This window comes from Mastigoproctus giganteus, chromosome 10 (genome assembly GCF_048544385.1).
Source record: "Mastigoproctus giganteus isolate SK-2022 chromosome 10, ASM4854438v1, whole genome shotgun sequence".
Taxonomy (NCBI): Eukaryota; Metazoa; Arthropoda; class Arachnida; order Uropygi; family Thelyphonidae; genus Mastigoproctus; species Mastigoproctus giganteus.
Window position 1 is genome coordinate 72,754,138 of NC_143584.1, and position 243,793 is coordinate 72,997,930.

Consider the following 243,793-nt stretch of genomic DNA (forward strand, 5'->3'; position numbering starts at 1 on the left):
AAACCATCACAGTGTACAAAGACGGAGTTGAACTTTCGTTCAGGTCCGTCCTACATAAGATACTATACTATACATTACTGCCATATAAATAAAAAGAAATTTAGCTCGAATTTAGCTTGAATTTATCTCGAATATTTAATCAGCCTTTACCGAATGGTTACCATTCAACAACTTTAATGTCATAAAACACACACTAATTGTTCGAAATTACTTAGACTGACTGTGGGGGGAGGGACGATCTCACCGCTCATTCCCTCCGGAATCCCACTGACAAAAAATGAATTATTTTTGTTCAAATTGGTCCTTGTTGCTGAGAATATGAATGAATGTTATTCCTAGTTACGAGTGTTTATGTATATCTTTGAGAAGTAAAAAAAAAAAAAAAAAAAAAAAAAAAAACACCGATTATTTTTATATATACTATATTTCCAATGCGTTCAAGATTTTTTTGATGGACGCGTTTCTTGGCCCCCTTTTTTTTCTGAACCTCTTTTTTTGTGGACCTTTTTCTTCTGTGAACCGTTTCTATATTCATTGTTAATTTATACTGTTTATGTATGGGGCTAGGGAACTCAAACTTTTTATTCTTCACCAGGCGCGAACTAATTACGGTTATGGTAAATTGCCAATGCTTTGCCAATGGACGACAGCATTTCCGCATCGAGGAACTTCGCCATTCAAGGAATTGTATTGTGTATCTGCACTCAGGGGCGGATCCAGGTTCTGTGGAACTGAAGCTTATACAATTTTAGGGGCCCTCTTTAAGAAAAAGAATATAAAATTAGGTGTGAAAGTGAATATTTATTTAGAATGAGAAAAGAAATCGCAACAAATTACAAATTTAAAAAAGCTGAAAAATACCACAAACATCATAAAATCCAGAAAAATAAAATAATATTTTTATTAATTAACTTCCTGACACACCTCTATAATACTTTTTCTCTACCTTTTCTGGCTGCATACTCTTTTATAGCCTGAGGAATTTTCCATTTAAACTTGCCAAAAATTGTGGAAAATCGTCCGCATAGGCTATCTACTGTACTGATGGTCAAAGGTGAACATAGACCATTTTAAAATTTTAATTTTTATATAAATTAAAATGAACGTGTCTCTTGGTGTTCCAAGGGACACGTTCACCAAGTTGGATAAATTGTGTACATTGAAATCATTGATATTTGAATCTGTCAATTCTTTTCAAAGGCATTGTTTTTTTCGTAGGTAGCCATGGTCTGCCAGATGTATTATTGGATTAACGACTGTCATATTGTACATTCGGCAACCTCTGAAGCCGGCTATGCATAGGAATTCAGGTAGGTAATTTTGGCGAGTTAAATTTTTATAGAAAGTAAGGACAGAACTAATCAAACTTGAGGACATTACCTGAAATGAATACTAAATAGGTTTAGTAAAGACACTATCACGTGAAGTATTTAATTAGTTTATCGGAACAAGACGACAATTGTTATAATAATTGTTCTCTCGTTCCGATAAACTAATTAAACACTTCACGTGATCAGAACTAGCTACAGAGAGAATACATATTCTGTGTAGACTTTGCAAAATATCTGTCTTTCTGCTAAATATAGGGTAAAACACTTTGAGCTTATACACTCAAGAACTATTTTTTTTTTTAATAAACAATTGAGAAAAATTTTGTATTTATGAAAGGACTTGTTGACTTCTCAATAGCCGTTTCGTTGTTAGGTAACAGATTCTTTTAAATAAAGGCTGAAGCTTTTCATCAACGAGGTGCGAAGGTGGAATAGCTGTTAGAAAGTTATCAGCTTCCCAATTCATACGTAACCAAGTTATGAGTTAGTAAACTAAAAAAAAAAAAGCAATGTGCCTTCTGTATATAATAAAGAGTTCTTCTTCTTCTAAATGTTATATAGCTGCTTTCGCCTGAACTTTGATAGAAAAGATGCGGATCAGGCTGAGGAATCCATTCATAGGTGGATCCCTCAGCCTGATTACCTCTTTTCTATTCTTTCCCCATCCAAATTCCCTCCCCAAACTGTATTCCCTCTTTTCTTTTCTTTAAATTGGTCTCTTCTGGGGCTTTGTCCCGGGAGTGTCCAGCAAGAGATAGTAGGTCCTGGCACGCCTCCACGCGGTGGGGAGGGGGGATAGTACGCGGTGATCGGGTGTTGCTGCTTCCCACCTACTAAGATGCCAGGCGCCGGTCACACAACACAACAACAGAACACTAAGAAGAAATATTTATTGTACAGTAAAGATGCAATAATGTGCCCGCCAGGAGGCCAGGGACTTGACAAGGTTATGGAGTAATATGAAAACATGTACAGTATTACAAATAGATAATATGACATGAGATTAAATTAAAAACATGGCATTAAACCATGCTATAGATATATCCAGATATATAGCTATAAGTATATACATAGTTCTGAGACAGACAGTACACCAAGGTATGTACATGTTCATATGTACAAAGCACATACAGTATATGTTTATAAGTCAGAATATTTCACATGGGCGCATTAAGTTGTTCGGTATACAGTTTCGCATTTTCTTGTGAAGCCCTTCGTCCGTGTACCTGCGATGTGCCGTTCTGCGCCTCATAGCAGATAGCAGGCGGAGGATATCAGTATTAGTCGACATTAGGGGCCAGAGAATAGCGGAACAAGTTCGGCCAGCGAGCGCCTGTAACTGCGGTTCGAAGCGAATTTCTTGTTTGCGGGTTGCCCACTTCAGTATCCAGTATTCGCTAGCGAAGATGGGCTTCATGAGAGAAAGTACCGCGGAGGCCCATATTTCAGAGGCATACAGAAAAAGTAGGATACACAACGGTCTGCAGATATCTGATTGTAGTTTACATGACCGGATATGGCGCAAGCCACAACAAGATGTATAAAAGCGGCTAATGGGGGAACCCTGGGGTCCGCAACAACTTTACTTGAATATGAACGTGTACATACCTTGGTGTACTGTCTGCCTCACAACTATGTACTGTATATACTCTTATCTATTGAATGGTTAATGCCACATTTTTTAAGTTAATTTCGTGTTATGTTATCTTTTTGTTATACTGTACATATTTTTATATTACCCTATAACACTGTCAAGCCGCTGGCTGTGGGGGGAAAATTATTGTATCTTTACTGTACAATAAATATTTCTTTTTCTTCTATATTTGGATATTATTACGTCTAGTTATTCGGTGTTTGAATATTCACAGCTTTTGGCATCTGTCCTGTTGTGAAAATACATAACCTGTGGTGTCCTAGACTATATTAAAATTTAAATTTTTACATGAATATTTATTGGTGTCCCAAGGGAGATTCGTGTATATTTCGTGCACAGCGTATGTGCACCATCAAAATGATCGGTGGGAGAATCTCAGCATTCAACATTTGGGACACCGTGGATTGGCGGATGGCTAACACAACCAGCTCTCCGCTCCAATCCCAAACCTCTCTCTCTCTCTCTCTCTCTCTTAAAGATCGTTTCCTCCCTTATCAGAAGCTTCATCTAGTTCAATCGTAGAGAACAAGTATAGACGTCTCATCTTAGATCCGCACGTTGTTTCCATAGCCATCAACTGATCTGAGAACGTTCCGGCTCGACAACAGTCTCACGGAAAACCCGACTGAAAACCCCTGGCTTAGTGCCGTGAAGGGTTTGTAAAGGTGGAGTAGTTGCGTGTACCTAGGAACCTTACAATAAAGATCATATTTATTTTATATGTCGAAATCACCTATATTTGAATTTGCATTGATGGTGCTGAGTTGTTATTGTTATTTGGTTTTTTTTTTTTTTTTTTTTTTTTAGGAGCATTAGCAACTAAGGCCATATTGCTCCGGGATATGCGGTGGTCATTCCTTGACCTTTCCGCATCCTCCGTATTTGGTGGTGACTGGCTCGAACCCCGGTCTAATCAAGAAGCGTGTGCTACGCACTGCTGCTCCTTCCCACCTAGCTACGGAGGCGCTGGTGGGTGCTGAGTTACCCACGTGTATATTTCGTGCACAGGGACAATAATTCCATTAGTAAATAGCAATAAAATATTCCTATAGGAGCCTAACTTGCTGCTTATTCGTAGGTCAGATGTTGTAATGCTTATAAAAATAATGTATTTGCACTACGTGTTGTATGTATATCAACCGTAAACGAAAGTGTATTACACTGCTTGACAAAATTAACAGACCAAAATGTTTTTCGTTAACATTTTATTGTGAATATTGTCACCGAAAGCGAATATTTGATATAATAGCCATCCTGACTTGTAAATTCCAAGTATCCCATAGAAATCTATCTACCACCATATAGAACCACACATTATGCAAATTATTCATGCCTATAAAAACACGAGTTGCGACCACATCACTTCATTTTCGGTTTTTGGCTTGCTCAGTGGGACAGCCACATCTCCAGTATTCAGAATTGCAAGTCATCGTTGTTTAGATAAGTCTTTCAGAGGGCGAGCCGTTGGAAGACCTGAAGCCGGGAAGTTGCAGGCGGAGGCAGCACGTTGTTTTAATATATCACGCAGTGTTGTCTTGGCACTATGGAAGCAGTTTCAGGAGACAGGAACCATTACAAGAAGAGCTGGCTAACGTCGCCCGAGGGCCACGTCAGCATGAACAGACCTCTATCTGGCTCTAATAGCAAGGCGGAACTCTACAATGTTCGTTCATCAACTGTCTCTTGAGACTGCTGCGGCCACAGGTGAAAGCATTTCCAAACGGGCTGTGTTAAAAAAGCTCAATTCAAGAGGACTCTATGCAAGGAAGTCAGAGTTTGTATCCCATTAACCCCTCAGGCGTAGATAGCAAGGTTTTCCCCCAGAAACTGGGGTTTTTTCGTCCAGCAAAACAGGCAAATCGACCAGAGAACACACGCAATTTACAGACAAAATATATATATGGGTTTATATTAGAAATAATGGTTGCTCCTAATATAATAATTTGATTTTGATTTTTTTTTATCCCATTAACCCCAAACCCACTGCAGAGCTAGTCGAAAGTGGTTACATGAACATGTGACTTAGAGCTCTGACAAATAGGGTACAGTTCTCTTCTCTGATGAGGCCCGTTTTAGCCTACAAACAGATTCTAAACGTTATTTCATCTGGAGACAACAAGGAATGCAGTACCATCCCTCCAACATAAGAGAAAGGGACACTTACGGAGGAGGCAATGTTCTCGTGTGGGGCGGAATAATGATCAACTGCTACACCCTTCTTCGTGTTTTTGATAGGGGTACCATAACTGCACATAAGTACCGAAAACAGAACCTCGAACCCTATGTGCGTCTTTTTAGGGGTGGGATTGGCTCATATTTCGTTTTCATGCACGACAACGCTACTGCACATAAAGCTGAAGTGGTGGACGAATACCTTGAAACCAAAAGTATCCAGTGACTGCCATGACCAGCACTATCACCAGACTTAAATCCGATCGAGCATGTGTGCGACGCCACTGAGCATCGCACTGCACGCCAACAACCAACATTTCGGTCACTTGGTGAGCTAAGGGCTGGGCTCTCTAACACGCACGTGTGAGTCCGGTACATTGTCATTTGGGATATTGTTCTTACATTCCCCAATATTGTATTGTTATGTCAATTGTCACACAGTGACCTGCCGATAAGCCCGTATAACGCGCTGCATCTTTCGCTCACCACGAACATCCACTTTACGTAATCCTTTACAGTTCTGTCGGCGGGAGATGGTGTGGACCGTTCAACACCATTCTTTGTACACCTTAACTACAATGAACAAGATTGGCCGTTTCCGATATGGAAGCACCCTACCCACGCGCTCCCACAATCATGGCCTTTTGAAACTCCGTAATACAGTGGTTTTCAACCAGGGGTGCCAGGTAATTTGGGTTTAAGTTATTTAAACTTATTATTCTTTTTTAATTTATATGTTTATTTCATTATAAAAAGTGTACAGTATCTTTTTAATTTTGTGGTGATCTATAATTGATGTTTACTTAGTACCTCTATATAAAGAATAAAATTATATACTGTATATATATATAATTTGTATTATGAAATGTAATTTTTATAATTATATTATTGTAATAAATATCATATAACATATATATTTTTAATATATATATATTAAAAAACATATATGATATATGTAATTTTTTCTCTCTGTATATATATATACACACACAGGGAGAGTAGGGGTGCCGCAAAATAAAATAAATTACTTAGGGGTACCGTTATTAAAAAAAAGGTTGAAAACCACTGCCGTAATATCTTTACTACGTCTCAAAACTGCTACTTAATCACTTTCACTTGCACGACCAGTTATAAATTAGCACTGTTCTAACGTACGGAGTTATTGGTCTTTTTATATTGTGAGCATAGTCCATTACTGATGGGGTGTTCATAATTCAGTGATCACTGAATGTATATTTCATAGCAAATTTTAATCTCGTCAGCTAAGATTGTTTTCTAATGATGTTTTGTTTGTTCTCCAGCGGATGCCGACATTGCAAATATATACACTAATTATAAGATTCCTCATTTCAACAAGAAGGTGCACTCTCTCAGCATTGCATTGAATAAAGAAAAACAAAATCTGGGCTGCATGAACAATAGAGTTTCCCACCTGGAAAGAGAGGAAGCCATGGTAAGCATAATTTTAAAAATAAGTTTATTACTATCGTAGATCCATAGCGATTAGGGAGGGACTGGCACTCGGGGGGGGGGGGGAGAGGAGTAGCTTTATTGGGTAGTCGAAATTAACATTTGAGTTCCCTATCAAATTTCCGTTGAAAAATATTAGGAGGTTCAGAAATTAATCATTGTCCTGAGCGTTATGATCAATGCTACTCAACCGTTTTGTAGTATACGCCTGAATTTGTCACACTACATTTATAGGAATGAAATGTATCTGTAGGAAAGGAATGCATCTGAATGTCATCACTGACTGGAATTAATGCCGTCTCCGGCATATTCGCAATGGTTCAGGTTGAATTTTGTGTGCACTGCTTTGTTTATTTGGTTAGAAAGGTTAGAGAGAACGGTTGAGACTTTTTTTTGCTTTGTAAATGAAGACTATTTGATTCTGAATTTATTTTAATTTAAAAACCTATTCCTGTGTTTGTGTTTATTCCCTTAATTTTTGAGCAACAGTATATTAAGTATAATCAGAAATGGTTGTGAATTCTTTAATTTCCTTTTCATTTATTCACTCTTTGAGCAATAACCATGTGCGTAATATGAAATGATTATAATTCTGGAACACTTGCGATTGGGATAAATGTTCATATAATATTGTCGATTCAAAATAATCTAATTAACAACTTCCAGAAATTTGTGTGTAAATTCGCAGAACATCCTGTTTATTAATTATATAAAATTTCATGGCTGCTTGCAATAAACATTACATAGTGTACAAATATGTATGTTATTTATATTTAGGATCCCCTCCTGGAGAAGATGCTCACAGAAGCAGCAATAACGAGAAAAAGTGCCCGTGGATGTCGTGGATGCGACAGTGAAGTCTTGAAGGTAATACTAATTAATTTCGACAACATTACATTATGTTTCCCAAAATGTATACTTGCTATTCAAATGACACTCGTAACACATATGATTTTTAATTATCGTGTCTTACGAGTCGCAATATAGCAGATAATCTGTCCAACCACCAAGCATAAAGTTCGAGGGACTGGGGATATTTGGAGTTTGTTATGAGGTAACTAAGGCCATCAGACGTCAATTTATAGTGTATGCAAATTACACGTATTTCGTGAATGAAAATCCAAACTTTCCGAGAATAAAATTTCATGCCACTAGTCTCCGAGACCGACTAACTCTGCCACGATGTGCAAGTCACCATAAAAAGTATTTCTCGACGTCGGCTGGAAATGGAAATCAAGCTAAGTCCTTTTCCACATAGCTAAATAAAGCAGCAATCCTGACTATTGCACTTCCACAGACTATGAAAAACAATTACAGTTAAAGTTTCATGAACACAGGGGGTCCTGTGTTCGTGAAACTTTACTGCTTATTGTGCCTATCACAGTACGTATTGATATTGCTCGTACCTTGAGAGTAAACGAACTCATTTCGACACACAAATGACATTCATTTCTTCCTTATGTAACTGCCTGTTTCCATGTACGATTTCAGTTATACTCATGATAATGTAAAATGATCTGTCCGATTTCAAACAAAATTTTTGGACTGAACCAATAAAGATAGACTGAAAAGACTAAGTTCAACAAGAATTATAGAATTTTTTCAAGCGAATAATGTTCAATCACTTTCTTCTGTGTGGGGTGCTGAGTATCTAATCTTCAAGGTGGTGTCCTCTCATGTTTAAAAAAGTAATTTTGCACACTTCTGTTTTAAAAAGCGAAATCAGAGATCAAGAATTTCTTAAAATACGAAAAAATCCATCAAGTGGATACTTCATTTTTGCGTATTTAACGGTTATTTTATTGATTAAAAGCTCAGAAAGACCTATACAAAAAATGATCATCATCATGAATCTTAGTCTCCGAAAAAGGTTACATCAGTCGTGAACTTAACGTCCCTCAAAAAGCTGTATGCAGAATCCTGGGGAAAGATCTCACCCTTTTTTCCTTGTACAATGCAATTGTTTCAAAATACCACGGTGGAAGCAACGAAGGACTCGTCACTTGTCACTCTTTCTCACCCTCACAGGAATGGAGCAGTAATTACAATCGCCGTTCCCTCTCACCGCGTAAAAAGTGGTTGACTTCGAATACCGTCAATGACGCGTCGAATTTTTATGACTTTTTTTTTTTTTTTTTTTTTTTCAATGCATGGCTGAGTTACTGGGACTCAGACGAGGGTTGCATGTTTTTTTTTTTTTTTCTTTCTTCAGGAAACTCCAGTTTTCATCCAGCTAAGAGCAAACCGATCAAAGGATATTGCAGTTACAGACACAATATGCTCATCCCTCATATTCTTAGTTACTTTAGCGCAAACACATGGCATGAATAATTTGCATAATGTGAGGCTCTGGAAGGTGGTATATCGAATTCTATTGGATACTCGGAATTTTCATGCCAGGAATCCTATTATATCAAATATTCGCGTTCATGATATAATAATAATAATAATAATAAAATTCACAATAAAATACTTATGAAAACATTTTGTTCTGTTAATTTTGTCGAGCAGCGTAGCCTGATGAATTCATTCACCCTACACACACACACACACCTAATCTAACCATTAGAATCTCCTGGAGGTTCGAAGAAATCATCAAGCTACACTGCTCGACAAAATTAACAGAACAAAATGTTTTCATGAGTATTTTATTGTGAACTATCGTGAACAGCGTCCCGAACGTGTATATTTGATATAATAGGATTCCTGGCATGAAAATTCCGAGTATCCAATAGAAATCGGTATACCACCTTACAGAGCCGTCCATTATGCAAATTATTCATACCAATAAAAACACAGGTTGCAACTACATCACTTCATTCCCATTTGTTGGCATGCTCAGTGCAATAACCACATCTCCACTACTCAGGATAGTAAGTTATCGTCGTTTAGATGATTCTTTGAGATGGCAGGTAGTAAAAATAAAAATAAATAAATTTTCTGTTTATACTCCAGCACGACAACCAAGTTACTAGAGTTTACAATAAATGGTCAATACAAACATTTATCGTATTTAGCAGTCACGGGCTTGAACCTTGGTCCGCTCAAGGAACGCGTGCTATGCATTCTCACTCCTGACCACTCGGCTACGTCAGGCATCGTGGCACGTTGGTTTAATGTGCACGCAGTATCGTCTCTGATCTATGGAAGCAGTTTCAGGATATAGGAACCATTACAAGGAGAGCTGGCCAAGGGCAAGCAGCCTGAGGGCTATGTCAACCAGTGAAGTTCGCTATCTGGCTCTAATAGCGAGACAGAACCCTAAGTTGTCCTATCATCAACTGTCTCTTGAGGTTGTGGCGGCCCATTAACCCCAAACCACCACAGAGTAGTAATGGGACAGGATATGGACGAAATGCTTCTCAGTACTGGTCAGTTGGTGAGCTGAAATCAGCGCTGGTGGAAGAATGGGATTTGTTGCCACGCAGTCTTATGGACACCCTTATATAGAGCATGGTTCACCGCTGTCAGGCCTGTTTAGCCGTTGGAGTGGATCATACGCCATACGGATATCATGTGACCCTGTTTTCGAGCATCATGAATCGACTTCTGTAATGTGACATTTTTGGTAATTCTTATACAACCGCTATAAATGTCCCTTGTATCTATCTGAAGTTTCTCGCTGTCTCCTCATTTCATCGTTATGCTATGGTACGCCTCACATCATCCCGTGGATAATGTGAGGTCGGTCTCAGGCGAAAGTAGCATGGCTTTTTCTCCCAGAAACTTGGGTTTTTTGTCCATCAAAGCAGAAAATCGACCTCAGAACACAGCCATTTACAGACAATGCACGCACAGCAATATGGTCTTAGTTGCTTACGCTCCTAAAATCCTACTACAATATATGGAGTGAGTGGCCACTTTATTAGGTACGCTAATCTTTTCATGAAATCTAATGCTCCTTTGATAACAGCACCAATTTTTGCATAATGCGATAAAAAGAAGGTGGGCAGATATATAGGGATGCTGTATGTGTGAATTCAATGCGAGAATATGTAAAATGAAAAATTAACTGACTTTGAAAGTGGTGTGTTAGTCAGCGCTAGACTCACTATGTGAATATCTCAGAAATTGAAGTCCTGCTGGAGTTCTGGTGTAGAGCTGTATTTCTGCTGTATCGAAATTGGTTGAATAAACAAACAGCATCCAGACAATGGCGACCAATGGGTCGGAAACAGCTGTTGATACGAAAGGCAATTCCGCAACGGAGGCTGACAAGATAACAGAATAACAGAAAGGCTACAGTCAGTTAATTAACAACTCAGCAATCAGTGGTAACTAAACAGGCATATCAGAAAGCACAACTCGTTTTATCTTGTAAGGGTTGGGGTATAAAAGCAGCAGACCAAACTAGGTTCTACTGTTGTCAAAAATCCCTCGTGGGTTGCATAGTTGATGGAAATGCCGTGCGAGATCCCCACACCAGGTGGAAAATACCTCAGTTCGAGTCCCGTCGATGACGTGAGGAATTTTATGTCTTTTTCACAACGTGGCTGATTTAATTGGTATCCAGAAAGTGTAGCATGGTTTTTCTCCCGAAAACTCGGGTTTTCGTTCAAGAAACAGAAAATCGACCAAAAAACACGCAATTTACAGTGTATATGCGGAGAAATATGGCCTTAGTCGTTGATGCTCCTAAAACCCTACAACAACGACAACTGTCAAAAAAAAAAAAAAAAAAAAAAAACGTTTGATTACTGTGATTCCTCTTTCACAACGTGGCTGAAATCTATCACGAGTCCATGGACCCATTGTGATAGGTATCAACAAGCAGGCTAGTAGTAGCAGTAATAATGGGAGTAGTATTTGCGTAGTGCAATTTCACCTCTTCATCCTAATGGAGCAATATCGGAAACAATTCCGGATAATCTGTAAGATTATCCGGAAATTGTTTCCAATTAGGTGCTTCCCTTCACGGCCACAGTGCATCCACCTACGAATGAGCCTTCCAATAGCGTAATGCGCCATGTCACAAAGTCAGAACTTGTATAAAACAAGAGAGAATTGTATAGTACCGGGAACAAGAGATTTAATTAGATTTAACCTAATATGATGGTTTCTCCAGTCACCAGATTTCAATCCAACATTGAGCACCTGTGGGATGAGGTGGAATGAGTTCTTTGGAGTAGAAATATGAAACCATCCAATTTGCAACGACTACAGAAACAGTTAACTCTCCATGGACCAAAGCATTCGTGTGGGATGCTTTGACCACTTCATTAAATCCATGCCATGACGAATCCAGGCCATTCTTAAGACTAAAGCTAACCTACTATTTATTAAGTAAGTTCTCCTAATAAAATGGCCACTCAATATATTTATGCTATCATTTATAGTTCCATATAAGTTTTTACAATGCATTGTATTTATACTTATTTGTACTTTATCCCGTTGATCCACTTCATTCCGTTAAATGGATTTTATATGTTGTAACTGACAGTTACAACATATAAAATACAAAATGCTCTAATTCTAATAGTTATTCGATATAAATAATGTATATCGAACAATATACAGTGAGCAATCCACTTATCATCTTTTCTTCTTCAATTCCTTTAGTCCTGACAATAGAGATTCCATTGTAGCAGTACTGTTCTTGCCAGTCTGTTAAATACTTCTGTATAACTTTTATAGGAGAATAGTAAATTAAAAAAATAATAATTTTATAAATTACAGGAAATGGAGAGAAATCCGATAGTGCGGCAGCTCTTGGAGAAAGTAGAAACGTTAAGACATCAGTTACTGGAATCAAAAGACCAAATCAGCTTGCTAAGAAAGGAACTGTTAATGGCCAAAAAGGTAAGTGGATCAATCTAGTTTGAAAAGCATTCATCCATCTATGCAATTATTTTAGCTGGAGTTTGTTACATAAATATTAAATTAGGAAATTACCTTAGAAGTATTTCATATAGTTATTCCATATGGTATCGCTGTCACCTGCAGATACGCACCACTTGCCATCTATAAATATGAACTATTGGTCTGTACATTACAGTAACATACTTCCACCCAACACATCAAAATAATAATAATAACAATAATAATACAATACAATTTTATTTTATCAATATAATAATAATAATAACAATAATAATAAGAGAAGGGCAAGACCATCCAGCCCCACCAACTGGAAGTGTTTCCTGCGCAACTGCGCTAGTGAACACCCAGAAAGGAAGAAAACGCCAACTCATGAAGTGGAGCATTGAAATGAATACATGCATCATGCGAGCATACTATGAAATAACTAGGCTAGAGACCGATATGACAATGTACAGATCGGGACTACATAACAAGTGGTTGGAACGATACCCGGATATTCAGGTCACCGAACAGCGATTAGCAGACGAAAGGACTATTGTCACGAAGAACCTAATAGCTCCTGCCATCTTGGAAAAAATCAAGCAGGATGTCAGCGATCTGCTACAAAGCACAAAGAATATGGTCAATATGGAATCGGAGGAGGAACAGCATACCATGGAACCAGAGGAGGTACAGCAAGAAGAAATACAACCAAGAGTAGCTGACGTGGAAAGAGACGACATCATGCTATCCAGAATAGAATACGACTGGAAGAAGGCCCTAACAGATTTCGAAGGAATGGATCCCACAAAAACCCACGTGATACCTAAGCAGAGACCAAATAAAATCCTGTGGAGAGTAACAGGCCACCTCAATCGGCAAATAATGCCACATTACCTTGACAACAATCGTGCAACGCTAGAGGCTATCCACACAGCCGTATACTGTGCTGCCATAGCAGCACTAGGATTAATGGAAAAGAAACGAGAGACCAGCAACAGAAGAACCGAAAACAAAAGGAACCGCCAGTTTGGGAAAGAAGACTTCAGCAGAAAATAGAACAATTAAGAGTCAAGATAGGTCGGTTGACCCAGTAACAACAGGGTAATAGAAGTAAGAAATTGACTGGAAAGGTGAAGAGCATCCTCAAGAGAGACAGCGTCTACAGCAAACATGAGACCAGGACTCAGAGAATAGGAGAATACTTGGACACACTGAAGCAGAATCTCCTCGCACTCAGCAAGAGACTACACCGATACAAAGAGAGCTCCCAGAGGAAAATAAACAACTGAATCTTCGATGAGCACCAAAGAACCTTCTACAGAAAACTGGGTGAACATGAGAAAGCAGGAAATGGACCACCCGAGAAGAAGACGATCGAAGAGTTCTGGGAAATATCTGGTGCACTGAAGTAAGACATAACAGCAGAGCACCCTGGATAGAAGTAGAACGGAAGAAAACGAAGGACATACAAGAGATGAGAGGGTGGGAGGTTCGAGAAGAAGAAGTAAAACAGTCGATCAGGAACACCCACAACTGGCGAACCCCGAGAATTGATAACATCCACAACTACTGGTACAAGAAGTTCACCTGCACACACAAGCACCTAACAGAGCAGTTCACTCGAATAATATGCAACCCGGAGACAATCCCGAAGTTTCTCACTGAGGGAGTCACATATCTGAAGCCTAAAGATGGAGATACAAGAAACCCGGTGAAAAAGAGGCCAATCCCATGCCTCCCAACGATATACAAGATCCTGACCAGCTGCATAACTAAGAAGATATCAGTCCACTTAGAGAGTCGGAACATAATGGCCGAACAGCAGAAAGGATGCAAGCGGAGGAGCAAAGGATGCAACCAGCAATTAACCATAGATGCCGCAGTTATGGGGCAAGCCTTCAAGAAGCACCGCAACCTACACACGGCCTACATCGATTACTGCAAGGCCTTCGACTTCGTACCTCATATCTGGCTAATAGAGACCCTGAAAATCCAGAAGTCAATCCGATAGTGACAAACTTCCTAGGAGCAACAATGGCGAAATGGAGTACCACCAATAAGGTCGAGAACATCACAACCAGGCCAATCCCAATTAAAAGAGGAATCTTTCAGGGAGATGCTCTGAGCCCACTATGGTTCTGTCCAGCACTCAACCCGCTATCCACCATGCTCAACGGCAGTAAGTATGGATATAACCTCAAAGAAGGAAGAAAGAACCTGCACACCCTATCCCACCTGATGTACATGGATAAAATAAAGCTCTACGCGGCAACCGAGAAGCAACTCCAGCAACTACTCCGGATAAGACCATCCCGCACAACAGATCGGATATAACCCTTGTGGACAATATGGAAAAGGCTACCCACCTGATTGACATAAGCGAAATAATAATAATAAGAAGAAAATAATTAAGTGGATGTGGATTGTTTCGGAAAAAAAATTACTATATTGATGTGGTATTAAGGCTATTATATCGAAAGTATCATGTATAAAATATCAATGAGAATATTTTGTATTGCAACATAGTCAAAACCATGGGACTGTGGATACTTAATTCCTAGAAACGAGGACAGGGCATACAACTTCCGGCTCCTTCCAACATGATAGTTTATGCAAAAATTAATAGACTGTAAAATATTTAAAATTAAACAGTTCCAAGTGCTGTTCTATAACTCTTCTCTATCATTGTTCATCAGTTGTTTGCAATCTGACTCGTGTATCTGCAGTGGTACGAAGCTACTGTACTGACAATGCTGAGAAAAGATGGTGATGGCTATTTCTTATATGGTACTTTCAATCGATGAAGATAAAAGCTCTTGAAAAACGTATCAATTCTCAGATGGTTCAATTCTCACAAGAGAAATGTCATAATAAAAGCTGCATGTCAAGATTACTAGTTGCACGAATTGAATTTAATCACAGTCTCTAGGAACTCTCTGACATATGAAAGTTTAGATTTTTGCGATCTCATTTTCAGTATCATCCTGTGCTTCTAATCTAGCAGTATTAATAATTTTGCTATTTCTTCCTGGTAAAAGTCTGGTAAATCAACTTCATTAGTATCTCGAATTGTTATTCTTTTCATCATCTTTGTTGTGCTGTAGTCTGCAGCTTCAAAATCTTCAAAGCCTAAATCCACCTATTTATCAAACAACTTGTGCCCACCATTTAGAAGAGTTCTTAGTATAAGTTGGTGTCAAGAATCTGCCCAGTTGTATACATCAGGATTTTTTAGCGCTTTGTAATATCCTGTTCTCCTGTGTGTATTCAACGGCTTCAGCCTCCTGCAACATCACCACCACGTCACTCAAAAATAATCCTTTGAAGAGCCTCTCCTCCATGACAACTTAGTGGTTTCGCCACTGTCACCGGTTTCGAGGTGACAAGTGGCGAAACATGTCAGAAGCTGGAGGAATTCTTAAGGGCTCTTCAATCGGGGCTATAGCTAGCCGATCTCAGGCGAAAGGTTTCTCTTATGAGTTGTTCAGGGTTTTTCAGCCCACACAACATGCAAATATATGGAATAATTCATCATGTGTAAGTCCTAAAACACTCATTTGTATAGACATAACATAAGGAAGACACCACACAGTACAATTTGGCCTTAGATGCTAACGTGCTATACAAATAAATAATAACGACAACAATCTGTAGACCCTCTTGCAAGCCGTGATGCCTTGATTAGTGAACTGGATTAGAGAAGTAGCTGGTAAAGGCCAGTCGGTGATGATATGCTGCCTGAAGAAAGCATATTTCAAGCGATAATAAATTACTGTGAGACTCCAACAGTCCTTGAAAACATGAAACCTCAATTTTTTCTATAATAACCGCCTTCAGAATCCATATTTACTCAGCTTCTTTACTTCCAAGTATTGATTCCTCATAAACAAATTTTCTGTTTATACTCCGGGACAACCACATAAGATCAGAGTTCGCAAGATATAGAGTAAAAGAAAATCAATATTTAGTAGTCAAGCGTGTCGCGTTGCCTGATATGATGTTTTCTGTCAAATACCTTAAAAACATATATATAAAAAAAAGATCATTATTGTACACTCTTCTTTGGAAGCTCTATTTCTTTAATTATATGAAGCAATTTTACTTAAATGTCTCAGAACCTTCAACATCAACAGAACCTCACGTAGACTTTCTTGTCGCTTGTGTACTACTGAGAAACCACCGTAGGCATCTACTACCATCAGTAAAGTTCTAAAATGTTTAAATATTTAGTAAATGTTTTGCTTCAACTTGAATTTTCACTCTTTTTACTCCAACATCACCAGAACACTGCTGCGTATATCATTTGTACACCCGCTTCCTCCAACTTTGTATCAGTGGCAAACTTTATTTAGAATTTTTTTTTTTTTTTTTTTGTTGAGATTGCACTAGAAGAATTAACTGTAAAATGCTTAATCAGACACTGTTTAGCTGTTCTAAACTTCTTCAGTAGTAGTAGTAGTAGTAGTAGTGGCATGTGATGCAAGAAAGCAAGTGTATGAGCTTATGCAGAATCAGCCAAAAAAAAAAAAAAAAAAAAAAAAATCACACCTTTCCCTCCAAATGCCTGTCCAGTTCCTCCTTAAATTTATTTAACCTATCAACTTCCACAACGACAGGTGGAAGTTTGTTCCAGCAATTAACCACCCTCTGGCTAAAAGCAAATTTCCGCACATCTATTCTACATCTGTCTTTTCTTAATTTGAATTTATGCCCCTTTAGGTTCGTAATCTGAACAAGTGGAAGGATCTCATCAGAATTCAGCGTGCTCAACCCATTCAAGGCCTTATACACCTCAATCAGATCACCGCGCAGGTGCCTAGTCTCCAGCCACTGCAATTTGCAGAATTTAAGCCTCTCTTGGTAAGAGGATCCCTTCTTTTCCTCTCACCAATCTTGTTGCCCTTCTCTGTACACGCTCAAGCAAATCTACATCCTTCCTAAAATGAGGCCTCCAGACCTGTACGCAGTACTCAAGGCGTGGCCTAACCATTGCCTTATACAGAGGGACAATCACCTCCTTTTCCCTGCTAGCAAAATTCCTATATATCATTTGCAAAACCCCATGATCTGCCCTGGCAGCCTGTCTGCATTGCTCAGTAAACTTCATATCTGACTGCACAATTACTCCCAGGTCTTTTTCATTTCTACCACCTTAAGTGTAGTACCACACAGTTGGTACGTTTCTCTGGGGTTACTGCGACCGATATGCAGTACTTTGCATTTGTCAAGGTGAAACTTCCGTTGCCACTTCTTAGCCCATCTGCCAAAATTTTCTAGATGATCTTGTTGCAGTAGCACACTGCCATTACTGTCATTAACAACTCTGCCAACCTTTGAATCATCTCCAAACTTCGACACTAAGCCTGATATACCTTCATCAATATCATTGATAAATATACAAAACAACAGTGGACCCAACACCGAACCCTGTGGGACTCCACTAATAACATTAGTCCAAGAAGAGCAGCACCCATTGATCACCACCCTCTGTCTCCTCCCACTCAACAATCCTTTTATCCATTGTAGCAACTTACCCTTAATATCATTCTGCTCCAATTTGTACAATTCAGTAACTTAGTCACTGCATATTCCCTTTGTAATTTCTCAGTAATTTTCAATTGACCACTAATATTTACTGCCATGCTCTTCCTTCTCACTTCAACTTACTTAGATGCTATTTCAATGAAAAGAAAATGATTTTCTGACTCTCAGATTGCTCAGTGAGTGGTAGAAAATAACTGCAATATGTAACATTACTTCAATTCACTAAAGTTAGTAAAATCAAGTTCCATTTTAATACGATTCTATAAAGGTAGAGAAACATTGTATACCTTCTATGATGCAGAAAGGCATTTCTTTATTTCTTCAGATGAGTAATCCAACTTTTATCTATAATAATTTTTTTTTTTTTTTGTAAAGGTCGTTCTACAAGAGGTTGGAGGCAATTCGGTGGATTTCAAGACACTGATGAAACATGGCACAGATAAAGGTTGGAAAGGTCGCACTGAGATGATTCTGCATTTGAAAAATAAGATCGAAATGATGCAAGAAAAATTGGCTGAACTTCAGGAAGAGGAAGACAGTGAAAGTGGAAAAAACGGAGAAAAACCTCCAAAATTCAATATTCGAGGGTCGTCAACATTCCATGGGTACGATAAAGAGGTAATGAAAGACGAAAGAAAGAGATTCTGGAGACTTGAACTAGAGAGGAGACAGGCATATGAAGTAAGAGAAATAGTTTCCTTCTGTTTTTATTTTCCCATTCTAATTCTAAATTATAATAAATTATTTCTGACTGTTATTTAAAATTATTTAGTATTATAAGAGCGCAATCCGGGTAAAACGGTTTTCGGGTTTCTTACAGGCAAGTGCAGCATCTGTTCGCAGACTTATGGAAATTAATAATTGTTCTTCAGCTCTACGTGAAGAATAAACAATTTTATTGTAATCTTATTGTATAATTATAATTTACAATACAATTATATATAATTTGATTGTAAATTTTATCTGACGAAATATCGACTTTAAATCAATAATAAATAAATCAGAAGACAGAATACGTATTACAAAATTGAAAAATATTTGAACAGAGGCTATAGTTTTGAAAGCGTATCATTTAAACGAAACGTAGTATCACATATGATCGTAATAAAGCACAAATTCAGAAATGCAGCATGACAGTGTAACTCATAATTAATTGATACGTGTTAATAACTCAATTTTTATTTTTAATATTTAACACTTTTTTTTCGCGCATTAATGCAAAAACACAAATCTAATGCAAAAGAGAATTGTAGGTTACTTACAACCATGCAAGTAACATAGAATTTTTTTTTTTTTTTTTTAATTTCATCGCCTATTCGTTGCTAAATTCCTTGAATTTGATATCAAGATATTTTAGGATGAGATAAATCATAAAGTTATACATTTAAACGAAGCAGTTCTATGTTTTTCGTCATCCATTATCAGAGTAAAAACAAAATTGGGTGAATGAAATAACAGTTGTTTAATTGAAAAACTAAATAAATAAAATCCTAGTTCAGCCAACTATATATAATTTAACTGAAAATTAAACTATCGTATTGTTGGATGATAAGACGCCCCCACAATAAAGACCCACATCTTAGAAGACATTTTGGGAAAAAATATTTTACTACACATATTTGAAACACCATTTCATGAGAGCTTAGTCACAGTGTTAGTGTAAAACTAAGCTTTTACTCATCGTCTAAAACAAATAACACATAATCGCTATTGTCACGCTCATCATTACTGATCTTATGGTCTGAATTTTCATTTTTTTCAGAGATGCATCATCTTCAGGACACTGCTCATACCATGGTGCCGCACAGATATAGGGAATGAAGAATTTCAGTTTGGGGAGTACAGAAAGGATAGACGGGATAGGAAGCGAGGAGAGGTTATGCTGATAGTTAAGAAACATAAAATCTAAGGCAGTGCATCCAGTTGACATGGGTGGCTGGCGCAATGCTGAATCAGTTTGGTGTGACATAAGCAATGGGGAATTTTAACTTCCCGGATATTGACTGGAACTTGTGAGTTGGTCACTCGCACACTAGAGGCTTTTGTGGATTTATTGGATGATTGTTTTCTATAGCAGCATGCTCAAGAGGCAACCAGAGGAAGTAATACTCTTGATTTGATTATCAGCAGTATTATTCTTAATACATTATTCATGTATTAAGAATCTGCATATAAAAGAACCACTAGGTGGCGGTGACCACAATGTACTGATATGGTATTTACTTAAAGATATCAATACCATCAGGGGTAAAGGGAGGGTTTTTGCTTTCGTAACGGTTACTGCAGTGGTCTCAGACAGTTTTTAAATTCCGTACAGCGGGATCAACTGATGTTTACCAACAGAAAATGCTAATGGGAAAAATTCAAGGAATTATCTTTGTGGAAGTTGATAGCTTAAATAAATTCAAGGAAGAACTGGATAAACTTTTGGAGTGAATGGATGGGCGAAATGGGAAGGGTTTTCATTATTATTTTGATTTTTTTTTTTTGACTGATGCTGTATAAGCTTGCTTTCTTTCATCATATGCCTCTACTACTGCTAATTACTGATGTTATGAAGCTACTAGGCTTTTCATACCAACTAAGAAATACTGTACTGTTCAAGGCGTAGGCCTAAATGGATGTCAGAGGAACCAATTAAGACTCGTGGGAGAGAAGAAAAATGCATGGGATGCATATAAATTATCAGGCGACACAGAAGCCATTCAAGTAATCAAGTTACAAAGGCAAGCGAAGGCAGATTACGAGAAATCTTTTGAAAACAATGCAAAGAAAAACAGCAAACACATCTTTACCTTTGTAAACTCTAGAAGGAAGCGAATTTGATGAATCAGATTGGCCCACTTGATATCCATGTTTCGACTGTTCATGAGTTTGCTCAGGTAGCTGAAAAAACTGAATGAGTATTTTGCATCCACATTCAGACATGAATAATTCCGTAGGGAATTGGCTGCCAGACTTATCGAACTCCAGTAGGGAGCTAAATGATTTTGTAATAACTGGCAGCAAAGTGGTGGAGAAATTGTTGAAGTTATACATAAGATAGGAAGCTGGAGTGAATGGAATATATAGTTATACCAAAGGACGCAGCAAAGGAAGTAAACAAACCTTTAGCCATAATTATGAGAGCATCCTTGAATTCAAGGGCACGTCCCCACGGACTGGTGAAGTGCAATCCTTTGACGATGTGGTCACAAAGGAACTGGATGCAAAAAATAATTTTGATATCATATACTTGGATTTCAGGAAAGCTTTTGATACTGTTGTACATGAAAGACTACTGTATAAATTGGAGCAGTATGGCATTAATGGCAAGTTGCTACAATGAATAAAAGAGGACGTTGAGTGAAAGAAGACAGAGAGTGGCAATCAACAGACACTGCTCTTCGTGGGCTAATGTTATTAGTAAATTCCCCCAATGTGGGACCCGTTGTTTTTTCTCTGTTCATCAATGATATTGATGAAAGTATATCAGGATTAATGTCCAAGTTTGCAGACGATATGCAGGTTGGTTGGAAGGGTTGTTAATGACAGTAACGACAGTATGTGACTGCAACAGCCAGGGCCGACCTTAGGCCGATTGGACCAATTGGTACCAATCGAGTCCCTCGTTTGGTAGAAAATTAAAAGTAAACGAAAAGAGGAAAAAAGAATAGATCAAAAAAAAAAAAAATAAAATAAAATAATAATAATAATAAATAAATAAAAAGAAAAAAGAGAAGGAAAAAGGTTTTTTTTTTTGTTAAAGGGCTCCTGTGAAACCCGAAACAATGACTTTTTTTCCATATGTTTAGAAAATATAATTAGCATTTTATTATTGAATACAAAGAATGCAGACAAAAAATAATGTTGTTATTATACTGCTACAGAAAACAAATCCTTGCAAGCACATGTCAATCGCAGAAGTGGATTTTCAATGTGATGGAGATCACTAATATTGATATGCCATTTTATTATTATTATTTTTTTATTATTTTTTTATATTCCAGCGTTAATTTATCCAATTCATCTGTGCTTTATATTTATTTTATATGTAGAAATTTTATTTATTTTAGTTTAATTTATTTAATTATTAATCTTTAATTTTATCATTTAATCTTTTTAACTGAATCGTGTTAATGTTCGATTTTTGTCTTTATTCTTAATACTAAAGCGTGTTTAAGCCAATTTATAAATTCACGCTTAAAGGCTCGAGATGTGGATGAGAGCCCTCTATGTATATTTCTATTTTATTTTTTTTTCCCGATGTATAACCTCTGACCATTGTCCGTGACCAATAATTTATAATCCGATGTTATGCATTGGATTACGGCTTGTAATTCGCAATTATCCAGTAAAGATTATTTGTTTGTTTATTTATTTTATATGAGCTGATATATGATCAACTACAGTAATACCCCGACTTACGCTACCCCGACTTACGCGAACTCGGAGTTACGCGGTTCTTGATTTTTTCGTTTGGCAACGCTGCCGCCCACTATCTTCAAGGTCGTTTTTCATATGTTATTGATATACGGTGCGACGGCGGAGAATGAGAGCGAAAGATGAACAAAATTCAACTTTGCTGCTTTTATGTTTTTTTATATCAGTGAAGGGGAAACACATTTCACCATAATAACGTAAAAACCAACACAATTCCAGCTATCGGTATAATCGCAAATGCAATTAGATCGAGTTACTACCAGTTTATAACAGATTTCACTAGCAGAAACGCAACTGGATTTTTATTGTTTTATGGTAGTAACCCCTAGAAATGTGAGGTGTTAATAGTGTATCTCTGCCTTTATGGTGTTGTTTATTCAGTTGCTACATGCGCGCAGCTTTGTTTATGCGTATCAAGCGTGCCTCCTCGTTTTGTAATTGCGCTTTATTCCCTAAAAATTAGTAAAATACTTAATTAAAAGGTGTGAAAAGGAAGCGTCCTGGTGAAGACACTGCAGATTCAGAGAGAAAAAGAAAAGCAATTATCGATAAACAGAGGCGGACTGGATCAAAAATTCTTACCCGGGAAAAGTTGTAGTGGCCTCATACTATGGTTTATGGCCAAAATCACACTGGCCCACCGAGGTTTCCCCGGTAAGGCTTATGGCCAGTCCACCTTTGTCGATAGAGAAAAAATATGAAATTGTGAAACGCTTTGAGCGAAATGAAAGACCATGTGATATTGCACGTGCTACAGGCCTAAATGAAGCAACGGCGAAAAGCACATGACAATTGCAAACTTGACAGGTTGAAAATTGAAAAGGGCTCAATTGTAAAGGGCTTAAAATTTTTAGAAAACATAGACTCCAACGAAGAACGCGTTATAGCTACAAAGCAAGGAATAAAAAAATTATTAGCTTGCTACGAAGAAATTCTGCGTGAAAAAAAGAACGCGCTGTGTCGTCAGACGAATTTGTTAGATTTTATGAAGCCATCGACATCGAAATAACTTTTTAACGTAAGTCATTTGTTTTTTAAATACATATTTTGTATTAATATGTATAAAGAACTGCAATTTTATTTTATTAATATTTTTCTTCTAAACTAGTGTTTTTGTTAGTCCTTGGTCCCAATTAAGCAAAATTTATATGTATTTATATGCAAAGTTGTACCCCGACTTACGCGAATTCGACACGCGATTTTCTTCGGACCCACCTATCGCGTAACTTCGGGGTATTACTGTATTGTTAAAATGAGTCTGGTAAAGATAAAAATTATTTAATACGAATAATCTGAGGAAGAAAGTCTGTTCTCGTTTTATTCATTCCTACCTATAATTTCTGTCGAATTCTCACAATTACTTTCAGATGGCAGAAAAAGATATCCAGGGCTTGTCTGATGAATGTACGGAATTCCGAAGACGGTTGGACAACTCTAAGGCCCGAAATAGAGAGCTGTTAGATGAAATTCATATGTTAAGAGGTGAATTATCAACACTTATGGAGAAAAACAGAGATGATGCCATTGTCATAGACTCCCTCAGGGTAATTAATTTATCTTTATTTTAATCAGCTGACATTGGATGTGATAGTAACCTCTTTAATTGGTAAATCCAGTGAATATGGCAATTCTGTGTATGACAGTGTTAGAGCAAAGATGAGAGCCTTTTGTATATACGGATAGAGCATTCTGTCAAACGGCACCAAGAGTTCACCCCAACTCCGCGTTGTATCGTTGTGATGCAATAGTAGTGGGTATGTATGGTAAGTGTCATGTAGCGTTAGATTATCTTGGTATGTTATTCATCTGGCCTCTTAGCCTAGAGATACATCACCCATGGAACACTACACTCCCCTGATGGACCTCCAAAACCAATAGAAAGCGGGCCAGGGCAGTAGGTCATAAAGTTTCTGGCGGAGCGAATCCTATAATTGCCTGAGCTTACCAAAAATAGAAGTTTTTGTTGGAAGTGAGCGTGGTGGTGACAGTTTAAGTTTTGGATAATAGGTTTCCACCAGGAATTTGAAGAATGAGGGAAAAAAGGAACACCCCTGTAGTGGTAACCCAGAGTCTTACCATAGAAACAAAATAACGCAAGTAAGAATGTAACTCCCCCCCCCCCCCCTTTTTATGGAATGCCTTCTCCCAACCGAATTTTCAACTTTCCGTGCTATTAAAATACGGTAATTTCGGTTCAATAACCAGCCAAAAAAAAAAAAAAAAAAAAAAAACCAGTAACTTTTTGTATTTAAATTTCTTTACATATAGTCTCTGTGTTAACCAAGTTTCTTCTGTCTTTCCAAACTTCAACCCATCTATAGTGCTAGCAGACCAATGATGTCAATAACTTTCATTAGCAATGATAGTTTTTTTATGTCCGCATTTATCCTCACATCTAGAGTCAATATTAACAAGTCTCTTCTGTTTTCTCAATCCTCAACTCATCCAAGCTACTTGAGTAACTCAGTTTCTTTCTGTTTTCTAATCTTCAATCATTCCATGCTGCTAGAGTAGTGTAGGTTTCAACAGCCATTCACAAAAAAAAAAAAAAGGAATAAATAATAATAACTTCATTTACTGTCTCTACTGCAGAGGCTTTACGTGTGATATTACTAACCCAAAACTTATCTATTGCGCGGGAGTTCAATAGATTTTTGTTGGTAATTTGACATGCTTATCACATAATTCTCCTATACACCGAATTGTCATATGTTGGATTGATAATATTTAAAGCTGTAGTAATCGAAAATGATGCTGCATCATATTGGTTACTAAAATTTGAAAAACTTTTAGACCTATAAATTGTCTCCTACATTGAAGGTACTTATTATTATTATCATTTTCTTTTTTTTTTCTTTTTTTTTTGTGTGTTCTGGTAATCTAGGATACAGAAATACAATTAAAGAACGTACTTGACGATAGGCAGCAGATACGAAGGAACTTAGAAAGTGTCCGAATCAGAAATCAGAAATTACAAGAGGACCTTGAAATTGTTCAAAATCAGCTTTATGTATTACGACAGAAAAACAAAGATGACACCGAACTTATAGAAGCTTTAATGGTACGTTTGATTCTTTTACTTTTTTTTTACTTCTTCAATGTTGAAATTTACAATGCGATTTAACAAAATCTCTATGCGTCAATTATTTCCGACATCGTGAATATAATTTTTAATCATTACGTTATATTCAACAATCATAGTATTTATTTCCAGCGATAAAAAATGTCATTCGTATGTTAAATAATACAATGATCTCCACTATAGGCTCAGCAAAGAGAGTTCCAGGATATAATAGAAAGGGAGAAGATGATCAACCACCAAAATGCCGAAAGATACAAAGAGTCCCTTCGTCAGATGCATACTAATCATGTCAATAACACGGCCATACTGGAGCAGCTGCAAGCAACATTAGCACAGAAAGAGGAGATCATCCATAAACTGGAGGAGGAACTATCCACAGAAATTCAGGTAAGTAGGTGAGGATATTTATGTAGAATGGTTTTTCTAAACGAAAATATAATGAGGCAATTCTGAACTTGTTTTAGATTGGTTTCACAATCACTTTGTAAGAGTAATAAAATCATTCAAAAGGAAAAAATATTGAAAACATTAAGACATATTTACTGTTATATAAAGGTAAACAGTAGTCATTATAATAATAATAAAATTCTTTATTCATATAAATGTACAAGGACACGATTCCCGCTACAGGCAACCAGAGGAATCTAACAATTAACTGGACACATTAAATTCAGTTATATAGCAAATACATAGAAGGGAATCACCAAGAAGAGCAGAATGATGATATCCAGCTCAGGGCTTGGCACACCCAGGGTCCTGAGCTGGACCATCATTCTCTCTCTCTCTCTCTCTCTCTCTCTCTCTCTCTCTCTCTCTCTCTCTCTCTCTCTCTGTAATTCAGAATTTTTTTTTGGCTGGCACAGCATAAGCCTTAGGCTTCCTTGCACCACATGGATAATAATAATAATAAACCAACCACCCGTCACGAGGTGGAACCCCCAATCAACATAAAGCTAACATAATCAGGTTTGAATTAAAGCTAATTACATATTGAGCTGGTTCTTCTAAAATAGTGATTATGCAGGGCTTATATCATATTATACAGATTATATAGTTATTATGTAACATGATACAACACATTGAGACAATCTGGAAATCTTTCACTGGGAAGATTTATGATCGGGTCCGCTGACAATTGCAGGAATGCTGACGGCACGTGAATATGGATTTGCGCATTTTTCTTCTCTGTAGGCAGAATCTCTGGACCACACATCCAAATCAATGTTGGCGGAGTTCAGCACGCTGATGATACTGTTCGGAAAGTGCCGCTTGAAGGTCGAGAGCTTCTGCAGGTAAGAACAGAGCACTGGAGGGTTTCTGAGGGCTCTACCCGGGATTTTCCAACCTACGCTCTCCCAATCCGCTGCAGGATGGAGGCCTCCTCAACAATTCATGTTGAGGGAAATGGACCATAATCTGCCACGCTGGTCCAGTGCGGCTTGGCAGATCGACCGTATTTAGCAGTCAGGGAGCTTGAACCGCGGTCTAAGAGCGTGTGCTACTGTACTCCTGCTCCTGACCACTCGGCTACGAGGCCGTCCATTGTTGTACAGTGCAACTGCAAATATTTCTTCTGAATTTTATCAAGCGATGATGGCAATATCAAGTGCCTTTTCTTATCTCCTAACACTATAGCCCTCATACAACCAAAATGCCATACTCGGCTGTAAATGTTTGTATCAAAGAAACAACTAAAGAATTTTAACAGTTTTAATAGTGAGAAGAGACAGCGACCAATATTAAAAATAATAACAAAAAATGCTTTTTCAATTGGGCTGCTAGCTGAAATGAAGTACGATATTTTTATATAGGGAGAGAATCGGGATCTAACAGGCAAAAATCGAGTAGGGAAGCCACAAAATAAACTAAATTCCTTAGGGGTGCCGTTATTAAAAAATGTCGGAAACCACTGGCTTAATGTGTCACGCAGTGTCGTCTCGGCACTATGGAAGTAATTTCAGGAGACAGGAAACATTACAAGAAGAGTCTGCGCGTGTAGCGCAGTGGTATCGTCATCCCCACACCGGGTGAAAGAGACCCAGGCTCTAATCCTGTAGATGACGCGAGGAACTTTAATGGGCTTTTTCCACTCTATGGCTGAGTTAGTCGGTCTCAAGCGTAGATAGCAAGTTTTTTTCCCTCCAGAAACGGGCTTTTTCGTCCAGCAAAACAGGCAAATCGACCAGAGAACGCGCGCAATTTACAGACAAATAAATATATGGGTATATGTAAGAAATTACGGGTGGCCCTAATATCATAATAATAATTACAAGAAGAGCTGGCCAAGGTCATCCGACGGCTAAATCAACCAGAACAGACCGTTATCTACTCATAAATATATGGGTAGATGTAAATGATTACATCTACCCATATATTTATTTTGTCTATAAATTGCGTGTGTTCTCTGTCGTTTTGTCGATTTGCTGGACAAAAAACCCCAATTTTTCCCTAAAAAGGGGAATGAAAAAAGCCCACTAAAGTTCCTCGCGCGTCATCGACGGGATTTGCACCCGGGCCTTTCTCACCTGGTTAGTTAGTTATTTTTTAGTTAGTTATTTTTTTTTAGGAGCATTAGCAACTAAGGCCATATTTCTCCGGGATATGCGGTGGTCATTCCCTGACCTTTCCGCATCCTCCGTATTTGGTGGTGACGGGCTCGAACACCGGTCTAATCAAGAAGCGTGTGCTACGCACTGCTGCTCCTTCCCACCTGGCTACGGAGGCGCCTTCCCACCTGGCTACGGAGGCGCCTTCCCACCTGGTGTGGGGAGGACAGTGATGATACCACTGTGCTACCCACGCAGACATTTCCAACGAACTGTGTTTAAAAAGTTCAATTCAAGTGGACTCAACGCACAAAAACCAGTGGTTTGTGTCCCATTAACCCCAAACTACCGCAGAGCTCGCCAAAACTGGTGCCATGAACATGTCATTTGGAGTCCTGACAAATGTGGTACAGTTCTGTTCTCTGATGAGTCCTGTTTCAGCCTACAAACAGATTCTAGACATCTGAATTTCATCTGAAGACAACGAGGAATGCGGTACCATCCCTCCAACATCAGAAAAAGGACACTTACGGTGGAGGTGGTGTTCTCGTGTGAGGCGAAATAATGATTAACGGCCGCACCCATTCATGTTTTTGATAGGGGTACCGTAACTGCGCATAAATACCGAGATCGGATCCTCGAACCCTATGTGAGACTTTTATATGCGGTTGGCCCAGATTTCATTTTCTTGCACGAGAACGCCACTGCACATAGAGCTCAAGTGATGGAGGAATATCTTGAAACTGAAGATATCCAACGCGATCACTAGACTTAAATTCAATCGAACATGTGTGGGACGCCCTTGGGCATCTCATTGCACGTCGACAGCCAACCCTTCGGTCACTTGGTAAGTCGAGGTTCGTGCTGGTGGAAGAATGGGATTTGTTGCCACAGAATCTTACAGATAGCCTGACAGTGGAGAACCCTCGAGCATGGTTCTTCACTGTCAGACCTCTTTAGCCGTAGGAGGGGATAATACGCCGTAATGTCATGTGACCATATTTTGACTTCTGTAATCCGAATTACTTTTCGGTAATTCGTATACAACTCCAAAAATGTCCCTTTTACCTGTCCGAAGTTTCTTGGTGTCTCCTCATTTCATCGTTATTCTATGGTATGCCACCATGCTAAATTTTGTCCCGCTTCATCTCAGGCTGCACGAGTTACACCACGTTTTCTACGTGTTCTGTTAATTTTGTGAAGCAGTGTATTATAAGAGCGTTCTTTTGTTTTCTTATTAGTAATTGTGGGTTGAGCCGTTTTTTTTTTGTTTTATTACTGGACTATTGACTTAAAGTGGTTCACGAGGTTTCTCATTTGCGTGGAAAGCTCTTGGTTAGCAGTTATGATTCACGGGTTCTTCAGATTTGATAAAATATTTCAAATCATTGGCATAATCTGTGTTGGAAGGCGTAAGGTTCGGTTCGAGGACTGTCGCAAAAAAAAAAAAAAAAAAGTATGCGATATGATTTCTCCTTGTGGGACGCTTCTGGTAACTATTTAGTTGTAATGAAAAGTGTGATGACTGATTTTTAGTAGTCTGGGTTTCAGAATGGTATTGATAATGTTTAGCCGAGTCCCATTTATTTTGAAATTTTCGCATTCAGGGAAAGTATTGATAGGCTCATATGCAGATTTCAGATCACTAAAATGATGCTCAGTTCCGACTTGTTACTGAGTAACAAGTCGGAACTGATTGAAGATTAGGAAACAGAAAGAAACTACATTCTGAATGACATCTTCAGGATGTTAGTAGAAATTGATCTCTTGCAACCTACTTGGGAAAAACTGATCAGGACTTGCTGATCCCTCGTAAAACAGCAGATGATCGATTTTAAATAAGTAAATTTATAAATGGCAGAAAAAAGAAGAGAAAAAAAATCACTAGGAGATGTCATTTATTTTAAAGTAGTGCAATAACAGGGCAACTCGGTGCGAAGGAAAAGTTTCTTCTGCTGTGAGCGACGCGATTTAAAATCTGCTAGCATAGTGAAAATGAATTATGTTTACAGGAGACAGTAAACAAAACTGACGTAACTGCTTTCACAATTTTCGCATTCAGGAATGCCAAGGGCCCATTGAAGCTATGCATTGGGCATACGGTAATTAAAAGAATTTTCGGGATAGGACTTTTGTTCATTGAAACTTAAGAGGGGTGATCATTTAAATATGGGGGACTGGTACAAGATTTTATGTTTACTGCGCGAACTTTCCATACCTGCCGCTAGAGGCGCTGTCCCTGATCGCTACTGAGCACACTCTGTGTGCGCATGCCAGTAATTGTCGAGCAAGTATTGAGTGAAGAGTTTTTTTAGCAGCGTGTCACTGACAATCGTTTTGCCCAAGTATCATGTTGGACATACAGATTGAACACATTTTGATACAGATTGAACAGCGACATGTGATTCGTTATTGTGTTAGACGGGGCTTAAATGCATTGGAAACAGTTAAATAGATGAATGAAGCGTATGGTACTGAGTGGTAATGTGAAGTGGTTTTTCCATCAAGACAATGCCAGGCCCCATATGGCTCAAGTTGCGCAGCCGGTGAACACTGCCATAGGTGCTAAGGTTCTGCCGTATCGCCCTTATAAACCGGACTTAGCCCAGTGTGATTTCTTCCTGTTTCCATGTCTGAAGAAAGATCTGAAACTGCAGAGGCAGACTGGCCATAAGACTTACCGGGAAAATCGGCCGCAGACCGATGGAGGCCCAGTATGAATTTGGCCATAAACGCTAACATGAGGCCGTTACAAGTTTTCCCCGGTAAGAATTTTTGATCCAGTCCGCCTCTGTCTGAAAGGCAAGCGTTTCGCCTCCGACACAACGATGCTCGCAGAGTCACAACGGAAACACTTTGCAGTCTTTCGAAAAATGGCTTGCAAGTAGAATTTAATGCGTGGGTACGACCGTGGCCAAAGTGTGTAAAGTTCAAGGGAGAGTATTTCGAGAAGGAGAAATTCACATAAGATCCAGATGATGACAATTAAGATAAGATCTTGCACCAGTCCGTGAATTAAATGATCGCTCCTCGTATAGTTGGAAAAAAGTACTTAGAATGCTGCTAAGCATTGGATGGAACTACTAAAGATGATTTCTCCTTCGTGATTTTATTTTTAAATAGGAGCAGAGTTCTGATACACATCAGATCGGAATGAAATTCATTTTGAGAGTGACAGAAAACGCCTGTGTAGTTGACTATGTCCTGTTACACGCCATGTTTCTGACACGCACGTCTAATTGAACACAATGTTCAATTTTTCAATTCAAATTATTAGATTAGGGCCACCCGGGATTTCTTACATTTACCCGTATATGTACACTTAGTGGACAGAAACATGTTTTTTCGAAAAGTTTTGTTTACTGAACATAAATAAGTAAAAAAAAAAAAAAAAAAAACAATATACACAATCTTTTTTAAAGCAAATTAGCATATTTAATTATATAAGTTAGAAATATAAGACTCAAAGAAATAAAACTGAAGATATAAAAATACAAGTTAAAAATATACAGAGAATGTCATTCGTTTTACGTGAATTTTTTTTCGTTTGTGATATCAGCTGAAAAAGTGCACTAATTGGTGATAACTAGTTAACGTTACCATTATGTTTCATTATGTTTCAAGGCTCAGAGAGCACTGGAACAGCATTCCGGTTCATCACGCGTATTGGTAATGCCATGTATATATTTGACAATCAAAACATTTTATTAACCACCGTTGTGTTTCGTAAAATTTTCCATTTCGGCCCTTGCATATGGTTTAGAATTCAAGTTACTGTAATTGTATTTTCAAACAGCTTGTTGGGGATGAGGAAGGCGAAGAAGAAACTACAGAAGAAGGTGCTAAAGAGGCAGGAGAAGATGAGTAAGTTTGTTTGTTTTTTAATTTTGTTTTACACTAACATTAGTTATTACTTAGTAATTCACGACTGATCTTTTGATGTGAGCATTTCTAAAAGCAGAGAAGAGAAGATTTGAGGCCTGTATATATGGATTAAAGTATCGCCAGTTGTGCACTTTTAAAAATGCAATTTAAAAATCTTTTCCATTTCATTTCTTGCATATTGTAATATAGAATCACATATATCGTAGTCGCCTAACAGCCAGATCATTACAAAGTCATAAGATGCTGTTGATTTCACGTATCGCTTGTAGATTAAGGCAGTCTGGCTCCACATTCGCGTAGTCGTTGGCATAACTTCGTTGTTCTCAACCGGGAGTACACGTACTCAGGGGTACTCTGAGCGATACCTCGGGCGTTGCATCCAAAATGGCGGATTTTCAATCGCTTAGTTTTTAGTAAAATATTTATCAATTAATTGCAAATTTTTACTGATTTTACCGAGTATTTATTTCTGATGCCTTAGAATTTATTGTGTTTTGAGAGAACTAAATCAAAACCAAACTGTCTGGCCTATCATAGTGCAGAAGTGAAGTGGTGATTCCTCCATATATCACTTGTCACTTCGTGTATATTTTTATCTAGTTTACCCCTTAGTAGTTTTGTTATCCTAACTGCAACTTCTAGTCGACGAAATTCGGAAAAGATGTCATGTGTTGTAGTTTACAAAAATTTACTTTGTAACTAATGTACTATACTTGATGAATGGTAGCGGTATTCCCCTACAGAGGTAGCTGTTTGTAATTAGTGTTCCACTAAAATATTCTTTTATTGCATCTCCAGCCGAGGGGAGAAACTGGATGTTTAAGTAATTATTCATGTAGACATGTATAGTATCTTACGTATGGCGGCTTCCAAACGCTAGTTCAACTCCGCTGTGGTACACTGTGATGATACCAGAAAGGCCAGAAATGTTTGTGCCATGTGTGTTTGTTATGTTGTTTAGTTCTTTCTGGTCGCTTTGCTATCAGGAAGCAACATGCACCAAAAAGATGTGTCCTGATACCCGTCTACGCCACGTGGAGGCGGGCCACAACTGAGCGCGAACCGCAGTAAACCTTGAGTGTCACGTACTGAATATTCAAATCATTCAAAATATGAGCAAATAAAATAAAATAAAATAGTAAAGTAATAAAAATTACAAAGATAAAAGCAATTAAAAAGTTAAAAAAAACTAAAAATAAATAAATGAAATAAAATAAAATTTAAAAAAATTAAATTAAATTAAGAAAAAATAAAATAAAAATAAAAAATCAGAAAATATAAAGATGAAAATAAGTAAATAAAATAAAATAAAATAAATTTTAAAATCAGACCATTCTGATCAAGATACCTTGAACCGCACTTTATGGCGGGAAACCAAAACAATAAACTTTTAATTTGAGGAAACCCATTGTAAATGGAAGCACTCCTCTTCAAGAAGAAGAAAAAAATCAGAAAAAATAAAGATATAAAAATGAATAAATAAAATAAAAATCCCGCACAACTGCAAGGTTGGTGCCAGCAATGAAAAACACACAATAGAGAAAAGACTAACCAGAAGGAAGGATAGAAAGTAAACACTTGATAGACGCACAAAACGAAAAGACAGAAAGATGGTGGTAGTGACGATGGTATCACGAAATGGCGGTATCGCCTGGGATATCCCCGGGGTACGTGTACTCCCGGTTGAGAACAACGAAGTTATGTTAATGACTGCGCGAACGTGGAGTCAGACCGCCTTAATCTGCAAGCGATATATGAAATCAACACCTTTCATGGCTTTGTAATGATCTGGCTATTAAACGTTCTATATGTATTCTATATTACAATATGCAAGAAATGAAATGGAAAGATTTTTAAATTGCATTTTTAAAGGTTTTTTGAAATTAAATAAAAATTTAATCTTGCAGAAGATTAAATTTTTCTTTGGAGACCAAGAGAGACGCCTGAAGAAAATCGTTGACACACAGCAGACAGAGCCTGATGAAGATCCTTGTAATATGGACAGGTGAAAGAACATGCTTCCAGTCTTCTGGGCTGCCACAGTTAGAGAGGAGAATCAGACAGGTTAAACTTAGCAAGTTTAGCACAGTGCGAAGGAAACCATGGCTAGTTAGAGTAAAAATAGTGGGGAGACTCGGACTGAACCATTTTAGAGTAGACTTTTGTATACAAGGGACACAGATGGAATAAACTTTCTTGTGACTATACCTTTGGAAGAAGAAGACCACCGATCTTGCCAGAGTTGAACCAGGTGGTTCCAGCAGCGAGTTTTTAGTTTTAGGATCACAGCGGATATTAATAGTTAAGTCTAAAAAGTGAAATGGAATGCCATGTCTAAGGTAATAGCAAAAACCACGATAAGCGATTTGCAGGTCCAGAGGTAGGCAACCGTTTAAAACCTGAAGCGCAGCTGTCGATACAGTGCGACAGTTACGACTCATCATTAAGAGCATACGTATTTGGATAGAGGAGAGCTTGTCTTGAATGGCAACCTTCTGAGTATACCAAAACCAGGCGCCATCGTCATAGGTTCAAATCGGAACAAACACCACTTTGCACAAAAGACGAAGGGTACGATGTTTAATACCCCAGGATTGATGCAAAAGAAGTATACTTGACTATTTTATCATGAAGGTGAAAGTCCCAATCCTCTCTCTCCAGAACTGCTGGGTTGAGCTTCCAATAGCCTTTTCCCAGACTAACGTTTGTAAATAAATCTCCCTTCCACATTACTGCCATGTGATCTGAAACTTGTTGACCTCCCGCAAATTTCACATGCCGTATCATTGTCATCTTATCCTTCAACTGACTCGTTGCATAAGTGCGATCTATCCTAGTTCCTATATTATTGGCTATTCTGGTGGCCGCTCGTTTCCCCGGATTTTTTTCCCTCCAGACGTCTACCAAGTCCCATTTAGTACAAACCTCCATTAATTCACGAACCCCCCCCGTACCATGATGCGGGGTACCCCCCAGAATTTTTGTCCATAATGGGGTCAGGAACGCAGTTCCAGTCCCCTGCCATTACAACCCACTGCACCCTCCCTCATTTAGTTGCCCAGTCCCTGAAACAGAGTTTTCCTTTCTAAAGTGGAATTTGGACTATAGACACAAATTAGTCTAATTGTGCGCCCCCCCATGACTCCAATCCACTGCCACAACCCGACCTTCTGTATCCCTACCCGCCAGTCGTACACTCCCTAAAATTGGAGGAACCACTACTATTCCCACCTCTGCGGATCGATTTGTCCCAAAACTCCAAAATCCTAACAACCGGTATCTGTTTTGAAACTGCTGGATGTCTGCTAAACTTGCGAAGTGGGTTTCTTGTAGAAACCAAATCTTCACCCCCATGTTCATCATAATTTTCATATCATCCTTTGTTTGTTAACCGCTCTCAGACCCTGTATATTTAACGACATAAATGTTATTCCGGACATTATGAGCAGAACTTTACTAGAACTTCTGCTAAGATATTCCTATGTTCAGCATTTAACTTTAATTCGTTATTGGTGAGCAACACAGTGAGATCTCCAACATTCTTGTTTCTAATATTGGAAATAACGAAATCTCCCCAAGCGAACTGTAATATTTACTACTTCACCCTGCTCGTTTTCATTCCAAAGAAAAATCGCTTCTCCTCGAGTTTTAACAATTTCCGCCAAGCTTCGCCTATATTCTTTTGTGTTTCCTACTACATTTAACCATTCTATTCCTTCGTATTCCCTCGTTTGTATGCCATCTGAATCCGAATCAGACCCCGAAAGTGTTTTGCAATCTTTCTTACCGCCTGACAAAATTGATACCTCTTCCCCCTCTATTTGTTTTGTTTCCGTCTCTTCTTGAATTTCCTCTGTTCCCCCTTTTGCTCTTTTAGTTTTACCGCTTATTTCTTCCTTCTTCCTCCGCTTATGTACATTTTGTACTGTATTTTCGGCTTCAATATCCTCGGTTAGTTCTGCGTGTTCCGATTGTGTTACCGACATATCGTACGCTATTGTAAACGTTGGTGTGATTTCTTTAATCTGCGTCTCACCCCTCTGCGCTACTATAGTTTCCGCGCTCTCAGCGTTAGGCATATCTTTTGGCGGCTCGCTCGCTTTCTGCTGTCCTCCCCCACCAGCAACTCTTTCGGCAAACGTGCGTTCCGGGCATTGAATGAATTTATGCGTGGAAACTCCGCATTTTTTACAATTATTAAGGCAGTTGGCCGTAATATGACCGATGCCATTACAATTAAAACAACGCGATTTTTGGCATTCTGCTCCCAAATGGTCTTTACCTCTACACCTCAAGCAAACTTTCTGAACTCCTGGGTAATTTATTAATAACCTATGACCCATCAAATCGATGATGTTTGGCACGGGCGTTTTCATGTCAATATGAATTTGCACCGTACCTGTTTCTACGCCTGCCCATTCCTCATATTCTTTCCTGTGAATCTTAACAACCTTACCAAACTTGTTAAAAAAATTCTCTACAGGATTATTAGACATTTCTACCGGAAACCTGTCAATAGTAACCACTTTGCGTATGTTACCAATTTGCACAGGTTTGATCATTACGTTTCTAATAGAAAACCCTTTCAAAACCTTTTCTCTTGCCTCTGTTGTTTTCAAGACCAACTGATATTTCTGCCTCGGTAATGGAGTTAATCCTTTTATCTCGTGAACCGAAACAACCTGAGTCACTCCCCGCATTACCTCTCTAATTGGACAAACCCCTGTAGTCTGAAATTCCACTGTTCTTTCTCTAAAAAAGAACTGTGCCATAATTAATCTCGGTTCCTTAAGAAAAATGAATAGTTAAAAAATCCCGTGTCCTGCCTGACGAAACAGCACCAGCAAAACGAAAAAAGAAAATACCTAACTTGGCAGAAATAAATTTCAAAGAAAATGTAAAACAAAAGAAAATCAATCACTTACTACTCTCCTAAAGGAGGTTCCCCACAACGGGGTAACCTCAGCTGAAAGGACCGCCGCTAACCTCTTGATACGATCGGACACTTTCCTCAACCTTCAGAACGAGTAGAACACATCTGAATGAAACAATTCACAAACTAGCCTCTAGACGATCGTTTCAAAGCTACTGGGTTTCATCATCAGTGGGCAGGCAGGTACTCTGGTATTATAGACATGACAATCCAGTTGTGAAGATAATCCCACAATATGAGAGATACCAGAAGGTGTACGTGATAATATTTAAGTAAACATTAAATGCAACAAGGCATCATACCTTTTAAGAGTATAAAAATCTATATAATATTGGTGTAAACACACCATAGGCAACTTTTAAATAAAAAACTACCTTAGTAGTTTTTTTTGTTTAAAAGTATTCACAACGAGTTGCAAAGAGAAGACTATTGTTATTTATTTTCAGTGGGCACCACCCAGACGGCACCGTTTCAAGGCTTGTTGGGCAGGTACCCTGGTACCTGCCCACCCACCGATGAAAGGTCAACAAGCCTTGAAACAGTCACCAGGGGAGCCTGATATTCACGGAGTTTCCGAAAATAGGTAAAAACAGTCTTCTCTACTGGGGAACCGTAGTCTATTCGAGGGATTTATGAGTTTTTGAGTGGTGTAAGTTGAAGGAGCTACTGTCCCGTTCATTCTTCTACACCGTTTCTTTTCTTTTTCCACTCCTACTATAACTTTCCCTCTACTTTTTGCTTTTCTAAGTCTAATAGGGACAAGTGGACAGTAGAGTTATTATCCCACACATATGCAAACAAGCCTTGAAACTGTGCCGTCTGGGTAGTGGTGCCCACTAAGAATAAGTAACAATAGCCTCCTTTTTTAGTGAAGCGTTACTTATTCGAGATAAATAAATGAATAAATTTTCTCTTTATACTCCGGGACGACCAAACGGTCAGAGGAGTTTACAAGATACACAGAATACAAGAAACAGCACCGTATTTAGCAGTCACGGGCTTGAATCCCGATCAAGGCACGTGTACTTATGCACCCGTGTGCCTGACCACTAGGCTAGTGCAAGTGGCATAACTACCATGTAGGCAGACAAGGCAATTGCCTCCGGGCCCGGGACTTTTTGGGTCCCGGCGTCTTTGGCTGTCTCCTGTTTTGTAACTTTCATTAATTAACTAGGGGCTCGAATATGTTCTTTGCCTCCGGGCCCGAAATACATGCCAACTCGTTGTGAAGGAAGAGCACAATATGAAATACAAATAAAATGATGCCCTTTACACTACTAACGTAGTTTTTTTGTTTAAGACTTGTCTATGGTGTGTTAACACCAATATTATATAAAAATTAATGTTCCTTCCGCAGTGGCGAAACTATAAGTTGTGGGTCCCACATCGCGTCGAAAAGACCTGAGTTCGAACGGCAATCTGGTCTTTTCCTGAGTTTTGGAAAAGACCAGATTGCCGAACAGTTCCCACGTGATCTTTAACAACCACACCAAATCAGCCGTCGGGCCTTCTAATTCTTCAGACTCCCGCGATGGCAGATTTCCACTACACTTCAATACATTTAAGCGAGTATATACAGCGAATTTAAACCAGCTACGTAAGGAGCCAGACTGTATAAAAATTTCGTGTTTTTTTTTTTTTTCATAAACAGAGAGGAAAAAACTGAAGAAACTTCAGAAGAAAGTACAGAAGGAGGCGAGGAAGAAGGAGAGGAAGGAGAACAAGCGGAAGGAGAGGACGAAGTTCCGGTCGAAGATATACTTCGGAGAGACATCGAGAAGCTGAATCTGCAAATAACTGAGTACCGTCTTGTAGTGGATTCGTTGGAAAAAGAGAAAGCTCAGTTGTTAGAAATTGTTGGAAATCTCAATCAAAGGTACTGAACTTTCATTTTTGTTAATAGTAGGTTAGTAATGTTAACAGTTTCATTTGTTAATAGTTCGAATGTATTTTGAGTTTTCTTTGATATGGGAGCAAGAGCACAAACTGCATTTTCAGAACTAACGGAAACATCTTGAAACACGCTCGGACTGAATTTTTAACGCTCCTATATATATTAGCATTAGCATTAGCATTAGTAGAGGTATTTAATGCAAGAAAGCAAGCTTATGCAGCATCAGCCAAAAAAAAAAAAAAAAAAAAAAAAAACCCACTTCCACTTCACTCCTCTGTTCGTTCAAAATACCTGTCCAGCTGAGCCTTAAACTTATTTAGGCTGTCAACCATCCACCACAAGGGATGGAAGTCTGTTCCACCAACCAACCACCCGCTGGCTAAAGGCAAATTTCCGCACGTCTATCCTACATCTGTCTTTCCTCAATTTGAATTTATGCCCTCTCAGGTGATTTTTCTGAGCTAGAGGAAGAATCCCATATCTGAATATTTTGGTCTGAAAAAAAAAAGGCTTAGTTCAAAAACCCTTTAATATATAGTATGGCCAACTACGACTTCTGTTATACTTTCACCCCTCCTTCATGAATCGTCATGCCTCGAAAGTGTGAAAAATCATCCCAACGAATTCTGCTCTGTATGCGGACACTTCCTAAGTTAATAACAATGGCGTACGATCAAGACGGATATCAGTAAATTTACCAGTTATACAGTATTTTAGCTGCCCTCTAGGTGATTAGAAACAGGCTCGGACTCCACATGTTGTTTACACCACCACTTTTTCGAATGGATTACAACATTCGTTGAGCAAAGAGAGAAAGCCGCTGCCGTTTGCAGTACCTGTGATATGAAGCAAGCCAAAAGACCACGCTGATGAATGTTACTTTTTTAAAGAGAATGTAACTGGATTCTCGGCAGAGAATAAGCATAAAGTTGTTTATTCGAATGGATTCAGCGATAAGTGAACCTCTCATGATGACAAGTTGCCAATTCGGTACCTTTACATCATGGATATCACATCATTCTTTAGAAGACGAAATAGAATGCAATGAAACCTGAGTTTGGATACCTTAGAATTTCAGTCAATTTTGAGTATGCATCCGAAGAAAAGGCATCGCAGCTGGAGTTGTTTACCCAACAAAAAATGTGACCTGAAGAAATTTCAGGTTGATATTCCTCATCTGAACTGTCTACAGAAATGTCTTCCTCACTGTCGACAGTAACTCTAGGAATTGTTATATATATATATATATTTTTTTTATTTTTTTTCCGTAGAAAGCTGAAGGCAACATTTCTAGATTAACTGAAAAACAACATATAGTATTTACCGAAATTGCATAATATATGTTTACTCCTGCAGTTTTATATGTGAATTAGTACGTGTTAAGAGTTATTACTATGATTACATGTTTACTCTTTATTAATAATATTCGTACTGTACAAAATGCAAGAATAAAATGACTGCATTATATTAGTAATTTTACTCTAGCGGAGGTTCTCCAATTGACATACACGTTGATCTATCGGCAAGATAATAATTTGTGACGTCATTTTGATCAAGTCTCTATTATAAAATGTATGTGCGTGCGTGCGTGTGTGTGTGTGTGTGTGTGTGTGCTCTAAGGCGAAAACAGAAATATTTTTTCTTGCTTTTTCCTCCCCTCTTTATAGATTGGATACGTTAACCAGGCAGATGGTTGAAACTCAGAGAATGTGTCTAGAAAAGGATATGGAATGTCAAACATTAAAACAAGAAATAGTAAAAATGGATGAATTATTGAAGAAAAAGAAACGTCAGAAACCGTGGGCAAAAAAAGGGAAAAAGGATTCCGCCGTTGTAAATGAAGAAATGGAAATATAGTAAGTGAAATTTCGATTTCTTTTTTCCACTAATTAAAGTAATGTAAATGCTACAGTCAAAGGGCGAATCCAACCTTCTTATTTGGGGGGGGGGGGGAGAAGACAAGGGCTGATCCAGCTTTTGTGTATAGGAAGTTAACAGCATAGGAAAATTGTTCTATACGAATGCAGAACATGCAAAAGCATGCTTTTGAAATAATTGGAGGTGGGGTTAATTAGTCCCATTAGATGAAATACAACCTATTGAAAAAAACCCTTACTTTTCAAAATCTAAATTGATGTCTAATTCATGTAAACATCAAACTCTACATATAAAACGAATATACTATAATATAATATTTGAGTGAATGAAGTTTAAATGAGAAAGATTTTTTTTCTTTTTTTTTTTCTGCAGCATCGGGGTTTTGAGGCAGGAGAACGACTTCTTGCGGGAGTTTCTACAGAAGGCAGTTAGTACCAAGGAAGAGGACTTCCAGCTGTACAAGACTATTGTGGACGAGACAAAGAAGATGTACATGACCAATTTGAAGACCATCAAACATCAAATGAACACGAAGCTAGAGAAATAATGGAAAACGCCTGTTTTTTTAAACCAGTTTCTTCAAAATTGGTTCGCATTTCATTTATGCATTATGTTAGCTTTATAATCTTTAGTGATCATATATTAGTTTGATCCTTTTTAATTCCTACATTAGAGCTATTTTTTGAAAATCTTATCTTTTTATGTTTTTTTTTTAAGATGAATAAAAGCACAATTTAAAACTGAATTGACAATTTTGAATTGCTTTTAATATAAATTTCATTTATATTACAGTTATAAAATTTTCACACAATGATCTGTTTAATCTGTTTTTATCATTTATTAAACGGCTACAGCATTTGAATATCAAAGACTGCTCTAAGAACAAGGCTATTAATTTAACAATTGATTTGTTTTCCGACTGAATTCTATTTTTGGCCGTGATCGACCATTAGAGAATAACAAATATACCTTGGAAGCGTTTTAAACAAAACTTTTTTCTAACACACAAATAGTTTTATCACGCAAATTGACTTCCGTGATGCCAGTTGATTGCACGTGTGTTATACCCAAGATATAAATTTTTCTTTCTCCCAAAATTTTGCTTTCTCGTTAATTTTATTTTCTGTCTTAATATTTCCGTAACGTTATTTTCATTTTTTTTTTAAATATTTTATTTCCCTTTCTCCATAATTTTCTGTATTTTCTCCACAGCACGCTTCTACCACGACTGGTAGAAAAAAAAAAAAAAAAACCGACCACCCATGGTGCTGGATATGGAAAAGAAAAGAATAAAAATGAAATAATAAATGAAGTAGAAGCGAATGAAATAAAACATGTATAATAAAAATAAGACAAAAAAATAAATAATTAAATAAAATAAAAATAAATAAGTAAAATAAAAAGAAAGAAGGTAGTGGTGCTGCTAAAATAAAAATAAATAAATAAATAAATTTAAAAATAATAAATAAAAAAATAAAAATAATAATAAAAAAATAAATAAAATAAATAAAATAATTTTAAAAAACAATAAATAAAATAATTTAAAAAATAAATGAAATATAATAAAAAATAAACAAATAAAAGAAAGAAAGTAGTGGTGGTGCTGCTAAAAAAAATTATAATAATAAATAAATACATAAAAGAAAGAAAGTAGTGGTGCTGCTAAAAGAAAATAGAAAAAAAGAAGAAAAAAAAGAAAGAAAAGCACTTAATTTTGTATGCTGGCCTAATCCAGAGTAAAAATAACACTTCTTGAGGATTTGAGTTTACATATCCATTATTAAAGAAGATGCATCAGCAAGACCATTGTGCTGCATCCTGTTCAGATCTGTCGCCACTGAACGCCTTGAGCAAAAGCCTGAAGAATCAAATATGACCCCGAGCCTTGAAGCAGAGACGACTCCTGGTTGAAAATGAGTAAGTGCATGAAGAGGAAGTCTGAGATCATCATACAGGAAGCAATGATACAAGATGTGTTCCCAACTCTCTGGTGATCCACACGAACAGAGATCTGTTTGTGAAAAATTGAACCTAAAGGACATGCAGAACCACAATCGAACACGTTTATCCAGGAGAAATGAAACTTGTGGTATAAATTTTCTCGTCGTTGCACCAACGGGAGCTGTATCCTATCGAGACTGCCAGATATTAACTAAATCGTCTCCTTCTTTTTCGTTTAGTATCATCTTGAAGGTTGATGGTTATTCCCAGAAATTCGGTATCAATCTGGTTTTTCAGTCTGTATAAAAATCCTCTATAAGTAACCTGCAAGTCTAAAGGTAATGTTCCTCCTTGCAACCAGTCTACAATGCTCGGAGAACTTCATATCTGACCGTATCGTAATACCCAAGTCCCTTTCCTCCCTGTTGGCTTCAGTTCAACTCCGCCAAGTGTATAAGTTATTTTGGCGTTACTGTTCCCCAGGTGCAATACCTCACACTTTGCTGGATTAAAGCATAGCTGTTATTTTTCTGACCATCTCTGAAGTCCATCTAGGTAACTCTGAAGAAGCTATGCTTAGCGGTGATCATTAACTACTCTACCAATCTTTACATCATCTGCAAATTTAGACATCACGCCCTCTATCCCTTCATCGATGTCATTTATGAAAAAAAAAAAAAAAAACAGCAGTGGTCCTAATACTGATCCTTGGGGAACCCCACTTCTTACATCAACCCAATCTGAAGAATAACCATTCATCACAACTCTCTGCCTCTTGCCCTGTAGGCTCGAAATTTTTTTCAATTTCATTCCCTGAAGCTATCCACCTAAGGATTTTCCCTGTGATTCCAACCTGTTCCAGCATATAAAGTAACCGTTCATGTGGGACAGAGTCAAATGCTTTGCTGAAATCCAAATAAACAATGTCGAAATTATTCCCTAAGTCCAGCTCTTGAGTAACCCTGTTAAAACAGCTAACCAGATTAGTTAAACATGATTTTCCCTTTACAAAACCATGCTGAGTAATTCCAGCTTCAGAATTCCATTTCTATCTAAGTGATCCTGAATTCCACCCTTGATCATAGTCTTTGTGATTTTCCCTACTACTGCAGTTAGACTAACCGGCCGGTAATTTTCCACTTCACTCTTACAGCCACCCTTATTTATGGGAAATACATTGGCACTTTTCCAATCCAAGGGAATCTCCCCAGAGTCTAGTGATGCTTGCATAATTAGCCTCAATGGTTCAATCCACTCACTTTCCGCCTCCCTTAAGATTATAGGGTATATTCCATCAACTCCAGGAGCCTTACTGGCCTGTTGGCTCGAAAGTTTTTTCATTAAATAATCTCGCAATATTTCAATATCGTTAATTACATATTTTTCAACTTCGCTCCCACAATTTCCCATTGCCACAAAAGGTTTTTCATTTGTAAATATCGATGCAAAATAACTGTTGAGTTCATCTGCAACGGTGTATTTAATACTATCCCCTTTCCCTTACGTAAAGGTCCGATCTGGTTTGTCCTGCTCTTCTTGGCATTTATATATGTGATGAATTCCTTATCCCCCCCACCCTTTGCTCTGTTTGCTAGTGATTTCTCATAAACTGCCTTTGCCTGCCTAACCTTTTCTGTGGCTCTATTACAGATCACCCTGTGGCTGCTATAGGCTTCAGTACTTTTTATTGCTCTGTAACTTTTCCATGCCACCTTTTTCTGCTCAAGTGATGTGGCAACTTCACTATTCATATAACTTGGAACCCTCCATGTGGAGTATTTTTTTAATGGTATATACGCATTCAAGGCATCTGTGATTAATGTTTTAAAAGTATACCACAGTTCAAATGTATTCATTCTCTGCTCGACATCTACCCAGTTAATAGAGGCCATGTAGTACCTTAAGGCATCATAATTTCTTTTCTGAAATTAAAACCCATTCCTTTGCCTTTTACTGCTGCTACCTCTCTCATCATCATCCACCGTAGAACTCCGTGATCACTTCCTGCTACTGGTTCCTCTACTGTCAGCCCTGCAATGTTATCTGATTCATGAGTAATGATGAGGTCTAGGATATTCTCTTCTCTGGTACTTTCCCTGACATGTTGATACAAATAACAGTCATCTAGTTGATTTAAAAATTTTCTTCCCCATGTCGAGTTTCCTTCCCATTTACTTCAATCAATTAGAGAAAAATTGAAATCACCCATAATAAGACATTGACGCTTACTTGCCTATTCCATTTGCAAGTAGAGGCTTTCGTCATAATCTTCACAATCACCTGGTCTGTATATTATTCCTAACCACATTATACCTTTGTTTCCAACTATATCACACCATACAGATTCTATACTAGCATGTGAAACGTCTGAATCCGGGTAAGCTATCGTCGCACTCAGGCTGCTTCTGATAAGAAGCATTACCCCACCACCCCCTTCTATCTACCCTATCCTTCCTAAATACATTATACAAGCCGTACTGAAACTCATCATCCCCTATCTCCGGGTGGCACCATGTCTCCGTAAGCCCTATTATGTCCGCGTTACTTGTTTTAAACAGCAGTTCGAATTCGCTCATTTTATTGACGACACTTCTAACATTACTGTATAAACAATTAAGACTTGCTGTTCTTGTATATTTAACAACCCTAACACAACCCTTGAAGTTTTTTAGGCTCTCTTCCCTGGCATTAGCTACTGGCTCACTTGAAACGTTTCTGCCCGCAGAACATCTAGATATGTCCAGTTGGGATAACAGATAGGAACTCTTGAGGTATGTACAAGAGTTACTTTGACCAATATTATCCGATAAACGCGTGTCAGTATTACCCACATCCCCCCTAACTAGCAGTTTCCCTGAACCTTTAAGGTATCCTCAATAATACTGGCAAAAACTTTTGCACCACCTTTGTTTAAGTGTATCCCGTCTCTACAAAACAAATTCCTTCTACCTACAAGTGTGGGCCAAGCTGATAGAAATTTCCCCCCTAAAGCCTTGCAGAGTTCTTCAAGTCTTGAGTTAATCCACAAGGCTTTTAAACTATAATTCTTCATATCGTGTCTGGGCAGGATTGCAGACACATAGACATTGTGGCATAGCTCGCGGCATTTCCTCAGCATGGTCCTGTATTTTTCCAAAAAATCGTCAGATCGTGTACGTTTAATGTCATTAGTCCCCACATGAATAATAATATTCTCTTTACCCCCCTTAAAATCTGACAATCTGTTGGTGACATCATTAATAGTTGCTCCCGGCAGATCTACTCTACGTATCCTTATTACAAAAAATATTCCCCGTTTCCCAGACAATGGAGTATCCTAATAAAACAATGTCCTTTTTAACCAGAGTAATTTGCACTTGATTTTTCTATTTTGAGGCCCGAATCGGGTGTGCATCACTTGGTAGATTGCTGGAGTCTTCAGTCCCTGACTAGCTCCCAGATGCATTATTCTCCAGGGCAAGCACCCGTTTTTTCAGAGACTCAAATAGTTCCATCAGTGCACCAAATTGTAATTTAAGATCAGTGCACTGATTACATCGATCACAAAGAAAAGAATCCCCAGGTGAACTATGATTAGTCACCAGGTCGACCTTGGAAAACATTCCACAGGTTCCGCAACGGATTAAATCATGACTCACCCGTAAATCGCCATCGGCTATTTCCGTGTGAGTCACGATACCCTGTGACGTGTTTAAGGCAGATCTGGTAACTACCATTAAAAAATTAGCTATATAATTATTATTATATTTGTATGAATAAAAGCAGAACAAAAAATAGATATATTTTTGAGGGAGTGCCAAATTGCGATTGCACCCGGACTGTGTATAAACGCCCCTAGGAACGCCCCTGTCTTTATAAAGAAAGTTATTCCATGAGACGTATTTGCGAAAAAACTAGGTGTTTCATTTAACACTTATGCTGACCCAGTGCTAACATACTCCTGCGGAGTCATAGATTGGACTAACACCGAGCTGGAGGATATCATGAAAAAGACAAGGACAATGATGACCAAGAGCCGTCAACACCAGCCGAGAGCTGCAGTGGAGAGGCTGACAATTGCCCGGAAAGAAGGAGGAAGGGCCTGATAGACCTCATTGAGCAACAGAAGGCAGCGATAGTTAAACAGAAGGATTACTTCCAGAAACACACAGCAGCACTCCACCAGGCCATAAGGAAGATAGACAAGCGATATACCCCACTCAAATTAAGCAAGGAGTCTCCCCCAACCAGGAGGTACACAGGAAGCTAGAAAGATGGGCAGAAAAGACGCTCCATGGCAGACACTACAATGATCTCCATAAGGGTCACATAGATAACATTACGAAACAGGCCTACGCGCTCTGGATTCATTGAGGAATTTTATTGTGGCTTAAACACAGAGCGTACAGATAAAGCAGAAATATATGAGCTTTCGGCTATATGGTAGCCTTCGTCAGAATTAAAATACATGAATGGCAGTTGGAATGAAGATGTGCACTGCCAGGTGCGTGAGACGCGAGGTTTAATTGTTTGTTGACGTCTGTGGCTGTGACGCATGATGACGTGGCCAGCGCTTGTCCAATGACAGAACTACTGACTCTGTGATCGGGTTGACTTGGCAACCACTGTTCCTGTTTAAGGATTTATCCGAAGATTTTATATTTAATGATTCCAACCAGGTACGCTTTAGGTAATGGTGGGATCTGTCTACCACCACGATATCGCGGTGTGGGTCGATGTCGTGGTGGGTTGTCCAGACATGTTCGGCGATAGCTGAGTGTTCTATATCCGCTAAACGGATCGCTCTTTTGTGCTCCGAGAGACGTTTCTCGAGTCGACGTCCAGTCTCTCCGAAGTAGCAGCTAGTGCAGTCACGGCAAGAGATGCGGTAGACTAAACCGCTCTGCAGAAGGGTGGGGACAGGTGTTTTCACGTTGGAAATGAAAGAACGCAGTTTCCTGCCTGGGAGCTGGATGCACTTTATTCCGTGCGTTCTCAGGATTCTACCGATCTGTTGTGACAGGTTGGGGTAGTATGGGATGAATGCCCTTGTGGATGGCTCGTCACTGTTGGTGTTGTAGCTGGTCGTCACGATGTCACGTGTCTGTAGATCACACCTGTCGAGGACGTCAATGGGGTAGCCACACCTCGTAAGGTCTACTTTGACCCTAATGACCTCTTTCATAAAGAGGATTCGCACTGTATCCATCTCGCAGAATCAAGTTATGGCATCGTTCGACGTCATATCGCTCTTTACCTCCATCCCTGTGGAACTTGCCATTTCTTGTGCAAAACAACTCTTGGACAATGATAGAACCCTCAACGAAAGAACTGGTCTCACACCCGATGACATTTCCACCGCCCTCAGACTGTGCTTAACAGGGGGTGCGATCATATTTAATGACTCAGTCTACCAGCAGATACATGGCACGGCCATGGGTTCCCCGGTCAGCTCAGTCACAGCAAACATCGTGATGGAGGAGTTAGAGGGACGTGCGTTTGCACACGCACCTGATCACATCGCCTTTTGGTGTCGCTATGTTGACGATGTGTTCGTGGTCATCCCTAGAGACTCAGGTCAGCGACTTCTATCATACCTCAACTCACTATCGCCCTTCATAAAATTCACGATTGAGCTGGAGTCGAACAACTCTTTACCATACTTAGACACACTTGTCCGACGTGAAGGCACATACCTGAGGACTACAGTTTATCGTAAGCCCATGTGTGCTGGCCAGTTTACCAACTTCCGGTCAGCACACGCGCGAGGCCACCTCCTCTCCACGGCCCGAACCTTGCTTACTCGCGCCTGGATACACTCCAGCTCCGCTGATGAAAGACGCAAAGAGGTCACTAGGGTCAAAGTAGACCTTACGAGGTGTGGCTACCCCATTGACGTCCTCGACAGGTGTGATCTACAGACACGTGACATCGTGACGACCAGCTACAACACCAACAGTGACGAGCCATCCACAAGGGCATTCATCCCATACTACCCCAACCTGTCACAACAGATCGGTAGAATCCTGAGAACGCACGGAATAAAGTGCATCCAGCTCCCAGGCAGGAAACTGCGTTCTTTCATTTCCAACGTGAAAACACCTGTCCCCACCCTTCTGCAGAGCGGTTTAGTCTACCGCATCTCTTGCCGTGACTGCACTAGCTGCTACTTCGGAGAGACTGGACGTCGACTCGAGAAACGTCTCTCGGAGCACAAAAGAGCGATCCGTTTAGCGGATATAGAACACTCAGCTATCGCCGAACATGTCTGGACAACCCACCACGACATCGACCCACACCGCGATGTCGTGGTGGTAGACAGATCCCACCATTACCTAAAGCGTACCTGGTTGGAATCATTAAATATAAAATCTTCGGATAAATCCTTAAACAGGAACAATGGTTGCCAAGTCAACCCGATCACAGAGTCAGTAGTTCTGTCATTGGACAAGCGCTGGCCACGTCATCATGCGTCACAGCCACAGACGTCAACAAACAATTAAACCTCGCGTCTCACGCACCTGGCAGTGCACATCTTCATTCCAACTGCCATTCATGTATTTTAATTCTGACGAAGGCTACCATATAGCCGAAAGCTCATATATTTCTGCTTTATCTGTACGCTCTGTGTTTAAGCCACAATAAAATTCCTCATAGATAACATTGCTTCCAATGCATGGCTCACGAGCGGGACACTCTTCCCCCAGACTGAAGGTTCATGCTCGCCATCCAAGACCAGGTGATCAACACCAGGAACTACAGAAAATACATTGCCAAGGAGCCCGGAATGTTAGATGACACATGTCGACGATTCCACCTGGCCACAGAAACGATTCAACACGTGACTGCGGGATGTAAGGTAATCACCCAGACTGAGTCCACTCATAGATACGACCAGGAAGACAGGATAAAACATCAGAAGCTAGCAACGAAATACCAGTTGATCAAAGAAACTGTACCGTACTACAAGTACGAACCCCAGGAAGTACTAGAGACCCCAACCCACAAGCTGTACTGCGACCTCGCCAGAATAACAGATAGGACAATCCTGCACTACAAACCGGACATCACCCTTGTGGACAAGAATAGAAAAGGCTACCTATCTGATTGACATAGCGGTACCCAACAATGGCAACATGCAGACAACCCAAGGGGAAAAAATCAGGAAGTAAACGAACCTAAGACAGGAGATCAAACAGATGTGGCACATGCAACAAGTAACTACCATCCCGATCATCGTGTCAACAACAGGTATGGTGCCAAAGACCCTACATAACAGCCTAGCAGCAATAGGTCTCCCAGCGAACACCTACTAGGAATTCCAGAAAGTCGCAATCCTGAACACCTGTAGGATTGTCAGAGAGTTCCTCAACCAACAGTAACATCAGACATAACAACAACCACCCTGTACTTGGTAGCAATACCCGTCACGAGGTGGAACCCCCAGTCAGGTAGAAATAATATAAGTGCAGCAATAATAATAATAATAATAATTATTATTATTAGCGTTCAGGCCGTAGGCAGAGGGGTCGGTTCGAAATGTTGGAGACAGTCTCCAGAGCAAGACAGTAGAGCAAGTGTTACTGCCCCTATAAGGCTAACATGAGAGAAGGACAAGACCATCCAGCCCCACCAACTGGAAGTGCTTCCTGTGCAACTGCTGTGGTGACCACCCAGGAAAGAAGAAAACGCCAACGGATGAAGTGGACCATTGAAATGAATACATACAGCATGCGAGCATAGCATGAAATAACCAGGATAGAGGCCGATATGACTATTGATCGCGACTACATACCAAGTGGTTGGAACCACACCAGGATATTCAGGTCACAGAACAGCGATTAGCAGACCAAAGAAGGACCATCGTCACGAAGAACCTAATAGCTCCTGCCATCTTGGAAAAAATCAAGCAGGATGTCGGCAATCAACTACAAAGCACAAAGAATATGGTCAATATGGAACCACAGGAGGAAAAGCATACCATGGAACCAGAGGAGGAAGAGCAAGAAGAAATACAACCCAGAGTGGCTGAAGTGGAAAGAGACGACGTCATGCTATCCAGAATAGAAGACGAGCGGAAGAAGACCCTAACAGAATTCGAAGGAACCGACCCCACTAAAACCCACGTGATACCTAAGCAGAGGCAAAATAAAATCCTGTGGAGAGTAACAGACCACTTCAATCGGCAAATAATGCCACATGACCTTGACAAAAACAATGGTGCAACGCTGGAGGCTATCCACAGTTATATACTGTGCTGTCATAGCAGCTACTAGGATTAATGGAAAAGAAACGAGAGACCAAGAGAAGAACCGAAAACAGAAGGAACCGCCAGCTTGGGAAAGAAGACTTCAGAGAAGATAGAAGAATTAAGAGTCGAGATAGGTCAGTTGACCCAGTAGCAACAGAGCAATAGAAGTAAGAAATTGATTGGAAAGGTAAAGTGCATCCTCAAGATAGATAGTGTCCACAGCAAATATGAGAATAGAAATGAGAGCAGATGAGAATACTTGGACACACTGAAGAAAAACCTCCTCGCGCTGACAAGAGACTACACATACAAAGAGAGCTCTCAGAGGAAAATAGACAACCGAATCTTCGATGAGGACCAAAGAGCCTTCCACAGGAAAATGGGTGAAAATGAGAAAGCAGGAAACGGACCACCCGAGAAGAAGACGATCGAGGAGTTCTGGGGAAATATCTGGAGCAGTGAAGTAAGACATAACAGCAGAGCACCCTGGATAGAAGTAGAACGGAAGATAACCAATGACATACAAGAGATGAGAGAGTGGGAGATTCGAGAAGAAGGAATAAAACAGTCGATCAGGAACGCCCACAACTGGCGAACCCCAGGAATTGATAACATCCACAACTTCTGGTACAAGAAGCTCACCTGCACACACACAAGCACCTGGCACAGCAGTTCACTCGAATGATAAGGCTCCCGGAGACAATCCCGTAGTTTCTCACCAAAGGAATCACATATCTGAAGCCTAAAGACGAAGATACAAGAAACCTGGCGAAATACAGGCCAATACAGTACCTCCTTCCCAACGATGTACAAGATCTTGACCAGCTGCATAACCAAGAAGTTATCAGACCACTTAAAGAGTTAGAACATAATGGCAGAACAACAGAAAGGATGCAAGCAGAAGAACAAAGGATGCAAGGAATAATTAACCATAGATGTCGCAGTTAAGGAGCAAGCCTACAAGAAGCACTGCAACCTATACACGGCCTACATCGATTACCACAAGGCCTTCGACTCTGTACCTCATAGCTGGCTAGGTCAATCCGATAGTGACAGACTTCCTGGGAGCAACAATGACAAAATGGAGTACCACCATTAAGGTCGAGAACATCACAACCAGGCCAAACCCCATTAGAAGAGGAATCTTTCAGGGAGATGATCTGAGCCCACTGTGGTTCTGTCTAGCACTCAACCCTCTATCCACCATGCTCAACGGCAGCAAGTATGGATGTAACCTCAAAGAACGAAGAAAGAATCTGTACACCCCCCCCCCCCCCCCCCCGATGTACATGGATTACATCTAGCTCTACGCGGCAACCGCGAATCAACTCCAGCAACTACTCCGGATCACCAAAGAATTCAGCAAGGACATCAGGATGGAATTTGATCTAGACAAATGCAAGACCCACACACTCCATCAGGGAAAGTTACCGCAGTTGACCGAAACTACCAGCTGCTGACTGGTAAAGAGATCGAAGCTATGAGAGAAGGAGAGACCTACAAATACCTAGGAATGATGCAGGCTGAGCAGTTAGAGCACAAGGAAATCAAAAAGTGGCTGACCGAAAAATATCATCAGAGACTCAGAAGCCTGTTAAAAGCAAAACTGAACGGAGGGAACACAGTTAAAGCGATAAACACCTATACAGTCCCAGTACTAACATAAACCTTCGGGGTCATAGATTGGACTCACACCGAGCTACAAGATATCATGCGAAAGACAAGAACAATGATGACTAAGAGCCGCCAACACCACCCAAAGTCAGCAGAGGAGAGACTAACAATAGCTCGGAAAGAGGGAGAAAGGGGACAAATAGACCTGATAGAGCTACAGAAACCAGCGATAATTAACCTGAAGGATTACTTCGAGAACAACATAAAACCACTCCACCAAGCCATAAGGAAGATAGATAAATGGTATACCCCACTCATCCTAAGCAAAGAGCTCCTCCCACCCAGAGAGTACAAGAAACGAAGCTAGAAAGATGGGCAAAGAAGATACTCCACGGCAGACACTACAATGACCTCCATCAAGATCTCATCGATAACATTGCTTCCAATGCATGGCTCAGAAGCGGGACACTCTTTCCCGAGACTGAAGGATTCATGCTGGCCATCCAAGACAAGGTAATCAACACCAGAACCTATAGAAAATACATCCCAAAGAAGCCTGGAATGTCAGATGACACATGTCGACGATGCCACCTGGCTTCAGAAACGATCCAACACATCACCGCGCGGTGTAAAGAGGTCACACAGACTGAGTATACTCATAGACACCACCAGGTAGCCAAGTTAATACATCAGAAGCTACAGAGGAAATAACAGTTGACCAAAGAAAGTGTATCATACTACAAGTACGATCGCAGGCAGTACTAGAGACCCGAACCCACAAGCTGTATTGGGGCCGCGCCATAATAACGGATAAGACCATCCCGCACAACAGACCGGACATAACCCTTGTGCCCAAGATGGAAAAGGCTACCTACCTACCTGATTTACGTTAAGGAGATGTTGCGTATGCAAGAAGTACCGACCATCCCGATCATCGTGTCAACCACCGATATGGTACCAAAGACCCTGCATAGCAGCCTAGCAACAATAGGTCTTCCACAGAACACCTACAAGGAACTCCCGAAAGTTGCAATCCTCAACAGCTGTAGGATAGTAAGAGATTTCCTCGACTACCAGTAACATCGGACATTACAACCCCCCCCTGTGTACTTGGTAGCAGTACCCGTCATGGAGTGGAACTCCCCAATCATGGAGAAATAATATAAGTGCTACAACAATATTAATAATAATAATTATAATAATAATAGTAATAATAAGAGAGCCAGAACATAATGGCCGAACAGCAGAAAGGATGCAAGCGGCTGAGCAAAGGATGCAAGGAGCAATTAACCATATATCCGCCGCGGTTATGGAGCAAGCCTACAAAAAGCGCCGCAACATCTACTCAGCCTACATCGATTACCGCAAGGCCTTCGACTCCGTCCTCATTCCTGGCTAATAGTCTACGCGTGTAGCACAGTGATATCGACACCGTCCTTCCCACACCGGGTGGAAAAGGCCTGGGTTCGAATCCCGTCGATGAAGCGAGGAATTTTAATGGGCTTTTTTCACTCCGTGGCTGAGTTAGTCGGTCTCAGGCGTAGATAGCAAGGTTATTCTCCCCAGTAACTGGGGTTTTTTTGTCCAGCAAAACAGGCAAATCGACTATAGAACATATGCAATTTAGAGACACAAAATACGGGTTAAAGTATTTAATTACGGGCAGCCCTAAAATAATAATAATAATAATAATAATAATAATAATAATAATAATTCCATCTAATAGAGGCGCTGAAGGTCTGCAAAGTCAATCCGACAGTGACAAACTTCCTAGGAGAAACTATGGCGAAATGGACTACTACCATTAAGCTCCAAACCATCACAACCAGGCCAATCCCATTAGGAGAGGAATCTTTCAGGAAGATGTCCTGAGGCCATTTTGGTTCTGTCTAGGCCTTAACCCTCTATCCAGCATGTTCAACAGTAGCAAGTACGGATATAATCTGAAAGAAGGAAAGAAGAACCTGTACACCTTCACCGACCTGATGTACATGGATGACATCAAGCTCTACGTGGGAACCCAGAAGCACCTCCAGCAACTGCTCCAGATCACCGAAGAATTCAGCAATGATATTAGCATGGAATTTGGTCTAGACAAAATACAACATCCACGAAATGCGTCAGGGAAAATTAGTCAACCGAAACTACCAGCTGCAGACTGGTAAAGAGATCGATGCCATAGCAGAGTGAGAGTTCTTAGCATTAGCATTAGCATTAGTAGTGGCATATGATGCAAGAAAGCAAGCTTATTCAGCATCAGCCAAAAAAAAACAAAAAAAAAAACACACCACTCCCATTTCACCCCTCCGTTCGCTCGAAATACCTGTCCAGTTGAGCCTTAAATTTGTTTAGGCTATCAACAACAACAAGTGATGGAAGTCGGTTCCACCAACCAACCACCCGCTGCCCAAAGGCAAATTTCCGCACATCTATCCGACATCCGTCCTTCCTCAATTTGAATTTATGCCCTCTGAGCTGATTATTCTGAGCAAGATGAAGAATCTCATTGGCATTGGGCATGCTAAAACCATTCAAAGCCTTATACACCTCTATCAGATCACCTCGCCGGTGCCTAGTCTCCAGACTCTGTAATTTGCAAAACTTAAGCCTTTCTTCGTAAGAGCAACCCTTTGTTCCATTCACTAATCTTGTTGCCTTTCTCTGTACCCGTTCCAGCAGCTCTACATCCTTCTTGAAATGAGGCCTCCAGACCTGTATACAGTACTCAAGATGTGGCCTAACCATTGCCTTATACAAGGGAATAATCACCTCCTTATCCCTGCTAGAAAAATTCCTGTATATCATTGACAAGACACCATGAGCTACTCTTGCAGCTCGTCTGCACTGCTGAGAGAACTTCATATCTGCCTGCACAATTACCCCCAGGTCCTTTTCATTCTCCACCACTGTCAGTGTAGTACCACAGAGTTGATACGTTGCTCTGGGGTTACTGTTTCCCCATATGTAGTACTTTACATTTGTCAATGTTAAACTTCATTTGCCACCTCTCAGCCCATCTGTTCAACCTTTCCAGATCCTGTTGCAGCAGCATAGCGTCAGTGGTGTCCTTAACAACCCTGCCAACCTTTGTATCATCTGCAAACTTGGACATTAAACTTGATATCCCATCATCAATATCATTCATAAACACCGAAAACAACAACGGACCCAACACTGAACCCTGAGGAACTCCACTAATAACATTAGTCCACGATGAGCAGTGTCCATTGATTACCACTCTCTGTCTTCTGCCACTCAACCATCCCCTTATCCATAGCAGCAATTTGCCTCAAATGCCACACTGCTCCAATTTGTGCAGCAGTCTTCCAGGTGCAACAGTATCAAAAGCCTTTCTAAGATCCAAATATATAATATCAAAGTTATTCTCTGCATCCAGTTCTTTTGTGACTACATCATAGTATCCAATCAAATTGGTCAGGCAAGACCTGCCCTTAACAAAACCATGCTGCGTCTGAGCTATAACTGAATTCTTGTCTAGATGATCCTGCAGTGCTTCTTTAACCAGTGCCTCCATTAATTTACCTGGAACAGAAGTTAAACTAACAGGTCTATAATTACTTGTGTCAGCCTTTGATCCTCCTTTGTGAATTGGGGTTACATTTGCACATCTCCAGTCTATGGGTACCTCCCCTGAGTCCAGAGAAGCTCTCATAATTATGGCTAGGGGTTTGCTTACTTCCTTTGCTGCCTCCTTTAATATAACTGGATAGATCCCATCCACCCCAGGTGCCTTTTTTATGTTTATCCTCAACAATCTCTCCTCCACTTTCCTCTCAGTTATTACAAAATCATCCAGCTCACTGCCAATGTTTACTTTACCTACATCATTCTCCTTCCTGAATAACTCCTCATGCGTGAATGTAGATGCAAAATACTCGTTTAGATTGTTAGCCACCTGAGCAGGATCCTCAACTGTTGAACCATCAATATCCAGTGGACCAATCTACAAATACTTGTGGATGATTCCAGCTCAGCAGTTACAGCACAAGGAAATTAAGGTCTGTCTCAGCGAAAAATAACATTCGAGGCTCAGAGGCCTGATGAAAGAAAAGCTGAATAGAGGGAACACAGTTAAAGCCATAAACACATATGCAGTCCCAGTGCTAGCATACTCCTTTGGGGTCACAGATTGGACCAACACCGAGCTGGAGGATATCATGAGAAAGACAAGGACAATTATGACCAAGAGCCGCCAACACCACCCGGGATCTGCCGTGGAGAGACTGACAATTGCCCGGGAAGAAGGAGAAAGGGGCCTAATAGACCTCATTGCGCAACAGAAGACAGCGATAGTTAACCTGAAGGATTACTTCCAGAAACACACAGCAGCACTTCACCAAGCAATAAAGAAGAGAGACAAGCGGTATACCCCACTCAACCTAAGCGAGGAGACCCCCCCAACCAGGAGGTACAAACGAAGCTAGAAAGATGGGTAGAGAAGACACTCCATGGCAGACACTACAATGATCTCCATCAAGATCACATAGATAAAACTGCTTCCAATGCATGGCTCACGAGCGGGACGGTCTTCCCCGGGACTGGAGGATTCATGCTCGCCATCCAAGACCAGTTAATCATTATCAGAAATTATAGCAAATACATCGCCAAAGAGCCAGGAGTGTCCGATGATACATGTCGACGATGCCACCTGGCTTCAGAAACGATCCAACACATCACCGCGAGGTGCAAGGTGATCCCCCAGACTGAGTACACTCATAGACACGACCAGGTAACAAGGATAATACATCAGAAGCTAGCGAGGAAATTCCAGTTGACCAAAGAAAGTGTATACTACAAGTACGAACCCCAGGCTGTTCTAATGACCCAAACCCACAAGCTGTATTGGGACCGCGCCATTATAACGGATAGGTGAGTCCCGCATAACAGGCCGGACATAGCCCTTGTGGACAAGAAGGAAAAGACTACCTTCTGATTGACGTAGTGGTACCCAACACTAGCAACGTGCAGAAAACCCATGGGGAAAAAATCAGGAAGTACACAAACCTAAGACAGGAGATCAAACAGATGTGGCACATGCAACAAGTAACGACCATCCCGATCATCGTGTCAACCACAGGTATGGTGCCAAAGACCTACATAACAGCCTAGCAGCAATAGGTCTCCCAGCGAACACCTACTAGGAACTCCAGAAAGTCACAATCCTGAACACCTGTTGGATAGTCAGAGAGTTCCTTGGCCAACAGTAACACCAGACATAACAAAAACCACCACGTGTACTTAGTAGCAATACTCCTCACTATGTGGAATATCCAATTAGGGAGAAATAATATAAGAGCAATAATAATAATAATAATAATAATAGTAAATCATTCATGAGATGGAACGTTGATAAATGTATACAGGTGAGTGTAAAAAATGTGTTTAAAGATCTGACTGCTGAGGAGACTGCGAACGATCTAGCTGGGAGACTTTTTATTATTATCGCTGCTGAGGAGACTACGAACGATCTAGAGTAAAATAGGTTTTTAATCCATGAGATGACTTGTGAAGCTGCATCGGGTAAGTATGAAAAAATTAGGAGAAAACCTTGGATCACAGATATTTTACTTCAGAAAATGAATGAGAGGAGGAGACTGAAAGGCCAAAAAAATTATGATGATCAAAGAAACTATCATAGATTGAAAAAGGAAATTGACAGGGAATGTAGGAATGCTGAAGAACAGTGGTGGGCAGAGAACTGACAAGAGATTGAAACGCTCGCACAACAAGATCGGGTGGACTTGACGCATATAAAAATTTGGAGAGTTAACGAGAAAGAGTAGCGGAATTCATGCGAGATGAAAAGGGAATTGCAGTGCTTAAGTTCGAAGAACAAAAGGAAAGATGGAGGAGATATGTTGATAAACTTTATGACGATTCAAGCACGAGCACATGGACACTAGAAGAACAAGAAAACATGGAGGAGGAAATATCTAAAGATGAATTGAACACTACCAGGAATTGACAACATACCTGCAGAGCTTTTAAAATACAGTGTAAAATGTGAAGAAAGTCTTTTTTGAACTGGTAAAAATGATATACCGGGATGAGCGTTGGCCGGAGGAATTCTGCATATCAATCACAATCAATCCCCATGCCCAAGAAGATGACACCAACAGTATGCCAAGACTACAGAACTATAAATCTTATTATTATCCATGCATCCAAGATTTTGCTGTAAGTTATCAAAGTTCGTATGGAGAGTCACATTGAACAATTTCTGGATGACTCACAGTGCTGTTTTCACAGAGCCATATCGACGATAGATGGTATTGGAATGTTGAGAATGTTGGGAGAGAAAATGTATTACATGGGAAGAAACTGCTATGTGTGTTTTGTGGACTACAAGAAGGCGTTTGTTAGAGTAATCTGTAGAGAACTGTTACCATTGCTTGAGAAAATCGGATGCAAGAAGAAGATTATTGGGCTGATCTATGACTTGTATAGAAGACAAAATGCGGTGATAAGAGTGAGGGGCGAACTGACAGAAAAAGCTAAAGTTGAAAAGGAGTAACACTAGGATGCTTACGTTCACCTGGTTTGTTCAATGCTTTTGCCAAAGTGATAATTAAGGAGGCACTTGGGAATAAGAAGTGGGGGGACGCTAAAATAGATGATAACTACTTACGGCTATTAAGTTTGCATACTAGCAGGTTGCTCTGTTACGCTGCAAAAAATTATCAAAAGACTAAATAAGAACGCTCTGAAGTATGGAATGAAGATAAAAGTGATGAAAACAAAGGCAATGATCATGAGTAAAAGGTTAATTCTCTTCTGAATTTAAGATCGATGGAGTAAGACTAGAACAGGTAGAGAACTTTTGGTATCTGGGGCAGTTATTTACCCAGAACATTTCATGTCAAACTGAAATTAAAATCCAGAATTGCAATGGGAACACAAACTGCCGTTGATATTACAGAAGAAGATGTCGCAGTAAATTAGGAAGATAGTAATGCCATATATCCGGTCAGTGGCACTATATGCAGCAGAGACATTGATTCTAACAAAGAGAGAAAAAAGAGACTTGAGGCCTTCGAGATATGGTGCTGGAGCAGGATGGTAACAATTAAATGGACTGAAAAAGTCTGAAATGTGGAAGTATTAAGACGTGTCCAAGAACAGAGGAAAATTCTAGGTAGAATAAGGTCAACTAGACTCAAACGGGTGGGCCACACAATTCGACATGGAAGTTTGCTTCTGGATGCAATGAAGGGGAATTTGGAGGGAAAACGCTCTAGGGGTTGACCAAAAAAGACTTTAATTGGGACGTTGCTGGATGAAGCAGAATTTCGAAATTTTGAGAAACTAAAACAAACGGCACACATCAGACACAAAGTTGTGTGCTGTTTGCGATCCATTCTGTGATCACTTCCAATATTTACCTTGTTGAAGACGGTAACATCGTTCATGATATATCTTCTGTTAGTGAGGATAAATTCAATTTCATGAGTTTTTTCTGTTCACCCTTTTCTGTTCACACTTTCTGTTCACCCTTTACTTGAAAAAAGTGTTCATTAGCATTAGCATTAGCATTAGTAGAGGCATTTGATGCAAGAAAGCAACTTTATGCAGCATCAGCCAAAAAAAAAATAATAAATAAATAAATAAATAAAAAATAACCACTTCCACTTCACCCCTCTGTTCGTTCGAAATACCTGTCCAGCTGAGCCTTAAACTAATTTAGGCTATCAACTTCCACGACAGGGATGGAAGTCTATTCCAGCAACCAACCACCCCCTGGCTAAAGGCAAATTTCCTCACGTCTATCCAACATCTGTCTTTCCTCAATTTGAATTTATGCCCTCTCAGGTGATTATTCTGAGCAAGAGAAAGAATCCCATCAGCATTGAGCATGCTCAAACCATTCAAGGCTTTATACACCTCTATCAGATCACCTCGCCGGTGCCTAGTCTCCAGACACTGTAATTTGCAAAACGTATGCCTTTCTTCGTAAGAGCACCCCTTTGTTCCATTCACTAATCTTGTTGCCCTTCTCTGTACTCGTTCCAGCATCTCTACATCCTTCTTGAAATGAGGCCTCCAGACCTGTATACAGTACTCTAGGTGCGGTCTGACCATTGCCTTATACAAGGGAATAATCACCTCCTTATCCCTGCTAGAAAAATTCCTATATATCATCGACAATACACCATGAGCTACTCTTGCAGCCCGTCTGCACTGCTCAGAAAACTTCATATCTGCCTGCACAACCACCCCCAGGTCCCTTTCATTCTCTACCACTGTCAGTGTAGTACCACAGAGTTGATACGTTGCTCTGGGATTGCAGTTTCCCATATGTAGTACTTTACATTTGTCAATGTTAAACTTCATTTGCCACCTCTCAGCCCATCTGCTCAACCTTTTCAGATCCTGTTGCAGTAGCATAGTGTCAGTAGTGTCCTTGACAACCCTGACAACCTTCGTATCGTCTGCAAACTTGGACATTAAGCTTGATATACCATCATCAATATCATTTATAAATACAGAAAAGAATAATGGACCCAATACTGAAACCTGAGGGACTCCACTAATAACATTAGTCCAAGATGAGCAGTGTCCATTGATTACCACTCTGTCTTCTCCCCCTCAACCACCCCTTTATCCATAGCAGCAATTTGCCTCCAATGTCACACTGCTCCAATTTGTGTAGCAGTCTTCCATGTGCAACAGTATCAAAAGCCTTTCTAAGATCCAAGTATATAATATCAAAGTTATTCCCTGCATCCAGTTCTTTTGTGACTGCATCATAGTATCCAATCAAATTGGTCAGGCAAGACTTCCCCTTAACAAAACCATGCTGTGTCTGAGTTATAACTGAAGTCTTGTCTAGATGATCCTGCGGTGCTTCTTTAACCAGTGCCTCCATTAATTTTCCAGGAACAGAAGTTAAACTAACAGGTCTATAATAGTTGTGTTGCCCTCTGATCCTCCTTTGTGAATTGGAGTCACATTTGCACATCTCCAGTCCATGGGTACTTCCCCTGAGTCCAAGGAAGCTCTCATAATTATGGCTAAGGGTTTGCTTACTTCCTTTGCTGCTTCCTTTAATATAACTGGATAGATCCCATCTACCCCAGGTGCCTTTCTTGTATTTATCTTCAACAATTTCTCCTCCACTTTACTCTCAGTTATTACAAGATTCTCTAGCTTACTGTCAGAGTTGAATCCACCTCTGGCATTCATCTCGTTGAATAACTCCTCATGTGTGAATGTCGATGCAAAATATTCATTCAATTTGTTAGCTACCTGAGCAGGATCATCAACAGTTGACCCATCGATATCAAGTGGACCAATCTGATTCATCCCCTTCCTTCTAGAGTTTACATAAGTAAAGAACTCTTTGCTGTTTTTCTTTGCACCCCTTGCCAAAGATTTCTAGTAATCTGCCTTCGCCTGCCTAACCTCCTTTGTAACTTGGTTACAGATCAACTTTTATCTATCATAGGCTTCTGTGTCACGTGTTAATTTGTATGTATCCCATGCATTTTTCTTCTCTGCCATATTACTGACAAGGAATGTCATTACTGACATTCCTTGAGATTCTGCAATTCCACAAGTCTTTCACCTCTTTCACCAAATCCAAAATTTCCTATAGTTTCCCTTTCTGCACTGTTTTGTCTGTTTCCAACTTAGCATCGAAGTCCCCCATAATAATTGTGTAGTGAGTTTTCTATTAATCTATAAGTCTCTCAATTTCAGTGTACTTTCTAATAATCAGTGAATTGACTTATTGTGCATCGCAATTACAAAACTGTAGAAAATTCTCCAGAAACCCACCCCAGGGGCTCACATCTGGTTTGTGGGCTTGGTACACTTGGTAACTTTGGAATTTTTTTTTTTTTTTTTGGCTGGTGCAGCATAAGCCTCAGGCTTCCCTGCGCCATGTGACTAATAATAATAATAATGAAACTCTTCGCAATGTTCTGGCCTGTTTCTATGTTTACAATTGTGGCTCCACTTTCTATGCGTTTTAACATGTAAAAGAAATTAACATTATCGCCTATGAGAGTGTCTACTCTGTGATCTTACTACTCTGTGGTAAATACAGTGAACTTCGCGCATTCTCCGTAACAACTCCCAGCGCAGACCGGCATATACAGTGAGCATCACGCATGCTCAGTAAAGTCGAAGCTGATAGTAAATTGGGATCTGGCCGTGATGCGTTAAACACACTAAAAGTATACAACACTTACTGAAAGTTCTTAGATTTCATTATTCTTTCTGAAAAGGTAGAAAATTACTGAAATATCTTATTTTTCATTATTTTTAATTCAACGAGCATCGCGCATGCTCCGTCAGAAATACAGGTTCGGTGACAAGTCGGAACTGTTCCATCACAATACGATTCACAACACGTTGGAGCTGACGAGAACTGGCGAGCTGACCGTGACCCATGACGCTATACCGGAGGATCAGTCGCGTATGCAGGTATCATCGTAAGGGGGGGGGGCATGGCGAACAGGTCCAGATAACATCGTAAGGGGAGGAATGGCGACCAGACTTTTCATTTTTTTTTTTTTTTTTTTTAGAATGCCTCCTGCGCCCTGTTTCTTTAATTTTCAATTTTTGGTTAGGGGAAAATATGCCCCCTCTGCCCACCCCTGAATACGCCTCTATGGATGATTACCGAAAATTATTTTAAATTCTTTCTGAAAAGAGATTAAAAGTATATAAAAACTTACTGAAAGATCTTATTTTTCATTATTTTTAATTCAGCGAGCGCCGCGCATGCTCCGTCAGAATTACAGGTTTGGTGACAAGTCGGAACTGCGCCCATCAGAATACGACTCACGACAAGTTGGAGCTGACGGTGACTTGCTGACCGTGACGCAGGACGTTGAACTAGTGGATACTACAGTCACAGAGAAGTAAGATATGTTACTACTCTGTGCCCAAAGTACGTACTACTATTCAGTGTTGCCAATTTAGCGGTTTTCCTGCTAGATTATTATTATTAATAATAGCCATACGGTGCAAGGAAGCCTGAGGCTTATGCTACACCAGGAAAAAAAAAGTTCCCGAGTTACCCTGAGAGAGAGAGAGAGAGAGAGAGAGAGAGAGAGAGAGAAAAGTAGAAGGGAATCACCAAGAAAGAGAAGAATGATGATATCCAGCAGCTCAGGACCCTGGGTGTGCCGAGCCCATACTCACTAGATGTGAGCCCCCGGGGTTAATTTAGCGGAACTGCTTCAGGTTTGGCAGATTAAATTATGTAATAGCGGATAGCGGTTTTTTTAGCGGAATGAGTTTAAATGTAAAAATTTTAAATATGTTTAGCATTTTATATATTTTGGCAATGTAACATTTAAATTAAGAAATATTTATTTAACAATATAAATATTTCATAATTGAAATGTTTTATTGATATACATCGTAAACATAGTAGGGATATCTTATTTAATAGGGTTTTTTTTATAAAGCGAAGAATCGGTTTTATATTATTCAGGGATCCCCTGAGGGGAACCACAACGATTTCAACACGTAGTTACACTCGCCGTCAAACGATATGACCGTTGGTTCATAGCTTTAAATTGTTGAATCAAATCTAAAAATGTGGAAAAAATTGTAATGAATTAGCCCCACCTTTTTTTTGAAACCGCGAAGGAATGCCATTGGATTATTTTTCTTCGTCGTAATTGAATCATCTGGAGAAACAAAATTATAGCGATAAATAACCTCATCATGGGTATAATTAATGTCTCGGTAGAGATCTCTATATGCAGGCCATCTATCACTGATGATTATTGTACCTGACAATATTCTCTTTCTTATAATTGATAATAGAGTTGTTTTATCTCTATTTTCTACCGGAACTAAAAAAACATCGTTTGGTAATTCTTTCGAATGCACCAAAAGCCTATTGTGTTCCTATTAGTCGTCCTCTATTATTTTATTATTAGCTATACGGTGCAAGGAAGCGTGAAGCTTATGCTGCACCAGCCGAAAAAAAAAAATTCTGAATTATTGAGAGAGAGAAGTAGAAGGGAATCACCAAGAAAGAGAAGAACGATGATGATATCCAACTCAGCACCCTGGGTATCCCAAGCCCATACTCACCAGATGTGAGTCCATGGGGTTATTATATATTTTCTTTTGAAAAATGCTGATTCATCAATTTAAAGTTTGATAGGTATTCCATTTTCTGAAATCCCCTTAACTATCTTAATCAATTATTGATATCATGCAGATCTCCCTCAGATCTTTGCATTTTCCAATAACAGTGTTTTTTTTTTTCTTCTTCTTTTATTGATATTTAAATCAAGAGCAATGCGATCTTGAGACCAATCTTAGGACCAGAAACACAGAAATAATAAATTTTGAGATAACACTAATGTACTATCATATAAAAAAATGATTTATGTCTAATACTCTTTGTTTTACGGCAAGGTTTCTTACAACCCCATCTAAACATATCAGTTTTACATTTATTTTTTGTTAGCCACATTTCAAGTTTGCAAACTTCACCAAAAGCTGTACTTTGCAAAATGTGATTTTTCGCCAACCTTGAAATCAAGTGATCAATAATGCCACTGCATAAATTCATCAACTCCGTTATACGGTAGTTATTTTTGCCTTCTTCCTCAGAATAAACTGTTTTTGATATGCAATTTGGAGGTTTTTGTCTGGACATAATGTAGGGTCTTAAAAATTTTTATGGCGCCCATTAATAGGATTTAACCCAAATGAAAATTTAAAAGTTGGCGGGTTAAGTGTTAAAAATAGCGGATTTTGAGCATGCCGCTAGTGGGAAGTATTATTAAGAGTTGGCAACACTGGCCCACAGTACTACTATTCTGTGAACTGTAGCGTCTGTGCTTGTGTATAATGTCGTGATCGTCGTATCGTGAGTTTTAGTGAAGCTATGTTGGTGTTCTTGTTTCACGGTTTGGTCAATGCTAATTAAGTATCAAAGTTTTCTTTTTGTCCGGCACCTTTCCAAAGGTAAGAATAAAGGTTAATTGAAAAACAATATGAGGTGACAGTTTTACTATTACAGTAAAAAATCTTGAACTGGTCAAGCTGAAAACCCAATATAAAAGACGATGTCAGTTTCGTCTAGAACAGAATCTTTTCTTATGGATCTGGAAGAGACCTAAGTACAGTACTAACAACTTTCTCGACCTCAGGATGGGGAACAAAGGGGTAATCTTACCAAGAAAGACTTTGTTTTTGCAAATTGCAGCGTCTGGAGACTAGGCACTTACGATGTGACCTGATTGAGGTGTTTAAGGCTTCGAATGGTTTGAGCAAGCACAATGCTGATGGGATTATTCCTCTTGCTCAGTTAAAAAAAAAAGTTCTTGTTTATACTCCAGCGACCACCAGTTAAGTGGAGTTTACAATAAATCATCAATACAAACGTTAATCGTATTTAGCGGGTTTGAACCCTGGTCCACCCAAAGAGCGCGTACTACTGCAGGAGAGTGACAGATGAACTTATGAGATTTTTGGCAGAGAAGGAAAATGCATGGGATGTATATAAATTATCTGACCCAAAAGCCTATGGTTAATATATATTTGTCTGTAATTCAGTCAGAAAGGAGGTTAGGCAAGCAATGGCAAGTTATAAGAAATCTTTAGAAAGGATGCAAAGAAAAATAGCAAAGGCTATTTTACTTAGGTAAACCCTGAAGGAAAGGGAGTGAATCAGATTGGTTCACTTGATGTCAACGGTTCAACTGTTGATGATTCTGTTCAGGTTGCTGACAAACTGAATGAATATTTGTATCTACATTCACATATGAGGAATTCTTTAGGGAATTGGATGCCAGAAGTTTATCACGCTCTAGCTAAATGATTTTAACTGAAAGGAAAGTGGAAGAGAAATTGTTGAAGTTAAACAAGCAATGCACCTGGGGTGGATGGGATCGATCCAATTTTATTAAGGAAGGCAGTAAAGGAAATAAGTGAACCTTTAGCCATAATTATGAGAACTTCCTTGGATTCAGGGGAGGTCTCTGCAGACTGGAGATGTGCAAATGTATCCCCAAAGAAGCTTCGATCACAAAGGGGATTAAAGACATGTTGGACTGACAGCTTGTGTAATCGATACCCACTAATATTCGTAAAGTTGGGCGAATGCTAACTTATTGTGATTTTCTCTTGTAGAGGACCTGTGTCCTCATTTTGAATATAAATCAATGATTTGATTTTAAATCAAATAAAAATAAAACATTAAATAGAATATAGGATATAGAATATTTCTTAATATCCTAATAATTTATGTAATATTTTATTTTTATTTGATTTAAAATCAAACCATTGGTTTAAATTCAAAATGAGGACACAGATCCTCTACAAGGGAAAATCATAATAAGTTAACATTTGTCCGACTTTACGAATATTAGCTGGTCTCGATTACACAAGTTGTCTGTTCAACATGTCATAGTATCAAGTTTTGAGACAATAGGATTCCCATAATGTTTTTTGTACAATTTCAAGGGGATTAAAGAGTGAGAGGAGTAATTACAGACACCTTAGTTTAACTTCTGTTCTGGGGAAAATAATGGAGTCACTGGTTAAAGAAGCATTGTAGGATCATCTAGACAAGACTGCAGTTATAGTTCAGACAGCATGGATTTGTTAAGGGTAAGTCTTGTCTGACCAATTTGACTGTATACTACCATGTGGTCATAAAGGAATAAGATGCAAAAAATAATTTTCATGATAATATATACTTTGATTTCAGGAAAGCCTTTGATACTGTTGTACATAAGACTGCTGCACAAACTGGAGCAGTGTGGCATTAAGGAATACTGTAAATTTCACACCATGTGAAACATGTAATATTTTGCATAAATTTGCATATATAAAAATGTAATACGTATATTTGTAGTTATTACCTGCTATAGATAAAAGGATGGTGGAGGTGAGAAGACAGAGTGGTTATTAATGGACATGCTCTTCTTGGACTAATGTTATTAGTGGAGTGCCCCAGGATTCAGTGCTGAGCCCATTGTTGTTTTCTATATTTATTAATAATATTTATGGAGGTATATCAAAGCTTAATGTCTAAGTTTGCAGATGACACTAAGATTGGCAGTGTTATTGACAGTAATCAGGGTAAGCTTCTGCAATAAGATCTAAACAAATTAGGCTGATGGGCTAAGAAATGGTAGTTGAAATTTAACACTGATAAATACAAGGGATTGTATGTGGGCAGTGGTAATCTCAGACTAATGTGCCAAATGGATGGTACTGCACTCAGCACAGTGGAAAATGAAGAAGACCTGAAGGGTAATTGTAGTCAGATATGAAGGTCACTGAGCAGTGCAGACAGGCTGCACAGTTCATGGAGTTTTGTCAATGGTATACATGATCTTTGCTATCAGAGCTGGGGAAATCATTATCCCCTTATTATAAGACTATGGTTAAGGCACATCTTGAGTCTTGCATACAGGTCTGGAGGCATCATTTTAGGAAGCACGTAGATCTGCTAGAATTGGTGCAGAGAAAGGTAACGAGATTTGATGAAGGGAAAAAAAGGGTGGTCTTACCAAAAAAGGCTTCAATTCTGCAAATTGCAGTGCCTGGAGAATAATAATAAAATTTGGTCCACAGGGTCAAAGAGGTGATCATCCAATTGTATAAGTAATGGTTAGGCCACATCTGGAATACTACCTACAAGTTTGAAGAATATAGATTTGTTGGAAAGAGTGCAAAGAAGATCAACAAAAGTTAGTTGTGGCACAAAAGCTTATTCTTACCAAGAAGGAATTTTTTCAGCAGTACTGGACACACAGATGGTTGAACGGAGTTGGAAGTAGATCCTTCACCATCTTATGTGCTGTTCTCCACATTAACTTAGGGCCTATCCTGTGGAAACAAGTCCTTACCAGGAACCTGTATATCCTTGCATATTTGTTTACGGGGAGAATCTCTTCTCCAAACATCTTAGCTTTGGTTACCACTGCATGGCGACAGGAAGAAGCGGTGAAAGTGACCTTCTCCCACTGAGAAGCTTAACATGCTCAGGATCTTCAATGCTCTAAAAATTGATAGTGAGAAACTGCACAGACAAGTCTTACTACAATCCAATCATAAGGGAAACATATTGTACTTCACAAATTTAATCGTTTGTTGTATAGAACTCTATGTATCTGTATTTTCTGTTACAGGAATACTGTAAATTTCATACGATGTGGAAAATGTAACATTTTGTATAAATTTGCATATATATAAATGTAATATGTATATTACATATTTCATTTTATTTATCATTACTTCATTTATATTTCATTACTTCATTTTCTGTTTACAGCTTTGCTTAACATATCGTGTCAAGTTTTGCCAATTCACTTATGAATGTAATATGTGTACAGGAACTTCCTGACTTATGTAAGGGTTGTGTTCTGTGGAACACTACATAAGTCAGAATTATCCCTGTGCTTGTGCAGCACTTGCAACTGTGCTCGCTGAATTGGTTGAATCAAAAAAGAAATGTTCGACAAACATGTAAATAGAATTATTTATTGTATTTATTCAATTTTTTATCTCATGTGCAGGAAAAATTACAAAAGCTTGAAATTTAAAAAAATTTCAAAATTATAAAATTACAAAAAAAGAGAGGATACAGGCATAACATCAGTAAGTTTTACCTCTTGAGCATCGTTGCCAGAATCAATACCTTCATCTGATAAGTATGCCGCTGCCGAAGTTGAGGGCCGTAGAAATTTAGAAGGGGTCGGCAGCTCAACCTTACAAAAGAGCATATTAATGGACGACTGGATGGTGCTTTTTTCTTTTCATTGTAGATTTCATTGTAGCAAGCAAGAATATCATTCACTCCTCTGTTAACTTTTAAGAATCGTTCGCTGTCAGAATCTATCTTCTCAAACCTCGCCATTGCCGATGCAATTTCACGAAATGCCATTGCCATCTCTCTGGTGATGAAGCATCTCGGCTTCTCGTTTGATTCATCTTGAGCTTCATCAGCATTTTTTTCTTTCACTATCGCTGCTTGCAAGTCAGTAAGTTCTTCGTTAGATAATCCCTTCTCCTCTTCTATTAACTTCTCCATGTCTTTGGCATCAACCTTCAACTTAAGTAGCTCTGCAACATTTAGTCTTATCTGAAACCTATTCGTATGATTCGTCTTTTTCGAAGCCTTTAACATTGGCATATTTTCTTCCATGTCCCATTTAAACAACTTTTAGTAATTTCCGCCCGGGCCTTATTAATGTTTAAGATGGAGTGGTAAATATTGTAAGATTTCCAAAAGTCTCTTAATGTAAAATTTTTCTCATCGTCTACTGCAGACAATGCCTGAGCAAATGTGCATAAATAGTATGGTTTTAAATTTGAAATAACACCCTGATCGATAACTTGGATGAGTGAAGTTGTGTTTGCCTGTAGGAATGTGACTCTCACATTTAAATTGAAATCATCTGGATGCGTAGGATGTCCAGAAGCATTATCTAATGGAAGCAAAATCTTTAAAGGAACGTCGTTGTCTTTACAATATTTTTCAACCCCGTGAATGAAGCAGCATTTAAACTAATCCTCAAAGAGAGATATTGTTATCCATGCTCTCTGGTTTGATTGGAAATGCACGGGTAGGGTGACTTTATTGATGCCCTTAAATGCACAAGGATTTCCAGAATGGTACACAAGCAATGGTTTTAATCTGTAATCTCCCGCTGCATTAGCCCCAAGCAGGAGCATGGCCCTATCTTTTGACGTCTTTAAATCTGGCATTGTATTTTCCTCTTTGGCAATATATGTTCGATCCAGCATTTTTTTCCAGTACAGAGCTGTCTCGTCAACATTAAAAATTTGCTGCATTGGATAGCCGCCTTCATCAATAATTTTTTCCAACACATCACAAAATTTCTCTGCAGCTGCAGAATCGGCACTGGCAACACTGCATACTTTAACGTGGAAACCAGTGCAATGCTTAAACCTATTAAACCACCCGTTGCTTGCCGTGAACTTGGGTTGGGGTTTGCCGTACTTATCCTTAATATCTTTATAAATACTTTTTGCTTGAATGGTTATTAGGCTTGCTTCAGATTCAGAAGCAAGCACTCGCTTGCTTCTGAATCTGATTTTCCATCCATATTATTAACAGCTGTTCCATCTTCGATATAGCACTTGAACGCTGTTTTGTGATCACTGTTGATCTTAAATGTGTTGATCCTTTAACATGTTCTTTTATACGTGCACTGTCCCTTAAAATAGTATTCACTGTTGAAGCAGCGAGACCTAATTTCCTTGCAATAGATAACAAACTTTGTCCTGCTTCGTACTTAATTGTTTTCATCTTCATTTCTAAATCAGTTTTGTTTTGTTTTCACTTTTCATTGGTTGCTTTCCCTTCATCATCATAATATGTAAATATGAATGAAGAGAAGTTTCTGAAAATTTGTTTTTTATGTGATTGAAGATTTCAGTGAAGGGGAACACATTTGACCATAATAGCATAAAAACCCATACAATTGCAGTTATTGGTATTATTGCAAATGCAATAAGATCGAGTTTACTACCTGTTTATAATTAAATGCACTAACAGAAAAGCCCAATAAACCGGAAAGTGACAATTATTTTTATTTTTTTATGGTTGTGACCTCCAGAAACGTGCTTTAGAAAAATATCACAAAGGTGTTCAAAATTTATTGTTATAACGTTATCATATAACAAAATTTATTGTTATATGATAACGATGAAAGGATAGTGCAATTTCCATTATAAATATGACCTTTTAGAGAGATAAATAGCTTAGTAATATAGCGAAATTTTCAACTTCCAAGGACTTGGAACAAATTACAAAAAAAAATAAAAAATGTGTTATTTCGTTGACATTACAATATTTTCATGATACCTCCATTTATTCCTACAGGATGCAAAATACATTTCCACGATTTTTTTAAGTTTCCACCGGCTGGCAAAAACTTACGTAAAGTCAAATTTCCGCAAGTCGAGTATTGCTTAAATCGAGGAGTTCCTGTATTTGTAGCTGAGTTCAGTAACCTGTGCATCTGTTTTTGTTACAGGAACATGGCGTATTTCATACTTTGCGAAAGTTTATGTAACACTTTATACAACTACGCATATTTGTAAATGTAATGATCTATATTTGTATATATAACTATGGATATTTGTATGTATGACTATGTATATTTGTAGATATTACTCTGTATAATTGTTGGTTCATCTATGTTTATTTATAGCCGTCCTAACCAGAAGGCTGAAAAATATGGCAAGCCCTTGTAGCTACTAAACGGATTTATTAATAATAATAATGCCTTACCAGTACACTATCTCATTATAGAAATTAAATTAATAAAAAACATTCTGACTCTCAGCGAATATTCATTCAAAAAAATCTTACCATTCCAGTGATATCCCAGTCGGCTCACTATATACCTCTTTTCCAAAATTATATAGGCTGCATAGGTGATTATTTGAAATTCATGGCCAACAGAACCCTTCATTTTTTGTTTACAGCTTTGCATAGCATATGTCAAGTTTTGCCCTTTCACTTAATCATACTTCCACCTCGATTTCTGCATCATGATAACAAAGAATCTTTGGTCAATTTTTCCTTTTCATTGATTGTTCAGTGTGAAGATTCCCCTCACTCACAAAATTGCTTAGCATGCTACAGTAGCAGTTTAAGTGAATGCACAGTAAAATATATTACAGCAAGTCCTCGTTCGTAGTTTCATTCATTTTTCACCACTTTTTATCATGTGCACCTCACAGGCCATGATAGCTCACATTGGGTCATATGACCTTAGTTGCTAATGCTCCTAAAAACTAAATAACATTGGGTCATATTGCTGTTAAATCAGTTTTGCTTTGTGTATTTATTAAGAATTTCTAAAAATGTCTTATAAATTTCATTGGAATCTTAATGTTACTTTCAGTTATTCAAATATTTTTAAATCATATTTAAAAATGCTAAAAATATCTCCCAGTGTTTTAATACATTTTATACTAATATATAAATATATATTAATGAAATTTAATACAAGTGGTTCAGGTGAAAAATTTGCATGAGAAAAAGTCCTACCACGCAAAGTGCTTTTATATTAATATTGCCTCTAAAAATGATCTTTTTGTAGAATTATAGCACTGGTATGGCAAGAAGATTGAAGCTTTGATATCCTGTTATAAAGGACTTTACAAAGAAAAAAAAAATGAAACTATAGAAAATCTGCTTTTTTTTTTTTCTTTTTCTTTTTTGTAAAAAAAATGCAGCTGCAGTATTTGAGTCCTTTAGCATTAGTAGTGGTATGATGCTAGAAAGCAAGCTTATACATACAGCATCACCTCTTTATCCCTGCTAAAAAAATTCTTGTATATCATTGAAAAAACCTCATAAGCTGTCCTGGCAGCTTGGTATTCTTGCTTCACAATTACCCACCTCCCAGGACTTTTTAATTCACTACCCCGAGTACCACACAGTTGATAAGTTACTCTGGGGCTACTGCTACCCATGTACAATACCTTGCATTTGTCAATGTTAAACTTCAGTTGCCATTTCTCAGTCCATCTGCCTAAATTTTCAAGATCCTGTTGCAGTAGTATACCGTCATTAACAATCCTGTTTTATATCTTCATCAATATCATTGATAAATAAACAAAATAACAATGGCCCCAACACCAACATCCTGGGGACTCCCCTACTGATAATATTGGTCAAAATAACTCTTGCACATACCCCAATAGTTCTTGTTTGTTACCGCAACAGAACATATTAGCTAGATGTTCTTAGGGCAGAAACGTTTCAAATGAGCAGATAGCTAATGCCTGGGAAGAGAGCTTAAATAAAATTAAGTGGTGTCTCGGTGCCTCCATAGCCAGGTGGGCAGGAGCAGCAGCAGTGTATAGCACACGCTTCTTGGTTAAACCGGGGTTCGAGCCCGTGACCACCAAATACGGAGGATGCGGAAAGGTCAGGGAATGACCACCGCATATCCCCGGAGCAATATGGCCTTAGTTGCGAATGCTTCTAAAAACCAAAAAACAAACAACAAGCGGTGTCTCTGGGTAGTTACCTATACAAGAACACTAAGTCTTAATTGTTTATACAGTAATGTCAGAAGTGTCGTCAATAAAATGAGTGAATTCGAACTGCTGATTAGGACAAGTAAAGCTGACATAATAGGGCTTACGGAAATGTGGTGCCACCTGGAGATAGGGGATGATGAGTTTCAGTATGGTATGTTCTTATGTTCTTTTCTTATCAAAAGCAGTCTGAGCACGATGAAAAGCTTTCCTGGATTCAGATGTTTTGCATGCTAGCATAGAATCTGTATGGTGTGAGATAGTTGGAAGCAAAGGTATAATGAGAGTGGGAGGTGAGGCCTATAGGCCAGGTGATTGTGAAGATTATGGTGAGAGCCTCTACATTCAAATGGAATGGGCAAGTAAGCATCAGTGTCTTATTATGGGTGATTTTAATTTGCCTCTAATTGATTGGAGCAAATGGGAAGGAAACTCAACATGAGAAACAAAATTTTTTTAAAACAACTAGATGATTGTTATTTGTATCAACATGTCTGGGATCATTCTAGGGAAAAGAATATTCTAGACCTCATCATCACTCATGAACCAGATGGCATATAAAGGGATGCCAGTACAGGAACCAGTAGCAGGAAGTGATCACAGAGTTCTACAATGGACAATGAAGAGAGAGATAGCAGTAGTTAAAGGCAAAGAAATGGGTTATAATTTCAGAAAAGGAAATTATGATGGCTTAAGCTACATGGCCTGTATTAACTGGGTAGATATCGCACAAAGAGCAAATGCAATTGGATTATGGTATACCTTTAAAACATTAATCACAGAAACTTTGAATGCTTATATACCATTAAAAAAATACTCCACAAGGAAGATTCTAAGTTGGATGAATAATGAAGTTGCCAGATTACATGAGAAGAAAAAGGTAACATGGAAAAGTTACAGAGCAATAAAAAGTAATGAAGCCTATAACAGCTACAAAGTGATCTGTAACAGTGCCACAGAAAGGGTTAGGCTGGCAAAGGCAGATTATGAGAAATCGCTAGCGAAGAGCGGGTAGAAGTAATTCTTCACATATATAAATGCAAAGAAGAGAAGGCCAAACCAGATCGTACCCTTATGTAATGGACATGGGATAGCATTAGATACCCCCAGCTGAAGTTGCAGTGAACTCAACAGTTACTTTGCATCGATATTTACAGAAGAAAAACTTTGTGCTAATGAGAAATTATGGGAGTGAAGTTGAAAAAAATGTTATTTCACATTTATTTTATGAAAAAGCTTTCGAGCATATAGGCCAGTAAGGCTTCTGGGGTTGATGGCATATACCCTCTAATCTTAAGGCAAAGGATTGAACCATTGAGGCTAATTATGAGAGCATCACTGGACTCGAGAGTGATTCCGTTTGATTGGAAAAGTGCCAATGTATCTCCAGTACATAGAGAGGTTTCTAACAGTGAAGTGGGCAGTTACGGCCAGTCAGCCTAACTTCAATAGTAAGGAAAATCAGAGACAGTGATCAATGGTGGAATTCGGGATCATTTAGGTAGAAATGGAATTTCTATCTAAAGGTGGATAGCTTCAGGGCAGGAGGCAGAGAGTTGTGATAAATGGTTATTCTTCAGATTAGGTTGATGTAAGAAGTGGTGTTCCCCAAGGATCAGTATTAGGACCACTGTTGTGTTTGATTTTCATAAATGACATTGATGAAAGGATAGAGGGAGTGATGTCTAAATTTGCAGATGATGTAAAGATTGGTAGAGTAGTTAATGATCACTGCCAAGCAGAGCTTCTTCAGAGTAATCTATATAGACTTCAGGGATGGTCAGATAAATGGCAACTGTGCTTTAATCCAGTGAAGTGTAAGGGTATTATATTTGGGGAACAATAATCACAAAATAACTTATACACTTGGTGGAGTTGAACTAAAGCCAATAGTGAAGGAAAGGGACTTGGGTGTTACAGTACAGTCAGACACGAAGTTCTCCGAGCATTGTAGACAGGTTGCAAGGAATGCCCATGGTGTCCTATCGATGATTTATCGAACAATTGCTCTTAGAGATAAGGACCTCATAATCCTATTATATAAGGCTATCGTTAGACCTCACTTGGAATACTGTAAGTATGGAGACTGCACCTAAAGAATGACATTGTGCTTCTTGAAAGGGTCCAAAGATGAGTAACTCACTTAGTGAGATTTGCAAAATTGCGTTCATATGATGAAAGACTTCGAATATGTGAGTTGCAGAGCTTGGAAACTAGGCACCTTAGAGGAGACTTGATTGAGGTGCTTAACGCTCTGAGAGGCATAAGTAAAATGAATGAGGACAAAATTTCCTCGGTTATAAATGATTCCAGAACTAGGGGCCATAATTCGTAGTCACGGGGCGAGATGTTTAGACTGTATTGCAGAAAGTTTTATTTTAGCCAGCGAGATAAATTACTGGAAAAAGTTAACTATATGGGTGGTAAAGGTTGAAAGTTTGAGGAAATTCAAAGGTCAGCTGCATAATTACCTAGGGGAGGAGGGAAATGCATAGGTTGCATATTTTCTTTTCTCTTATTATTTATTTTTGTAAAATTTTCTTATTATTATTATTTTATTTTTATAATTCTTCTTCTCTGTGTGCCATCTCCTAACAGAGCTCCTCAATCACCACGGCAAATGTCTCTGTCTTTTGATGATTATTATTTATTATTTTATTTATTTATTTATTTTTGGCTGGTGCAGCATAAGCTATAGGCTTCCTTGCACCATTGCTAATACTAATACTAAAAAAATAGTTGGCCATCTATAAGATGTCCTTATGTAGAAGTCCTTTGTGCCAAACACAATCAAAAGCCTTAGAAATGTCAAGACTAGCCGTTTGAGTTTCAACAAATGTTTCCATTGAATTTGTCAATAGATGGATGATGTGTTCTTTATGATTTTGATGGAAAGTTGTTTGGAGCCAAATATGGGCCTTAGGGAGGATGTAGAACTACTTCAAATCTGAGTGATGAAATTCTTGCCAGCATTGCATGGCTACTGTGAGATCTTGTGACACAATATTGCTATATCGAGTCCCTACTGCATTTATATTTTAACTTATCTAGTGTCTTGTACTTTACTGATTGTTCCCTTTTTCCAAAAATGCAGTGTGGATAAGTTCAATTGGATGATGCTTAAACCTTTTGGAAATGTTTTATGGCAAAATTCCTTGGGCTCTATTTTGTTTTCTGAATAACAGTGTTGAATTGAGGATTCATCCTGAGTTGCAGTAATGTTTGAAAATGCATCCTTTAGCATTTGAAACAGGACAGTGGTTTATTATTATTATTAGCTATATGGTGCAAGGAAGCCTGAGGCTTATGCTGCACCAGCCAAAAAAAATTCCCGAGTTACCCTGAGAGAGAGAGAGAGAGAGAGAGAGAGAGAGAGAGAGAGAGAGAGAGAGAGAGAGAGAGAGAATGATGATATCCAGCTCAGGACCCTGGGTGTGCCAAGCCCATACTCACAAGATGTGAGCCCCTGGGGATAAGTTATTGATAAATTTCTTCATTGTGTTTGAAACACATGTTAAAAAATGATTCCTCTTAAACCAGTGTAACTTGTGAGCTTTCACACAAATGCTACTGCTCATGTTCTAACAAAAACTATTAGTTGCATGCTATGCTGCACCGCCTAGTACTGAGGTTATGACCTAGAATCATTATTTTTTAACTCATCTAGTGTCTTGTGCTTTACTGATTGTGCCCTTTTTCCAAAAATGCAGTGTGGATAAGTTCAATTGGATGATGCTTTGACCTTTGGTGAGACGTTTTATGGCACAAATTCCTTGGGCTATACAGGTGCCTCTGTAGCCAGGTGGGAAGGAGCAGCAGTGCGTAGCACATGCTTCTTGATTATACCGGGGTTCGAGCCTATCACCACCAAATACGGAGGATGCGGAAAGGTCAGGGAATGACCACCACATATTGCTAAGCTCCTAAAAAAAAAAAAAAACCAAAACCAAACCTTGGCTATATTTTATTTTTGGAATAATAGTGTCAAATCGAGGATTCATCTTGAGTCGCAGTAATGTTTGAAAATGCATCCTTTTAGCATTTGAAACAGTGTTTGTGGTTCAAACACTTCACTGTTAGGTCGCGGGTTTGAATCCCGCCTCTGGCTTGGATCAGAGTAAAAATGCAAACCTTTGGGAGGTTTGCATTACGGCCACAGAAGCTCATGCACCAACAGCTAAAAAAAAAAAAAAAAAAACTTCACTGTTTGAGCCACAGTTAATTTATAAAATGCTTCCACTTAAACCAGTGTAACTTGTGAGCTTTCACACAAATGCTACTGTGCATGTTCTAACTAAAAACTATTAGCTGCATGAAGAACCAAGTTGGAACATGCTGCACCACCTAGTACTAAGGCTATGGTTCTATCTAGAAGCATTACTTTTTAGGCTGCCCTCTTTTGCTGCCTTGTTTGTATGTATCAGTGTTCACATTATTGGAAGTACTTTTATTTCCACAGTATAAGAGATAAATTTTATTTAGCCAGGAACATGTTTAATGCAAGCTGAACTAAGGACTTTTAATTGAGAGAAATAATTTTATAAAAAAATGTATTAGTTCTAGCTAACTATGAATTGTATGAGGCATTAGCTAATGACTGATGGTTTATATAAAAGTTACGTTAAGAAATTAAGAATTTATTTTCACTAATGTCTGTCAATAACCATGGTTATTGACCATAGGTATCCAGTGGTATAACAGCTGACAACCGACATGTGAAAATAACTCCACAATGTGTGAGAAATGCCAAAAGATGTTTAGTAGTTTAAAGATTTAATAAAAATTCAGGGCTAAAAGTCTCAGACTAAGGAAAAACTTAGACATAAGTTAGTGCAAATGCATCATGTCTATACATAATAAGTTAACCAAAGTTAATTTATAATGGCCTTGTTTTGTGACATCTCATATTGTGAATGTTTTCATAATGAGTTGCCTCTCCGGTTATACTTCAAATAAGTAACGTTTTCCCAATCAAATAAGCCTATTTTTACTTATTCTCAGTGGATACCAACACCCTAACATACATTTTAGGCCTATTTGGCCCTTCATCATCAGGTGGGTGGGCCTTTGCACTAACTTATGTCTGTAAGTTTTCCATAGTCTGAGACTTTTAGCCCTGAATTTTTATCATGGTTATTGACTTAGTATAGAACAAGTGAAAGGCTAGGAAAAACTTTTGATCATAGTGAGTTTTTAATTACACTAGAGATATTCTACTTTTCAAACTTTTTGTAATGTTTAATTAGTTATCAGTATGGCACTTACAAGAGACAGAAGAAATAATGCAGGCAGTCAGATGGGTAAGCTGTTAGAAGCTGAAGAAGAGGATGACTTTTATAAAACTACATATGGTGGTTTCTATGAGGTGAGTTCATTAATTTTTCTGAATAATTTGCCTTCATATCAGTCTTGTTTACAAGGATCTATTACAATAAAAAAATATTTATCTTGATGCCTGCTATTTATTAATTTATTTTTTGTATATGAGGATAAAGTATATGTATGTCAGATTAAGTAGAAAAGATTGATTCAATGCTGCCTAAAACAGGATACAATGTAAAATACATACGCAATCCTCGTTTATATTTTTTTTGGGCAGTGACAAAAATCGAAGCTGCTCCTCACAGTGTACTGATGTGGGATTTACTTAAAGATATAACTGCCATCAGGGGTAAAGGGAGGTGTTTTTTGCTTTCATAAAGGTGACTACAGTGGTCTCAGACAGTTTTTAAATTCTATACAGTCTAATGAATGATGTTACCTACTGCAAATTCTAAATGGGAAGCATTCAAGGAATTAATCTTGGAAGCTACTAGGGTTTTCATACCAACTAAGAAATGTTATTCAGTGTTCAGGCCTAAATGGATGTTAGATGAACTAATGAAACTTATGTCAGAGAAGAAAAATACAAGATGCATATAAATTATTAGGCTACCCAGAAGCCTATGGTAGATATAAATTAGTCTGTAATGAAGTCGCAAAGGAGGTTAGGCATGCAAAGCCAGATTACGAGAGATCTTTGGCAAAGGATGCAAAGAAAATCAGCAAAGACTTCTTTAATTATATAAACTCTAGAAGGAAGGGGAATAAATCAGATTGGTCCACTTGATGTCGATGGTTCAACTGTTGATGATCATGCTCAGGTAGCTGACAAACTGAATGAGTATTTTGCATCTACATTCACACATGAGGAATTCTGTGGGAAAGTAGAGACCAGAAGTTTATCAAACTCTAACATGGAGCTAAATGATTTTGTAATAACTGAGAGTAAAATGGAGGAGAAATTGTTGAAGATAAACATAAGAAAGGCATCTGGGGTGGATGGGATCTATCCAGTTATGTTAAAGGAGTCAGCAAAGGAAGTAAGCAAACCCTTGGCCAGTGGTGTAGGAACGCCTTGGCAATGGGGCAGGCGCCAAGGGCGCCACTGACAGGCCACATCAGTACAGTGCCAAGCTATTTCGACAACCGAGGCTAGCTGACGAAATCGCACCCCTCGATGATGTCGAATCAAGATAACAGCACAGGGAGGGTGAAAATTAATTTTCACACGGCGATTCAAGCCTGTATGCATCCTTACATCTGAGTACATACTGCATAGTATCATAGATCTATTTGTTGTCCAGAATGTAACTTTGAAGGGACCAATCAACTTACAATATTTTCTATACAATGGGTTTTGTGGAACAAATTACCATCGGATGTTGGTTCCCTACTGTACTGGGATTTCAGGAAAGCTTTTGATACTGTTGCAAACAGAAGACTACTGTACAAATTGGAGCAGTATGGCATTAAGGGCAAGTTGCTGTGATTGATAAAAGGATGGTTGAGTGGGAGAAGAGGGGAGTGGTAATCAATGGGCAGTGCTCTTCATGGACGAATGTTGTTAGTGGAGTGTCCCAGGTTTTGGTGTTGGGCCCATTGTTCTTTTCTGTATTTATTAATGATAGTGATGGAGGTATATCAAGCTTAATGTACAAGTTTGCAGACAATACGAAGGTTGGTAGGGTTGTTAATGACACTAATAACAGTACTTTACTGCAACTTGATCTAGAAAAGATGAGCAGATGGGCTGAGAAGTGGCAACTGAAGTTTAACATTGACAAATGCAAAGTACTGTATATGGGTAGCAGTCCAGAGAAATGGACCAACTGTGCAATACTAAACCCGGGCTAGTGGTGAATGAAAAAGACCTGGTTGTAATTGTGTCATCAGATACGAAGTTTTCTGAGCAGTGCACACAGGTGCCAGAGCAGCACATGGGGTCTTGTCGATGATAAACTGGAATTTTGCTAGCGTAGATTAGGAGGTGATTATCCCTTTGTATAAGGCAATGGTCAGGATACACCTTGAGTACTGCATACAGATCTGTAGGTCATTTTAGGAAGGATGTAGAGCTGCTGGAAGGAGTGCAGAGAAGGGCAATGAGATTGGTGAGGGGAACGAAGAGTTGCTCTTACCAAGAAAGGCTAAGTTCTGCAAATTGGAGCATATGAATACTAGGCACCTGCAAGGTGATCTGATTGAGGTGTATAAGCCCTTGAATGGATTGAGAAAGCTCAATGCTTTCGGGATTTTTCCTCTTGCTCAGATTATGCACCTGAGGGGGCATAAATTCAAACTGATGAAAGGCAATTGTAGAATAGATATGCAGAAATTAGTCTTTAGCTAACGGGTGGTTGAGTGCCGGATCAAACTTCCATCGGTCGTTGTGGACGTTCAATGTTTAAATAAATTCAAGGAAGAACTGGTCAAATTTTAGAGCGAATGAATGGATGAAATGGGAAGGATTTTTTTTTTTTTTTTTTGGTTGATGCTGTATAAGCTTCCTTTCTTGCATCATATGCCTCTGCCTTTACTAATTATAACCTGCTATTGGCATGTCTTTCTGAGGCATGGCATGTAAGTTGCTGACACCAGCTTCAGTTGGCCTGTCTGGTGTCAAATTACTAACAGAGAAGCACTGCATGTCCACAGTGGGATTGCCTGCCCCAACATAGGGGTGCTCTGTTCCTATGACTTGAATCCCCTACTGTCCATGTCTGTTACCCTGTCTTTTTGCTTGGTGTACTCTACTGCCAGAAATCTTTTCCTGCTCTTAATAATCCTTCCTTGTGGAGGATGGGCTCCTTCCACAGGGGTGGTACTCTGCTGCTTTTACTTCCTATTTCCAGGTGGAGAGCCTGCCTATAATCCACTTTCTTTATGTTCACCTGTTCTTCTTTTCATCTGTCTTCTCCACTCCCTTTTTCATTAGTGTTTTGTTTTTTTTTTTACTGAGGGCCCTCTCTTGCAAGCTCAAGCGATGTCCAGGGTTTCGGTTTGCTTGTGGCATGAGACTTCTTTACTCCATATTAAACCATGCCTGCCTTTAACTGGGCAACATGGAGACCCACTAGCGGTCCTTCAGCTAAATGGCTTGAGGAAGAAAAGACCAGCACAAACAAAACTACTCTAAAACTTGATTATATCTGGCCTTTACAGTTTATACTACATCCCATAGTATACTATGTGGATTTGGGAGAGTAAACCCGGTGCCACTTGACAAACAAGACTATATGCTGTCCTTTCTATACTCATTGTACCCCATATTCAAATTTTGCATTCCTTCTGTTTGAGCATATCTCCGATATCCCCAGAATGTCTGCATTTGATGACTTAATCAGTACTTCAAATTCATCATATTTATTTCTTATACCCGTAATATTAATGTACATGCATCTGTTCTTACTTACCCTAATATAACTCGTGTATTTACTTGTTCCATGATGGCCGATAATAGAATTTAAATTTATGACACCTTGCTTTCCAGGCTGCTGTATGTTCTGATAGAAGCAGTGCATGAATCATTTTCACCACTGCCTGTGGCTTTGTTTAATCTAACCTACCTCACATTGACTGTACCATTAGATAATATTTTTGTCCCTTTCTAATTAAGTATATCCCATCCCTGTAAAAACACACTCTCCTCTTAACAAGCACAGACCATGCTGTGAAAAGTTCTACCCCCTGAGCCTTGCACAATATCTCCAGTGCCACAATTCTGACTTATGACTTTTTCACAACATTTCCCTCTGCTTGGTAATTAAATCCTCCGATCTACTTTTATCATCATTAGTGCCAACATGTACAATAATGTTGCCTTTCTTTCCCTTAAAAGATTATATCTGCTCTATGATGTCATCTACTTTTGTCCCTAGCAAGCATATCCTGTTTGCATTTGACCTATCTTTTTTTGCGCAATATATCCTGTTTCTTTAACAGTAGAATCACTGACTATAACTACCTCATGTAGGACCAGCAAATTCTGCTGTGTTACCTCATGCACAAGTGAGGGTTCTGGCAATGAGTTTGGCTGCTGAGAGCTTGATGAGCCCCATTTTAATTCCTTCATGGGCATCCACCCTGCTCTTTAAGTCTCATAAATGTCCATCAGAATGCTGAGTTAGTGCCTAATTTCTTCATACTCTTGCACTTCTAGCATTGGCATACATGCAAGTACAGTCAGTCCTCATATAGCACGATAGTTGTGTTCCTAGAAATCTACAAAATCTGCAATATAAACAACAGGCCCTATGGGAAAAATAGGGTTAAGTGCCGACCACCCAAGAATTGAACACACATTTGTAATCAAGACTACCAAACACGATAAATTATCATTATAAAATACTTACGTATTTTATTACGACTATTACGTAATAAAATATTGCTAATGCTTTTGCTTCTATTGTAAGCAAACTTGTTTTTTGTTTGATTTTCTATCCAAACAGATGACAGCCATCCCATCTCTTCCAATTCTTTGTGTCTTAATCTAATGGATTTTAATCACACTTGTTTAATTACACGAGTTGTTCTTGCTATGAAAGTTGTTTTTATTTTCTCTGCATTCTTTGTAATTCTCGGCATTGCCTCATTTAGGCCTGTAGCACGTGCAATGTCACGGTCTTTCATTTCGCTCAAAGCGTTTCACAATTTCATATTTTTTCTCTATCAACAGAGGCGGACTGGCCATAAGCCTTACCAGGGAAACCGTGGTGGGTCGGAGGCCGGTGTGATTTTGGCCATAAATGCTAGTATGAGGCCACTACAAATTTTCCCGGGTAAGAATTTTTGATCCAGTCCACCTCTGTTTATCGATATTGCTTTTCTTTTTCTCTCTGAATCGGTAGTGTCTTCATCAGGACGCTTCCTTTTCACACCTTTTAAGTATTTCACTCATTTTTAGGGAATAAAGCACAATTACAAAATGAGGAGGCATGCTTGACACACACACACACACACACACAAACAAAGCTGTGCACGTGTAGCAACTGAATAAAAAACACCGTAAAGGCAGAGACAACTCTATTAACACCTCACTAGCTCACATTTTACTAAAGCACACATTTCTGGGGGTTACTACCATAAAACAATAAAAACAATTTCCAGTTGCGTTTCTGCCAGTGGAATCTGTTATAAACTGGTAATAAACTCGATCTAATTGCATTTGCGATAATACCGATAGCTGGAATTTTCCGTTATTATGGTGAAATGTGTTTCCCCTTCAGTGATATAAAAAACATAAATACATTTTCAGAATCTTCTCTTCATTCCCATCGTGTTGCGTTCAGTTGGGGTGATTCCACGTCCGACTGCCGTTTCTTGTAAACAAAAAGGTGAATTGTGCATAAGCGAATTCGGTTCATGTTATATACGATATCATTCCCCTATTTATAAATCGTATATGATCGAATTCGTGTTGTGTAAACACGTGTTATACGAGGACTGACTGTATACATGTACCTATTCTTATTATTAGTTAAATTTGAAAGTGTCTGCAATTCTGCCCAGACACAATAGGAGGGAGTACATGATGAGAGCCTTGTCAATCAATTTGGCCCTGGAGGAAACGTGCAAGGCTCAAGGGATAAAACGTTTTTCAGCCTGGTCTGTGTTTGTTAACAGGAGAGACTGCTTCTACAGGGATGGGATACACTTAAATAGAACGGGTGCAAGAATATTTGCTGATGTTATCAAGTCAGTGTTCGGTGGGTCGGAAAACTGCTAGCTTGGGGAAATTCACAGATTAAAGGTTAAAAGTAGCTGCAAGCAGAGGTGAAGGTGATTCTTGCAGTGACGCTGCTTATTCTATTAGAATAAGCAGTGTGCATGGAGCGAGGGGTGTTTGGGGTTTCAGGGACTGATAGCAGTCATTGTGAAACAGGTGGGTGTATGGGATGTGTTAGGGTAACTAATAATAAGAATAGGTATATGTATACTTGCATGTATACCAATGCTAGAAGTATAGTAAATAAATTTGATGAATTTGAAGTGTTGCTCAAAACATCAAAGGCAGATATTGTTGGGATTTCAGAGACGTGGTGTCACACAGATATAAGGAATGCAGAACTGGAATTTGGGGAGTACAATGTGTACAGAAAGGATAGACAGGATAGGAAGGGAGGAGGTGTTATGCTGTTAATTAAGAAAAACAAAATCAAAAGAAGTGCATCCAGTTGATATAGATGAACAGTGCACTGTTGAGTCAGTTTGGTGTGACATAACTGCAAAAGCAAAATAACAGTAGGAGTGTGTTATAGGCCTAATGACTCGATTAAGTACTATGAACAATTGTACAGAGAAATGGAGTGGGCTAGTAAATCAGAATGTCTTATAATGGGGGATTTTAACTTCCCAGATAGACTGGAACTTATGGGTTGGTCACTCGCACACTAGTAAGACTTTTGTGGATTTATTGGATGATTGTTTTCTGCAGCAGCATGTTCGAGAGGCAGCCAGAGAGGGTAATGCTCTTGATCTGGTTATCAGCAGTGACCATTCGTGTATTACGAATTTGCAGATAAAGGACCCATTAGGTGGCAGTGATCGCAGTGTACTGATGTGGGATTTACTTAAAGATATAATTACCATCAGGGGTAAAGGAAAGGATTTTGCTTCCATAAAGGTGACTATAGTGATCTCAGACAGTTTTTAAATTCTGTACAGTGGGACCAACTGATGATGTTACCAACAGCAAATTCTAAGTGGGAAGCATTCTAGGAATTAATAGTGGAAGCTACTAAACGTTTCGTACCAATTAAGAAATATTGTTCAAGGTTTAGGCCTAAATGGTTGTCAAATGAACTAATGAGGCACAGAAGAAAAATGCATGGAATGCATATAAATTATCAGGCGACACAGAAGCCTATGATATAAGCTAGTCTAATCAAGTCACAAAGGAGGTTAGGCAGGCGAAGGCAGATTACGAAAAATCTTTGGCAAAGGATGCTAAGAAAAACAGCATGGATTTCTTTACTTATATAAACTCTAAAAGGAAGGGGATGAATCTCATCGGTCCACTTGACTTTGATAGTTCGACTGTTGATGATCCTGCTCAGATAGCAAACAAACTGAATGAGTATTTTGCATCTACATTCACACATGAGGAATTATTAAGGTTTGAAAATGGAAGAAGGTTATCAAATTGTAGCAGGGTACTTATTGATGATTTTGTAATAAATGAGAGCAAAGTGGGGGGAAAATTGTTGAAGTTAAACATAAGAAAAGCACCTGCGGTGGATGGGATCTATCCTGTTATATTAAAGGAGGCGGCAAGATAAGTAAGCAAACCCTTAGCCATAATTATGAGAGCATCCTTGGACTCAGGGGAAGGCCCCACGGACTGGAGATGTGCAAATGTGTCCCCAATTCACAAAGGGGATCGAAGGGTGACACGAGTAATTACAGACCAGTTAGTTTGACTTCTGTTCCAGGTAAAATAATGGAGTCACTGGTTAACAAAGCATTGCAGGATCATCTAGACAAGACTGCAGCCATAATTCAGACACAGCATGGGTTTGTTAAAGGAAAGTCTTGTCTGACAAATTTGATTGGATATTATGGTATGGTTACAAAGGAACTAGATGCAAAAAATAATTTTAATATCATATACTTGGATTTCAGGAAAGCTTTTGATACTGTTGACATGGAAGACTACTGTACAAATTGGAGCAGAATGGTATTAAGGGTAAGTTGCTACAATGGATAAAAGGATGGTTGAGTGGGAGAAGACAGAGAGAGGGTGGTAATCGATGGGTGCTGCTCTTCTTGGACTAATGTTATTAGTGGAGTCCCACAAGGTTCAGTGTTGGGGTTCACTGTTGTTTTGTATATTTATCAATGATATTGATGAAGGTATATCAGGCTTAGTGTCCAAGTTTGCAGTTGATACAAAGGTTGGCAGGGTTGTTAATGACAGTAATGGCACTATGTTACTGCAACAGGATCTAGAAAATTTGGGCAGATGGGCTGAGAAGTGGCAACTGAAGTTTAACCTTGGAAAATGCAAAGTACTGCATATGGGTAGAAGTAACCCTAGAGAAACATACCAACTGTGTGGTACTACACTTAAGGAGGTAGATAATGAAAAAGACCTGGGAGTAATTGTGCAGTCAGATATGAAGTTTTCTGAGCAATGCAGACAGGCTGCCAGGGCAGGTCATGGGATGTTGTCAATGTTATACAGGAATTTTGTTAGCAAGGAAAGGTGGTGATTGTCTCTCTGTATAAGGCAATGGTCAGGCCACGCCTTGAGTACTGCGTGCAGATCTGGAGGCCTCTTTTTAGGAAGGATGTAGATTTGCTTGAGAGTGTACAGAGAAGGGCAACAGGATTGGTGAGGGGAATGAAGGGATCCTCTTACCAGTTACCAGGAGAGGCTTAAGTTCTGCAAATTGCAGCAGCTGGAAATTAGGCACCTGCGAGGTGATCTGATTGAGGTGTATAAGGCCTTGAATGGGTTGAGCGCTGAATTCTGATGGGATTCTTCCACTTGTTCAGATTACGAACCTAAGGGGGCATAAATTGAAATTGAGGAAGAACAGATGTAGAATAGATGTGTGGAAATTTGCCTTTAGCCAGCGGGTGGTTAATTGTTGGAACAAACTTCCATATGTCGATGTGGAAGTTGATAGGTTAAATAAATTTAAGGAGGTATTGGACAAATATTTAGAGGGGATTGTTTTGTTTTGTTTTTTTTTTTTTTTGGGCTGATGCTGCATAAGCTCATACGCTTGCTTTCTGCATCACATGCCACCACTACTACTACTACTACTGAACACACACAAAGACATCCCCTTGGCTATATTACATCCCATTCCAGACAGGTTCATAAACATCACACAAGTAGCACATTTTGTAAGAGGTTGACAAAAATTAAAAAAAAAAAACGTTTCCAACAGCTCAAAATTCTTTGTCTGGACTGGTCATAGCCTCGAACCAAAAAATGATAAAACACATGAAACAAAATCCACTGAAGTTTTCTATGATTTTTTAAAAAAAGTTTTTTTGTTAGTTGTTGGCGCATCGGCTTCTGTAGCCATAATGCACCTCCCAAAGTTTTTGCATTTTACTCTGATCCAAGCCCGAGCCGGGATTCGAACCCGCAACCTTTGGGAGGCAGGCCTGGCCTCAGCAAACCAATTCGGCTTCAGGCGGGGAACCTCCGCCGTGGACGCCTTAACTCACCTCCTGACCAAAGTAAACAGATGTAATATAAAGTACTTCCTAGTGATAGCTGTGGACTTCACTGGGGCGTTCGACTCACTTTGGTGGCCAAACGTCCTGGCGAGGCTGCACGAAGCCAGCATGCCGGAAAACCTCTATAACACCATCAAAAGTTACCTAAGCAACAGAACCATCAAAGTCACTGCCCCCTATGGCACACTCTCCATGCATGTCTATCGGGGCTGGCCTCAACGTTCGGTCCTTGGCCCACTACTGTGGAATATTGTCTTGGACACCTTTCTTAACATCGATCTCAATGAAGTACAATCTCAGGCATTCGCGGATGACCTCATTCTGACGATACAGCAAACTCAAGAGCCGCGTTAGAGGTCCTCGCAAATCGGGCCCTGACCACTCTCCAAGAATGGGCAAACCGAAATCAACTCAAAATATCTCCCACAAAAACAAACTCCATCCTGCTAAAGGGACGCCTTGATCTTAGGCGGCCTCCGCAAATAAAAATTGGACAGGAAACAATCAAATTCTCCAACCAACTGAAATACCTAGGCGTGGTACTGGACCAAAACCTGTCGTTTCAGGACCATCTGAAATATCTCCGTAAAAAAATAAGACGCTACGCAGCCATGGTTGCCAGGGTCACACGTAAAGAATGGGGCTTGAAAAAGCGAGTCCTCAAACTGTTCTACAAAGCTATCTTCACTCCGATCGTCACCTACGCATCCGGCGCATGGTTTCAAAAAACTACAACAGCAGTAAACAGACGTATCATGGACCAAATTCACAGATCCATCCTCCTAACCATCACTCGCGCTTGCCGCATGGTGAGCACCCACGCCCTGCAAGTGCTTGCAGGCACTCTCCCGCTGGACTTAGAAATCATACAACGCGGCCTACTATACTACCTAGACAAAGGCACCCCACAGACTTTTCTGGGGTTCACTATTGACCTAACCAGCAACAGAAATGTGGAAAAGAAGAGGATACAAACTCACTTGCAGCAGGCATGGCAGGAAAGGTGGTGGAACTCTCAAAAGGGAGAGATCACAAAGAAATTTCTACCCAATATTGAACAAAACTACCCAACCTCACCCAGCTGGTTCTCCCCAGGTCTACAAGCAACATACCTCTTAACTGGACACAGAGCGATTAATGCCAAACTGTCTCTACTTGGGATTCAGGTTGATCCAACTTGCACTTGCAGGGGGCTGGAGAGCTGGCAGCACCTAATGTATGACTGCAGGCTCTATGAAGACCTATGTGGTGTTTTACTCACCAGAATCCGCTACTTACCACAGGGACAAGAACATCACCTCCTAGACACGAAGGAGGAGTATCAAGCCTTCTCGGATTACGCACAGGCACTGTTCACGAGGAGGAGGACGAGGAGAAACCAAATGGCCGCAGCCCACAACCCACTACCATTATAACCAAAGAACATCTGTTCTTCAGCTCACCGGGCTCCCTTGCCTGCTGCCTTTCCACCCCCTCCCCTGCGCCGGTGGTGGGATGCCCCCCCCCCCTCCCCGGCACCTCCTACTTTCTCCTGGTGAGGCATGGGCATGCCTCACTGACTTCTGGGGTTGCCTACTCTATCATCCCCATATTTCTGCCTTAACCCCCCCCAGCCTTCAGTCTCCCACCCACTCTATCTTTATGCTAGCGAACCACACACAAAAACTTAATTATGTCAAAATTCCCGTTCGCGCATTCTTTCGGCCTTTATTATGCGAGCATTATCTCCCTCACCTAATGATCATCAAACCTACGATGATGGATATGTGTATCTGTCTGTACGTACGTGCATATAAAAGAGCGTGCGCATTTTTTTTTTTTTTTTTTTTTTTTAGGTCCTAGCCTCTGAAATCTCAGGAAATTAGGTGGCAGGACCTGCCAGAGTGAAACTAAAACTACTGGGTTCCTGGTCTGCCTCCACAGGGCGAAGGTGGGGCAACGTTGGGCCTCAGCATGGGGTCCAGCGGCTAAACAACCAGATGAACAACGGTACATGACATCATACAGATACAAAGCCCACACACTTTTAAATCTCTGGCATTTCCCAGTGAACTGGTACACCCACAATGAAAGCAACACGGAGATGGGGGAAACCCCTGGTGCCGTCTGACACTAAATACACCTTACACCTTTGCGTTGCCAGGCATGCACTTTACCCACCTGGCTAGCCCGGTCGGCGTTTTCTTTGATGCACATTTATAACTAGTCAGGTGTTAGTTTAATAAGTCTTTAAAATTCGCTTTGATCCTTTGATTTTAAAAAGAGATTGCCTTCTACATGCATTGATATACTTACAAACTGTGTAAATGAGTTACACTAAAACACTGATAGTGATTTTCTTTGCTGGTTTAACCTTTTCCTTACACCATATGGCTGATACTGATGCAAATTATTGGGGGTGAGGGCTAATTGCATGAACCTCAGGAAGTTTATATTTTGTCACTGTTGCTGACTGCTAGAATAAACTGTCTGCTTATGTAGTCAAAGCTAACAGTCAGTAGCGAGACTACAAATTCTGCTCATTCTTGCAAGGTTATGAATGGGTTCTCTGTGCTTTTTAAAAGCAACACAACACTAATTGTTTAGGCTCCCTTGACTCTCTCCTCTATTGCTGACCTGCTAGTTTTGCCACTGGCAGTTTCTGAATCCTCAAGTTTTAGCTTTTAGATCTTGTAAATGTTTTTATGCCTTTTGAAAGTCTTACAGACAGTGCTTCATTTTTTAATCATGTATAATATTTTTTGACTGAATTATATTTTGTTATACTTATCTATTACAAAAGATAAAATAATGCTTAATACTTCTTTTGTTTAGGAAGAAGGAGACAATGAATATCAAACAGAAGAGGATGAAAGTGATGAAGTTGATTCAGACTTTTCAATTGATGAAAATGATGAACCTGTATCTGATACAGAAGCAGAGGGTGAACTAAAAAGAAAGAAACGAGTTGTGACCAAGGCATACAAGGTGAAGTTCTCCATACTTATACTGTAGTGGTTTTTTTTTTTTTTTTTTTCTTCTTCTGCATATAATTTTTCTTTGCTGATTTAATTGAATATTTAGAATATTTTATTTACCAAAATTAAATTAGTCTCAGTAAGCATAAGTACTTTTCAAAATATTCCTTCTAATTTCAGTGTATTATAGTGTAAAATATGTACAGCCTTCCTGTCACTTCTCTACCATTATGGTAAGGGGGGAGAGAAAAGTAATGGTATGCCTTCCAAAGGAGTTAAGTATAATTTCTCCTTTTGTGTAGCATAAATAATAATTTTATATTTTACTTCATTCTCAGTTGTAAGTTATTGAACAAAGAAAAATGCAACACAGAAAATGTACCTAAGAAATTAGGAGGAATATTTTGGATAAAATGGTATTTAGGGATTATTTAAATGCTATATCCTTTAGGTTTCTTCATATGCTGAGGCATTGCAGTTCCTGATGAGATGGGTACCGAATTGGTGAATTCATTCTTTATATAATTCTTATTTTTGTATATTTTGCAGTAAAGTTTGTGATAGGATATTTATTTATATATGCTATCACTCTAGCAATGTGTTTAATTCAAAGCATAGTAACTGCAAAAAGTTTCTAGACTTTCCTTGTATAGCAACATGGATAATACTATGGTGTTCTGCTGCTTGTTGATGATAGTCACTGCAGCCTGGTGCCAACCCTTCATATCTAGCTTGCCTCAGTGTTATTTTATGTTTCCAAATTAAATTATGTTGAGTATGATATCTTTGTTTGCATAAGGTGTGATCAAAAAGTTTGGAGATTGATGTTATCTTGAAATTTACTAATATGTGTGTTTTGTCTCATTTTAAAATGAGACAAAACACACATTTTACTAAGCAGCAGATTGCTTCAAATTTTGTTTCCATTTAGGGAAAAGTGTAATAGAAATCCATGAAAAGTTAAAATCAACTTTCAAAGAATATGCTGTGTATCATTCAAAGACTTTTTAGTGATTCTTGTGCTGGGTGTCCTTCAGCTTCAAAAAAACTTCAGTTGCCAATGATTCATTTGCTCTTTTTGATGTGATAAGAGTGATCATTGTTTAATTATCTGTGAAACTGAAAGTGAAATTGGCATTTCTTCTGGGACATGTCAGTCAGTTTTAATGCAAGATATGGGAATGTGATGCATTTCAGCCAAGTTTGCCTAACATCCTCATAATGATCAGAGAGTGGCGAGTTCTCTCAAATCAAGTTCTTTATAAGTGTGATGCTTCTCACTCACACTTCTTGTTTTCCATCATTGCTGGTGACAAATTGTGGATCTATAGTTGTGACATGGAAACAAAGGCCTATTCCTCTCCCTGGAAGATTCTTTTACAAGACCCAAAAAAAGGAAGATAAGCCTGATCAAATATACAATAAGCATGATCCTACGGTGAAACAATTTTAAAAATACAGCCAGACCTCTCTTTAACGAACTTCCATATAGCGAATTTTTCTATGTAGCGAACTTTTTTGATTTCCCCTTGGTCCTTGAAACATTGAAAATAGTTTCCCTATAATGAAGAAAATTTCCATATAACAAACATTTCGAGAGACTTGGGTATGCATTGTTTTCTTGGGTATGCATTGACTTGGGTATGCACCTGTGGTCTTTAGGCTACAGATGCAAACAATGCATACCCAAGTTTCTCAATAGAGCTGATGCTGTAGAAAGCACCAATTAAGAGCTAAAACATTTTACAGTTTAGTGGTGCCCGTAAAACTCTGCAGGAGGAACCTGGCCAACCATGGCATGGGATAGAAAATGATGGAAGGTTTTGGGAGAGTGGAGAGGCCCTTGCCCAGCAATGGGTCAGCAATAGCTAAAAAGTAAAACCTATAACATCCTATACAACTACTGTACCGAGGAGTTGCGCTGGTCAACTGCTATCTATATGTCCACAGCCATTGACAAAGATTAAGGCATATTCCTGACACGGACATTGGGTCTGATTAACCTGATTTCTGCTGTAGCAACCTATTAGAGAATTAGGAGAGGGCATTCATCTGTTGTTTAGAAGAAATGAGCCATCCACACTTTCACAAAATTTCACCTGTCTCTGTTTACATGTTGGTACAAGTGGTCCCTAATTTCAGTTTTGTTTTAGTTGCTGTGCAAGTAATCTAACAGTGTCTAAGATTGTGAAAAAGTGGAAGTGCTTAATAGTGTAGGTTGGGGGTGTTAAAAAAAGAGAGAGAGAAATCGCTTTAAAATTTGGTATCCCTGCCAGTAGTGTATCAACCATTCTGAAAAACCGTGTTTCGATTCTCAAATTGTTTGAGGAAACGGAACCCAGTGGGAAGCGTGCGAAATTATGCCTGTATGAAGATGTAGATGAAGCAGTTTTTAAATGGATAAAGTTGATTCGAAACCAAAATGTACCGATATCAGAGCCATTAATTAATAAAAGAAAGGGCTATGGTGTATGCATCTTTTCAGGGGCATAAAACATTCTGAGCAGTTCTGATTGGCTGGACAAATTTAAAGAGCACCATGGCTTACTCGAAAAAGTTTTTTTTTCTCATGAAAGTGAGGTTGCAATCGAAGAAGACTATACCAATTGGAAAGAAACAGTTTTGAAAAAAAAAATTTGGACAGTTGATTTTAAATTTCGATAGAAAGATGAAAAAAAAACAGAAAAATTGTATCGATTGTCGACAACTGCCCTGCCTACCTTCGTTCAGTAATTTTGAAACTTACCAGTGTGAAAGTTGTTTTCTTCCCTCCAAATACCTCATCTAAACCAATGGGGCAAGGATTTGAAAATGCACTACCGAAGTTGCATACTGAAAAAAATTATACTGAGAATAGAAACTAAACAACCTATAGATTCTGTTATAGATTTCCTGTTGTGCATATCAGAGTTGGCAAAAGTGTGGAATCACGATGTGACAGAAACAATGATTAAGAATTGTTTTGAAAAAGCAGGTTTTGCTAAAAAGGCAATTAACAGTAATGAGAGGGATGAAGTACTACAAGACATTGAGCAATCTTGAGAAGAGTTCCAAGCGAGGTTTGATCAGTGGAGAAATTGTTCTTGATGAATTTTTAGGAGTTGATAATGATGTCATAGTAACTGAATATCCAAGTGACTCCAACATTTTGGAGCATATTTAAAGAACTAGTGACAATATTGACGATGAGTTGGATGAAAATGAGGGCAACAAAGGGAATGAGAGCAAAAGCAATATTAAACCTTCCAAACAAGAAATGTTGGCAGTATTTTAAATTTTGCATCGAGGCCTTCAGTGGGAAGAGAATATAACAGAAAATATATTTGAGTGTTTAAACAAATGCGATATTTTTTATGAATGGTATACAGTAGAATCCAGTGTACAACATAACCAAAAAAAAAAATAACCAACTATTTTACGACATAATTCTTAAAAGTGTACTAATATATTGTGCGCCATCATGTACATAGTCATTTCTTAATATGTATGTATTAATAAATTAGTTGTTTAAAATGTTAGAAAATTTATGCATTCCCACTTATTTATCCCATCTTTTACTATACAGTAATACCCCGAAGTTACGCGATAGGTGGGTCCGACGAAAATCGCGTAAGTCGAATTCGCGTAAGTCGGGGTACAACTTTGCATATAAATACATATAAATTTTGCTTAATTGGGACCAAGGACTAAAAAAAACACTAGTTTAGAAGAAAAATATTAATAAAATTGCTGTTCTTTATACATATTAATACAAAATATGTATTAAAAAAACAAATGACTTACGTAAAAAAGTTATTTCGATGTCAATGGCTTCATAAAATCTAACAAATTCGTCTGACGACACAGCGCGTTCTTTTTTTCACGCAGAATTTTCTTCGTAGCAAGCTAATAATTTTTTTATTTCTTGCTTTGTAGCTATAACGCGTTCTTCGTTGGAGTCTGTTTTCTAAAATTTTTAAGCCCTTTACAATTGAGCCCTTTTCAATTTTCAACCTGTCAAGTTTGCAATTGTCATGTGCTTTTCGCCGTTGCTTCATTTAGGCCTGTAGCACGTGCAATATCACATGGTCTTTCATTTCGCTCAAAGCGTTTCACAATTTCATATTTTTGCTCTATCGACAGAGGTGGACTGGCCATAAGCCTTACCGGGGAAACCCCGGTGGGCCAGTGTGATTTTGGCCATAAACCATAGTATGAGGCCACTATAAATTTTCCCGGGTAAGAATTTTTGACCCAGTCCGCCTCTGTTTATCGATAATTGCTTTTCTTTTTCTCTCTGAATCTGCAGTGTCTTCACCAGGACGCTTCCTTTTCACACCTTTTAATTAAGTATTTTACTCATTTTTAGGGAATAAAGCACAATTACAAAACGAGGAGGCACGCTTGATACGCATAAACAAAGCTGCGCGCATGTAGCAACTAAACAACACCATAAAGGCAGAGATACACTATTAACACCTCACATTTCTAGGGGTTACTACCATAAAACAATAAAAATCCAGTTGCGTTTCTGCTAGTGAAATCTGTTATAAATTGGTAGTAAACTCGATCTAATTGCATTTGCGATTATACCGATAGCTGGAATTGTGTTGGTTTTTACGTTATTATGGTGAAATGTGTTTCCCCTTCACTGATATAAAAAACATAAAAGCAGCAAAGTTGAATTTTGTTCATCTTTCGCTCTCATTCTCCGCCGTCGCACCGTATATCGATAACATATGAAAAACGACCTTGAAGATAGTGGGCGGCAGCGTTACCAAACGAAAAAAATCAAGAACCGCGTAACTCCGAGTTCGCGTAAGTCGGGGTAGCGTAAGTCGGGGTATTACTGTATTTCTGAATTAACAGCATTTTTCACTGTCAAAAAGGTCATTTCTGTTTAACGAATTTTTTCAAGGGGATGATTGATTTCTTTATATACAGGTCTGACTCTACTAACTGTATGGTGAAACAGTGAACTAGGAATACCATAAAATAGTTCTACACTGATTGCAAGGCACCTCCATAGCCAGGTGGGCAGCAGCGGCAGTGCGTAGCACACTGGTCTAATTCTTGATTAGACAGGGATTCGAGCCTGTGACCACCAAATACGGAGGATGCGGAAAGGTCAGGGAATCACCACCGCATATACCCGGAGCAATATGGTCTTAGTTGCTAATGCTCCTAAAAACCAAATAACAACAACAACACTGATTGCATGATGCTCTTTAGTGTAAATAGCTGGAAAAGTGGGTTTCAGGAATTGGTGATTGCCTTGTGGCAAATGTCCCCTTCACACTTGGCACTTTCCATTGAGGAATTTCTTGTGAAGCACCAGCACTGTAGTCTCTCATCTTCCATACTCACCAGATTTAGCTCTCTGTGATTTCCCTACCCCAAGCTTAAAGTCCTCCTTGAAAGATCATAGGAACTGTTAGCAGTTACAAAATAAGCCTGTCGGGAATGTTCTAGAAATTGCAGAAGTGTTGTAATTAGTATATACGGTGTCAGTGAGATTATTTTGAAGGACATATATCAAATGGCTAGTAAGATTCATTATTTCTCAAGTTAATACATGAGGAATGATGCTTGAGGACTGAACTAACATTGTCCTCATAAATGTGTTTGGCTATTTTGCTGTTTTTCAAAGTGGTAACAGAAATAAATACTGTCCTGCATTACCCTATCCAGCACTCAGCCAGTCTTTCAATACTAGTTATACAAAACAGTTGTGCTTAATTTTACATGAGTTACATATTGTAACGCTTGAGTATAGGTTTAGCAAGTCAGAGTGTTCCCAACTCTGTGAAATTTTCAAATTTTGTGGTGTAAATTCAGAATTATTTTCAGCAATTAAGGTTTTAAATAAATAAATAAATAAATTTTCTGTTTATACTCCGGCACGACAACCAAGTCAGTAGAGTTTACAATAAATCATCAATACAAATATTTATCGTATTTAGTAGTCACGGGTTGAACTCTGGTCCACTCAAGGAACGCGTGCTGCACTCTCGCTCTGACCACTGGGCTATGTATATGATAATACAGATTTAATAGTGCAATTAAACAATTTAAAATTTTCAAACACAATTAAAACAATTAGAGGATTACAAAAAAGAAAACTCTCCTTTATTGTTTAATTATGAACATGTCCTAATGTGGGAACAAGGATAACCACATTTGGGAGATTTTGCAGCTCCAGCAAATGGATAAGTTTTACATACATTTTTGCTGTTTTATTGACTTAATTGTCATATTAATTTATTTTCTAGAAGTAGCTTTATAGTCCTAGTCACACTCTTTAGTTTATTTTGAATTTAGATAGAGATTTTGTAGGATACTACTTAGTATCGGTAGAACTTTGTACCGTTCGAACTTGCTGGCATTGTTGTATAATAGATCGATAGCATAATATATATCTCAAACTTGATAGCATAAAATATAAGGTAAAACTAGATAGCATAATTATGTAGGACCTTTATTAGGAATTCGTTAGCTTAGTACAGTATTGTCAATTAATTAATTAAATTTATTAAACTTATTAAATTTCATTGTTAATTAAATTGTATTTAAATGGAATTCATACCCCAGTCTAGAGCAGCAAAGCAAAGAGCACAAAGTAGCGGGAGTGCTGTGGCTTGGTGGAGAACCAAAGGGGGTGATTCTCCAAATCATCAGTCTAAAAAAAATATGCAGAATGTGAAATGTTTGCAGACCTTTCTGGAACAGGACATGATCTAGCCAAGAAGGATGTTTTTGTGTGTGCTAGGTGCAGAGAATGTCAAGAAATTAGGCACCAAATCAGCATTCTGATTGGCATCTACGACAGTTTTGGGTGTGGGTAGATGCCCTCGTAATAACTAAAATAGGGGGTCCATCAAGCTCTCATCTGCCCAACTCAAAGCTGCAGCTCACTCTTGTGCATCAGGCAACATAGCGGCAATCTTCAGAGCAGAATGCATTAGTCCCGCAGGAGCTAGTTATTGTCGGTGACTCAGTTGTTAGGGAAATATATTGTGCAAAAAGGATAGGCGGAATAGGACCAGGGTATGTCTCCCAGGTGCACAAAAGGTGATATTATTTTACGCGTTGGCACTAATGACATTAAGTGTAGGAGATCTGCTGACTTACTTAACAAGTTTAACTCTGGGGTCTCACCTTTGGTGAGTATAGGCTTGGCACACCCATGGTTCTGAGCTGGATATCATCATTCTTCTCTTTCTTGGTGATTCCCCTCTCCTTCTGACTCTTGTTTTCTCTCTTGGGGTAATTCAGAATTTTTTTTTTTTTTTTTTCTTTTGGCTGATGCAGCATAAGCCTCGGGCTTCCTTGCACCATGTGGCTAACAATAATAATAATAAGTACAGATTAATGTTGAAAAAAGTCGTGAGTTATGGTTAAATTTAAAAGTGTCTTCAGTTTTGCCCAGACGCGATAGGAGATAGTATATGATGAGAGCATTGTCAATCAATTTGGCGCTGAAGAAATTGCACAAGGCTCACAGGTTAGGATTTTTCCCAGCGTGGTCTGTGCTTGTTAACAGGAGAGATTGTTTCTACAGGGATGAAATATACTTAAATAAAAAGGGTGCAACAATATTTGCTGATGCTGTTCAGGCAATGTTAGGTAGGTTAGAAAACTGCTAGCTTGGGAGTGATTCAGAGACTAATAGATTAACAGTATCTGCAGGCAGAGGTTGATTTTTGCACTGCTTCTATTCGAGTGAGCACCAGCCTGGAAAGCAAGTTGCTGGGGATTTCAAGAATTGCTACAAGTCATCATGACACAAGTAAATACATAGGCTGCGTTAGAGTAAGAACAGGTGCATGTACGCCAATGCTAGGAGTATAGTAAATAAATTTGATGACTTTGAAGTGCTGTTCAAGACATCAAAGGCAGATATTGTTGAGATATCGGAGATGTGATGTCACACAGATATAAGGAATGTGAATTGGAATTTGGGGAGTACAATATGTACAGAAAGAATAGATAGGAAAGGAGGAGAGGCTATGCTGTTGGTTAAGAAACATAAAATCTAAGGCAGTGTATCCAGTTGACATGAGTGGCCTGCACAATTTTGAGCCAGTTTGGTGTGACATAAGCACTGGGAAAGCAAAAACGAGAGTAGTAGTATGTTATAAGACTAATGACTTTGACGAGTACATTGAACAGCTGTACAAAGAAAGTGAGTAGACCAGTAAATCAGAATGTCTTATAATGGTAGATTTTAACTTCCCAGATATTCACTGGAACTTGTGGGTTGGTCACTTGCGCACTAGCAAGACTTTTGTGAAATTACTGGATGGTTGTTTTCTGCAGCTGCACATTCGAGATGTAACTAGAGGGGGGTAATACTCTTGATGTGATTATGAGCAGTGATTATTCATGCATTAAGAATTTGCAGATAAAGATATGATCACTGGGTGACAGTGATCATAGTGAACCGATGTGTGAGATTAACTTAAAGATGTAAATACCACAGGGGTAAAGGGAAGGGTTTTTGCTTTCATAAAGTTTTGATTCAGAGACTAATAGATTAACAGTATCTGCAGGCAGAGGTTGATTTTTGCACTGCTTCTATTCAAGTGAGCACCAGCCTGGAAAGCAAGTTGCTGGGGATTTCAAGAATTGCTGCAAGTCATCATGACACAAGTAAATACATAGGCTGTGTTAGAGTAAGAACAGGTGCATGTATGCCAGTGCTAGGAGTATAGTAAATAAATTTGATGACTTTGAAGTGCTGTTTCTGAGATATTCTTGAAATATTAGAAATATTCTTGCACCCTTTCTATTTAAGTGTATCCCATCTCTGTAGAAGCAGTCTCTCCTGTTAGCAAGCACAGACCACACTGAAAAAAATTCTACCCCGTGAGCCTTGCACAATCTCTCCAGGGCTGAATTGATTGACAAGGCTTTCATCATGTACTCCTTCCCATCATGTCTGGGTAGAATTGCAGACACTTTAACATTCAACCCTAACTCGCGACATTTTTTCGACATTGACCTGTACTTGTTGAGTAAATCTGCAGGTCTCTTAATGTCATTAGTTCTAACGTGTACAACAATATCACCTTTTGTGCCTTTAAAAGATGATATCTGCTCTACAATGTCATCAACTTTTGTCCCTGGCAGACATACACTGGTCCTGTTCTACCTATCCTTTTTGCATAGTATATTCCCCCATCTCCCTGACAATAGAGTCACCAATAATAACTAGTTCCTGTGGGACCAGTGCATTCTGCCTTGGAGATTGCCTCTGTGTTGCCTGTTGCACAAGAGTGAGCTCTGCCGTTGAGCTGGGCAGCTGAGAGCTTGATGGGCACCTCATATTAATTTCTTCGAGGGTATTTACTCTATACCTGAAGCTCTCATAGACACCCATCAGAATGCTGAGTTGGCGCCTAATTTTGCAACACTCTAGGCACCTAGCACACACAAAGGCATTCTCCTTGGTTAGATCATGTCCTATTTTAGAAAGGTCTGCAAACATTTCGCACATTTTTTGAGACTATGATGCATTGGAGAATCTCCCCCGAGCCACAGCATTCTCACTGGTCTGTGAATGTTGCTTCACAGCTCTAGTCTGGGTCATGATTTCCATTTAAATACAATTTAATAACAATGAAATTTAATTAAAATTAAATATTTTTGATTAATTGATAATACTATTACTAAATGGTCTTGGGCAGGACACATAGCTCAAAGACATGATGACAGATGGACTAAGAAAATAACAGAATGGTACCCAAGAGGAGCTAGAAGAAAACTTGGAAGACAACGGCAGAGATGGATAGATGAAATTCATGAGTTTGTGGGTAGTAAATGGATGGCCATTGCACAAAACAGAAGGAACTGGAAAGTTGCTGGAGAGGCCTTCATCCTGCAGTGGATTGAAAATGGCTGATGATGATGCTGTACCAAGCTAACAGATTCCTAATACAGTGCTTTGTATTACACTATCTAGTTTTATGTTATACCTTACACTATTAGTTTGAGATATATATGTTATGCTATTTCTTATCAACTACAACATGGCGGCTAGTTCAACAATATTGGCACCAACACTGGTGATTCATAACTTCCAAAAATCACTAGTTAAATTCAAAAAAAGAAGCTAACGAACGCTACTAAACCTATGAGCTCTCGTATCATCTTGTCTGCACTGCTCTTTGTGTAAGACTACAATCTATGTCTTTTGTTTTCCATCTCCTTGAGTGCAGTATTTTATATTAATAACTACACCGATGAGCCAGAACATTATGACTAGGGCTTATAATACCGGGATCCCGGTCATGTTTTTCTGGTATTCAAATACTGGTATTGAAAGAAAAATACTGGTTTTTCAGTACTAATTTAAAAAAATAATTGTTCATGATTTATTCACATAACTCGACAACATTAAATCATTAATATTGCTGAATTTGCAAATGATGGATTATTATACACAATACAAATGCAATGGAAAACTCCTTGAAACTCAGATTTGATTTCCTCACCAAGCTTAAACGTCAGCCTCTTTCTTTCGCTAATACGGATATCGTGCCATAAAATGTCAAAAAAGGTAATTTTTTTTATTTTTGGTTAATTTAAATTAATTTTATATTTAAAGGCCTAATGGACACAAAATGTCTTCATAGAACACAGAAATGGAAGCGATGTCTTCAATGTGGTTTTATTATTTGATAGGGGAAAAATGTTTAAAAGAAATTCGATGCGTTTGGGGATTTACAAGTGGGCTTCATATGCACTTTAAAGAAAATACATGATGTACCGGGTGATTATAAAATAAGTTTCCCTATTCACCAGACCCTAGTCTCAAAACGATTGGAGATAGTGCTGTGAAAATCGGTTGGTATGTCATTTAGGGTATAGGGAAGCAATGGGGAAGTTAAGTTGGTCACAACAGGTTTTAGTGATTTATCCAAATTGCCTGTAACCATTAAAAAAATAATAAAGTACTGGATTACTGCAGTCACATATTTCGAAAAATTGTAGTAAATGAAATAGCTCAGCTTAACTCAGAAAGGTAAAATATTTAGTCTGACTTTTGGACCTCAGTATGCAATAGACTATATTTAAATATAAATGTTCATTCTGTTGGGGAAATTTTGTGGAATATTGGATTAGTGCGTATGTACTGCAGTATGTCAACGTGCTTAGAACTTGTAGAGAAAAACTAGATGAATGTGGTCTCTTTCTTTCTAAAGACGCAAGAAGTTTCATAAGAACTGATGGCACACTAGTTATGACTAAATTTGTTAAAGCAATCGATGCCAAACAGCAGCTTTGTTTAGTCCATGGTATACACTTAGCAGTAACACACGTACTTTATAGGTCCAGTAAATGAAGAAAAATTTTGGAATACCAGTATTAAGATTTTGGCCGGTATTGTGAGCCCTAATTATGACCAGCAAGTCATTATGCAAATTGAAGGCGCGTTCGTGGGTCGGGACATGGTATAAAAAACACCTGATACTGAGCTCCGTTAATTAGTGTTACTCTTGTTCTTCAGATGGGAAAGGCAGCGGACTTAAGCAAGTTTGACAAAGGCCAAATTGTAATTGCCAAACGACTGGGTCAGAGCATATCCAAAACTGGTTACATGTTGGTACCAGTTACCACAAGACATATTTAGAAATCTTGTAGTGTCCATGCCTTGCCGGGCACGAGCTGTTTTGGCTGCAAGTGGAGGACCAACATCATATCAGGTAGGTGGTCATAATGTTTTGGCTCATCAGTGTATAAAGTACTTCTCCTATACAGTACCTTATATTTATTAATGACAAACATCTCAACTGCCACTACTCAGCTGATCTGCCTAATTTTTCTCATTCTTGTTGCAGTAGTACACCTTTATTTCTATCATTGACTGCACTGCTAACCTTTGTGTCATCCACAGACTTAGTCAATAAACTTGATATTCCCTCATCAGTATCATTAATAAATATTGAAAAAAGTATGGGAGGGTCGAGAACTGAATTCTGAGGAATGCTGCTAATAACCTTAGTCAAAGAAGAGCAGTGCCCATTTATAAACACCCTTAGTCTTCTGCCACTGAACTTATCCGTAGCAGTTACTTGCCCCTAATGCTACATTTCTCTGGTTCATACAACAGTCTTTCATGCATAACAGTGAAATGAACAATATCAAAAGTGTTGCTGAAATTTAAGTATATGATGTCAAAATTATATTTTGTGCCCAGTTCCTTTGCTACTGCATCATAGTAGCTAATGAAATTGGTCAGGCAAGATTTACATTAAAAAATCCATGCCGTGATTTTTGTATAACTGCATTCCTGTCAGGATGATCCTGCACTACATCTTCATCCACTGACTCCATTATATTCCCTGGAACAACAGTCAAGCTTACGTGTCCAAATTACTGAATTTATCCTTTGATGATAATCCTTTGTGAATATAAGAGACTTTTTCATATCTCCAATCTACCCTGAATCCAGGGGTGCTCATGATTATTGCCAAAGATTTCTTACCACTTTATCTGCTTTTAATATAATTGAATATATTTTATCAGCCCCTGGTGTTTTATTTACTTTAGCTTCAACTGTTTTTCTTCCACTTTTTTCAGTTATCACAAAATCACTTAGTTCCCAGTTATAACCTGGTGTATACTACTGGTACAAATGCAAAATATTTATTCACTTTGTGAATAATCTGAATGGAATTGCCATTTGTATTTTGCAGGTCAGTGTGGTTCATCCTTTTCTTTCTTTCCTTTTCTCTGCATTCTTAGCTAAGGACTTTGCATTTGCCTTAGCTAGCCTAACGTCTGTTGTAACTTTGTTGTAGACTAGCTGGTAATTACCCTAGGTTTCTGTGTCTCCTGATAACATAATCATCCCATGCATTTTTTGGTGTGCTAGCATAAGTGTAAAGTGCCTGTTAACATTTTATATTTGGCTCTTTTAGAAAATTTTGTTGACCTATTCCAAATTTCTTTAAAATCAGACCATTAATAATTATTTTTTGTTCGTCCATCTGCATGTAATAATTCTACTAAATAATTCTACTCCAAATGGATGGATTTTCATGAAACTTTACATCTTGCTGTTTTCAGAAAGATTTCTGTAGCCATCCTAAATTTAATTGAAATTGGGCCAGTAGAAATCTGGCAATTATTATTTCTTTGTCCATCCGTATGTAATAATTCTACTCTCGGGTGATGGATTTTCTTGAAATTTTATATTTGGCTCTTTTGGGACAGTTTCTTGAGCTTCCCCAAATTTCATAATAGCTGTGTGTGTGTGTGTGTGTGTCATAAATTATTTTTATTTGCTAACATACCTGAAATGTAATGCACTTGCATACATTAACTAGTTTGTTTTTGTCTTCCACTAAATTCATTAGTTTATCTGATATCCATTGAAGTCTAAACCTTGAACAGTATTTCATAGTTGGTATAAAAAGCTTAGTAGCTTCTATGATTACATCCCGGAAAGCTTCCTATTTAGAATTTGTAGTTAGCATTAGTACAGGCATATGATGCAAGGAAGCAAGCTTATGCAGCATCTGCCAGAAGAAAAAAAAAAAAAAAAATGCTCCCATTTCACCCCTCTGTTTGTTCCAAATACCTGTCCAGCTCAGCATTAAATTTATTTAGGTTATCAACTTCCACAACAAAAGATGGAAACCTGTTCCACCAATCAACTACCCGCTGGCTAAAGGCAAATTTCCGCACATCTGTTCTACAACTATCTTTCCTCGATTTGAAACTTTGCCTCCTCAGGTTCTTAGTCTGAGCAAAAGGAAGAATCCCATCTGCATTCAGCTTGCTCAAACTATTCAAGGCTTTATACACCTCAATCAGATCACTTCGCAGGTGTCTAGTCTCCAGACACTATAATCTGCAAAACTAACTTAAGCCTTTCTCCGTAAGAGCAACCCTTTGTTCCATTCACTAATTTTGTTGCCCTTCTCTGTACGCGTTCCAACAGCTTTACATTCTTCTTAAAATGAGGCCTCCAGACCTGTATACAGTACTCAAGGTGTAGCCTGACCATTGCCTTATACAAGGGGATAATCACCTCCTTATCTCTGCTAGAAGAATTGCTGTATATCAATGACAAGACACCATGAGCTACTCTTGCAGACCGTCTGCATTGCTCAGAAAACTTCATATCTGCCTGCACAGTTACTCCCAGGTCCTTTTCATTCTCTACCGCTGTCAGTGTAGTACCACAGAGTTGATACGTTACTCTGGGGTTACTGCTTCCCATATGTACTACTTTACATTTGTCAATGTTAAACTTCATTTGCCACCTCTCAGCCTATCTGCTCAACTTTTCTAGATCCTGTTGCAGCAGCATACTGTCATTAGTGTCCTTAACAACCCTGCCAACCTTTGTATCGTCTGCAAACTTGAACATTGTCTGATATACCATCATCAATATCATTTATAAATACAGAAAACAATGGACCCAAAACTGAACCGTGAGGAACTCCACTAATAGCATTAGTCCACGAAGGGCAGCGTCCATTGATTACCACTCTCTGTCTTCTACCACTCAACCATCCCTTTATCCATAGCAGCAGTTTGCCTCCAGTGCCACACTGCTCCAATTTCTGCAGCAGTCTTCCTTGTGCAACAGTATCAAAAGCCTTTCTAAGATCCAAATATACGATATCAAAGTTATTCCCTGCATCCAGTTCCTTCGTGACTACATCATAATATCCACTCAAATTGGTCAGACAAGACTTCTCCTTAACAAAACCATGCTGTGTCAGAGCTATAACTGAAGTCTTGTCTAGATGATCCTGTAGTGCTTCTTTAACCAGTGCCTCCATTAATTTCCCTAGAACAGAAGTTAATCTAACAGGTCTGTAATTACTTATGTCGCCCTTTGATCCTCCTTTGTGAATTGGGGTCACATTTGCACATCTCCAGTCCATTGGTACCTCCCCTGAGTCCAAGGAAGCTCTCATAATTATGGCTAAGGGTTTGCCTACTTTCTTTGCTGCCTCCTTTAATATAACTGGATAGATCCCATCCACCCCGGGTGCCTTTCTTATGTTTATCTTCAACAATTTCTCCTCCACTTTCCTCTCAATTATTACAAAATCATCTAGCTCACTGCCAAAGTTTAATTCACCTCTGTCATTTCCCTGAATAACTCCTCATGTGTGAACGTAGATGCAAAATACTCATTTAGTTTGTTAGCCACCTGAGCAGGATCATCAACAGTTGAACCATCGATATCCAGTGGATCAATCTGATTTCCTTCTAGAGTTTACATAGGTAAAGAATTCCCTTCCTTCTAGAGTTTACATAGGTAAAGAATTCCCTTCCTTCTAGAGTTTACATAGGTAAAGAACTCTTTGCTGTTTTTATTTGCATCTTTTGCCAAGGATTTCTCATAATCTGCCTTTGCCTGCCTAACCTCCTTTGTGAGTTGGTTCCAGACCAGCTTATATCTATCATAAACTTCCATGTCACCCATTAGTTGGTAGCATCATCGGTGGCTCCCACTGAAAAGAATTTAAAAATTGCCTAAGACAGTTGCAGTCACCTTTATGAAAGCAAAATTCTTTTCTTTTACCTGTAACACTGGTTATATCTTTAGATAAATACAACATCAGTATATTATGTTCACTGCCAACTAGTGGTTCCTTTATCTAGAGATTTTTAATGCATGAATAGTTACAAGAACATTTCATATGGGTTATACGTATTTCTGCAAAAATTCTCAAATTGATTTGTTTGGCCTCTGGTTATGTTATGGCTTTTATATATTATAATAACACAGCCACTGCTGTCAAATCTTGAGTTGCCATTAGAGTTATAACCAGCAGCAGGAGGAATGGATTCAAGCTGTTTTTTGTGGCTAAGCCATGACGGATATTCCTAGGATTTTGATGGAAATATCATGGCAACTGAGCACTCATATGCAGTCAGGTGAGGAGAGAATCTTTGGGGAAATATATAAAACTGAAAGAGAAGTGTGTGATTACTCCCTGACTTCACTGCAAAACATTTTTCATTTCAAAAATGGTTTTGTTTCTAATTACTACTGCTAAAAATTCCAAGAAATAATAGTAAACTCCTGTGCCATTATTAAGAAATTTTATTTGGGCATAACTAAAAATGTATATATATTAAATTAATTATGAATTCTGTTCAGATATGAAATACATTTGATGGAATGAAATCTAGCAGTTTTATTATAAAGATATTCATCAAATTTGCATTCTAACAGCTATTGTTGCTTGTGAACATCAATGTTTGGAATGGAGCATTTAAAATTTGAATAATTTTCTTATGTATGGTTTGTTTTTGGTTTCAGTTTCCTTTTTTCTATGGCTTTTTTTTATTAGGATGTACTATTCTCAGATTGTTTGTTTTGTTTGATTATTTTCATAGTTCATTGGACCTTCCCAGATAAATAACTGACTCAAGCTGGTATGTGAGGAAGGCATACAAGTTAGTTATTCTCATCATAGTACATGGAGTTGAACTGGCCAATTTCAATTGGGATGTTATTGTTAGATGTCATTTTGCTGGCTTCTTAATTGTGCAGCAACTGACCCATCCAAATTTGACCATTGATGATTTTATTTATCATATGACTTGTATAGTACACACAGAATCAAATTATATGGCTCAAGAATGATAGATATAAAATTGAATAAAACAAGAGTCACAAATGAACATTTAACTTATTTAAATAGTCAATTGCTGCATCACTCGGCATCAGGAAGTCTCCAGGGTTTTCTTCGTAGCTCACAAAGCATAAGGCTAAGAGAAGTATATGTGCTTGAACTCTTGTTGTTTGTTCTGACTGGATATTGATCTGTTTTCCCCCCTCCATTATTTTCTGTTGCATATGTAAAATATTCTAAAAATATCATTTTTAGAGTTACTGTTGGTAAATCATCATTGTTCCTTGCAGGAAAACTGGTAGAAATGGCCGAAGTTTTTTCTGGGCAATTATAAATATTTCATTTAATGTCTTATCGTTCCTGTTAATTTTCCAGAGTTTTGGGTTAATTTTTATATGCAAATTTATCTTGCTAGGCTGTTCTGAAATATCGATATCTTATTTCATATCTCAACCCACAATCTAAAAAAAATAAAATGAATAAATAAATCCTTTGCACAAAATACAAATTGATATGGTTTTTAGTGCTGATTCTAAATTAGAAATCAATTTTATATCTTAAAAGAGAGTAGTAGGGTCCTTCTTAGAAATAGGAACCAGTAATTGGTGCAAGTTATAGGTCATGTTATAAAATCCTTCCAATGGCTGAGCACATGCTATGTATTATGGGATCATGGTAATTTTTGCACATAGAACAAATAGGCCATGACCTGCTTAAAATATTCACATTCCTGGAAATTCAGGCTAACCCTCTAGCAAATTTTTTTTATCAATTTTTCATATAGATCTGTTTTTCTCATGGAAAAATTATAAAAATGCAAGGTGTTATTTCTGAACTAACTTAATGTGGAATCCATTACTTTTACAAAAAAATTTCAACTTATTGCTAGTTGCTGGTTTAAAAAAAAATAATAACAAGTTAAGTTGAAAGTTACCAAAAATAATAACTTCTATTCTAACTTCTTTGTAAATTATTAGTGCTTAATTCTGAAAATTGTATAAGGCTAAGAGAAGCTTGAACTTTTGTTTGTTCTGACTGGATGTTTACCTGTTTTCCCCTCTCCAAAGACAGTGTAGTGGGAGGGTGATCATATAGAATGAATGAAGTCACATTTTAATTTTGCTTTTATATTGAATCATTTTGCTAACTGGTTTTTGCTTTAATATGTATGTACGTGGGCAGCCTGTGATGCTGAGGTTAGTTTCAGTTGTGCAATTGGTGCTTTGATAGATTGGCCATGTTCAGGCAATTATGGGCCTATTATTGTAACACCAAATTCAAAGTGATTGACGTTTAGATAGACAAATTGCTATCAGGCATTCACTAGTTTGTTATAAGTCAAAGGTTGGCCATTGTTGCTATTTTTAATTGTAATTGCTTTTAAACTTTATACAGAATTGTAAACAGCCGTGTCTGTCTGTGTGTTTAAGATAAAGCACCATGTAAGCATTAAATAAAGAATACATTAGTTGTGTCAACAATGCTGTGTATAACAAAGATTTGTGTTGGTATACACAAATGGAGGATTTGTGGGAGGATGTATATCCCCCACTATATCATATATGGGGAAAATCCCATTCAAGTAATGATATAGTGGGATTCTGATTTAACACCTACTCAGGACACGTGCATTTGATCATTAAGTGTATATATGTGGGTTTTTTTTTTTTTTTTTTTTGTATATAGCATTCATTACCTTTTTAAATACATTTTATATTAGTTTTGTTTCCTTTTTAAATCAGGAACCAAAAAGAGAGGAGAAACCAAAAGTAAAACAGGAAAGAAAACCTAAATCTGAGAAAGAAATACTTGACATCTCCTTTGGTAAATGTTATAATTTTTTTAATATATTAATATTTGATTGTTTTGCACCCATTCAGCGAACGTTGAATTCGTATGGTTTTTATATACTTATGTAATAGATGAACCCTGATTCATTACAAGAAATGCAAGTTGTCTGCTCATTGGATGGCGTTACTCATTGCATTTGATTAATGCAGTGTAGTGGATGCTTTTGTTTTTAATCCTACTAACAGTATTAACTTAACTGTTGATTCCACTTGAATGAAAATTTACATATCACTAATAGCATAATGCAATTATGCAATTCTTATGAAACCCCCATCTGTGGCAGGGCCCCGGGTGCCAAGCGATTTCTCTGTACTTCCAGTGCAATTTCCAGAAAGCGATTTACAGTTCCTTTCTGTGCTTATTGTTAAAAAATTTATTTTATAACAGCTCTCGTAACAAAAGTCCCTGTACAGAGCAAGGAAGGAAAGCCACCTTTCTTTATTTTCTCATAGTATATTACTAACCCCTACTACTCTTCGCCTGGTCACACCAGGCACTGCTCCTGCCTCCCCGTGGCGGGGCCGGAAATCTTGGCACAAAAGTCTCTCTGCCAAGGGCTAAAAGGAGCAAAGATGGACCATACCAATACTGACTCTTGCGGGATCAATGCCCCATCACATTCTAGAGAGCAGGAAGAATACAACCCTTCCTTTGCAAAGAGACAAAAGAAGGATACAGACCAGAATATTTGGCCTCATTTCCTCATAATACATTCTTTGACTGACCAGCCAGTCAGCAAGCTTTCTCCTTTTCTGATCCAGAAAAGTTTAGAGAATGTTACTGGCTCACAAAAAATGGTTCGCAGACTAAAATCAGGCAACCTGCTTGTTGAAACAACACAATCCAAGCATTCTGACAAGCTACTTAAATTGAAAACACTTGGAGGAACTCCCATAGAAGTGTCACCTCATGCCACCTTAAACTACTCAAAAGGAGTTGTAACAGAATGGGATCTTCTACATATATCCGAGGAAGAAATAAAACAAGAGCTTTCAGAACAAAATGTTATTCAGGTAAAAAGAATACTAATCAAAAAGGATGGTTCACTGCTTCCAACCAGAAACATTATACTAACTTTCAATTTGCCAAATCCACCAGCATCTGTAAAAGCCGGATACTTGAACTGTCATGTCCGACCATATATACCGAACCCAATCAGATGTTATAAATGTCAAAAATTTGGGCATTCACAGACAGTATGTCGAGGGACTGCTGTATGTGCTTCATGTGGATCTAAAGACCATACCGAATGCTCTGCACAAACTTTACAGTGTCCAAACTGTAGAGGCAGCCATTCTGCTTACTCCAAAGACTGTGAAACATGGAAAAAAGAAAAAATGATTCAGAAGTATAAAACCAAGCACAAAGTCTCCTACCCTGAGGCAAAGAAACAAGTATCACCAATTACAGTAACACGCTCATATGCAGCAACTGTCCAACAGCATAAACAGATAACTGCTGTTACTACCACTTCAGTTCATACCAACATTACAGTCCCACCAAACATCTCTATTTCTGATTAGGCTCGCTCAATCCTAGCTCCATCAGCAAAATCATCTTCGATCTCAACTTCTAATCAAGCCATAAATACACCTGTTACAATTCCGCCAACAATGCCTTCTATGTCACGGCCAACCATAAATGCTAAAAACATAGATATAGATGACAAACTCCCTGCCCATGATCATATGGATACATGTGAAAAAGAAGTCCCAGAAGAACCAATCTTAGAAATACGTGCTGAGGAAGAGATGGAAGTTCGCCCAATCTTCCCCAGAAAAGAGAAAAAGCCTGAGCGATCTAAACAGACCCCCACTCGTAAAAAGTTGGAAACAAATACAAACACAAAGCCAATATAATGCACACAATAATACAGTGGAATTGTCGAGGTTTCCGCAGTAACCTTGATGACATTCACAACCTAATTGATAAATATCACCCGGTAGGTGTCTGCCTTCAAGAAACTAACCTAACTCCACAAATAAATGCAGCAGTAAACCAATACGGTACCTATAGACAAGACCGACGATTTTCCGGAGGAGCTCATGGTGGAGTTGCAATCTTAATTGATTCCAAAATTCCGTGTAAATGCCTCCAACTACAAACTTTTTTTGGAAGCAGTTGCAGTTCGAGTCTCAATATAATTTACTTTCTCACTGGTCTCACTCTACCTCCCCCCAAATCAAGAATTTTCTCTTTCAGAATTGGAAGAGTTAGTAACCCAGCTCCCACCTCCGGTCTGTATCATGGGAGATTTAAATGGTCACCATCCCATGTGGGGATCCCATCACCAAGACAAATGTGGTAAATTGATTGAGAAATTACTGGAAGAGCAAAACCTCTCTCTCCTTAATACTGGAACCTAGACATACATCCATTTACCCACTGGAACAGCCTCTGCAATTGACATATCCATATGACATGTCCTATATCCATTGATTGAATGGTCAATATTGAATAATCCACTAAATAACGACCATTTTCCTGTGGTCTGCAAAATACTAACAAATAATGTTGCACATCACGATGGCCAAAAAAGATGGAGATTCCATAAAGCTGACTGGACTATATATAAAACAATTGCAGCATTAGACGAACAAATACAGTAAACCTCCGCTATTCGCGGTCACTGATTTAATATAAAATGAAACCTAAAACAAATTTGAATTTTAAAGTGCTGTGAACATTTTCCGCCATAAAAAAACATGGGTGTGGCTAAAATTATCTTTCCTGGTCAAAACAGCGCTCAGTGGGTGGGTGGAGAGGGTTGACAAAATCGCGAGCGTGGATGTTTCTCGCTAATCCTTGTTCAGTAGGTGTTATGCGCTTGCCATGGAAGGTTTTGTCATTAATTGTTTTTAATTTATATGCTTATAAATTGAATAAATTTATCAATTTATAAATTGATATGCTTACAAAAGTGATAAATCTACTGTTTTGCAGTGTAAAACAGTCTTTTTCGAGGGCGTTAATGGAAGAAAGTAACTTTATTGTGGACAAGTTCTTTCTAACCCGTACAAAAATATGGCTACGAATAACAAGGGAAATGTCAAAAAATCAAAGAGGTGATGACATTAGCGAATAAAATTGAGTTATTAGATAAAATTTCTAATGGTGAAAATGTCTCCTCAGTGGCAAAACATTATAAAATCAGTGAGTGAACGGTACGATAAATCAAGAAATCGGAAGAAAAAATCCGCTGTAGTGTCTGTGAAAACGCACCAATTGTTTCAAAAATTTGCTCTGTAACTCATGATGTTAAATTAGAAAAAATGGAAAAGGCTTTAAATCTGTGGATAGAAGACCGAACTCAAAATAAAATTCCATTATGTTCACTCATCATTCGTGAAATGGCAAAACTCCTTTATCAACACTTTAGCAAAACTGGTGATAGCACTGGCGGGATAAGTTTTTTAGCTAGCAAAGGCGCTGGATTGAAAGATTTGTTTGAAATTTCTAATAAATATTACATTTAATATTAAAAGGTTTCTTATTTTCATTTCGATGCCATATGCTTGCATTTCACTATGTACATAATCATATTATGAAGGTACATATAATACATACGTAGACAAAATTTTAGACTAGTTTTTCTTATATATTTCATACTTTGGAACGGAACCCCTTTATTACTATGGGCGCCATAACTCAGTATTCGCGTTTTCGGTATTCGCAGCATTTCTCAGGAACGTAACCCCCGTGAATAGCGGGGGTTTACTGTAATCACCACTCAGCCCATAGACAATGCTACATCTCATGCCACAAACCAAATTTTAATAGCAGCTGAAGCTACAGTTCCTTGGTCATCTGGAAAATACCATAAACATGACACAGCATGGTGGACTGAAGAATGCAGTATGGCCAAAAGAGAGAAGAATAAAGCTTGGAATCTCTTCCAAAAATATCCCATTTTCATCACTCTCCTAAATTTTAAAAAAGCCAGAGCCAAAGCTAGATATCTCCAGCATAAAAGTAGAAAGGAATCATAGATACGTTTCACCTCCACAATTAACAAAAATACAGATACCCATGTCATATGGAACAAAATCAGAAAACTAAATGGGAAATTTCTTTCAGTTCCAACTCCACTAATAATCTGGAATGGACAGGAGATAACCAACCCCAAGGAAATCGCAAACTTACTGGCAACTACTTTTGCAAATATATCAGCAGTATCGGCATATACTCCATCTTTTCAGAAAGTGAAAACTGTAGCTGAAAAATACAGACTAAATTTTAATACCAACCAACAACTCCCATATAATCAACCTTTCAACATAGAAGAAATACAAAAAGTTCTGGCTAAGTCTAGGAAGAGTGCAGCAGGACCTGATGGAGTTCACTAGGAAATGAGCCAACAACTTAATCAAAAATCTCTAAAGGCATTGCTTATGCTATACAATAGAATTTATATGGAAAACTACTATCCAGGTTCCTGGCTTCACTCCCTTATAACTGCCTTACTTAAACCTGGCAAAGATCATACGATCTCTACAAATTATCGACCAATAGCGCTAACAAGATGCCTTGAGAAAATCCTCAAGAAAATGGTGAACAACAGATTAACCTGGTTTCTGGAAACATATAATGTACTGAACATAAATCAATACGAATTTCGTAAAAACAGATCATCTCTGGACCCCATGATAAAAGCAGAAGCAAATATCCGCAGTTCATTTCTAAGGAATGAGCATCTAATAATGATCAGTCTTGATATAGAAAAGGCCTTTGATACTACCTGGCGATACGGCATTCTTAAAGATCTCCACAGTATTGGTTTGCGAGGAAACTTACCACTCTTGGTAAAAAACTTTCTGAAAGTTAGAACCTTCTAGGTAAAATATCAAAACAATCTGTCACAAATATACATACAGGAAGAAGGAGTACCCCAAGGCTCAGTGCTGAGTGCAACCTTATTTATCATCAAAATAAACTCTATTATTAAAGACCTGCCAAAAACAGTTGAAACATTCCTTTATGCAGATGATGTTACTATTTCGTGCCATTCACAAAACATGAACATGATAGAAAGACAATTACAAAGCGCAGTGAACAAAATAGAATTGTGGACTAAGAACAATGGCTACAGATTATCACAACAAAAAACAATAGCCATACATTTCTGTAGAAAACGAAAAATGCACCCAGATCCAGAAATAAAACTAGAAAACCAGCTGATACCTCTAGCAAATAGTATACATCTCCTTGGCCTGATTCTTGACAAAACACTTAACTTTTTGGTGCACATCAAATACCTCCGAACAACCTGTCAAAAAAAACTAAATATTCTCAGAATTCTTTCTGCAATGAAGTGGGGAGCCAATCAGTTCACACTTCTTCACCTGTACCATGCTATAAACAGATCAAGACTTGACTATGGGGCCCTTGTGTATAGCTCGTGCAGACCAAGTGTCATCAAATGGCTTGATTCCATACATCATAGCGCCTTACGAATCTCTTTAGGTGCATACAGAACATCACCAGTACAAAGCTTATATGCAGAGACTCATGAGCCCTCATTATATCTCCGGAAGCAAATGCTGCTATTAAACTATGCAATTAAAATCCGAAGTCTTCCTCATCATCCTACTTGGCAGTATCTTTTCAATCCACAGTGGGAAATCCTCTACAGCAATAAATCCACAGTAAATAAACCAGCCGGAATACGACTAAAAGAAACAATCTCAAAATGGGGCGTAAGCTTTGACAATGTACATGAGGATAATAACATAAGTATTCCACCATGGCACACTTTCACGCCAAACTGTGACACTTATTTTCAACAACGGGGAAAAAGCACTCTGGCAGATGTCAACATAAAACCGATGTATGCAGCCCACACATCACAGTTCTCGGAATACCTTCATATATATATACAGACGGCTCTAAAACAGACACCAAAGTTGGTGCTGCAGTGGTCTTTCCACACACTGTTCTCTCACAACAACTTCCAAACCAATACAATAGCTATTCTGCTGAACTATTCGCCCTACAAATGGCCTTAAAATACATAGCTTCTTCTCCTCTTCTAAAACATCTCATATGCACAGATTCATTGAGGGCAATACATGCTCTCCAACAAAGACAGACTCCATCACATCCCATTCTCTATCAGATACAAGCTCACCTTGTGAAACTTAAAAGCAAAATGAGGCAAGTAAAATTCTGTTGGATCCCGGGACATACAGGCATTGAAGGTAATGAAAGAGCTGATCGAGCAGCAAAGAATCCTACAAACACAAACCAAAGGCTTTGCAAAGTTCCATATACCGATTACAGACCAATCATAAAACAGTTTCTCCACAATCAGTGGTCACAAATGTGGCAAAATGAATCAAACAATAAACTGTTTCAAATAAAACATGAACTACAGGCATGGAAATCGAGTCTTCGCAAGAATCGGCATGAAGAAGTCATTATATCCCGACTATGCATTGGACATACACATCTTACGCACAATTATTTACTCACCAAAGAATGCCTTCACTGTTCTTGTCAACTCACTGTAAAACATTTCCTTATAGAATGTCCACAATACCACATGGTGCGGCAATCAGCCTTCCATCTCCCTATATTTTTCCAAGATTCTCTGACCTTATCACAAATCCTAGGCAATAACTCCAACATTGAAAATATATTTACTTATTTAAAATTAATAGGATATTTTGACCAGATATAAATCATATTTAAGAAATATAAATGTCCTTGTCACTAAACATTAATAGATAGGCGCAATATGGCCAAAGTTGCTTTTGCGTAAAAAAACCCAACAACAACCAACCATCTGTGGCAGCACCTATACCTCCCTATACTGTGTGCAGAACAGTGGTTGTTAGTTTACGTGAATTCATTTCTTACCGGATTGTTCATAATGAAGCCATGACATATTCCCTGTGTGAATGTTTGTTTATAGTTAAACAATACTTTTGTTTGAAATTGATGTGAATGTTGAAGCTGATTTCAAGAAAAACATGTTGATTCACCATACCAAATAAATCATCAATTTCAGGACTTGAAACCTATTTTCATAAAATAAGTGGGATTTGTGACAGAAAAAAGAACTGGATGCCCTTTATTACCAAGCAAAGAAAACCTTGATGTTAATCAGTGTTTACTGATATTACCCAAAAGTCACTGAGAAAACTTGCATTGAAAATGGATGTTTCATTTAAGTACATAGAAAGCTGTTATGAAGTTTATCCTTTTTTTATCCTTGATGCTTATAGAAGTTAATTTTAAAAAAAATTCTTTGAATATGATGAAATGAGTGTGCATGTATTAATGCATAATTTTGATAGTAAAAGAATTAATCAATTTTAATTACTGATATTTGAGTTGTGTGAATTTTAGCCACATTTTATGATCTTGTTTTATTTTTTTTTTGAATTAAAATAAAAATATGGATTAGAAATCTGAAGGTGGGCTTTAATCTGAGTGAAAGAATGCTGGCCTGCAGGAGCATATAAGAATAATGTATCACATCTCTCAGTAATTCTGTTAAGAAATACTTTTTCATTCCTGTTATTATGGATTAGTTTCACTCTGCATCATTATTTTTTTAACTGGGGAAAAAGTATAGCCATAAAAAAAATTCTCATAGTTATGTTTGTATATCCCTATGTTAATTGCCCTTGTGAGTAGCACAGTAGTAGCTTAAATATTGTAATTGCTTAAATATTTTAACACTATACTGCATAATAGGAACAAATAATTTTTTTTTAAATGTTCTGTTTATACTCTGACACAACCACATAGGTCAGAGTAGTTTACAATTAATTTGACAAAAAATCATTACACTGTATTTTGCAATCGCATGGGCTGAAACCACAGTAGTCAATTCAAACACAAGTGCTACTATATCCCTGCATTGTGAGATGGCAAAAAGATATCCTGACTATCTCATTTCCAACAAATAAGTGCTAAAGCAACTAAGGCTATTATGTTGGAAATTGTGTATAGTCTCATTTAACTATTCACATGATTTAGAAGGCGCACTATACCCCAGCAGCTTATGCGCCATTAAACCTCCATAACACACACACACACACACACACACACACACACACACACACATGATTTAGACAAATTTCACTTAAATCAGTAAGATAAATAAAAAATTAATATAATAAAGGGTGTAATAAAATGATGCCCTTACCAAGGACTTCAGTTCTGTATATTGCAGCATCTGGAAACTAGGCACTTGAGAGAAGACTTGATTGAAGTGTTTAAGGCCTCAGATCGATTGAGTAAATTAAATGTGGATGGCATTCTAATGCCCAGACAGCATGCATAAGGGGACATAATTTTATATTGAAAAGAGATGGCTATAGGATAGATATGCAGAAATTTGATTTCTATGCCAGTTTTATGATTAATTTTTTTAATTTCAGTTATTAATATATTCTAATTTTCTGTGAGAGAATGGTTGATTGATGGAATAAACTTCCATCTGGTGATGTTGAGGATATGTGGTGTTTTTTTTTTTTTTTTTTTTTTTTCTTGCTGATGCTGTATAAGCTTACTTTCTTGTATCATTTGCTGTTTCTCGTACTAATAATTATACAGAGTCATATAAGGGGAAAATAATTTATACCCTTGAAAATACAATTAATGTAGTTAGAATTCATGTTACAGTACATGAATGTGAGACACCAATGCACCTGTTTCAGTGTAAGCAACCTTGGGAGTAAAGGTAGTTTAATGAGTTATCAGTTAAGGCAATTTTTTTGGTAATGTTTCATTCATTGGTAGTGTGTAATGGTCATATTGAATTAAGTTAAAGCCATCACCCTTGCAATATGGATAGGGTGTCTCAGGCTGTAAGGCATATATGTAACTTCCAGTGGTATGACCTACCAGACAATTCAACCTGAAAAATTAACCACTATTGAACCTGGTGAATTATTTGAAAATAGCCATCTCAATACTGACATATCCCCCTAATTTAACTAATTGGAGTCCCTACCTATTTAATAATTGAATTAGGAGTGTGATTACAGGCCAGTTTAATATATCTATATGGTATATCATTCCGTGCCAGTTTTTTGATTACAGGTAACCCTCATATAACATGGTAGTTAGGTTCCTATAAAATCTTGTGTAGTGCGAAACCATGTTATACGGGACTAAGAACCAGTACAAAAAGGAGGGGTTACATTCCAAAAGCTAATAAAAATACATGACTCCAGATTTTGTGTATCTTCTGCTCTCTTTAAAAAATCAGCAATTTGGGTTTGTTCACTTTTGCTTGATAGATCTTTCTAAATTTTGTATAGAACTAAGCATTTTTGAAGCTTCCTTTTGAACTTTGGGCTCCTTTCAGTCAATGAATCAGCATTCAAAAAATAAGATTCTAATTGCCTTCTATGCCTTCCCTTATGCTTTTTAGTGTAAAATTTGGAAGTTCAGAATTTTAGTAACTTTGCAACTGGGAGGGAGGCTGAACAAACAGTCAGTTGCACCCTGACCCCCATCTCTAGCCACATGGAGGTGTGCCAGATTCTACTCCTTCGCACTGGGCATCCTGAATGTCTAGGGATGCCCAAAAAAGTCAGAGGAAAGGAGGGAGGAAGATAGTAGGGAGAAGGTTGGGGGATTCTTTGTAGTATGAGTACAGTAAACCCCCGCTATTCGCTGGGGTTACGTTCCTGAGAAATTCCACGAATACCAAAAACGTGAATACTGAGTTATGGCTCTCATAGTAATAAAGGGGTTCTCTTCCAAAGTATGAAATATATAAGAAAAACTAGTCTAAAATTTTGTCTGTGTATGTACATAGACATATTATTCACTATCTACATAGACATATTATTCACTATGTACATAGACAGTACATAGTGAAATGCAAGCATATGGCATCGAAATGAAAATAAGAAACAATTTAATATTAAGTGTAATATTTATTAGAAATTTCAAACAAATCTTTCAAACCAGCGCCTTTGCTAGCTAAAAAAACTTATCCCGCCAGTGCTATCACCAGTTTCGCTAAAGTGCTGATAAAGGAGTTTTGCCTTTTCACGAATGATGAGTGCACTTAATGGAATTTTATTTTGAGTTCGGTCTTCTATCCACAGATTTAAAGCCTTTTCCATTTTTTCTAATTTAACATCACAAGTTACAGAGCAAATTTTTGAAGCAATTAGCACGTTTTCACAGACCCTACGGCGGATTTTTTCTTCCGATTTTTTGATTGATCATACTGTTGACTCATTGATTTTATAATGTTTTGCCACTGAGAAGACACTTTCACCATTAGAAATTTTGTCTAATAACTCAATTTTATTCGCTAATGTCATCACCTTCTGTGATATTTTCACATTCACATTCCCTTGTTATTCGTAGCCATATTTTTGTACGGGTTAGAAAGAACTTGTCCAAATAAAGTCACTTTCTTCCGTTAACACACTCGAAAAAGTCTGTTTCACACTGCAAAACGGTAGATTTATCACTTTTGTAAGCATATCAATTTATAAATTGATAAATTTATTCAATTTATAAGCATATAAATTAAAAACAATTAATGACAAAACCTTCCATGGCAAGCGCATAACACATACTGAACAAGGATTAGCGAGAAACATCCACGCTCGCGATTTTGTCACCCCTCTCCCCCCACCCACAGAGTGCTGTTTTGGCTGGGAAAGATAATTTTAGCCACCCCCATGTTTTTTTATTGTGGAAAATGTTCGCGGTGCTTTAAAATTCAAATTTTTTTAGGTTTTATTTTATATTAAATCAGCGACCGTGAATACGCAAATACAGATACCGCGAATAGCAAGGGTTTACCGTACTAAGAATACAAAGGAACTGTATATAAATTTTTATGCACAGAATATATACATGATGCAAGAAAGCAAGCTTATGCAACATTAGCCAAAAAAAAATCCTCCCATTTCACCCTCCATTCGTTCCAAATCCTGTCCAGTTCAGCCTTAAATTTATTTAGGCTATCAGCTTCCACAACAAAAGATGGAAGTCTGTTCCACAAATCAACTACCTGCTGGCTAAAGGCAAATTTTTGCACATCTATTTTACAACTGTCTTTCCTCGATTTGAATCTATGCCCCCTCAGGTTCTTAATCTGAGCAAGAGGAAGAATCCCATCAGCATTCAGCTTGCTCAACCCATTCAAGGCCTTATACACATCAATCAGATTACCTCGCATGTGCCTGCTATCCGGGCACTGCAATTTGCAGAACTTAAGCCTTTATATTGATTTCATTAATTATAGTAAGAAATATATTAAAATATCAAAAAATAATTTTAACTCCTTTAAATTATCATTTTAAATATTAGCATCAGCCACAAAAAAGGGAAAAACCCTTCCCATTTCACCCATCCATTTTCCCCAAATGCTTGTCTAGTTCTGCCTTGAAGTTATTTAAGTTGTTGACCTCCACTACAACAGATGAAAGTTTGTTCCAACTAGCAACCACTTGCTGGCTAAAGGCAACTTTCAGCACATTTATTTGACAATTGTCTTTCCTCAATTTGAATTTATGTCACATTAGGTGCGTAATCTGATGCTGGTGGGAAACAATCCCACCAGCATTGAGCTTGCTCAAGCAATTCAAGGCCTTGCAGGTGCCTAGTCTCCAGATGCTGCAATTTGCAGAACTTAAGCCTTTCTTGGTAACAGCAACTCTTTGTTCCATTCATCAATCTCGTTGCCCTTCTCTGTACTCGATCCAGCAGCTCTACATCCTTCCTAAAATGAGGCCTCCAGACCTGTATGCAGTACTCAAGGTGTGGCCTGACCATTGCCTTATACAGGTGAATAATCACCTTATCTCTGCTAGAAAAATTCCAGTATATCATTGCAAGAAACAATCAGCAGCTACTTGTGCAGCCTGTTTGCACTGGTCAGAAAACTTCATATCCGACTGCACAGTTATTCCCAGGTGGAGCTGACCGGGCTAGCCGAGTGGGTAAAGTACCTGCCCGGCAACCCAAAGGTCGCGGGTTCGATTCCCGCCTCGGGCTTGGATCAAAGTACTGCAAAAACCTTGGGAGGTGCAATATGGCCACAGCAGCCGATGCGCCAACAACTACCAAATCAAAAAAAAAAAAAAAAAAAAAAAAAAAATTCCCAGGTGCCTTTTCATTCTCTAGTACCCTGAATGTAGTATCACACAGTTGGTACAATTCTCTGAGGAAACTGCTACCCATATGCAGTATTTTATATTTGTCAATGTTAAACTTCAGTTGCCACTCCTCAGCCTTTGTGCCCTTTTCTAGATCCTGTTGCAGTAGTGTACTGTCATTTACAACCCTACCAACCTTTGTATTGTCAGCAAAATTAGACATTAACCCTGATATACCTTCATCAATATCATTGATAAATACAGAAAACAAGGGGCCCAACACTAAGTCCTGGAGGACTCCACTAATAACATTAGTCCACGTATAGCAGTGTCCATTAATTACCACTCTGTCTTCTCCCACTCGTACTCCTTGAATTTTTAGAGTAGACTTTCCTATGCAACAGTATCTAAATCTTTCCTAAAATCCAAGTATATGATATCAAAATTATTTTTTGCGTCCAGTTCCTTTATGACCACATCATAGTATCCAATCAAATTTGTCAGATAAAACTTCCCCTTCAACAAAACCATGCTGAGTCTGAACTTTAGCTGTAGTTTTGTCTATTTGATCCTGCAATGCTTGTTTAACCAGTGACTCCATTATTTTCCCTGGTACCAAAGTCTAACTAACAGGTCTGTAATTACTTGTGTCACCCTTTGATTCCCTGTTTGTCGATTGGGGAACACATTTGCGCATCTCCAGTCCATCGGAACCTCCCCGAGTTCAGGGAAGCTTTCATAATTATGGCTAGGGGTTTGCTTACTTCCTTTGCTGCTGCCTTTAATACAACTGGATAGATCCCATCCATCCCAGTGCCTTTCTTATGTTCAACTTCAACAATTTCTCCTCCACTTTGCTCTCAGTTATTACAAAATCATTTAGCTCCCTGCTAGAGTTTGATAAGCTTCTTGCCACTACTTCCCTCCATTATTTCCTTGTGTGTGAATGTAGATGCGAAATACTCATTGAGTTTGTCAGCTACCTCAGCAGGATCATGAACAATCGAACTATTGATGAACCAACCTGATTCATCCCATTCCTTCTAGTGTTTATGTAAGTAAAGAACTCTTTGCTGTTTTTCTTTTTATCCTTTGCCTTCTACTATAGTCTTCTGAATCACCTGATAATTTATATGTATCCCATGCATTTTTCTTCTCTGCCACGAATCTCATTAGTTCATCTGCCATCCAAGGACTAAACCTCGAACAGTATTTCTTAGTTGGTAAGCCTGGTAGCTATCAAGATTACTTCCTTGATTGCTTCCCATTTAGAATTTGCTGTTGATAACATCATCAGTTGGTCCCACTGTATAGAATTTAAGAACTAGCTGAGACCATTGTAGTCACCTTTGCAAAATCAAAAACCCTTCCCTTTCCTCTGATGTTAGTTACATCTTTAAGTGAATGCCACATCAGCACACTGTGATCACTGCCACCTTGTGGTTTCTTTATCTGCAAAATCTTAATGCATGAAGAATCACTGCTGATAATGAGATCAAGAGTATTACACCCTCTAATTCCCTCTTAAACATTCCACTGTAGAAAACAATCATCAAGAAATCCACAAAAGCCTTGCTAGTGTGCGAGTGACCAACTCACAAATTCCAGTCAATATCTGGGAAGTTAAAAGCCCCCATTATAAGACAATGTGATTTACTGACCCACTCTATTTCTCTGTACAGTTGTTCGTTGTATTCATCAGAGTCATTAGGCCTATAACACACTCCTGCTCTCAATTTTGGTCTCCCAGTGTTTGTCACTCTAAACTGACTGAACATTGCACTTTCCACCAATGTCAACTGGATGCACTTCCTTAGATTTTGTGATTATTAACTAACAGCATAACCCTTCTTCCCTTCCTATCCCTTTCTATCCTTTCTGTGGATTTGGCACATTATAGCCTTAGTTGCTCATGCAACGTAAAAACCAAAACTATCCTTTCTGTACACATCGTACTCCCCAAATTCCAATTCTACATTCCTTATATATGTGTGACATCACTTTTCTGATATCCCAACGATATTTGCCTCTGATGTCCTGACCAGCACCTCAAATTCATCAAATTTATTTATTAAAATCCCAGCATTGGTGTACAAACAAGTATAAATGCACTCTTAGTTATCCTAACATAGTCCATGTATTTACTTGTTCCGTGATGATTCCCAGCAGTCCTGGAAATTCCCAGCACCTTGGTTCCCGAGCTGTTGCTCATTCCAATAGAAGCAGTGCAAGAATCACTTTCACCTCTGCCTGCGGCTACTGTTAATCTATTAGTCTGTGAATCCCCCCCCCCAAGCTAGCCATTTTCTGACCCACTTAACACTGCCTCGATTGCATCACCAAATATTCTTGCACCCTTTCTATTTAAGTGTATGCAGATGGCATACACTTAAATATGGATGCACTTCCTTAGACTTACACTTAAATATTTAAGTGTATGCAGATAGCATACACTACAGGGATGCTGTAGAAACACTCTCCTGCTAACAAGCACTGACCACCCTGAGAAAAATTTACCACTTGAGCCTTGCACAATCGTTTCAGGGCCGAATTGGTTGACAAGGCTCTCATCGTATATTCTCTCCTGTCGCATCTGGGCCGAATTGCAGACACTTTCAAATTTAACCCTAACTTGCATCTTTGATCTGTACTTGTTAAGTAAGTCTGCAGATCTCCCACTCTTAATGTCATTAGTGCCAATGTGTACAACAGTATCACGCTTTGTGCCCTTAAAAGATATCTGCTCTATAACATCATCAACTTTTGCCCCTGGCAGACATACCCTGGTTCTATTCTACCTGTCCTTTTTGTACAATATATTTCCTTTCGGGAGAACACTGGATTCACCGACAATAACTAGCTCCTGTGGGCCAGCGCATTCTGCCCTGAAGGTTGTTGCTGGGTTGCTTGACGCACAAGAATGAGCTCTGGTGTTGAGTTGGCCAGCTGAGAGTTTTATGGGCCTCAATTTCAGTTCCTTTGAGGGCATCTATCCTACTCTTTAAACTCTCAAAACTGCTCATCAGAATGCCGAGTTGGCACCTAATTTCTTGACACTCTCTGCACCTAGCACACAAAGACATCTTCCTTGGTTAGATCATGTCCTGTTCCAGAAAGCTCTGCAAACACTTCACAAGTTGCTCTTTTTTTTTTTTTAGGCTGTGATGCATTGGAGAATGGCCCCCTTCAGTTCTACCCTGAGCCACAGCACTCCTGCTACCTTTTGCTTGTTGCTTTGCTGCTCTAGTTTGGAGCATGATTTCCGTTTAAATTTAATTGACAATACTACACTAAGCTATATGCAATAATATGTATTACACTATCAAGTTCGAGATGTACGCTATCAAGTTATGCTATACCATAATGATCACACTGTTAAATTAGTTATATCCTTAGCTAAATACAAAAGATATATGCCCAACAAGGTATTAAAACCTTCAAGCTTATTTATCACAATTAAAACCCTACTATTCCTCTGCACTTCTGGTTACATTCTACAATATTCGTGCCAAAAACACCAATACAATATCATTATGAGCAGTGAGTCGTAACTTACAAAATTCACTAGTTAAATTTAAAAAATTAGCTAACGTACACTACTATGCCTATTTAATATCTTTGTAAAACACAGTTTAATACATTAATTAATCAAGAGTATGGTAAAATATCAAAAATGCTTATTTAAATAATTTGAAAATGACATTGATTTTAAAGCAAAATTTAACACAAACATTTTCATTATTAGCTGATAATAACAGACTGCTCTAAGCGACTGTTTTAACAGACTACATGGAGGTAAGGATAAGACAAGCCTCAACATATCATGCTTTATCACATTGCATTCTGTCATCTTATCTTTGAACAGCAAGCATAATCTGGATACTTTTGAACTGTGACTCGTATGTTATATGTTTTTGGTGTTTGTGTATAGGACAATATGAGTTTGCTAGCAGTTTTAAGAAATTCCCTATAATATATGTTATTGCCAAGCTTATTTTTTTCAATATTTATTGACAACATATAAACTGATTAGCTTTTTTGCCATTTGGAACATATTAGGATCTTATACCCATATAGGTTAAACCTATAGTTTAACCTATATGGGTATAAGATTGGTTAGAATGAATACTGTTCTGCAATAAATATACCTTCGTTAATAGTTAGTCATATCCTACCCAAGCACCACATGTCAGACACTGCTATAAATATGCCCGTAGGTCTTCAAGGAGATAGTAGCACGATTGTGAATGCAAGATGTTACAATTGAAGAAGATGATGGGCTTCCAGCGCAGAATGATAATAGGGTTCCCATAAGCAGTTGGTCTTTATCGTGACATTTTCATTTCCTTAGGTTGATGATTGGTGCAGAAATTGTAACAAAATGACTGAGAAAACTTCTGAAGCTGATGGAACAGGGGAGAACTGCAAAAAATCATCTGCTCGAATGCAGGTTGATGTAATTATAGCGCGCGCGCGCACGCACACACACACACACACACACACACACACACACACACACACACACACACACACACACAGGGAGAGATAGGCCTCGGTGAGATGATTGAGACACTTCGGCACCAATAATTTGACACTGCGCTATGGGTTACCACAGTTGTGAAGCTGTCCACAAGCCACTCATCACCCCAACTAATGTTAGACACTGTCAAAAATTAATGAAAAATATGTTTTTAGTATAGAACATGGAATTTTAACAATTGTGTTCAGAGAAGACTGAAAATAATTGTGGCATCAAAAAAATTAACAATTTTTAATTATTTTTTGCTGATTTTTCATGTTTTTGCACATACAGAAGAATTTCAAATTTTTGGGCACTTAACTCAAAGTTAATGGAGTTATTAGTACAGTCAGTCCTCTTATAGCACGATAGTTGTGTTCCTAGAAACCCTTGTACAATGCAAAATCGTGCAAATACAAATAACAGGCCCTATGGGAAAAATAAGGTTAGTTGCCGACCACCCAATATTGAACACACACTTGTAAGCAAAACATTACAAAACACAATAAATAATTGTAATAAAATACTTACGTATTTTATTATGACTATTACATAATAAAATATTGCTAATGCTTTTGCTTTTATCGTAAGCAAACTTGTTCTTTGTTTGATTTTCTATCCAAGCAGATGAGTCGTTCCATCTCTTCCAATTCTTTGTGTCTTGGTCTAATGGATTTTATTACACTTTGAGTTGTTCCTGCTATGAAAGTTGTTTTTATTTTCTGTACATTCTTTCTAATTCTTGGCATTGCCTCATTTAGGCCTGTTGCATGTGCAATATCACATGTGATTTCATTTTGCTCAAGGCATTTCAGGATTTCATATTTTTTTTCTCTATGGACAGAGGCAGAATGGCCATAAGCCTTACCGGGGAAACCCCGGTGGGCTTGGAGGCCAGAAGAAGAGGTGGGCCGGTGTGATTTTGGCCATAAACGCTAGTATGAGGCCGCTGCAAATTTTCCCCTGTAATAATTTTTGACCCAGTCCACCTCTGTCTATCCAAATTGCTTTTCTTTTTCTCTCTGAATCTGTAGTGTCTTCACCAGTACGCTTCATTTTCACACCTTTCAAATATTTTACTCATTTTTAGGGAATAAAGCACAATCACAAAATGAGGAGGCACACTTGATACACATAAACAAAGCTGGCACATGTAGCAACTGAATAAACAACACCATAAAGGCAGAGACACACCATTAACACCTCACTAGCTCACATTTTACTAAAGCTCATTTCTGGAGGTCACTATCATAAAACAATAAAAACAATTTTCAGTTGCGTTTCTGCTGGTGGAATCTGTTATAAACTGGTATCTAATTGCATTTGCAATAAAACTGGAATTGTGTCGGTTTTTACGTTATTATGGTGAAATGTGTTTCCCCTTCACTGATATAAAAAACAAAAATACATTTTCAGAATCTTCTCTTCTCCTATTATGTTGCGTTCAGTTGGGATAATTCCGCATTGGATTGCCATTTCTTGTAAACACAAAGGCGAATTGTGCATAAGCGAATTCGGTTCGTGTTATATACGATATCGTTCCCCTATTTATAAATCGTGTATGATCGAATTTGTGTAGGGTAAGTATAATCAGAAATATGGTAATACCTCATTGTCTCCTATTGCAACTTCGTGTTTTCATATTTATCTTCAATTTTAATTGCTATTATTGCTCCTTTTACCACATCTTATCCATTTCATGTTTCCAACTTGCGATATTTTTTTCAAGATTACAAGAAAAATAATTAGAAACAGATGACACTCTTGTCTTCTTGAAGTTAGACACTTAAAAACAAAAAAAAAAAAAAAACCCACTCCAAGTAATATTGTAAATCTTACTTTTCTATTACTAGAAACATGTTTTACACATAATTATCATTTATCAAAAGATTTGACTTTCTGTGGGATTAGTCTTAGCCCACACCCCCCCTCCCAGACATTGTTCCTTCTATTGAAAGCACAATCTTAACTTCTGCAATCACATCAGATTTAATGCTTTTTGCCTGACATGCAGATGGCATTTTAATGAGTCTGTGATTAAAGGCCTTATGGTACAGCTCAGTGACTTTATCTTCAGTTAAAATAAATAAATCTTACCATAAATAAAACAAGGTACTTTAACCTAGTTGTAGTATTGCATTGGCTGACAGGTCCAATTGGAAAATATTTAATCCTGATGGCCCACTGATTGGGGGATTGGTAGTTGTTTCCTTTTGTATCTTAACAGTGCCTTTAGTCTTGTTTGTGCTTCTTTTTTGCCTGTTTATGTTGTTTACATTCCTCCATCATCTCCATCCAAGTACAGTTTGCCATATAGTGTAACACTGTATTTTACCAAAAATTGCTTGTTTTTCACCATCAAAAACTTTTCAGAGTTTGCCACTTGCCTATGTGGGTGTTATCACAGGAAATAAGAGAAATTCTGATAGAGTTTGTGGCCATGAACAGTAAATTAGCTAATCCCAGTGAATTTTCATTTACCAAATTCATCGAAAAAATTTGGAAAAGAAAGATTTGAATGATTTCCTGTTATTTCTTATTTACACAGGCAGAATTTATAGAAGTTTATTATCATTTTTTTAATCATTGAAATACAGTAATTTAAGTTTTCTGTAAATGTTGGCTTAATTTGTTATTAGCATTAGCATCAATAGAGGCATACGATGCAAGAAAGCAAACTTATGCAGCATCAGCCAAAAAAAAAATGCTCTGATTTCACCCCTCCATTCATTCCAAGTGCCTGTCCAGCTCACCCTTAAATTTATTTAGGCTATTAGCTTCCACAACAAAAGATGGAAGCTTGTTCCACCAATCAACGACCCGCTGGCTAAAGGCAAATTTCCGCACATCTGTTCTACAACTATCTTTCCTCAATTTGAAACTGTGCCTCCTCAGGTTCTTAGTCTGAGCAAGAGGAAGAATCCCATCTGCATTCAGCTTGCTCAACCTGTTCAAGACCTTATACAACTCAATCAGATCACCTCGCAGGTGCCTACTCTCCACGCGCTGCACTTTGCAGAACTTAAGCCTTTCTTGGTAAGAGCACCCCTTTGTTCTCCTCACCAATCTCGTTGCCCTTCTCTGTACTCGTTCTAGCAACTCTACATCCTTCCTAAAATGAGGTCTCCAGACCTGTACACACAGTACTCTAGGTGTGACCTGACCATTGCCTTGTATAATGGGATAATCACTTCCCTGTCTCTGCTAGCAAAATTCCTATATATCATTGACAAGACTCTATGACCCTGGCCGCCTGTCTGCACTGCTCAGCGAACTTCATATTTGACTGCACAATTACCCCTAGGTCTTTTCCATTTCCCTGAGTGTAGTACCAATAATACTGGAATTGTATTATTGATACATTTCTCTTTGGCTTACGTTTCTCTTCGGTTTCAATTGATACGTTTCTCTTCGGTTACTGCTACACATACGCAGTACTTTGCATTTGTCAATGTTAAACTTCAGTTGCCACTTCTCAGCCCATTTTCCCAACTTATCTAGATCCAGTTGGAGTAGTATACGGTCTTTACTGTCGTTAACAACCCTCCAACCTTTGTATCATCTCCAAACTTGGACATTAAACCTGATATACCTTTATCAATATCATTAATAAATATACAAAACAACAATGGGCCCAACACCGAACCCTGGGGAACTCCACTAATAACATTTGTCCACGAGGAGCAGTGTCCATTGATTTACCACACTCTGTCGTCTTCCACTCAACAATCACTTTATCCATTGTAGCAGCTTACCCTTAATGCCATACCTCTCCATTTTGTACAGCAGTCTTCCATGTGAAACAGTTTCAAAAGGACCTCCACATATTTTTTTTACTCTATATCAAAAGCTTTCCTGAAATCCAAGTATATGATATCTAAATTATTTTTGGCATTTAGTTCCTTTGTGACCACATCATAGTATCCAATCGAATTGGTCAGACAAGACCTCCCTTTAACAAACCCATGCTGTGTCTCAACTATTACTGCAGTCTTGTCTAGATGATTCTGCAATGCTTCTTTCACCAGTGATTCCATTATTTTCCCCGGAACACTAGTTAAACTAACAGGTCTGTAGTTACTTGTCACCTTTTGAACCCCCCTTTTTAAATTGGTGATACATTTGCACACCTCCCGTCCATGGGGATCTCCCCTGAGTCCAGGGAAGCACTCATAATTATGGCTAAGGGTTTGCTTACTTCCTTTCTGCCTCCTTTAATATAACTGGATAGATCCCGTTCACCCCAGGTGCCTTCCTTATGTTCAACTTCAACAACTTCTCCTCCACTTTGCTCTCAGTTATTACAAAATCACTTAGCTCCCTGTTAGCATTTGATAAACTTCTGGCACTCTCCTCATTGAATAACTCCTCGTGTAATTGTAGATGCAAAATATTCATTCAGTTTATCAGCTGCCTGAGCATGATCATCAATAGTCAACCCATTTATGTTAAGTGGTCCAATCTGGTTCATCCCTTTAACAAACCCATGCTGTGTTTCAACTATTACTGCAGTCTTGTCTAGATGATCCTGCAATGCTTCTTTCACCAGTGATTCCATTATTTTCCCCGGAACACTAGTTAAACTAACAGGTCTGTAGTTACTTTCCTTCTAGAGTTTACATAAGTAAAGAACTCTTTGCTGTTTTTCTTTGCATCCTTTGCCAAAGATTTTTCATAATCTGCCTTCACCTGCCTAACCTACTTTGTGACTTGATTACAGACTAGTTTATACCTGCCATAGCTTCTGTGTCACCTGATACTTTATATGCATCCCATACATTCTTCTTCTCTACCATGAGCCTCATTAATTCATCTGACATCCATTTAGGCCGAAACCTTGAACAGTATTTCTTAGTTGGAATGAAAAGCCTAGTAGTCTCCAAAATGAAGTCCCTGAAGGCTTCCCATTTAGAATTCAACGTTGGTGTAACATCATCAGTTGATCCCACTGTACAGAATTTAAAAACTATCTGAGACCTCTGTAGTCACCTTTACTAAAGCAAAAGCCGTTCCCTTTAACCTTGATGGTAGTTACATCTTTAAGTAATTCCCACATCAGTACATTGTGATCACTGTCACCCAGTGGTTTCTTTATCTGCAAAGTCTTAATGCATGAATAATGTATTTTGTAAATGCCTTTAGGAAAGCTTTTGATACTATTGCACACATAAGACTACTGTACAAATTGGTGCAGTATGGCGTTAAGGGCAAATTGCTGCTATGGATAAAAGGATGGTTGAATGGGAGAAGACAGAGTAGTAATCAATGGACACTGCTCTTCATGGACTAATGTTATTATTGTCTTGCCCTAAGGTTTGGTGTTGGGCCCATCGTTGTTTTTTTGTATTTATTAATGATATTGATGGAGGTATATCAAGCTTAATGTACAAGTTTGCAAATAATATGAAGGTTGGTAGCATTGTTAATGACACTAATGTCAGTACATTACTGCAACTTGATCTAGAGTTGAGCAGATAGGCTGAGAGGTGGCAAATGAAGTTTAACATTGACAAATGTAATGTACTGTATATGGGTAGCAGAAATCCCAGAGTAACGTATCAACTGTGTGGTGCTACACTTAGGATAGTGGAGAATGAAAAAGACCTGGAGATAATTGTGCAGTCAGATGTGAAGTTTTCTGAGCAGTGCAGACATTTTGTAAAAGTTGCTCATGGTGTCCTTTTTTTTTTTTTTTTTTTTTAGGCGCCTCCGTAGCCAGGTGGGAAGGAGCAGCAGTGCGTAGCACATGCTTCTTGATTAGACTGGGGTTTGAGCCCGTCACCACCAAATACAGAGGATGCGGAAAGGTCAGGGAATGACCAACGCATATCCCGGAGCAATATGGCCTTAGTTGCTAATGCTCCTAATAACTAACTAACTAACTCGTGGTGTCTTTTCAATGATATACAGGAATTTTGCTGTTAAGAATAAGGAGATGATTATCACCTTGTATAATCACAATATAAGGCAATGGTCAGGCCACACTTTGATTCCTGTGTACAGGTCTGGAAGCCTCATTTTAGGAAAGATGTAGCATTGCTAGAAAGAGTACAGAGAAGGGCAACAAGACTGGTGAGGGGGCACAAAGGGGTGCTCAAAGAAAGGCTTAAAATCTGCAAATTTCAGTGTCTGGACACTAGGCACCTGCGAGTTGAGCTGATTGAGGTATATAAGGCTTGAATGGCTTGGGCTCAATGCTGATGGGTTACTTCCTCATGCTCAGATTAATCGCCTGAGGAGACATAAATTCGAATTGAGGAAAGTCAATTCTAGAATAGACGTGCGGAAATTTTCCTTTAGCCAGTGGGTGGTTGTTTGTTGGAACAAACTTCCATCCGTCATTGTGAAAGTTGACATCTTAAATGAATTCAGGGCAGAACTAGACAAACATTTTGAGTTAATGAATGGGTGAAATGGGGAGGGGGTTTATTTTTTGTGTGATGCTTATGTTGTATACGCTTGCTTTCTTGCATCATGTTCCTCTACTGCTAATGCTAATAATTTCTCTGTTATTGGAAACTATTAGTGCTGCTTTAATTTTGAAATCCTGTTGGCAACTTTATAGAAATGTGCAAGGGCAAAGTGAAAAGTAATCTCTCTTCATTTATAACTTCAGTGCTAGGTTGCACAGTAAGTTCCATCCGGGCATGGCTAATAATTCCTAGTTATATGATCTATTTTCAAAGATAGTTCCATTTGTTTTTAATGGAACTATCTTTGAAAATAGCAGCTCATTGTGCTGCTATTATGCTAACAAAATGTTACACATTTTTATATTCATCTGAACATTTGTTAAATGGTTAAATCATAATTAGTATTAATTTCAAAAAGTAGAGCCCACCAACCTTATCCAAGAGTCCTAGAATATGTTGCCCAGTCCCTGCACACTATTTTTTTTTTCCTACTTCATGCTGAACTTGAATAACACCAGTAATTTGATAAAATAGTTAAATATAGATTCCCGAGTTTGCCACTAGGGGTAGTGGCAAACTCAGGAATTGCGTTCTCAAAAATTTTTCAATCAGAGACATCTTACATGGGCAGATGGGCTAAGAAGTGGCAACTGAAGTTTAACCTTGACAAATGCAAAGTACTACATATGGGTAGAAGTAACCCCAGAGAAACGTACCAACTGTGTGGTACTACACTTAAGGTGGTAGAAAATGAAAAAGACCTGGGAGTAATTGTGCAGGCAGATATGAAGTTTTCTGAGCAATGCAGACAGGCTGCCAGGGCAGGTCATGGGGTTTTGTCAATGATATATAGGAATTTTGCTAGCAGGGAAAAGGAGGTGATTATCCCTCTGTATAAGGCAATGGTCAGGCCATGCCTTGAGTACTGCGTACAGGTCTGGAGGCCTCATTTTAGGAAGGATGTAGATTTACTTGAGTGTGTACAGAGAAGGGCAACAAGATTGGTGAGGGGAATGAAGGGATCCTCTTACCAAGAGAGGCTTAAGTTCTGCAAATTGCAGTGGCTGGAGACTAGGCACCTGCGCAGTGATCTGATTGAGGTATATAAGGCCTTGAATGGCTTCAGCACGCTGAATTCTGATGGGATCCTTCCACTTGTTCAGATTACGAATCTAAGGGGGCATAAATTCAAATTAAGAAAAGACAGGTGTAGAATAGATGTGCGGAAATTTTCCTTTAGCCAGCGGGTGGTTAATTGCTGGAACAAACTTCCATCTGTCGTTGTGGAAGTTGATAGGTTGAATAAATTTAAGGAGGAACTGGACAGGCATTTGGAGGGAATGGTGTGATTTTTTTTTTTTTTTTTTTTGGCTGATGCTGCATAAGCTCATACATTTGCTTTCTTGCATCACATGCCACTACTACTACTACATACATTGAAGTTTCTTTTACCATAAAGTGGATTACATGATATACTTTATATGCTCAAAACGGTTTTTTTTTTTTTTTTATGACCGTAATTATCTAATTCTGTCACAGTCAGGTGCCTCCGTAGCCAGGTGGGCTGGAGCAGTAGTTTGTTTGTTTGTTATTTGGGTTTTAGGAGCATTAGTAACCAAGGCCATATTGCTCCATGGATATGCGGTGGTCATTTCCTGACCTTTCCGCATTCTCCGTATTTGGTGGTCACGGGCTCGAACCCCGGTCTAATCAAGAAGCATGTGCTACACACTGCTGCTCCTGCCCACCTGGCTACGGAGGCGCCTGGAGCAGTAGTGCATAGCACACGCTTCTTGATTAGACCGGGGTTCGAGTCTATGACCACCGTATATCCCCAGAGCAATATGGCCTTAGTTGCTAATGTTCCTAAAAACCAAATAACAACAACAACTGTCCCAGTCAGTGATGTAGATCAAAGGCCAAAATCATACTGAAGAAGTACCTACATTCATATTGACATTACACTAAGAAATATTATAATTTAAAATCTTTTTACAGCATATAAAATTTCTTTATATGCTGTCACACATGCTGGAAAGTTAATTAATAAAAATAGTAGGCTTTATTATCTAGATATCCTGATTTCATGCTGTGTGATTTCTTTTCTTGTATTCTAAACAAAAGTGTGTTCCAGCAAACCTAGCAATTTGGATGAATTAGGACTTTCTATCTGCAATATTTCTTAAGTATTCAGTGGAAAATGTTGACTGGTTAAAAAGCTATACTGAGCACACTGTAACTTCCATTTAAATTTTGCATTCTGAGAGAAAACAAATTATGGATTTATTACAGTAATAATTTTGGATTTAGATATTTAAAAGACATATCGTGGATTGTTGTTTGTTTTAATTTATGCAGTAAGTAAAATGAGGCAAATTGTTTTTATAATAAATGTGTCAATGTCATCATAAAAAATTTTATCTGACTATAATGCAATATAAGTAGTGTAGAATTGGTTTTTTTAAACTTATATATTTAGATTTTAATATAGTCTCAGATTTTAATTTACTCATTTCTTTTCTTAGAAAAGAAAGAAGTACGTGAATCTACTAAACAAAAATCTGAAGAAACAGAACAACGATGGAAAGAACAAGAAGAGTTACGGAGAAAATCTAGCCAGCACAGGAAGAGTGGAGCACAGTATAAATTTCTTACTCAAGAAGAGCTTTTAGATGAAGCTAAAATTACAGAAGAAAAGAATCTGAAATCCTTAGGTACATGACTTTGACGTATACAAGGGCTGTTCAATAAAGAATGATTTTTTTTTTTTTTTTTTTGTTCCTCACAGCATGCCTTTATTTAATCATCCATATTTTTGATTGTCCTTTTCAAAGTATCCCCACTTGGTGAAATGCACTTATTCCATTTCTACATTCTTCAAAACCACGGTGGAAGCCATTTTTTGAAATGCGCTTGAGAATCACCTCCTATGTCTTTACAACTTCTGATGACTGGAAACATTTTACTTGCAACTCCTTTAACTTTTGAAATAAAAAAAATCACAGGGTGCAAGGTCAGGGTTGTAGGGCAGATGAGGAACACATTTGACACAATGCTGGTTAAGTACTCTTTTACATGAGCAGTCTGAGATCTCACATTGTCACAATGCAGCATCCACCCACCTACATGCAGTTGCTATCTTTTGCTATGAATGTGATCTCCCAAAGCATGCAGTACAGTTCTGTAACACTCGTATGATGTGACATGGCATGCTGGTAAACTATTCCTTGAATGTCAATAAAAAGAGATTACCATACCTGTTCCTGCAGAAGTCACAACTTTTACTTTTTTCAGTGTTGACTATGATGTAGACTTCGAAACAGCTTTGTTGCTTACTCTCTGGGTTATGATGAAGCCATGTCTCATCTGCTGTAACCACCTTGTTCAGAATCTCACCATCTTCAGTAACCATTCCTTGAAGCGCCTGACAGACCCCCATCTTAATTTGTGGTTTCTCAGGTGTGACTAGTCTTGGAACCCAGTATGCACAAATGTGTCACATGCAAATGGTCATGAAGAATGTGGTGCATGCTTCCTACTGATATCCTCAACATCTCTGCCAGTTGCATTACTGTTATTTGATGATCTTCTCCCATAATTACAAAAGCAGTGTTTATGATTTCTGTAGTGACAGCAGTGGTTGGAGCTCCAGGACTGCTGATTTTTTGATTGAATCACATCCATCTTTAAACATTCTAAACCACTGTGAGCGACGCTAAATGGAAGTGTCGATTCACCCTAAGCCTCTTTTAACATTTCATATGCTTCAGCTGATGTTTTCTTGAGACTCAAACAAAATTGGAGGCAGTATACTGTTCCCCGCATGTCACATCAATTATTACATGGGTGAAACTGAACAAGCATAAACTTGACTGACTGCCAAGGCCATGCTGTACACAAGTCAACTGTGCAGTTGCTATGTGAAGCAGCTCGGTTTGGTCTTAAATTCTGCAGCTCAGCCAGAAATAGCAAGCAGTATGGTTGTTCAAGGAAAGTTATGATCATTCTTTATTGAACAGCCCTCAGACATTTTTATTTGTTTCTAGTTGAGGGTGGGTTAGTTTATAGAATTTCTGAATTAACATGCTTGCTGCTGCTGCCTAACTTTATTGAAAGGTCATTCCTTTGTCATTAGGGAAATTTATATTTGGCCTAGGTTTTGTTTACCATAACATAGGCACCATTTTTTGATTTTTAGTACGTAATAGATGGGCATACATTTAGAAAAATATTTGGAACCAGCAGGGATGTTTTATGTCCATAATATTAATTACAGCTCACCTCTATTTCCACTAGTTTAATATCTAGGATCAGTATATGTGAGCTTAGATTAGACTTTAGTTTAGATAGTTATATGAGCAGTGCAGTATTTTTGCATACCTATCAGTATATTGGTTGCCATCCTTTAAAGGATTAAAATATAGCAAATATCTTTCAAATCAAACTTTACCTTGAATTTTGTTGATATAATAAATTTCGTAACACATACAAAGCTTTAATAAAGAAAATTGCACACTAGTTTACTGCTTTTCAGTATCTCTTTTGCAGTTATAGCAAAGGAGGTACTGAAAAGACTTTGCAGTTATAGCTTGTTTGTTTGTTTTGGTTTTATTGGCGCATTAGCTACTAAGGCTATAATGCGCCAAGACCAACAGTTATAGCAGAGACTTCAGTGTACCGACACACATAGTTGTAACACATTACTGTTATTTTGCCCTTCACTTTTTCTCGTAATAACTACTTTTATTTTTTATTTATTTTTTGTACTCGCTTGTGTGCTATGCTGTATACACCGATGAGCCAAAACATTATGACCACCTACCTAATATGATGTTGGTCCTCCACATGCAGCCAAAACAGCTTGTACCCGACGAGGCATGGATGCTACAAGATTTTCTAAATATGTCTTGTGGTATCTGGTACCAACACACAACCAGCAGATCCTTTAACTCCTGTAAGGTCTGTGGTTGAGACGCCGCAGATCAGAGTTGCTGTTCCAACACAAACCACAGATGCTCGATGGGATTGATGTTGCAATACCTGGAAGTATTGCAACATCAATCCCATCAATCAATCCTTCCTCGTGTTCCACGAACCAGTCTCTAACAATCCAGGCAGTGTGGCATGGCGCATTATCCTGCTGAAAGATGGCATCGCCAGAAGGGAAGACCATTGCCATGAAAGGGTGCACCATGAAATGGTCTATCACCTACCTAAACACCATGAAATGATGTTTAGGTAGGTGATAGACATCAGCGTGCCCAGCACATGGACTGGATCCAGGGTATCCCAGCAGAACATCGCCCTAAGCATGACACCGTCACCACCTTCTTTTTTTTCATCCCACGGTGCATCCAGGTGCCATCACAATTCCCCCAGGTAAATAACACACGCGTACCTGGCCGTCCACATGGTGCAACAGGAAACGTGATTCGTCGGACCAGACGACCTTCCAATCGCTCAAGATCCAGTTTCAATGTTCACATGCCCATTGTAGGTGCTGTCATCAGTGAACTGTGGTTAGCATGAGCACTCAGAACGGCCCGTGGCTACGCAGTCCCATTTTCAACAGGGTTATTTGATGTACTGTGTGTTGAGACACTACTCCCATCACCAGCATTCCAATTACCAGCGAGTTGTGCCACAGTTGCCCTTCTGTTGCCACGTGCCATCCCGGAGAACCTTCGCTCACCTCAAGCATCGATGAGCCGTGGTCGTACAACACCTCGCCAGTGGTTCTTGGGTTCCCCCTCCTCAGACCACTTTTGGTAGGTACTAACCACGACTGTCCATGAGCACCCCACCAGCTATGCCATTTCAGATATGCTCTGACCCAGTTGCCTGGCCTTTACAATTTAGCCTTTGTCAGACTAGCTTAAGTCCGCTGCCTTTCCCATCTGAAGAACAAGAGTAACACTCATTAATGGAGCTCAGTATCAGGTGTTTTTTATACAGTGTCCCGCCACACGCATGTGCCGTAGTTCACCTGCAATTGCTTCAATTTGCATAATGACTTGCTGGTAATAATTTTTTGGCTCATTGGTTTATAACAATAACAGTGAGGTTAGTCGTTATGATTAGATCACAAAAAAAGTAAGCATGAAAGATTGAGAGTTGTATACATTCCGAGTGTATGCTGACAGCCATCTGGCCCATTACAGTGTCACAGAGGCTTTGTGATGATATGCTGAAGTTTGATGCACCAAACCAGCACGTATATTGTTGTGTGGCCTTCAAGTATCCAAGCAGCAGTTTGTACTTCCTGACAGAAGTACATTTTGCAGTATTCCAGTCCGACATGTAATAAACCTTTCATAGCATTTATCTGTATCCCTCTCAGACAAATAGAGTGGGCCAGCAAATCATAATGTCGTGTCATGGAAAATTTTTAACTCTCCAGATATCTATTGGAACTTGTAGAGTGGCAGCTCACACAGTAACAGAACATATCCTGACATGCAGGATGTTAGAGAGGCAACAAGAAAAGGCAATATTCTTGATCTGGTTATTAGCAACGATTCCTGTATTAAAAATCTTCAAAGAAAGTAACCTATGGGTGATTGATCTTATAGGGTCTTAGGTTTAGACTTATTCAAAGAAATAACTACTGTCATGGGTAAAAGAAAGGGAATTTGTTTTGCAACAGCTATTGCAATGGCTTGCTCAGACATTTTTTAAACCCTTTTCAGTGGAACCTACTACTGTTTGCTGAAAAGTGTTCAGAGAGCTAATCATTGAGGTCACTAAGTGTTTTATGCCAACTAAGAGATATTGTTTATGGTTTAGACTAAAATAGATGCCAGATGAATTGATGAGCTTAGTGGCAGAGAATCAAAATACATGGGATGATTACAGATTTTCAGGGAATACAGGCTCCTACAGTAGGTTTAAATTAGTCTGTAATCAAATTACTTGAGTGGTTACACAAGCTAAGGCATATTATGAGAAGTCTTTGGCTAAGAATGCAAACAAAAGTAGGAAGGAATTCTTTGGCTGTGTTAACACTAGAAGTAAAGGGATGAATTACATTGGTCTGTTGGATAATATAAATGGCATAGCTATTGATGACCCTGTAGAGCTTGCTGATAAATTGAATAAATATTTTGCATGTACATTCACACATTAAGTTTTTAAAGACAGGTGCAGAAGTCTGTCTAATGCAGATTGGGAGTTCAAATGATTTTATAATAATGGAAAGGTAGATCTAAGAAAAACTGCTACAGCTAAAAGTGAACATGCATCTAAGGATGGTGGAATCTATCCAATTATATTAAAAGAAGCTGCAGAAGAGGTTGTTAAATCTTTAGGCATAATAATGAGAGTATCCTTAGAGTCAGGGGAAGCCCTCTGTTGATTGGAGATATGCAAATGTCTCCTATTCATAATGGTGGCTCAAAGGGTGAACTGGTCATCTACAGACCTCTAAGTTTCACCTGATAGCAGTAGCTCTGTAAGGCAATCACAGCACAGATTTGTTAAAGGTAGATCATGTGACTAATCTGATTAACTAGTGAGGCCATCACAAAGGAATTGCTTGTAGTGAATAATTTTGTGACATCTTTAGATTTCAATAAAGAAAGCCGAGTATATTATAAATCTAGGTATATATAAGTATACTTTGATAATATATAAACCAGAGCTGTAATGCTCAGTATGTTCTAGGTTGATTTCAATATTTGTAAAAGAATAAGAGAAGTTTACCTCAATATGATACATCGAACACTTCCGTACGATACTCTCCAGAAATTAAGATGAATATAACATTACAGTAAAAAATAAATTGAAAACAATTAAAAATAATTGAATGCAATTGAAAGAATTTAACATCAGTTTTGCAAAACGATTTTCCTTCCTGAAGCTACAACACTTTTCAACCATCTGTCATGATCACAGGAATGAAAATTACGGGATATGTGTGCGAGCATGAATCTTATATAGGGATTATTTGTCTTTGCGCATGCGCGCGTGAAGGCGTCTCCATAGCCAGGTGAGCAGGGGCAGCAGTGCGTAGCACATGCTTCTTGATTAGACCGGGGTTGGAGCCTGTGACCACCAAATACGGAGGATGCGGAAAGGTCAGGGAATGACCACCGCATATCCCCGGAGCAATATGGCCTTAGTTCCTAAAGCTCCTAAAAACCAAATAACAAACAAGCATGCGCGTGAAAGCCCACGAATCGGAGATTAGATATGGACGGCAACCATTAACAGAATTCTCATGTAATTTAATTTTGACAGTTTCTGCAATTAAGTTTCATATAATTACATTCGACAAGTATTTTGGCCTCGTTAAATAAAGATGTATGTTTTTCATTAACGGCATGAAAGGCTAATTCTAACGTTGCTGAACGAGAAGCACGAACTGAGGCCGTGTGTTGTTTAACACAAAAATTCAGAGGAATCCGTGTGGATCCTTGATTAGATGACTCGCAATCACCACAAGAAATCTTGTATACCAGGTAATTTATTTGCGCTGTGAACGAGAAAAGGACTGAGCGATTGTTTAGTATAGTGTGTAATTTCCGTATTGGTGTGGCCACAATTTTAAATTCAGTATCTTTAAAGAATCTGTTTAAGTTGCTTGTTTTCTGTCCCATATGTTCAACATATGGGACAGAAAACTAATATCTGTATTAGTTTTCTGTCCTAATATCTTAATATCTGTATTTCTGAGCCCTAAGCAGATTTTGTCGTTGAATATTTATAGGCATTGAGAAATTGATTAAAGATTATAGATCTTTTGTATGAGAATGGATGATAGCTGCTAACTCATACCAGTGTTTGTTGGTTTACGATAGATGTAAAATCGAGTCCTGAGTAAGCATGAAATTTAGAAAATTTAATGACTTAGTATCGGTATATTCCCTCTCCAATGAAAATTGAGTCTAGGATGAATATCATTAAATGAATGAAAAATGTCTTGGATAGTGCTACTATCAGTAATAACCAGAACATCATCTAAATACCTCCCATAGTATGTGATACGGGGTAGAAAAGGTTTCAAATGTATGAGCAAATCATTGAGAGATAGACCTCCGATATTAAGCTGCTTAAACTTAAGCACATTGGCAAACCAAAAATTTGTTTGTATACTTTGTCTTGAAAGGTGATATAGTTGGCTTCAACTAAGAGTTTAATTAAATGAAAAATTTCTTTAATAGGAAGCTTCGTATAATTAATCAGTGTGTGTGTGTGTGTGTGTGTGTATATATATATATATACATATATATATATACACATACACACAGCTCGGCCTCACATAACGCGAGTTCGATTAACGTGATATTGAGTTAACACTATTTGAAAAATGATACCACTTTTCACTTTACACGATGCAAATTTCCAGTTAACGTGATCTTTTTTTTTTATGCGATAGTTGAAAAAGATTTGAATCACGCGTTAAGTTTACTGCGAGTCGTACGGTCAATAAACAAACGTTTGCCTGCTGCCCGCCTCGGTGTGTTCCATCAACCATCGGAAGAAGACGTGTTTGTCTCCTGTTAATAAAGTCAATGCAGACTTGCATTTAAAAATTCCAATTTTTAAATGAGCCAGATGAAAATGTTACTGCGAAGGAGATAACGGTAAAAGAATTAGATGAAATCTTTCGTATCGCATAGAACCTCAAACAAAAGGTTTGATGTTCTCTGCGATATTTATTTCGCCAGGGCCCAGAGAAGATTGTTATCGGTTATCGGAAATTGATTGATGAAAAGAGAAAGTCAACACTGTTCAAATATTTCCACAACAGTAATTTCTTCATTGTGTATTTTATGTCAGAGGTTCCCAAAGTTTCTCGCTTCACGGCACCTTTAATGTCTCAGTAATTTTTTCAAGCCGCACCCAGACCAAAAGAAATACCTAACAGTTTCGTTTAGTAGGTACAAACAACTTAATAAGAAATGCTGAAACTGTGAACTACCTCGAGCTAGTAGTTCGCGCGGTGTTCGACAGATGTTGAGTGTCGCTGTGTTTCCCTCGAAAATTTAAAATATTCTGCGGCGCACAGATTAAGAACTGCTGTTTTATGCAATAAACATTTAATTCCATAATTATTTTCATTATCTTTTACATTATATACAGTTAAAAAGTTATTTAAAAGGTATTTTTAAAATTCTTTATGGACATTCCAGAAGGTCAAGGACCAATTATAATTTTTCCTATTGGTTATTATATTCGATTAACACGTTTCCATTTTGCTCAATGCACTCATGGGACGAATTAATTGCGTTAATCGAGGCCCGCCTGCATATATGTTATTATTTAACATATCCCAAAGAACATCTAATGTTTATTCTACATTTACATTTGTATATAACAAAGTAACATCCAGTGAGAATAAATAATCTTTATTGCCGAGTCAACAGTTCTTAAGGTTATTAAATAACGTATCATAGTTTTTTATCCTAAAGGGTTTTATAATACCATATACATGTGTAGCCAAGTTTTCTACAGAAACTGCATTCTCATGTATATGAGAATGCAGTTTCTGTAGAAAACAATGGGCTGAATGGGAAATCTAGTCTTATGCAATTTTACCTGACTAAAATGCATGAATATTGTACATTCTGGACTTCAATTCCTTTAACTGAGCCATAGTAATGTAGTCATTTTTTTTATACACGGTTGACATCTTATTGTACTGATTGATCAAATTCGTAAATAGTGCAAGGTATACTTAAAGGTGGTTTTTTTTTTTTTTTTTTTTGAAAACCCAAACACGAGAGGAATTATAACCTATAGTACTTAGTACCATGCTTCAGTTGCAGGTTGAGAAGACGAAAGAAGATATTTGTTGACATTAGACTTAAAATTCTGTAGACTGTCATTTTCAGGAAATACGTATGAAGGAAGGTTGTTCCAGAAAACGGCAGTTGAATGAATAAACGAGGAAGATGAAAAGTTGATTCTGTGATTTTGAAGTTGGACAGTAAATGGATGTTGGCTGGTGGTGGCACATGTTCCGACTGTTTTGAAAGAGAGAGTGGGAATAATAGAAGCCAATTCAGAAGAACAGTGCCCATGGTAGTACCTGTAGAAAAAGCATGCAGCAGAAACAGTATGTCTGTGAGACAGCAAGTGGAGAGACTGTTAGAGAGGAGTCATTAATTAACCTAACTGCTCACTTCTGAATGGAATCTAGAAGCCTAAGAGGTTTTGAGGGCACTGCCCCAGATATGAGAACAATATTCCATGGTAGGGCAGATTTGCGATTTGTGCAGAGTGAACAGCTGTTTGGAAGAAAAGTAATGCTGAGAGTGAAAGAGAAAACCAGGTTGTTTAGATGCAGATGAAACAATATTTATAAAGTGCTTGTGACAAGAGAGATTAGAAGTCAGGGTAATCCCCAAAAGAGAGAGATCATTTTGCCTAGAAATCGGAGTGTCACCGAAGATAAGCATCAGAGCAGAAGAATCCTTTTTAGGAGATATAAGACAAGACTGAGTTTTAGAAGGATTGAAATCAACTAAGTTGTCTTTGCTCCACTGGAGAATTACCTGGAGTTCGGCATTTAAAGAATTGACAGCGGATATTCGAGAATTTGAAGCTGATTGAGCAAGGCAAAGTTTCTCAAAATGGAAAGTGGAGTGGAATGCAACGGAAGAAGGTCATTAATATACAAGAGGAAAAGAGTAGGGGAAAGAACTGAACCTTGGGAGACACCAGCATTAGTGGAAAAGTTAGAAGACAGAGAGCCATCTACCATCACCCTCAGTGAGCGCTCAGATAGAAACTTGGATAATCAATTACAAAAAACAGTTGGCAAACCATAATATGGAAGCTTGTTTAGAAGGCCTTTAGGCCAAACACGAATGAAAGCCTTTGAGATGTCAAGAGCAACTGCTTGTGTTTCACTTAACTTTTCCATTGAATTTGTCCATAAATGGGTAACATAAGCCAGAATATCACCAGTGGATCGACACTGACGGAATCCATCTGGCGATCATTGATCAGACGGAAGATTTCCGGGTAGTTTAAGAGTTGGCGGTTAATTGATTTCTCCATTACTTTAGGAAGAGTGGAAGTAATTGCAATGGGATGATAATTGGATGGGAGGGATTTGTCACTCTTTTTAGAAATTGCCTGGATATGAGCAAATTTCCAAGCAGAAGGAAAAACACCTTTGGAATAAGAAATTGAAAAAAAAAAGGCGGCAAAGAACAGGAGTAAGTTCAGGAGCATGGGTTTTGAGAACAATTGGAGAAATACCATCAGGACCTGGAGCTTTCTTAGCATCAAGATTCGTCAAAATCCTTCTGATATCCTTTTGATGGAAGACCACAGGTGGCATTGAATAGAGAGGAAACTGTTTTAAAACTGATTTTAAACAGTTAAAATCAGTTTTAAAAAGATCATTAATACCTGAGTAGGAAGAAAAATGGGATGCTAGCAGGTCAGCTTTATCCTTGCTGAAGTGACAACAGAACCATCTGGTTTTGACAGAGGTGAGAGCAGAGATGGGCAAATTTTGTAGCCAATAGTTTTGGCAAGAGACCAGAATGCTCAGCTACCATTAGGGCCAGAAGCAAGTTTTCTACTCTTAGCCTGTTGAAAATATAGTTTGGACTGATTAATAAGTGCTTTACAATTGTTGCGAGCTTTGGTGTAGGCAGAAAATGAAACTGAAGAATTGGAAACAAACCAATTACGATATGCAATGTTCTTCTGGTGAACAGCCTTAGCACATTTATTGGAAAACCAAGGTTTAGATAAAGCACAAGATTTTAAAGTGGAGTGTGGAATAAAGGATTCCATTCCAAAAAAGAATAATTTCACTGACACAATCTGAGCAAACGTTAACATCAGAAGTTTTGAAACAGTAATCCGACCAAGGAAAAGAAGAAAAAAAATCTCGCAGGTGATCCCATTTTGCATTAGCATTAGCTAGGGCACATGAAGCAAGAAAGCAAGCTTATATAGCATCAGCCAAAAAAATAATAAAAACACGCACACACCCTTCTCATTTCACCCAACCACTCACTCCAAACGTTTGTCTTGTTCTGCCTTGAATCTGTTTAAGCTATCAACTTCTACAAAAACAGATGGAAGTTTGTTCCAGCAATCAGCCACCCGCTGGCTAAAGACAAACGTCTGCACATCTATCCTACAATTGTCTTTCCTCAATTTGAATTTATGCCTTCTTAGGTGATTGTTCTGAGCAAGAGGAAGAATCCCATCAGCATTGGGCATGCTGAAACCATTCAAGGCTTTATACACCTCAATCATTTCAACTCACAGGTGCTTAGTCTCCAGACACTATAATTTGCAAAACTTAAGGCTTTGTAAGAGCAACCCTTTGTTCCATTTACTAATCTTGTTGCCCATCTCTGTACTCATTCCAACAGCTCTACATTCTTCTTAAAATGAGGCCTCCAGACCAGTATACAGTACTCAAGGTGTGGCCTGATTATTGCCTTATACAAGGGGATAATCACCTCCTTATCCCTGCTAGAAAAATTCCTGTATATCATTTCATTGACAAAGACACCATGAGCTACTCATGCAGACAGTCTGCACGGATTAGGAAACTTCATATCTACCTGCACAATTACCCTCAGGTCTTTTTCACTTTCTACCACTGTCAGTGTTGTACCACACAGTTGATACATTACTCTGGGGTTACTGCTTCCCATATGCTGTACTTTACATTTGTCAATGTTAAACTTTAGTTGCCACCTCTCAGTGCACTGCTCAACTTTTCTAGATCCTGTTGCAGCAGCGTACTGTCATTAGTGTCATTAACAACCCTGCCGACCTTCGTATTGTCTGAAAACTTGGACATTAAGCCTGATATACCATCATCAATATCATTAATGAATATAAAAAACAATGGACCCAACGCTGAACCCTGGGTGACTCCACTAATAACATTATTCCACGAAGAGCAGTGTCCATTGATTACCACTCTCTATCTTCTCCCACTCAACCATTCCTTTATCCATAGCAGCAATTTGCCTCCAATGCCACACTGCTCCAATTTGTGCAGCAGTCTTCCAAGTGTAACAGTATCAAAAGCCTTTCTCAGATCCAAATATATGATATCAAAATTATTCTTTGCATCCAGTTCCTTTCTGACTATACCATAGTATCCAATGAAATTGGTCAGACAAGACTTCCCCTTAACAAACCCTTCCATGCTGTGTCCAAGCTATAACCGAAGTCTTGTCTGGATTATCCTGTAATGCCTCCATTAATTTCCCTGAAACAGAAGTTAAACTAACATGTCTGTAATTACCTGTGTCTCCCTTTGATCCTCCTTTTTGGATTGGGGTCACATTTGCACATCTCCAGTCCATGGGTACCTCCCCTGAGTCCATGGGAGCTCTCATAATTATGGCTAAGGGTTTGCTTACTTTCTTTGCTGGGTAATATAACTGGATAGATTCCATCCCCCTCACGTGCCTTTCTTATGTTTATCTTCAACAATTTCTTCTCCACTTTACTCTCAGTTATTACAAGATTATCTAGCTTACTGCCAGAGTTTAATATACCTCTGGCATTCCCCTCACTGAATAAAGGTGCCTCCTTAGCCAGGTGGGCAGGATCAGCAGTGTGTAGCACACGCTTCTTGATTAGACCCGGGTTCAAGCCCGTGACCACCAAATATGGAGGATGCGGAAAGGTCAGAGAATGACCACCGCATATCCCCAGAGCAATATGACCTTAGTTGCTAATGCTCCTAAAAACCAAATAAAAACAACAACAACAACAACTCCCTGAATAATTATTCATGTGTGAATGTAGATGCAAATATTCATTTAGTTTGTTAGCTACCTGAGCTGGATCATCAACATTTGAACCATCAATATCAAGTGGTCCAATCTGATTCATCCCCTTCCTTCTAAAGTTTACATAAGTAAAAAACTTTTTGTTGTTTTTCTCTGCATCCTTTGCCTGCCTAACCCCCTTTGTGATCTGGTTACAGACCAGTTTTTATCTGTCTATGTCACCTGTTAATTTATATGTATCCAGTGCATTTTTCTTCTCTGCCACATGTCTAATTAGGTCATTTATTAATTCATGAATAGGTGCATGTATACTTGCATATATACCAATGCTAGAAGTATAGTAAATAAATTTGATGAATTTGAAGTGTTGGTCAAGACATCAAAGGCGGATATTGTTGGGATATCAGAGACATGGTGTCACACTGATATAAGGAATGCCGAACTGGAATTTGGGGAGTACAATGTGTACAGAAAGGATAGACAGGATAGGAAGGGAGGAGGTTTTATGCTGTTAATTAAGAAAAACATAAAATCAAAAGAAGTGCATCCAGTTGATATAGATGAACAGTGCACTGTTGAGTCAGTTTGGTGTGACATAAGCACTGCGAAAGCAAAAATAAGAGTAGGAGTGTGTTATAGGCCTAATGACTCGAATGAGTACAATGAACAATTGTACAGAGAAATAGTGGGCTAGTAAATCGGAATGTCTTATAATGGGGGATTTTAACTTCCCAGATATTGACTGGAACTTGTGGGTTGGGCACTCACACACTAGTCAGACTTTTGTGGATTTATTGGATGATTATTTTCTGCAGCAGCATGTTCGAGAGGCAACCAGAGAAAGTAATACTCTTGATCTGGTTATCAGCAGTGATCATTCATGTATTAGGAATTTGCAGATAAAAGAACCACTAGGTGGCAGTGATCACAGTGTACTGATGTGGGATTTACTTAAAGATTTAATTACCATCAGGGGTAAAGGAAAGGGTTTTTGCTTCCGAAAAGGCAAGTACAGTGGTCTCCGACAGTTTTTAAATTCTGAACGGCGGGATCAACTGACGATGTTACCAACAGTAAATTCTAAGTGGGAAGCATTCAAGGAATTAATCATGGATGCTACTAAAAGTTTCATACCTATTAAGAAATATTGTTCAAGGTTTAGGCCTAAATGGTTGTCAAATGAACTAATGAGACTCTTAACAGAGAAGAAAAATGCATGGGATGCATATAAATTATCAAGCGACTCAGAAGCCTATGGCAGATATAATCTGTAATCTGTAATCAGGTCACAAAGGAGGTTCGGCAGGCAAAGGCAGATTACGAGAAATCCTTGGCAAAAGATGCTAAGAAAAACACCAAGGATTTCTTTACTTATATAAACTCTAAAAGGAAGGGAATGAATCTAATTGGTCCACTTGACATCGATGGTTCGACTGTTGATGATCCTGCTCAGATAGCAAACAAACTGAATGAGTATTTTGCATCTACATTCACACGTGAGGAATTATTAAGGTTTGAAAATGGCAGAAGGTTATCAAATTGTAGCAGGATACTTAATGACTTTGTAATAATTGAGAGCAAAGTGGAAGAGAAACTGTTGAAGTTAAACGTAAGAAAAGCACCTGGGGTGGATGGGACCTATCCAGTTATATTAAAGGAGGCGGCAAAGCAACTAAGCAAACCCTTAGCCATAATTATGAGAGCATCCTTGGACTCGGGGAGGTTCCCACAGACTGGAGACGTGCAAATGTATCCCCAATTCACAAAGGGGGATCGAAGGGTGACATGAGTAATTACAGACCAGTTAGTTTAACTTCTGTTCCGGGTAAAATAATGGCGTCGCTGGTTAAAGATGCATTGCAGGATCATCTAGACAAGACTGCAGCAATAATTCAGACACAGCATGGGTTTGTTAAGGGAAAGTCTTGTCTGACAAATTTGATAGGATATTATGATGTGGTTACAAAGGAACTGGATGCAAAAAATAATTTTGATATCATATATTTGGATTTCAGGAAAGCTTTTGACACTGTTGCGCATGGAAGACTATTGTACAAATTGGAGCAGAATGGTATTAAGGGTAAGTTGCTACAATGGATAAAAGGATGGTTAAGTGCAAGAAGACAGGGTGGTAATCAATGGGTGCTGCTCTTCTTGGACTAATGTTATTAGTGGAGTCCCACAGGGTTCGGTGTTGGGTCCACTGTTGTTTTGTATATTTATCAATGATATTGATGAAGGTGTATCAGGCTTAGTGTCGAAGTTTGCAGATGATACAAAGGTTGGCAGGGTTGTTAATGACAGTAATGGCAGTGTGCTACTGCAACAGGATCTAGATAATTTGGGCAGATGGGCTAAGAAGTGGCAACTGAAGTTTAACCTTGACAAATGCAAAGTACTGCATATGGGTAGAAGTAACCCCAGAGAAACGTACCAACTGTGTGGTACTACACTTAAGGTGGTAGAAAATGAAAAAGACCTGGGAGTAATTGTGCAGGCAGATATGAAGTTTTCTGAGCAATGCAGACAGGCTGCCAGATCATGGGGTTTTGTCAATGATATATAGGAATTTTGCTAGCAGGGAAAAGGAGGTGATTACCCCTCTGTATAAGGCAATGGTCAGGCCACGCCTTGAGTACTGCGTACAGGTCTGGAGGCCTCATTTTAGGAAGGATGTAGATTTACTTGAGCGTGTACAGAGAAGGGCAACAAGATTGGTGAGGGGAATGAAGGGATCCTCTTATCAAGAGAGGCTTAAGTTCTGCAAATTGCAGTGGCTGGAGACTAGGCACCTGCACGCTGATCTGATTGAGGTGTATAAAGCCTTGAATGGGTTCAGCACGCTGAATTCTGATGGGATCCTTCCACTTGTTCAGATTACGAACCTAAGGGGGCATAAATTGAAATTAAGAAAGGAGAGATGTAGACTAGATGTGCAGAAATTTGCCTTTGGCCAGCGGGTGGTTAATTGCTGGAACAAACTTCTATTTGTCGTTGTGGAAGTTGATAGGTTGAATAAATTTAAGGAGGAACTGGACAGGCATTTGGAGGGAATGGTGTGATTTTTTTTTTTTTTTTTTGTGGCTGATGCTGCATAAGCTCATACATTTGCTTTCTTGCATCACATGCCACTACTACTACTACTATTTGACATCCATTTAGGCCTAAATCTTGAACAATATTTCTTAGTTGGTATGAAGTGAAAAGCCTAGTAGCTTTGAAGATTAATTCTTTGAATTATTCCCATTTTGAATTTGCTGTTGGTAACATCATCAGTTGATCTTCCCCCCCGTATAGAATTTAAATAGTCTCAGACCATCATAGTCACTTTTACGAAAGCAAAAACCCTTCCCTTTATCCCTGGTGGTTGTTACCTCTTTGAGTAAATTCCACTTCATCACACTGTGATCACTGCCACCTAGTGGTTGCTTTATCTGCAGATTCTTGTAATGCCATGAGATAAAGGCTCCACTGGAGAAGAGATAATCACCAAGTTGTGATCTGAGGTGCCTAAAGGACCCCTCACTTCGACCGTGTACTTAGAAGGATTGTTTTTGAGAAAAAGATCAATCGTGTTGGCTGTATGGTTAGGATTTTTTGTCCGGTAGTCTTGTAGGTAAATGAACAATCTGTGCAGATCATTAGTAATTGCAAAAGCCTCAGCATCTCGACCAGCTGGGTTGGTGTGACTAGAAAACAGAAGCCAGCTGGAGTTGTGAACATTAAAATCACCAAGGAAAATTACCTCACTTTTAGGAAAGTTGGACTGGAGAAAGTCAAGTTGCAAAGAGAGGAAGTCAAAGAGCTCCAGGTGACTAGTGGAGTTGAGAGAACAGTAGAGACAACAGATGAATTTGACACAATGAGGTAGAGAGATTTTAAGCCAGAGAAGATCGAAAAGAGGAGATTCCAAATTACCAAGTCTCTGACAGGGAATATCATAACGGACATATGCACAAGTACCACCTTTGAGGCAAAAGAAATCATACAGCGAATAATTTGGGCAACTGAGATGAGCAGTAGTTGAATCAACCGATAACTGAGATTCTCTCAGAAAAAGTACATGTGGTTTGGCAGACTGCAAGTGGAAATGGACATCGTTGAGATTAGAATTGAGACCACATATATTTGTTAAATGAACTAGGAAGTGTTTGGGAGATTTAGATCTTTTCACAGATAAGCTTACTCTATTAGTTTGACAATTCATGGTGTATTTAAGAGTAAGAAAAATTGGGGGGAGGACATGCTGTATGAAGTAATGAAATTTTTGGATATGGTGTACACATGGAAAGAATATACCCTGATCCTTGACATAACGTGTCCTCAACAATGCCCCTCGCATACACACTACCCTCCAGTCACTACCTGACAGAGTAGAGGTAGCAAGATTATACACAAGCTGATCCGGAAGCCTCCTAAAGGGTTACCAAGAGGTTTGGTGCGGTGTACTAATTAGCGGCCAGCCTGTGAACACCATTTTAGAGTTGTCCCCTCGAAATGTAAGGAAGGTTGGATCTCGCCGTGATGTTCATCATAACCGCAAAAGTCAACAGTCATACTGCATGATGGAAGAGATGGGGAAGTGTTGACCGGAAAAGTGGGGGTATCTGATACATTTGAATCTAACTTATTTATGTAATAAGGTTTATTGAGTATTACAACTGTATAACTTTTATCTGCTCTCTGAATAATAATGTCTTTATTTTCCCGAAGTTCACGTAAACCTGGACTGTCTTGTCTATTCAATTTAGGAAGTCACGTTTCTATTATTCACCACTTGATTAACTTGTTGAATGAATAAATCTTTTTGTGGGACGTTTCGAAGTCCAAATTCAATATCAATTACGCACTGTTTTTTCTGGGAAATTAAAATTTTCCATTATAAGATAATCTGATTTACTCGACCACTCTATTTCTCTGTATAATTGTTCATTGTACTCATCAGAGTCATTAGGCCTATAACAAACTGCTACCATCATTTTTGCTTTCCCAGTGCTTATGTCACACCAAACTGACTCAACATTGCACTGTCCATCTATGTCAGTTGGCTGCATTTCCTTAGATTTTGTGTTTCTTAACTAATAGCTTAACCCACCTCCCTTCCTATCCTGTCTATCCTTCCTGTACACATTATATTCCAATTCTGCATTCTTATAACTGTGTAACACCACGTCTCTGATATTCCAACAATATCTCCCTTTGATGTTTTGCCCAACACCTTAAATTCATCAAGTTTATTTACCAAACTCCTAGTATCAGGATACATGCCAGTATTCATGCATTTGTTCCTGTTCTTAGCTACCCTAACACAGCCGCCCATGTATTTACATGTTCCACATTGACACCCGGCAGTCTCTGAAATCTCCTGCACCTTGTTCTCAAGGCTACTGCTGATTCCAGTAGAATCAGTGCAAGAATCACTTTCACCTCTGCCAGCAGCTACTGTTAAATTTTTCCCATTCACTCTCTGCTCTATCCTGAGGGGTTTTTTTTTTTCTCCTACATTTTCTTCTGATTTTGTTCTTTTTTACTTACATTTTTTTTTTTTTTTTTTTCCATTTACCCTTTTTTCTCACACCAGTGGGTGGGGGATGTAATGGTGTACCTTAATGTACTAGATAAATAATAACTGAAGTAACTTAAAAGGGGTATAGAACACGAATTAAGGTTAGTAAGTACTAAAATTGTATGTATTTTATTCTTTCTCACTCACAGGCATACTCATTCATTCTTCTGGCATTCATCTCATTTGTTCAACTCTTTCTTGCTGGTCTTCACTCCTCTAGCACTCCAACTTACTAGTATTGTTCAGCTGCAGTGCAGCCCCAGATGCAGACCAAGCAGGAGTACAGTGTGTTGTTGTTAGTAAATAGACCAGGTTGCATTAGTATCTTAAGCTAAATAAATTATATATACAGAATAAAAACTAAATCATATGCTAGTAGCATGGCTAACCTAGTGTTTACTAATGTATGAATGCTAGCAAAGTCCGTATATAATGGGAGTTTTAACAACAGTCAGAATGGCCTTGAATCTCTAACGCATTGGCCTACGTGCTGGCATAATACATACATACGTATCAAGAGTATTGATGCGTAAGGCAGTTATTTATTTATTTATTATTATTTTTTTTTTTTTCGATTTGTAAACTACGCTAAACTAAACTTTGTAAACTAAGTATTCCTGTACTTTCTCTACTACAAGGATTAGAGCTATTGGTCTGTATGACTATGGATCAGTGGGAGGTTTCTCTGGGTTTTTCAGGATTAATCTTAATACTGCCTTTTTCCAGATTTTAACAATGTTCCCTCTGTCATGCAGTGGTTGTATAAGGCTATTAGTTTATCTGGTTCTATATTAGCTAATATTTTGACGATTTCAACCTCGAGGAAGTCAAAACCAGGGCTTTTGTTGTTTTTGGTTTTCGTTAGAGCTATTTCTAATTCTTTTGTTGTAAGAGGAGGCTCTGTTTTGGCATTTTCCTATTCGTTATTTTCTTTTATAATATTAATCTCAGTAGGGGAATAATTTCCAGCCTCAGTCTGGATAATAGTGTCTAAGATGTTGTTCACAGACTGCCCAAGTTTGGGGCAAATCCATCTGGTTTAACTGTAGCTTCTATTACATCTCCTCTTGGCAACTTGTTGGTCACTATTCTGTAGACAACTATCACGTTGACCAATGTGATTCATCCTCTTCTTCTAGTGTTTACATGAGAAAAGAAGTCTTTGCTATTTTTCTTTGCCAAAGATTTCTCATAAGCTGCCTTAGCTTGCCTAACGTCCTTTGTGACTTGATTGCAGACTAGTTTATATCTACGATAAGCTTCAGTATCACATGATAATTTGTGTCCCATGCATTTTTTCTTCTCTGCTTCAAGTTTCATTAGTTCTTCTGACATCCATATAGGTCTAAGCTTTGAATAAGATTTCTTAGTTGGTATGAAAAATATATTTCCCATTTCCCTGACAGTAGTCACCAACAATACCTACCTCTTGTGGGACAAGTGCATTCTGCCCTGGGGGCTTCCACTGTGTTTCTGAGCTCTGGCATTGAAGTGGGCAGCTGAGAATATGATGTGATCCTATTTTAATTCCTTTAAGGGCACTTGAAGCTCTCATAAGTGCCCATCACAGTACTGAGTTGCTACCTCATTTCTTCACACTTTGCACCAAGTGTACACAAAGACATCTCTCTTGAGTGTATCATGTCCTGTTCAAGAAAGGTCCACAAACAGCAAATGTCATCAGGCCATGATTTATAGGAGAATTATTCCCTTAGGAAGTCTCTCGAGCCACAGCACTCCCTCTGCTTTGAGTCTGTTGCTTTAGAACTAGAGCCCCCTGCTCTAGTCTGGGGAATGATTTCTGTTTAAATTCAATATAATTGTGACTATTATGCTAAACTAATATATTTAAATGCAATAATAACACTACTCTAATTCACTATTATGCAGCAATAATGTGTACTACCCTATCAAGGTGTATATTGTATTGCACTATCAAGTTTACGTTATGTGCGTTATGCTATTAACTTTATGTTCTATGTTAATAGGTAATAAAATTATCTAACTATTGCCAACCTAGATGATTGAAACTTTTGAGATACGTATTTACCTCAACTAAAACACTAGAATTCCCCCACCATCACTGTAGTATAACTTACAAGATACAATATTTGCACCAAATCAGTGATACGTTTCTACAACGGTTCTACATATATTCAGTAATGACTTGCAAAATCTCTAGCTAAATTTAAAAACAAGTTAATGAACATAACTAAGATCATTAAACTATTTATTAAAGATAATTCAATATGTTAAGTTAAACGGGCAGCAAAAATTTTCTAAAAATATTATCGTCCTCAGGAGCTCGAAATTCTTCAAATGTGCAGTTCATAAACTTGAACCAGAATGCTTCTCAATGTAAAGTTATGCATTTGGGGCACAGAAATCCTATAGTCATGTATATGGTGGGGGGGGGGGAGATTAAAAGTATTTAAAGATAAAAAAAAAATAGAAGGAATGTCAGATTGAATCATATTCAAATAAATCGAATATGATTCAATCTGACATAAATTTTCCATGCTGTGGAAAATTTATGTCAGGAAGCTAAGGGAAGGCACACATGGTGTTAACTCCACTATTTATAGGACATTTGCTAGTAGGGAGAAAGGATATCATTATCCTTTTGTAAAGACTATTTATGTATTTAGGTCAGGAGACGTACCTAAAAAAAGAGCCTCCGTAGCCAGGTGGGAAGGAGCAGCAGTGTGTAGCACACACTTCTTGATTAGACCGGGGTTCGAGCCCGTCACCACCAAATACGGAGGATGTGGAAAGGTCAGGGTATGACCACCGCATATCTCGGAGCAATATGGCCTTAGTTGCTAATGCTCCTAAAAAAAAAACATACCTAAAACTGTACCAAGGAAAACCAGGCTAGTGATGAGTGAAAACACTGAACAACAAATTTTGGGTCATATCTTGTTACGGGCGTGAAAGTAAGTTTACTTTATAGATTTCGGGGGTGCCAAACACGGAAATAGTGCTTAAAATGGCAGATTGGCTTTTGTTTTCGAAAAAAGTAGTTTTTTTATATTTATATGAGGTATTTTTTATTTATATCGCAGTAAGATGTAGCTATGAACATACCTGTATCAAACAGGGAACCCTTTCGCTTGTACTCAGCTTCGGGAGCTTCCGTTTTTCACCATCCAACATTAATCACCTAACATGGTGGCACTCCATTTGCTTTTGTATCTTTGTTCCATCGCTGCAATGTCTTGATGGAAGCACTCACCATGTTCATCGCTGGCGGCAGCAGCAGCACCACAGTTTAGTGGGAAGAAATGCAGGTGTAAGTGTAAGAAATGCATCTTTGGTGACATGTTGCACCCCATTTTTTTGTAAGAAGTAATGAGATCTTCCACACGCTGCCTGTAGTTGCTGGCTTTAACATTTCCTAGAAAACTAGTTGAAACATTTTGAAAAGCTTTCCACGCTGATTTCTCACCATCACTAAGGACACATTCAAGCTGTTTTGTCTTTGAAAAGTTGCCTTATTTGTGGGCCAATGAAAACTCCTGCCTTAATCTTCACTGTTCTAAATCTTGGGAATTTCTCTTGCAAATATGTGAATGCAGAATCGTTCACTTCGAAAGCCTTCATGAGCCCCAGTTTGATGTGGGGTGATGGAAGCAAAACTTTATTTGGATCTACCCGATGTTCAAATGCTACGTTCTTCAACTGCTACATGTTAATGAGTTTCGTTGAGACCAACTCCTCTTCTTGCAGTGCATATCCTTGGCAAGACTAAAACTAAGAGAAAGCAACAATACTTAATGTAACCTTTTTGTAATGCTAATAAAATGCCGATTACCTTTAAATTACCACATATCTGCCACTCATACTTCTGATAATGTACACCTAAAAGGGTGTTCTTCATGCTTGCGTATGTTTCTTTTTTCTGGACAGCATATGCAAAAGGTATTGAATGCAGCATATTTCCATTGTAGGTTAGCCTTAGGGCTGTGTAATAACACAGCCTTAAGGCTAACCTCAGAAGTCGCCATTCTTCAGGAACATGCCTCATGTTCATTGCTGCCATTATACCACCAACATCCTTACAAACAATGAGTTCCCCTTCTGTTTGATAGAATTTATCATAGTCTTTATTTCAAGTACAAAACGTTGCCACTCTCACAGAATGATATAGAAGATTCCACTCTTGTAGCCTCAAAAGCTAAAAGCACTGTCTTATTCTTCAGCTGTTCGAGATCCCTGATTAGGTTATTAATCTCACTTTCTGTGATCCTATGTGGTTCAGAAAGATAAAGGTTTGGACAAAATGGTGGATCCCTTCACATATATGGCTGCTGTACTTCTTTGTGTATATCAAGTTGATCTTCATCAGAGTGTACAGAAAAGCAATCTGGTGATTCAGGAATAGGTATTACTTCACCACAAACCACGGGATGAATTGCAGATGGTATATTTGGATATGTCACTGTCCATTCTTTCTTCATTGTTATCCCTTTTCTAATAGGAGGTACCATACAGAAGTAAGTCTGTGACATGATTTGTTGGCTCCTTCTGTATCATGGACACTGCAGAAGGCATAAAAAGTACCTTTCAATAAACTCATGTGTTGAGTTTTGATGAACAGTGCAATGTGTGTGTGGAGCCCAGTTCTTGTCCTGGTCACCTACTTTACATCCAAAGTACAAGAAGCAGGCCTTTTTTGTGACTCAAGTTAAGGAACGCTTTCCTGAAGCTAATGTGACTTCTCCACATACGTAACAGAAGTCATCCAGACTATTCACTCACACAATTACAGGGCATATTAATCTTAAATGATTAATATGCCCTGTAATTGTGATTAATATTAATCAGATACTGCACAAAGGAATCTCTCAGAGAATAACCATTAACTGAGAACAAATCACCCAGTACCTAGCCGTATTCGAAGATTACTGCAACAGAGTTGAAAACTCATTTGAGATGACAACTTATCATGTGATGCAGAGTGAGGCAACAGTTGCCGATCACTTGATAAAAGCATGGTGGTACTGAAACTACTGGAGAGCCATAGATGATAATATAGAGTAACTCACTAATATGAGACCCCAACTGTAATTCGAAAACAAGGGGCAATCGACAAATTTTAATGTGATTTCCGGGTTCAGCAGCATGAAATTTGTCAAGATTGGGTAATTTCATTATCATAACAATTTACGTGTTGACCAGTGAAATCGGCGCACATGTGAAGAATAGCTTGGAAAGTGTGGAGTGCAAAGTTTGGCATCTAGACACCTAAATTGAGATGTATAAGGCACTGAGAAGGTTGAGTAAAATAAATATGGCAGATCCTGTTCTCCCCTGTGGGTGATAACAGGAGGCACAAATAAAAAATCTTGGAGAATAACAGAAGACTGGATCTCATGAAATTCATCTATGGGTATCAGATTTCAAGCATCAGAATAAGTTGTCTCCCAAAGTGATAGAAACGATGAGTTTGGCTAAATTCCAAGCAGAAGTGGATGATTACATTCTGAGAATGGGATAGTGTGAATATTCTGTTATCTTTATCATTTTTGGCAGAAAATGACCATTTCCTTGCATCGCTTGGTCTCATACTAATTACTATAACAAAAAAGCAAGCTCGAGTATTTTATGTGCGAACTGAGAATATTTCTTTTTTTGGACATCCACCATATTCCTATTTATTCCTTCAGTGAGCTCATGGCAACAAACATAATATTCAGTGTTTCACCTCAGTATATAATGTGTGGTTAGCCTATATGATATTTATAAAAAAATAATAATAATAATAATAATTACTGAATTTCTATTAATCCAATTTGGGTTGGTTTGACAAATCTTTTTAATAGACACAAATATAAAATTTCATGAAAATTCATTCATTGGGAGTCAAGATAAATGAAGGCAGTAGGCACTTTACACATATGTTAATGGCCCTAAAATGAAAAATTCCCTGCTAATTATGATATTTATTTTCCTTCTCAAGTATGCAATTTAGTGTTGTTTGATTATAGTATTATTATATTAGATATCTGTCTACGGGATAAAACATGAAACTCTTCAGGTGAAGACAGGTTTTGTGTGTCGTCAAAGTTCTAAGAATCCTCATTTCTGTCTTTATACTACACCGTCATTGACTTCCATCTTTTGCATGGTTTTCTAACTTACTTTCATAAAATGAATAAGGAGCAATATATGTATATTTTGTAACCTTACGAGAGAAAATGATTAAAAATAGAGAAAATAAGGAAGAAAATACATAATGTAACGATGAAATTTTAGTATTTCTTTCTAATTTATATATAAAAGAAATGAATTAAAATTCCCTAATGATGATAATAATAATAATAGATATTTCAATTTGTATTTCAGAATCTTATCAGCGGCTTGAACTTGAAAAGAAGAAGACTAAATTAATCAAGCAAAGCTACAAGGGACCATTAATTAGATACCATTCAGTGTCTATGCCTTTAATTGAATTATCTCAGGATGCTGTTTCTGGTGAAGCAATCAGGTAGTATTTGTTTATTTATGCTAGAGCTAAAGTCGCTTTTTTTATTTTCTTGATTCTAAAGAAAAATTTCATATATCAATGCTGTGTCAAAAAGAACATGATACTCCTTGATATTTTCTTTCTTTTTTTTTTATTTGTAGGATTAATATTTTTATTCACATATTTAGTGAGATGTAATCGCAGAGTTTTACGTTGAAGAATGAAAAGGGTAGTTGCACTACATTTAACAAGCATCAATGTACGTGGTGAAATAAATCTATAAAAGTATTTGTAGTTTCTCTAATCATTAACATTAGGCTAATAAGCATTATCAGTACTTTATTTCATTATTAATATTGCTTGTGTTTATTCTTCATTACTACCCAAAATTGTTACGTCTATTTTAGTTTTATTTTATTGTAGTTGGTTTACATCTCTGTTGATCTTGGAGAGTTTCTGCTACAATATTTTTACTCTTGTTACCCTTCTCTTCCCTCCCTTTTGGTTTGATCATTATGTTTAATTTTGACTATTTTCGCTCTTCTGTTTTGCCATGTTGCTGGAATTATTTTTATTTAATTATCATTCTAAATTTTTATATTTCAAGCATCATGTAGAGGAATATGCTTTTTGCTGCCTCGGATGTTTGCTTTGGCTTTTTATTTTTTATTATGAAAGATTCAGTTTTCAACTATTCAAATATTATTAAAATATATGTATGGAACACCCCGACTTACGTAAGTTTTTGACAGCCGGTGCAAACTTAAAAAAAATCGTAGAAATGTATTTTGCATCCAGTAGGGATAAATGAATGTATCGTGAAAATATTGTAATGTGAACCCAATGACAATTGTGTTTTTTTTTTTTTTGGTAATATGAAAATTTTTGCTATATAACTAAGCTATTTATCTTTCTAAAAGGTCGTATTTATAATGGAAATTGCACTACACTTTCATCATTATCATATGTTTCATTATAAGAATCAATTTTGAACGCCTTTGTGATATTTTTATAAAGCATATTTGTGTAGGGTCATGACCATTAAACAGTAAAAACAATTTGCACTTTCCGGTTTATTGGACTTTTCTGTTATAAACAGGTAGTAAACAAGATGTTATCCATTTGCAATAATACCAATAACTGGAATTCTTTGGATTTTTACGTTACGGTATTAAGGTGAAATGAGTTCCCTTCACTGAAATCTTAAATCATATAAAAAACAAATTTTCAGAAACTTCTCTTCATTCCTATTTACAATATAATATCGGTGTAGATACACCATAGTTTACCCATAAATTTGAACTATGTATGTAGTATAAAGGCACCGTTTTAATTGTATCTCATATTGTGGGTGCCATCACAATGAGATAGGCACCCATAAATTTGAATAATGTTGAAAATTGAATCTTTCATAATAAAAAGCTAAAGCAAACATCAGAGGCAGCAAAAAGCATATTCCTCTGCATGATGCTTGAAATATAAAAATAAATTAGAATGATGATTTAAAAAAATAAAAATGCCAGCAGCATGGCAAGACAGAAGAGCAAAAATAATCAAAATTAAACATAATGATCAAACCAACAGGGAGGGAAGAGAAGGGTAACAGGAGTAAAAATATTGCAGCAGAAACTCTCCAAGATAATTTAGAAAATCTAAATTATCTTGGAGAGATATGGAGAATGCAAAGATAATAAAATGATAATCAATTAAATTTTGAATGCCAATTAAAGTGAAATTTAACAGCGCCCTGTCTGATGGGCACTAAGTCCAAATTTATGTAAAATATCACCAGCAGAGATGTAAACCAACTACAAAAAATAAACCAAAAATAGACTGACCATTATGCCCCATTTCAACAGAGGACCACAAGGCCAATGATGGTCAGGGAATTGCTGCATTTCGATCGCTAGACAAATCGCCGCAAAGGCGAGTTGGTCAAAAGATCAAACCGCCAATGCAGAGGACTTGAATAGCGGTGGTCCTGATGCAGTGAAGATTAAAAATAGGACAGATACAAGCACTCCAATGCAGAGCCACACCACTGACAAAAAATAATCTTAACCAGATTATATAGACGAATAATGAACTATGGATGTCAGAACGGGCACAGCGTTAGCAAATCTGCCCACTACTGTTATCATCATCATCATCCATTTTCAATCCACTGCAGGATGAAGGCCTCTCCAGCAACTTTCCAGTTCCTTCTGTTTTGAGCACTGGCCATCCATTTACTACCCACAAACTCATGAATTTCATCTATCCATTTCCGCCTTTGTCTTCCAGGTTTTCTTCTAGCTTCTCTTGGGTACCATTCTGTTATTCTCTTAGTCCATCTGTCATCATGTCTTCGAGCTATGTGTCCTGCCCAAGACCATTTTATTTCTTTAGTTTTGATAAGAATGTCCTTTACTTGAGTTTGCTGCCTAATCCATGTGTTTCTCTTCTTATCTAACAGTCTGATTCCCAATATAATTCGTTCCATTCTTCGCTGTGTAGTTCTCAGCTTCTCTTCCATTCTTTTGATGAGTGCCCAAGTTTCACTTCCATAAGTCATGGTGGGGAGTATACATTGGTTCATTATTTTACGTTTCAGACAAACTGGGATATTGCTCTTCAGTATGTGACTATATTTCCTGAATGCTATCCATCCAAAATTTATTCTTCTCTTGACTTCCAGCCATTTATCATTATTACAGCTAATAACTTGTCCCAGATAAGTATATGACTCCACCTTTTCAATTACTGCTCCTTCAATCATTATTTCCCTTTCTGTGGCATACTTGTTCATCATTACTTTTGTTTTAGCCATATTCATCTTTAGTCCAAAATCCTTACTAACTGTGCATAACTGATTAAGAATTTCCTCTAATTCTTTGGGATCGTGGCTTATGACCACAATGTCATCTGCAAATCGTAAATGGTTTAGGCACTCTCCATTCACATTGACTCCTTTCTGCGACTAGTCTGATAAAGGAGGTTGCACTCTCATATATTTTCTTCAAAATCATAATATATGGGGTAACTATGCCTTGTCTTTGCAGTGGCCGAAACATTGCCTTATGCTGTATGGAGTCAAATGCCTTTTCATAGTCCACAAATGGCAGGCATAATGGTGTTTTATATTCATTTGTTTTCTCCATTAGCTGTGATATTACGTGAAGGTGATCCATAGTTTAGAATCCTGTCCTAAAGCTAGCTTGCTCTTTCGGTTGATTCTCATCAAGTATTCTTTCTAATCTGTTAGTAATGACCCTTGTGAACAACTTGTAGATGTGGGATAACAAGCTAATTGTTCTATAATTTCCAATTTCTGATTAATCTCCTTTCTTATGCAGCTAAACTATGATTGCATTATTCTGCTGCTTAGGCGTCACACCTTTTCTAATGCACTTTGTGAAGAGCCTTGCCAGTTTTTATGTTATGTCTCTTCCTCCTAATTTTAATAACTCTACAGTAACTTCATCTTCCCCCAGGGCTTTCTGATTCTTCATTTTCTTCAATGCATGTTCTACCTCATCTGGAAGAATATCAGGTATGTCGTATGTGTTGCTACTTTGCAATCCATCATTCCCCTGCTCCTTCTATAATTCTCTATAGTAGTCTTCTGCTGTTTATAAGTACACCATTGCTATTCTTCAGTTTCAGTATCATTAGTCTTTCTGTATTACTGCTCATGGCTGCTGATTTAAATCCTTTGTTTTCCCTTAATGCTTGTTCTACTTTTCTTGTGTTAAATCTTCTTATGTCCTCTCTGAGTCGCTTTCTAATGGCTTTGCATAACTCAGTATACTCAATTTTCTCCCTCTCAGTGTTTTTCTTGCTTTTCATTTGTCGTCTTTGGTTCATCATGACAAGTGTTTCTTGACTACTTTTTTCTTCTTTGGATTTCTTTTTTCCTATAGGTTTCTTGGGCTTTATCACTTTCAGAAAGTTGTAATATTCCTCGTCGATATCTTGGTGCTGAGCAGTCTGCAGAAGCTCACACTTGTTCTTAAGTTCCAGTACATACTGCTTTTTCTCCTCTTCTGTTATCTCAAAGACCTTTGTATTATTTACTCGAGTCAGTTTTTTCCTTTCCTACATCTATATCAAGTGTACATCTTGCCATTCTGTGATCACTTCCAACATTTACTTTATTCAGGACGGTAACATCATTCACAATATATCTTCTGTTAGTGAGGATGAAGTCGATTTCATTAGTAGTTAATCCATTTGGACTCTTCCATGTCCACTTTCTGTTCACCCTTTTCTTGAAAAAAGTGTTCATTACTGACAGTCCTTGAGATTCTGCAAATTCCACAAGTCTTTCACCTCTTTCATTTCTTTCACCAATTCCAAAATTTCCTATAGTTTCCCTTTCTGCACTGTTTTGTCTTTTTCCAACCTTAGCATTGAAGTCCCCCATAATAATAGTGTAGTGAGTTTTCTGCTCATCTAGAATACTCTCAATTTCGGTGTACATTTCTTCAACCTCTTCATCATCATGGCTCGATGTTGGTGCATAAATCATTATAATCTTTAGCTTGTACCTCTTAGAAATCTTGAGTATTAGTCTTGACACCCTTGGTGATGTACTTTTGAATTCCAAAATGTTGTTTTTAAAATCTTTATGGACCAGAAACCCAACTCCACCTTCACTCCTTTCACTGTTTCCATTGGTGTACACCAGATATCCACTTGATAAACTTATAAGTGATTCATTTCTTCTTCTTGTTTCAGCCAAACCGATGATATTCCAATTCACATTTTCTAATTCCTTTTCCAGCTCTAATATCCTGTCTTCACCGATGAGTGATCTTACGTTATAACAGGCCAAGTTCAGTTTCTGTGCATGGCAGCCTGGTTGTACCCAGAGATTCTTAGCACCCTCTGCATCCACTCTGATCTTCTCGCTGCCGTAAGAGGGAGAGTGAAAGCTGCTGGGGACTGAGGGCCATTTATTTTGTCGTGCTCTCATATGCTGCAGTATATCACATAACTACTGTTATGTGATATACTTATACATAAATTTGAATAACGTTTGAAATAGTTAAAAACTGAATCTTTCATAATAAAAAGGTAAAGCAAACATCAGAGGCAACAAAAAGCATATTCCTCTACATCTTTACATCTCTGCTGGTGATATGTCAGAGGGGACGCCGTTAAATTTCTATTTAAATGGCATTCAAAATTTAATTGATTATTAAATAAATAATTAATAAATTTTCTGTTTATACTCGGGGACGACCAAACGGTGAGAGGAGTTCACAAGATAGACAGAATACAAGAAACAGCACTGTATTCAGCAGTCACGGGCTTGAACCCCGGTCACTCAAGGCATGTGTACTTATGCACCCGTGCGCCTGACCACTAGGCTACGGCGGCCTTTTATTATCCTTGCATTTAGATTTTCTAAATTATCTTGGAGAGTTTCTGCTGCAATATTTTTACTCTTGTTACCCTTCTCTTCTCTCCTTGTTTGTTTGATCGTTATGTTTAATTTTGACTATTTTTGCTCTTCTGTCTTGCCATGCTGCTAGCATTAGTTTTATTTTTTTTTAATCATCATTCTAATATTAATATATATATATATATATATATATATATATATATTTATTTATATTAGAATGATGATTAAAAAAAAATAAAAAATATTGCCAGCAGTATGGCAAAACAAGAGCAAAAAGTCAAAATTAAACCTGAGTTAAATCAAACCAAGCAGGGAGGGAAGAGAGGGGTAACAAGAGTAAAAATATTGCAGCAGAAACTCTCTAAAATAAGTTAGAAAATCTAAATGTACGAATAATAATTCATTGAGTTTTTAAAAGCCAATTAAATAGAAATTTAACGGTGCCCCCTCTGACGGGCACCAGGTCCAAATTTATGTGAAATATCGCCAACAGAGATGTAAACCACTACAATAAAACAAAACAAAAATAAACCAAAAATAGACTGACCATTACACCCCATCTCGACATAGGACACCACAAGGCCAATAATGGTCAGGGAATCGCTGCATTTCGAACACTAGACAAATCGCCGCAAAGGAGAATCGATCGAAAGATCAGTCCGCCACCCGATCCCCAAATCGAACCGCCAATGCAGGGGAATTGAACAGCAGTGGTCCTGATGCAGCGAAAATTAAAAATAGAACAGATATTTTCCATAGTTCATTATTCGTCTATATAAACTGGTTAAGATTACTTTCGTCAGTAGTGTGGCTTTGCCCTGGAGTGCTCGTATCTGTTCTATTTTTAATTTTTGCTGCATCAGGACCACCACTGTTCAATTCCCCTGCATTGGCGGTTCGATCTGGAGATCGGGTGGCAGACTGATCTTTCGATCGATTCTCCTATGAGGTGGCAATTTGTCTAGCGTTCGAGATAGGGCATAATGGTCAGTCTATTTTTGGTTTATTTTTGTTTTGTTTTATTGTAGTGGCTTACATCTCTGTTGGTGATAATTCACATAAATTTGGACCTGGTGCCCGTCAGAGGGGGCACTGTTAAATTTCTATTTATTTGGCCTTTAAAAACTCAGTGAATTATTATTCATACATTTAGATTTTCTAAATTATTTTAGAGAGTTTCTGCTGCAATATTTTTACTCTTGTTACCCCTCTCTTCCCTCCCTGCTTGGTTCGATTTAACTCAGGTTTAATTTTGACTTTTCGCTCTTGTTTTGCCATACTGCTGGCAATTTTTTTTATTTTTATTTTAATCCTTATTCTAATTTATTTGTATAGTTATATTTCAAGCATCATGTAGAAGAATATGCTTTTTGCTGCCTCTGATGTATGCTGTACCCCTTTTTATTTTTATCAAAAGATTCCGTTTCCAACTATATTTTGACGTTATTCAAATATATGTATAATTATATATTATATTTATTTATTTATTTATTTATATATATCAGTAATAAGGAAAGGAAGTTAATAATTATAACAACTGTAACTAATATTTATGGGTCAATGCAGTTGCAGAGCAATTATGCATTACAACCATAATGTGTATAAAATATTAAAGATAATAATAGAACAGATAAATCAAATAATACCATTCAGGAATTTTAAGAAAACGCAAAGGATTTAAAAAAAAAAAAAAAAATTGTTATCATTGTTTAACCACAATCCAGATGATTTCAACTGGGGCCAGCCACCCAGACTGAAGGCAAAAAAATGACAAGAAGTTCTCTGTTTCTGTAATTATTAAATATATGCTAAGTAATTTGAATTTAAACCAAATATAGGTAATTAAAAATAGTTAAGAAAATTTAGCATCAAAAGTAAGAAATTATAAATGTAAGCATATATTAATCATCGTTGACCCGACAGAGAATGTAATTTAATGATTAAAATAAGATTAAATATATAGTATAATGCATATCTACCATATCCAGGACATAATGTAGTAACAACAATAGTTGTCAAAATCAAAATAATAGGTGCCCCTATGTGATGGATTATGGTAATAATAAATAATTAAAATAAAAATAATTAATTAATTAACCAATCAAATTTAAGTAATCAGATTTAAGTTAATGCAAAGAGAAACATGCAGATACTAAGAAGAAAAACTAAGAGTAGGAATAATAGAACCTGAACTCCATAAAGGCAAAAAATAGTAGTATAGATAAGAAGTATTTTCTCCTACATCCTCAGATTACCCTAATAATTTCGGAGAAATAAAAATAAAGAGTGTAGGACAGTTTAAAGACAATACAAGATATAAGTTGTGACTGAGGTATGCCCGGGGTTTTTTTTTTTTTTTTTTTATGCATAGTTAAATTCATTTAAGTTTACTTAAGTTCACGCTGAGGTAACTTGCAAATTTAGCTCAGGGTCCTACTATAGGAACAGGTTTGCGATCCCGGGCATACCCGACCACAACTTATATCTTGTATTGTCTTTAAACTGTCCTACACTCTTTTATTTCTCCGAAATTATTAATCCGAGGATGTAGGAGAAACTACTTCTTATCTATACTACTATTTTTCGCCTTTATGGAGTTCAGGTTCTATTATTCCTACTCTTTTAGTTTTTTTCTTTCTTACTATCTGCATGTTTCTCTTTGCGTTAACTTAAATCTGATTACTTAAATTTGATTAATTAATTATTTTTATTTTATTTATTTATTATTACCATATCCATCACATAGGGGGGCACCACATATTATTTTGATCTTGACAACTATTGTTGTTACTACATTATGTCCTGGATACGGTAGATATGCATTATACTATATATTTAATCTTATTTTAATCATTAAATTATGTTCTCTGTAGGGTCAACGATGATTAATATATGCTTACATTTATAATTTCTTACTTTTGATGTTAAATTTTCTTAACTATTTTTAATTACCCATATTTGGTTTAAATTCAAATTACTTAGCATATATTGATCATTACAGAAACAGAATTTCTTGTCTTTTTTGCCTTCAGTCTGGGTGGTTGGCCCAGTTGAAGTCATCTGGATTGTGGGTAAACAACAATAACATTTTTTTTTTTTTTTTTTTTTTTTTTTAAATCCTTAGCATTTTCTTAAATTTTCTGAATGGTATTATTTGATTTACCTGTTCTATTATTATCTTTAATATTTTATGCATATTTTATATATATATACATATATATATATATACACAGTGAAACTTCCCTTTAACGGACAGCCATGGGGAACAAGAATGTGTCCGTTAGAGAAAAGTGTCCGCTAACAAGAAGTCTGAGGGAGAAAAAAAAAAAAGAAAGAAAGAAAAATCGTTTAATGTAAAATTAAATTAAAATATATACAGATTTCGAACAATAGTTTTGTAAATAATATACAATTATATACACAAGAGATAAAGAAAAATCGTTAAATGTTTAATGTAAAATTAAATTAAATTATATACAGATTTTGCACAATATTTTTGTAAATAATATACATACAATTGTGCTATGCATATTATGACTTTATCTTAAGAAAAATACATACAGTAATCACTTATTTTCTTCTGCACCTTCTTCCGGCTGATAATTTTGTTTTCAACATTTGTTTGGAGTGAAGAAACCATCGAAAGTCCTTCAGTATCTTCTTTAGCGACGAAAAACGTTTTTAAACAATTGATTTGTATGAGCGTTTCTATTTTCATCGGTGGTTCGTCGTTAATATGTTCTTCGACAGAATGACCTCCTTCCATTTCTTCATCCTCATGAGGGACTTCTTGAAAAATATTGATGATAATGTCGTTGATATCTAGAGCACCATCTTCTGTAGTGAGGTTCGAGTCTGTATCTTTGTAGCCAGGGTCACTTGTAGTGGAAGTATCGTACATTATCAATAGATGTTGAAGTTCTTGTTCTTCTTGGTGCTCCACATTGCTGTTCACAACTTCAATTTTTGCATTTGAGAAGCCAGACTTTACAAAACAATTCACGACAGTTTGTTTTCTAATTGTGTTTACTGAAGAGGAAATCCATTGAATCGCATCTAGGATGCTGAGTTTCTTTGCAAGGTCATTCGCACATGTTACATCATTCATGTTTTCACTGATGTCTTAAAACTCGTTTTCTGTAGTGAAGTTTAAAATTTTTTATTATCCCTTGATCCAAGGGCTGACACTTTGCAGATGTGTTTGGTGGCAGAAAAACGATTTGAATGATACAATTCAATGTGCGGGTGAGATGCAAAGAAACTAGTGTTTCTTTTTGAATGTAGACTTCCAGTCAACATTCAAAAGATTCAACTTTATGCCCTTGAAACAACGAGGAGTTTGTGGTTTTCCTATAACAAGAGGTTGTTCAAAGTCTCCCAGCATATTTGTACACAATAGTACAGTCAAGTGTTCCTTAGAAATTTTTCCGCCCTGGCACTTTTTGTTTTTTAGACTCATTGTTTTTTCAGGAAGAGCTTTGAAAAACAACCCTGTTTCGTCACAGTTGTAAATATCCTTAGCTTCAAAATCACGACATAAATCCTCCAATTTCACGGTCCACTCTGTTACAACCCCAGTATCAACAGATCCACCTTCACCACCTACGGTTTTCCAAGAAATTTTATGCCGAGTTTTGAACTTGTCTAGCCATTCCACAGAAGCTTTGAACTCATTTACTCCCATAGATTTCGCAACCTCCAAAGCCTTTTCCCTAATAATAGGCCCATTAATGTGAATTTTTTTTAGCACGTGCGCAACAAAACCACTCATATGTAACATTGTCAATTTGAAGTCCAACAGTTTTCGGGAATGATTTTTGAACCTGATCATTTACATGTTGCCAAAATTGTTTAAGTAGTTAATTTTTTTTCTTTAGGATGTCGCTTACCTGTGTCTTCCTGATTTTGAATTTAGTAGCGAGATTGCGAACACTATTTTTTTGCCGATCATACGCATTAATGAGTTCGACTTTATCTTTTAAAGTTAAATGTTTACGAGAAGACGTGCACTTCACACGAAACTGAAACTCAAAAGACGAAAGGCCGACAAAATCCCCCCCCCCTCTGCACACACTGAATTCGTCAGAAGTTTTGCACGTGCCTTAAAATTCTTGAAAAAGGGTTTAGAACCGCGACGTAAACCTTGATAAAATTCAGAGAATCGGAAATAGAAAATAAACACACAATTGAGGCAATACGTGGAAGAAACATTCATAGAAAAAGGGCCGTGATCTTGCCCGCTGTCCGTTATGGGGAGATCAGATTAAGTGCTAATCTAAACGAAACAGTGCAGATTGCCTGTCCGTGTCTGTTACAGAGAATGTCCGCCAGACAGAAGCTGAAAACACGTTAAAACCAATAGAGGAGAGTTGGGGAATTTGAAAATGTCCGTTGTAGAGAGATGTCCGTTAAAGAGAGGTGTCCGTTAGGAGAAGTTTCACTGTATATATATTATATGGCTCCATATATATATTTAATTGTTAATTTTCAGATTGGTGTTACCATTAATAGAGGCATATTATGATGCAAGAAAGCAAGCTTATACAGCATCAGTCAAAAAAAAAAAAAAAAAAAACCTTCCCATTTCACCCATCTATTTTCTCCAAATGTTTGTCTAGTTCTGCCTTGAATTTATTTAAGCTGTCAACTTCTACAACAACAGATGGAAGTTTGTTCCAGCAATCAACCACACACTGGCTAAAGGCAAACTTCCGCACATCTATTCTACAATTGGCTTTCCTCAATTTCAATTTATGTCCCATCAGGTGATTAATCTGGGCAAGAACCAGAATCTCATCAGCATTGCGCTTGCTCAAACCATTCATGGTCTTATACACCTCAGTGATATACAGGATCGCCTCACAGATGTCTAGTCACCAGACACTGTAATTTGCAAATCTTAAGTCTTTCTTTGTAAAGGCAAACCTTTGTTCCATTCACTAACCTTGTTGCCCTTCTCTGTACTCGTTCCAGCAGCTCTACGTCCTTCCTAAAATGAGGCCTGTAGACCTGTATACAGTACTCAAGGTGTGGCCTGACCATTGCCTTATACAAGGAGATAATCACCTCCTTATCCCTGTTAGAAAAATTCCTGTATATCATTGACAAGACACCATGAGCTGCTCTTGCAGACTGTCTTCACTGCTCAGAAAACTTCATATCTGACTGCACAAATACCCCCAGGTCCTTTTCATTTTCTACCACCTTGAGTGTAGTGCGCAGTTGGTATGTTACTCTGGGGTTACTGCTACCCATATGCAGTACTTTACATTTGTCAATGTTAAACTTCAGTTACCACATCTCGGGCCATCTCCTCAACGTTTCTAGATCCTCTTGCAGTAGCATACTGTCATTAGTGTCATTAACAACCCTGCCAACATTCGTATCGTCTGCAAACCTTAAGGTATATTATTGATGCAATACCTTCATCAATATCATTAATAAATACAGAAAACAACAATGGACCCAACACTGAACCCTGGGAGGCTCAACTAATAACATTAGTCCACTAAGAGCAGTATCCATTGATTATTACTCTTTGTGGCCCCAGGTGCCAAGCGATCAAGTGATTTCCGAGTAATTCATAGAGCGTTTATTCAAAGCCATAGTTTCTTCTTCAGTGTGAAAAGTTTTTTTACGTTCTCATTAATCAATAACAAACTTAGTCTTACGAATTGTAAGCAAGTTTAAGAAAGGAAAGCCACCTTTCTTTCTTTATCATTTAGACTAACACTAACTTTTATACTGCTTGGTCACTCTAGCGGCACTGCTCCTGCCTCCCCGTGATGGGGGCCGATAACCCGGGAGAAGAAATCCATTCTCCCAGGGCTGAAAGGAGCAAAGATGGATAACAAAATGTTTCCACCTTTAGAGCCATCAAGCTCAAAACTAGTGACAAATGACACTGATGATGTCTACTCTCAACCGAAGAGGTTGAAAATAACCCCTCAAGAGGAAATACCAGCTTTCTTCATCCTACATCCACTATCAGATCAGCCTCTGAGCAAATTATCACCCTTCTTAGTGCAGAAATGCATTGAGTCTCCTGCTGGTTCACCTAAATCGGTTAAGACAATCTTCTGATAGTCTACTCAACCTCAACATTCTGTGAAGCTATTAAAGCTCACAACCTTTGGAGGATACCCAATAAAAGTTACTCCACATGGCACCTTAAACTCCTCTAAGGGGTAACAGTAATAACAGAAAGGGAGTTATTACTTATATCAGAGAAGGAAATTGTCCAAGGATTACATGATCAAAAGGTCATCCAAACAAGGAGTATTATTCTTACTTTTCACACTCCTAACTTACCAACAATTAAAAAAGCAGGCTGCCTACATTGCCGTGTCAGACTATACATTCCAAATCCCATCAGGTGCTACAAATGGCAAAAATACGGACACACAAACTGCATGTCGAGGTGAGGTAATACATCCCAACTGTGATTCAAAGGAACATAACCAATCTGATTGCACCATTACCACTCCGCATTGCCCAAATTGTAAGGATAACTATCCAGCTTTCTCAAAAGGGAAAATTTCAGAAATATAAAGTAGAAAACAGAGTGACATATTTAGAGGCGAGAAGACAGATAATCAAAATAGAGACAAAGTGCACATGTGCCACAGCAGCTGAACATTTCCAGTCTATAGGGATCCAGACTGAAGTATCAGTTCCTCCGAATATATCTATTGCGAATTGGGCACGTTCATTGCTCTCTATTCCAAAACAAGTGAACAAGCCAGTAATTCCCCAATTACCATACCAACCGATGTTTCATCAACAATAAAACCAAAAGTGACAAAACCATGAAACCGTAAGTATTACTCTGTCGGAATGGACATCGATGAACATCATTCTCAATCTGTTCTCCCTGCATGATTCATATGATGGAATTCTAGAATTACATGCAACCAATGAGATGGATGTGACCTGCCCCTTCTTTACGAAGAAAGACAAAACAAAAATAGATTATCTATTTTTACAAGAAAATTACAACTAAAAAGGAGTTAGAACCAAAAACAACCCATAAAACCACAAAATGGAAAGAATTCTTCAATGGAATTGTAGAGGCTTTCGGAATACAAAAGATGATTTGTAGAATCTCACCGTTTGGTATGAACTAGCAGCCATAGCTTTACAGGAAACTCTTAAATTCTCGAGTGTGTGCTACTGTTAAAAGCCATGCTATCTATAGATGAGATAGGAATATTGATATGCCAGCTCGTGGAGGGGTGGCGATTATTGTCAGAAACAATATTCCATCCAAACATGTTTCTCTTCAGACTCCTTTTGAAGTAGTGGCAGTGTGCATTGTAATTGGTATCACTCTCATAATAGCTTCTATAAACCTCCCTCCAAATTTCTCCTCCTCAGATAACCTTAGAGAACCTAATAGATGCTCATCATCTGCTATGGGGATCTCCAGCAATAGACAAAAGGGGCAAACTAATAGAATCCCTGCTTGATACTCATCATCTTACCCTGTTAAACACTGGCGAGCCTACCTATTTCCATTTGTCTACGGAATCCATGACTGCTATAGATCTTTCAATCTGTTCTCCCTCTAATATGTCAATACGGAGTGGTCAGTTCTTGATAACCCACTAAACAGTGATCATCTACCAATCCTTTGTAAGATTCAAACACGAGTAAACGTCTCCATTGCAGTGCTCCAACTGGAAATTCTGTAGGACTTGCTGGCATGAATATGCCTCTCTAATTCAGTTTGATGATGATATAATCCAGTCCCAGTCCATAGATAATGTCACCGGTCATATAACCAACCAGATATTACAAGCTGCTACTTCTGCAATACCTAAATCTGTGCCTCAGAAGCATAAACACAGCAGTTACTGGTGGAATCAGGATTTCACTCGTGCTAAACAAGAAAAAAATAGAGTTTGGAATTTATTGTGAAAATTCCCTACAACTGACAATCTTGTTAACTTTAAAAGACTCAAGGTCAAGTTCCGTAAAATAAGAAGAAAAGCAAAGAAAGATTCTTGGATAAGCATTACTTCCATCATTAAAAATGACACGGACAACAGACTCATCTCGAAGAAAATTCGAGCACTTAATGGTAAACACGTGCAGTCTCCAGCATCAGTCCTAAACTGGAAAGGACAAGAGTTGTCTGCACCAACAGAAATAGCAAATGCATTAGCCAAAGCTTTTGCCAGTATATCAGCAGTGTCCACATACAGCCAAATCTTTAAAAAAATTACGTCATCTGCAGAAAAACATAAAATAAGCTTCTCTACCATGATATCACGCCCATATAATCAGCTATTTATATTAACAGAACTTTTACAGTCTCTCAATAAAACATCCAGTACTGCTGCTGGTCTGGATGGAGTCTGCTGTGTAATGTTAAAAAAACTAAATAACAAAGCAATAAACTCCCTGTTGAATTTCTATAACCGAATACTTCTGGAAAATGCTTGCCCACATTCCTGGCCACACTCAATTATACTCACATTTCCTAAGCCAGGGAAGGATCATACCATCCTGCATAATCACAGGCCAATTTCACTGACTAGCTGTTTAGGCAAAGTCTTAGAAAAAATGGTTCACAGGCAGCTAATGTGGTTTCTGGAAGCTAACAATCTGCTAAACCGAAATCACTCGGCCTTAGACATGATGATAAAGCAGAAGCTAACATCCGCAATGCTGTCGTAAGGAGACAACATCTGGTTATGGTTAATCTTGACATTGAGAAAGCCTTTGATGCCACTTGGAGATATGGTGTCCTCCAGAATCTTCATTCTTTTGGTTTAAGGGAACAGTTACCTGAATTTAGGCAAAACTTCTTGCACCACAGAACGTTTCAGTTATCCATCTCTTCCATCATGCAGTATGACTGGTGACTTTTGAGGATATGATGAACGTCATGGTGAGATCCAATCTTCGTTACATTTTGAGGATACAGCTCTAAAATGGTATTCGCAGGCCGGCCGCTAGTTAGTACACCGGACCGAACGTATTGGTAACACTCTAGGAGGCTTCCTGATCAGCTAGTGAATAATCTTGCTACCTCTACTCTGCCAGATAGTGACTGGAGGAAGTCCGAGTAGTGTGTATGTGGGGAGCATTGTCAAGGCCACGTTATGTCAAGGATCTGGGTATATTCTTACCATGGTGTATGCCATGTCCAAAAATCTCATTACTTTTTACAGCATGTCACCCCCACATTTTCTTACTGTTGAATACACCATGAATTGTCAAACGAATAGAGTAAACTATCTGCGAAAAGATCTAAACCTTCCAAACACTTCCAAGTTCATTTCACAAATATGCGCGGTCTCATCTCTAATGCCAGCGATGTCCATTCTCATTCTAACTCAACGATGTCTATTTCCACTTGCAGTTTGCCAAACCCCATGTACTTTTTCTGACAGAATCTCAGTTATCAGTTGATTCAAACACTGCTCATCTCAATTGCCCAAATTATTCGCTGTATCATTCCTTTCGCCTCAAAGGTGGTACTTGTGCATATGTCCGTTCCGATATTCCCTGTCAGAGACTTGGTAATTTCGAATCTCCTCTTTTCTATCTTCTCTGGCTTAAAATCTCTCTGCCTCATTGTGTCAAATTCATCTGTTGTCTCTACTGTTCTCCCAACTCCACTAATCACTTGGAGCTCTTTGAGTTCCTCTCTTTGCAACTTGACTTTCTCCGGTCCAACTTTCGTAACTGTGAGGTGATTTTAATGTTCACAACTCCAGCTGGCTTCTGTTTTCTAGTAAAACTGACCCAGCTGGTCGAGATGCTGAGGCTTTTGCAAATTACTAATGACCTTTCACAGATTGTTCATTTACCTACAAGAATACTGGACAATCCTAACCATGCAGCCAGCACGCTTGATCTTTTTCTCACAAGCAACCCTTCTAAGTACACGATTGAAGTGGGTGGTCCTTTAGGCACCTCAGATCACAACTTGGTGATTGTGTCTTCTCCAATGAAGCCTTTATCTCATGGCTATTTCCAACCTCGTATTGTTTGGCATTACAAGAATGCAAAATGGTATGACCTGCGTGATTTCTTTTCTTTTCTTCTTTTCCTTGGTCGGATTACTTTCAAAACTTCTGATGTCAGCATTTGCTCAGATCGTGTCAGTGAAATTATTCTTGTATGATCCTTTGTTCCACACTCCAGTTTAAAATCTTTTCCTTTATCTAAACCTTGGTTTTCCAATAAATGTGCTAAGGCTGTTCAAGAGAAGAACTTTGCATATCGTAATTGGCTTGTTTCCAAATCTTCAGTTTCATTTTCTGCCTACACCACAGCTCGCAACAATTGTAAAGCAGTTATTAATCAGTCCAAACTAGATTTTGAACAGGCTGAGAGTAGAAAACTTGCTTCTTGCCCTAATAGTAGCCAACCATTCTGGTCTCTTGCCAAAGCTATTGGCCACAACTTTTGCCCATCTCTGCTCCCACCTCTGTCAAAATCAGTTGGTTCTGTTTTCACTTCATCCAAAGATAAAGCTGGCCTGCTAGCATACCATTTTCCTTCCAACTCGTGTATCAGTAATGATCTTCGTAAAACACCTCCCAACATTTCCAACACACTCCATTCAATGCCTCCTGTGGTCTTCCGTCAAAAGGATGTCAGAAGGATTTTGACGAATCTTGCTGCTAAGAAAGCTCCAGGTCCTGATGGTATTTCTCCACTTATTCTCGAAACCTGTGCTCCTGAACTTTCTCCTGTTCTTTTTCGCCTTTTTTCACTTTCTTATTCCAAAGGTGTTTTTCCTTCTGCTTGGAAATTTGCTGATATCCAGCCAGTTCCTAAAAAGAGTGACAAATCCCTCCCATCCAATTATCGTCCCATTGCAATTACTTCTACTCTTTCTAAAGTAATGGAGAAATCAATTAACTGCCAACTCTTAAACTACCTAGAAACCTTCCGTCTGATCAATGATCGCTGGTATGGATTCCATCAGTGTTGATCCACTGGTGATATTCTGGCTTATGTTACATTTATGACTTATAAATTTATGACATATTTCTGACTTATTTGTCCATTTATGGACAAATTCATTGGAAAAGTTCGGGGAAACAAGCAGTTGCTCTTGACATCTCAAAGGCTTTCGATCGTGTTTGGCATAAAGGCCTCCTAAACAAGCTTTCATTCAACTGTTTGCCAACTGTTTTTTGTAATTGGTTATACAGTTTGCTCTCTGATTGCTCACTGAGGGTGATGTTAGATGGCTCTCTGTCTTCTAACTTTTCCACTAATGCTGGTGTCCCCCAGGTTCAGTTCTTTCCCCCACTCTTTTCCTCTTGTATATTGACCTTCCATTGACTGGAAATCCTATCCATAGTTTTGCTGATGATTGCACATTGTATTCCACTTTTTATTTTGAGAAACCTTGCCCTGCTCAATCAGCTTCAACTTCTCAAATATCTGCTACCAATTCCTTAAATGCCAATCTCCAGGTAATTCTCCAGCGGGGCAAAGACAACTTAGTTGGTGTCAGTCCTACTAAAACTCAGTCTTGTCTTATATCTCGTAAAAAAGGATTCTTCTGCTCCTATGCTTATCTTTGGTGAAACTCCAATTTCTAGGCAAAATTATATATCTATTGGGGATTACCCTGACTTCTAATCTCTCTTGGCATAAGCACATTACAAATATTGCTTCCTCTGCATCTAAAAAACTTGGTTTACTCTTTCACTCTCGGCGTTAATTTTCTTCCAAACAGCTGTTCACTCTGTATAAATCACAAATCTGCCCTACCATGGAATATTGTTCCCACAAGTGGGGGTGGTGCCCCCAAAACCTCTCTCAGGCTTCTAGATTCCATTGAGAAGAGGGCAGTTAGGTTAATTAATGATTCCTCTCTAACAGAGTCTCTCCACTCGCTGTCTCATAGACGTACTGTTTCTGCTGCATGCATCTTCTACAGATACTTCCATGGGCACTGTTCTTCTGAATTGGCTTCTATAATTCCCGCTCTCTCTTTCAAAACAGTCCGAACACATGCCGCCACTAGCCAACATCCATTTACTGTCCAACTTCAAACTCACAGAACTAACTTTTCATCTTCCTCGTTTATTCATTCAACTGCTGTTTTCTGGAACAATCTTCCTTCGTACACATTTCCTGAAAATTACAGTCTACAGAAGTTCAAGTGTAATGTCAACAAATATCTTCTTTCGTCTTCTTAACCTCCAACCCAAGTACAGTACTAAGTACTATAGGTTCTAATACCTCTCGTTTGGGGTTGAACATAACATTTGAACAAGAGGAGGGTTTACCACAAGGTTCCATCTTAAGCACAACATTATTCACAATAAGAATTACAAATATGACACAAGACATACCAGAAACAGTTGAATCATACATGTTTGCTGATGTCCTCATTATCTCATGTCAGTCACAAACTATAAATACCATTGAAAGGCACCTTCAACTATCCTTCACCAGAATAGAATCGTGGGCACGACGGAATGGATATGTCTTAGCAGAAAATAGACTGCAATTCATTTCTGTAAAATACGCAAATTACATCCGAATCCTGAAATATATTTAGAAATCAACCCAATTCATTCCTCTTGCCAACAACTTTCGTTTATTGGGTTTATATCTAGACAATAAACTTAATTTTTCCAATCACATAGCCTACCTTAGAATGGCCTGTTTAAAGAAACTAAACATCTTAAGATCTGTCTGTGCTAACTCCTGGAGTGCCGATAGATACTCCCTCTTACATCTTTATAAAACTTTAATTCGGTCTCGTTTAGATTGCAGATCACCTGCTTATAACTCTGCAAGAAACAGTTCCTTGTTACGCCTGAATACCATTCAACGTAGTGCCCTAAGGATAGCCACGGGAGCCTTCTGAACATCTCTAGTCCACAGCCTGTATATTGAGGCAAATGAACCTCCACTGCACCTCAGGTGAAAATCCTTACTGTGTATAATGCTGAAAAAGTTAAAAGTATTCCATTTCATCCCACCTGGGAATACTTGTTTGACACTCAATATATAATGCTATACCAGAATAAACCTAATGAAAACCGCCCAGCATGTCTTAGATTGCAAGAGCTGATGCCTAGTTGGAATATTAACTTTCAGCATATCTTCGAAGATGTTACTCCTGAACATCCCTGGATTCAATCCACACCCCCTTGTGATGCTTTCTTTCTTAGATGGGGAAAAGGCTCCCTGCCAAACAACAACTTACAGCAACTACATGAAGCCCACACCTTAGAAAACTCAGAGAAACTACTTATTTATACTGATGGCTCAAAAACAGGTGAAGCTGTAGTTGCATACAGCAGATTTGTATGCAATAAAACTAGTCCTAGATAATATAATCAAGCAGCAATTCAAGCAAGCACTTATATATACAGCTATATACAGTCACTGCCTTTCAATCTACTACTTCTTCCTACCATCCCATTCTGAAACAGATCATCTCAATTATATCAATATCAAACATCCAACCAGATGGTCACATTCTGTTAGATCCCTGGTCATGTCGGCATTCCAGGTAACGAATGTGCGGATCATTCTGATAAATAATGATAATGGATCTTTCTGCCATCTAAAAGTGCCATGCACTGATTATAGATCCCTTATTAAAACAGCATGTTGTAATCAATGGGTTGAACTGTGGCAAACTCAAGTCAATAACAAACTGTTCCAGATTTAAAAAAACCTCAACTGTGGACTTCTAGCTTCAGGAGAAGCAGGCGAGAAGACAACATTTTGGCAAGACTTCGAATCGGTTCCTATATAACTCATTTGTTCTTGCTTATGGGAGAGAACCCTCCTCAATGTTCCTTCTGTCAATCCCAATTAACAATCAAATATATTCTCATAGAATGCCCTCGATATTCAAGTATCCAGAAATCCAGTTTTTTCTCTTTATCCAACTTTCAGGAACTTTTGACTTTACAATGCATACTTGGCAGTAATGCAGATTTTGAAGCTCTGTTTCAATACATGATAAGCATTAATATATATAATTGCCTCTGATAACTATATTGATCATAAGTAAATCATGAACAGCCACAATATGACCCAGTAGGCCCTTGTGCCAAAAAAACCTCTGCACAGCAGCAGCAACAACAACCACTTTCTGTCTTCTCCCACTCAACCATCCCTTTATTCATAGCAGCATTTTTCCATTAATGTTATACTGCTCCAATTTGTACAGCAGTCTTCCATATGCAACAGTATCAAAAGCTTTCCTATGGTCCAAGTATATGATATCAAAATTATTATTTGCATCCAGTTCCTTTGTGACCACGTCATATCCAATCAAATTAGTCAGACATGACTTGTAGATATTTGTTGTTAATGGTATTATAATAGTTATCAATTAAACGTTATATGCACATTGAATGATCCTATTTATTTTTAGGGCATGATCCTATTTATTTTTGAATTTGTGTTTGTTGTGTAATTGATATTTTGGATGGAAGAAATTAAGGCCTGAAAGTGCTGCCTACCAATTTCATGTGCCAGCAGCAGCCAGTTCGTGTGCGTGTGTGTAAAGAACTATGCTGAAAAATTAAAGTAAGATAAAGCTAAAGAAATATAAAAGGTTTGAGGAAATGGGAAAAATTACATTCATCCACTTGGCCATCTCTCCGCTACTTTGTCAGAGACTTTGAGCTGATTGAAAATTAAATTGTTAAATTTATTTTAGATTGGTATTTACAGCAAACTGGGATTAGGATCCAAAGGCCAATGGGTAACGTTTAAAGTACAGTAGTATTTGCCTGAAATCTTCGAATATCATTGTGGATAGAGGTCAGTATGAGAAAAGACCACGTCGGTCCATGGCCGAATTTATGGGTTGCAGGGGTGCCATCTGACCTATTTTGCTGGTTTGGTGGCAGTCATAATTATTTTTTTACCTAAATCTAGGTGTTCTCAACTCTGTGTTAATGTTGGATGAATGGTAATTTTGATAGTAACTAATAAATTTATAAAAGTTCCAGAAATGTCATTTTTGAGGTGATTAGGATTAGAGGTAAATACATAAAGGAATAAAATGAAATTATAATACAAAATTAAAACTAAATTATAATGCAATATTAATACTAATATGTAATGTTATCCACTGGGCAAGGACTGGTATAATCCTTCTACAGTGTAACAACCAACTTATTTTTATGCCCTCCCACAGTGGTGATTTTTATATTTATGGCGCATTAGAATTTATTTTTTTACTATTAACTGAATCTAATAGCAGGGTAAAGTGGTAATATGTATATTTGTGATATGATTTTATTGATGTCAAATAATTCTCCAGAAAAATGTGCTGGGAAATAGCCTGCTTTTGAGGGTAATATGTAGGGGGATAAAAGGTAAAAAGTGGGGAGTGGTGGATGGATTAATCCAGACAGGGTCAGCCAGAGAATTATTGTTTTCTAAAGTGAATAGTGGAATAAGTTGTTTTAAGGCTTAAAATATGGACATCCCAGTTACAATGTGGTCAGTCAATGAGTCTTGTCTGAGTGCAATAAACCCGGGACTAAAGGGGGTAAAGGCGTTCTGTAGCCCAGTTTGGATTAATGTCAGGGTGTTGTTAAATTAAATTGGCTTGAATAGCCGCATTCGTATGGAAATTTGATGAATTTAACAGGCATATTATTTGAATTAAATTGGCCAAAACTTTACTAATGCATCCAGCATATTTTCTGGGGTATTACAGATGCGTATTATTCTATATATATATATATATTTTTTTTTATATATATTATTAGCAGTGCCAAAGAAGAATTCTCACAACGCTGTTCCAGAAACTTTATAACATTTACTGATGAAAGAACCCTTAAGGAATATTTTTCAAATTGCAAGCCAAAACCCATTCCAAGAAGCATGTGCCCTGTTACTCGTTTTCCAGCACGTTATTTTGATCCTGTAACTCAGCTTCCTTATGCAAATCTTCAAGCTTTCAGAGTACTTCGAGAAGCTTACTATCAACAGCTCGAACAGAAAGGTGACCTTAGTCAGCCAGAAGTTGCAGCTTGGGTAGAATGGCGAAAAAAAAATAAAAATGCCGGAAAGCAGCAAGTAGTAAAGCCTGTAATGAAAATGGAAAAAGAATCATAAAAATGTGTTTGGGAAGATAAAGATAGAGAATATTCAGCATAATGAAAATTAAAACATTTATATGCTTCTGCTTTGGTCATTGCAGTATGTGATCATCTGCCATAATCTTCAAGTAATTATCCTCTTTTTAAATGACATTTCAGGACAAAACCTGCCACATAATGAAATGATAAAGATTACAGTTCATGATGGGTATGGAATTACAGCAGTACACAAAAGGTTAGTGGTAATATCTCTTAAAAATTACCTAGTTAAAATATTCCTTTTCTTGGTTTTGCTTATTTTGTTTTATACTTAATTTTCAGTCCAAGAAATTAATTTAGTTAACTTGTTTAGCCTTTTCACAATTGAGTGTCGATGTGTGTGGGGTTGAAGGAATGTAGAAGTTTCTTTGTAAAATTTTGAAAATTTGTAAAAATTAAAACTTTGAAAAACATGTTATGACATGTTTTTCAAATATTAATTTGTTCCTATTTTGACTTGATTGTCAAATTGTCAAAAATTAATTCAGGAATTTTTAAAAAAAACTATTAAAATAAATAGTTACTTAACTTTTTTATGTATTAATATTCTCTACATCAATTTTTGTATTACTTTATTTAATTTCATCAACTTCTCAATCTGAATTCTGAGAATTTCTTCAATTTTGGCTTCAGTCAATTGAACAACAAGCTCAGATTGCTAACTCCTGCTCTGATTTTCAAAGCTATTTTCATGCTGCCATCTGTTATAAGCTATATGTACTATTAAATGAAAACAGATGAGTGGCAGTATGTACTTACATGATAAAGACAACTTGTACAGCAATGAACGTATTTGGATTATTGCATGTGTGCACAGTACAGTCAACCGATTTAATGCTCCATAATTTAAGTCAAATTTAGTTAGTTTGAACCCAGTAATGAGGGAATTTTTATAACGATGTGTATATATAATGAAATTATGCATACATACATACATGTTCTATATGTATAATGTAGTTTCCTCCTAATATAGACATCAAAACAAAATTAAGGGGAATTTACCTTTATCATCCAAAGATGCATGACTTTTCCTATTTGGAGGTATCCAGTGATATCCCTCATTATAGTTCATCACAGTCAAGTGCTTTATCATTGTAACTGGAATTGTGTCACCACTGTTCATCTGACCACTTCCCATGATTAGTAACCCTTCAAAGGTATTTGGCAAGTAGAAGACTGTTAATAGCACAGCCAAGTATGGTCTGATGATGGGTTCTGGCAGGGATCTAAATGTTACCTAATTGTATAGTGCATTTATCAATAGACTAAATAAACTAGCTTAAAAAAACTCATGTGGTATAAGAGTGGTTATTTAGAAATAAAAATGCTTCAAAGAGCATTCACACTCCATGAATTAGTCTTTTGTTTGTTCTGTTAAGAGCTATAAATATTCTGTCGATTTTTGCCTTTCTATCATTTAAAATGCCTGCAAGTCTTATGTGAGCTGTTGTTTGTGCTGCCAATAAACTACATCCAGAATGGATTATATATTCTGCCCCATTGCAGAAACTTTGGTAATGAAATGACAAGCAAACAAGAAATAGAAATGTAGCTCTTGCAAAAAAATCTAAAACTAAGACAGCAAGCTCACACTCTCCTCATTCTGTTCCTTGAAGCTATCAGAGTCTCTTCCTTCACCAAATTCTGCTTTACATCTCTTGATCTTTCCCCAAGCCTGCCAGAACACACATAACCCATGCTCAAATATCTGGTGTCAGCACACAAACTGACAACCATTCCTTTGTTCCAAACAATTTATCTTGATTAAGCCAGTGTAAGCCGATTCTAACTGCTCTCTCCCAACCTGCTACTCAGACTATAAACTTGAACTGTTTTTGTCAAGAAACAGTTCAAGTGACAAAGAAGATAGTGTATTATATTGCATTGGAACTTCACTTGAAGTTCCAGTGCAATATAATACACTACCTTCAAAAGATGTGCAGTCAGTTCTGCTATAATGTGCATTTCTGCAATGCGAATTTGCTCCAACGCGATTGATATATTAAGGAACAATGCGACTATAACGCGATTTTCGTGTTGGCGCGTGCGTAATTTCATCTGCTAGTAACACCAGGTGAATGTAAAACCCAGCACCAAGCTGAATTCGCATTGCGCAAATGCACATTATAGCAGAACTGACTGTACATCTTTTGAAGATAGTGTATTGCACTGGAACTTCAAGTGAATTCCAGTGCAATATAATACACTGCAGACAGGCTGCTAGGGCAGGTCATGGGGTTTTGTCAATGAGATACAGGAATTTTGCTATCAGAGAAAAGGAGGTGATTGTCCCTCTGTATAAGGCGATGGTCGGGCCACGCCTTGAGTACTGCATACAGGTCTGAAGGCCTCATTTTAGGAAGGATGTAGATTTGCTTGAGCATGTACAGAGAAGGGCAACAAGATTGGTGAGGGGAATGAAGGGGATCCTCTTACCAAGAGAGGCTTAAGTTCTGCAAATTGCAGTGGCTGGAGACTAGGCACCTGCGAACTGATCTGATTGAAGTGTATAAGGCCTTGAATGGGTTGAGCACGCTGAATTCTGATGAGATCCTTCCATTTGTTCAGATTATGAACCTAAGGGGGCATAAATTCAAATTAAGAAAGGACAGATGCAGAATAGATGTGTGGAAATTTGCCTTTAGCTAGCGGGTGGTTAATTGCTGGAACAAACTTTCATCTGTCGTTGTGGAAGTTGATAGGTTGAATAAATTTAAGGAGGAACTGGACAGGCATTTGGAGGGAATGTTGTAATTTTTTTTTTTTTTTTTGGCTGATGCTGCATAAGCTCATACACTTGCTTTCTTGCATCACATGCCACTACTACTACTATCTTCTTTGTCACTTGAACTGTCTCTTGACCTGCACAGCAATACGTATGTAAATACGTCAAATATGTGAGAGCTATATTTCCCATTTACTGTAATTGTATTGGTCAGAGACACTGTTATCAAACTTATCATTCGATATATTCACAAGATTTTCTGTTCGAACAGAAAGTTCGTGAGGCGGGATAGCGTGAGCAGAGGAACACATTTCTGGCAGTCACTACCATAAAACAATAAAAACAATTTGCAGTTCCTGGTTTATTGGACTTTTCTGTTAGTGCAATCTAATTATAAACTGGTAGCAAACTCGATCTTATTGCATTTGCAATAATACCAATAGCTGGAATTCGGTGGGTTTTTATGTAATGGTGAGATGTGCTTCCCCTTCCTCTTCAATCATATAAAAAACAAAATTTCAGAATCTCCTCTTTTGTGCATGCCGTGTTCATCATTATTGATTGCTCATCTTTTATACTGTTTAAATTTTAAAATCCAGAAAAAAAAGAAAATGTCAGTGAACAGAAATATCAAACAAACTTCATATCTTGTCAAAGTAAAGTGCTATATTTAATGTAATATTTATTTATTTATTAGAAATTTAAGTTGCTTAAACCTGTGTTAGCAATGTTAATGGATTTCTAACTTTTTTTTTTTTTTTTTACTGTGTTACCAGACTGAACATTTTTTGAGTGCTCTGCCCCTATCCCTATTTTTCCCATAAGTCCTGTTGTTTTTAATGCGCAAAATACTATAACGCGGAGATTTTTAGGAACACATGTATCGCGTTATAGCAGAACTGACTGTACCTTAAATATCTATCAAGTACTGTGCTAATGCCTCAGCTTAGCACCAACATATTTAGCCTCAGTGCCTTAGAATTTACAGACTCAGCAGACTTCGTTGTCTCTTCATTGTCAAATTAATCTGTCTTGTACTAGCACATACACTATCTTCCAAAAAGTATCTGGACATTCATCTTTTCATAGTACATTGGACTTTCCTGGATGAGCAAGTAGCTCAGACCACTGTATAAGAAAAGTGTATAAGCCACACAATTTGGTTCTTGTCATGGCATGTAGAACCGAGCTGAGTGATTTATTGCAAGAGGGGTGTTATTGTTGGATGTAATGCTGCTGGCGTGTCAGTTTGTGCAGTTGCTGACAGGCTATATCATCCAAAGTTGACTGTTGGTGATATCATGATGTGATGGTGTGTTGTTGTCAGATATAACATTGCTGGCTTGTCAATTCGTGCAGTTGCTGATGGTGTGCAAACTGTGGGGTGCAATCCCCAGAGGGATCGTGGGATAAATTAGAGGTCGTGGAAATTTTTAAATAAATTTATTTTTTGTGTACATAAAAGCTAAAAACCTGTTAAAATTATTTTTTCAGTATTGTAGGTGTAACCTTGCTACTTGAACTAAGTCTGAAATACAAATGAACCTTACTGCATTGGAAGTACACCTTAATTTGCTCACTGGCTATAGACACACAAAAAGCAGCTGACTAGTGTGACTTCTCAGTCCTACTCAAATTCTGAGTAGTCATTTAATTCTGATTAAATGACTCAATTAATCCTTATGGTAATCCCTTTAGCTCTTAATTCGTGCTTCCTTCAGCACAAATTCTCAAATTGTCTGTACTGTATTGCCTAAAGGCCAGAGGTTCAAATGTGCAGTAGCAGTAAATGTGCATAGCAAGTGTGTATATATATATAATATGCAAGCTTTATTCTGCTTCGTAATTCAGTGCATTCTTCTTGCTGCAATAAAAATTATTTCAATTATGCATGGAGAAAAGTACAGCAACAATTTAAAAACCATTCCTCTGTCCAGAGACAGTCTCGTGGCATATTGCAGTTATCGGACAACATGAATTCAATTTATTAAATCAATTGAGAGAAAGTCCAATTTTGCAATACAGTTAGATGAATCCACAGATATTTCAAACCTTGCTCAACTTATTGTATATGTCAGATACTGCTACAAGGGGGATATTTTAGAGGATTTTCTATTTTGCAAAGCTTTGGAAGGAAGAACGACAGGCCAGAATATTTTTGATGTGATAAATATTTGATATTTTCTTTCAAACAAATAATCTAACTTGTAACAAGTGTGTTGCGATTTGTACTGATTGCTGCATTAAATAAAGGTTTAAAGGGCAAAGTAAAGGAAATTGCTCCAAATACAGTTTTTAACCGTTGCATTATACATAGGGAAGCATTAGTAGTGAAGGAAATGCAAACTGATTTGCATGAAGTTTTGAAAGATGCAGTAAGTGTGCTCAACTTTATTGAAAGTAAAAGCGTAAACAGCAGACTTTTCACTATTTAATGAAATGGGATCCACTTATGAAATCCTTCTTTTATATACGAAAGTGAGGTTGTCCGGTAGCAAAATGTTGCAACTTCTTTTTGGCCTCAAACATGAAGTTTTAGTGTTTTTATCAGATACAGGTCAGAACCCTGCTCGATTGTTTACAAATCAAAAATGGCTTGGAAAACTTAACTACCTTGTTGATATATCTGAAAAACTTAATGATATAAATGTAAGCCTTCAAGGACAGAGAACAAATATATTAATACTCAGAAGCTTTCAAAAATAAACTTAACCTTTGGAAAACTGAATTTGAGCGTAATAATACTGAAATGTTCCCAGGAACAGACTTCCATCCCTTGTGGTGGAGGTTGATAGCCTAAATAAGTTTAAGGCTCAGCTGGACAGGTATTTTGAACGAACAGAGGGGTGAAGTGGAAGTGGGTTTTTTTTTTTTTTTTTTTTGCTGATGCTGCATAAGCTTGCTTTCTTGCATCAAATGCCTCTACTAATGCTAATGCTGATGTTTTTCTGATTCTGTTAATAGCAGTAATATTGACATTTTACAATTTAGGGATATCATTACCTAACAATGCTAATTAAGAATTTTTCCAAATGATTTAACATATCTCCAGAAAAAAAAAAGTTGTATTGGATTCGTGATCCCTTTGCTTTTGAAATTTCTTCATGCCCCTAAATTACCATTGAGCAAAAGGAAGATCTTATCAACCTGTCATCTGATGAAGCATTGTGCTCGTTTCAAGACTACTTATGAAAAATTTTGGCTTTCTCTTCAAGATGAGTATCCAGAATTATCGAAAATGGCGATACAGAGATAGCTGCCTTTTGGGTCTACATATTTATGTCATAAAATTAACATTATAAAAACAAAACAGCATTCCACGCTTGATGCAGAAGATGACACGAGATTAACAATTTCAAATATTGTGTACAAATATGGGCCAAATATTATTGGTTATCCAGGCTGATCCTTCTCATTAATTGTTTTGTTTTGTAATCTTAATTAAGGAATAAGAATTTGATTTGTTGTGTTTGCTGTATTCAATTAAAATATTAAACAATTATTTTATAGTAAATTAAAATGGAAACAATTTTTTTATTCCTTTCTCAGTACTCAAATAAAATTTTCTACTACATAATTTATAAAATGCCAAACATGAAGCGTGATGTGTTACCACTGTTCAGTGATGCACAGAAAAACCAAGAAAGTGCACTTCGTATGACAGTTGGTATTCAGAGGGGCACTATGGCATTTGCATTAGATCTCTACAGAACATCAACCAGGAATTTAAGTTGTCAACAAGGTTTGAGGTCTATATGAACACACTACATATAGAGCTCCACAATCTTGGATTTCGTGCAAGAACAGTGGCACATAAGACAAATGTTGCCACCCAGTCAACAGCCTTGCCTTATATAGTGTAACAAACATTGGTCCACAAAGCAGTGGAATCAATTGTATGGAGTGACAAATCTTGCTATACCCTATTCTGCCTAATGGGTAGGGGTGGAGTGTGCCTGAAGAATATCTGTTGCCAGAGTGCATTGTATTAATATTGAAATTCAGAAGAGGTAAGGTTATGGTGTGGGGCTGTTTTTCATGGTATGGCATAGGTCCTTTGGTGGTTTTGTGTAGTCATTAACAGTAATTCTTACCTTAACATTTTTTTTTTTTTTTGCAATTTCCATGATCTCTAGAATGTGGCAGTCCTTTGGTGTGAACATATGTTTGTTTTAACAGGATAATGTCCATGTAATGCCACTGGTGCTGTTTGAGAATGGTTTATGGATATGAACATACAAAAGTTGGAAAGATTGGTACAGAGTCCTGATTTGAAATGTATGGAACTGGAATATCAGGTGAGAGCCAGACCAACACAACCCATATCATCAGCTCAACTATTCACTATTCTGCAGGAGGACTTTACCCTCTTCAGTCTATCATTCATTTGTGAAAAACCTATCCAGGAGGGTGGAGTGTATCATAACAGCCAAGCAAAGAGGAGAAGGGGACTGAAATATATCTCGACACGATTTGGAAGGTAGCATATTGTATTGCACTAAACAATTGTGTTCCTTCTACTCACATAGAAATTTTTCTAGTCTCTCCATGTTCACATCAACCTCAACAACCTTACCCACAGTATTCATAGCGAACTTGAACTCAGCCTAAAACTGTTGCTACCTCCCAAAAACCCAACTTCTTACAACCCCTATGATAGCCTAACATCTTATGATACTTCACAGCTTTCTACCCCCAAAATACATCCAAAGTATTCCCACCCCAACAAAAAATGTCAATAATCCATATCCAGAAAATCGTAAATGAAGCAAACAGTTTCCACAGCTTCCTGAGTTGTTTAATGCACTGACACAATTAATGAAGAGATCAGTTATCACAGTTTTATGTTCAAAGAAAAGCTACAAAACTCAAAGTGAAATGCCAACTTGTGCAAATTGCCAGTAATGCCATACAATAGTATTCAGATCATGAAGGCATTAATGGAAGCTAGGTCTGCCAGCAATACCTTATTATAGTTCTCTTAACTATATGACTGAGAGAAAACGTTGACACATAGCTACCAACACTGTTGCAAATAGCAGTCCAATCTTTCATTGACTTCAACCTCTCATCAGACAGTGGAATCTACACTTAGTGCCACATTATCAGATATTAACTGTAACTTGTGGATTGGTCACTCGCACGCTGGCAAGACTTTTGTGGTTTTACTGGATGATTGTTTTCTACAGTAGCATGTTCAAGAGGCAACCACAGGGAGTAATACCTTAACATTTACCATACCATATTAAGAATTTAACATTAATACCATACATTAAGAATTTACAGATAAAGGAACCACTAGGTGGCAGTGATCACAGTGTACTGATGTGGGATTTACTTAAAGATGTAACTACCATCAGGGGTAAAGGGAAAGGTTTTTCTTTTGTAAGGGTGACTATGGTGGTCTCAGATTTTTTAAAATTCTGTGCAGTGGGACCAGCTGATGATGTTACCAACCACAAATTATAAATGGGAAGTATTCTAGGAGTTAATCTTGGAAGCTACTCGGCTTTTCATGCCAACTGAGAAATACTGTTAAATTTTATCAAGGTATCAAAGGGCCCATTGTATATCATAAAAACACATTCCATACCATTAAAGCATCACCGCCGGCAGGTTGGTGGTGAAGATTGTAAGCTTGTTGATGCCGGGCAGAATCGGTCGATGGACTCATCATATTCAGGTTTTCCCAAGGCATGAAACAGAAGAAATGGGGATCCATCATACCAGCCAATCTTTTTCAGTCCTCCATTTTCCAGTGTTAATGAACTTGCATAACAATACTGCTTTAAAACTACATTTAATTTAAGAATTTATTTTTTTTTTTTCCCTCTACAATTTTTTTCCATATGTTATATATGAAAAAAAGTGGAAGGTGGGGAACGTAGGTGATTGGTTGATCTATATACAGTGCCATATTCCATCAGAAATGGTTATTCTTCACAACAACTGCAGAATGGGCAGGAGCATTGTTGTGCAACAAGAACCAGAATTATTGCTGTCTCCAATAGTTTTTGAAGCACCTGTACAGAGAATGCAGCATTGACTTTCTCCCCTTCAGGGATACAAATTCCTTGCAAATGCACCCTGGTTGTTGAAAATCATGATCAGCATTATCTTGATCCCTGACTTCTGTAAATGAAACATTTTGGGCCTTGGTGATGATTTTGAAGCTCACTGTATGCAGTTACGCTTTGTTCTATGGGTCAAACTGAAGCATCAAACAGTCATCTCCAGTGACAGTACAGTCGAGGAAATTAGGATTGTTTTGACAAGTCTGGATTAAGTCTTTGCATGATAACACTCTTCGTTGCTTCTGCTCATCTGTGAGGCCAGGGCATAAATTTTGCACAGCCCTTCCTTTTCTCTAAATCTTTGTGTAGGATTTGATGAATCATCTCCTTATTCATATCCAATTCATCAGATGTCATTCTGAGGGTTAAATGATGACCCCTTGCCACAGTTTTTAACATTTAATGCATTTCTGTTGCATATTTTCTCACTTTAAAGCAAAATTTAATATCCATTCATTGCTTCATTGCAAAATTATGACATGGAAGATTAACACTATTAATGAAATTGGTTGTTACCTGCAACCTCAGCCTATTGGACTATCTCTGTACCACTATCTGTTGGAGGAAGTTTGAACTATAATGTATCATTCCATTTATTTTCAAACTCATTGAACATGACTGCAACAGCACCAGACCCGGAACTTTATTGGCACACCTCATATAAGTAGATACACTAAAAATAAGAGAGCACTTTATCCCCAAGATGAATGGATATAAAATGGATAAAAAAATATGGATATCCAATCTTGGAGAAAACCTTCTTAAATCTCGATGAAATAAAGAAATTTATTACAATTTCTTGCTGATCTTATCCAGTCAACTACTGCTAACATATGGTGGCAGTCTAGAAAAAATCTTACTTGCCATGCTCACTGGTTGTTATGATTTAGTACAGAGAGGACTAGGGGGAAAATAGTAAGCAAAATTACTATATAACCAGTTTGACCACCGTGGAGGCGGACATTAAGTATCTCATGTGAGAGCCCAGAATTTTTAGTTTTGCCTCTGTACCTGAGCATAGAAAAGAGATTAGAGCAAGACCGATGCATAGATCATGATTTTTTTTTTTTTTTTATAATGTGAGAATATTTGAGTGAATTTTGCTTTTTTTGTGGATGAATGCAAATGTTATACAAAGGTGTGTAATATTTACAATGCTACAAAAAGAAGGCATGGTCTTCCAAGATCAGTCACATTCTGTTTGTCTTCAGTATTTCTTCTCATAAAATACTTCCAACAACCCTTGCACCACAGACTGGCCATTGCTCCTTATTTCAATATCATTTCCAGTAGTATAATCCATTGTCCAGTCTGAAGCACACGTGTAAGCAGCAGCTGTCATCACTTGCCTCTCCAGTGAAGGAAAGGTACTGTTCAGGGAGAAGCGTAACTTGGTATCTTAACTGCAAGCAATAAAAATCAAGGTTAGTGAGAAAATTCATTACAGAAGTTGTGGACAAGGACATGGCTGTAATGGGTGGAAGAAACCAAAAACTCTTCAGAATTTGTATTGGAGACAAAATAATGACATGGCCATCACAGGTATTTCATTTTCATTTGAAAATATGTAGAAAACAATCATTCCATATCTGATTAGTCATGTTTGGCACAGCTTGGAAACTTATTGCTGTGCACTTGAGATGCAACTTCAAGAGCATTTCTGTGGTATATCAGCCTTTTTTATTCAAGCTGCTGTATGCTCCCCAATCTCATATGTGCACCCTCAGAAAGAGCTTGGCAGCAGGGACTCTTCCTTCATGTGTAAAGATGGTAATTAGCATTAGTTTTATAATTATTTCAAAATACAGTGGATTCCGGTTATTAGGGCCACCGGTTAATTGGGGCAGCCATTTATATGGGGAAAATCTTAAAAAAACAGAACCCAATCAAGAAAATAGCCAGGGTTTACTTCGCTTAATTGGAACAACATGCCGTTTAATTGGGGCAGGAGACTGCAGCACTGGAGATTTCCCTACGATTGTCTCCGACCATACCATTTGGTTCGGTCAGATTTCTGGAGGTCACAGCCATAAAACAAAAACAATTAGCAGTCACCTGCTTATTGGGCTTTTCTGTTAGTGCAATCTTTAATAAATGGATAGTAAAATTGATCTTATTGAATTTGCGATAATACTGACAGCTGGAATTCTGTGGGTTATTATATTGTGGTGAAATGTGTTTACACTTCCATGGAATCTTCAATCATATAAAAAAAATTAATTTTCAGAATCTTCTCTTCATTCCTATTTTTAAAGTTTCGTAACTTGTTACTCTGTTCTCACTTGCGCGTATCATGTTACTTGCAATTTGTGTGCCATGTTCTCTGTTATTGATTGTTTATCTTTTTACTGTTTTAAATTTTAACCCCCACCCACAAATGTCAGTGAACAGAAATGTCAACTAGTTGTTATGTACATATTACAGTACGTATTAATTATTCCGATTTTCACGTATCATTTAATTTTTTAATTGGTGAGGTAATAAAGGGTAAATTTGTACTTAATATGCTTTACTTTTATAGCCTGTGGATAATATTCCTCCTATTTTCGCTAATTAGAATCGCTGTTTAATAGAATTAAAATTCAATTCACAATGACTGTCGCTTACTACTCACCGCACAGTAAACGGTATTTTATTATGGTGAGTCCATCGTAATGTCATTTGATTGTACAGTGAACCGGGTAGGCACCTCCATTGCCAGGTGGCCAGGAGCAGCAGTGCGTAGCACACGCTTCTTGATTAGACCGGGGTTCGAGCCCGTGACCACCAAATATGGAGGATGCAGAAAGGTCAGGGAATGACCACCGCATATCCCCGGAGCAATATGGCCTTAGTTGCTAATGCTCCTAAAAACCAAATAACAACAACAGTGAACCAGTTGTAAAGCGGGGATCCATTGTATTTTTAACTATTTACTTGAAACTTCAGATAATTGGAGCAGCTACTTAATCAGGCCAAAATGCACTAGTCCTGATGTGTCCCAAATAACTGGAATCGACTGTATTTTTATCATTTTATTTTTGGCTTGTTTACTACAGATTCCTGTATTCCATGATATGGTTGGCCTGCATTCCAGTTGGGTATTAATATCTAATATCAAGAAACATCATTTCACTATATTACTAACTTGGCTATTCTGATGTATGGATTTTTTTTTTTTTTTATGTAAACCCCAATCACAAGAGGTATTAGAACCTATAGTACTTAGTACCGTGCTTGGGTTGGAAGTCGAGAAGACTTTGAAAGAAGATATTTGTTGACATTGGACTTGAACTTCTGTAGACTGTAATTTTCAGGAAATACGTATGAAGGGAGATTGTTCCAGAAAACTTCAGTTAAATGAATAAATGAGGAAGATGAAAAGTTGGATCTGTGAGTTTGAAGTTGGACAGTAAATGGATGTTGGCTGGTGTCGGCACGTGTTCAGACTGTTTTGAATGAGAGAGCGGGAATTACAGAAGCCAATTCAGAAGAACAGTGCCCATGGAAGTATCTGTAGAAGAGGCATGTAGCAGAAACAGTATGTAAATATAAGATTAAAATGTATTTTTCACATTTGTATTAAAATATATACATTGATGATGTAATGTTTAAATATAATAGTGGCATTAGGGATTGCTAATAGTCTTTTAACTAACTTCAAAAGCTGTATATAAATCATATTTTATATTAGCATTAGCAAAGATACATGATGCAAGAAAGCAAGCTTATATAGCATTAGCCAAAAAAAAAAAAACCTTATTTCACCCATCCACTTGCTCCAAATGTTTGTCAAGTTCTGCCTTGAATCAATTTAAGCTATCAACTTCTACAATTACAGATGGAAGTTTGTTCCAGCAATCAACCACCTACTGGCTAAAGACAAACTTCCGCACATCTATCCTACAACCGTCTTTCCTCAATTTGTATTTATGCCCTCTCAGGCGATTATTCGGAGCAAGAGGAAGAATCCCAACATCATTGATCATGCTCAAACCATTCAAGGCTTTATACACCTCAATCAGATCACCTTGCAGGTGCCTAGTCTCCAGACGCTGTAATTTGCAAAACTTAAGCCTTTGTTCCATTCACTAACCTCGTTGCCCTTCTCTGTACTCGTTCCAACAGCTCTACATCCTTAAAATGAGGACTTCAGACCTGTATACAGTACTCAAGGTGTGGTCTGACCATTGCCTTATACAAGGGGATAATCACCTCCTTTCCCTGCTAGAAAAATTCCTGTATATCGTTGACTAGACACCATGAGCTACTCTTGCAGACTGTCTGCACTGCTCAGAAAACTTCATATCTGCCTGTGCAATTACCCCCAGGTCCTTTTCATTCTCTACCACTGTCAGTGTGGTACCACAGAGTTGATACGTTACTCTGGGATTACTGCTTCCCATATGTAGTACTTTACATTTGTCAATGTTAAACTTCATTTGCCACCTCTCAGCCCATCTGCTCAACTTTTCTAGATCCTGTTGCAGCAGTGTACTGTCATTAGTGTCGTTAACAACCCTGCCAACCTTCGTATCATCTGCAAACTTGGACATTAAGCCTGATATACCATCATCAATATCATTGATAAATACAAAAAACAACAATGGACCCAACACTAAACCCTGAGGGACTCCACTAATAACATTAGTCCACGAAGAGCAGTGTCCATTGATTACCACTCTCTGTCTTCTCCCACTCAACCATCCCTTTATCCATAGCAGCAGTCTTCCATGTGCAACAGTATCAAAAGCCTTTCTAAGATTCAAATTAGTCAGACAAGACTTCCCCTTAACAAAACCATGCTGTGTCAGAGCTATAACTGAAGTCTTGTGTAGATGATCCTGCAGTGCCTCCATTAATTTCCCTGGAACAGAAGTTAATCTATGGTCAGTAATTGCTTGTGCTGCCCTTTGATCCTCCTTTGTGAATTGGGGTCACATTTGCACATCTTCAGTCCATGAGTACCTCCCCTGAGTCCAGGGAAACTCTCATAATTATGGCTAAGGGTTTGCTTACTTCCTTTGCTGCCTCCTTTAATGTAACCGGATAAATTCCATCCACCCCAGGTGCCTTTCTTGTGTTTATCTTCAAAAATTTCTCCTCCACTTGACTCTCAGTTATTACAAGATTATCTAGCTCACTGCCAGAGTTGAATACACCTCTGGCATTCCCCTCCCTGAATAACTCCTCATGTGTGAATGTAGATGCAAAATATTCATTTAGTTTGTTAGCTACCTGAGAAGGATCATCAACAGTTGAACCATCGATATCAAGTGGACCAATCTGATTCATCCCCTTTTATAGAGTTTACATAAGTAAAGAACTGTTTGCTGTTTTTCTTTGAATCCTTTGCCAAAGATTTCTCGTAATCTGCCTTTGCCTGCCTAACCTCCTTTGTAACTTGTTTACAGGCCAGCTTATATCTATCATAGGATTCTGTGTCACATGTTAATTTATACGTATCCCATGCATTTTTCTTCACTGTCACATGTCTAATTAGTTCATCTGACATCCATTTAGGCCTAATTCTTGAACAATTTTTTTTTGTTGATATGAAAAGCCTAGTTTTGAATTTGCTGTTTGTAACATCATCAGTTGGTTCCACCGTATAGAATTTAAATACTGTCTCAGACCACCGTAGTCACCTTTTACTAAAGCAAAAACCCTTCCCTTTACCCTTGATGGTAGTTACCTCTTTGAGTAAATCCCACTTCAGCACACTGTGATCACTGCCACCTAGTGGTTCCTTTATCTGCAGATTCTTGATTCAAGAAGAATCATTACTGATAATCAGATCAAGAGTATTACTCCCTCTAGTTGCCTCCCGAACATGCTGCTGTAGAAAACTATCATCGAATAAATTCACAAAAGCCTTGCTAGTGTGTGAGTGACTAACCCACAAATTCCAGGAAATATCCGGGAAATTAAAATCCCCCATTATAAGACATTCTAAAACTCCCTTAAGAGCAAGGCAAGCACAGAAAATAAAAAACATGAATATAATTGAAAAGCGCCGTATTAGTGAAGCACTCTAAAGCAAAGTGCCTTACAGTGAGGTATGCCTGTGTATATATATATACAGTATGCTCTTGGTATGTTATTTCTTATATCTGTTGTCATATTGCTACTCATACTGTCACATATGTCCATAGTTTAAATAAGTGGTTCCCAACCATTTTGGTTTCCCGAAATGTGACTCAAGTGACCTTTTGTCACTTGAGTCACATTTTGAATAAAAAGATGCTATATTGGCTGCACACCTAAACAGCAATTGCCATTGAATTCATTGGAGTTTTCCCAATCTTGCAGCATACTTGAAGAATGTTGTGGCACTCTGTTTGAGAACTACTGAATTTGGACTACTGGTGCCAGTCTACCAGGAACATGTGCAGTAAGAGGTGTTTAATAACAGTAATGCACCTTCACTGTTTTGCATAATGGTAAATAAAACATTACTGTAGTTTCACAACATACTTTAACAAAAATATTAACCAGCAATATTTGTGTGTACTAAAATGACCTTTTGAATTGAATTGAAAATAAATTTATGGAAAACTCACTTCCAAATAAGGCACTGTTTACAGAGAAACCAATGTAGAGAACAGTTTATAAACAGGCAACAAGAAAGAAGGCCCTATTGATTGATGTATAGCATCCATCTGACAGTGTAATGTCATTGCACCCTCTAGTTAGACAAATTGCTGTATTGAGTTTTCCATACATAGATTAGATTATATCTATTAGCATTAGCAGGGCACATGATGCAAGAAAGCAAGCTTATATAGCATCAGCCCAAAAAAAAAACACAGGTTCTTCTCATTTCACCCATCCACTTGCTCCAAATGTTTGTCTAGTTTTGCCTTGAATCTGTTTAAGCTATCAACTTCTACAATGACAGATGGAAGTTTGTTTCAGCAATCAACCACCCACTGACTAAAGGCAAACTTCTGCACATCTATCCTACAATGTGTTTCCTCAATTTGAATTTATGCCCTCTCAGGCAATTATTCTGAGAAAGAGGAAAAATGCCATCAGCATTGAGCATGCTCAAACCATTCAAGGCTTTATACACCTCAATCAGATCACCTTGCAGGTGCCTAGTCTCCAGACACTGTAATTTGCAAAACTTAAGCCTTTCTTTGTAAGAGCAACCCTTTGTTCCATTCACCAATCTTGTTGCCCTTCTCTGTATTCGTTCCAACAGCTCTACATTCTTGTTAAAATGAGGCCATCACTCGGTGCCAATCTACCAGGAACATGCCTAGTAAGAGATGTTTAAATACCAATACGATGCTAATTTTGTGTTTTATTTTTTTATTTTTATGATGAATTCTGTGTTCATGTCTGTGAAGTCATACGAAAAAGCTAAGAGACCAAGGGTAGTCCCCCCTCCAAGAAAAAATAAATGACTATTATTTTGAAGCTGGAAAATGATGTCCAATCTTGAGCTTGAACATCAAATGCTTCCTACAATGGTAAGAACAGCTGTAGCTGATAAACAAAAATATAAAGATGTTGCAAAATTAGCAATGCTTGGTAGAAATAACTTCTTAAGAACTAGAGAAAATATTTTGTTAAAATGGGGAAGTTATTATTGATTTGGATTTCTTATCAGCAAACTAATGAAGAAAATATGAATTCAATTTTGATAAGACAGAAGGCCAAGAGTATTTTGATAATTTTAAGGCAAAAGAAACAAATTGCAGTGTTGAATTTCCACAAGTAAGGGCTGGTTTGATAAAGTTAGATTAATGACTGGAATTCATTTGATTGTGGGGCATATTGGGTAAGCCACTGCTGATATGCTAGCGATAGAGCATTATGTCAGAATTTGTTTGAGTTATTGAAGAACATAGATATAATCCCAAAATATCATCATCAAAATGAAACTATTCTGAAAGATGCCAAAAACTCTCATTATAAAAGAAGAGAAAAATTTCCAGATTAGATTTATATTTCAGCATGTGCTCCCAACAGTTCAACAACAGAGGTTTCTAATTCCAAACCTAATTGGTTAACCAGCTCCAAAATGTTTTCTTGCATTTACTCTTGTGTATATGTGTGCATGTTTTAATGAATTGGAAAGGAGTAAAGAATGCGATAGATCACTTTTGAGTGCAAATACAACTGAAATGAATGACATTTGCCAAGGGCATATGGGGTGAAATACATGTTGCAACAGTGATAAGCAACATTGATATACCTCAGTTACAAGTATGCTATGACCATAAACCTTTTTTACCCTGTATGCCAAAATTAAACTGAAACAAAAGAACATTGGAAAAAAAACTGAATAAAATTAGTAAACAGTTCTTACTGATTTAAAAAGGTAACAATACTTGAAAGTTTATAATGAGAACTTTGCTGCTACATAATTTTGTGTGTTTTATGGTCAGCCACATCTGTCAGTTGCAAATAACCATAAAACAACTTTGTTTCTCTAGTACTGTCTTCGAATAAAATATGTTTTACAATATAAGCCAAAGAGTTGGGAACTTGCAGCTCTCATTTTGTATGTTGAGTGTAATTGAAAAGATGATATTTTTTCCCTCGGGCAACAATATACATTGTATATTGATGATATACAATTTTGATTTATTGGTGTACAGTTTTGTATTTGAGGCTTATAAAGCTCAAACAATGCAATATAGCATCTGCAAACGCTGTTTTGTGATCACTGTTGATCTTAACTGCGTTGATCCTTTGACAGTGCACGTATACCACGCTGTCCTTTAAAATAATATTCGCTGTTCAAGCAGCGAGACCTAATTCCTTTCAATAGATGAAAAACTTTGTAATGCTTCGTACTTCTTAATCATTTTCATTTCTAAATCAATGTGAACAGAACAAATGGTTGCTCTTATGAAGAAAGGCTTAAGTTTTGCAAATTACAGTGTCTGGAGACTAGGCACCTGCGAGGTGATCTGATTGAGTTGTATAAAGCCTTGAATGGTTTGAGCATGCTCAATGCTGATGGGATTCTTCCTCTTGCTCAGAATAATCGCCTGAGAGGGCATTCAAATTGAGAAAAGACGGTTGTAGGATAGATGTGTGGAAGTTTGCCTTTAGCCAGCGAGTGGTTGATTGCTGGAACAAACTTCCATCTGTCGTAGAAGTTGATAGCTTAAATAGATTCAAGGCAGAACTTGACAAACATTTGGAGCGAGGGGGTGGGTGAAATAAGGAGTATTTTTTTTTTTTTTTTTGGCTGATGCTATATAAGCTTGCTTTCATGCATTATGTGCCCTTGCTAATGTTATTATTATTAATGCTAATATAAGTCAAACAATACCAGTTATTTTGTGGTTGTAGCTCCAAAACTTAGCTTTTGTTCGTATTTTGCTGTTTCAGTTCGTGGCCTAAAAAAGATTCCCAAACCATAGTATAAAATTGAGTGGCATGTGTGCGACTAGTTTGCCCTTACTGCTCTATACTATACTCAAAGAAGTGTTTACCAAAACCCAACATACTTTTGTGTGTGAGGGTGGAATATAGGTTTAGCCTGTTTGCAACCCAATGCACCCATACCATGTGTGATAAGTAGGAAGATTTTTTTTTTCAGGTAGATCAGTGGTACGACACCCTTTATTTGTTACCCCAGTGCCTACCTCCTCATCTCTCAAATGTTAAACCAGATTTGTCAGAATCTGTTATACATCAAGTGCATGTGGACTCATCTCAGAGTCAAAGTAAAGTGGGTGTAAATGTTTTTGTTTTAATTAAGCAGCAAATTTTGCCAAGTTCAAAACAAGAATTAGCAGTTCAGTGCCTTGTCTAGCTGTGCTATGCGAACATCTCCAGAAGTAATAGACACAGACAGCATCTTACTAAAAACTTATGAATTTGATTAGACCGCTTCACTAGAGCTTTAATATAACTGCTTTAATATAAGAGCTTTAATATAATTGCTGTCATTTCCACATGTTAAATAAAAACATTTCTAATTTGCTTATCCTTAAATTTTAAAAAGTAAGAAATTTTTAAGATGAACGGTGTTAGCTTTAGTAGAGGCACATGATGCAAGAAAGCAAGCTTATACAGCATCAGCCAAAAAAAAAAAAAAAACCCTTCCCATTTCACTGATCCATTCGATCCAACTGATTCTATAGTACTGCCTTGAATTTATTTAAGCTTTCAACTTCCACAACAACAACAGATGGAAGTTTGTTGCAGCAATCAACTACCTGCTGGCTAAAGGCAAATATCTGCACATCTATTCTATGACTGTCTTTCTTCAGTTTGGATCTATGCCCCCTCAGGTTTATAATCTGAGCAATAGGAAGAATCCCATCAGCATTGAGCCTGCTTAATCCATTCAAGGCCTTATACATCTCATTCAGATCACCTCACAGGAGCCTTGTCGATCAATTCGGCCCTGGAGGGATTGTGCAAGGCTCAAGGGGTAGAATTTTTTTCAGCCTGGACTGTACTTGTTAACAGGAGAGATTGCTTCTACAGGGATGGGATACACTTAAATAGAAAGGGTGCAAGAATTTTTGCTGATGCTGTCGAGGCAGTGTTAGGTGGGTGGGAAAACTGCTAGTTGGGGGGGATACAAGGACTAATAGATTAACAGTAGCCACTGGCAGAGGTGGAAGTGATTCTTGCACTGCTTCTATTCAAATGAGCAGAAGTCTGAAAAACAAGATGCAGGATATTTCAGAGACTGCTGGTAGTCATTGCGTTACAAGTAAACACATGGGTTGTGTTAGGGTAGCTAAGAATAGAAACAGGTGCATGTATACCTGCGTGTACACCAATGCTAGGAGTTTGGTAAATAAATTTGATGAATTTGAGGTATTGCTCAAAACATCAAAGGCAGATATTGTTGGGATATCAGAGACGTGGTGTCACACAGATATAAGTAATGCGGAACTGGAATTTGGGGAATACAATGTATATAGAAAGGATAGACAGGACAGGAGGGGAGGAGGGGTTATGCTATTAATTAAGAAACACATAAAGTCAAAGGAAGTGAAGCCAGTTGACATCGATGGACAGGGCAGTGTCGAGTCAGTTTGGTGTGACATAAGCATAGGGAAATCAAAATTGAGAGTAGGAGTGTGCTATAGGCCTAATGACTCTGATGAGTATAATAATATATTGTACAGGGAAATAGAATGGGCCAGTAAATCAGAGAGTCTTATAATGGGGGATTTTAATTTCCCAGATATTGACTGGAATTTGTGGGTTGGTCACTCGCACACTAGCAAGGCTTTTGTGGATTTATTGGATGATTGTTTTCTACATCAGCATGTTCGTGAGGCAACAAGAGGGAGCAATACTCTTGATCTGATTATCAGTAGTGATTCTTCATGCATTAAGAACCTGCAGATAAATGAACCACTAGGTGGCAGTGATCACAGTGTGTTGAAGTGGGATTTACTCAAGGAGGTAACTACCATCAGAGGTAAAGGGAAGGGTTTTTGTTTTCGTAAAGGCGACTATGATGGTCTGAGACAGTATTTAAATTCTATACAGTGGGACCAACTGATGATGTTACCAACAGCAAACTCAAAATGGGAAGCATTCAAGGAACTAATCTTGGTGGCTACCAGGCTTTACATACCAACTAAGAAATATTGTTCAAGGTTTAGGCCTAAATGGTTGTCAGATGGACTAGTGAGACATGTGGCAGAGAAGAAAAATGCATGGGATACATACAAATTAATGGGTGACATGGAAGCCTATGATAGATATAAGTTGGTCTGTAACCAAGTCACAAAGGAGATTAGGCAGGCAAAGGCAGACTACGAAAAATCCTTGGCAAAGGATGCAAAGAAAAACAGAAAGGAGTTCTTTACATACTTGAACTCGAGAAGGAAAGGGATGAATCAGATTGGTCCACTGGATATTGATGGTTCAACAGTTGAGGATCCTGCTCAGGTGGCTAACAATCTAAACGAGTATTTTGCATCTACATTCACGCATGAGGAGTTATTCAGGAAGGAGAATGATGTAGGTAAAGTAAACATTGGCAGTGAGCTGGATGATTTTGTAATAACTGAGAGGAAAGTGGAGGAGAGATTGTTGAGGATAAACATAAAAAAGGCACCTGGGGTGGATGGGATCTATCCAGTTATATTAAAGGAGGCAGCAAAGGAAGTATGCAAACCCCTAGCCATAATTATGAGAGCTTCTTTGGACTCAGGGGAGGTACCCATAGACTGGAGATGTGCAAATGTAACCCCAATTCACAAAGGAGGATCAAAGGCTGACACAAGTAATTATAGACCTGTTAGTTTAACTTCTGTTCCAGGTAAATTAATGGAGGCACTGGTTAAAGAAGCACTGCAGGATCATCTAGACAAGAATTCAGTTATAGCTCAGACGCAGCATGGTTTTGTTAAGGGCAGGTCTTGCCTGACCAATTTGATTGGATACTATGATGTAGTCACAAAAGAACTGGATGCAGGGAATAACTTTGATATTATATATTTGGATCTTAGAAAGGCTTTTGATACTGTTGCACATGGAAGACTGCTGCACAAACTGGAGCAGTGTGGCATTGGAGGCAAATTGCTGCTATGGATAAGGGGATGGTTGAGTGGCAGAAGACAGAGAGTGGTAATCAATGGACACTGCTCAACGTGGACTAATGTTATTAGTGGAGTTCCTCAAGGTTCAGTGTTGGGTCCATTGTTGTTTTCGGTGTTTATGAATGATATTGATGATGGGATATCAAGTTTAATGTCTAAGTTTGCAGATGATACAAAGGTTGGCAGGGTCGTTAAGGACACTACTGACGCTATGCTGCTGCAACAGGATCTGGAAAGGTTGAACAGATGGGCTGAGAGGTGGCAAATGAAGTTTAACATTGACAAATGTAAAGTACTACATATGGGTAACAGTAACCCCAGAGCAATGTATCAACTCTGCGGTACTACACTGACAGTGGTGGAGAATGAAAAGGACCTGGGGGTAATTGTGCAGGCAGATATGAAGTTCTCTGAGCAGTGCAGACAAGCTGCAAGAGTAGCTCATGGTGTCTTGTCAATGATATACAGGAATTTTTCTAGCAGGGATAAGGAGGTGATTATTCCCTTGTATAAGGCAATGGTTAGGCCACATCTTGAGTACTGTATACAGGTCTGGAGGCCTCATTTCAAGAAGGATGTAGAGCTGCTGGAACGGGTACAGAGAAGGGCAACAAGATTAGTAAATGGAACAAAGGGTTGCTCTTACGAAGAAAGGCTTAAGTTTTGCAAATTACAGAGTCTAGAGACTAGGCACCGGCGAGGTGATCTGATAGAGGTGTATAAGGCTTTGAATGGTTTGAGCATGCTCAATGCCAATGGGATTCTTCATCTTTCTCAGAATAATCGCCTGAGAGGGCATAAATTCAAATTGAGGAAGGACGGATGTTGGATAGATGTGCGGAAATTTGCCTTTGGCCAGCGGGTGGTTAGTTGGTGGAACCGACTTCCATCACTTGTTGTTGAAGTTGATAGCCTAAACAAATTTAAAGCTCAACTGGACAGGTATTTCGAACGAAGGGAGGGGTGAAATGGGAGAGGGTTTTTTTTTTTTTTTTTTTTTGGCTGATGCTGAATAAGCTTGCTTTCTTGCATCATATGCCTCTACTAATGCTAATGCTAGTCTCCAGAAGCTGCAATTTGCATAACTTAAGCCTTTCTTTGTAAGAGCACCCCTATCTTCCCCTCACTAGTCTTGTTGCCCTTCTCTGTACTCATTCTAACAACTCTACATTCTTCTTAAAATGAGGCTACCCGACCTGTACGCAGTACTCAAGGTGTGGCCTGACCATTGCATTATACAAGGCGATTATTTCTACATCACCATATTAGAAAGGCAATTAGAAGGAGTAATACTCTTGATCTGATTATCAGTAGGTCTGTAACCAAGTCACAAAAGAGATTAGGCAGGCAAAGGCAGATAATGAGAAATTTTGGCAAAGGATGCAAAGAAAAACAGCAAAGAATTCTTTACCTATGTAACCTCTAGAAGGAAAGAGATGAATCATATTGGTCCACTGGATATTGAAGGTTCAACTGTTGATGATCCTGCTCAAGTGGCTAGCAAACTGAATGAGTATTTCGCATCTACATTCACACATGAGGAGGTATTCAGGGAGGGGAATGCCAAACGTGAATTAAACTCTAGCAGTGAGCTAGATGATTTTGTAATAACTGAGAGGAAAGTGGAGGAGAAATTGTTGAAGATAAACATAAAAAAAGCACCCGTGGAGGATGGGATCTATCCAGTTATATTAAAGGAGGCAGCAGAGGAAGTAAGCAGACCCTTAGCCATAATTATGAGAACTTCCTTGGACTCAGGGTAGATACCCATGGACTGGAGATGTGCAAATGTGACCTCAATTCACAAAAGAGGATCAAAGGGACCTGTTAGTTTAACTTCTGTTCCAGAGAAATTAATGGAGGCACTGGTTAAAGAAGCACTGCAGGATCATCTAGGCAAGACTTCAGTTATAGCTCGGACACAGCATGGGTTTGTTAAGGGGAAGTCTTGTCTGACCAATTTGATTGGATACTATGATGTGGTCACAAAGGAACTGGGTGCGGGGAATAACTTTATCATATATGTGGATCCTAGAAAGGCTTTTTATACTGTTGCACATGGAAGACTGCTCCACAAATTAGAGCAGTGTGGCATTGGAGGCAAATTGTTGCTAGGGATAAAGGGATGGTTGAGTGGGAGAAGACAGAGTGGTAATCAATGGACACTGCTCTTCGTGGACTAATGTGATTAGTAGAGACCTTCAGTGTTGGGTCCATTGTTGTTTTCTGTATTTATACATGATATTGATGATGGTATATCAGGCTTAATATCCACGTTTGCAGAAGATACGAAGGTTGGCAGGGTTGTTAATGACACAAATGACAGTACACTGCTGCAGTAGGATCTAGAAAAGTTGAGCAGATGGGCTGAGAGATAGCAAATGAAGTTTAACATTGACAAATGTAAAGCACTACATTTGGGAAGCAGTAACCCCAGAGTAATGTATCAACTCTGTGGTACTACACTGACAGTGGTAGAGAACGAAAAGGACCTGGGGGTAACTGTGCAAGCAGATATGAAGTTTTCTGAGCAGTGCAGACAGTCTGCAAGAGTAGCTCTTGGTGTCTTGTCAATGATATACAGGAATGAATTTTTCTAGCATTGATAAGGAGGTGATTATCCCCTTGTATAAGGCAATGGTCAGGCCCCTTGAGTACTGTATACAGGTCTGGAGGTCTCATTTTAAAAAGGATGTAGAGCTGTTGGAATGAGTACAGAGAAGGGCAGCAAGATTGGTGAATGGAACGAAGGGTTGCTCTTACGAAGAAAGGCTGAAGTTTTGCAGATTACACTGTCTGGAGACTAGGCACCTGCAAGGTGAACTGCTTGAGGTGTATAAAGCCTTGAATGGTTTCAGCATGCTCAATGCTGATGAGATTCTTCCTCTTGCTCAGAATAATCACCTGAGAGGGCATAAATTGAAATTGAGGAAAGACAGTTGTAGGATAGATGTGCGGAAGTTTGCCTTTAGCCAGTGGATAGTTGATAGGTGGAACAGACTTCCATCTTTTGTGGAAGTTGATGGCCTAAATAAATTTAAGGCTGAGCTGGAAAGGTATTTGGTATGAACGGAGGGATGAAATGGGAGTGGGGTTTTTTTTTTGGTTTTTTTTGACTGATGCTGCATAAGCTTGCTTTCTTGCATCTTATGCCTCTACTAATGCTAATAATAATCAGCTCCTTATCCCTGCTCACAGAATTCCTGTATATCATTGACAAGACCACAAGACCTACTCTGGCAGCCTGTCTGCACTTCTCAGAAAACTTCATATCTCACTGCACAATTACCCCTAGGTATCTTTCATTCTCTGCTACCATGAGTGTAACACCACCGAGTTGGTACATTTCTCTGGGGTTACTGCTACCCATATGCAGTATTTTACATTTGTCAGTGTTAAAATTCAGTTGCCACTGCTCAGCCCATTTGTCTGACTTTTCCTGATCTTGTTGCAGTAGCGTACTACCATTACTGTTATTAACAACCGTGCCAACTTTGTATCATCTGCAAATTTTGATATTAAGCTTGATATACCTTCATCAGTATCATTGATAAATATACAAAACAACAATGTGCCCAACACCGAACCCTGAGGGACACCACTAATAACATTAGTCCACCTATATCAGTATCCATTGATTGCCACTCTGTCTTCTCCCGCTCAACCATCCTTTTATCCATTGTAAAAACTTGCCCTTAATGCCATACTGCTCCAATTTGTACAGTAGTCTTCCATGTGCAACAGTATCAAAACCTTTCCTGAAATCAAAGTATATGATTTTAAAATTATTTTTTCAATCCAGTTTCTTTGTGACCACATCATAGTATCCAATCATCTTGGTCAGACAAGACTTCCCCCATGCTGTGTCTGATTCATCACTGCTGTCTTGTGTAGATGATCCTGCAATACTTCTTTAACCAGTGAGTCCATTATTTTCCCTAGAACAGAAGTCAAACTAACAGGTCTGTAATTACCATTGCATGGCACATAATGGCCTTTAGCTGCCATTGTTGCAATAAAGTCTCCAACAACAACAGATCTGTAATTATTCACGTCACCCTTTGATCCCACTTTGTGAATTGGAGGTACATTTGCACATCTCCAGTCCGTGGGGACTTCCCCTGAGTCCAAGGATGGTCTCATAATTATGGCTAAGGGTTTGCTTGCTTCCTTTGCCACATCTTTTTAATATAACTGGATAGATCCCATCTACCCCAGCCTTTCTTATATTTAACTTCAACAATTTCTCCTCCACTTTGCGGCATCTCCGTAGCCAGGTGGGCAGGAGCAGCAGTGCATAGCACAATCTTTTTGATTAGACTGGGGTTCGAGACCGTGACCACCAAATACAGAGAATGCGGAAAGGTCAGGGAATGACCACTGCACATCCCCAGAGCAATATGGCCTTAGTTGCTAATGCTCCTAAAAACCAAGTAACAACAGCCTCCACTTTGCACGCTGTTATTACAAAATCATTTAACTCCCTGTTAGAGTTTGATAAACATCTGGCCCTCTCCTTGAGAGGTTTTTTTTTTTTTGCTGATGCTGCATAAGATTGCTTTCTTGCATCGTGTGCCTCTGCTAATGCTAACTCATGTATGAATGTAGATGTAGATTCCCAGTTCTTATGTCACACCAAACTGACTCAACATTGCACTGTCTGTCTATGTCAACTGGATGCACTTCCTTAGATTTTATGTTTCTTAAATAACTGCATAGCCCCTTCCTATCCTGTCTATCCTTTCTGTACACACTGTACATCCCAAATTCCAATTCTGCATCCCTTATATCTGAGTGACACCAAGCCTTGGATGTCTTAATCAGCTTCAAATTCATCAAATTTATTTACTATACCACTACTGGTATACATTCACCTGTTCTTACTCTTAGTTACTCTAACACAGCCCATGTATTTACTTGTTTCATGACTCCCAGCAGTTCCTGAATTCCCCAGCAACTTTCTTTCCGGGCTGCTGCTCATTCCAATAGAAGCTGTGCAAGAATCATTTCCACCTCTGCCTGTGGCTACTGTTAATCTATTAGTCTCTGATTTCCCCCCACAAGTTAGCAGTTTTTCGAGCCACCTAACGTTGCCTTGATAGAATCAGCAAATGTTCTTGTCCTCTCTATCTAAGTGTATCCCATCCCTGTAGAAGCAATTTCTTCTGTTAACAAGCAAAAACCACACTGAGAAAAATTCTGCCCATGAGCCCTGTACAACCTCTGTCTTTCTAGGGCCGAATTGATTGATAAGGCTCTCATTATATACTCCCTCCTATCGTGTCTGGGCAGGATTGCAGACACTTTCAAATTTAACCCTAACTCGTTTTTTTTTTTTTTTTCAACATTGCTAAGTAAATCCGCAGATATTCACAATGTCATTAGTGCCAAAGTGTACAACAATATCATCTTTTGTGCCCTTAAAAGATATCTGCTGTAAAGTATCATCAACTTTCAACTTTTGCCCCTAGCAGACATACTCTAGTTCTATTCTGCCTGTCCTTTTTTGCACAATATATTTCCTGTTTCAATGACAAATGGGTCACCGACAATAACTAGCTCCTGTGGGACCAGCGCATTCTGCCCTGAAGAATCCTGCTGTGTTGCCTTCTGGACAGAAGTGAGCTCTGGCATTGAGTTGGGCAGCTGAGAGCTTGATGGGCTCCCTATTTTAATTCCTTCGAGGCCATCTACCCGACTCTTCAAGCTCTCATAATGCCCATCGAACACTGAGTTGGCACCTAATTTCTTCACATTCTCTGCACCTTGCACACACACACACACAAAGACATCTTGCATGGCTAGACATGTCCTGTTCAAGAGAGAGAGATTCACATATCCCATTTTGCACATTTTTTTTAGACTATGATGCATTGGAGAATCGCCCCCCCCCCTAGTTCTCACCCGAACCACAGTACTTTCGCTACTTTGCGCACTTGCTTTGCTGCTTTAGTCGGGGCATGATTTCCATTTAAATGCAATTTAATTAACAACAAAAATTAAAATAATTTAAAAATTTAATTGATTAATTGTTGATACTATACTAAGCTAACAGATTCCTGCTACAGTGCTGCATATTACCCTATCTAGTTTTACATTATACCATATGCTATCAAGTTCAAGATATACGTTATGCTATTCCCTATTGAAATTACACAATGGCGGCAAATTTCGAACAGTACAAGTTTTACCAAGTAATAACCAAAAAAATCTCTATCTAAGTTCAAAATAAACTAAGTATTGTAACTAGAAATGTAAAACTACTTCTAGAAAATAAATTAATATGCCAGTTAAGTTTATAAAAATGGTAAAAATTTAAGAAAAACTTCTCTATTAGCTGGAGCCGTAAAAACTTTGCCTGCGCTGAGCTAATCCCAATGGTGAAATAAGTACAGCAATACCTCGCTTAGCATGGGTTTTACTATAACACGGTTTTTAATTAAGTTTAAGTTCAAAATTTACGGTACATATTAAAACTCATTCGATAGCCTAGACACGTACTCTATATATATGCTGCATTGTCATACCCTAGGTAAGCATACATATACGCCCCGGTGCCAACTCTATTATCTCACATGCACGTGTGCCAATAGGCCCCCTGATGCAACAGTGTTCAGTATTCTTAATGCCATCCTGACGAGATAGGTTTTCAAACTTTTCATTTCACAATTTATTTTTCACCCCTCTAAATACGATCAAAAATATATCTGCATCTTGGCTAGAAATCACTGCCAACAACATGCGTTCTATTTGGTAGCATGTTTTGCTCCATTTGGCAAATGATTTCACTGGTTTTGAATTGCAAGTTCAGACAATTGTCAAAGAATTTTCAACAGAAGAATTGGAGAAAGGTTTCGGGGGATTGAAATGGCCTGTGAGGTTATTATGAATGGAGATCCAAATGTTGAACGTAGCATCAAGATACGGCAAATTTTATAAGATGGGGTTCGATGCTGCAAAGACTTGTATGCCGAGAAAGAAGAGGTGACTTCATTATTGAAATACCTAAATAAACAATAAAGCTTTTTTCTCGTCTCTTATGATGTTACCTTTTCACGAATTAAACTTTTACAATATTTTTTATTTCAAATCCTTTTAATTGACTATCAAGTGCAAATTGTTTATAATTTATTATAATTTGTTTATAGAATTTCTCTGGTATGCATTCAATTAAAACCCATTATAATTATACCCCAATCAGCATAGTTTCACATAACACAGGATGGTTTCGGTACCAATTATCAGTGCTGTGTGGGGTACTGCTGTACACTAAAATGTAAAAAACAAAAACATGGTATGGTCAAATGATCTATAAAATTAAAACACTAAGTTGAAGGGATATTTGCACACAGGAAAGCACAGTGCATTTATATACATATATATATGTAAGTTTATAGGTAGAGGAAGGTAATGGAATAGGTGAAGGGCTAACGGAATTGAAATTGTAACTACAGAGAACAAGGAAGGGACAAAAGATAATAAGAAGTAATTAGAAGTACTTAATGCTGTGTGTCGTGTGATTTCAAATTTCAATATCTTCTTCAAGGGCCAGCCACCGAAATCAAAGGAAAAACCAGCAAGAAGTAAGACCTCTGTTTCGACATTATAAAGGTGCACAAAACAGGGTACTTGTTACAACCCATCATTTCATTAAACAAATCAACTTTTACAAGTTTGTCATTGTTCTTAGTCAAAATAATATCACCTTTAATGAAATTTTCAGAATTCAGTGTACGTAATACAAATCAAGTTTTTGAATGCTGTGTTTGTTGTTATTTGGTTTTTTAGGAGCATTAGCAACTAAAGCCATATTGCTCCGGGGATATGCAGTGGTCGTTCCCTGACCTTTCCGCATTCTCCGTATTTGGTGGTCACAGGCTCGAACCCCGGTCTAATCAAGAAGCGTGTGCTATGCACTGCTGTCTCCTACCCACCTGGCTACAGAAGTGCCCCATTTTTGAATGCATTAACACTTTCACGGTATCAGACAATGACATACTTTCATCATACGAAGTTTCCCTCTATACTAATGTTAATATCAACTACACATTACAAAAATTATGGGAATTACTAACAAAAGACAACACACTCAAGTCGTACTACCCTTAGCATTAGTAGCATTTTAGAATTCTTTACTTATACTTTACTTTACTCTAAAAGGAAGTGGATGAATCTGATTGGTCCACTTGACATTGATGGTTCGACTGTTGAAGATCCTGCTCAAATAGCAAACAAACTGAATGAGTATTTTGCATCTACATTCACACATGAGGGATTATTAAAGTTTGAAAATGGCAGAAGGTTATCAAATTGTAGCAGGATACTTAATGATTTTGTAATAACTGAGAGCAAAGTGGAGGAGAAATTGTTGAAGTTAAACATAAGAAAAGCACCTGGGGTGGATGGGATCTATCCAGTTATATTAAAGGAGGTGGCAAAGCAACTAAGCAAACCCTTAGCCATAATTATGAGAGCATCTTTGGACTCAGGGGAGGTTCCCACGGACTGGAGATGTGCAAATGTATCCCCAATTCACAAAGGGAGATCGAAGGGTGACACGAGTAATTACAGACCAGTTAGTTTAACTGGTCTTAAGAATGGTATTAAGGGTAAGTTGCTACAATGGATAAAAGGATGGTTAAGTGGGAGAAGACAGAGGGTGGTAATCAGTAGGTACTGCTCTTCGTGGACTAATGTTATTAGTGGTGTCCCACAGGGTTCAGTGTTAGGTCCACTGTTGTTTTGTATATTTATCAATGATATTGATGAAGGTATATCAAGCTTAATGTCGAAGTTTGCAGATGATACAAAGGTTGGCAGGGTTGTTAATGACAGTAATGGCAGTGTGCTACTGCAACAGGATCTAGATAATTTGGGCAGATGGGCTAAGAAGTGGCAACTGAAGTTTAACCTTGACAAATGCAAAGTACTGCATATGGGTAGAAGTAACCCCAGAGAAACGTACCAACTGTGTGGTACTACACTTAAGGTGGTAGAAAATGAAAAAGACCTGGGAGTAATTGTGTAGTCGGATATGAAGTTTTCTGAGCAATGCAGACAGGCTGCCAGGGCAAGTCATGGGGTTTTGTCAATGATATATAGGAATTTTGCTAGCAGGGAGAAGGAGGTGATTGTCCCTCTGTATAAGGCAATGGTCAGGCCACGTCTTGAGTACTGCGTACAGGTCTGGAGGCCTCATTTTAGGAAGGATGTAGATTTACTTGAGCATGTACAGAGAAGGGCAACAAGATTGGTGAGGGGAATGAAGGGATCCTCTTACCAAGAGAGGCTTAAGTTCTTCAAATTGCAGTGGCTGGAGACTAGGCACCTGCGTGGTGATCTTATTGAGGTGTATAAGGCCTTGAATGGGTTGAGCACGCTGAATTCTGATGGGATCCTTGCACTTGTTCAGATTACGAACCTAAGGGGGCATAAATTCAAATTAAGAAAAGACAGATGTAGAATAGATGTGCGGTAATTTGCCTTTAGCCAGCGGGTGTTTAATTGCTGGAACAAACTTCCATCTGTCGTGGAAGTTGATAGGTTGAATAAATTTAAGGAAGAACTGGACAGGCATTTGGAGGGAATGGTGTGATTTTTTTTTTTTTTTGGCTGATGCTGCATAAGTTCATACCCTTGCTTTCTTGCATCACATGCCACTACTACTATATTGTTCTTTTTGCATTTTTCAGTAAAAGGTTGTCTTGAAAGTTGTTTCGTTTCTATAAACACACTATACTTCTTGGGTTCCTTGCTACCTTACAAAAAAGATAATTTATTTTTCAGATTTATTTCCCACCCACCCCCCTTTAAATCGAATTTCCGCGCCTGTGCACGTCAACTTTATTTCATTGTCCAACATTAAAATGAAAAGAAACTTCTATAACTATTAGATGTCAGTACTGTTGAAAGATATTGTCAAGTACAGTCAAATGCCAAACAGCTGGGTTGTTATTTCGAGCGAGATTCTCCAATGAAAATAGTTTACAGCAAAAACAAAATAAATTTCCTGATAATGAATAAACGATCCATGTTCTTAAATTTTTTTCTCCGCTTGGCACTGTTTTATAAAGTTAAGCATTGTTAGCTGTCGACATTTCCGTTTAATTTTTTCTCCTACTCTTTCAACAGTGCTAAAAGGGCTGTCCTTAATCTGATAATATTCACTGCCTTTCTTAATAAAGTAAATTCTCAAGTTATCTGGTACCGGGGTATGCCAAACAGACGTCGGAATACTTTAAAAATGTTTATTTCCTCTGACTTTTCATAATCTTCTCTCTGCTTGTGTGTATTTTCACTAGATTCTTCTCCACTAGTGGATGAATAATTTTATTAAATCCTCTTGCTCTTCTGATTTATCATGCTGAATGTCTATTACACTAGATGTTGAAGGTGCAACTTCAGAAATGGGCCAGACATCGATTTTTTTTTTTTTTTTTTGGTACTTATATGTAGGGACCTATATAAAGCAGTTCATTTAAAAACGGAAAATATATGAAAAACGAGTTTTCAAAGGCTCACCTGCGTACTTCGTATAAATCTGCTCACCAAAAATGTGGTGCTGACTTAATGACTTGTAAGATGAACTTTGTAAATAAAAAAAAAAGTGGTTAAACTAAACGCGTTTGTAAAGGCTAAATATTGTTTTGATCCCCAGTTTTATGTGCCTTAATAACATACCAAAAATTTAAACGGACGCATTAGAGTCGCAGTCGGTTAATATAAAAATCAGTCTTGTCATTAATTAATTGCGTGAAATAGAAATTTCAACTAACAACTGTAATTTAAGTGGAGAAAAGATAAAATTTAAGTGGAGAAAAGATAAATTTAAAGAAAAAAGTTTTAATTATTTTGTTAAAAGTTAATACTTTCCTTCTCGTATTTTCAAGTGATGGCAATACGAGAAGGAAAGTATTAACGGACCTCCCCACCGTTGCTACGAGACGACGGTCACAATGGACTTCGATTACACGTGGCTGTCCCACATTCGGCTGCTTGTATCGCTGATTACCCAGTTACGCTAGAGTCTAGCGTTTCCCCAAACTTTTTTAGTCACGAAGCACTTTTCATCTCACAACATGTTCACGAAACACTTACAAAACACAAGTTTGGCGGTATCCCAAGGACTATTTCATAATCTTTTATTACATACGACGCACTGTGCATCAGGAGCATCTATATTTCGAACACATGTAAAGCCGAAAATCAAATAACTGTCGTCATACTTTCGTTTTGGTCTTTTATTAGTTGGTTCCCATTTTTTCACTTCGGATTTTTGGAGAACAGAATGCTGCGTTTGTTCATCCTCATTTGAAGTGTGACAATATTGTGTTCGTTTTCATCAACCACAGTTGCACTACTAGAACTGCCGACCGGGCTAGGTAAAGTGCCTGCCTTGCCTGTCAACCCAAAGGTCGCGGTTCGAATCCCGCCTCGGGCTTGGATCAGAGTAAATGCAAAAACTTTGGGAGGTGCATTATGGCCACAGAAGCCGATGCGCCAACAACTAACAAAAAAAAAAAAAAAAAAAAAAAAAAAAACTACTAGAACTACTCTGCTTCGCGTTTTAAAGTTCCTTTTTTCAACCACAAATCTATGGTCACATATTTTAATAATAATATTTCGAAATTTTTTTTTTTTGGCTGGTGCTGCATAAGCTCATACACTTGCTTTCTTGCATCACATGCCACTACTACTACATTGCTACTTTTCCGTAGGTGTCATTACCTCATACTTCTCTATGCAAAAGCCCGCCAAAATAAAGTGTTCCGCGGTCTATTCAATTGATTATTACCCCAGGGGCTCACACTGGTGAGTTTGGGCTTGGCACACCCAGGATCCTGAGCTGGATATCATCATCCTTCTCTTTCTTGGTGATTCCCTTCTACTTCTCTCTCTCACACGGTAATTCGGGAATTATTAATTACGATTTTTTGCGGAACACTTGTTCACATCTCACGGAACACAGTTTGAGAAACGCCTAGACTCGTGACACCACAGAATCGGTACATTTAATCATATTGATTGTCGAGATACTGGCACTTGCACGTCTTTTCCCCACAATTGTTCCATGTTCGTGGTCGAAAAGATCTTGACCGAACCCATTCTTCCTTGCAGATACTCAGAAACTGATCGGCACTTGTGCGAACTGCGATTTTATATCAGCCATCTTGACTTTGATCCTTCACCAACGTCACAGACCAGTTTGCTCCTACCAAAGGGGTGTTGCTGGTGCAAAGCAAACTCAGGATATATAGGTACCGTACAGTAGTACCAAAATTAACATTTGTTTTATTTTTTGATATATATGCTCATCATTAAACAATGTTCTTGTTTATACTCCGGCACAACCACCAGGTCAGTGGAGTTTACAATGAATTATCAATACAAATATTAATCGTGTTTAGCAGTCACGGGCTTGAATCCCGGTCCACTCAAAACGTGTGCTACTGCACTCTCACTCCTGATCACTTGGTTGCGTCAGGCCGTAATAAGGGTATAAACATTTATTAATAAAAATCATATATTAGTTGTATATTTTTTGGACCTCGGCTGTCAACCGGAATCTGCCCGTGATTTGTGCTGCCTTCCTAGAAATTGTGTGTCCAGGACCCGAAAATCGCAAGTTCATAGACTACTTGGAGTACAGAGAAGTGCAACAAGACTGGTAAGGGGAACAAAGAGGTACTCTTACGAAGAAAGGCTTAAGTTCTGCAAATTGCAGCTTCTGAAGACTAGGCACCTGCGAGGTGATCTGATTGAGGTGTATAAGGCCTTGAATGGATTGAGCAGGCTCAATGCTGATGGGATTCTTCCTCTTGCTCAGATTACAAACGTGAGGGAGCATAGATTCAAACTGAGGAAAGACAGTTGTAGAATAGATGTGCGAAAATTTGCCTTTAACCAGCGGGTAGTTCATTGCTGGAACAAATTTCCACCTGTTGTTGGGGAAGTTGATAGCTTAAATAAATTCAAGGCAGAACTAGAGAAACATTTGGAACGAATGGATCAGTGAAATGGGAGGGTTTTTTTTTTTTTCTTTTGTTGATGCTGTATAAGCTTGCTTTCTTGCATCATATGTCTCTACTAATGCTAATTTAACATTTATAATTTTACTTTAAGCATATATGAAATTACGGATTTGTTTGCGGATTGCTTCATGAAATACTGGTAATGATAGCGTTTCTAATACAAAATTACACCACCCTGGGTTTTATAGCTGGTTCCTATGAATGTTTCTTCTCCCCCCCCCCCACTACCCAGAGTGCATTTTGTCCCAATTTTCACCATGAAAATCTTGTTACACAATTTAAAACTTATTGAATATAAGAAACTAAAATTTAAAAATAAATTAAAAAAAGTAAAGTGCAGCCATTATCAACCCACTGCAGGGTGGAAGCCTCCTCAACAATTCATGCTGAGGGAAATGGACCATAATCTGCCACGCTGGTCCAGTGCGGGTTGGCAGATCGACCGTGTTCAGCAGTCAGGGGCTTGAACCCCGGTCTACTCAAAGAGCGTGTGCTACTGCACTCCCGCTCCTGCCCACTCGGCTACTAATAATAATAATTATTATTTTTTCGCAAAAGCGGAAAATTAATTGTTATTATTATTTATTTTGATTTTAACTTTTCGCAAAGCATTTTCTCGTTTTTGGGTATAGGATGCTTCCAATTTTTAATTATCGCCGTAATATATTCAAATAAAAAAAGTGGTCGGTTCTAGTGATTATGAAAGCAGTACACGTGATCAAATTACATTCGAAATGCTATCTTTCAAAGAATTTGTTTGCTACTTGTCCTGTTCAATGTAAAACAGTAAAAACTTGATTTTAGTACTTAATTATTGTGAAGTTTTTCATATTTAGACATTTTAGTAAGATTAGTAAAATATATATGCCACAGAGATTTTGACAGTGGTAAGAATAAAAACTTGAATACTTTGCCTCGTTTCCGAAATTTTAGCTTTAGTTCATTTTGGTAACCGGTAAAATGGATTGATTGTACAGTCGAATTTTCTGATTCGGTGAAGGCGAGATTTGTGTCGTCGAGGGGGTAGGGTGTTTTCTCTTAGCTGAGGTAGGGTGTTTTCCCTACCTCAGCTAAGAGAATTTAAAACTTATTGCATATAAGAAACTAAAATTAAAAAATAAATAATAATAATAATAAACGAATTCGTGATTTAAAAACATCGTAAAGTGGGGAGAAACACCCTAGACATATAAATGTAGGAGGACAGTGAGGCGAGAAAGCAGTGAGTGGCACCTATCAATCACTGATCTGGAGTTTTACCTACTTAAATAATATAATAATAAGAAAGTTTTGTGATTCGGTGAAGGTGAGAGCGTTTTCTTTCTGATTGATTTGTGTCGTCGAGAGGGGGGGGGTAGTCTTAGCTGAAGTAGAGTATTTTCCCCCATCCAGCTTTTTTTTAAATCGGTAAACGAGTTCGTGATTTAAAAACATCGTCAAGTGGATATTTTTACAATTTAAATATATTTAAAATTTGCAAAAAATCATACAAATCATAATCAAAAGTTTACGTATCTTAACAAGAAAATGGGATATTTTTTCCGGGATTCGTTCATTTTATAGCTGATTATTAATGAACAGACGTAAACTGAACGAAGTCTCAGAATTGTAAATTTTCTTGATTTTATTTCATTAACAAGAAACAAAAACAGTTTTACTTTCAAATATCGAAAAGCGACTGATGTGGATACTGTTGTATTAGATCGGGTCGTAACACCCGACCTGATAGTAAAATCGCCGGATACAAACGAGAAAAATGTTGCCCGTCCCAATTACATGAAAAGTTCCTAAGGATATAACATAGTGTTAGGGGAAAGGCGCCTCCGGTAGTTTCCCACATCTGCGCTAAGGATATAACATGGACTTGTGAATGTAAGGGCGGCACCTAGAACGTTTGTTTAACTCCGCCTCGTATATCTGTGAAGAACAGTATCACTACAAATGGGCCAGATGTGTGTGTTCTGGCCTCTTGGCTACCCAGAAGCATCAGTCACCTGGACAGATGATTCTGGATACGTGGGCCAGTACTCGTCAACACCATGGACGAGTACTGGCCCACGGGAAGGTGGGCCAGATTCCTCTTGGGGCCCATTTCAGAGGGAGGAGGAAAAAGAAAGAAGAGTGGAAAATAATAATAAAAATTAAAAAAAATAGAGGTAAAAAGGAAGGGGAAAAAAAACAACCACCCATGGTGCAGTTAGAGAAAAAAAATAATAAAAATAAATAAATTAATTAATTTAAAAAATAATTATATATATATATATATATATATATAAAATAAAGAAATACTGTAATAATAATAAAAATAATGAAATAAGTTGGCTGCACTAGAGTGGGAACTCAAGATGTGAAGAAAAGAAAAAAAATTAAGTAAATAAAAAAATAAATACATAAAATAATAATAAATAAATAAATTGGCTGCACTAGAGTGGGAACTCAAGTCAGAGCGCATGAAGAACAAATTAAATAAATAAAATAATAATTTAATAACATAAAAATAAAATATTAAAATAAAGAAAAAATAAAATAAATGAATAAATAAACTAGTTGCACTAGAGTGAGAACTCTAGACAGAGTACGTGGGGAAAAAAAAGAAAGAGAAAAAAAGAAGGAAGAAGGTGGCATGCGAATATGGAACCCTTAAGTCACTGAAGAGGTATTGTTAGGTGCAGTAACAACTATGTAGCTCTGCTTCCTGCGCTCAAAGACTTGGGATGCATAGGATTGGAATGCCTTTTAGATTGTCTGGTGTTTGGAGTAGAGGCTCTGGTTGCTGTTCTGAGATACCTGGCACAGCTTGCAGCAGGGTCCTTAAGTCGTTGTACAACCTGCATTCAAAAAGATATTTCCAATTATCTGATCTGCTGCAGAAACAGCGATCTGTTGTTAGCAAACCCAGCAAATGTAACTTTTCGTTGAGGGACCCGTGTCCGGAACCAAGTAGGAGGATTCCAAGGTGAGGAAAGCCAAGTCTTTACCATTTTCAAGGTTGTGAAAGTAACATCAGGGAGGAATTTTCTGGTAATGGAGCCAGTGTTTGAGGTGTTCTATCTAGACTGCCAAATGTTGATGAGTTCGTTATAACAGCGAGCTCTTTCTGCTTTAGGGTCAGCATCGAGATTTAGTTCTAGGCCCTGTATCTCCATTGGTATTTTCTTTTTAATTCTGAAGTTAAGCCCTCTGAAGATTACAAATAGATCAAGTGGCAAAGTTCCAGCTATCACCTGAATGATAGCTGTAGACACTGTTCGGCATAACCTGTGCATGGCCAGGAGCATAGCACGTTGAATGGAGTTACCTTGACTTTCATATTTACTCGTTGAGCCTGGTGAAACCATGCTCCTGCTGCGTAGGTCACAGTGGGGATGAAAACGTCTTTATAATACAAAGAGAGTGTTTTGTTGGAGAGTCCCCAGTTGCTCTTGGAGATCCTCATGATTGCAGCTGAAAATCTTTTTGTTTTGACCCCTAGGTATTGTAGATGTGGAAGGAACCTCGGCTTATGGTCAATGACCATCCCTGGGACTTTAGCCTGTGTTACAGTAGGAAGCTGTTTCCTGGAGATCTTGATTTGTGGTGGTCGGCGTAGGTCAAGCTTTGATTTAAAAAGCATCATTTTTGTTTTGCTGGTACTGATTTGAAGATTGTTAAGAACTGTCCAGGAGTAGAGATCTGCTAGCACAAGATTTGCTTTGGTTTCAAGGTCGGAGCATGATTTCTCAGAAACAACCACTCTCGGGTCGTCTGCAAGCGCCACCTGTGCAGGAGCATATTCCACATGAAGGGCCCCAGCACAGAACCTTGTGGGCACCCCTGAGAGGTTGGTCTAGTTATATGCAGAAGATTGGATTTAACCGTGACAGTGTGCTCTGTGTAATAGTTCAGGAAAGCTTGTAGAGATGAGAGGTACAGTTAGCTAAGCGGAGGCGTGCCAATGCACTGTCCACCAGACAGTGTCAAAGGCACCTTCAAAATCCACCAAGATGGCCAGTTCAAATTTAGATGTGGAGTTTTCAGTATGGAGGACGAAGTCAAGCAGTGCCTCTTCTGTAGATCACCATGGTGTGAATAGTTGTGTGATTCGGAGAACCATGAGCCTTTCTAGTACTTTGCCTAGATTTGACAAGAGTGCAATTGGTCTAAGGGAGACTGGATCTCCTGGGAGTTTGCCAAGCTTCCTAATGAGTCGCAGCAGGGCCACTTTCCACGCCTTGGGAAAAACTCCCTCAAGTAGGCATTTGTTGTAGAGCAGTTGGAGATAAGGGGTAAAGGCGACTATGATGGTCTGAGACAGTATTTAAATTCTATACAGTGGGACCAACTGATGATGTTACCAACAGCAAACTCAAAATGGGAAGCATTCAAGGAACTAATCTTGGAGGCTACCAGGCTTTACATACCAACTAAGAAATATTGTTCAAGGTTTAGGCCTAAATGGTTGTCAGATGAACTAATGAGACATGTGGCAGAGAAGAAAAATGCATGGGATACATACAAATTAATGGGTGACATGGAAGCCTATGATAGATATAAGTTGGTCTGTAACCAAGTCACAAAGGAGATTAGGCAGGCAAAGGCAGACTATGAAAAATCCTTGGCAAAGGATACAAAGAAAAACAGAAAAGAGTTCTTTACCTATTTAAACTCAAGAAGGGAAGGGATGAATCAGATTGGTCCGCTGGATATTGAAGGTTCAACAGTTGAGGATCCTGCTCAGGTGGCTAACAATCTAAACGAGTATTTTGCATCTACATTCACGCATGAGGAGTTGTTCAGGAAGGAGAATGATGTAGGTAAAGTATACATTGGCAGTGAGCTGGATGATTTTGTAATAACTGAGAGGAAAGTGGAGGAGAGATTGTTGAGGATAAACATAAAAAAGGCACCTGGGGTGGATGGGATCTATCCAGTTATATTAAAGGAAGTAAGCAGACCCCTAGCCATAATTATGAGAGCTTCTTTGGACTCAGAGGAGGTACCCATAGACTGGAGATGTGCAAATGTAACCCCAATTCACAAAGGAGGATCAAAGGCTGACACAAGTAATTATAGACCTGTTAGTTTAACTTCTGTTCCAGGTAAATTAATGGAGGCACTGGTTAAAGAAGCACTGCAGGATTATCTAGACAAGAATTCAGTTATAGCTCAGACGCAGCATGGTTTTGTTAAGGGTAGGTCTTGCCTGACCAATTTGATTGGATACTATGATGTAGTCACAAAAGAACTGGATGCAGGGAATAACTTTGATATTATATATTTGGATCTTAGAAAGGCTTTTGATACTGTTGCACATGGAAGACTGCTGCACAAATTGGAGCAGTGTGGCATTGGAGGCAAATTGCTGCTATGGATAAGGGGATGGTTGAGTGGCAGAAGACAGAGAGTGGTAATCAATGGACACTGCTCAACGTGGACTAATGTTATTAGTGGAGTTCCTCAGGGTTCAGTGTTGGGTCCGTTGTTGTTTTCGGTGTTTATGAATGATATTGATGATGGGATATCAAGTTTAATGTCCAAGTTTGCAGATGATACAAAGGTTGGCAGGGTTGTTAAGGACACCACTGATGCTATGCTGCTGCAACAGGATCTGGAAAGGTTGAACAGATGGGCTGAGCGGTGGCAAATGAAATTTAACATTGACAAATGTAAAGTACTACATATGGGAAACAGTAACCCCAGAGCAACGTATCAACTCTGCGGTACTACACTGACAGTGGTGGAGAATGAAAAGGACCTGGGGGTAATTGTGCAGGCAGATATGAAGTTCTCTAAGCAGTGCAGACGAGCTGCAAGAGTAGCTCATGGTGTCTTGTCAATGATATACAGGAATTTTTCTAGCAGGGATAAGGAGGTGATTATTTCCTTGTATAAGGCAATGGTTAGGCCACATCTTGAGTACTGTATACAGATCTGGAGGCCTCATTTCAAGAAGGATGTAGAGCTGCTGGAACGGGTACAGAGAAGGGCAACAAGATTAGTGAATGGAACAAAGGGTTGCTCTTATGAAGAAAGGCTTAAGTATTGCAAATTACACAGTCTGGAGACTAGGCACCGGCGAGGTGATCTGATAGAGGTGTATAAGGCTTTGAATGGTTTGAGCATGCTCAATTCCAATGAGATTCTTCATCTTGCTCTAAATAATCAGCTCAGAGGGCATAAATTCAAATTGAGGAAGGACGGATGTCGGATAGATGTGCGGAAATTTGCCTTTGGCCAGCGGGTGGTTGGTTGGTGGAACCGACTTCCATCACTTGTTGTTGAAGTTGATAGCCTAAACAAATTTAAGGCTCAACTAGACAGGTATTTCGAGCGAACGGAGGGGTGAAATGGGAGTGGTGTGTTTTTTTTTTTTTTTGGCTGATGCTGAATAAGCTTGCGTTCTTGCATCATATGCCTCTACTAATGCTAATGCTAAGCTTGAACAAACGAAGGACAAAGACATACTCAATGAGGTCCATTCCTGGACATTTGTGAGGATTGATCCTGTTGAGGACTGCTGTGAGCTCTTCCATTGTAAAGGGATTGGTTTCTTCCTCAGAAGCATAGGTTTGATTAGCTGATCGTATTACTATATGCTCATGTAGATTGTCTGCTGGATTATCTTCAGGAAACAGTCTGTCGAGTGTGGAGTTGATGGAGTCTGTCCAGTTAGAGGTCTTGGTGTTCCCAGTGGTTACAGTGCCAAAGATGTCAGCCCTGAAAGTCTTTTCCCTCGCTATTTTGTATAGAAGACACCAGGGGTTGGAGTTCCCTGAGTCTTGGAAAAACTTCAACCAGGTGGTTTTCTTCTGGATGCCACTTGTGGTGGACCTATCAAGAACATAAAAAAAGTAATATACACTTGTCCTGCATTGGATCGGGTACTCTCGGAAACCCACGAGTTACACGTAATGCAGGTCTGGTGCGGTTCCAGTTTTTGACCATAAGCAGTTTGGTACAATGTGTAATACAAAAAATTAATATATTAACTCATAAAGTCTTTCTGAGTAAAATTGTTAATTTTAAAATTCTGAGTAAAATTATTGTCACGTATCCAAGATTATAACTCCAAATATGTCTTTGTCATCTGCGTTGATTTTATGGACGCCTTTGATCATAATTGGTGGCCTAGTTTGCTTACTCGTTTGCGTCAAGCCTCTTGTTCAATCAGTCGTGATTGTCTACAAGGTTCAGTGTTAGGTCCACTCATCTGGAACCTTGTCCTGGATGAGTGGCTCCTTAGGACTGCTCATGACATCTCTAAACTGGCATACACCAATGATTACATGTTGCTTGTAAAAGGATCTTCTTGTTCCTCAATTGAATCTGAGCGAACGCTATTATGACTGATTTATCTCAATGGTGTACCGTCAACAAGTTCTCTCATTTTATCAACCAAGATTACATGATGATGCCAAAGGGTTCACTTGAACCTTGCAGCCCGACAGTGGTTAAACTTTTAAATAAGTCATTTTCTTTGATAGCCTTTCATAAATTTTTCAGTATGATCATTGACTCCAAACTCAATTTTATTAAACATTTGGCACATCTTCGTGAAAAATCAAAAATTTTACATTCACGCTGATCCGCATTTCCAAACAATCTTTGGGTTTAAATTGGCATTCTCTTCAAGTTGTATAAAGCTGTATTCGTCCTTATTTGTGCCCGTGGCGCTGGCGGCACCTGGTTTTGGCGTGCCCGTATGGTCAGTGTGCAGTATAATAACTGCACACTGACTATCTTCCATTCAGTGGTTTGTGCTTATGGTCATGTGTCGGGTCTGCAGAGAACTGCATCAACACCAGCCCTGCAGTTCCTTAATGGTTGTTTTCTGCTTGAGTTACTGTTTATTTTCCTTGGTATTAGTTTTTATATAAGACGTGGGACTTCTGTTGAATATTTTGGGTTTTATAGTTAACGCTGTCCCAAGGCTGAAAAGTCACATTGCTGGCAGTTTTTGATTCGACAGTAGCATGATAACTGGAATAACTTCCCTAATGGATGGGTAACTTACAAATTTATTCCAAATGTTATTTTTGCATCTGTGGAAAATAATTCTCGCTGGTTCACCCCAAACTTATATACATTATTTTTTGTTTCTGGGCCTGGTCACTAAACACCAAACTGGCTGAATTACATCTTACATATTGATCTGTGTGTATTTGTGGCAATACTGAAAATTGGGAAAATGTGCTTTTCTGTTGTCACCAGTATACCTTTGTGGCTGCCTAATACACCTTTTGAATTGCTTGCTCCTCATCTAGAAGAAACTGCTAAGCTCCAAGAAGAACTTTCCACTTCTTCAGGACTTTGCTATCAAGGCTTTCCTTCTCTGAAAATAGCTGCTTACATGTAGACAACCACATATTGGCCACTGTTGATGTTTTGATCCAGCTACAACCAGATTCCTTTTCGTGGATCAGCCTATGCAAGGAACTTTGCCAACTCTGTAGATGATAATGATGCTGACACTGACATTATCCTGTTCTCTTTTTTCCCTTTCCCTCTCCATTCAACCCCCTTCCTTCTCCCCCTCCACCCTGACCTTGTAATTGAGGCGGGATTTTGCTGGTGCCCAGGTGACTCCTGGGCATGAGTTTCCCATCCACTGATATCACACACACACACACACTCCACCAGTGGATTTCCCCCTTTTTTTTGAGGTTCTGCCTGGGTTTATGTATAAGATACGTATCCACTGATCTAGCACTCCACCAATGGACACAAGATTTTTTTTAATTAATTATTTTATTATTATTGGTTTTTTTTTTTTTTTTTTATATGATCCAAAAGTCACTTTAGACATTCATTCAGTATGGGATAGTTGGGGTCCACAATGATTCACAATTACTTGTGGCCAACTTCTTCATGGTGTAGACAGGCACTGGGCAGGCTTTCCAGGAAATCACCTTCCTGGTGGCAAAGTGGCCAGAAGCAACTAAACAACACGCTGCACAAACATAACACACACACACATTCCTCGCCTTTTACAGAAATCTATATTCATCACAGTGTACCAAGGCAGAGTTGAAATAGTGTTCCAAAGCTGCCCTACATAAGATACATAGAAATAAAACCTTTAATTGCAGTATGAGCCACATACATTTAATCCCATCACGGCATGGTGGTGCTAGAGGTTTATAATACATATTTACATCCACATCCATACTAACATAAGAAATACATGTTACGTAATATATACAGTATGCCAATTAAATAACAAGACTGATGCTACTAAAAAAAAAAGAAAAGAATAACACTAACGGCAAAGTAAAGTTATACAGGGTGGGGTGATTCACTACCAGTGCGACAAACTTGCAGGAGGTGTAGGGGGCACAAAGGCGAATCGGAATCACGTAGCATTGCAGGGTTCGAAATGCCTTCGTCATGCGGTAGAGGACATCGAATGGGAGGTCGCGTGAACAGCGATCCCGCTGGAAGTCAGCATATGTTCTCTATCATGCCGTATCGCATTCCTTTCATGGCTGTTTTTATTTTGGGGAACAAAAAGTAATATGCAGGAGCCAAATCCGAAGAAGCGGGAGGTGTTCGATGACTGGAATTGATTTTTTTGTCAAAAATTGCTTGATGTTGACAGGATCATTGAATAGAAGTCGGTCAGCCAGTTTGGGGATCATCCTCTAACGGCTCACGTCGTTTACTAAAACGAGAAAACCATTCAAACACTCTTGGTCGAGACAAACATTCATCATAAACTTTTTTTAAATTGTCAAAAGTTTCTGTAGCACCTTTTCCCAATTTACAATAAAATTTGTAAATACAACTTATCAAATACACTTACAAAAAAAAATACTATTGATAACAAAATGCGGTTGAGGATTAAATAGAGGCTTTAATCCCACAAAGAATTAAATATTTGTAGGATGTAGTAACATCAGCAACTTTGGCCGTATTCAGCCATATACTGTCTGTTGGTGTTTAAACTGCTTCTGTGTGGTATTTGCGTGTTTGCTGGATGAAAAACCCTAGTTTCCAGAAACTAAAAACCACATGAGGGAGGGGGGAAAAAATAAAAAGCCTATACAGATTCCTTACATCATCGAAGTTAATTTGAACTGAGGTCTTTTCCACATGGTGTGGGAAGGATGATGACTCTACCGACTATGCTACCGTGAGGGCAGAAGTTTAAATAGAATAAGTAAAAATGAACAAAAATAATAAAACAGAACTTTGACTTTGAAAACACTGTTTTCAAAGTCAAATGTACATCTAAAAGCGTAGGAAATTATTAGCGCCTAAACTAAGAAGAAGACTGTAATGTTGTTAATATTTAATTAAATTCATGATAAATACGGCCAGCATAGAAAAGGAAATACAGTATAGAATGAACAAAGTGTCAAAATAAAGGATGGTAAATTTTGCAAAGGAGAGAAAGCAAATATAGGAAGCATATAGCGTCTCGTTACGAGTTTGTGAAACTATGGCTCACGAGAAATAAAAAGAATACAGAAAAGGAAAAGGCCCAGAAAAATAGATTGGCTCTGGCATTTAGGGGTCAGAGTACGGTGAATTAAGGGGTGGATTAAGGATGAAATAGGTCCCGGCCATATTTAAATTTGAGGCCTATTATGCAATATATATATTATTGCACATATACATAAGAATACAACATGTTTTTAAAAAAAACTTGTTTTTAGAGAGTTTTATTCATCCATACATTGATACATATTTTATATTTTTCCGTCATCCTTAAAAACTATTATTATTATTAGTTTTTTTTTTTTTTTTTTCACTACTTTAGAAAATATTTACACTGAAAATAAGGCCCCTCTTTGGGTGCGGCCATGGCCAGTTTCGTCATAGGATTAACGCAGCCCTGAAAACACGCATGTTCACGGCACACTTAGGGCTATACTACAAAGGGTACTAGGAAAGTTTTGCAATATGATGCAACAATGAATCACAGGAAGCTGCTTGTTGCTGCATGTTGAGACATGTTCATACGTGCATAGTAGCCGCCGCGCCAAGTCGATGGGTTCAGTTATTCATTAGTAGTGAGAGTGTAAAGTGCTTGCGATGGCATCGTGGTCACGAAATGAGATAAGGACAGTTTTGCGGTATAATTTCGTGCGTGGGATAACCATAGACCAGTGCTTAGAAGAAATGACTCTTGCACTAGATGATCATTTTCCACATCGTACAACGATATTCAGGTGGTATAGAGAATTCCAAAGGGGAAATTTCACTCTGGAGGATTCTGAGAGGCCAGGAAGACCACGAACGTCAGTTACGGAGGAAAACGTTACTGCTGTGAGGAAAATGCTTGACGAAAACAGGCGAGTGACCTACCAACAGATAGAGGATACTTTGGGTCTAAATGCACCAGCAATTCGTTCGATTCTGCAAGATCATTTGCACGTGAAGAAACTTTGTTCTCTCTGGGTGCCGCATCAACTGACTGAAGAGCAGATGACACGATGTGTGACTTGGTGCCGGGAGATGTTAAAAAAGTTTGATAAGGGACAATCTCGGTATGTGAACAACATCGTGACAGGTGACGAGACTTGGCTGTACTATTACGATCTGCCGACCAAGGCTCAAAACAAAGTTTGGGTCTTTGATGATGACGACACACCCGTAATTGTCAGAAAATCCCGATCTGTAAAGAAGAAAATGATAGCTGTATTTTTCAAATCGAGTGGAATTGTGGAACGTGTCGTTTTGGACACGCAGAAGACAGTCACAGCTAAGTGGTATACTGAACAATGGCTGCCTAAAGTCATTGGATCTATGAAGAACCTGCGGCCAAAGTCAAGAATGGACACCTGGTACCTCCATCACGATAATGCTCCAGCTCACCGCGCCAAAGCCTGCACCGAATATTTGACCATGACAGGACTGAAACTTCTCGAGCACCCTCCCTACAGTCCAGACCTTGCTCCCTGCGACTTTGCACTGTTCCCGCATGTGAAAATGAAGCTAAAAGGGAGGCGGTTTTCCAGTGATGAGGACCTTCTACGGGCTTGGGACAACGAGTGTGCTTTACTCCCTAGTGAAACTTGGCAGAACTGGTTTAAAGATTGGTTTCGGAGGATGGAGAGGTGTATTGAATGTAGAGGAAATTACTTTGAAAAAATTAAATAAACAAAGCTGTATTGCAAAACTTTCCTAGTACCCTTTGTAACTGGGCGTTTAAAGCACAGCATTGAAAACACCTTCAAATGCCCGGCCTTACAGGAAACAAGGGGAAAAGCATGCAAACTATACACAGAGCTTTCAACGCTGTGTTGCATGACGTTAGCTGGCATTCACTGCCCGCTGACGCTATCGGAGGCATTGAAAGCCCAGCAACCGGGCATTTGTATTTGCCTGAGAAGCAATTCTCCCCTTGCATGGGGTAGTTGGCCTTCATCATTCATTAGTTTGTTGTTATTTAGAGAATACGATGTTTGACACCAAGAAACTTATTCGTGAGGTGGAAAGGATGCCTGCCTTGTTTGTTATTTGGTTTTTAGGAGCATTAGCAACTAAGGCCATATTGCTCCGGAGATATGTGGTGGTCATTCCCTGACCTTTCCTCATCCACCGTATTTGATGGTCACAGGCTTTAACCCCATCTAATCAAGAAGCGTGTGCTACACACTGCCTACGGAGGAGCCTCCTGCCTTGTACAACACAGCATGAAAGGATTACGACAACAAAGAAATAAAGGCAAACTGCTGGATTGAAATTCGTAAAGAAATGTTTCTGAACTGTTATAGTACTCTTTCCATTAGTTAACGAAATAAAAGTTAGTTCACTTTGTATAGACAATTTATTGTTAGATTTCTCTGGTTATCCATTTATGGAATCACAAATGTATATAATTCAAGTGATCCAGATGTGAGCCCAGAGGATCACATCTGGTGAGTATGGGCTTGGCAAACCTAGGGTCCTGAGCTGGATATCATCATTCTTCTCTTTTTTGGTGATTCCTTTCTACTTCTCTCTCTCTCTCTCTCTCTCTCTCTCTCTCACACACACACACACACACAGGGTAACTTGGAAATTTTTTTTTTTTTAGCTGGTACATCATAAGCCTCAGGCTTCCTTGCACCATATAGCTAATAATAATAATAATAATCAGGAAAACTGCTGAAGAATGTCCACTGCAACAGTACAACTAATATCAGCGTTAACAAAAAAAGAATCACGTGCGATCTCTGCTTCTTCCAAAATACTTCGGTGTCTTTCTGTATCTTATATAATTTTATAATCTCTCTCTCTCAGACACGCTTTTTTTTTTTTTTTTTTGAAAAGTACTGTATAGTGAAAACAATGAAATGAAGCAGTTAAGCTGCGTCGTTACAAGCATGAGACAGGGAGAAAAAAACAAAAAAAAATCCCCGGAACTGTTTCTTGGAATAAGAAACATAACCGAAAGAACTGCAACAAATTGTTTTTGAAAAATAAAAACATTGTGCTTCCTTTCTGCAATGTGTATTAGCATTAGCATTAGCAAAGGCACATGATGCAAGAAAGCAAGCTTATATAGCATCAGCAAATAAAAAAAAAAAAACCTTTATTTCGCCCATCCACTCGTTCCAAATGTTGTCAAGTTCTGCCTTGAATCTATTTAAGCTATCAACTTCTACAACGACAGACGGAAGTTTGTTCCAACAATCAACCACCCGCTGGCTAAAAGCAAATTTCCGCACATTTATTCTACAACTGTCTTACATCAATTTAATCTGTGCCCCTTCAGGTTCTTAATCTGAGCAAGAGGAGAATCCCATCAGCATTCAGCTTGCTCAACCCATTCAAGGCCTTATGCACCTCAATCAAATCACCTCACAAGTGCCTACTCTCCAGGCACTGCAATTTGCAGAACTTAAGCCTTTCTGGGTAAGAGCACTCCTTTGTTCTCCTCACCAATCTCGTTGCCCTTCTTTGTACTCATTGTAGCAACTCTACATCTTTCCTAAAATGAGGCCTCCAGACCTGTACTCAATGCTCTAGGTGTGGCCTGATCATGGCTTTTTATAACTGGATAATCACCTCCCTGTCCCTGCTAGCAAAATTTATATATCATTGCCAAGACTCCATGACCTGCCCTGGCAGCCCCTCTCCACTGCTCAGCAAACTTCATATTTGATTGTACAATTACCCCCAGGTCTTTTTCACTTTCCACTTCCCTGAGTGTAGTACCACACAGTTGGTACGTTTCTCTTGGGTTACTGCTAACCATATGCAGTACTTTGCATTTGTCAATGTTAAACTTCAGTTGCCACTTTTCAGCCCATTTCTCCAACTTATCTAGATCTAGTTGGAGTAGCATACTGTCTTTACAGTCGTTAACAACCCTGCCAACCTTTGTATCATCTGCAAACTTGGACATTAAACCTGATATACTTTCGTGAATATCATTGATAAATATACAAAACAACGTGCCGAACAACAAACCCTGCGGAACTCCACTAATAGCATTTGTCCACGAAGAGCAGTGTCTGTTGATTACCACTCTCTGTCGTTTCTCACTCAACCATCCCTTTATCCATTGTAGCAACTTATCCTTAATGTCATACTGCACCAATTTGTACAGCAGTCTTCCATGTTCAACAGTATCAAAAACTTTCCTGAAATCCAAGTATAACCCCAGGGAATCACATCTGGTGCGTATGGGCTTGGCACTCCCAGGGTCCTGAGCTCGATATCATCATTCTTCTTTTCCTTGGTGATTCCCTTTTATTTCTCTCTCTCTCTCTCTCTCTCTCTCTCTCTCTCTCTCTCTCTCTCTCTCTCTCTCTCTCTCAGGGCAGTTCAGAAATTTTTTTTTTTGGCTGGTGCAGCATAAGCCTCAGGCTTTGTTGGCATCATATGGCTAATAATAATATGATATCAAAATTATTTTTATCATTCAGTTGCTTTGTGACCACATCATAGTATCCAATCAAATTGGTCAGACAAGACCTCCCTTTGACAAACCCATGCTCTGTCTTAACTATTCCTGCAGTCTTGTCTAGATGATCCTACGGCGCTTCATTAACCTGTGATTCCATTATTTTCCCCTGGAACACAAGTTAAACTAACAGATCTATAGTTACCTGTTTCACCTTTTGAACCCCCTTTGTGAATTGGTGATACATTTGCAAACCACAGTCCATGGGGACCTCCCCGTAGTCCAAGGAAGCTCTCATAATTATGGCTAACGGTTTACTTAATTCCTTTGCTACCTCCTTTAATATAACTGGATAGATCCCGTCCATCCCAGGTACCTTTTTATGTTTAACTTCAACAATTTCTCCTCCACTTTGCTCTCAGTTATTACAAAATCATTTAGCTCCCTGTTAGAGTTTGATAAATGTCTGACACTCCCCTCATTGAATAACTCCTCATGTTTGAATGTAGATACCAAATACTTATTCAGTTTATCAGCTACCTGAGCATGATCATCAGTAGTCAACCCATCTATGCTAAGTGGTCCAATCTGATTCATCCGTTTCCTTCTAGAGTTCACATAAGTAAATAACTCTTTGCTGTTTTTCTTTGCATCCTCTGCCAAGGATTTCTCGTAATCTGCCTTTGCTTGCCTAACCTCCTTTGTGACTTTATTACAGACTAGTTGATATCTGCCATAGGCCTCTGTCTCACCTGATACTTTATATGCATTCCATACATTTTTTTTTCTCTATCACAAGCCTCATTAGTTCCTCTGACATCCATTTAGGCCTAAACCTTGAACAGTATTTGTTAGTTGGAATGAAAACCCTAGTAGCCTCCAAAATTAAGTCCCTGAAGGCTTCCCATTTAGAATTCAACGTTGGTAACATCATCAGTTGATCCCATTGTACAGAAGTTAAAAACTGTCTGAGACCCCTGTATTCAGGTGGTAGATGACTTTCATCAACCTGTGAAATACCACCACTTTGCTTATTGGAGGCTTGAAGTGGTGAAACCCATGTTTAGTCTCTAGAGCAAAGTTTCCAGCATCCCCCTCCCCCCATACTTATCCTTCAACCCATGCACGGTACTAAGTACTATAGGTTTTGATACCTTTCGTGTTTGGGGTTTTCATAAAAAAAAAAAAAAAAAAGTCACCTTCACGAAAGCAAAAGCCCTTCCCTTTAGCCTTGATGGTAGTTACATCTTTAAGTAATTCCCACATCAGTACATTGTGATCACTGTCATCCAGTGGTTCCTTTATCTGCAAATTCTTAATGCATGAATAACCACTGCTGATAATCAGATCAAGAGTAGTACTCCCTCTGGTTGCCTCTTGAACATGTTGCTGTGTTTGTAACATATACATATGTTGTAAACATTAAATAATTATAAAAAATATACTACATGTACCCACAAAGTTTACATCCCCCCCCCCCTTGGTTCAAACACTGGATTCGATACTGGTTCAATGTATTCACTCGCTGCCTCTCTTACAATTATAGGGTATATGCCATCAATCCCAGAAGCCTTATTTGCCTGTAGGCTCAAAAGTTTTTTTCATCTATAAATATCGATGCAAACTAACTGTTGAGTTCATCTGTAACATTTGCTGGAGTATCTAATACTATACCATGTTCGTTATATAAGGGTCCGATCTGGTTTCTTCTCTTCTTTGCATTTATATATGTGAAGGATTCCTTATCCCCACTCTTTGCTTTATTTGCCAGCGATTTCTCATTAGCATTAGTAGAGGCATACGATGCAAGAAAACAAGCTTATACAGCATCGGCCAAAAAAACAAAATCCTTCCCATTTCGCCCATCCATTCATTTCAAATGCTAGTTCTGCCTTGAATTTATTTAAGCTATCAACTACCAGCTGGCTAAAGGCAAATTTCCACACATCTATTCAACAACTGTCCTTCCTCAATTTCAATTTATGTCCCCTCAGGGTTCTAATCTGAGCAAGAGGGAAGAATCCTATCAGCATTGAGCCTGCTCAATCCATTTAAGGCCTTATACACCTCAATCAGATCGCCTTGCAGGTGCCTAGTCTCCAGACACTGCAATTTGCAGAACTTAAGCTTTTCTTTGTAAGAGCACCCTTTTGTTCCCCTCACCAGTCTTGTTGGTCTTCTCTGTACTCATTCTAGCAACTTTGCATCCTCCCTAAAATGAAGCTTCCAGAACTGTATGCAGTTTTCAAGGTGTGGCCTGACCATTGCCTTATACAAGGGAATAATCACCTCCTTATCCATGCTCACAAAATTCCTGTATATCATTGACAAAACCCCTTTGGCAGCCTGTCTGCACTGTCAGAAAACTTCATACCTGACTGCACAATTATCCCCAGGTCTCTTTCATTCTCCACTGCCCTGAGTTGGTTGTTACTCTGGGGTTACTGCTACCTATATGCAGTACTCTGCATTTGTCAATGTTCTCATAATCTGCCATTGCCAACCTAACCTTTTCTGTGGCACTATTAAAGATCAATTTGTAGCTGTTATAGGCTTCAGTACTTTTTATTGCTTTGTAACTTTTCCTGCCACCTTTTTCTGCTCAAGTAATCTGGCAACATCGTTATTTATCCAATTTTGAATACTGATGGAGTTTTTTTTAATGGTATATATCCATTCAAGTCTTCTGTGACTAATGTTTTAAAGCTATAACATAATTCAATTTTATTTGCTCTCTGTGAGATATCTACCCAGTTAATAGAGGCTATGTAGTACCCAAAGCTATCGTAATTTCCTTTTTTGAAATTATAAACCATTCCTTTGCCTTTAACTACTGCTACCTCTCTCTCTCTTCAACGTCCACCATAGAACTCCGTGATCACTTCCTTCTACTGGTTCCTGTACTGTCGGCCCTATTATGTTTCTGGTTCATGAGTGATGATCAAGTCTAGAATATTCTTTTCCCTAGTACTTTTTTGACATGTTGATACAAATAACAATCTAGTTAATTTAAAAATTTTGTCTCCCATGTTGAATTTCCTTCCCATTTGCTCCAATCAATTAGAGGCAAATTAAAATCACCCATAATAAGACATTTATGCTTACTTGTCCATTCCTTTTGCATGTAGAGGCTCTCATCATAATCTTCACAATCACCTGGCCTGTAGATTACTCCCACTCTCATTATACCTTTGCTTCCAACTATCTCACATCATACAGATTCTATACTGAATCCGGGAAAGCTTTCGTTGTGCTCTGGCTGCTTTTGATAAGAAGCATGACCCCCGCCACCCCTTCTATCTTCACTATCCTTCCTAAACACATTATACATACCGTACTGAAACTCATCATCCCCTATCTCCGGGTGGCACCACATTTCCGTAAACCCTATTATGTCAGCTTTACTTGTCCTAACCAGAAATTCAAATTCACTCATTTTATTGATGACACTTCTAACATTACTGTATAAATAATTAAGACTTAGTGTTCTTGTATAGTTAACTTCCCAGGCATTAGCTACCCACTCATTTCAAACGTTTCTGCCCTCAGAACATCTAGCTAATTTTTTTTTTTTTTTTTTATGTAAACCCCAAACACGAGAGGTGTTAGAACCTATAGAACTTAGTGCCGTGCTTGGGTTGGAGGTTGAGAAGACGAAAAAAGATATTTGTTGACATTGGACTTGAATTTCTGTGGACTGTAATTTTCAGGAAATACGTATGAAGGAAGGTTGTTCCAGAAAACGGCAGTTGAATGAATAAATGAGGAAGATGAAAAGTTGGTTCTGTGAGTTTGAAGTTGGACAGTAAATGGATGTTGGCTGGTGCCGGCACGTGTTCGGACTGTTTTGAAAGAGAGAGCAGGAATTATAGAAGCTAATTCAGAAGAACAGTGCCCACGGAAGTATCTGTAGAAGAGGCATGCATCAGAAACAATACGTCTATGAGACAGCGAGTGCAGAGACTCTGTTAGAGAGGAGTCATTAATTAACCTAACTGCCCTCTTCTGAATGGAATCAAGAAGCCTGAGAGAGGTTTTGGGAGCACCACCCCAGATGTGGGAACAATATTCCATGGCAGGGCGGATTTGCGATTTATACAGAGTGAGCAGCTGTTTGGAAGAAAAGCAACGCCGAGAGCGAAAGAGAAAACCAAGTTTTTTAGATGTAATGTACTAATATTTGTAATGTGCTTGTGTCAAGAGAGATTAGATGTCAGGGTAATCCCCAAAAGAGATATATCATTTTGCCTAGAAATCGGAATGTCACTAAAGATAAGCATAGGAGCAGAAGAATCCTTTTTGCAAGATATAAGACAAGACTGAGTTTTAGAAGGGTTGAAATCAACTAAGTTGTCTTTGCCCCACTGGAGAATTACCTGAAGATCGGCATTTAAGGAATTGGTAGCAGATTTTCGAGAAGTTGAAGCTGATTGAGCAGGACAAGGTTTCTCAAAATGGAAAGTTGAATGCAATGTGCTATCATCGGCAAAACTATAGATAGGATTTCCAGTCAATGGAAGAAGGTTATTAATATACAAGAGGAAAAGAGTGGGGGAAAGAACTGAACCTTGGGGAACACCAGCATTAGTGGAGAAGTTAGAAGACAGAGAGCCATCTACCATGACCCTCAGTGAGCAAACTGGATAACCAGTTACTAAAAACAGTTGGCAAACCATAAGATGGAAGCTTGTTTAGAAGACCTTTATGCCAAACACGATCGAAAACATTTGAGATGTCAAGAGCAACTACTTGTGTTTCACCGAACCTTTCCATTGAATTAGTCCATAAATGGGTAACATAAGCCAGAATAACACCAGTGGATCGACACTGACGGAATCCATACTGGCGATCGTTGATCAGACGGAAGGTTTCTAGGTAGTTTAAAATCTGGTAGTTAATTGATTTCTCCATTACTTTAGAAAGAGTAGAAGTAATTGCAATGGGACGATAATTGGATGGGAGGGATTTGGCACCCTTTTTAGGAACTGGCTGGATATGAGCAAATTTCCAAGCAGAAGGAAAAACACCTTTGGAATAAGAAAGTGAAAAAAGGCGGCAAAGAATAGGAGTAAGTTCAGGAGCACAAGTTTTGAGAACAAGTGTAGAAATACCATCGGGACCTGGAGATTTCTTAGCATCAAGATTCGTCAAAATCCTTTTGACGGAAGACCACAGGAGGTATTGAATGGAGCTTGTTGGGAATAGTGCGAGGTGTTTTACCAAGATCGTTAATGCATGAGTTGAAAGAAAAATGGGATGCTAGCAGGTCAGCTTTATCCTTGGCTGAAGTGACAACAGAACCATGTGGTTTGGACAGAGGTGGGAGCAGAGATGGGCAAAAGTTGCGGCCAATAGCTTTGGCAAGAGACCAGAATGCTCGGCTACCATTAGGGCAAGAAGCAAGTTTTCTATTCTTTGCCTGTTCAAACTCTAGTTTGAACTGGTTAATAACTGCTTTACAATTGTTGCGAGCTTTGGTGTAGGCAAAAATTGAAACTGAAGAATTAGAAACAAGCCAATTATGATATGCAACATTCTTCTCTTGAACAGCCTTAGCACATTTATTGGAAAACCAAGGTTTAGATAAAGGATGAGATTTTAAAGTGGAGTGTGGGATAAAGGATTCCATTCCTGCAAGAATAATTTCACTGATACGATCTGAGCAAATGTTGACATCAGAACTTTTGAAACAGTAATCCGACCAAGGAAAAGAAAAGAAGTCTCGCAGGTCATCCCATTTTGCATTCTTGTAATGCCAAACAACACGAGGTTGGGAATAGCCATGAAATAAAGGTTCCATTGGAGAAGAGACAATCACCAAGTTGTGATCTGAAGTGCCTAAAGGACCTCTCACTTTGACCGTGTACTTAGAAGGGTTGTTTGTGAGAAAAAGATCAAGCATATTGGCTGTATGATTAGGATTGTCTGGTATTCTTGTAGGTAAATGAACAATCTGTGCAGATCATTAGTAATCGCAAAAGCCTCAGCATCTCAACCAGCTGGGTCGGTGTGACTAGAAAACGGAAGCCAGCTGGAGTTGTGAACCTTAAAATCACCAAGGAAAATTACCTCACTGTTAGGAAAGTTGGACTGGAGAAAGTCAGGTTGCAAAGAGAGAAAGTCAAAGAGCTCCAAATGATTAGTGGAGTTGGGAAAACGGTAGAGAGACAACAGATGAATTTGACACAATGAGGTAGAGAGATTTTAAGCCAGAGAAGATCAAAGAGAGGAGATTCCAAATTGCCAAGTCTCTGACAGGGAATATCAGAATGGATATATGCACAAGTACCACTTTTGACGCAAAAAGAATCATACAGTGAATAATTTTCGCATCTGAGATGAGCAGTAGTTAAATTAACCGACAACTGAGATTCTGTCAGAAAAAGTACATGGGGTTTGGCAGACTGCAAGTGGAAATGGACATCGTTGAGATTAGAATTGAGACCACATATATTTGTGAAATGAATTAGGAAGTGCTTGGGAGGTTTAGATCTTTTCGCAGATAAGCTTGCTCTATTAGTTTGAGAATTCATGGTGTATTCAATAGTAAGAAAAAGTGGGTGGGACATGCTGTATGAAGTAATGAAATTTTTGGATATGGCGTACACATGGTAAGAATTTACCCAGATCCTTGACATAACGTGGCCTCGACAATGCTCCCTGCATACACACTACTCGGACTCCCTCCAGTCACTATCTGGCAGAGTAGAGGTAGCAAGATTATACACTAGCTGATCCAGAAGCCTCCTAGAGAGTTACCAATAGGTTCGGTCCGGTGTACTAACTAGCGGCTGGCCTGCGAACACCGTTTTAGAGCTGTACCTTTGAAATGTAAGTCATATTGGATCTCGCCACGATGTTCATCGTAACCTCAAAAGTCATCAATCATACTGCATGATGGAAGAAATGGGGAAGGGTTGACTGGAACTTAGTTCTAGAGACTAAACATGGGTTCCACCACTTCAAGCCTCCAATAAGCAAAGTGTTGCAGTAACAAACAAAAAATCTTGAGGTATGTGCAAGCGTTACTTTGACCAATATGTAGAGGCTCTCATCATAATCCTCACAATCACCTGGCCTATAGATTACTCCCACTCTCATTATACCTTTGCATCCAACTACCTCACACCATACAAAACGACTGAATACAGAGTTTTTGTCGTTCTCAGGCTGCTTTTGATAAGTAGCATGATCCCCCCACTCCTTCTATCTGCCCTATCCTTTCTAAATACATTGTACATTCTGTGCTGAAACTCATCAACCACTATCTCCAGGTGGTACCACGTTTCCATAAGCCCTGTTATTTATTCTGACCAGCAGTTTGAATTTACTCATTTTATTGACAACACTTCTGACATTACTGTATGTGGGACAATTAAGACTTAGTGTTCTTTTTATTTTTTAAAATTTAGTTCCCTGTTAGAATTTGACCTCCACTTCCCTGCAGAATTCCTCGTGTGTATGTAGATGCAAAATACTCATTCGGTTTGTCAGCTATCTGAGCAGGATCATCAACAGTCGAACAATCAATATCAAATGAACCAATCTGATTCATCCCCTTGCTTCTAGAGTTTACATAAATAAAGAAGTCTTTGCTGTTTTTCATTGTTTCCTTTGCAAAAGATTTCTCGTAATTTGACCTTCCTTGCCGAACCTTCTTTGTGACTTGACTACAGACTAGTGTATATCTATCATAGGCTTCTGGATCACTTGATAATTTATATGTTAGAATCCTTCTTTGTGACTTGACTACAGACTAGTGTATATCTATCATAGGCTTCTGGATCACTTGATAATTTATATGTATCCCATGCATTTTTCTTCTCTGCTGCTGGTCTCATTAGTTCATCTGACATCCATTTAGGCCTGAACCTTGAACAGTATTTCTTAGTTGGTATGAAAAGCCTAGTAGCTTCCAAAATTAATTCCTTGAATGCTTTCCATTTAGAATTCTTCTTTAAGTAGATCCCACATTGGTACACTGTGATCACTACCACATAGTGGTTCCTTTATCTACAGATTCGTAATGCATGAATAGTCACTGTTGATAATCAGATCAAGAGTATTACACCCTCTGGTTGCCTCTCGAACTTGCTGCTGTAGAAAATAATCATCCAATAAATCCCCAAAAGCCTTGCTAGTGTGCAAATGACCAACCCACAAGTTCCAGTCACTATCTGGGAAGTTAAAATTCCCCATTATAACACATTCTGATTTACTGGCCCACTCTATTTCTTTGTGTGTAGTTGTTTGTTGTACTCATCAGTCATTAGGCCTATAACACACTCCTACCCTCATTTTTGCTTTCCCAATGCTTATGTCACACCAAGTACACAAAATGACTGGAAGAAATTTCAAAAGTGAAAAACTGGAATGTCAGGGAGATATCTTCTTTACTGATTTACTATCTCTTTGATGTTTCCTGCTCGTAAAGGACTCTTATCTCAGTAGCTCTGGAGTTTTTCTCTTGTGAAATTTTTTCCACATGCTATATTCACTTGTGATAACTTTGTCTAAAAGGAGATCTAGAGGCCCACAGTTAATTTAGAGTTTTCTTCTTTCTTTTATTTACTCTACTTTATATGTGGGCAAACTTTATTTCTTTAAAAATATATATATTATTTAAAAAATCTTTATTTCCTTTAAGTTTAAAAATTGGTATGGTTGATCTAAACTTTAAATCAACTTTTTTTCTGACATAGTCTTGTGGAAATTTTCAAACTTCATTTCCTGTTGGTCAGCAATGGTAACAATATCACATTCAGATTATACTTTATTAGTCCCATATCCTGTTGTTTAATATATATTAGTCTAGTTATAAGTATTAAAATAAAACATGCACACATATAACCATTCATTGTGTTACAGCAGGGGTCAGCACCTACGGCCCATGGTTCGAATCAGGCCCGTCACCCGAAATCATCCAACCCATAGTCCCAAAAAGAAATATCATATCCACCCAGCCCGCAGTGGTCCTAACAAGATGCCAACATATTTGTGACTGTGATATGACTTGAGGACTGAATTTTCTTCCTGTTTTGCTGACATTTGTTTGCACACAGGCTATTTCAGGCAGTTTGCCACTCAGTTTGTCTTGGAAGTGGATACCGTACCAGAAAGAGTTCAAATGGAACTTATTGAGATGCAGTGCAGTGATCTATTAAGATCCAGATTTCATGCAGAGGGCATATCCCTACTAGAGTTCTACAGGAAATAGTTTCTTGAATCTGGGAAATATACCAACTTGGTATAGATCTCGCAAAAAAAAAAATGCCATCAATGTTCGGTAGTACTTATATGTGCAAGCAACTCTTCTCAAAAATAAAATACACAAAGAGCAAGTTAAGAACCCAACTGACTGATGCCCAGATGACGTCCTGCATTTGGCCTCATCCAGCCTGTTGCCTAATGTTGAGAGACTTTTGAGCAACAAACAGCATCAACTCTCACTCTAATTGCTTGTCCTTAAGACATAATGTTACTTAAATAAAATAAACATTATTCATAGTTTATTATGTTTTATTATTATTACCTTCATTTATTAGCTATAGAGATGAATGTGGCACACCATCATCCACTCACAGACATCGCCTCTGGTCTCTGTGCAGAAGACAGTTTCTGAACCCTGTTACAGAGTAGTTTCAGGCCAGAAGTTTCACCATTAGCTCCTCAACTAAAAACACATTTTACTTGCTAAGATGCACATTGATATATTAATGAGTTCTATCATTATGGAACTGGGAGCAATAAATGATAAAAGTGTGGGTTGTTGTGGGGGGGATATGGCATATACGATGTATATCCTTTGCTTTTTTGGAAGCAGTTGGTGTGTACTCTTGCCTTTTGATTAATTACCACTAATGTGAGTTTTCTTTTTACATATGTTTATTTATTTATTTATTTTTATTTTAATTTTTTTTTTTTTTTTGCATACTCCCTGTTCTTTTTTTATGTCTGCAGCCCTGGATAGAGTCAGTCTGTAACTACTGTGCCACCTATGAGGGGTCACTTTAGTGTGCCACTCTTCAACAGTATCAGCCAGTTGATAGTGTCTGGATGTTTGGAACTGAATCGTACAGGAGGCTTGAGATTTTTCCTCTACTAAAACAAAGAACTTTGCATCTATTGAAAAGGCCTGCACTGAGGTATTCTTGCCTTTGTGTGCAAAATAAGTCTTGGCATCTCTTTTATGTAAATTTTGAAACCTGCTAGTCCAACATTCAAAACTTTGGTAAACTAGATAAATACTTGTAAAAGTGAATACACGACAGTTATAATTTTTATAATTGAAAACAGTTATTACATAAAAATATACTTTAATATACCCATATTCAGTCAAAGCTCTTTATCATGACCCCCTCCCCCAGGGGAATGAGAAAAGTGGCTGTTATATCAGTAGTTCACAAAATCAACAAAGAAAAGTTTTAATTTAATATAATTCTATTAATATAATATAATAAAATAATATAATATAATTCAGAATATGTACTACAATTTTAAACAAGAAATTTAAGTTTGTACATTTTGCATTGATTATATGGTGTAAGATTAATTTGTAAATTACATATGTACATATCTATAATATGCATGTACTTATATATATCAGGATGTACTGCTTCAGTGATTGAGCATGTTTTAAAAGAGAATTATTAAGGTTCATGATAGCAGTTAATTCACTTTCACAGTTAGGCTGGCCTTGAAAAACATGATGCACAAGTTCTAATCCTTGATAAGCATCCTTCAATAAAACTTCTTGTTCAACCACAGTAGGGTCCTCTTCATTCATTCATATCCTGAAATATGCATTGTCTGCATCTGTCTTCAAAACACGTTTGCCTCTAAGATTAGCATTAGCAGAGGCATATGATGCAAGAAAGCAAGCTTATACAGCATCAGCCAAAAAAAAATCTTCAAATTTCACTGATCCATTGTTTCCAATTGTTTTTCTAGTTCTCCCTCGAATTTATCTAAGCTATCAACTTCCACAATAGATGGAAGTTTATTCCAGCAGTCAATATACCTTCTGGCTAAAGGCAAATTTCTGCACATCTGTTCTACATGTGTCTGTCCTCAGTTAGAATCTATGCCCCTTAGGTTTGTAATCTGAGCAAGAGGAAGAATTCCATCAGCATTGAGCCTGCTCAGTCCATTCAAGGCCTTATACACCTCAATCAGATTGCCTCACAGGTACCTAGTCTCCAGAAGCTGCAATTTGCAGAACTTAGCCTTTCTTTGTAAGAGCACCCCTTTGTTCCTCTCACCAGTGTTGTTGCCCTTCTTTGTACTTGTTTTAGCAACTCTCCATCCTTCCTAAAATGAGGCTTCCAGACCTGTATGCAGTACTCAAGGTGTGGCCTGACCATTGCCTTGTACAAGGGGATAATCACCTCCTTATCCCTGTTTGCAAAATTTCTGTATATCATTGACAAGACCCGTGACTCTGGCAGCCTGTCTGCACTGCTCAGAAAACTTCAATTAAAAATTATAAACAATTATTCTCCACTACCCTGAGTGTAGGGCTTACAATACCGAGATCCCGGTAATTTTTTTTCCGGTATTGATACAAAAAATACTGGCTTTTCGGTACTAATTTTAAAAAAATAATTGTTTATAATTTAATCTCATAAAGGTTATAAAATCACCTTTATGTGATTATGACGTCGTTATCTCTACTAGCAAATGTTCAATAAATCATCGATAGGACACGATGCAACATTGCAACCTGTCCACAATTCTCGGACAACTTCATGTCTGACCGTATCGTAACACCCAAGTCACGTTCCTCCACTACTGACTTTAGTTCAACTCTACCAAGTGTATAAGTTATTTTGGGTTGCTGTTCCCCAGTTGTAAGACCTTGCATTTTGCTGAATTTAAAAATAGCTGTCACTTTTCTGACCATCCTGGAAGTCTATCTAGGTCAAGAAACTCTGCTTGGCGACGATCGTTAACTACTCTACTGATCTTTACATCATCTGCAAGTTTATACCTCACGCCCTCCATCCCTTCATAGATGTCATTTAAGATAATCAAAAACAACAGTGGTCCCAATACTGATCCTTGGGGAAACCCCACTACTTACATTAACCCAATCTGAGGAATAACCATTTATCACAACCCTCTACCTGGTGTCCTCAAGCCATCGTGCTATCCATCTAAAGATTTTCCCTATGAATCCAGCTTATATTGTTGTTGTTGTTATTTGTCTTTTTAGGAGCATTAGCAACTAAGGCCATGTTGCTCTGGGGATATGTGGTGGTCATTCCCTGACCTTTCCACATCTTCCATATTCGGTGGCTCATGGGCTTGAACCCCGGTCTAATCAAGAAGTGTGTGCTACGCACTGCTGCTCCTGCCCACCTGGCTACGGAGGTGCCTCCAACTTATAAAGTAACCACTGATGTGGAACTGCGTCAAATGCTTTTCTGAAATCCAAATAAACAATGTTGAAATGATTCCCTAAATCCTGTTTAGGGTCAAAATGCCTAACCAGATTTGTTAAACATGATTTTCCCTTTACAAAACCATGCTGTGTATCCTACAGAATTCCATTTCCATCTAAATGATCCTGAATTCCACCTTTGATCATTGCCTCCATGATTTTCCCTACTACTGAAATTAGACTGGCCGGTCGGCAATTTCCCGTGACACTCTTAGAACCGCACCGTCTTTATGTTCTAATTTACACCAATCCAACGGAATCTCTCCTGAGTCCGGTGATGCTCTCACAACTAGCCTTAATGGTTAAATGCACTCACTTGCCGCCTCCTTTAAGATTATAGGGTTTATGCCATCAACCACAGGAGCCTTACTCGCCTGTAGGCACAAAAGCTTTCTCATTAAATAATCATTTAAAATTTCAACATCATTAATTACATTTTTTCAACTTCAATTCCATAATATCTCATTGACACAAAAGTTTTGTTTTTTATGTAAATATCAATGCAAAGTAACTGGTTAAGTTCATCTGCAACTTCAGCTATGGTATCTAATACTATCCCACATA

General features: G+C 38.2%; 1 protein-coding gene across 1 annotated transcript; it reads left to right on the plus strand.

The window, feature by feature from the left end:
* The first annotated feature begins 65,259 nt into the window (after nt 1-65,259).
* Nucleotides 65,260-240,933, plus strand: YL-1 (Vacuolar protein sorting-associated protein YL-1). The gene is made up of 8 exons (XM_090382665.1): nt 65,260-65,361; nt 78,678-78,796; nt 90,763-90,915; nt 109,240-109,321; nt 134,889-135,077; nt 159,007-159,148; nt 181,247-181,814; nt 240,748-240,933. The coding sequence occupies exons 1-7, from the start codon at nt 65,313-65,315 to the stop codon at nt 181,593-181,595; spliced, it is 1,083 nt and encodes a 360-aa protein (XP_090238791.1). The 5' UTR covers nt 65,260-65,312; the 3' UTR covers nt 181,596-181,814; nt 240,748-240,933.
* The last annotated feature ends 2,860 nt before the right edge of the window (nt 240,934-243,793 follow it).

What these genes read in the sequence shown, in the direction of transcription:
- YL-1 (XM_090382665.1), top strand. Translation starts at nt 65,313, where the DNA reads ATGCTAATTAAGTATCAAAGTTTTCTTTTTGTCCGGCACCTTTCCAAA. An exon ending in TGTCCGGCACCTTTCCAAAG is followed by an intron (nt 65,362 to 78,677) that starts GTAAGAATAAAG and finishes ATGTTTAATTAG; the next exon opens with TTATCAGTATGGCACTTACA. An exon ending in AATACTTGACATCTCCTTTG is followed by an intron (nt 109,322 to 134,888) that starts GTAAATGTTATA and finishes TTCTTTTCTTAG; the next exon opens with AAAAGAAAGAAGTACGTGAA.